The 270,499-nt window shown below is 37.9% G+C and overlaps 10 protein-coding genes across 17 annotated transcripts in view; 8 read left to right on the top strand and 2 right to left on the bottom strand.

The window, feature by feature from the left end:
• Positions 1 to 10,063, bottom strand: part of cdc42ep1a (CDC42 effector protein (Rho GTPase binding) 1a) — a 15,129-nt gene extending 5,066 nt beyond the window's left edge. The window contains exons 1-2 of the mRNA XM_088439561.1: positions 9,937 to 10,063; positions 1,211 to 2,092 (exon numbers count right to left, since the gene is read on the bottom strand). Of these exons, the coding sequence (XP_088295687.1) occupies positions 1,211 to 1,682 (472 nt within the window). The 5' untranslated portion in view covers positions 1,683 to 2,092; positions 9,937 to 10,063. The remainder of the gene's footprint in view (positions 1 to 1,210; positions 2,093 to 9,936) is intronic.
• A 16,181-nt stretch (positions 10,064 to 26,244) lies between these two features.
• Positions 26,245 to 42,955, top strand: tnrc6ba (trinucleotide repeat containing adaptor 6Ba). 3 transcript variants are annotated; one of them, XM_088439203.1, is made up of 22 exons: positions 26,245 to 26,523; positions 27,775 to 27,861; positions 28,289 to 28,310; positions 28,496 to 28,933; positions 29,016 to 31,862; positions 31,943 to 32,104; positions 32,271 to 32,467; positions 33,144 to 33,215; positions 33,647 to 33,844; positions 34,005 to 34,124; positions 34,295 to 34,420; positions 35,848 to 36,009; positions 36,122 to 36,226; positions 36,341 to 36,530; positions 37,676 to 37,816; positions 38,021 to 38,167; positions 38,527 to 38,670; positions 39,162 to 39,248; positions 39,340 to 39,543; positions 39,740 to 39,807; positions 39,914 to 40,053; positions 40,630 to 42,955. In XM_088439203.1, the coding sequence occupies exons 2-22, from the start codon at positions 27,805 to 27,807 to the stop codon at positions 41,198 to 41,200; spliced, it is 6,198 nt and encodes a 2,065-aa protein (XP_088295329.1). In that variant the 5' UTR covers positions 26,245 to 26,523; positions 27,775 to 27,804; the 3' UTR covers positions 41,201 to 42,955. The 3 variants fall into 3 exon arrangements, with proteins under 3 accessions (XP_088295329.1, XP_088295327.1, XP_088295328.1); XM_088439201.1 differs by having other exon boundaries at positions 37,649 to 37,816; XM_088439202.1 differs by having other exon boundaries at positions 27,772 to 27,861; positions 37,649 to 37,816.
• A 638-nt stretch (positions 42,956 to 43,593) lies between these two features.
• csnk1e (casein kinase 1, epsilon) lies at positions 43,594 to 57,650 on the top strand. Of its 3 annotated transcripts, XM_088439081.1 has the most exons (12): positions 43,594 to 43,611; positions 43,875 to 43,996; positions 48,620 to 48,717; positions 50,147 to 50,257; positions 50,575 to 50,723; positions 53,028 to 53,256; positions 53,896 to 54,066; positions 54,481 to 54,629; positions 54,699 to 54,897; positions 54,972 to 55,117; positions 55,250 to 55,303; positions 56,635 to 57,650. In XM_088439081.1, the coding sequence occupies exons 3-11, from the start codon at positions 48,642 to 48,644 to the stop codon at positions 55,280 to 55,282; spliced, it is 1,263 nt and encodes a 420-aa protein (XP_088295207.1). In that variant the 5' UTR covers positions 43,594 to 43,611; positions 43,875 to 43,996; positions 48,620 to 48,641; the 3' UTR covers positions 55,283 to 55,303; positions 56,635 to 57,650. The 3 variants fall into 3 exon arrangements, with proteins under 3 accessions (XP_088295207.1, XP_088295206.1, XP_088295205.1); XM_088439080.1 differs by lacking the exon at positions 43,594 to 43,611 and having other exon boundaries at positions 43,793 to 43,996; XM_088439079.1 differs by lacking the exons at positions 43,594 to 43,611; positions 43,875 to 43,996 and adding an exon at positions 46,160 to 46,391.
• Positions 57,651 to 58,991: 1,341 nt separating this feature from the next.
• On the top strand, positions 58,992 to 70,319 carry tmem184ba (transmembrane protein 184ba). Of its 2 annotated transcripts, XM_088438558.1 has the most exons (10): positions 58,992 to 59,302; positions 59,398 to 59,449; positions 61,324 to 61,554; positions 62,886 to 63,051; positions 65,793 to 65,883; positions 66,120 to 66,287; positions 67,278 to 67,447; positions 68,191 to 68,385; positions 68,548 to 68,574; positions 69,719 to 70,319. In XM_088438558.1, exons 3-10 carry the CDS (start codon positions 61,324 to 61,326, stop codon positions 69,949 to 69,951), a joined length of 1,281 nt encoding a protein of 426 aa, XP_088294684.1. In that variant the 5' UTR covers positions 58,992 to 59,302; positions 59,398 to 59,449; the 3' UTR covers positions 69,952 to 70,319. The 2 variants fall into 2 exon arrangements, with proteins under 2 accessions (XP_088294684.1, XP_088294685.1); XM_088438559.1 differs by lacking the exon at positions 68,548 to 68,574.
• A 1,894-nt stretch (positions 70,320 to 72,213) lies between these two features.
• On the bottom strand, positions 72,214 to 81,907 carry maff (MAF bZIP transcription factor F). Its single transcript, XM_088438560.1, has 4 exons — positions 81,890 to 81,907; positions 81,573 to 81,767; positions 76,202 to 76,296; positions 72,214 to 75,338 (listed from the first exon to the last, which is right to left on the bottom strand). The coding sequence occupies exons 3-4, from the start codon at positions 76,232 to 76,234 to the stop codon at positions 74,895 to 74,897; spliced, it is 477 nt and encodes a 158-aa protein (XP_088294686.1). The 5' UTR covers positions 76,235 to 76,296; positions 81,573 to 81,767; positions 81,890 to 81,907; the 3' UTR covers positions 72,214 to 74,894.
• A 1,399-nt stretch (positions 81,908 to 83,306) lies between these two features.
• Positions 83,307 to 85,225, top strand: tomm22 (translocase of outer mitochondrial membrane 22 homolog (yeast)). Its single transcript, XM_088438562.1, has 4 exons — positions 83,307 to 83,608; positions 84,087 to 84,205; positions 84,323 to 84,440; positions 84,584 to 85,225. The coding sequence occupies exons 1-4, from the start codon at positions 83,516 to 83,518 to the stop codon at positions 84,656 to 84,658; spliced, it is 405 nt and encodes a 134-aa protein (XP_088294688.1). The 5' UTR covers positions 83,307 to 83,515; the 3' UTR covers positions 84,659 to 85,225.
• A 569-nt stretch (positions 85,226 to 85,794) lies between these two features.
• Positions 85,795 to 93,817, top strand: gspt1 (G1 to S phase transition 1). The gene is made up of 14 exons (XM_088439490.1): positions 85,795 to 86,199; positions 86,433 to 86,480; positions 87,580 to 87,852; positions 87,943 to 87,976; positions 88,186 to 88,263; positions 90,298 to 90,478; positions 90,600 to 90,754; positions 90,970 to 91,110; positions 91,203 to 91,296; positions 92,096 to 92,176; positions 92,448 to 92,621; positions 92,701 to 92,790; positions 92,910 to 93,078; positions 93,170 to 93,817. Exons 1-14 carry the CDS (start codon positions 86,004 to 86,006, stop codon positions 93,220 to 93,222), a joined length of 1,767 nt encoding a protein of 588 aa, XP_088295616.1. The 5' UTR covers positions 85,795 to 86,003; the 3' UTR covers positions 93,223 to 93,817.
• A 389-nt stretch (positions 93,818 to 94,206) lies between these two features.
• On the top strand, positions 94,207 to 98,657 carry rsl1d1 (ribosomal L1 domain containing 1). Of its 3 annotated transcripts, none has more exons than XM_088439139.1 (9): positions 94,207 to 94,325; positions 94,553 to 94,692; positions 96,035 to 96,173; positions 96,253 to 96,401; positions 96,608 to 96,709; positions 96,844 to 96,937; positions 97,978 to 98,073; positions 98,134 to 98,310; positions 98,412 to 98,657. In XM_088439139.1, exons 1-9 carry the CDS (start codon positions 94,287 to 94,289, stop codon positions 98,526 to 98,528), a joined length of 1,053 nt encoding a protein of 350 aa, XP_088295265.1. In that variant the 5' UTR covers positions 94,207 to 94,286; the 3' UTR covers positions 98,529 to 98,657. The 3 variants fall into 3 exon arrangements, with proteins under 3 accessions (XP_088295265.1, XP_088295266.1, XP_088295264.1); XM_088439140.1 differs by having other exon boundaries at positions 98,131 to 98,310; positions 98,415 to 98,657; XM_088439138.1 differs by having other exon boundaries at positions 98,131 to 98,310.
• Positions 98,658 to 102,263: 3,606 nt separating this feature from the next.
• LOC148409358 (transmembrane protein 238) lies at positions 102,264 to 103,955 on the top strand. Its single transcript, XM_088439252.1, has one exon. The coding sequence runs from the start codon at positions 102,995 to 102,997 to the stop codon at positions 103,478 to 103,480; it is 486 nt and encodes a 161-aa protein (XP_088295378.1). The 5' UTR covers positions 102,264 to 102,994; the 3' UTR covers positions 103,481 to 103,955.
• A 1,700-nt stretch (positions 103,956 to 105,655) lies between these two features.
• Positions 105,656 to 239,009, top strand: snx29 (sorting nexin 29). The gene is made up of 21 exons (XM_088439153.1): positions 105,656 to 105,985; positions 106,368 to 106,432; positions 106,922 to 106,974; positions 108,412 to 108,533; positions 110,501 to 110,681; positions 110,824 to 110,894; positions 113,266 to 113,526; positions 115,013 to 115,424; positions 115,526 to 115,638; positions 116,598 to 116,694; positions 116,833 to 116,915; positions 122,582 to 122,645; positions 124,300 to 124,428; positions 144,482 to 144,567; positions 174,737 to 174,843; positions 191,675 to 191,791; positions 193,904 to 193,959; positions 195,168 to 195,249; positions 212,100 to 212,240; positions 229,348 to 229,487; positions 237,758 to 239,009. Exons 1-21 carry the CDS (start codon positions 105,979 to 105,981, stop codon positions 237,882 to 237,884), a joined length of 2,514 nt encoding a protein of 837 aa, XP_088295279.1. The 5' UTR covers positions 105,656 to 105,978; the 3' UTR covers positions 237,885 to 239,009.
• The last annotated feature ends 31,490 nt before the right edge of the window (positions 239,010 to 270,499 follow it).

Genomic DNA, 270,499 nt, shown 5'->3' with positions numbered 1-270,499 from the left:
ATGCAATACCCGGTAATATTATCACTTAATGCTGTGCACACTGTCATTTCATGGTCTGCTAAAGGCCAGGAAGATGAATCCAATGATTGATCCGAAGCTAAATTGCTGCAAACAGACGCCTGCTGCGTGAGTCACCAATGCTGAGAGCCCAGGGAATCAACCGCAAAATCAAAATAGTCCGCAGATGTTGAAACGTTCAACAGAGCAGAAGAAAGTTTGGAAATTTGTCTAATAATTTGTTGTTTTAATCATAACCAGAACTTGTAGGTAATGTTGAATAATGCCTTGAAAAAAAATAATACAGTAGAACCCCTTCAGGTGACTGCCCCTACGGTCACAGTTTGGAATCTGAAGTCACTTTGCTGTAACATCTATGCTAATTTCTGTTAGCTCATGTATTGTGTTTCATGTTACATGTTAGCATCAAGCTAGCAGACTCTTTTTTTTTTTTTATTCTCAAAATTACAAAGTTATATCCTTAGGTGATTTTTTTTCTTGGTTAACCATACATGTCTTGATTCTCTTTTGAGCCATGTGTCAGTTTCACAATAAATGGTTGACAAATCAAAACGTAAAATTTGGAAAACTGTGAGCTAGTCCTATTTTTTGCCTGCTCAAAGTGATGGTGCGCAATGATTCTCGTTCACATTTCTCAACAGTGAGAACTGATGGTAAGGTATACTAAAGTAGGCTGAAACTAAATTGGATCAAATTATCCATTAAATCGATCTATCAAATAATCAATCTATTAATTATTTTGTCAATCGATGAAACAGATTTTTAAAAATATGTTTACATTTCCATGGCATTCTTTTTAACTTGTCAGTGCAAAAAAATGCAAGCATGATTTTTTTTTTTTTGGTTAGGAGCATGTCACTAAATTAGTTAAAATATTGACGATTGCTTTCCAAAGTTAAAGCATGCATTTGTAAATGTCTTATTTTGTGGTTCAACACAATGCTAGTCAGTCTCTTTCCATAGAGGCCTAAAGAAATTTGTGAATATTTACTGTCGAAAGGGCGAAATATTGGATTTGGACATTTGTAGGCCTCTAATTGATTATCAATAATAGGTATTGATTAAATCGATGATTTATTACCTGTCAATTATTTGACCTCTTTGCACCTCTAATTGGAGGTGTTTTGATATACAGGTTATGACAAACCAAACATTGATCATATAGTAATAGTTTTATTTTTTTAATGCTTACCATAAGAACTCTTCCTCTCTGCTGGTGTGCTTTGAGAACTGGCAAAGAGAACCTTGGTAGTGGGACTCCCGTTATACATGTCCACGTCCAGCCTTGGAAGGGAGACGGCATTCTTGATGATAGGAGAAACAGCCGGAGGAGGCAGTGACACATCCTTGGATCCTTCTCTGCTTCTGTTGTCAGAACCCCTCCTGATTTGTCGGAGTGTCCTGGAGAAAAACGCCCCGAGTTTGTTGTCGGGGCTGGAGACGGAATCCGTTTCCCCGTTGCCCCCGTTGGCCGAGCCGCCGTGGTTGCTAAGGAAGGAAGTGTCCCCGAAAACCTCGCCTCCGCGGCCGACGTGCATGGTATGACGAAAGTCGCCCAACGGGGGGCTGATCATTTCCACCGTGAGGTCGGCTTTAAAACGCCGCTTGCCGTGAGAGTGTGTCACCAGGCCTTTTAGGCCGGAGAGCTTTTCCTGGAGATTCATGTTTACAAAACTCAAGAATGTTCCGTTAAACCTGAAACTATTTGGAAAGTAGGACCTTATGTGTTCACCTCAACACTTACAGTTACCTCAAATTCTGAAAACATGTAATCTAAATGACTAAAAAGCTGAAGCCTGCACCACCAGATACTTCAGTGGAATATTATCTATGTTTATCGTGCGCAAGCCAAAATATGTCCCACTCTTTGCCGGTCATCGTTATGCGGAGCTGGCAAAATCAAACCAACATAAATTGTGGAGAACACTGTGCAGTTGTGTCCCTGGCAGAAGCCGGGCCAGTTGGAGTGAAATCAAGTCACTGGTTTCCCTCGCTTTGGCTTTGTCGACATCAGCTCCGAAATAGGTCCGAGTCCAGCTGCAAATGCTTCTGTGGTTGCGCCGTGGAAGAGCGTCTACAGAGAGTAAAAAGGGGGAGAGAAGGGCTATCTTTAAAATGGAGGCAGGAGAAAGAAATGGATGACAGAAGGAGTTCTTGTTGTGGTACTTGAGGAGATTCAGGGTGTGACCGCCACACTTCCTTATACACAGACGTTAGAACTGCACTCAAACTACTGCATATAGGTACTATATACATACATACATACATACATACATATATGTATATATATATATATATATATATATATATATATATATATATATATATATATATATATATATATATATATATATATATATATATATATATATATATATATATATATATATATATATATATATATATATATATATATATACAGAGAGAGAGAGAGAGAGAGAGTACAGTTCACAAGTTAGAACTATTGTTTACTTAGCACACTATACACGGTGAGATCGTTTTGTGGAAATCACAAAATGAGATGAGTCTGTTACCCCATCACATTTGCCTCCATATTCAAAAATTGCTGAAGTGAAACAAATACTGTATGTATGACAGCCACTGTGTCACCCACAATACCCCTAACTTATTCTGAACAGTGTATGTATACATATTCAAACAGTATCTTTCCTGTATACAATATATAATGTGTTTTCACAACCTCAGGCTTATGTCTTCAATAATGAAAATTGAAATATCCATATACAGTACAATTGTACAGTTGAAACCATTTAAAATGATATAAAATACATGGAAATAACTAAAATTGACTTCGATACAGGTAACCTAGTTTTGAGGAAAAACATGTTTAAAATTTTATCATTTTCATCGTTTAATGTTGCGCTACTAATCACTTATTTTCATACATATGAATTACAGTTTGAATCCCTAGGCTGCTTGGAAATGGAAATCAATTCCTTGAGGAGATTGTTTTTGTAGGAATCCCAAAATGGGCAAACCGTATCTGTCGCAAATCTGTATTTTAGTCGATAACTCAAAACGAAACTCTGTGACATAAGCCTGGTTTTGTGAAACTTTGTACATCTATACATATTGGTGCCGTCAAGAGATGAACATTTGTTAAAAAATTTGCAATTTTTCCTATTATTAATCAAATTTTTTTGTATTGTGTGTTACTTGTGTGAGTGAAGGCACACAATACAGAGCTCACTGTACTCAGTGAAACCATTCGTGTCTGTCATTCCAATACAGTTCCAATACAATCCCCAAAATCTCTGAAGTGAAACAAATATCTTACGCAAGACCACCTCAGAGCCTTTGTCAATATATAAGCACTGAGCGGTGTATGTGTGAGGGCGTGTGTGTGTGTGTGTGTGTGTGAGAAGCTAAATTTAGACACATGCCATTGTCCTGTTCATAAAAGTGTATAAGTCTGCTTCTGAAATACAATAAAAACGTACAGGATAATTCTTCTTCTACTGTCTTGTTTCAACTGTCATAAACGTTACCCGAAGGAGTAGAGTTTGGGCCCGTGCCTCACGCTTTGACAGTTTTATATTGTTCGTGTGTAGGAAATCGTTGTTTTCTCACGAGCTGTTCTTTGCCAGCAGCAGTAATGGATAGCCAATTCCTAAATATTTTGATAACATAAGAGCCCCGACAAGCTCCTCTGGTTCTCTTTAAAAGTCTCTTGCACAGCAGCGGTCTCGTTCGGGCCTCCTACACATGCAAGGCCCCTGTCTGGCTTCATTAATGACTCGCTTTGGTTCAGGCGATGGCGATTGCGTCAGGGTTAGCTTTGTAATTTGCTGTTGACCGCAGTCACCGAGCCCTCCGCTTCACTTCCCCTGGGCTGGCGTTTTAAGAGGGGCATCTGGAAGCCGAGAGGGAGGAAACGCACCGCATACCAGTGCTGAGAGGAGCCATATCGAGCCTTGCGAAAGAAAAAAACAAAACAAAAAAAACGTACACGTGTTGAAGCAGAGATGGCATAGGCCTGCAGGGGACTGCTGCATGTTCCCATGAACTGAACTGAACTGGACATTCCCAGAATTAAAAGGCAGGAAAAAAATGTCTCTGTCAAGGTTTAACAAGAATACACACGGGGGTGTGAATCACCCTGGTTGAAAAACTGAGATGTATCGTCTGCATGCAATCCATTGGGTGACCTCTGACCTCACCACAGAGATGCTTGCCTCACTCTTTCTGACTCCCCCTGGCCAAATACTGCCCATCTCATTTGTACTTGTTTATGTGTTTGCAGGGTCACGTAAACACAATTTTGGGTGTCGGATAAATAGTCTGTTCAGCAGCGGCAGGCTGTAAAAACATACGGTAATAGCTTTAATGCTGTAATCCTTGTGGTGGTCTGCCTGAAGCAACTGGGGGCTTGGACATAACCTAGATAATCCTTTAAATCTTCATCCCTGGTACCCCTAGATATGCAGGTTTCTCTCTGGCAGAGGTTACTTTGGCTTCTGTTTCAAAAAGCTAAATCAGAAAAAGACATGAAGAACATTGAAAAGGAAATGGGAAGTGGGAAGGCCGCAGATTGCTTTTATTTTTATTTTACTTTTCAAAACCACAGTCAAATGTGATTCCATGTAGTAGGTCGGGGTAACTAAATTAACTGATTGATCATTAAATCAATCCACTATTTTGATTATCATTCCATTGTTTTGAACCTCTGTGTAAATATAATTTTTCCCAATTTTAGTGTCATAACAGTAAATATTTGAATTCTGTAGTCCATCATAAAAGAAGATCAATCGTCTTTAGTGTTTAAAAGGGCCGTATCATGGGAGTTCCACTTTTTGGAAATTTTAACTATCTTACAATTTGGTTTTCTTACCCTAAATATGCAAATAATAATATGCAAATTGAGACAACGTTACGCCAAACTACCAGACAAAGTCAGTCGATCTGCAAGTCATCTGGGCCACCACTAGTCATGCACACAAACGTCTGTTTGACAGCAAACAGACACAGCTGATAGTTTGCAATGACAATGTCCAATAGATTCATAAATTATTTTATGAAATTGGACTGACAGGCTTTTGACCGCAGCTTGCAAGCTATGACTCCAAATACACTGTTTGAAAATCATTAAAATAAATTACGAATTGTTCCGTCACAATTTTTTTTAAGAGATTAACCGCCACATAACCGCAACAATAAACGAGTAAACACAAAATAATATAAACATTTTTATATGTAGTTAATCTATTTCATAATAGGATTCCACTTCAGCGCTCGTGTGTGCAATTCACAGGAAAAGGTTTTTCCAAATCAACAGCAGTGCTTACTTCTGCCTGCAGAAACCATGAGCTGTTACAGAAGCTTCCCAAAATTAAAGCCATTTTCCAATAAATTGGCCCTAAATGGCTTACAAAAGCTTCATTTGAGTGTCACTAAAAATGTGCATACATTATCCTTCAGATTGAAGCATGAGGAGCTATTGAAAGCTTCTGTTTGACATTCAGCTCGCATTCAATTCGGCCATTCTTTTCTGCTTTACGCATCCACTGCACAAATGACTCGCAGATCGACTGACTTTTTCAATTTGTAAACTCAACATAATTTAGTCGTACTCATTCAAAAACAATTCAAACTCATCGTACTCATGTGAATCGTTAAACACGCATTCGTCTTTTTGACAGCGATCTTACTTGAGGAAAAAAAAACATTATTTGTAACGTGGTCATGCTAATTGCCATAAAAGTGAGGCCAAATAACATACTAGTACTTGGACAAATTAGTGTAGTTCGGTGTTGTATATATATATGATATTATGTTTGTGTTTTGTTGTACTTTGAGCAACGAAGCACATTTTGGTGCTAAATCCACAAGACTGCTGTAGGTCCACATCAGTGGACTTTTTGTAGGTCCACATCAGTGGACTTTTTGTTAACAGTCTCTTGTCCTTCAGGCTGTAACCAGGTGAACAAACATCCAAGATAAGGCAGCATTTTTCAAACTCACGCTTTAGCTTTCTTCCGCGTTTCTAATTTCAACAATCACTCTCAGCTTTAATCCAAGCATAACAATTCATCCTCGCTCGAGAAAACATGTTCAACTCTTTGACAAATATCCACACTCGCGCTAGCTCTCCGCTGTTTGTTGTATCTTCATGTATCCCCGCAGCACATATTTGTCTTCACAAGATGGTCCATTAATATTGATCACCGTTAATATTGTATGCTTGGAATCATATTAGATCACTAATAAGCTTGAAAAAGCCACGCTTAAGATGAAAAAATATTGTCTGCATGCTTGCTCTGCACTGCTTTCCCAGCTGCTACATGGTACAAGGACACGGATCAGAATTCAGTGGTTTCAAGTCATATATTTCCAAAAAGCCTATAATTTCAAGCCACAGGGGTTCCACTAGTGCAAGAGTCCAACTCGCATAATGACAGCATTCTGTTGAGGAATGCTGACATCGTGAGGTTTTCCCTCACCTGAAGAAAATGGTTTTATGTGTTGTTTGTCACATCACTGTCAAAATGGATTCAGTGGGTCACGTGTCAGATTCAAGGTCCGTTAAAGTAAATAAATGTACTATGTATGATGGTAAGAATTTGAAAAAGGCCCTTTTATGTTGCAGCATAACCTTGCCAAAGTACAGTATATAAAAGACATGCTTGGATGAGTTAGGTGAGGTGAAGAAGAAGAACCCCTCTTAACACTTTTGAGATGAACTGAAGCGAAGATTGTGGTCCAGGATAAATTAACACACAGAATTCTGAGGGATTGATGTTGGTAGGTGTCCAAACAACTTCAGCAGAGATTGTAATTGCAGGAAGTCTCATTTTAATCAAACTACCCATTGGTACTAGATTACTGCTAAATAATTGCCCATGACACATTATATCGAGGACAGCTAATCGTTTTTAAAGTTTGAGAAGTAAATATAGACTGAATGTTGGGCCATGTTCTGCCTCTTCTGAATGTGAGTCATGTGACTGCCTGGCTTTGTCTGATTGGTGAAATAGTCATGTCACAGCATCCCAGATGTGACTTTTTTTTTTTTTTTAGAGATCCCTCAAGGAATTATTGATACATAAAAATAGGGCTGCAACTGATAATTATTTAGTAATGATTAATTATTAGTAAGGATGGGCGAATACTGATATCAAGTATCGGTTTCGGGCTGATACTTGGTCTGTTTTTAATGTATTGGTTCTTACGATAATAGGATCACCGACTTTCTTGGAGCAGTTTTATGATAACAAATTAAAAATTACAATATTCTGGTGTTTTGGTAGCAAATTTGGTGATTCAAAAGTACTGCTTGCATTGATACTTATTTACATGTGCTGTTATCAGTCTAAAATAAAGCGGTATCGAATATCCCTACTTTTAAGAATTTATTAATCTTCCAATTATTTTGTTTATTTATCGAATTGGATTTGTAACAAGGTTTTAATTTCCATCCCTTTGTTCAAAACAGTAATTTTGTCAATTTGACACTGCAGAATATGTACTATCCTATTTTTTGTTCGTTAGGTTGATAACAAAACACAAAAAAGGCTGAAATTTTGCGGATTTGGACAATTTTAGGTTTATAACCGATTATTTCATCATCAAAAAAATTAACCATTAACCCGCCCAAGGTAGATGTTGCAGATTTACAAAAATGAAATGATTATCACCCAATTATTCCACATTAATATTTGATGAGCCATTTTTACTCAGAAGTAAAAAAAAAATACTAAAACTTAATTTGAGCTTGAAAGGGTTAATATGATTATTGATTAGTTATCAGTATACCGGCCCTTGAGGACTGGAGTTCGACACCTTTGCAATACTGTAGTTGTTTCAGAGCAAGATGATCCAACGAAAAGTGATTCATGTTAAAATCAGTTCCAAAACTGTTCTGCAAATTAGCACCTCTTACTGAAACACATTTGCAAAAACAAATGTTTACTTTTTATTTGGAGAGATTTGTACCTCTTATAACCCTTAAAGGAACAATGTGTAACATTCCGTAGCTATAACAGACACGGCCGCCTCCGGAAGAGTGCCATCATTTTGCTGCTGTCTTGCTGAGAGAAAATGGAGAATGTAACCAAACACATAAATAGGCTGGGTCTCAGGAGGTTAAAACTAAATGCCTTAACTTGTAACTTGAAACCTGGCATATTCACTTTGCGTGGTGTTGAATTATATAGCCTCAGGAGACACTTTCGACCATTTGGTGATGACGGACTGTGATGCAACAACGGCGACACCGCCATGTGTGGTCAGAAAAATGGTTGGGAATCCAGCGGTGTAAAGACAAACAAAGCACCCGGATTCAAAGTTCGCACCTCTGCAATGGACCCCTTCCTTGTTGCGTCAATGGCACTTGAAGGTCACTGGGGGTCAGGCTTCAAAGGAATGTCAAACTTAAGTAAAAAAAAATAAGTGGACAAAAAAAAAGAGGCTGTCAAATTGGAGCTGTGTGTAAGAGTATGAGGGCATGAAGGAAAAAAAATTGTGGCTGAGTTCATACAGGAGCAGGAAATGTCGGATGTACTGTCCACCCACTGTGTGGAGACACACTGCTGCTTACTGACGCACATAGTGAGCTCGACTTATTGTGACACAACTACGGCGTCTCTCTTTTGAGCCGTGTTTAGCAACAACGCAAGCTGGATTTTTCATTGATTGGGCACATGTTTGTCTGTTGGCTTTGCAGCCGACGCGCTCGTGTGTGTGTGTGTGTGTGTGTGTGTGGCATTTCACACAGTGGTCTCCCTCAGGCTATGGAACTCAAAAGGTTACTGTCCCCATCATTGTGCTGCCATGGTGCCTAATTAAAACACCTCAAGGCCACCAAATGTTAACAGCAAATTCCAATTGATTTTAGGTTATGTTTTAGAACTCATAATTAAAAGATAAGCAGATTAAAAAGCAATGTCTTTTATCACTTTTGACACAACTAAAATGGCCACTGCAAACATAGTAGAAATTCACACCACATTTCTCAACATTTTATCACATCGAAATCATTTTGCTTCACCAAGAAACTCAGTGAGGCGCTTTCAAACATACTTGAGTCTTAGGCTTACCTGCTAGTAATATAACTTAAATCAAATAATCAAACAATACAATTAAAGTGTCAGATATTAGAAGTTTATGGCAACACAATGAAGATAAGCTAAAATTGCTGTTTATATATTACGTAGTGTAATGCTATGGTAAGATGGGCTAATTGTGACCCTTTGTCACAATAATGCACATATTTTGCTTCCCAATTATTTCTATGAATCAATTGAAGAATCAGGGATGGAATAAAACTAATGAACATTAAACCAATTTAACTATTTTTTTGTTGCAGTTTTCACCTGCAAAATCAACTAATTCAAAATGTTAATGATATTATAATGTGATATTATTTTACGAACTATAATTGTCCTGCATGTAATTCGAATTCTGCGCCAAAAATTAGGCCTCTTCACATTATATTATAGGCCTTGCAAAAGACTTCAAGTGAAATTAAGCCATGTTTGCCATCTATTGGTGAATGGTGATAGTACAACTCAAAATCTACAATGGACTTTTACATATTTGTGATTGAGTACCCACGGATTTACAGATTATCAGCTTTTTATTTTAATACTAATTTTTTGTTATTTTGTGTTTTTTGGAGGGGTTTTTTTTTTTTTACCTAATGTTTGGGCATTTGAAGTAGAATTTTAGGGCTCATCCATGACTTAAAGTTTTTACTATACTTATCATACATGTTTTGGTATGTGCAGAACCCACAGAAAACCCACATGAATGCCTACAGGAAGGCCTTGAGCTGAGATTCGAACCTAGGACTTCTACTATTAGGCAGACAAGCAAACCACAATGGCACTGTGCCAACGATTTCACAGAATATGCATGGATCATTCTAAGACATGTCGTTAACAAAGAATAACGACTTACCTCAAAGTTGGAAAAGCTCAAAAAGAGTTACTTTCATGATGTTTCCAAAAAAGAGAGAGTTGCTCCGTGTGCGCTGGTTGTTCGACAGGCCAGTCCCACTTGTGTGTGAGTGTGTGCAGAAGCAGGAGGACCAGGAAAGGGGCGGGCTATGGGTCCGACCTACCATAAGAGTCCCTACCACGCTAATGGCACCTACAAGCTGCCAAATTGACATGTCATCACTATTTAAAACACTCAGGCTGGAGTTACACTCCAAGTCCAAATGTCACATTCCGATTTAATTACACAACTACACATGAGTAGGGATAAAAAGGAACTAAACAATAATACAAATATAAAAACTAACAAATATGAAACCTTACATATCATTAAGTCGGTTGATGGATGGTGGCAGTGAATGTCACAAGCTATTGTGTGTACTCACAAATGGTGCTGCAACACATGTATGCAGACAAAATAGAATTTCAAAAGATCATTTTCTCTGTAAAAAAAAAAAAAAGAGCTTATGTGAGACCCTCTTTTTTTTGCTTCTTGTTCATGTAAATATGTATAAGATGCACACACCAGATGCCACAACACGATATGAATTAGCATGAAAGTAAGGCTGGAAAAAAACTCGACCAAGTTGGGTGGTCTACTTTTAAAATAGGTTGACTAAGAATATCCGCCTCAAAGCTTCTTTGGAACTATGTTTATGCAACTGTTTTTTACACAGACCTTTCTTATGGCAGCCTATCGAAAACAAAAGAAGAATAGTATAAAATAGTAAAATGATTTGATTAGTTTTGCTACTTTGTCAATGTTAGATAACGACTGGTTGCCAGTTAAATCGAAACGCACAAGACAGACAACATTCACAACTGTGTGCGTCACTAAGTGAAGACCATGCAGCTACGACAAGCAAGTGTAAATCACTAGACTGTATCAGCTGAATATCTGCTGACTGTAAGGAAAGGGGAAATACAGTATTATGAAATTGTTTTTGGGTATCCACTTCTCAATTATTGGATTCAGTGATGTAAAAGCGTCTCACACAAATTGGTTATTAATACTTGAGCAGAAAAACTAAAAATTATACATATATGAAATGTAGGGTGAAACAAAGAAGTAATTTTGGTGAAACTTTAATGTGGGTGGTAGTTGACAGATTTCATTTGTTTGCTACAGCTACTAAAAATAGGACCAAAAACAGCAAAAGAGCAGTAAAAAAACAACAACAAAAACTGCTGGTTCAATTTCCTATTCCCCCTGTGTCCAATCAAAGTTTCCTCGGCATACATAAATGTGCTCGTAGAAACCAACGATGGCTCCGCAATGCTCACGTCAGCTCTACTGTGCTGACCAGTCCAACAGGAAAGCGGGTCTTATCAACAGGAACATGAGCATCCTTGCCCCGTCCACTTCAGGCCTTTGGTCGTCGGTACAGGAGAAAAGACAATTCCTTACAATAATGATTTTAATGAAAGCATGTCATAGTCACGTTATTAACTCATTCACTGCCATTGAATGAGACAGTAAATAACCATACTAGAGGTGTCACTGTTAATCAATTACCGGAAATCGATTTTTATCATCCTAAATGAAAATGGACTGATTATCTTTATGCAGAATTAAAAAAAAGACGTCTTTTTTACTCTGAAAAACAATGATCAACATTTTTGCTTAATTTTTTTGGCGTTACGGCAATGATGTTTTTATTGCATGAATGATTAGAAATTTTAAAATATTTTTTAAAAAACAACTCATCGACAGGTTAATTGATTGTTAAAATTAGTCACAACCCTAAAAAGTAATGTAAAGTCCTGTACAAACGACTCTGTGTTGCATATATATATATATATATATATATATATATATATATATATATATATATATATATATATATATATATATATATATATATATATATATATATATATATATATATATATATATATACACACACACACACACACACGCACACACACACACACACACACACACACACACACACACACACACAGTGGGACCCCAGTTTATGAGATAACGAGATTAATCCGTTCCGCAGTTGGGATCGTAACTCAAATTCACCAATAGTGAATGTAAAACCCCAGGTAAAAACATCAAAATTGTATATAAATATCAAAAAATGTTATCAAAAAAGTGTAGTATGTGCTGCATATATATAATATACATGTATACAATTAAAACTAAATAAATAAAAAATGTAGAAAGGATTTTTTTACCTTTATGTGACGACCTTGTTATGGCCATATTCCCTCGTGAGGGTAGCCTAGCCTAGGCTAGGCTAGCTTAGCCTTCTTCGTATTTCTTGATTTTCTCCAGCTTCGTTTCGATATAAATCATCTTCTTACTTCTCTCTTCAACATCACTGGCAATCTTGGGACCCATTGCTCACCTATTCGTTTGAAATAAGCAGTAAAATGCACAATATAATAATTATTTTAAGCACTCAGACGCAGACCAATAGCAGAACAGCATCTGAGTGATGCGTTGCAGTGCCGGCAGTTTGACGGGACCAGAAAATAAGAGCAATTACCTAAAACGCCTGAAGATGGAGACAAAACAACGCAAATTCAGCCAACCCCTATGGTCATGACAGTTTTTTTTGTCATAAATCGGGAAAAATACTGTAAAGGGGTCACAAAAAAATGGCGCTCATCACGTTGTAAGACGAAAAAAAACGTAAGGCAGTGAATCAAGAGTTTTATCATCTCTGAAATGTTTGCCTTTTCCTCTACCACCTTCTTTTCATATAGTATAGTATAGTATAGTATAGTATAGTATAGTATAGTATAGTATAGTATAGTATAGTATAGTATAGTATAGCCCTTGTTGTGTGAGAATGGCTGACAAAAAATGCTCTCATTTGTGGGCACTTGTGGGTTTGATGTGTTGGTTTTTTTTTTTTGTGCTTGAGACTTTAATAGATGTGTTTACCATTTTCCTGCTGTTTATATTGGCTTTTGCGACCGCTTCCCGTGTCGCTGCAAACTAACACGCATCGTCTGTGTCATTGAGCCTCTCAGCCACTAGCCAAAAGGTCCCTTTGGGAACAACACACATAAACGTCACACTCGACTCATTCTGTATCGGCGTTTGCTTATCAGTAACATTTTGGAACAATGTTTTCCAGGATGATGATCTGAGGACATTCCACTAATGACATCGTCACATGTAAAGTGTGTGTGCCTGTTTTGAAAGTCCAAATATGGAGATAAGATGTCTGGTTCACACACATCCTCGTCTGTGGGTTTCAACATAATGGCGCACTGCTTGACCGCAGGAACGACCCCTGTAAATCATTTAAAACCACAGCACATTTGTTTTGAGCTGTTTCCCCTCGCATTTTTCACTGACATTATTTTATTTTACCTTTTGTTTGACTTATGACTAGGTGTCTTGCAGTACTGTATTCTAGTGATGTACCAAAATGAAAATTTTCAGCCCAAAACCGAAAACGAGTAATGCTTGGCCGATAACCAAAATGCCAGAAAAACGGGAAGGGGAAAACAATTGTAAATAGGCTTACCGTCTGTGTTGACTGTGAATGGGAATTAATACGTGGGTTTGAAGGTGATATGATTACCAGATATCGGTTTGATAACAGTCAAAGAAATAGTATCGGATTATATATCACATTTTATAAACTGGTTATATCAGTCTGCATCTGAAATCTCCGATATCACTCATTTTAAAGCAGTCAATCAGGCGCATCTGGATCTAGCATGTAGATTTTTAATATTTTCTTTTTCTTATCTCTACTGTTGATTACTATATTTTATACTATCACTTGATCACGTCTCATACTTCATATTAATAAATACCAAATTTTTCGGACTATGAATATAAGCCACACCAGTAAAAACTGAGCAAAAAAACTATTTCTGTCACGGATAAGCCACACAATCAATACTTCCATGGTGTCTTCTTCTGTCTCCCTTTGTTCAGTTGATTATTGTAATGACAATATAAACACATTTCAGATCATCCATCTATACAGTACAATCATACATATATATATATATATATATATATATATATATATATATATATATATATATATATATATATATATATATATATATATATATATACATATAAAATTTAAACGTGACAAACCTTTATCCAAGATTTTATTCGTTATATACAGAGTTCTTATATTTTTAATGCTATATTTTTAAAAATCTTTGCCATTGATTCACCTCTTTTCAGTTCTATTTCATATTTGTTTCAAAAATGGACACCTTGGTACACACATCTGCTTTATCTCCTGATTGTCTCCTGGTGGGTTAAAAAAAAAAAAAAAAAAAAGAAAAAAAGATAAGCCGCACCAGACTATAAGATACAGGGCTCAAATCATGAGAAAAAAGTTGTGGCTTATAGTTCGAAAAATAACGTAATATATTTTTTTTAAAGCAGGTATTATTCCTGATGATATAGTATTGTATCAATATTGGTAACAGATATTACTCTAGATCAGTGCTTCTCATCTTCAATTTTGTATCCCCGCTGTGAAACTTTTTTTTTTTCAGCCAAGTAGGCTCATAACCAAATTGTGTCTCTAATGACAAAGCACATCCATATAAAAACTCAAGAGGACAATATCCCAATAAGTTGCTTTGTGTTCCAATTCATTTTCTCTTCATTTAAAAATTAAATAGTTTGTTTTAGATTTTAGAATTTAACCTAATGTTGTAAAAATGTAGATTTACAATGGGAACTTTAGTAGAAATTTGATCAGTATTGAATCTGTTATCTTAAAAATGTTTGTCATGATTATTTTTTATTTTGCTTTTATTAATAAAAATTATTTGTAGTGTTTAACTAGGTGAGGCGTTAACATGAAAAAAAGCTGTTACAGCCAGTGACTATCTATTGGTTGATTGGATTAGAATGAATAAGTTTTGCTTTAAAAGACAGAGGTTAACTCAAGGTCAAAAACAATGTTTTATATTTTGGATTTGTTTTCAGCAGATGAGATTTAGTCAAGGAAAGTTTGTGAAAGAAAGCATATGAAAGATTTTTCCTGGAAGTTATTTATGCATTTCTGTCTTGCTGCCAAATACATTGAGTGTAGTTCCAGCGGCATGAAATGCAACTAAATCCTTTTTCAAAGAGATTGAGTCTATGGAATCATTTTCAGAGAAGAAACAAGAGTGCTCTGAAATTATATCCAATGGTTTGGAAAAGTCTATTGTGTAGCAGCATTATATTGCGTTATGAACCGAGGTAATTAGTGCACTTACATGAAAAGTTCTGTAATTATGTGTTTTTATGGGTTTCTACTTGGCATCCAAAAAAATAGGCTTATTTAAGTTGTTAACATGGAAGATAGAAATTGCTGGATGAAAATGGAAAACTTTGCTTCTGGTTTTGCAATTAACAAAAACATTTTCTTTTTTTTCTTAACTCAAAAGGTCAAACAACCACAAGCCTCTCTATGGGGCTCCCTTTAGAAGTGCCAAAGAAAATACTTTTTTTTTTTTGGTAGCTCACCAAATGTCACTGTTTAATTAGATGGAGCATAATTTTGCTAAAAGAAGGTTTTGGAATTGAAAAGCATATGCTTTAATAGAATAGCACTGCACGATAAATCACATTAGCATACATATAATTGAAATGAAAACAATTTAAAGATGACCAAAGCAAATACATAGTTTCTCGAGTCAACCAATCAGCTTCAGCTTATCCAGGTGAGCCCAGATGGCCCAACGTCAGAAAACTGACAACACTGAACTCGTCGCCATTGCATCACTAAGCACAAAAAGAGCAGATTTAAATTGTAATGTATATCCTCCTCCTACAAATCATTTTTATAGACAATCCAGGCGGAATTATGGCCGCCTGATGCATGCACCCCGCAAACCAGTCTGCTTTAAATTACAACTTCTTTTTAGCGTGCTAATTTGAACTCCGAAGAATAACAGTAGTGACTTCTGTGTTTTTCATGAGTCTGGAACCAAATGTCCGTCTTGGGAGTCTGCAGTGGACACAGGTGCTTGCTCTCTTTCCTCCATCAAGGATTTTTTTGTGTTCGATTATACATTCACAAGTTCATGTTTTGTGTGCCCTACTATTTTTGGACTATGGGGAAGGCCAAAGTCTTGTTTTCATTCACACAAACTTGTGATTGCGTGTTTTTGTAGTACAATTGAATGTTTTACTTAGACTGATAGAAAAATATTTTGGAACATGCTGAAGGAAAAGAAATCGTGTTTCAATCATTTCTTTTAGTTAACGCCGAACCAAACAGCATTTGTGCACGACTTACGGGCGTTCCTTATCACACATGCAGACAATTATTTTCACACTTCAAACATCCAACTATAACAGCCAAACACTGTTATTCAGATGCAGCTAAGCTTCTCATTATGGGAACTAATTATGGGAGAGTGAATCAAATCACACTGAAGCCCCTTAAATGACATACTTTGGCATCTGTCAGCATGCACTTGTGAATAAATAAAACCAAACGCTGTTGGATGATGGGCTTTCCGGACTGGAAATATCTACAAAAGACAGCGACGTATAAAGTTACTCTAAAGTCAGGATTGTTGAAAAGAATGATCGGGGGGAAAATAGTGAAGTCATAATACACTGTTCCAATGAATATACTGTAATAAATCAATATGGAATAGAGATTATGAGCTATTTCAAAATGGATCATTTGACACTAAAGTGATGAATAGCCTGTTGAAATCAAGTTACTGTAATTTACAGAAACTGTGTGCTAAGCAGTGAGTTTACACAGTCGTCATTTCTTTCTGATGATGTCATCATTACTTATGGGTCGTGTCTCCATCATTTATTGCATTATGCAACACATTCTTACAAAATTCAGGAGGTATAATAAAGGTCAGTTTTTGCTTCAGTAATGACCAAAGAACTTAATTATGGTTGTACTGAAAAGCAGACACTTAATATAATCAACTTGGGATGCTAAAAAATTAGATGGTTATAAATTAATCAGCATATGCTTGACACATTAGGAATTACTCTTTAAAGACAGAGTCTGGTATGTTAACGTTTGAATATATGGTACTTTTAAACTGGCTTTCATCTGTGATTGTCTCTTTTGAACAGCTAGTAAAAGAAATTGAATGTATTTGTTTTCAGTTTTTTTTTTTTTTTTTTTCCAGACCATTACTGAGGCTTACTGGGTTGGAACTGTTACTTAGTTGTGACCTTGTCACTAACTACTCTGTAGACAAATACAATATCACCAGGCTTTTGGATAATGGATGTCATAATACTGTAAATACCAATATACAGTACTTTACTTTGGCAATATGTCAAAGTCGTTTGATCTGCATTTAAAATTGTAATCTACTATCCATGTAATTTCAAAGGTTTTTAAAAAAAAACAAAAAAAACTGTTCTTTTATTAAAGATCAGAAAATGTTTGTTCTGGGTTGACATACTTTGAGCACCACTTTTGTTTTCTAATCAGCGACTTTAGCACACCTTCACTGTCACAAATGTCAATTTGGCATATGAGAACATGCAAACTGCAGCCCTTTTTTCCAATTAGACCAAACAGGAAAACGCCTGCTCACAATATGATTAATTCAAGCGCAGTCACATGCACAAGCAAGCGCACACAACATAGGAAAACAGCACAGCTCTGCCACATACCTCTGTGTCTGAAAATAGTCTCCCTTCCTTTCCATCTTTCCTTTGGCTCTTTCTGACAAGTGATCAGGGCTCATCAATCATTTGGTATGGAATCCTGATTTGAAGGTGGTGGATGTCACAGGTTTAGTTATGGACTTCATAGATTAAATAGATGGTTTTTCTATGTGCATGTGTGGGTTTTTAAGAAATGTATGTTCAGTACATCCTATCTGATAGCGTTTTCACATTTTCAATTCCATTAGGATAACATAGTCGGTTTGTGGTTCAAATGGCAAATATCATTTGAATAAATAGCAAACGTCTCTAGCCACAGTTTTAATATGTTGATTTAGGAATAATAAGTCAACCTACAACTTATAGCTGCAGTAATCTTAGTGGTGCTTGCCACCCCTTTTATGGCCATTTTTCAATGTTTTTTTTTTTTTGTAACGGCTGAAGACATTTTTGTTTTCCTGGCACAAGAACCGCATGCCTTTAGTATACTCATATTTGTCAACGGGTCATTCAGTCCTGTTTGTGCACATTCATCTTATGAATAGCTATAAAAATGATCAGGAAAGGCATGTAAAACAGGAAGATTTTAGAACCTCTCTAGGTTGAGCTACTCAAGCTACTGTAAAGTTTGCGTGTGAGTCCCTGATGAGTGTGCAGACATAGCAAAAGTAACATGACCGTAGTGTGTGTGCGTGTGTCCGTCTTGGCGCCCTTTCCTGTTTAAGCCTTGCAAGCACATAAAGTGAGGCCTCACAATAGTCCATTGTCCCGTCCACCTTCCACTCTTCCTGTTAGGTCAGAATTCACGGAAATAAGGACACAGTGCAAAACAAACAACGGCGGCCACGGTTCTCCACCCCTGGTGGGCCCTCAAGGAGGAACCCGCAGCCAAAGTTGAAGGGGCAGCCGACGGCATTCCTGCCAGGAAGCTAATCAGCATCACAACCCAGTTAGAAATGTATGTTATGCATGTGAATGTTCAATAATGGTGACGAGAGGCACAGCGGGTGGAGAAGAGAAAATGAAACCAGACGTGACAGGAGTTTCCAACAAAGTCCTGTATGGTTTTATATACTACATTACTAAATTAGACTAGAGTGGCTCCTGATGGAAAAAGTGCACATTCTTCAAGGGGAAATCCCCCCCGAATCTTTCTGACAGAATGTTCTGTGCACCCCGTGTAATTTAAACACAATGTTCTCACTAATATTGTGTTTGTGAAATCAAAATTCATGCGCAAGATCCATCTGAGGGAGCAGTCATTTTGCCACTTGGTGTCAACTGAAAATGAAATCATAGTTGCTACGGGGTCAGATAATAACAAATCATGGCTCAGATTGTGAATTTCACATGACAAAGGTCAGAAAACAGGTGAGCGCCTGATTGGTCATTTTCTGGGCCCCGAGAGACTGCAATGTCATTTTCAGTCGACAACAAGTGGCAAAATGGCCGCCCACTGAGATATTATTTTTTTTATTTAGTACATTCATCCATCCACTTTCTGTAGCCACTTATCCCCTTTAGGGTCACCGGCCTGCTGGGGCCCATCCCAGTTGTCTATGGGCAGTAGGTGGGGAACACCCTGAACTGGTTGCCAGACAATTACAACAACCATTCATGCACCCAATCACACCTAAAGACAATTTAGAGTGTCCAATTCACCTCGCTTGTTTTTGAAATGTATTAGGAAGACACAGTGCTAGAGAGAACCCATGTGGACTCGGGGAGAACATGCAAACTCCACACAGAAGGCCGGAGCGAGGTAGATTTGAACTCGAATCTGTGAACTGTGAGGCAGACGTGCTAACCACTGCTTTCCTAATCTTTTTTACAAAAGAGGAATATCAGGCAGGCAAAAATGGTTCACTTCAGGTGACTTAAGCAGTTGGCGTTGTGATCAACGTTTTGCTGATGAGCAAAGCCCAACAGAAAATAATCTTAATTTTAATCATGACCATCTGTGTCAACTGTCATTTTTGTTTACTGTCTGTCACTTCAACCGGTTAAATCTTCCAGTTTTGAGGAAGGTTATATCATACATAACTTGCCGCATATCACATGGATCACCACTTTTCTCTCATTGAAGGCGGCCAGCATGGCTGGGACATCAATGTTGCACTGTTTTTCAGAGTTATGGTTTCATGAGCTGAAATGCATATTTGTACTCAATTTTGCCTAACATATTCATTGTACGAGCACAAAGTAAAAAGCAATGTTTAGTATTTAGTATTCAAAATAGTATTCAAAAGACATTACTAGTAAATTTAGATTAACAAACCCTTGCTTTTCACTTATAGTGTATATGACAGATGACATGTGATCAGATGTGAATTTTGTATAATGTAACCGTTTCTGAAAATGTTTTTTCAATCAATTAGGCCACAGGTTGAAAGCTATCTGAAACTCAGTGTTGCTTCCTAGTGGATGTGAGTTATTGCAGGCTTGTACTTCGGTAATTCATTAAATCAATGTATAGCGTGCACGTTGTTGCATGCACACTAGGCATTGTGAAGTGGAGGAAGTTCATTTTAACATGTTAAAATATATATATGTATATATAAAATGCCCTAGCACTGTATAAAACCCTTAAACAGTATGCTCTCTTCTTTAACTATTTTTTATCCTTTGTTCTATGTCGATGTCTCCGTTTGGTACAACAGTGGGATCTCTCTGAAGAAAAAAAAAACAAACTGATTTATTTTCCAGACTGCTTGCAGCGTTCCAGCTTTTTGTCAGTGCTAGAAAAATACTCATCCTTGCATAACATATATATCCCCACCATTTCCTTTCCACGGGATTATAAAAATGTCATATTTTAAATATAAATGCTGCTTTGGAGCTGAAGTAAAGGGTTTGCTGAGGAAGCAGAATGGACTCCACCCTGCATTTCAGCTCTTATTTCGCATGTGTGTATATAGCACTGAGCCTTGTAAGAACACGTGAGTACATATTGTGTGGTGAAGTGTGTGTGGCATCTGCTCGGAGAGCTGCTGGCAGATGCAAAAGTCAGACTGCGGCTATGGACTAGGTGGATGGATAATGTCAACTATGAACCAAGTAACACTGTAACGATAGCAGAATGGCCATGCAAACACAGGCTCATCCACCTCATATGAATCTATTACATTTTTGGTTCCATGATGTTAAGTACAGTACATATTTTATAGAAAAAAGTGGCAGTGGAAATAGATGTATGATTTGCATGAGCTTGAACAGAATTTAATAAAATTAGATAATTACTATTGTAAGAAATTGAGTAACTAGCATTTAACTAAATGCATGACAGAAATAATATTATGCAATAGGCCTCCTGTTTGCTCGTTTTCCTCATAAGGAAAATGTGTGCGATATACAATGTTGTAAATGGTGTTTTATTTTCTTTATAGTGCTATATGTTTTACCCTAAAAAAAGCAAGATTTGTTCCCTGTCTAACAGGGGAAAATTTACAATTGAAATTACTCAAAATATTTTACTGTCTTCCAAGGGCAATTGTAATTTTAAGTTTTACTGTTTAGACTCAGTTCAAATATGGTCTTTCTGGAGTAAAATGTACGATATGAATTTTTCTGTGTAGGCTATACCTGCTTTTTTTATGACTCGCTTTTTACCAGTCATGTGAATGAATGACAACAAACGTGAAACATTAAGAAACATACAGTATATATTACTATTTTTTTTAATCATTGTTATTGTTATTATTGAAGGCAGCAAGGTGGTGACTAGTTAGCACATCTGCCTCACAGTTCAGAGGTTGTTGGTTCAATTCCAGCTCCAGCCTTCCTGTGTGAAGTTTGCATGTCTTCCCCATGCCCACGTAGGTTGCCTCTGGAAACTCCGCCTTCCTCTTGGATTGGGTGGAAGGAACATGGATTGAAGATGTATTGGACACTTTAACTTGTCCTTAGTTATAGAAAATGGATGAATGGATGGATATATCTACATACACGCGTGAACTTCTGAGTAAACTCTCTGATAAGCACACCTGCTATTATTTATAATAACACAAATCTGAATTAAGCCTCTTTAAATTCAGCCTTGAGGTTTTTCATCCAAATGTTTGAAAACATACGGAAAATCTCCTTTAACGATAGGGTACCTATTACCAAACGCACAAGAAAAAAGAACAACAGAGTACAGGCCTTGCCGATTCAATTCATTTTAGGATCAGAGCTTTGTCACATAACAATAATCATGACCTTTTCTCTACTCTCTTTCCCCCATTTGGTAATCCAATTGCGCTTGCTGATATGTCACAATGGGGGAGTAGATTCATGGCTGATATAGATGTTACATTATCTGGCAAGAGGTCATGTCAATTACTCAGTGTAAATAACCATCTTGTCTTAATTCAACGGTTGGATGTTTTTATTGTTTTTGGAGGCTCCGCGTTACTCAGTGGATATCATACTTGAAGGAACTTCATAAGTCGTTTACATCAGAGTTCGGAAATAAACGTACATGGTCTAGCCAAAGGTATCTGGAAATACTTATGGCGTTGTATAATCACATTGGAGGCTTAAGGGTACGGTGGAAATATTTGTAGCATAATAATGACAGAGCAAAGAGAAGAAAAATAGCCTTACGCGGGCTTGCAAAACCCAAAGATGACAGCGGGCCAAGCTAATGCCTCACATTTCAAGGCGATGAGAGAATGGAGCAGCATTTTATATATTCCCATCTGTCTTTTGTTGTGCATGCCTTCTCTGCAAAGTGATTAATTTGAGCCTCAGGAATGTGCGCTCAATGTTTAGTCTTCAACGGCCCAGAGTCATCACCCCCTGACCCAACCAGGCCACCAGAACACCTCTAAAAGACACCAGACGTCACCTTATCTAAACGGAGCGCAGGAGGGCAGAACTCCTCCTCCATTGGGCCATTCATCCCGTCTTCCGTCATAAACCGAAATCAGTCTCCGCTAAGAGTATTTTGATCACTGCAGACTCCGACGGGCCAGATTGGCATTTCCTGTGGGTGGAGCTGGGGAGCAGACACATTCTTGGGCCAGTCACCTTCACTTCCTGTCTCTGCTAACACCCCACTGATACGCACCAAGTTTGGACCAGCTTTGCACTTCACTTTCTCACCGACATTGCATTTATTCCTAAACGAAGGGCAATACCACAATGTCAGCTTTGATGTTGAAGGGAACATCTATAATGTTATAGAGATTCTTTTTCATGCAGTGGATAAAAACATGGTGCTGCTTTTCATATGACATCCAAACATTTTAATTTTTTGCAAATGTTTAATAGTTCTTCAGCAACACAGCACAGTACAAGGACAAGAAAAAAATTTGAAGGGCCCAGATGGACAAAAAATAAAACAAACATGCAGAATAATAAATTAAAATGATAAACCGATCAGGAAAGGCCACCTTTGACAGCAGTGGTTTCCAGATTCAAACAAAATTGCTTTAAAATAATTATTAAAAAAAAAAAAAAAAACACTTCAGATTTTATAGCACTTCCTTGGCCCATCCATCACAGGAAGGAGGCAAGGCACGCTTCCAGCTCAGAAGAAGTAAACGCCAGGTCAGAAGGGTGCAAAAGGTTCAAGAATGTGAAGTTTTCACCTTAGGAACTGAGATTTTATTCATAGCCGAAAAAAAGCTTATCTGACAGAAAAAGAAAAAAAAATCTTCTTTTTTTTATTTTAAAGCTGCTATACCATTGACTTTTATTGCCTTTTATTTGGAGATGGACTGCTTTTTTTCAGGGCTTATAAGTCAAAATAAGATGATTTTTATTTTCAATAACATGGAATATAATGGCATTAAAAATAAATCAACAAGTAATATAAACTTCAACTTTTAACTCCTCTGAAATGTCTTTGAGCATATGTTCACTGAATAGCATTTCAGATTTGCTGAATGTTTTTTTTCTGTATTTATTAAAAAAAAATTATGTAACCATACATATCTGTAATAATATTTGAACAAATAGTGCTCCCAATGGTCATCAGCATGGCTTAAAAATTTAAATGAAGACTTAAACAAGTAAATAGCTCTATAATTTTCTAGAGTAAATCAAGTTTTCCAAAATCCCAGGAATATTAAAATTTCTCTTTGTTATTCTTTCAAACAAAAACAAACGGTGCAATGTTCCCAAGGTCAGCAGAACCTCTTGTGAGATTCACAGAATTTTGTTTTTGTTTATTTTAAAGTGAACTATCAGCCATCATCATCTTTAAAAAAGGCCAATACTGACATTTGTCAAAATGACTAACACAATCTGCCAATCCAATAACCGATCTATCAATATTCCTTTATAACTGCTCGACAGTGGCATTATTTAATCTTTTAATTATTACCTTAGAATCAATAAATAATACCATAAATGAACTGTATTATAATTAGTATTTCCTAATAATTTGTGTCAAATAAATAAAATTCCTATGACCGTGGGAATAACATGTTCAGTGTGCAACGTTTTGAGTCACAGGGGAGCCACAGTAATGCAATTCACTGACTCGTGCCCTGAATCACACGTTTTTGGTCTATATTTTCCATGTAACGTCTTTTTCCTGCTGTGTTCACAACTCAATCTGCATGTTTTCAATGCTTCACTGTCAAGGAATGTATTCCTGAGTGCATAAATGTATATTTATGCACACAACGGTGAGTCTGAGGGGGTGTGACAATCAATTACGGCCCTCTCAGGAGTCAGCAGCTGCACCAAAGTGTTAATACATGACAGCTGGAACTGTCAGTGGATTTTTACTATTGATGCAAGTGTTGTAAGCAGAACACAAGCTATCACTCAATTGGCCTCCATGTGTGTCACTAGTGAATGGAATCATTGTACATTCTCATGCATAGGTATTGAAGTAAATTATTGACGTTTTTGTTTAAAAACCAGATGTTTAAAAACAAAAAAATGCAATTAGACATGGGTCATGTCGAGTCACACATATTTAAAGAAGTTATTAATAAGAATGTAACCTATATAGCCTTCATTTCACTAAGAAAAACTTGCTATCATTCTTGAATTTTTAATCCATACAGTTTTTGTTGTGGGGTGAGTCAGGAGCCGAGATTCAAGTGCAGAACGTCACAATTGTGGGGCAGATGTGCTAACCATGAAGCACTTGTTATGATTTAATTTGCAAAATCACATTAAATAAAGTACCATTTCATTGCAGCTTAAGAAGGATTTGATGAACGAGCCAAATTGGACGAAATGAAAAACAAAGAAAACGAATGCGTTCGACTAATTTGGAAGTTATAGTGAAAAAAACCTTGAACAAAACTGCATGTACCAACTGCAATTGCATTTGTTTTTGTCAGATTACTCCCCCTAGCGGGCAGTAGTGAACAATACGACTAACACACAAAAATTGTCATCTTGATTTGACAGTCTGATACATAGCAATTGACCTGAACGTTTGCTGAATGATAAACATATTTTTTGTTTTGTTTTTCACTCATTCCCTCGATGCTTATTCTGTCATATTCTTTCAAATAAACTGCTGTCTTAAATTTCAGTAGCAAGGTCACATCCTACACAAATAAAACATTAACGCTGTAAAGTTTGAACATATGTGCATGTTGAATAATATAAAGAAAAGGAAACCAGGCGTGTATATATATGTTCCTTTTGTGTTTACCACAGAAAAAGGATTAGGATTAGGGTTATTTAAATGAGTCCCTTTTAAACAAACATTTAAAGGAGCAAACATTTCAGGAGCAAACTATAGAACAGGAACAATATGCAGACTCAATATAGCAGTTTTTCTTTACATCAGTCATCTGAGCTCTAATCAGACACTTTGAGTAGACCACTCAATTTGTGGCACAAATTGATTTGTTTATATTTTTTGCCATCTACATCTGGTTGGGAAAAACTGAGACAACAGATTCCTCGGGTGTATTGCAAAAAAATAAATAATGAGGCTTCCTCCAGTGGTGTTACGTCTAAAGCCAGCTTTAGTGACATATACTTTATAATGCTAATTTGTAAAAGCACCAAACATACTAATGGAACTCTTAAGATGCATTTGTGTTCATCCAAAACGCATATTTAGGAACAGTCAATGAAATTATACCTTAAAAAACAAACAAACAAGCAAACAAACAAACAAAAAAGACAGCATTGTGAAACATGTCGTATATATTGCAATTTTATTTGCGAGCCAGCCATACATTTTGGCATTAAAACTTCGAACTTTTTCTCTCACAATTATCATGTTTTGAATGATACCTGCTATTATGTGTCATTCTAATGCCAGTAAAATTCGTTGAATTTCCAAATGAGGATCAGTGGTGTACTTCTTACCCATGCCGATCAAACTATGTGAAAATGTATGCAGTAAATGTGCAAGTTTACTTTAAATACACGTACACGTGCACGCACACACGTACACAATTTAACATGCACACACATTTACAGGCCTACCCGTGTAGGTTTCTGTATCTGCACTTTACTGAAGTACGGAGAGTTGCGAATACTTTTGCCACCCCTGCCTTTTCCCTGTACCCTCCAGAAAGCCTGCGCGTTTTCCTTCTCCCGGCCCCGACGGGAAAAATGTGATCTTTGTTTCAGCAAGTGTCTGGGAGTTTATGAAGGTCAAAAAGCGTTTTTTGATGCATCCCTCCCTATCCCAGGCAGCCAGTCAGATCGCTCGCACGCAGGCAGCTGCCACTGGCTGCTGGCCATTGGAGACGCTTCATGCTGAGCAGCAAAATGGCCGCCCGTCTACCGACTGACTCCACGGCGCTTTGAAATTCAACATTTCTGCAGATTTTGCTCGACTCGGAAGCAACCATAGTACTTCTTTACCAGCCAGTGGCGTGTTCCGCTTGTGTTTTCATTGGAGTTAATTTACTTGACGTATCCGCTCAGGCGTGCCTGTTCTTGTAAGCTTCGACGAATGCCTCAGAAAGCTAAAAAGAAAAAACGCACTGAAGCACTTTAGCTAGTTAGCACGCTAGCTTTTCTTCATATGTGATTGCCGAGGTGAGTATCGTAATCCCGCTTGGTCGTTTTATTATTTTGTCTCGTGCATGTATGTGTAATTTCACTAAACGTAGCGTTGTCTTGGTAGAGTGTTCGATCGTTCTCATTTTATGCTCAGGCTAACGCTATTAGCTTAGCTACTTGTAGCTGTCAATGGCTAGCATTAGCACTATTTTCATATCTCGACATTTGCTTCATAGCATCATGCATTTGCTATAAAGGCGCTTTATTTGTCAAACATCCACCAGCTATTTTATCTACATGGGTGACAACTGATAAGTTGGTTCACTCTCGGTATTGAGTAGTTGAGAAAATTCCACCCACTTCTGTTAGCCATCAGTGAAAGCGCAAATATGGCTTGTTTTGACATGTAAAGCCGTATCCACATCACGTCAGCCACTTCATTTTGTGCTTTGTTGAGTTTAGTCAACATCCTTTCATTTGTAAAAACTGATCCATTTTGCCAGCTCGCTGTCGTTCCCAAAATGGAGTTCTGTGACATTAGCTGCTCGTGCCACAATGACTAAAAGGTTAACAGCATCATATTCTGAGTAATGCAATAATAAGTGTACTAATACTCGTTTTTGTAACGAAACATGGGCTTTGCATGATATTGGCACATAAGCAATTTTTACTCAGATAGTATTCCTGACTTCTGGAATGCGAGCAATACTAAGGATGAATCACAAGCATTGTGTTAGAATAGGCCATTGGTGTTTTGCAAGCAATGCTTTGTAATCCCCCACATTTGTGTTCTTTACTGTTGTATACCACTATACCATCCCTGCCATAATTTGCCGACCTGTTGTTGTATGTGTACTGTAGTGTCAGCTACTTCTGAATTTTATTGCGTATTGTGACCAAGACAAAAATCACAACTAATGATTCAGTTCATTTTTCTTCGACTTGATGTCTTCTGACTCAATGTGCTCCTTTCAACTGGTCCAACTTAAAAGTTAGCTCAGTTTATGCTACGCACTCATGATTGGTATAATTACTGTTTTTGCCCCAATATAAGGCATTCTTTCTGAGCTATATCACCTGATCGCTCACGTATCCTCGAAGTCCAGCTGTATACCATGATTTACACATATATACGGTCTCACATGGTTCTGACGCAACGGTGATATGGCCATCTTTTCCTTGTTCACGTTTCAGCATTTTTATGTGTGCATATCTGCGATTCTGCATAGCATCCAAAACTTAACTTAATAACTATATATTTTTAATATCTGCTTATTTGCCCAGAAGAAAGGAGTATCACGACCGGAGCAGTAGTTCATGGAAGACAAGAAAAGGAAAAAAGAAGAAAAAAGGAAAAGGGAAGCCTCTCAGAAGGTGTGTTGATGTTACTTGTTTCATCATGTTTTTTTTTCTCTCAGCTGGCATTGCCTATGGAAGTGTTATTGTCTCAAAAACAGATTTGTGTGTATACAGACGAACTGTATACGTTATACCGAAATGCATGTGTTTTCAAAAATTATAAAAAATGTATGCATCTTTTCAAAGGTCTTTTCATGTCATAAAACCCTGACTGTATCAAAAGATGTAAGAACATTCTTTTTAAAGCTATAACAAAAAAAACTTACATATGTACGGCAAAACCTTCTTAATATTGTCGAACTGAGGTGAGCTACTTTGTTGTTTTAGATTTTTTTTTCAATCCACTAACATCAGAGTAACAGGGTATAAATGATGTGTTTAGTTGAAATTTGAACAAGTGAATTTTATATATGAATATTATGTTTTGTGTTTTTCATTTTAGGTTACAGAACAAAAGAACAAAGGTAAGCTCTACAGTAATCTAGAATTGATGGTTGAATTGCTTTGAAACCTCATCACATTTTTCTCCTTTTCGCTTATTTGTATTACTATAATCTTAGTTTTTAAAGCTTGATTATAAACTGCGTTTAGGTTAAAAAGAAAATCTTTAAATGTCTCACCAATTCACACCCCCTGCTTTGTCATCCAGTGCTAGATTTGACCAAGCAGGCGTCTGCCCATCCTCCTACAACTCAGAGCAGCTCTGCCTCCCCCAGCCCTGGACCCACCCCCTCGGCATCCCCATCCCCAGCCACTTCAGGCCCTGGCAGTGCTGCCGCCCAGTCACAGGGTGGTAACAATGCCAAGCGCCTTGCTGTGGCCAACGGACAGCCCACCTCCACCGCCAGTTCTTCCTCTGCCACAGGCAGCACAAGTGTTACAGGGACCGGGAATACAAGTAGCGGAGGTGCGGGCCAGGCGCCTCAGCAGCAACCTCGCTATATGCCGAGAGAAGTGCCGCCGAGATTTCGCTGCCAGCAGGACCATAAAGTGCTACTGAAAAGAGGTCAGCCGCCACTGTCCTCCATGCTGCTGGGAGGGGGAGGAGGAGGGGAACCCCCCAATGCAAACATAGCTGCTGTCTCGGGTATGACTTACCGAACGTTCGGGTGGAAATTGATCACTGTGTAAAATTCCATTTTTTTCAAGCAAGTGTCTCGTCTTTTCAGATTCTGGTGCAGCTACCTCCTCCCTGGCCCTCACCTCATCATCAGTTGCTGCTTCGACCACTACGTCTAATTATGCAAATTCCATGTGGGGCACAAGCTTAGGCAGCCAAGCCTCCTCTCAGGGCAGGGAGAAGGTGATTGTAGATGGGAATGACCTGGAAGAGTGGCCCAGCATTGCTGGAAGTGATGGAGGAGGATCTTCTTTCACTGTGGCTGGAGGGAGTGGCAGCGCCGGAAGCAGCAGCAACAACGGGATGCCTGTGAACAGCACCAGTGCCTCTGGCAACCAATCCTCGTCCACTTCCTTGTTCTCTTTGCCCAATGAATGTATGCAGTCGTCCGGTAGTGTGGCATGGGGGACGGCTGCCGCCCAGGGCCATCTTGGAGGAGGAAATGCAGTAGCTTCTTCTGGGCCTGTATTACAGCAGTCCTCCTCAGTTTCCAAAGCCGCCACTGTGCCAGGCAGCCATGATGCCAGTGGCCTCGTCGACGGCAGCAGTGGAATTGCGGGTGCCAACTTTAATCCAAATGCCAACCCTTCGGCCTGGCCTGCCTTGGTGCAACAGGATGGGCCCGGTGTTGTTGGGGAAGGAGGTCCATCTTCCTTCCATCACCAGGGCCCTGGAGGGACTTTACCTGCCAACAATTCTGCTTCCGTAGGGCTAAAGTCTGGGGCAGTCGGGGTGCTAGGGGGTCACCAAGCTTTGTCTGTTAATCAATCAAGCACTCATCAGCACCAACTTCACCAAATGCAATCGCGAGACAGAGAGATGACCGGGGGCAAGTGGGATAGTGAATCAGCGGGACCAAAAATTGCGGGAGAGGAGGGAGTTGCGGGAGGAATGGGAGGTGGTGGAGACCACAATCTTTCTTCTTCATGGAGGGGGCAACCCTCGTACCCTGCACCTAACTCCAAAACGGGTGCCTCAAGGACTGATGGATGGGAGGCCAGAGAAGGTGGAGTGGGGGCGTACAGAGCTGCTGAGGGGGATAGCGGATCCTCGGGCTGGGGTTATCCGGGGTCCTCTACTGGGGTTAATACTTGGGGGAGTGCTGGAAATGGGGCAAATGATAGTCAATCTGGGGTATCTCAGGGAGGGTGGGGGACATCAGGAGTCGGAGTGGAAAAGGGGGTGTCTAGTGTTGACTGGGCTAGGACTTCCACCAGCGCTGGTGCAGCTAATCCTGGAGAAGTCACGGAAGGAGCCAGCAGCAGCAACAGCAGCAGTAGCGGATGCAGCACAGCTGGCAATCCTCCTGTAACCTCAACTGCTATGAACAGAGCTTGGGACAATCAGAAGGGAGAGGTTGAAACGGGGGAATGGACCGAGGGAGGACATGGAGCACGGGGAGGATCTTTATCCAGTGGTGGCAATTCCAGATCTGAAAGGGAATCTAATGGCAGTCGTCCCCGGCGTCAGCCACCTGATACTGAAGCTGCCTTACAGAACCTGCTCAGCCGTCCCGATCTCGATCCACGGGTACTGTCAAACACAGGCTGGGGTCAAACACAGATCAGACAAAACACAGCTTGGGATCTTGGGAATCAAGCAGAACACAATAAAAGCGTGATCTCATCAAGCTCTTCAAAACACCCAGCTTCTCTGGGAAATTCTCAGTATTCATCTGGACCCAGACTTCCCAATGCTGATTCTAATGGGCCAGGGTTCCACCCTCCATTGCTCTCATCTGCTGGCTCCTCTGGGGAAGGCTGGGAGACCAGCAGCAGCAGTAGCAGCAGCGGTGGAGCCTCTTTATCTGGGAGAGCCCCACCTTCTGCAGGTCCAAGCATAAGTAATCTTGGCGTCTCGCAATCTGGTCCAGTGATCACAGCAGGTACTGGTGGTGGGTCTGGAGCACTGGGACAAAACCAGCAAGGGAAGGCTAGTGACTGGGGTGCTGGTGGGATGGCCGCCGTGGATAATCAGGAGACCAAAGGGTGGGGTAATGAAGATTGGAGAACCAATAGGGGGAATGGGGGCGGCTGGGGTGGTCAAGGGCCACAAGGTAACCTTGCGAGTACAGGCTGGGGAGGAAATGATGAGAGGGGAGCAGCAGGGTGGAAAGAAATGGGTGGGGAAGGACGAGGAAGTGGGTGGGGCTCAGGGCAGAAGGTTGGGACAGGTAGGGACTGGGGTGAGCAGGAGTCCAAATCAAATAGCAGCGGTGCAAGATGGGAAGATGAACCCAAGAATGGAGGAAGGAACTCAGGTGGGGATTCAGGTGTGGGTAGTTGGGGAAGCTGGGACGAGGATGCTCCACGGAGGTCCTGGGGGGCAGGGGGCACAGGGGCGGGAGGGAACGGGTCCAAACCCCATCAAAGTTGGAGTGGAGGAAATAAAATCCACCAGATGCCAAACAGCCAGTCAGGCTCCATCACGGGCCTACAGGCACAACTGCAGCAGCAACAATCACAAGCCCGCAATCAGCCTCCACAGCTGAAGCAAGCGTTAGATCAAGGGGCTATGCAAGGGGGTGGTGGGAGAAAACCAATCTCCCAAGCCCAGAACCAAAGCTCAGGCTGGACCTCAGGGCCCATCCCTGCCAGTCACGGATTAGGTGGAAGTGGATCTGAACCAAGCGGTTGGGAGGAACCTTCCCCTCAGTCTATAAGCAGGAAAAATGAGATCGATGATGGAACATCAGCATGGGGAGACCCAACCCATTATAACTACAAGCCGGTTAACTTGTGGGATAAGAACAGCACCCCTGCTGGTCAACAGCCACACGGCCAGGGTCAACAACAGGGACCACCTCCAACACAGCAGCTAAACAGACCTACAGCAGGACCAGGAGGCAGCAGGGACTTCAACACTGGTCATGGACAAGGAAAAGCTTCTCCACTGGGTGAGATGCCATTATCTGCCTCTCTTATAAAAATGTGGTCACCATTTTTATGTATGATTCCGATTTTTGTCTTTGTGTAGGTACCACGGGTTGGGGTGGTACACCTCCAGCTAGTCCCACGATAGACAATGGCACAGCTGCTTGGGGTAAACCTACAGATGCCCCTTCTGGCTGGGGGGAACCTGATGACGGCGGGCCAAAGAGTGGCTGGGGAAATCCTCCTCCCAATCCTATCAAATCTGGTCAGAATGTATAATATAGTAACAGTATCCAAAATAGTGACTTTAGTATTTACCGTATTACATTGCCTTTAATATGCTTCCACAGCCCTGTTGAAATATATCTTAGGCATGAATGAGTTAGTCATAAAACCTCATATATATTGACTGAGATTAATTTCTCCAACAGGATCAAAGTCTATGCAAGACAGCTGGGGGGACAAAGAGGGCTCCGTGACAGCTTCGCGTCACTCAAGCTGGGAGGAAGAGGAAGAGGGTGGGAGCATGTGGAACAGCACCGGCTCCCAGGGTAGTGGGTCGTCTTGGGGACAGGGTAGCAATGGTGGCTGGGGACAGAGCCACAATGTCAAGAAACCTAGCAACAAGGTCAGTTACCTATGTGGAACATCAATTTTAAGTCACTGTTTTTGTTTCAGCACACGCTTTGTGTTTGTTCTTTTAAAGGGATGTATATTTAGCCATTTTCAGCGATAAAAATAATGTTTTGACTATCATTTGGGCGGCATGGCTTGGTGGTAGAGCGGTCGTCTCTCAGCATAGAGGCTTTAGGTTCGATCCCCTGACCATCGTGACCATGTTGAAGCGTCCTTGAGCAAGATGCTGAACCCCTAGTTGATTCTGATGCTGTGTCATCAGTAGGTACATGACTCGTTAGTGTAAAGCGCTTTGAGTACCAAAGGTAGAAAAGCGCTATATAAGTGAAAATCAATTTACCAAGTCCATTTACCATCATTAATTTGGTAACATTAATTTCATGCATGATTAATAATATTTAAAATTACATTTCCCATCTTGCTGTCTGTCGACTGAATGAAATGTGATGGTTTGCTCGTCTGTTTTCTGGGTTTGCTATTGTGACGTTTAAAAGTTAAGCTATGATTGGCTGTTACCTAATTCTTCTGGCCATGTGATGTCATTTTCAGTCGACAGTAAGTGACAAAATGTTACCTCAGAAAATGGCTAAATAAGTAAAATATGCCTTTGAATATAATCCTGTTAGCAAATTTTAAATCTGATGATAGTTTAACCCAATGCTATTCAGGGTCCACTCAAGGTTGGCGGAGATTCCTGGATGAGCCCAATCAACAGACAGTTCTCAAATATGGGGCTTCTGGTAAGACGTTTAAAAAAATATTTCTGAGGCTGGAATCTTGATTAGAGGGTTCGGCAACTAATCAACTACCTTATTTATTAATAAATCACTTTAATAATTGATTAAGAAGCATAAATTGTCCCAATTGTTCATTGTCAATTGTTCATTTCTGGAAGCAGATTAATTAGCATTGTTTTAAATCAGAATAAGACATTTGCAAACATCTACTTTTCTAATGAAAAGCAATGATACTATGATATATTTTTGTGGATTTTCTGTCATTTTTTGGTGCAGTTTTGTAGTTATAGGGATGGAAATTATTTTTTTTTAAATCTACTTCATCAATAATTAGACAAAATAATAGATGCAGTCATTGATTATTAGAGTAATTATTAGTTGTAACCCTAATTTTAATGATGATATGATGACTGATGCCCCTCCGCTTTGTACAGAGTGATGATCCAAGCGGGCTAAACATCGACCTGGCTCCAGGCGCTCTTCAGGAAAAGAAGATGGAAATGGACAAAAGAGCCATTGGGATGATGGATTACAATGGAGACATGAGGAAAGGAAGAGGAGGCAGTATGGCTTATCGTTCACCCGTTTCCAAGGAGCCAGCGCCTGGGGATTCTGTGTCTTTTTACGACAAGGTACGTCCTCATGTCTCTAATGATATGAGATTAATTTTTTTACACTGTCTTTTCTTCCTCGTGTGATGGTACCCCTTTTTCTTCATTCTCTCTTTGTCTGGCTCTTTCCCTATCCTCTTGGTCACTCAAATGTGTTTCCCCTTGGCTGTAATTTGGGCAGACCTTGCTTTTGAACAATCAGGATGGGTACCTTGGGGAGGATGGTCCTTGCTCTCTATTCTCACCACCCACTGCCTACAAGCCCCATTCCCTCTTCAATCACACTATCCCTTTTAGACAAGTAAGATACCTGCTCCTCTTGTATCTGTCCTCCCATCCTTACACTCCTGTGTCATTTCTGTGTTTACAAGGTAAATGTGCAAATTTTTCACCATAACCCTCAAATGTTTGCCATTCTTCTTTATCACCAATTCTTTCTGTCGAATGTCATCGCCCATATTTGCATCGCAGGGTGGCCACAGTCTCCTTAGCAGTAGTGGAGGGATGTCTCAGCCCAGACACCAGCCCAATGTTCCACCCATGAACCAGTCCCCAGGGATACGAGCACAAGTGCCTCATCAGTTCCTGTCGCCTCAGGTGCGCTTACTTGCCTTGTGTTTTTCCATCTGCCTAACACAGTGGTTCTCAAATAGCGCTACATTTAGGCATGTGGGCATGTGACATTTAAAAATATATTTAAAAAGTAGCATCCTTGCAAGCATTCTTTAGAAGTAATTAATATAAATTATTATCATCAAAATATACTGTAAGTTCATAAAAACTATTTTAGATTCAGTTGACTATTCAATTTCATTGTCCTAAAAAATCTAGTCTCCCACATTATCAGTACGGTTCGATGCAAATTTTGATTGACACCTGATTTTTTTTTTTTTAAGTTGGCGATTTACTTTTATCAGATTTTGCCGTGATTCCTGCCAATTATAATGATCAGAATAATTTTATGTGCGTAAAGATTTGTTTATAATTAAGTTAATTTCTTTTTAATTTTTTTGTTTATTTCAAAATAATTTGAGAGCTCACTATCCAAACGGAGTTCAGAAATGTAGTAGATCAGACAATGTTGGCACACCACTGTTTTGTTTTGTTTTCCAACTGTTTTGGAAGTTTTTGAGGATTTAGGCGAGATCAGTAAAATATTATGGAAAACCAATTGTCTTCTGGGGTTTTCTTTAATTTGAAGCTTCAAAGTCTTAACAGAGTAGTCAGGTGGTCTGTAGGACAGTGTGCAGGGATAAGTGAAAGAAGATTCTTAAGGCTACGGAAGGGAGGAACTGCAAGAAGGGAGTCCAATACAAAATGTTATACGTCTGTGTTGTTGAACTCACTTATCTGTCAAAGTTATTTCATTGTAGCTACACAGAGTTCTCACGTATGTTAAGTGAAAGTTCAAGCAAAACCAGGTGATCAGTGCACAATAAAATCTTAAACTGATACTGGCTGAATACCTGTTTTCCATTACACAACAAAATGCTTTGGGCTGGTTTTGGGGTACTCACAAGGATGTATGTACTTCACTGAAAAAAGGTTGAGAACCACTTATGTAAGTGATACTAGTGCTACGATTTACTGTATAAGATGCCCATAAAATGATTTGATTAAAGCTAATTACAGTAACATTCATTTGAGTTATGAAGTGAAAACATTAAATCTCATTATTAAACCATTATCTCTTTTTTTCCCTTCTTAGTTCATACTAAGTGACATGCAACTTCAAATTGATAGAGAAGATAAAAGTTTATTTGTACTGAACTAATTAGAATACTTAATTTTCTCAAAACAGATTGCACAATCACTCTTTACAACAACACTACAACTTTGTTTTTTAACTGGAGAATACAATGAATTGACCGAATCCACACCCCCGTTATCATCAAATATGAGAACAACGAAAAACAATCAACATTTTTCGAGAAGCAATAAGCTTAACATGGTTGCTGTTGGTTACGAGCACTGAAGCGCGACGGTTAACGTGCGCCGGCCTGTCGTTATGCTTTCGCCCTCAGGTGCCAGGCTCCATGCTGAAGCAGATGCCCCCTCCCAGTGGGAGTGTTGGCGGTGTGGGAGGAGTGGCAGGAGTCGGCGGCGGCGTGTTCCCGCCACAGCTGTCCCCTCAGCATATAGCCATGCTCAGCAGCATTTACCCACCCCACATCCAGTTTCAATTGGTGAGAAGGAGCACATCTTTCATCCCCGTGTTTCACTTCTTAACAAAATGGGGTACATTAGCAAAACTGTTTGGCAGCGCTAAGGCTTAAAACGCTACCTCGTCTTTGTCAGGCTTGTCAGCTCCTCCTCCAGCAACAACAGCAGCCACAACAGCAGCTGCTGCAAAACCAGAGAAAGTTCACACCAAATGTGCGGCAGCAAGCTGATCCTCAACAGGTACATGCACTCACAGCTCTCCGCAACTATCGTTGGCATCTGTATTCCATGAGCTGCACTGTCACAAGGTGATTGTTGACTTATTTTTGTTTTGTTTTTTGTGCAACTTGGCAGTTGGCCAGGATCATGGCAGTGCTTCAGCAGCGCCAGCAGCAGGTTGGGAGTTTAGGTGGCAGCATCAAGCTCTCTCCCTCCCACCATGGTGGAAGCGGTGCCAAATTACACGGTGCTGACTCCTTGCCCCACCAGGGCCTGGCAGGATCTGTGGCTGACCTGCATCAGAAAACGCTTGGACCCTATTCTGGTGAGCAATATTTTTCAAACTTATCATTCGGCCTTTTCCCCTTTTGTTAATGCGTTTGTCACAGAACTGTCAGGATTATCAAATAAATCAATAAATATTTTAATAATAGTAAGAATAATATCTTCAAGCGTTGTTTAACTTCAAGTGATCAAAATCTTCCATGTTCAGCCTCTCAAAGGTAATGATTCCGATTGCTGTTGTGACAACAGTGTTGTCCATGACCGTTGTTTGATTATCTTTCGTGTTTAATCAAAATAGGACATTCTATTTTACTTTGGGAAAACAATGACTAGATCAGTTTAAAATAAGTTGGGGAGTCCTCCTGTGTATAATCGCCTAATTGGTGTTGTTATTTAATCACTGAAAAGTACAAAATAAAAATAATGGGCAAATAACCTCTAAATGGGGGAAAAATGGTCTTGTAATACAATTTAATGCAAAAATAAAATTTGCCAGATAATCAGTGGATTAATCCGTTAAAAAAATATTTGATAGTGACAGCCCTAAATAGTTATAGCTAAGGCCGCACTTATTCTAATAATCAATTTATCTGACGATAATTTTGTTGTAGTTCATGAATTAGATGTAAAAAAGTTGTAATTTCAATTAGTTCAATAACAGTTCTTTCACTTCGACAATGCAAAAAAAAAAAAAAAATGGAAATCATGAATGACCATTAAGTGATTGGTTTGGTCTGTACACTCTGAAAGCAAGGGCAAAAAGTAAAGTAAAATCTAGCTAAATGTTTGCAAATGTTTTATTTTGAATCAACACAAAGATGATAATTCTATTTATGTTTCTGCTGTTGAGAGGCTGAAATTCCAAGGAGATGGACAGTATTTAATCAAAGGAGGGCTTGAAACAGTTAATTGAGGCAAACCTTTATATCTGTGTTTTAATGCTGCGAATGGCTGCATTTTCCTGGTTCCCCTTTTTTTTGTGTGTGTGTGTATTTTGTGTTTGTTTAATACTTGCATCTTTGCTTGCCATTTACGCACTTTTTTTCTATGAAAGGGCTCTGCTCCTATCTGCAAATAGCAGTAAATTCACTTTATTTATGTTTTGGGTTTGTTAAAATATCATAAACCATGGTCACATGTTATTACCTCCATCTACAGGCTTTAGTTCTGGTATAAACCTCACAGGTATGGACCTGGGCGGCTCTGTGGTCGGTGGGCCCGCTGGCATGAAGGACATGGGAGGTCAACAATCTCGTTTCAAATGGATGATGGAGGGACATTCCTCCCCAGACACGTCCTCACCCGAAAATGCATTCCATAAAAATGGTACGACTTCCAATTTTGTCCTTGTCATTTTTTTCCCTGGAACATTAACTGGATTAAATGGATCTTTGACATCTTTTGCCGTCAATGGCAGTGAATGGGATAACAAGAACGGATGTGCCGGGAGTACTAATGACTCGTACAATACTTTCGATGGACTAGAATATGAAGTAAGGTGTTTAGCCCTCTGAATGAACTGTCGTACAGGTCCCGTCACCCCCATGAAGATGCCGGCCGGCTCACCCTACTCACAGTACGACATGATTGTTGCAGACGGGCAAGGCAACACCAATTGGCATCGCACCCCCGGCAAGATGAGTACGAAGCCCACCACTACGGCCAGCTGGCCCCCCGGTAAGTGGTGACACTTTACGCAACCCTGTTTGCACTAATTGCTTGACATGCAGGGACGCAAGGGAGTTGACGCCCTATGAATTTTTAAATGAGATGTTATGCAAGTTTTCAACAAATTAGGTGTTTAAATGACCTCTGCTGTAACTTCCTAGTCCAAGTACGTCAAGAACCAAGGATTACTTAACACTTCACTTTGACGTATTTAATGTCTTGCTTACTCATTCATAAAAAAAAATAAAAAAATCTTGTTTTGTAATTTCACACTTGATGGGCGGGCGGGAATTTTATACAGGTAATCAAAATGACAGTTTTATGTGATTCGTCCGCTTTAATCATATTTTCGTCATCCTTTTCCCCAGAGTTTCAGCCTGGTGTTCCTTGGAAAGGAATTGATCGGGTTGACCCCGAATCGGACCCCTACATGACGCCAGGAAGCATGATGGGAAATGCCGTTTCTCCCGGCCTCAATGACACTGAGCACCAATTGTTACAAGACAATACTGGTTCGTATTGAACATCTGCTATTGCTTTCTGCACAGTAGCTAGCGTGTAGTATAGTGTTCCTTCGTTTTTTGCGGTTAACGGGACAAGCAACCCCCCGCCGTAAGTGAATTATGCAAAGTAAAGTTGTAAAGAAATTGACTCCGTTTTGCGGATTCTCATCGTCCTTAATGTCACACTTAGTTGATTTATTCAGTCCGTAATGGCATGCCATGGATACATGGCTTCAGCCTTCTTTTAACGTCGAGTAACTTAGTTTTCATTCCCGGTCATCTTCCTCCTCTTCTTTTTCTGTTCACCTGATGAATTAGAAGATGAGGAATATTTTGAGAGTTCCTGAGGCAAAAGTGTTGAGCAGTCCTATACGAAGGACCGAAGGGGCAAAAGGTGAAGCGCCAAGTGGCGAGGGAACACTGTGTATTCTTTTTCCTTTTTCCCACCACGAATGAGCCAAAGTATGGAATTTAACACAATCAACTATTCTTCACTTCAGATTCCATCCCTCCCCTCAACACCTTACTGCCTTCACCTGGTGCCTGGCCTTACAGTGCCTCAGATCCCCTTAACGCACACAACTCAGGTAAGCGCTAACGCAACCCACAGCTCCTTCCATAAAGTCTTATTGTCCCTTTTACACCTTCAAGCATCTCTCTTGTCCTTCTTTCTAATAGCAAAGTACACAGACTACAAGACTGGATGGCCCCCCGAGCCCATTGGCCACAAGTCCTGGAAAGGCAGTCGTGGCAGCAGCCAGGCGCAGCTGTCCCGCCCACCTCCAGGCTTAGCCAGTCAAAAGCAGATATCGCTCACACCGTGGTCTGGCGGTGCCCCTCGACTGGCCGGCAGGGGATGGAGCAGTGGCTCAGGCACTGCTGGTAAGTCTCAAAAGGATTGTTGTCTTATATTGCATAGTTAGCTCCGGTACTTATCTTGCTGCTGCAGACAAAGATGTTACAACACAGCACTGAAGTTATCATCTCCCATAATGCAACATGTTCAAGTTACTAAATTACTTCTAGCAGGATACGGGAAATGCGGGACAGTTTTTCAAACGTGTTCCTCCCTCTAAAGGCTCAGCATGGAGCGATGGCAGCTCTCGGGAAAGTTGCTGGTTGGTGCTCAGCAATCTCACCCCACAGGTATGCTCATAAGAAAATACAACAATTGGAACCAATTGGAATTGGTCATTCACCTTAGTCAGACATCACTGCACAGAATTTACATCTTGCACATCTCTTTCTGCAGATTGATGGATCCACGCTTCGAACCATCTGCATGCAGCATGGCCCCCTGCTAACCTTTCACCTTGGCTTGACCCAGGGCAACGCACTTATCCGTTATGGCTCTAAACAGGAAGCCGCCAAAGCCCAGAGCGCCCTCCATATGTAAGACTGAAGTTTCTTTTAGGGGGCACGGGCAAAAGTCTTGTACATGATTCATTTTAGGGGTGTCCAAAATCAGGCCTATTATTTTTGGCCCGCATTGAAAGGGGACATGTTCCTAATAATATGTCTATGCAGCCACGCTAGTCCAAACTCTGCTTTCTGATTAATATTGCGTTCATGAACGATGAATTATGCGGCGAAAAACAAATGTTTTTTTTAATCCCATCACGGGGCGGCTAGTTTGCTTCTTGGGCTCAACCTGCAAATGACATCACAGTAGCTCAAATAACAATCACAGCTCAGCTTGCAAGTACCCCTTGACCAAACTCAGAAATGAGATGACCCGTGATTGGTCATAACCTGAGCCACTTTACCAACTTTGATGTCATTTTCAGTCAACGGCTATTGACAAAATGGCCGCCCCTCGCGAGATGATCAAACAGGTGTTTTTGCTGCTCACCACAAATGTAGTGTGAATCGGAATGTCCTATTTTTAGACTATTGTGAAGAAAATTCTCGACCTCTTCTTTAACGTGGTCTGTGTCGTTTGTTTGCCTTATACTTTTTTGGCAACAGGTGCGTTCTGGGCAACACCACCATCTTGGCCGAGTTTGTGAGCGAGGAGGATGTGGCCCGATACATTGCACATTCCCAGGCTGGAGGCTCGGGGAGCGCAGGCGCCGGCGCCACCTCTGGCACTACCCCTGCGTCATCTTCTGCGGTTGGGACTAACGGTAGCGGGGCCACCGGCGAGCTCACTGCAGGAGGCGGGGGAAGCGGCGGCACAGGAGGAAGCGGGGAGGGCGGGTCCACAGCAGGGACGACCGTACCCGTGGCAACCGGGCATTCCGAATCCACTTGGCAGAGCCTGGAAGGAGCCGGCGGCTCATCGGACCCGTCCGCCTCCGCCGCGCCCGGCCTGGGCATCTTCTCCCAGTGGAGCGGCAACAGCGCCAGCGTGGGCGGAGCCGGCGGGGTGGAGGCGGGAAGGCAAGGTCTGTGGGGGGGTATGGGCGGCATGAGCGGGGCCGGGTACCCGGGCAGTAGCCTGTGGGGTTCGCCAGCACTTGAAGATCGCCACCAGATGGGCAGCCCGGCCTCGCTGCTGCCCGGTGACCTTCTGGGAGGGGGCGCCGACTCCATCTGAAGGGCCCTGCTTGGCACGTGATCATGCTGAAAATCATCATCACAACGTCACGCTCTATTTATGATGTGAATTGAAACTACACTGGTCGCCCGTCGCACAGGCTACATGCAATACATTCTCTTTATTTCACTCATGAAATCATCAACATCAAATGAAGACCACAGTGAAACTTGAAGCGGGGGGTGGAGGGGAGGGGTGATAACTCTCGGACTGAACTGGGTAGTCTTTTTACTTCGCGACCCGATCACTCAGGCATGTATCGTAGACGGGCTCAGCTGAGTCCCACATGTCAACGCGTTTGGCTCTCGCTGTTCTATGTGTGCCACACTTGTCTTCCCCGCCTTCTCCCTTCCCCATCTTTTTGTATTTAATGTCGACGACTTGCAGACTGAGCCTTCTTAGACCCGGTGTACTTTAAGTTCTCATGTTCGGAAGCTTGAAAGTGACATTAAAAAAAAGGATCTTGAGTGTGGCAAAAAATATGGGGCCACGGTGCCTCACTATCGCTTTCAACTGGACCAGTGGCAACTTTTTTTTTTTTTTTTTTTGAGAATTAGAGGAGCATTTTTACTCTGTTCTGACTCCTCTACCTTGGTGGAAAGTCCATCAACATGGGGCCCAGGGTTAAAAAAAAAAAAAAACAACAAAAAAAAAACCTAAACATTAGCCAAACTTGCACTATATGCCTCTGGGGTTTTGTTGTCCTCATCCGATACAAATCCCTCCACAACTCAACACCGACCTTACAGGACGACTTGTAATGTTACATCAGCAGTGGCCTTGGCCCGCCTGCCCTCACACACACACACACACATACACACTTTACACACTGCGCTTATGTTTGACAAGCAAAACTTATCTCTTTGTGGATGTGTGTACAACAGTTGTCTCAGTTTGAAGAGAACCGTGAAACTTTGTAGAGATCTCTTTGTTCCCCATTCAAACACTGACCTCGCTATTGTATTTTTTTTTCGTACTCAAAGAAATCAAGTTGGTTATTATATATTGTCCTGATGTTAATAATGACTTAGGTCACTTATTTACTCGCTGTTCAAGGTGCCCTCTTTGCCTGCCTTGAGTGTGCATGACAGGAGCGTCGACGTTATGACCGGATGGAGGATGAAGAAAGTGACGATATCAGGAGTCTTTATGTGAGTGTGTGTTGTTGCTACAATGTTGAATGTTTATTCCTTTTGTCCATGAGAGATTCATCCCAGCGTGTATGTGTGCACTTGCTTTTGAACGCTTACCTGCTTCAGCCAGGGAAGTGAATTGATGTTTATCTGACAGCTTGGCTTTTTTTTTTTTTGGGAAAGTGTGTGCGTGCGTGACCACAAGACATTGTGATAGCTGAAAAGTTCAAAAACATTGGCACTATTGCTTTTGTCTTATTTTTTTTGTTTGTTTTTAGCAGCATTTTGTTCATGTTTGCGTTTTTTTTTCACCCTCTCGGTTAAATGCAATTTAAAGGATCATTTGTTTTTAGGAGGAAGCAACCAACTGAAGGCATTTCTATTAAAATGCCCAAATCCTACCATACCAAGCTCAGCTGGAAACAGTGTTTTACAGACACGTTAAAGACAGTAGCTGTTATGTTTTACTGTTTGTTTTTTTTTGTTCTGTTTTGTTTTGATGTTATGTATCAATTTAAATTAACTCACTCCTGTTCAGGATGTTTTCATTTATTTCAGATGTTACAAAAAGGAGAGGAAATTAATTTAAAGTGGAAAAAAAGATAATAAAGATTCAAATGAAGTTTTCTGTTTTTGTCGTTTTTACAGTAGTATTCATGTTGGCAGCATTTTCTTTCCTTGTGTGAAACAGTTTAAGCATAAATCCGGGCTTTAAAAAATCCCCTTATTTGTAGACATTTTTGCGAGTGTGCAATGTCTCTACAGTCCATTGTTTTGGTTTTACTTTTAACAGTTTTTGTCGAGTGTGAAACAACCCATGTGTTCAGAATTCGTTTTCTTTGCACCACATACAATTAAAAAATATTTTATTTTTATTATTAATAGTTATATCATTAACATGTTTTTATATTATTTCCAGCACTGCAGTCTTTTTTTTTTTTAATGTCTCACCACTGAAAAGGTTTTTTTTTGTTTGTTTTGCTGGCGTGAATGAGTTAATGTGATCTCTTAACCAAGCTGAAATTACCAATATAATAATAAAAATGAGGAAGATAACATTTAAACTTTTCTTTTAACTTTAAAAAAAAATTGTTTTCCTACTGTTGTTCAGAAGCATAGTTATAATTAGGTATGTGTGTGTTGGGGGTAACATTTGTTGCCTTTCGGCTCACTGAGTTTACAAGCACTGCCATTACTGTCCACAAGATGGTGCTATTTGATCTATTTTCCAAACTTGGGCGACATTCTCCTTCAGAGCCTCAAAGGACAAGCAAAATGGTAAAAGCCACGTCCCGGCCCGTTGTTTAGAGTGCGGTATTTTAGCTTTATATTGTATTAACTTGGGCATTGTTTTACATCCAACAATACACATGTTTTTTTTAGAGTACGCTTGATACTTCATTCATGCTCCAACGGATGACATCATAGGCAGTTGGCGTAAAGTGGGAGGGTGCGTGTGCGTGTGTGTGAGAGGAAGAAGAGGAGGAGGAAAGTGGGGGGGACACTCGTGTCTCTTAGTGCTCTTTCCTTTCCCCACACAGCAACATCGTGACATCGGCTGAATCTTCGAAAGAAGCCCGGGTCTAAGATGAGGATGAGCCGCGAGTGGACGTCGATGTCCAGGGCCCCCGAGTGAGAACCAAGCATCGGCCCAGACGAACCGGTGAGCTCATCGACGTACTACTGTGCATGGGAGGGTGCCATGTGTCATGTCCTAAATACGCCTTGATGGACTTTTTCCATTTTCCGGCGTTCATATCACATCATGCTGTCATGCGGCGCTTTTTGCTGCAACACCTTGTTAGCTAGTTGTGTAACTGGCAGTTTAGAAGAGGCTGAGCCAATGTGCAGCAGCAGTGTGTGTGGCGTGCGTGTGTGTGTGTGTGTTTTTAATGACTACTGACTGACTACATGTCCATTGCAACAATGATCTACCACCAAAGAAAAGCTTAAGTTTCTCCAAATGTTGACAAACAGAAGGTCATATGACATTTCACGCTTGCTTTCTTGTTGTGTAGGTGGAGTAACCTCCATCCATCCATCCATCCATCCATCCATCCATCCATCCATCCATCCATCCATCCATCCATCCATCCATCCATCAATATCCAACAGCATTAGGTGCTAAACAACACAGAGGGACTTGAACATTTCTTTTACTGATTGTCAAAGATGAAAGAAAATCCAATTTTGAACGACAGGCACACTCGTTCATGTGCCTCACTCAGCTCAATCAAAACCCCAAAAATGAGACAGAAAAGCCCTCAACTTCCTTGGAATAAAGATGCATTTAAAGGACAATGTTGGAGGGCTATAGTTTTTCTCAAGTGGGGGTACGTGAAGGCACTTCAGGGGGTGTCTTAACAAGGTTACTACTGGAATTATCAAATGGTACGTCATACCTTTTAATGGTGTAACAATGGTGTAGCAATTTATGGGGGGAAAAGGACTGATCCAATATTTGGGGCAATTTGATCCAAATTTCTCGGTAATTCTGCGCAAAACACCCCCCCAAATATTTTGTACAAGCAAACTTATATAATATAATGCACAAATGCACATCATTAGTGATGCGATTTTCTGGCAGACAAAAAATAAGATGATGTTACTCAAATCTGAGTAAAATATGTGAAATGCCAGTACAAATGCAGTTGAACGTTTAATGAATCTAACAGGCACTAAGTTTACGTTTGTTCATCTTTTTTTCTGGAGGTTAGGAGGTACTTGGCCAACAAAAATATATTTCATCATTAAAAAAAAGGGTACATCATTAAAAAAAAGGTTGAGAAACACTGGTCAAAAGCCATACCTTAAACCATTTTTACCAGTAAAAAGATTTGTGTCTGTGTCTGTCTGTCTGTTTGATTGAAGAATGAAATTCCTAAAGAAATTGCGTGTGAAGACTGCTTGTATGAATGACATTGAATGAGTTGCAGTGGGCTGAACATGTTAAAGTTAGAATGACAGAAATTGCGGGGGAAAACTCCTTAAAAAATGGAAATTTAGTCAGTATGTAAATGGTAAAAATTTTGAATTTACACACTGTTATATATATATATATATATATATATATATATATATATATATATATATATATATATATATATATATATAGATAGATAGATAGATAGATAGATAGATAGATAGTATGAATTTGTGAATTTTGCTTGCAAAAAATTTAGGAGAATTCTACTGAAAATTGTGATTTTTTTTTTTTGTATGTGTATAAATAAATTGTACATTTAATAAACGTTTTCATGTTTTCCAAAAGTGAATCGAATGAGGTAGATACTTAGAATTTCTAAGGGGAATGAAAGGAATTTATTTCAATCCCTTACTGGAAATGAATATTTTTTTAGGGTGATAAATGTGATATTGTGGGAAAAAAAATAAACATGTTTATGAAATAGGAAAAAAATGGCTTCCTGGAGGGCATGGATTCTCTAAATAGGCTATCAGATGAATAATGCGGTTGGATATGCAAAACAAATGTGGTAAGACTAAGAAGAAAAGAATACCATTAAAATATGAGTAACAAATTACTTAATTTGATAACTATTATTTTTCATGTACAAGTATTACTTTTGAAAATTCCTTTTGTCATGGTTGCTCAGAGCACAGGTAACAACCAATCAGCTCAGCTTGTGAATGTCACATGACCAAACCCAGAAACCAGGTGAGCCGCGATTAGTCGTTACCTGAGCCTTAAGCACGGGATGTCATTTTCAGTCGACAACCAGTGGCAAAAAGTGTTTTTAAAAATTCATTGTGGATGAAAAATGATGAAAAATATATGTACTATTCATGACTTTTTTTTTTTTTTTTACAGCTGAAGATAACGAGTTTAGAAAGTCAATATTGGGGCATTTCAGTTTGTTTTTTTAACTACTTCCCCCTTTTTGGAGAAGCTTTCTGAATGGATTCTTTTTTTTTGCTAGCTCGTAGGTTTGCTTTAGCATAGCGTCAAAACTGTGAGGGAGACTTCTGTTGTCCATGTTGATGTTATGCAACTTCAAAGTGCCCTACGACGCCGCACAAACTGTCTCAACTTCCTTGCGGTGAGGTTTCCCTTTCACTGTTGCTGCTCCTATACGAGTATTGTTGCTGAAGGAGCCCTCGGGGCGGTTAGCTTTGACTTTAAAGCTAGCAAGCAGCTTGTCCTCATGCTCTAGCGAACATCAGTGTTGAATGACAGTGTGGCTGCGTCCTTTTTTCTGCTTGTGCAGTGGAGCGAAAAAAATAAAAATAAAAAGCACGTTGGCTCAAATTTAACAAGGTTATAACACATTTCACACTTACTCTTCCGATAGGTTTGAAGTAACTTAGCCCACCTCTGGCAAATCAAATGAAACTGAAGCCAAGTCAAAGATTTGACAGATTTATTGAGCATTAATTGTTAAAATACAAAATGAGTGTGGTTGGCTTATTGTCGCTTTTTCCTCCCATCATTCACGCAGGTGAAGCCAATTATGAGAAAGGGGCCGATAGGCCGATAGCGGGTTTTTCCTCTTGATTGCCACATTCTGGAAACTTGAAGCCTTTCATCCTTCCTCATTTCCGTTGTTTTTTTCCTTCTTCCCTTCGCTTTTCCCTCCCTTCATTCATTTCTATTTCTGTTTCTTTTCTTCCCTTCATTTCTTCCTTCTTCACTTTCTTCCTTCTTTGTTTACTTCCTTCCTTTCTTTTTTCTTACTTTGTTTTTCTGTCCTTGTCATTCTTCCTTACTTTCTTACTGTCTTTATTTTTTGTTTCTTTTATTTTACCCTTCATTCCTTCCTTCCTACCTTCTTACTTTAGCTTTGTTTCTTTTCTTATTTCCTTCCTTTCTTCTTTCCAACCTTCCTCTTTGTCTTCCTTCTTTGTTTCCTTATTTCTTTCGTTTTTTCTTTCTTTGTTTCTTTCCTAACACTCTTTTCTTCCTTCCTTCCTTCCTCCCTTCCTTTGTTTTTCTTTTTCTTTCTTTTCTTCAGTTTGTTCCTTCCTTCACTTTTCTCCTTCATTTTTTTGCTCCCTTCCTTCCCTCATTTTTTACACTTTTCCTTGATATTTTCTTTCTTTCTTTCTTTCTTTCTTTCTTTCTTTCTTTCTTTCTTTCTTTCTTTCTTTCTTTCTTTCTTTTTCTTTCTTTCTTTCTTTCTTTCTTTCTTTCTTTCTTTCTTTCTTTCTTTCTTTCTTTCTTTCTTTCTTTCTTTCTTTCTTTCTTTCTTTCTTTCTGTTTCCTCCCTCTATCCCTCCCTTCCTTCCTTTATTCCTTCATTCCTTCATTCCTTCATTCCCTCTTCCCTTTCTACCTTCCTTATTTGTTCCCTTCCTTCCGTCCTTCCTTATTCCCCTCCTTCCATCCATCCTTCCTCCTTCCTCTTTTCTTTCTTTCTTTCTTTCTTTCTTTCTTTCTTTCTTTCTTTCTTTCTTTCTTTCTTTCTTTCTTTCTTTCTTTCTTTCTTTCTTTCTGTTTCCTCCCTCTCTCTCTCTCTCTCTCTCTCCCTTCCTTCCTTCCTTTCTTCCTTTGTTCATTCATTCCTTCATTCCCTCTTCCCTTTCTACCTTCCTTATTTGTTCCCTTCCTTCCTTCCTTATTCCTCTCCTTCCATCCTTCCTTCCTCCTTCCTCTTTTCTTTCTTTCTTTCTTTCTTTCTTTCTTTCTTTCTTTCTTTCTGTCTTTCTTTCTTTCTTTCTTTCTTTCTTTCTTTCTAAGAAGAGTGTGCAAAAAGTAATCAATAACAACTTTGTCTTCTGGTGCTCATTATGTAATCTATTTCTGAAATAGTTGTGCTTTATTCTGTGGCATCATTTGAACAAATGGAGTTTATGACGAAATGTGTGTTTAACAAAAGATAGAAAATTGACAATTGTTTTTATGTATTTTTTTTACTTTCTTTATTGCTTGCCTCTATGGGCTTTTGCCCTACTGAAAGAGGTCAAAAAAAAAAAAAAAAAAAAAAAAAAAATATATATATATATATATATATATATATATATATATATATATATATATATATATATATATATATATATATTACTTATTGTTACACTTATAATAAACTATCATGCCAGTTTGTGGTGCGCTTCAGAAATTTCACCCTATATTACCCATCGCTAGTTTGCAGAAAGACGGGATAAAGAAAGACAGGATAAAAGTTTCCTTTTTACTGTGTCATTCCTGCTCTACATGATTTGTGAAGCACCCCCGGGGGCTCTTCGTACTGACTTTTAAGCTTGTGGTGTGTTCTCATTCTCTCCTGATCACCTTTTGATGAATGGCAGTGTGTGTGTGCGTGTGTTTCAGCGAGTTGGAGCAGTCGGCAGTCATGGAGTTGAGAGTGGGAAACAAGTACCGCCTCGGGAGGAAGATAGGGAGCGGTTCGTTTGGAGACATTTACCTCGGTGAGGGTTTCCCTTTAGTAAATTCTCAGCACCCAATTAAAAATGCAACGTACGATTACTTTAATGATCAATTGGACGTCAACGTAATGGCTAATGGCTTTTATTTTGAACTTGGCCTTGGCAGAAGTAGTTGCTAGCGACTAGCTTTACTCCTACGCTCGAGGACCCAATTAAACAGGCAATATTGTGGGGCTGCCACAAATGATTGTTTAAATTGTTTCAATTGGAATCCTTTTTTTGAAAAGTAAAACTTCTCAAATTAATATTGCAGAAAATGTTAAATTCACTTACTGGTCTATCAAAAAACAATGCTAAAATATTGATTGTTAATATCCAAAATAAAAGTGGTTGTTTACAAATATCTTATTTTGATTTGACATGATAATAAAAAAACATGATAATAAAAAAAATAACAACAAAATAACTTGAACCTTCCATCTGTTTTTTTTTAATTATTAATTAAACTTTGGAACTACATTTAAAGTGGTGTAAGCGTATTTCATCTAGGAAAAATGATTGTGTAACATCTCCTGTTGTATTTACTAATTTTCAATGCACATCTTTTTTAAAACAGGGGTAGGCAATTCCGGTCCTCAAGGGCTGCTATTCAGCATCTTCTAGATGTTTCCAATGTGCAGTACACCTAATTGAAATTATCAGCATAATTATCATGGCTGCTGAAGAGTTTTGCCTATGCAGGCGGAAACATCCAAAACAGGGGTGTCAAACTCATTTTTTTATTGGCCATATTGTGGTTATAGTTTCTATTGGAGGGCTGCTATGACTGGAGTTAAAGAAATTTTAACTACAATATGTTCTTTGAACAATTACCTAAACTTGAAATCAGAGGTCAGAAAAAAAAAAAACGTTCAAAAGGGAGATTGGGAACAAAAACTCACTTTTGTTTTTTAGACTAATTGCGAATTTCGAGGTGCTGTGAAGAAACTTGGTCACAAACTTGAAATCATAATTAGCATTAGCATAAAATGACATGATGGGCCTGATCTGGTTTGGCACCTGTGATCTTAAACATGCAGAATAACGGCTCTTGCGGACCAGAGTTGCCCACCTCCGGTATGAAACTTTACAAAATAAAGGCATACACAATTTTGCAAAGTAGTCACAATTTAGCAACAAGTTTTTTTGGTTTTCTAATTCATTTGCCCCTTAATTGGAAAAGATCAACGTATTGTTCCTTTCACCATTAAGGAGCATTAGAGTTGCTGATACCAGCAAAAACCTCGGTAAAAGCTCACATCCCTAAAAAGCCTTCACAATCATACTCCCATTTGAAGAACTGCTGTGCTAAAAAAAAAATCAAAACTAATTATTGAGTGTTTTGATCATTTATTAGTTGTGCGTTAATAAGTTATTTGTTGCACTTGTACAATATTGTGATTTTAGTTTTGCTCTTGTCCCTCCTTCTTAGGTTCCAATCTCGCCACAGGAGAAGAAGTGGCCATCAAGCTAGAATGCGTCAAGACCAAACATCCGCAGCTCCACATCGAAAGTAAATTCTACAAGATGATGCAGGGAGGAGGTGAGGTTAATCGAGACTAGTCAAACTTTCACTGGCGTAAGATAGCAAGCACCAAGTTTGTGATCATAAGCCAGCACAGGGTGCTGCTCAATATCCAGATAGTTCTAATTTCCTGTTATTCCAGTCAATGTTCAGACCATACGCCACAAATTGTAACTTGGAACAGGAAATTCTGTTTTTTGAAGACAAACAGGACATGGATGAGTGGAATCATGCCCTGTGGTCTGATGAGACAAACATCAGCATATTTAGCTCGTTTGGTAATGTTTGTAGGTAGTAGCTGTACTGTGAAGCTCAAATCTGGTTCCTCCTCATAGTGGGCATCCCATCCATCAAGTGGTGTGGAGCCGAGGGTGATTACAATGTGATGGTCATGGAGCTGCTGGGTCCCAGTCTGGAGGACCTCTTCAACTTCTGCTCCCGCAAGTTCAGCCTGAAAACCGTCCTCCTGCTGGCTGATCAAATGGTGAGCTTTCAAAATGTTTGATAAGTGAAAACACTTTCACTTACCAAGTTCTTTGAGACTGCTCCTTCTTCTGGATCTTTGAGTCTGTGTGATTTTTTTTTTTCCAATAATTTATTTCTTCATGTCAGAGCCTGCAGCTGATGGGATACCCTGAGTCGACCTCAGTCTTGTGCAGAAATTGATGAAGAAAAAAGTCTGAAGCTATTTTTAGCTTGGAACTAACCGGATCATTCAGACAAAAATGACTTTGGGAATAATCCTCATCTAAACCCTAGAAGCCTGTTTCTGTTATTGAAACAAGGCTCATCCCTTGACTATTCTCAATAATTCAAAATATAAAGTCAAATCTTGTAGTGGGCAGCGGTTTTCAAATTGGGGTATTTGAAGGCACTTCCATGGACAAGTATACGGGATTGAATGTCTACATTCTTAAAATACTTTTAAATATGTTTTTGGGATTCAAGGAGTTAATGGCAGTGACTAATTTAACATTCATTGTCAGCCCAATAAAAATGGCTCTTTGACATCTATGGCCTTTAATGGTAGTAAATGAGTTAATGTTGCTTTTACCTTGAAAAGAAAACTGTAGTGTTTCTGTCATGGCTATTAAAAAGCATTCAATTAAATTTGCTGATACCTGCTAAGACCTTGTTAAAGGTTTGGTTTGAAGGTTTAGTTACTACACCTGCACAAGTACAAGGCAAAAAAACTTCACTTAACACTCTCAAACGGTTTTGAACAGTTTCACGTACCCCTCGAAGTATCATCACCCTTTTTGGTACTTTTACCCCCATTTGAGAACCGTTGGACTAGTGCAATCCTTCTCAAATAGTGGGGTGGATAACCGCAGGAAAAAGGCTTTGTTTCTTCCACGTGAAGTGTAATTGCCATAAAATAAGGTTTGGTATCATTTTTCTTTTATTTCACTAGGTAATTTTTATTTTTCAGTTTTAGACTAACCTGTAACCTGTATAAACGCTGTAAAAAATAGTTTACCGTTGTTGAAAGTTGATTGATAGTGCACAGACAGACAGACAGACAGACAGACAGACAGATATGGATAGACAGACAGACAGACAGATAGATAGATGCCACAGTTGAAAGGTTTTGGGTTTGAATCTCTTTTTCCTGCCACTGTCGCAAAACAAAATATGATGGGTTCCTTGAAGACACAAAATAGGTGCTGTTTTGTCTGTGTCCCGCAAAATCAACGTGATAGGCCAATTACCTGTAACCCTAATAATGAATGAAAAGGTATGGATGGAGCATAATCATTACAAGTCACCTTCTTCGAATGACCTCTCCTGTCTTTGGTCTCAATCCTAATAACTCAACTGTGTTACTCTTCTGAATTATAGCTTTTTTTTAAATTAGTCTCTCTTATTTAAGCACCTAAGCAAATTGATGAATTATTACCTTCGTCAAGGGCGAAAAACAATGAAGTATTGTTTGGCTGACAGTTTGTTGTCTCGCCAAAGAGCAAACAAAGGCAAGATATGTGTTTGCAGTATACTCTCACATCCACAAATCAACACAGACGAACCCATTCACTGCTAAAATGGATCATTGAAATCTATAGCCGTCAACGGCAGTTAATTGCTTAAAAGTTAATGGTGTTCCTGTCATATATATATCAGAGTTGTCTGAACTTTTTCCAGAAAACACTCCATACATGGTGGACTCTGATTCCTGCTACCATAACCCTTTTGCACACACTTTGCAAACTATACACATTGCATTTTTAGTTCGATCCATACATATGTACAGTAAGTTGAATTCATTAACACCCACAAAAAATTGAAAAATGCTATGGTCTTTCTTTGTAGCCTGTGAAGTGATGATGACACTTTAAGACATGGTCATTAACTGGTCTCTACCGGCACCTACTGCCTAAGTCAAAAAAGAATTTTCTGTTTGTAGACATAGTTTGACCACCGCTCAACGGAATGTTGCAAAAATCGCAGGAAAATCAACGTAATAAATCCTATTAAAATGCATCTCAAAAATTGTAATTATAATGGTTTTATATGGTCCAAAATTTGGACAATGATTACTTTTGCACACAAACTCTGGCATGTCCAGCTGCAATCACATAGAAATGTGAAATTTGACATGTTTTAATCCTCTGCTGGAAATTTTGGCTCCCTTGTGTTTTTTTCCCTATTGTTTCTTTTATGATATAAAAAATCAAACAAATTTCCATAATTTGTAACAAATTGCCACAAGGGTTAATGAGGACAATCTGTGAAAAAAGGAGGGATGTACATGAAGTGTTCATTTTGAAACCACTTGTGTCTGTACCAGATCAGCAGGATCGAATACATCCACCTGAAGAACTTCATCCACAGAGACGTGAAGCCCGACAATTTCCTGATGGGGCTCGGGAAGAAGGGCAACCTCGTCTACATCATCGACTTTGGCCTGGCAAAAAAATACCGCGACGCCCGAACGCACCAGCACATTCCCTACCGAGAGAACAAAAACCTAACTGGCACCGCCCGCTACGCCTCCATCAACACCCATCTGGGCATTGGTGAGACAATATTTCAAATTCATCCCTACACGATCAGTGAGCTGGCCCTTTATGATGTCATAATTTTTCCACCCATTGATTGGTTGGTTTGAGCAAAACATGTTCCAGCCACTTTTGTGTAATCAATACTTTGGGCAAATAGGTACTAAAGTAAAAAAAAAACAATTTATCGATAACCAATATGATTAGTACATTAGTACCTAAAGTAATCAATAAGGTAATCATGTACAAAACTAATCATTTTTTTTGTACATTAATCAATACTGATTAGTATGAGGGTATCTAAAGTAAGAACAAAATGATGTAGATTCTTCAAAGAAGGCACCTTTTGCATTGCTAACAACTTTTCACATCTTAGTATTTTTTTTTTCGCAGTCAGTTTCGGGTCTGGATGATGCTTTATGACCTGAAATGATTTTCATTTCACAGCTGCACATTATCAAAGGTTAATAGCTTGAATTTCTTCACCCTTGAATGTTTTTTGAGGTAGATACAGAATGCTCGGCTTGCCACTGCAGTATAAACTCAGACGTCTCTTGTGCAGGTGTCTTCTACTTTATACTCTCATTAGCCGCTTCATTAGGCGCAAGTGAAGAATTCTGATGCAATGCCACATCATTGTCCATTCTCCTTCGGCAGAACAATCGAGGCGAGACGACCTGGAGTCGCTGGGCTACGTCCTCATGTACTTCAACTTGGGTTCGCTCCCTTGGCAGGGACTCAAGGCCGCCACCAAGAGGCAGAAGTATGAACGCATCAGCGAGAAGAAAATGTCAACTCCCATCGAGGTGCTGTGCAAGGGCTACCCCTGTGAGTACACTATAGCAAAAGAGGGAATGTGGTGATTTGTGTGCAATAACGTTCATGTCAAGCCGAAGGATTTAAAGAAGACCTTGTTTTTCTGCGCTCAAAAGTATCCACATCGCTTAAGACTGATTCTAAAGGAAAGATGGCTAGAAATGGAGAGACATTATTATGATTTCTTAGCATCATCAACGATCATACCAATGTTAATTTAGCTGATTGGATATGGCTAGTGTTTCTTTTACTGTCCTGCCTGTGGATCACTATTGACACTAGCACCAACTTGTGCATGCAAGACTTAGTACTATAACTAAAAAGATGTTCTATGTGGCCCAGATGGTATTATGATAAATATTATGTTTGCGGAATATGAATTAAGCAGCAAAATATTCTTATCCATCCATCCACCCTGTCCGCCAGCTGTTTTCTCCACCTACCTGAACCTGTGTCGCTCCCTGCGCTTCGACGACAAGCCGGACTATTCATACCTGCGGCAGCTCTTCCGGAACCTTTTCCACCGACAGGGCTTCTCTTACGATTACGTCTTTGACTGGAGCATGCTCAAGTTTGTGAGTGTAACCATTTTTGACTTCATTGACATCAAGTTGGACAGCATTTTCTAAGCTGCTGTGCTTCAGGGGTCCAGCAGGACGGCAGAAGACGGAGACAAAGAACGTAAGGAAGAAAAAGATGAAGAGGACCGCGCGGGACAAGGCCAAAGAGTCAGCGGAGGTCTAGCTTTGCCGGCCGGACCCAAACCTTCAGCGGCCAACCGCGTCAAAAACGAACCGGACGTCATTCAATCTAAAGCGGTCACACGCGGCGTCCAGCAGTCAGGTTAGGACAGTGGCGACTGTCTCTATGTGAAAATTGTCCCTTTTTTTTAATGAACCGAATGTGTTTGCATACAGGTAACCGTTCTCCTCAGGTGGGCCGAGCGGAACGAGTGGAGCGGGAGCGCAAAGTGGCCATGAGGCTGCATCGCGGCGCCCCCGCTAACTTGTCGTCCGGCGACCTTTCGACGCGCCTCGACCAATCACGCATCACTGCATCGCAGGTAGGAGGAGTTCCTGACCTTAGGTAGGAGGCTACATGCATTCTGACATTTCAACTAATTGCAATATCAAGACTTCACAAAATCATTGTTTTCCATTGCTGCTTTTTTTTAATTAACCCACCCCCTTTTCAGGTCAGTGTGTCATTTGAACATCTGGCAAAGTGAATTATTCCCGGTCCGAGGCAGGTAATAACACACACAAACCTTTGCGTTGGTGTCAATCTACATTCTAGAACATTGGTCCTCAACCTTTTTTCAATGATGTACCTTCTGTGAATTATTTTTTCAGCCTTACAATGTCCTAACCAGTGCAAAGCATTGCTTCATAATTGTTTACATATGACAACACCCTATATGGCTATAGAACTCTTAAACAAATGATGGCATACAATGTTTTGTTTTGCAATAGGTTCAGCAGTTTCGCACAGTTTAGCAATAAGTTGCTTTGTGTTCCATTGAATTTGCTCTCAATTTGAAAAGAAAGCTTTACTATTCCAATCACAGCATTAAATTTGGTAGTTACCCGAAGAAGCCCGGTTAAAATGTCCCACGCTTCACATATATCCAAACCAGCCCAGATAATTGCTTTACTCATGACAATTTTCATCCATATAAATCCTTAAAAAGGCATTGAATATTTTGCAAAGAAGTCACTATAACTAAGTTTAGCAAAAAGTTGCTTCACGTTAAATTAATTTGCTCTTATTTAAAAAAAAAAAAACAACAACTACAGTTCGACTGCTGTTTAGAAATTATGTGATGTATGAATTGCACATTAATAATGCAGTGGATACAAAATGCTGACACATTTACTGTATGTTAAAATGCCAGTTTTTTGTGATGTAAAAAATAAGGCCAAGTAAAAATTATTTCAACACTTTTTCTTCCCACAATGTTACCTAGTGATATAACTTATTTTGTGCACCTTCATTTTTTTCTTAAAGTAAACAATTTCTTAAATAAAGGTTGCCTATATTTGAATTTTAAAAGAAACTTTATTCTAACACATCACTGTTACAATGCAATTCCTATTAAAAGAATTGTCAAAACTGGTTGTCATTATGTTAAATAGGGCATTTAAGTAGACTAGATTGTAATGTAGCATAATTATTTAAAAATTATTTAAAAATTCAAGCATATTTCTATATACAGATCCTTATACTTTATACTTTACTTTATACTTTACTTTATCCTTTATACCTTTATACTCATCATTTTACGTACTTACTGACTCTCCCCAAACCCATCAATGAACAAATCTTCTGAATTTTTGCGACCCAAATTTGTGAAGTACATTGCTGTACTTGTAATAAATTATCCTAACGTCCCACATACATTAATCATGCTAACATACATAATTTACAATGTTTGACATATACTCAAGCTATAGTACATCTTTTAATGGCATCAATGATATCTTGGACTGAAAACTTCAAACAAAATGAGTGCGGAAGACACTAAAAGACAATTTAATGAGTTTAAAATTATATTTTTATGTTTTATCCTTTATTACCCAGCGGCTGGAGGGATTTCAACTACCACTCGCTTTTCAAAAGGATACATGAAAGAAAGCATGAGTGGAGGAGCAGTAAGAGGATGCGTTGTAGACGCCTAACTGGGGAGGTCATTGGCGTCCACGTGTGAATTCTGGTGACCAGAAGGAGCCAAAGTAAAACGCTTCAATGATGGAAACCGGTGGGCCAGGAGCAAAAAAAAAAACAAAAAAAAAAACAAGAAACTAAATATAAATGTAATCATGCTGGCCTTTTATTGTTTATAAAGTGCTGTTTTGAGGGGGGAAATGACATTAATCAGTTATCATGTGTCCCATAGACTCAGAGGCTCAACTCGCTAAAGACACACACACGATACAGCAGATTGCACAAAGTTTCAGGTTTCTGTGGTTTACAGCTATAATAAACTACAACATAATTCTCATGTTAAGGAGTTAAATATGCTGCACATTGATGTCTTTCATATATAAATAAAACAACCAGCATGGTAGTCAAACATATATATCATTCAGGCCTTTCTTAGAAAGTCTAAAATGTCTGTCTGTTGTCATCGTAGATCATCACCCGGCATTGCCTCTGAGTCCAAAATATAAAATGGAGGAATGATGATTCATAAATTGTACAAAAGGAAAGTGCATTATTTCTCTTATGAGGTATTAAAAGTAGACAATGTGACAAGGGAATGGAGAAAACATCACTGAGTGAACAATATGATGACTCCTTATTCCATTATGTAAGTTTAACAATCTTGCTGGTGTACAGTACATGTCTGTTTTATTTTTATGTTGTACGATGTGAACAGTATGTTTTCTTTTTTTTTTTTTCAGCAAAATGTAAATGACAATTGCCAGAATGTACCAGATCGATATGGCTATCCCTATAAAGTCGAACACAAATTAACTTATAAATGCTGATGTCTAGATTTGATGATGTCTTGTGCATTTCTTTACTGTGCTTCAATTTTGCTTCTCTAATATTTGTATATAATTTTAGAATCAATAAAAATATATACATGCTGACCAGTAATTATTTATGCAAAATGCCATTTGTATGCTATAAACAAATGGCATTTCCACACATGCTGTCCCAAAAGGAGAATATTAATATTTGTATACATTCTGAAGATTAACATTTTAAAAACGTGTATTTCTTATTTTGTCTAACTAAATAAATGTGTTACTTTTTCAATCCCTACAGATGACAATACAATGTTATAAGAGACAAATATGAAGCACATTTGAGATATTGATTGATCAAGTTCTAGGGAACCCATAATTCTGGAGCAAAACAACATAACCAAATTATGTCTTCTTTTTTTTTCCCCCTCATGCAAATTACCTATTGAGAATAGCACAAAACTACTGCGCAAGAAATCAAAATTGATATACGTATAAATATATATATATATATATATATATATATATATATATATATATATATATATATATATATATATATATATATATATATATATATATATATATATATATATATATATATATATATATATATATATATATATATATATATATATATATATATATATTTATATCAAGGCATGTCTGCCATCTAGTGGTGAGCAGTTATACTATGGTAGACACATGCATGTGTGCAGTTTGGCACTGCAGACTCTCATATTCATGATTTTTAAAATATCCATCCACAGACTTCACTATCATACTACTTATTACTGAAGTCTGCGATCCACCCATCCATCCATTTTCTACAGCCACCTCTCCTCACAAGGGTAATTGCAGGGCACACAGAGACAAACAGCCATTCACACACCCAAAATCACCTAAGGACAATTTTGAGTGGCCAATACACCTGCCATGCATGTCTTTGGAGTGCTGGGAGGAAGACAGAGTGCTCGGAGAGAATTCAAGTGGGCTTGGGGAGAACATGCAAACTCCACACAAGAAGGCTGGATTTGATCTTAACTGTTAGGCGAACGTACTCGTTCACAAAGCAACCCTGGTTTTCAAAATATATTTTTTCAAATACTTTTTCATATTTAGTATGTTTAATTCTAATTTCACCCGTTTTTTTTAATATTTAATATTAGTCAGCGTTTTGGTTTACTATAACATATTTGAAATGTATATATATATATATATATATATATATATATATATATATATATATATATATATATATATATATATATATATATATATATATAAACATTTTTATTATTATTGAGGTGGGGGCCACTCGTTGATGTCACCTGCTGGTCGACGATTGCTCAGCCCCGTTTTAGCCCCACCTACTTCCGTGTTATTAAATTACCCAAGTCCTGATTGGTCTTGTCGGCTCGATTCCACTAAGTGGGCGGGGCTTGTCCGATTTCCCCAGTCGACCCAAAGTCTTAGCAGAGAAAGGGAGGGCTGCCTCCAAGGCAAATGACAAGTTTGGTGTTTCGGGAGCAATTGACGGGCTTTCCCTGGCACGCACAAAAGTGTCGACGGTTGCGAACGAACGAACGTTCAAATGTTTTTAAACCGGAAGAAGAAAGAGTAGAAGAGGAAAACGTGAAAGTTAACGGTTCGGTAAAGGCTTAACATGGATGTCTGGGGGGGCGACGGTTCTGCTTTGAGCTGAAGTTAAAGCCGTTTACAGGCTATTTCTGGTCGACACGTTGTCCCGCGAGGCATCGGATGATTTGCTTTCGGTAAGTCAAGTCTTTCAAACTCGCTCGAATGCGCATGTGTACGCTCAAAACCCAAAAGGTCAGTCATAAATAAAGCGTTTGTTTCTCACTTCTAGGATTTAAAGCTCCACGTATAAGCTTTTCTGTCGCGAGGAATTGTTTGCCAAGGTGAGACTTTTTGTGTGGTTTTGAGGCTTTGAACGCGCTCAAATTTCAATAACATGTTATTGACTTTGTGTTCGGCAATCAGCTGCCACCCCCACATTTATTTGCATTAATGTTACACACCCCCTTTGCCCCCCCCCCCTTGCCCCATTCCATCTGTTGCGAACTCCTGACCCTATGACACACATAGATTATTATTCCTGCGTGAACGTGATTTATTTGCCTTTTTTATTGAAACACGCAGATGTCCCTTGGCCCTCTCACCACTGTTGTATGTGTGACTGCTGATGCCTTCACTTCTCCTCTTTTATGTGTGCATCTGCTGATCCTTTGCAAACCAATACAAATGACCTCGCTGTGTGTACACAAACAGAGAAGACAACCCCCTCAATCCTCCATAGATGCATGAGAGTAACATCATCTGTTTTATTCCAAATCATTTACTTATGATGACGCTGTTGTGTGTTAGTTTTAGTTAGTTAAACTGTTTACACTGATTACCAAGGCGTTATTCATGCCTGTTTGGGTGTGTTTGTTTGGCGGATTATTAACATTAGCCCCTTCCAAATAGTCTTATTTTACCATAAAACAGTAAATGCTATTCAGTGGATATTGTCAGGAAATTAAGGTAATACGCATAGATGCCATTTTCCTGTGTGAACGCAATCCTTCTCCATTCTGCCGTTTAGCCACTTAGGTGCAATGTTTGTAAGGTTGTACAAGGTAAGATTTGTACTCATACTAGGCTAGGGGTGTCCACACTTTTTCATCTGTGGGCTGCATGCATGGAAATAGAAAAGTGTAAGAGCCACATCTTTTTTTTTACTCTTAATTAATCCCTGCAAAAATCAACTGCGTAAGATTTTACACAATCTATATAAGGCAGTTACCAATCATGTCTTTTTTTTAAAACACAGCATTGTGGGCCATGTCAAAATGTTGTTTTAGTATATTCCGTGTGGAGGATAGATCGCAACCGGCCCCCGAACCATAATTTGGATACCCCTGTCCTTGACTATTATTACTGCATTGCTAACAAAACGTATACATTTATTTGCTGCCTCAGTTTGGTTTTTGTGATGTCTGTAAGTAAAAAAGTCACTCCCGCCACCCCTAAAATAAAACAAAGTAAAAGCAAACCCCCCTTGTGGAATTAATCATTTATATTAGTCCATTAGCCAAAGTACACTTCTTTCATGACCACTTTCTGACAGCGTCAAACAAATAAACCCTAAGTCAACGACCAAATCACCTAGCTACTCTTTGCCACCTGACATTTCATCACCTCTTTTCATTCCATAGACTTATGCAAAGTATAAACCCATAAAAAAACAACTTTAAATGACCTCTTCGAGTGCCCTCTACGATACCAGTTCCTTCTAAAACAATGATGTCATAGATTACAACCAGACAGATCATATCTTTCTTTATGGTGTCATCTATGAAAGGCTAAATATTATTAGAGTTTATATTAGACTTGCCTTTCTTACTGGCTACTGATTTAACAGCTCAAGCAAGCAAGTGAGGTATGTTATTAGGGTGGAGAGTTTCCTGAAAAAGGTAGCCTTATTTTTTTTTTTTTTTGATGCAATGGAACACGGGTTCGTTGTCCATCCATGTGAGTCACACATTCCTGTCCACAAGACAGCCATTGACTTTCAATCCTTCTGTTTGGGGCCTTGTGTGTGCGTGTGTTTTCATTGTCTAGATTACACATTACAAAAAAAAAACGATAAATCAGCCATATTTAAACTAGGTTGATGATTAATGGTTGAAAATGTATTTCACACCTAATCAATGGTAGTTATTTACATGTAAATATTTTATGGTTCCTTGTATAATGTGTCAGTTTTTATAAACCCGAATGTTTCTCCCAGATGCAGAAGGTGTGGAGACGGGATGTTCCGCTCTCAGAGAGGCTGGGGGCGGACTCCCCTTTGGCTGGAGTGCCAGGCTTGACGACGCAACTGCCAGGAGGGCCCAACATCACGTGGGTCCACGAAGCCCCGTCGCTTAGCCTGGACCAGCCCACATTCCTCATGACCCCCACGGCCCAGGCGGTGTCCGGTTTCTTCGTCTGGACCGCCCTCATCCTCACATGCCACCAGGTAAGTGAGCGCCCCAATGCAAATTACAAATTATTCACGCTCATCCTCATTAGGGTCACTGGCTTGCTGGTGCCTATCCCGGAGCAGTAGGCAGGGAAAACTCCGGACTGGTTGCCAGCCAAGAGCACGGCACACCGAGACAAACAACCATTCATACTCACAATCACACCTAAGGGCAATTTGGAGTGTCCAGTATACCTACCATGTATGTTTTGGGAATGTGGGAGGAGACCGGTGTTCCCAGAGAAGACCCACGCGAGCATAGGAGAGAACATGCAAACTCCACCGTGCCACCCACAGACGAATTACGATCAATTGATTACAGTCATAGTTACTGATCATAGTTATCCACTGATTGGCTGTCATTGTGTTTGGAATGAACTGATCTCCTGTTTTGATTGGGAGGGCAAATTCAGGACCAGAAAGAAGGCATGACAATGAAGAAGCATGTGAGAGTTATCAGTCCGATGAATGGCAAAGTCACTTTTTAAAAACCTCCTGACAATATCTTTATTAATGCACTCATGCAGCTTGCTCACTAAAGAATCAGCTTAAGTTTAGCCCACTACATAAATACAGAGCACCCAAAAGCAACAAAGATGCTATTGCAGCGAACGACTTGACAAACTAAACTTAAGCAAATCTTCTACAGAACTGACAAAACTGCACCATTCATCCTGATGGTCAAAACTAAAGGTTGAACACAACAGAAAATAAATTACAACTTAGATTTGAAATAAAATATTTCAAAATTACAACTCAAACTTAAATTACAAGTTATAAATGCATCCGTTAAAAACAAGGCGTCTGAAAACCACATTTTTGCTGTCACATCATTCTTTTCATCTGCCGTAATTACACAATGTATTTAAATTAAAAAATATATATATATATGGCTGAGGGTTTTTCCTCAAACGTTTAGCAATTTTAAAATGAGTTTAATTAGATCAACAAATTACAGTTTTAAATTAATATTTTTTTTAATCTCTTGACAGCACTAAATAAAATATGCGTGCTTGCCCGCGTAGGACCCACTCCCCCATGACGCCAGCACTGGTGCAGCAAACGTAAACACACATCTGCACGGACCCAGCAACCAGTGCACGTTGCTCAGCAACTTCCCCTCAGCAGGTGTATGTGACAGGGAGCATGAGCAAACACACATGCACCAAAACATGGGAACTTGATCTGTCTGGTAACAGAAAGCTGTCAAATATCTCATTCATGGTTTGACATCTATGAGTTTAAAGCACACTTCACTTCCACGATTACTATTGTAAGTACTGTTGCACAAGGAAAAAATGGACTCCCTCCGGTTTTCCCTTTTTCAGATCTACATGCACCTTCGTTTTTATCGCTCGCCCCGGGAGCAACGTCACATTGTGCGAATTCTCTTCATTGTCCCCATCTACGCCGTCGACTCCTGGCTCAGCCTCCTCTTCTTCACTAACGACCAGTACTACGTGTACTTCGACACCATCAGGGATTGTTACGAGGGTAAGAACAAGCCTGCAGCAATACACGTTTAAGAGCTTCGAAAGCACCGATGCAGAGATTGCGACTGATTAAAATGCTTTCCAACACGGCGTGGGCGGCGTTTCCACTTGAGTTGAAACATGCTGCTATCAAATTGAGAGAGTTAACATTCTGTCCATCCGTTGCTAATTGATTAAATCACCCACAAAGCTTTTTTTTTCCAGCAAACGGTCCCATTCATTTCCCTATTGGAAAAGTGTTAAATGAATGTTATATCCTGAAATCCCCACATTTGGATAACTGACATTGTTTTGGGAGGGAAACCCTTTCAAATGTTTTGAAAATAAAAAGATGCTATGGTTGAGTAGCAACATTTGAAATAATTTACATTTTAGTTCATATAAGATCATGCTAAAGGAAATAAGAAAATGGAAATATATTAACAATGTAATGTTAAAATAACACATTTAAACAACAGCCACATTTGTTGTGGGGAAGTGAAATGTGAGTCAATGTAAGGCATATTAAATTTAAGATGTAACCATTATTTATTGTCATATCAAAATTAGCCTATTCTCACTGGTTAGCAATCGCAACTAGCATTAGCATGGTAGCGACTACCCCTTACTTCACACATATATATCATTATATGTACATTATGTGTGTAATAGTCTCCTAAAATGCTTAAAAATGATGATTCAACAATATTTCATGAGTAAAACTGTGAGTGGGGCTGCTATCGGGTTTGAAGTCAAGAATTTCCTGTTCTTCTCATTTTCCTTTTCATCGGCCTTCCATATCCTCCTCTTTCGAAGCATCTAAAAACACCTAAAACCAAAACCATGGGCCATCATTATGGTTCCGGCCGATCTGCAAAGCGGATATTTTTAGTCTACCTAACTTGGCCGACGTTTCTTGCCACACAGCCCTACTGTTACTACTGTTGACTGACTGAATACAGCTGACTGACTGAATGCCACTTTACCAGTGATAGTGAGAGTTACGTTGAAGTACAGTAGTACATTTAAAAGTGCACAGTCGAGCTGCTAAAGACAAAATTGTCTTTACAGCAATTTGTCCAACCCTCATATTTTCTTTTCTTGTCCAACATTTGTATTTGCGTCATTCTATTCAAAATTCCAAACTACTGAGGCTTGACCCCGTGCTCCCCTGTGTCAGGATGACTGGCCTGTTGCCTGGCAACAACACTCAGAAATGGCTACTGGACAAGCTGCGACAAGATAATGAGATTCCCCTCAACCCAACTTGCTCGCAAAGTTTTCATTGTATGCACGCCTACTGTATCACCGTGGCAACCAGTAAGGCTGACTGGGGTCTGAGGGCACATGTGAACAAATGGTAAACATCTACATCAGAGCAACAAAGAAGATCAGCTATTTCCAATTACAGTCGACATTAGAGAGTAAAAATCATATATTATTAAATATATAAGAAAGGCACACTGTTGGAGGGGGAAATTCAATAACTCACAGATGATGTAACTCGAATGGCTGGCAGCAGTGCAGCTTTGCTCCGCAGTGAAATGCGCGCACACACACACACCTGGCATACACCCAGTAGACGTCACATTTTCACACTTTTGCATTCAAACTATTACACAATCATCAGCTTGACATTATTGTACAGCACACAAAGAAGAAAGATCCTGGTGGGGAGGGGGAAAAACAGGATTAGCACGCTGGTGTTTATGAGCTGCTTTGCTTGTCATTGTCCACATGCTGAGAAAGCACACGGGAGTCTTAATCCACTTCCCACAGGAGACATTTGGTGACCACCAAAGATGTCCTTGTGCGTGTTGATGAATGTGTCAGGGAGCTCAAACTGACATTTTGATGCAGTCTTTTCCTTGTTTATTTCCCCGTGGAAATAATATAAAGTGAATTCATGTCTCCCTAGGTGAAACTGTCTTAATAATAAAACTTTTACAAACTGCCTTCCTTCTCTTCAAATAGGGCAATAACCATTTTTTTGCAAGACTGCCTTTTTAGGTTTCGCCCAAAAGGTCGAGGTTCAATAAATCCAAGACTGCATATGCTGTGCTTGTTTTCAAAGTGTCTCAGTCTTGGTCGCGCCAGCCCTTCCTCCTTACCCACTTCTCCCCTTCATTGGGGCTTTTATTGCCCCATAAGAAAACAACCTCCACCTCCTGAAGCTTTTTACAGTGTTCTTTTGAGTTCGGCACAGGAGGGATTTTGTTTTTCACTTTTTATTTGAACAAAAATAGGGTGTATTTTTTCAAGAGCTTACACACGACATGAACACACACTGCAATTATAAACCGGAAAAATAAAAATGGACTTTTTTTTTTTTTTTTACTTTTCATTTTTCTTTTCTTTTTTTTTTATTCCAAGCCCCAGAATGAAAATTAAACATAAATAAGTTCCCACATTCAACAGGAGGTTTCACATTTTCCATAGGTTTGAAGTTGTATCTCTATGTCTCCAGTTCTGCTGTGAAATGTTTACAAACTTTTTAACCTGTCTGACCCAATAGTTGTCTCAATTTGACTCCACTTTCTAGATTTTTTTTTTTTTTTTTTGCAAAACAATCCCAAAAATGGGTCATTTTGCAAAAAACAGCCTCTTACATTGGATTGTTTTGAAGAAACAGAAAGTGGGGTCAAATTGACCCAAATATTGAGTCAGCCTTTTTTTAAACCCATAATTAAATTATTTTTAGCCGAACTATTTTTCAAGTGTACTTGGAAATAAAACAAAACAAAAATGTCTCTTTGTTCCCAGCGTTTGTGATATACAACTTCCTGAGTTTGTGTTATGAGTACCTTGGAGGAGAGAGTGCCATCATGGCAGAGATCCGAGGGAGACCCATTGAGTAAGTTGGCCATTGTAATCTTGTATGCTGTTTTTGTGTGTGTCGTTAATTTCATGAGTGGAGGCACGTTGTGCACAGTAAAACCATTTTGTGGAAAACACAAAATGAGGTGTGTCGATCACACCTATACGATTGCCTCCATCCCACATTTCTAAAGTGAAACAAATACTATATTGGAAAACTTATAATGTACAGTGTATATTTACCATTGCTTATGATTTTTCTGGCGCTGTCAGATCCAGCTGCTTGTTTGGCACATGCTGCTTGAAGGGAAAAGCCTACTCCATCGGCTTCCTGCGCTTCTGCAAGCAGGCCACGCTGCAGTTCTGTGTAGTCAAGCCACTCATGGCCACCATTACCGTCATCCTGCAGGCGTACGGCAAATACAAAGATGGAGACTTCAAGTGAGTGCAAGGTGACATTTTGTGCAGGGCTATTTATTATTCTAAACCGGTGTTCCCAATATAAGTCAACAAGTGGATTAAAATACTACACTGCAAATTAGTTTTAAATCAAACTACACAGTATTTTGTTCTACTGATATTGAAGTCAAGTCAAAAACTTTCTTTACAATAATAAGTTGTATTCTGTTTTATATTGCATTTATATATATATATATATATATATAAATCAAGAGGCAAAATCCACCACTTTATTTCATTTCAGATGTTTCAAATGTTTCAGGAGTTAATGTAATTTGAAAATGTGTAGTTTCCTGTCAGTGAAGTTACGTATGTAGCTAAAAGGTTTTAATGATAAATCATGGAACACCTGTTGTCTGGGTTTGATCATGTGACCTTCACAAGCTGATCCATGATTGCTTGCTACTTGTGTCCTGAGCAACTGTGATGTCAATTTCAGTCAACAGCAACAAGCAAAATGGCCGCCCCCTGAGCTGGATAAAAACATGTGCATTTTGCATTAGGCTATAGCTCATTCAATCCCAAAGACATTTTTTTTTTGGTCCAGACATTCAATCACAGGTAGTTTAAATGAGTAAATAATTTATTTCGCTAAAGAAGGGTCTAAAAATGCTATGGCTCTAAATGTTATAAAGTAATTGATTAATTTAGATTAAGTACTCAAATTAATTTATTATTTTAGGTAATTAGGTAATAAAGTAATACGTTGCTACCTAAAGTAATTGAGTACAAAAAAAGAAAAGAAATAAATACCTGGGATTGACTTGTAAAAATATGTGTCTTGCATTTAATGAGTTAATTAATATTCCATAAATGCTATATTAATCTGAATACTATGTTAAAATGGGCTTTCTCTTCAAACTGAGTAAAGTAAAATCAATAAATATAATCAATAATAAATAAATTACATTAAATTAAATTGGACTGATGCCCTCTTTTCCCTCTTTTCTTTTTTTTCTTGCCACTTTCCAGCGTTGCCAGCGGTTACCTGTACGTCACCATCATCTACAACATCTCAGTGAGCTTGTCTCTGTACGCCCTCTTCCTCTTTTACTTCGCCACCCGCAACCTGCTCAGCCCTTACAGGCCTATGCTCAAGTTCTTCATGGTCAAGTCGGTCATCTTCCTGTCCTTTTGGCAAGGTGGGGCAACTATGACCAAACTGAGGCTGTACAGTACTCTTTAAACATGACACGCAACTTTTGACTCCCAAGTGCCTTCCTTGGTTGCTCGACTGTAAAAGGAACTTCCGCAGGGCTCCGATGTAAAAGGTGGATAACAAATGTTATTCCATCGCCTTGAAATCTTTTTTCTCGCAGGAATATTCTAAATAGGTTCTTTCGAATGGCAAGCACTCAGCAGAGGTGTGAAACTCAAGGCCCGGGGAGCCCGATCCAGCCCGCCACTTCCTTTCATGTGGCCCGCGAAATGTTCATTGACTTGAAATTTCTGGCTAAAATACCAAATTTACAGATTTTCTTCAACATGTATTTTACACATTTTTTGTCACCAAAACCCCTTTGAACAGTTTTTAGCGGCTTCACAGTCACAATGACCTGCTGACAGAAACTATAACTACAATGTGACCCATGATAAAAAATGAGTTTGACACCCATGACTTAGAGTAAGGAAACCGTGTGGCTCAATTGCACAATCAGTCCCAACTGATTCCTTGGGTTGATGTAGGCCCGTAGGTGTTAAAGGAGCAAGAGAAGGAGAAGAAGAAGAACAGGAAGTTATCGACTTCAAAGCCATTCACACAAATTTCAACTAAATATTTATCTGGCTTTGGCTATCCTAGAACAGAACTCTAATTTAACTTTATTTACACGCTCAAAGTAAACAGAAGAAAATAAACGTTCTGACTTTCGTGATTTCCACACAGGTGTGTTTCTGGCCATCATGGAGAAGTGCGGCGCCATCCCACAGATTAACTCAGTGGAGGTGTCAGTAGGCGAGGGAACTGTTGCCGCCGGTTATCAGAACTTCATCATTTGCATCGAGATGTTTTTTGCGGCGCTGGTCCTGCGTCTCGCTTTTACGTACAGAGTCTACATGGACAAAAGTATGTGTGCACAAGGTGAGATGAGGATGTCAGTTTGTCAGCATTCTTTTCTTTTTTTTCACCTACTATTATGGCTTTCTGACTTTCCTTTTTTTGTTGTTGTTGATCTTTCTCTCTCCTTTTTTGTTCTTACACAAACCTTTATTTTCCCTTTTTCTCCTCTGCGGCGTCTTGAAGGAACCATTCCTGCTTATGGAAAGTTTGGTAGGTTACTCACTGACCGCTTCCTCCGTTTAACTGAATGTATTGTCCAGACGTTTTTGTTGCTCTCACTGTCACTTGTCTTCTTTTTTTGGCTCATTTTTTTTCCCTTGATTACATTTTTGTTTCATAGATAAAACAACAATCAAAAACAAAACGGTAATTGTTTATAGTTTGTTTTGACCCCTGGGTGTCCAAGGATTTTTCTCTTGCCCGGCCTTATTATCACCCAATTTGGGCTGACTTTGAAAGGGTCATAACCTCGTCAAATATAAATATATATTTACTTTCAACCCTCTCAATGTTCAGTGGCATCAGCCCTATCCATATATATATACATATATATATATATATATATATATATATATATATATATATATATATATATATATATATATATATAATTTATTTATTTTTTTGGAGGGGGGGTGGTACACCCCCTTTATGTACAAAAAATTGTAAAAATATGATAATAGCAAAAGTAATTATGCTCAATATTTAAATATTTATGAAATTAAAATAGGAATATTTAATATGTCATAATGAGAGTATTATGACTTTTGCAATATGGGAGTCCAGATGAAGCAATCATAGAAGTCATTGAAAGGCTTGCAATGTATGTAATGTACATATATGTGTGTATATATATATATATATATATATATATATATATATATACTGTATATATATATATATATATATATATATATATATATATATATATATTTATATATATATATATATATATATATATATATATATGTATATATACTGTATATATAGGGCTGTCAAAGTTGTTATTAAAATTATTAATGGGATATTAAAAAAATTTAAAGCATTAAAAAATGGGATTGCTTTGACTTATTCAATTGATACACTGTTTATCTATCTTAAAGTGATCTATTTATCTTTTTAAATTTCTACATTTCTGTTCTTCAGAGTTGTACATAAAGGTGGCGCAAAATGTTTTCGTTTTCCTTTAGAGACGCAAACACAAAATTCCTCCCTTCCATCATGTCTCCCAGATTTTTCCTTTCAGCACATTCTTTATTTTCTCCCTTGTTTTGCTTGTAGGAAAACGCTCCCGTTTGATTTGGTTTTTAATCTTTGTTGAAAATGTTCCAACTCATTGGCCTCCCTCGCGCAGGCGGCTGTGCCCCGATGAAGAGCATCTCCAGCAGCCTGAAGGAGACGATGAACCCCGGCGACATGGTCCAGGACGCCATCCACAACTTCTCCCCGGCCTACCAGCACTACACCCAGCAGTCCACGCTGGAGCAGGGCGTGCCGCCCCCGCCCATGTTGCTTTCCCTCAGCGGCGTCAGCACCCACGGGGATACCGAGAAAACCCTTCTACTCAGCTCGGACGATGAATTCTAGACATGCGGAAATATTTGCTCGTATGCGTGTATGTGAGAATGATCAGCATTTGTTTTTGTTTTTTTCGTGAGAGTATGAATGGAAGTGTAAACAAAGCACATTTCTCTTGGACACTACACGCTAGTCTGGCGTAAAGCGCCTGCTTGAGTAGGGATCGTTTCATTATGCTCTTGTTTAAGAATAGGTCATTTTTCAATATGTAAAAAATTGCTAAATGATAGAAGATGCATTTTTTTATAGTACAAGTTGGCTTTTTGCCTTTATTTTATTGTGACTGGGCTTTTTGGACATTTGCTACGTTTTATGACAGCTTCAAAAGGACTTTAAATGTTTTATTCAGTTTGCAATAAAGTGACAAGACACTGCAATACATCGTATTCACCACTAGACGGCACTAGACGAAGCTATTTTAAGACACCTGATCAAAAAGTGCTTGCCCCCCATCCATGTAGAATTGGGACGAGTTACAAAATGCGGAGAGCTCAGTTCCCAGTGAGAACACACAAACCTGAATACATTCAGACCCGTTCAATCCGGGAACTCGTTGAAAAGGAACCTGGTTGATGTATTCCAAAAGTTCAAGAATAGATGAGGTAATAACGCTGGCAAATACTTTTTATGGCACTAGAAGTAGACCACTTTGAAGACAACGCTAAGGTAATTTGCTCACGTTTACTAATCTTCATTAGTAAACGATACATTTCTCATTTCATAACTTTTCTTCGTTTTAAGTCCAGTTTCTACTGTCAGAACTATCAAGTCGTACGGATTTCCCGTAAATCGTACGGATTTCTTGATAATTAATGATTTTATGGCTATAAAACTAATTTCTTATGGATTTTAAACTTTTTTTAATTGCCTAACCCCACAAATGTTAATATTTTTAGGGTTACTGAGCACAGCGGCTTTAGATCTCTTGCTATTCATTAGAGTGGAGCTAGTTTATGCAGCTTGGTTTATTACGTCATTTCTATTTCCGTCTGGGGAATTCCCGGAAGCTAAAATCACGTGTGTTGATCGAACTTGCAACTAGCGGAGTATATGATGTTAGAAAAAACACTTTAATTTAAATGCATGGCACTTCAGATTTTAGTGTCCGGAGGTTGACAGGTCTTAACGCTTTGTAACAGCATGGTGCTTGCAGACACTTGAACCAAAATTGATTCTACAAATAGTCCGGCGCTTGTTGACGTGCCACTCGTGACGCCAAAGCCCACCTTCAATTTAATTTAATTTTATACATCACATTCATCGATGAACAAACGTCAAACTGGCCTCTTGTGTCCGATTGTTTCAATGACTGTCCCTGCTAGTTGCAGTACCGTATATGAACACCAGGGAGAGCCCTTCGAATTTAAAGGGGTCTCAATGACCTGGACATACTGTACAATACGGAACATTTTAAACCACATGTTTATGTCATATCGCGGACACACTGATTCATTTTAAGCACCTGTCACGACACTCCTCAAGCGCTGTGTGTGTTTATCATTAGGAAATAGAAACCAGTGAGTCACACCTTCAGACGAGGATCATGTGTTTTTTTTTTTCCTGCTATCATTACGAAAAAAGCCATGTCGAATTATTTTTAAATTCTGATGAGTAATGCTAACTGGGTAAATAAGTTTAATTACATTTGACATGGATACTAACAAGGAGAACGTACTGCAATCTAATGTATTCTGTTTTTCTGCAGCTCTGTTTTTCTTTTTTTTCCCCTGGTAATGCTTCCGAACAATTATGTCCTTAAATTTATTTCCCATATATATATATATATATATATATATATATATATATATATATATATATATATATATATATATATATATATATATATATATATATATATATATATATATATATATATATATATATGGGAAATAAATTGGTGCTATGTGCAGAAACCTTGTTATAATCTGACATACCCCCTGAAGTACCTTTAAGTATCCCATGGGCCCCCATTTGAAAACTGGCGGCTTTGATGGATGGAACTAGAACCCGTTTGTTGTGAAAGGTTGATTCAATCTTATTCATACCCTGAATTCTTCTGATGGATATCAATCCAGTCTTGCGTATTTTACTTGACAGGAATGTGGACCGTTCTAAAATTTGTAGGTGCCGGTGAATGTTTGTCCAATTTTGACAAAGCTTTACCCAAATTTGTCCACTGACTAAGCACGAGCCAACTCCAGGATACGTACAACACATCCTCTATGTAGAACCATGTACTTCAATTGGCTCAATAACCACAAAAGCACACCATTTTATGTACAATATGTACAACATTTATTATAATTAATATATAAAATAGATGATGTACTTCAATTTTCACAATAGAAAAAGTACAATAAATACAAAGACCATTTTTGTTTTGCAAGTATTACAAAACGTCCTCCAGCACAATTTGACAAAAGGTGAGACAATGGAAATATAGATAGTAAATGCTTTTTTTTAAACCACACATATTCATATAGCTAAATATAAGCTTCATAAATTTGAATTATTTTCCAACACAAGTGTAATTGTGTCGTGACGTCTTCTCATGAACTAAAATTAAAATGACTTAACTCAAAGCAGGTTTTTCAAGTGAACACGCTTCACACCTTCGTTTCCCCATCTTCTCTAGCACTTTCTTTTTCCATCTTTCATCTATTCCTGGCCTCTCATTTCTTCCATTTCTCTTCCTCTATCCTTTCAACTCAGCCTTTCGCATTTTTCCACAGTAATTACACAACAACAAAAAAATCATAAAAAAATAATATCCCTCCAATAATCCAATATGGCAAGCCAGTACAAACATGGCAAAAACACACGTGCACGAATCATCACACAGCAATATGGCCGTTGGCTTTGAGCATATTTCTACATAGCTAATAATTCACCATTTCATGAAGTAGGAATCGTTGTCACACAATACAATTAGACATGAAAATACACCCCCCCCCTCCCCCCAACTATGGAAGTACTGAAAACATACATAACATCACAGCACTCAATTAGCTTGTCTTGTCAAAATATCTACTTTTAAATACAAATAAAATATAGAATATATCTCTGATAAATGTCACTCAACACTTGCGTCTCGACGGCACGTACAAACATTACAAATAAGAACACGTAAAGAGGAATGTGTGAGGAGTGGGTCGCCGCCTTTTGAGCTAAGCAATGACCAACGAGCGTTGGGGAGTCGAGCGGTTGTGACTTTCGGCGTGCGGCGGAATCCTTTCTGCACAAGTAGGAACTGTGGGACAAGTATGCAGTTTTAGCCAAGACGAAAACTGTGATGGACGGTCAGCAGGTTCGGTTTGATACCTCCCACAAGTACTGAAAGGCACTGTGTTGGTGCGCAAACCCTGAACATCAGTCATCCTCTACCACGAGTATTTTTCATATAATCTACTTTGAATACATATTACGCGATACATAAACCTCCCGCGACCCTGTTGTGCCATTGAGGTTGAGAAAGTGTAGTGAATACACCGCGAATAAAATAACCTGGAATGCAGAAGTTTGTACAACTGTGGGGGAAGCTTGACTACTTAGTTTTGGTGTACTTTTTATTTATTTATTTATTTTTTTGGTCGTGCCCCTAAAAAGCAGAAGCAGAGGAAGCTTCGACCTTTCGGACGCATTAAAAAAAAAAAAGCACCGATGACACAGTTGGATTGTGACAGGAAGTGAGGCTCGGTTTCACGTAACTTGAAGGCGTCCGAGTTCTGGATGTGGGATGGATAGCCAATGGACAGTACGTTTTGTTTGGACAATGACATAATGTACTAATTCTGGGAATTTTCAGAATTGGAATTAAGGGGAATTTAGCGACATTAACCTGAGTAAACCAGGACATTTACAGGAAATGTAAATATAGCTGGGGAGAAACGCAAGGATACATTTGAGCAAAATCCTGACTTTCATGCAAGATCTATTGTTTGTCAGTTGCTGAATGGATTTTTCTTGATTTTTCGCATGGCTATAAAAGATAACGTACGCTTTGGAACTTACTACACTTAAAAAAATGCATTATACATATAATAAAGATGTACTCGTAAAATCTATTTCTTGAAGCTATTATAACTTAGCTGCTGACTGGCTCAGAGAAAACATTCAAAGGGATATTAAACATAGCCACTTTCAGCAGTAAAAACTTCATATTTAGTTTATAATTACACAACCAAATTATTCTTTACGCACAATTAATACCTTTAAAACTAAATTTTCCCACTTATTGCACACCACATCACGTGCTCGAGGCTCAGGTATTGACCAATATGAGCTCATCTTGTAAACGTCACATTATCCGAACCTTGGGGCAGATGTGATGTCATTTTCAGTCGATAGCAAGTGGAAAAGTCTCTTTAAAGGTAGGTATTGATTGTACATGAAAAATAATGAACCGATTTTGTAATGGCTAAATAAGTTTAGTATTCCTTTAATGGGCACAACTCCCCCAGTAATAGACACTAACTACAACAACGTTTTTACTGTACTGTAATTGCCAGCTACTTTTTCCGTAAATGAAGCTCCTCATCTCTTGAGCACCAAAACCAGCTTTGGTCTGAGCATGAAAACAGCATATAGGTGAGTTTTATATGAATCATGGATACACCCCCTCTTCCAGAAAAAGTGCAATTACTACGAAAGATGAATTTTTGTGGGTTGACTTGTACTTCGTTCCTATGTAATATTTGTCAAAAAACATGAGGGAATGTGTCATTAAGGACTAGTGGTGGTTCTGGTAAGACTTCTGCACAGCACTGTACATTTTGGACGCAAAAAAGTGACCGTTGAACTTCTACTGGCTGGTCCTTGATGATGTCGCGCATTGACTCCTGCGCGCGAACTTATCACTGACGTTTAGTATTATCCGAGCAACGTTGTTCTTGTGTTCCATCGTGTGTGTCTGTGTGTGTGTGTCCCACACCCCCGCAGTCAGTTTACAGAGCCTAGGAGGATTCATGGTCCCTCTGCGGCGGAGGTTGCGCGGGACTCTTGACGATGGTGATGACGGAGGCGGTGTTAAGGCGCGGCGCGGTGGCCAGCAGGTTGCCCCCTCCGGCCTCCAGGCCCCTGGCGAATCTCTGCAGCGCGGCCAAGCGAGCCCCCAAGCCCTCCAGCTCTTTCCTCATGCCGGCGTTCTCCGCCCCCAGCCGGTCCACCTCCCTCTGGAGCTCCATCTTCTGCTGCTCCAGGGCTTCGCGCTGGGACACCCGCTTGACCCGGCAGCTGGCGGCGTAGCCCCGGTTCTTCAAGGTGCGCCGGCGCTGCTTCAGCTTCTGGATTTCCTCGCGGGACATGCCGCGCAGGTGAAGGTTGAGCTCCCGCACAGACAGCGACATCAGCTCGCTGTCTGACAGGAAGGGCACGTTCTCGCCGCATTCCTGCTTCACCTGCATGAGGGGGAAGGATGACGACAGAACATTACGGCTGGTGGGAAAAAATGCATTCATGCAATACAAACATGCTTCCTACGCCACTTGCGGGTTAGCTGTGGATTTTGACTTGATTGGGCAACATTTCCCCCTAGGTTGGGTTCATCATTTTTGCTCGGCAGGTTAGGTTAAAGGTTTTGAGCGGGCTCAACTGCTCGCCGTTTTTGTGACCGTGGAAGAAAATTATTAACAGTCGTGTGTGTGCGTGTATACAGTATATATATAGATATGTATATATATATATATATATATATATATATATATATATATATATATATATATATATATATATATATATGTATATATATATATATATATATATATATATATATATATATATTTGTGTATATTTCACTGTGGTTTTGAGCTATACATTTGACAATATTTCTCTACAATACTTCTCTCTCTATATATATATATATATATATATATATATATATATATATATATATATATATATATATATATATATATATATATATATATATATATATGTAGATATATATATGTGTATATTTCACTGTGGTTTTGAGCTATACATTTGACAATATTTCTCTACAATACTTCTCTACTATATATATATATATATATATATATATATATATATATATATATATATATATATATATATTATACATACATACACACACACACAGTATGTATGTTTTTAGATGAATAAGTTGATTAATCGCTTTTCATTTGAATTTTGTTCCACCAAATATCAGAATTGGCAAGTGCCTTAAAACCCATTCCTTAGTTTTTGTTTTTTAGGTTGATATCAGTGTTATACAAACGGCTAACTAAAATGTTTCCTGCAGTACCTTCAGGGCCTTGCTGTTTCTCTCTGTCGTCATGATGCCACGCTCCTCGGGTTTCCCCCCGCACCCAAGAACCAGTCAGCACAGATTCAGACAGTCTAAGAAAAGACAAACAAGATTATTTATTTTTTTAAGGTAAGTGGTCACATGCGAGTCAGCACATCACGCCATTTTAGTTCATATCTAGTCTGACATTTACATCCGCTCACAAGACCGCCGGTCATGCAAGGCAGCAAAAAGGAGAAGCCGCACATCTCTCATTCCTCTCTACACACGGGCTTTTGTCTAATTCCGCGGTTTGATATCAGAGGAAGTTTTTTTTTTGGTGTGTGTGTGTGTGTGTGTGAAAGTGACAGGCCCCTTTGTTTGTTGGCTTGCGTGTGTAAGGGGGAAGTTACCAAGGCTTTTGGCCTTGTGCTTGCACAAAGCAGGTGTCCTAAGCAACACTTCCTCCCGTCAACATTCAGCCAACCGTCCAAAGCTTTCGTTTTACTCTGGTACATTTCAATTCAAAACGCATGGATTCTTTTTGATTTTGTTTGTTTTTTAAGTTTACTTTTTTGACCACCACAATTATGTTGCGATTACAGAAAGCATTAATACTAAACAAAACCAAGAAATAATTGCCTGAAACTGCTGGCAAAAAAAAAAACCTACTCATCAAAGTTGCTGGTTATTAACCTAATAATATGTAGAGATTGTTAGTCATGCTTTTCTGAGTTAGTCATTACAAGATATGAACAAGCTCAACGATGATTAGTTTTTTTCCTAAGAAACTTTTTTGGGTTATCGTCCCTCTTAATTTTTTTTTTTTTTTAACGTTTAAAGTGTGACGATTGAAACTAGCAAAAACATTTGTATATGGTCTATATATTTCATATTTATAATTAATGTGAATGGCTTTGGAAAGTATCTCCAGGATGAATGGCATTTCACTGAACAGTACAATATATCATTTATATTCACTGTGTATAATTTATTCCATCTAGTTTGTTACCTTTTTCAGTAATTTTAGCAGCTTTTATGGTTCAAAGTGAATATCATCTCTTTTAAAAAACACCCCCCTCTCCTTCCCCACAAAAAGCTGAAAAAAATCTGGTGATTTCTCTCATTGTAAAGGAGAGAAATCAGTATGGTAAAAAGGTGGTAGAACGATTCCCATTGGTTCCCAAAGGACCCCTGGTTCATTTCATTTTAAATTAAATTGTATTCATGACTCTTCAATAAAGTAATCAATTCAACTCGTTTAATATATATTTTTTTGAGTGTAATTACTTTGAAATTTGCCAAATATACCCAGGTAATCCACGTCATCCACAATAAATGACTTAATTTTCAATGACTAAATACTTTGGTAATAAATTTAACCCAAAAAAGCACACTGCATTAAATCGTAATGCAATTCATACATAACCGGGATTTAATTGTCACATTACAAGTGTGTATCTATGATTGAGTCATATTTACACTTACAAGGGTATTCATGACTATGTATACAGTTCCCTGGAGGTTAGTGAGTAGTTCGGGGATGATAACAGCTAACGAAAATGGATTAGCTGATGGATAAGTGTTTAAGGACAAAGATGCTGTTCAGTCGTTGCACCATTGCTTTTCTGTAAGACAGAAAAGTGTTTGCAGGGCATTACGTCACAGGACCTAGTGGTACACTGGGTACCCCCCCCATTCCTAAAATATATTTGTTCAGTTATCTTAAGACTAGAAAATGTCCATATGTGTGAATGTGATTTATGAATGGCCGTTTGTCTACATGTGCACTGCGCACTCACGGCTGGTGTGGGTACCCCGCCCCCACACCAAGCGTCCTTGGGTGCCTTGATAGATTCAGCATAATGCAGAGGTGCAAGAATTACTAAGTTGATGTCTACTCGATTTGTCCATAAATATTTTGAAAAATTGTGTAATCAATTTGAGGCCTTGGTAAAGTTGAATTGCCCAAATGGAAATTTGATGTCCATAGTCCCATAGTCCTTTTTTTTCCCTTCAAAAATAGTACATTTACAAACATCTGATTTTACTTTGGAAAACAATTATCAACATTTTTGGCAAATGTCTGACATGTCACACAACAAACCAGTAAGTGACTCAGAATCACTTTGTGCTTTTTATTCTCCGTCAATTAAATAATTAGATTGGAATAATGTGATGGAAACTGAAACATGCCGGTTTTTTGCAACTCGCTGATCATTAAATAGGAATTAGTTGCACCCCTCCAAAAAATGTTTGTATTTAAAAAAAAACACATAACTCACAAACATCTGCGATCTTATTGCTAACATGCAACACCATAGACAAGCTAATGAAATCAACATTAATATTATGATCGTTACAATGCTTCAGGAAACGTTGAACACAAATGCTGTGGCAACACATGTAGACTGATAATATTTAGCAATTCTTTTGGGCATATTATTTATTTAAAACAAAAACTTATCAAGCTGTCTTAGGGGTAAAACTCTTCCTAATTAATTAGGCACATCTGCATTATACTGCTCAGTGTCAAATGTGCATTGTAGCGTGAAACAATGCAAAAAATATTCATTCATCGTATATTTAAATAAAGAACAATACTATTTTTTTTCCTTGCAAAAAAAGCTGACCGCTGCAAGAAATAGCACATTTTTCATTTACCACAAAATGACGCAAGGCTTATAAAAAAAAAAAGGTTTACGCCATACTTCATAATGCTCCTCATTCACCCAGCAAATCTTTGCCAATCATCAAGGTATAAATACTACACTTTATTGCTTTAAGGTAAATAAACAAAGCCAAACTCAAAACAAGTATGAACATTTGTTGAACGTCAGACTCCTGCTTACATTTGCAGAAGTGTTTGTTTAACAGCGCGGCATCTTTGAGCAGCTCTATTTAAAAACGTTATCGTCATATCTAACATTAAGTCCACAGAGACTGTGTGCGACTTCCTACATTCCTCTTAAGGTCAGTTGTTTGAGTGAGTTGCATGGGGGAGGGTGGTGGGCCTGCGGTGTATGTCAGGTCACTGTCACGATGTCTTTAACGTGAGGTTTTCAGGCCGGGCTAGAAAAAGCCAGCGGGCTCGTTGTGGCCACAGCGTTTGCTGCATGGCGACAATACTTTCTTTCATGGTGTGAACGGTTTGATTTTTTTTTTTTTTTTTGAGGGGGTGGGGGGGCTAATGCTCAGTCGAGAAGGAAGTGTGCTGCGTGTGAAAGAATTAGCAGTGCCACTTCCTGGTTGATGGTGACCTTCGGTTATTTAATGTAAGACAGCACTTCGATCCGCCTGATAATGCTAAGTTATTATCCTAGTTTTGGAACAGTACTCTAACAACCGTGTGTGTGAAATAAGAATGTACGCAAAATCGTTTTACGGTTAAAAAAATAACAACAGGATAATTATTAAAGCGCGTGATAAAGTATATGTCAATCAAATTTGTAATACAAGGTGTGTTGGAAAATTCCTGGGACTTGTGGCTGCTCACAATGGCCTGAGCATCTGACAGTTCCTTGTTGAGAACATTACCATGCTTGCAGCAACCACCTGAGTTTGTGGTTTTTGTTTTGTTTGTTTGTTTGTTTTACTTCTGCTTCTCATTTCATTGTTGCAAATCTGCAACGCCAGCTTGGAAGGATTTAATTGCATTGTGTGTTTCTGTTTATAAAATATGTTCTCATATACAATACATAATAAAAGGACTCTAAACGTCTTTAACTGTTTTCAGTAGTAAAAGGTTAATATTTTAATATACCTTGTTTGATCAAGGATTTTTCATGTACAATTTACACCTTGAACACTTGTGCAGGATTTTGTCAAAACCTTTGACCTTTACAAATCATTAAAAAAAGAGAGTGGGGAGCTGAAATTTCACCCAAACGGTGACAACATGTCAAAATTCAACATAAAATGATTGCTTAGTTATCACACTAACAGGTGTGTGCCATCCCCTGGCTAAAAGAATGCAAAAATGATGTTAAAGAGAATTAACCAAAAATGATCAAAATACTAGAAAGGGTTAAAACACATTTTTTTCGCTTGCTGTCAACTGAAAATGACATCACATGGTCCTCGGGGGTCAGTTAACAACGAATCGCAACTCACCAGTGTTCTGGGTTTGGTCATGTGATGTTCAAAAGCTGTGCTGTGATTGGTTATTACCTAAGCACATGAGATTTTATTTTCAGTTGACAGCAAGTATATGAAAAATAATTTAGTAGTTTTATTATAGACAAAATAACAACGTTTTACTGCTGAAAATCCCTTTAAATATGAAAGACAGCTCAGCGAGAAATTCAAGAAGACTTGTGTAATGTCAACTATGGTATGTTGCGATAGAAGTATATTTTACACTATTCGTTTGGCATTGTAATAAATTACATTGTGGAGACTTTGCGTACCATTTGAAAACTCTAGAATTTCTCTCGCGAAGACTCCATTTTATTCAGCGTAATTACACTTTCAGTTTCTTTTTGTAATAGCTCTCGACTCATTTAGTATTTAACTTATAGTATTTGACTAACCTGCTGGTGTCATTTAAGACCACATTCCAGGCAGCGAAATTTAATTAGAGGAGGAAATTACGTTAATGAGATTTAAGTTCATTTTCCTCAACCACGTGTTGGGTTTACAACGTAAGGAATGACTCCTGTTTATGCAAAGAAAACTACAACGCTCTGTAATTTTACAAACAGATAGTGGAATTTCCCGAAAAGCAAGGGGCGTGAAGTGGCCGCAACCACACTGGCGTCCCAACAGCCGGTGGGACTGTAAACCGTCGTTTTGTAAAGTCATGGTGATTCAGCAATATACCCGCTAGAAGCTAAACCGGCTACGGCCAGTCAAAAATCCAAGCAAAACGAGCCCTGCTATATTTGTCGCAAGACTACAGGATATCCGCGTACATGCTCGGCTAAAAATACCACATAAGATGGTCTGCTGCGTTTTACATGGAAGCTTACCGAACCCGAGAGCAACAAGTGAACGCAACGCCGCCACGCACGACGCTAAAAATGCCTATTATGTATCAATGTGAACGGCTAATTAATCTACAACATTTTCATGGTTACTTTCTAATATGACAGATGAGCTGGCCAATTTAGGCTATAAAGCGATTGTAAACATCGATAGCAGCTGCATTCGACATCCATTTTAGCACAACTGTAAAAATGTGTTAATCGTATGTAGTTATGTGTAAACGCGTAGTTTAACACCCAAAACGATAACCGCATTCATCAGGCAACAATCGCGTAACAGAATTATTAACAAGGTATAAGCATCATCCACGCCGCTTTGAACATGCTAGTAATTCGACCTGTTAGCATCTTTAGCATCAGCGGTATCGGCTATGAGAGATTAAAGTAAACAGCTGCCCACTCACGGGTCCTTGGGTTATTTGACGAATTTTACGCCGTTTGGTCTTCCTCCGATGTTGTTTTCTCGCGCGATCGGCTCACATGCACCTCTTCGGCGGCTTCGCGGTTCCGAAATGAGACAATTTCACCGCTGGCTCGAAGCGACAAAATGTCAGTCCGCCTTTTCCCGGAATGACTTCGCTGCTCTCTGAGGTGGGATTCTTTCATTCATAAAAAAAGGAACACAAGCGACAATGACGTCAGGGTCAAAGAATGAGGGCGGAGTTAAAACCCGCCCCTGCCGCGTACTCCGGGAGGATGTAAACAAGGAATCCCTGCCTACCTCAAAAACAGCTTGGAGAAAAACACTGGTTGTTTACTCAAACGGAAAAAGTCAAAAATACGATCCCAGCTTTGACTGGCCAAGTGAGAGAGTTTAAGTCAATGTTGAGTTAATATGTCACAGATTGTAATCGTTTTAGTCATGTCGCGTGTCATACGAGCTTAATAGCAAGGGTGTGCAAATGTTGTGATTTATCAAATAGTCGTTCGTATTAATGATCAAAAAGAGGTTGAAATGTGCAGTTTAACGACTTAGATTACAAAATAAACATCCATTTCCATTTCAATTAAATTCCAGTAACATTACTCAATATACATTTATATCTGAAATAATCCACTAAAAATGTATTTGCAATTTTGTTTTTAATGTAATTAAATGATTGGATCAATGATTGCTTGTAAGTAGTTATATTTCAAACACAAATATATATCGATGAAATAGACATTTAGACAGTTTTATTCGACTTATTTTAAATATTAAACAAAAAATATCAATCGTCTCTGTGTGCCCTGCAATTGGCTGGCAACCAGTTCAGGGTTTTCCCCGCCTACTGTCTGAAGTCAGCTGGGATTGGCACCTGCAAAAGCCTGCGACCCTTGTGAGGATAAGCGGCTCTAGAAAATGGATGGATGAAACAAAAAATATCAAAATAAAAAACTATATTGTACACGTATTCTTGAATAGATTTCTATGTCATTACGTATATACTTGTCAATATTAAAAAATAATGAAAGAAAATGTCAAAATGATAACATCCACGAAATAAATGCATCAATCGTAAAACATTTATATAACTACTGTAAAAACATTTGAACATAAATAAAAAACTACAGTACATTGCGCCTGTATTTTACAAATAAAAAATAGTAAAACACATGCACATGCTGTATATATGATTAAAAAAATATTTAAAAACATTTCTGTCAAATAGCTTTTAGGTAAAACTGGTAAATGAATGCAGCAAATATTACAGGACTCTTGAATAAAAAAAAAGCTCAATGGGTACTAGGTCGGACTATTGTTGATATGTCAAATCTTTTCCATCCAAGAGGGACGTAGCGACCTTTGGTTGACAGGTTTTATATATATATAAAAAAAAAGAAATCTGCAAAATGAATTATTACCTATGGCGTTATCTACAACGTAATATACTGAATTCAAATTACTGTATCTTAATAAAAGTACTGTTTGTATTCGCGTCCCGTTAAATTCCGAACAAATTTGAAGTTTTAACGTGTTTTGGATCCACGCACGGTCAACCAATGTTCCACAAGGGAAATCGGTAAGCGAAAACAAGTTATTTTGGGTCTGGTCAAAACAACTTCAGTGGTTTCATTGAGACATCCAGCCGCTAGAGGGCGCAACTTAATTTAGGAGGACCAATGGGCTCTGTCAACTGACGCCGCCCGACCTTGACGTGCCGACGCGCATGCGTTCCGCCGGTGACCTCATACTTGCATATGTGCACGCTTGCTAGCATTAGCAGTTTTTCCTCACGAACAACTTGGCAAATTTTAAACAGTTTTTAATTTAGCCAACACCATTGTTGTATCGTCTGTCGATCTTTGCTGTCTTGCTAGCTGCTTGATCGACGAGACATTCTCGCAGTGGGACAGACGAGAAATCATGGCCGGAATCGAGGAGCTTTCCCCGACTGCGGGCCCGGTGGCTACACGGGCCCCTGAGGACGAAATTGACGACGATGACGATGATGATGATGTGAGTTACCAATCACTTTTTTGGTACCTTGAATAGCTTTTGTTTTCGACCAAATAAAGTTGCATTAGTTAGTCTAGCTAAAATAAAAGCAACGCTAAGATAAAGTTAGCTAGCGTGCAGCGTGAAATGAATCAAGCTAAGTCAGCCTCGCTCACCTTTTCCCTTCCAGCAAAGGCGCCTTACAGTATTTCTAAATCACAAACTAAAAAATAAAAAAATCACTCACACCACCTACAAAAATGCCACCAACACGACTACAGACGTTAATTCCTACCCAGTCTTTGTCATGTGATTGGATAAGCGGCTCTAGAAAATGAATGGAAACCCCTGCTTGTCGTTATGTCAGTGGAATTGTTAGATGAAAAACACGTTTGATTCGTAGAAAATGTTTGGGGCAATGAAGGAACACACACATGATCTGTAATGACACATTTAAGTTGTAGTCACAGAAATTTTGATGTGTTTCTTTTTCCCCCAGCTTGATGAGACTCTGGCGGAGAGGTTGTGGGGCCTAACAGAGATGTTTCCTGACACAGTTCGCACAGCTGCCGAGTTTTCAGCACAGTGTTCGGTGTCACTGGCCAAGAAGTTTTACAGGTATATGTGCTTCCATTTTTTCAGTTAAGTCCAGCAATACCCAGCTGTTCCATCGTTGTGTCCATTGGAGGATTTTCACATTAAAATGTAATCTGATGAGGTTTTCATCCAATGTAGTTTTTCTCGCTCAGCCCTCTGGGTGGGAACAACTTCCTTCATGATCCTGGTGTTGCCTGTGGTGTTTGAGACGGAGAGGCTACAGCTAGAGCAGCAGCAGTTACAACAGCAGAGACAGGTGATTCGCTTATCAGTTAGACAAATACTTTCTCGAAGCCGACTTTTTTAAAAACCTCTGCATTTACTTGTATTAATATTGATCATTTTTCACGTAACAAACATTGACCATGCTCAATTAACATCTCAAACATGTTTCCTCAGATCCTGTTGGGGCCCAACACGGGAATGTCTGGTGGGATGCCAGGCATGATGCCGTCGGCTCCAGGAAAAATGTGAGGAACATGAATGGGTGGCCCGCTTCAAGCCTGAGATCTGCTGCCACAATAATGCTGGGCTGAAGGCCGCAAGGGGAAACAGAGATTGCGAAGAAATGCAAAGAACTGCTGTCACAATTGAAAAGAGGCCCATGCTTCACATCAGTCATGCAATCTATAGCTCACTCTTGGGTCATTCGATCTAATGCTAAGATGGCGTGTCTTAACACATCTCTCTCACTGTTTTTCCTCACTCCAACATCACACAGAGACTGATTTTCAGGAGCACTGCTGCCAGTTTTTTTCTTTTTAAATATATGTATGAATAAGTATATCATCCTGACTTTGGTGTTCTAAGGGAAAGCAGGGGGGGAAATTAATGTTGAATGGGAGGAAACAAAGAGTAAAAGGTTACACATTGTGAATCATTTTGTGTTCTGAAAGAGATAACATTTCTGAATCATTCCTCCACATCTTTGTGCAGGATGTGTTTTTAAGTTCAGACACTGATCTGAGTCATGTGATCGCTACATTCAATATTTGTTTATAGGAAATAAACATGTCTGAAGCTTGTGTAAGCTAAATAATGCTCTTCTGTGTAATTCCTTTCTTTCAGTACAACATTGTACTGTGCTCTGGATATTGTTAATGAAAGATCACTACTGTGTATGGGAATGGAATGCTAAGTTATTTTCAAAAACTATGGATCATAATTGTGTTGCAGAAAATGTGAAATATAGACAATGTGACGTTGGTCTTTAAAACTAAATGTCCTGTTTTCTTCACTAAGCAATCTTGTGTCGCTGTGAAAGCACTGCAAAAAATATTGCTTGCAGGCACATTATTTATGATCAAATGATGTGACATAAGCACAATCATCGTTCTAATTTTACAGTTGTTAGCTAGCTTGTTTGATTAGTATAATTAATCATAATTAGTGTACCAATGTTGTTGAGAATAAATTACCGCGGAATTATTGACAGAGTAGAAATCGGCCTGTACTTTGAACTCACCATTCATTGCGTTTGCTGGCTCAGCTAACGATTAAGATTAGAAAAATCCTAGTTCACTTGAAACTATCATGGCCGACTCCCTTTCCTGCTACTGACGGTCACAGTAGACGAGAAGCTTCGCCACGTTTGCTTGACAGTGACCTCTAGCGGTCGCCACAGATAGTCGACTAAACGCTGCTCCTCGTCAGCTGCGTGCCCCATATGCTCGTCAAAGCAGCATAGCAATGGGAAGTTCACCAACTGCGCTGTCAAGTTTTTAAATCTACTGTTAAATAACCGGCGTTTAAGCAGAACGAAAAACATCGACCAGCTCTACCGGCACAGGATAGCTTCTCAGCTCCGGTTAACGGCACAATGGACCAGAGAGACACGGCTCCGGATTCGTGGGAGCTAGAAGAAGACGCCGAGGCCCCGGCCGCCTCGGCGGCGCTCCCGTGTGCCTTCGCCGCACTCAACGTCAACGCCAAGCCGTTTGTCCCCAACCTCAACGCCCCGGAGTTCGTGCCGAGCTTTCTCCAAAGCAGCTCCGGGGGTATGCCACCTCCCGTTGGTAAGTTTACGCGAAAGCTAGAAAAGACTTTGTAATTTATGCTAGCTTGCTAACTATCGTGCTAACGCAGCTAAAGTTAGCCTGTTTCTAGTCGCCCTATTGCCAACACGTCGACTTCGTGTCGTCACCAGCTAGGGCTCATTCATAACCCCCACACTTGTTAAAACGTGGCCACCATTAGACGACGAATACAATCGATCGTTCAATAATGTTCTGTTTTTATTTCCTTTAAGGTTCTTCCGATCCAGTTGGAAGAATGGAAATGGCATCACACACAATCGGTATGCTGCCTCAATGAATGAACTATTAACACTTGAGTGCGAATGTCGCACGCATGGTGTCAACGTGCTGTGTGTGATCAGGTCCCAGAATGCACCGCTTCTTCGCAGCAACGTTTGTAACGTCGATCTAATCAGCAATGAGGCTCTGTTCAAGTTTCACATTAGTGAGCCTTATTTGGATTGCTGGCATTGGCCGAACACAAGGCAAAACCTTGTGTTAAAGTTATGATGGAACCTCACTGTTCCACGTCTGAAATAGACTTCCTTTGGAGTGCATAGCATGCCCAAGGATGTAACTTGGGATTTGGAAAAATAGCCCATTTGTTCACAGCAAATTTGTCATTGCTTATACCAAGGGTGGGGAAAGGATGACTCACTTATCTTGACCAGGAGTTACACGCGGGGTGTAAAACATATGGCCTGGGAGCCGAGTATGGCTTGCAAGGTGGTTTAATCTTGCTCCTTAGATGAAAAGAATGAATAGGACCAAACCCCCATTAGTTTGCTATCCATAATCAATATACAGACAAAAAAAACCTACTTTTACAAGCAATGCCCAGATGAGCACTGACACTTAAACACAGAAGTGACCAGTTGACACACTTGTGCGAAAAACCCTGCTGATCGCTTCAGTGACTGAAAGTGGAACAGTACCCTAGCGTTCATTTTAGCATTAGCATCTAGCTTCATCACACTACTGCTCAACGCAGAGAAAATCCATCAACCTCCCCTAAGAGATTCACAATGGGTGGAGGTCGCCACATGGGTTATTTCCAGACGTTGGGCTTTGGTCTGTGTTATAGCATAAACATTAACTTATTTGATTTACTCCTCCGCAGTTTGCATATAGTGCTTGGATGGCACAGAACTTTGTTTTAAGCATTCGTTTTTTCCCCTTAAGGTGATTAGGTTGCATATAGCTAAAAAAAATAAATTTTTCATGTAGCACACACCGATCTAGAACATTTATTGAATCAAGGCAAATATATTTAACATCGACCTCATTATGTATTTGGGGAGAACAATTACAAACTAAAACCCCAAGGTAAAACGTGTACAAAATGTCACTTCCAGTTGGCCATTAACAGTTTGTTTGCAGCTCCAGTTGAGAATGGTGGCTCAGAGGCTGACATGACAGCCAATGACGAGACATGGGAGCAGAACGACGAACCTGGCGGAGGTGGGGGAGGCGGCGGCGGCCAGAAAGACTCTGGGGCGACAGGGGACTGTCAGCGCCATGCTGGCCGCCAGGAGGATGATCAGATGATCCTGGAGGAGGAAGAGGAGGAGATTCCTGTGCCTAAAGTGACGCCTTCAACGTCAGATGCCCCCAAAAAAGAACATGTGAATGTTGTCTTCATCGGTCACGTGGGTACGTAACGTTACTTGCGTTGTCATTGGTGTAAGATGACTTCAAAATGACAGTTTGATGTTATAACCATTATTTTTATTTGGCTGTTAGATGCTGGAAAATCAACTATTGGTGGACAGATCATGTGAGTAAACATTATGAAGTGATCATCTTCTACATTTCACCCTAATAGAAAAACTAAACGACAGTTAGCACTCGATGCACACCGGATGGATTCCACCATGATGTATATGAAAAAATAAGCATGAGTGTTTTGCATGCATTTGAACATTAATGGAAGAGAATACCCATTTATACTAATACATCTTTGTGTACCGTGCGTGTGTGTTTCAGGTATTTGACTGGAATGGTGGAAAAACGAACTTTGGAAAAATATGAAAGGGAAGCTAAAGAAAAAAACAGAGAGACATGGTGAGCACATCCTGGGGTCTGTTTTAGTGGTGTCCATTTCAGCGTCAATATATCTTTTTAATGGGTCTTTTTCAATGTACGTGTTGAGTGTCCTGAAATGGCTTTATTTACATTCATGAAACAACTCTCATTCACAAAATGCACATAAATATCTCCACAAGTGAGCACAGACAACATGGCAGTAGGGCTATCACTATTTCATTCTTTCCATCTATCCACCCGTTATCCGTAGCCGCTTATCCTCACTAATTTTAGAAGTGATTATTATTTTGACCATTCCATTGATAAATCAAATCATGATTAAAATATAATCATCTGGAAAATATTTTTCATAAAAGTGTATAACACATTTTTTTTCCCAAGGTTATATTCCAATTATTGTTTCCTAGTATTGTTTATTAGCCATTAAAATACAAAACAAGAATTAGATTACAAGGAAATGCTCAGTTGACAAAAGTTGAAGGGATATATATATTTTTTTACTTTATATAACATTAACTGAAAATTTCTCACAATTTTTACGAATTTCTAACCAGAAATTGAATGTTACCAGTACTGGTAGGTCTGTCACTATTGAATATTAAAAAAAATACATATATAAAATATATACAAAATATACAATTTTTATATATATATATATATATATCAATTACTGCCTCATCATTGTTTAAAAGTAAATCTTTGTAAACATCTAATTTCGAATAAAGACAGAACCTCATCAACCAATTTTCATGGAGGACTACAGAAATCAGAATAATTACTGTTGAAAGACTGAACTTTGAGAGTTTGGATTGTTTGAAATGATGTCTCTAAAATGATCATTTAGAAATGTTTTGTCTATTAATTGGGTAGTTGATTAGTTATTGATTATTTTTGACAGCTCTACATGGAAGTAAAAAATAATTAATGAATAATACAATATTAAATATTACATCACCTTTTGTCGTCCTTTGCTGAATTTCCCCCATTAACTTCAGTGAGCCTGTTTTCAAATTACTGTCTGATTCTATTTTACTAGATAAACAGTTACAATTATTTCATTGTGCTGGTATGTTTTTTTTTGTGGTTATTTTTGTTATCACTCATATTTGACATCAGGTGGTACTGATTTTCCTGTTAAGTGGCATTTGGCCATTTTGCTTGCTGTATCTCCGCTCCATTCTGTATTACTATTCTATACCATTGCACACTCAAAACAACATCCCAATGGAACGTTTAATTGCTAATTTATTATTGTTATTATTAGAAGAGTATGAGCATGGCACCGACAGCCCTCTTCACATTTCATGCTCATACCCAACTTCTAATCGTAAGGATCCTTTGAATAGCCATATAAGCTAACGCCTCTTTAAAAGTAATCCTCCCCTAAGACCTTTGCAAAGGTATTAAAGAGTCATGAATACAATCACAACAGTGAGGTATGAGGCAGTGTCAGAGAAATCTTTAAAAGAAGATTAAGACAAGCCCAGCAAAATAGTAACTCAGACCAACCAATATTGACTTTTCGTTGCCGGCAAAGGGAGGGCTTGGCGCTCACTCTCATGGTCGCCAAAAGCATTCGAAGCCCCACCGTCCCCCGCCTGCTTTTTATTCATTCAGCAAAGCATTGCACATTACAAGCCATAACAAAGAAAGCCAGCCGAGTGCCGCCAACAGCTGGGCCAAGGTCCCAGTTCACACATTCCTGCGTCAACAGCTTTATCTAAGGACTGGGGCGAAATGAACTCGGACTGCATAGATGGGTAGCAATGCACGCTGTTCTAGACAAGAAATAAACACATAATGATAACAACCTAATATATGATTTCTTTCACAGGCAGACACCTTTGTGATCACACAGCGTTTGCTGGATGAATTTCTTAACACTTGTCAGACATTTTAATAATTCAGTCAAGAGATTAGTTCTCAGCCCATTTTCACTGCTTTAAAATTACCGGTAATCATTTCATCTGAATCACAGACAAACCGCAGGGGGATCATAAGTGTCAATTTGTGAAAAATCAGGAAATTGATGATTATTCTTTGTGGCTGAAGGTACCTGTCGTGGGCTCTGGACACAAACCAGGAGGAACGAGACAAAGGGAAGACGGTGGAGGTGGGAAGGGCATATTTTGAGACTGAGAAAAAACACTTCACTATCCTGGATGCTCCTGGACACAAGAGTTTTGTCCCCAACATGATCGGAGGTGCATCACAAGCCGATCTGGCTGTCCTGGTAAGGTGGACTTTAACGTTTATTAAGTTGTTTTTATTTGACATACATATTTTCTTTCATACACTCACCATCTTTTTTTTTTCTTGTGGTAACATCCCCTTTTCCACCTATTGTTTGTCAGGTGATTTCAGCAAGAAAGGGCGAGTTTGAGACCGGCTTTGAAAAAGGTGGACAGACTCGGGAACACGCCATGTTGGCTAAAACGGCTGGTGTCAAGCATCTCATCATCCTGGTCAACAAGATGGATGACCCCACTGTCAACTGGAGCCTCGACAGGTGAACCTAGTGTGGGCGGGATTGCTGTTGTTGGTAGAATTTCTGACTTGTTGGTGTAGATTGTGCGAGGGATCAGCACATCTGTCTCACATTTTCTCCCCCACTCGAAATCATGCGTGTTAGTGTCATTGATATAAAGTGTGTCAATGTATTCTTAATAGAGCGGGGGTTTTTATAACAAAGCACCTTTTTCGAGGTTTCCTATATACTCACAGGTATGAAGAGTGTAAAGAGAAGCTTGTGCCATTTCTAAAGAAGGTTGGCTTCAATCCCAAAAAGGATATCTACTTTATGCCTTGTTCTGGACTCACTGGTGCCAACCTCAAGGATCCCGTGCCTGAATGTCCCTGGTACACGTAAGTAGGCCACTTGGCGGCATGACAGGTGAGGTGGACTGAATAGGAAATGTATTGTTATAAATCACTTTCATTTTTTTTCTCTCCTCTAGGGGTTTGCCATTCATTCCCCACTTGGATAGTTTGCCAAACTTCACCAGGTCCATCCATGGCCCAGTCAGACTACCCATTGTAGATAAGTACAAGGTGAGCAGTTGAAAAAACTTGACCCAGGGTCAGATTGTTACGGGTAAAGGTGTGTGTGTGTCATCGTTCCCGTTATGTCGATAGTCCTCATTCCTATGATTGCACAATTGCCACCGGGTAATTGTGTGACTGCTCAAAAATTTGTCATGTGGTTTGCGATGCAGTGATTGAATGTCCCTCCACTACATACTGCCCACTATTATTTTATTTATAATTGGTTATATATTAAAATAAACACTGTAAAATTAGTCTTCATATCACACCATTAAGTAAACTGCAGCCATTAAATGAAAAAAATCACAAACAAGCACCATTTGAGTGTAAGAGAAACCCATAAAGAGGACACATTCATTGCTATTCACGACTGTAGTCGTCAAGGATTTCTTTTTTTCTTTTTTTTTTTACTGTGTTTCAGTGAATAATAACTTATTCACTGCCGCTGATAGCTATATCAATACTTCTTGAGACCCAGCCTATTAATGTGTTGTGTGGCATTCGTCATTTTGTCTCAGCATGACAGTATGGTTTGTTTGCATCCCACCCAAGCACACGAGACATAAATGGAAAGGCCAGAATGTCCTTTAATGAGCACACTTGCACTTTGTCGGGTAACCAGAATGACTCGAAAGCTGCAGACCAAAAACAATTTTCCACTACAGTGGACAAAATGAGTAGGCTGGGTCTAAGGAAAAATCAATTTGAATTAAAAGCTGGTTAAATAAACAAACCAAAAAAAAAGTTGCACTATATTGTCCTAATGATTAAACTAATAATGGAACTGTCTGTTTGTTTTATTTAGGACATGGGTACTGTGATTCTTGGGAAGCTGGAGTCCGGAACCATCAGCAAAGCCCAGCAGTTGGTCATGATGCCAAACAGGGTGAGATAAGTATTTGTTTTTCCTGAAAAACATTTCAGGCAAAATAGAACCAAAGGATTCTAATTAATTACTTGTTTAAATTCAGCAGAGGAAGTAAAAAAAAAGGTTCAGATTGTTTTTAATACTGTATACGACATGCAAGTAAGACAAATCTAATCTTGAGCAACTTTGCAAATAATAATAATAATACTACAGACAAACAAGGATTCAATTGCATTTACTGCCATTGACTGCGATAGATGTCAAACATCCATTTTTCCTTGGCTTACAGCATATAGTGGAAGTTTTGAGCCTTTTAAGCGATGAGATGGAGACTGATGACGCAGGTCCCGGTGAGAACCTGAAGATGAGACTCAAGGGCATTGAAGAAGAAGAAATCCTGCCTGGTTTCATTTTGTGCAGCCCCGACAACCTTTGCCATACCGGCCGTACTTTTGATGCTCAGGTGACACATCGCTTTATGAGGGTCCCCCTTACACCATTGTGATTTGTATTTCAAATGTCTCATCCTCTTTTTATTCAAGATCGTCATCATTGAGCACAAATCGATCATTTGTCCTGGATACAATGCAGTCCTTCACCTCCATACCTGCATTGAAGAGGTGCAAATCTCGGTAAGTTATCGCCCGGCCTCCCTCGCTAAAGCATTTGCTGCAAAATTAAGTCATGATGTCTAAAAGTAGACGTCTGCAAATGACCCCACATTTTACATTGATTCCCTTGTCGGTTGCAGGCCTTGATATGTATGGTGGACAAGAAGACTGGAGAGAAAAGTAAAACACGACCGCGCTTTGTTAAGCAGGACCAGGTTTGTATTGCTAGGTTCCGTGCAGCGGGAATCATCTGCATGGAGACTTTCAAGGACTTTCCTCAAATGGGCCGGTTCACGCTCCGTGACGAAGGTAAGGATTCCCCCACTCAATAAGTTTGTAGCTTTTTTTTTTTTTTTTTTTAAATCATTACTTAGGAGACCTTTTTTTCCCCACCAATCAGGCAAAACAATCGCCATCGGAAAAGTGCTGAAGTTGGTGCCAGAAAAGGACTAGATGCAGCAGTCGACCAAGTTGTGTATTTGTTCTGCTTGCCATCAGAGGAGGAATACCGCTGGGCCCAACCACAACAGCTGCTCCTCTCGCTACATTAAACTTTACTAAAGAGAAGATCTTCCAACCAAGGAGCGAACAGAGGAATTAATTGCGTCAAATGAAAATAAAAAGACTGGATCCGTTTTTATGATGATCTAAAGTGAGACAGTGTCCAGTGTTCTCATATTGAGAACTCTTCTATGCCACTAATGTAGCTACAGTGCATTGGCTGAACACGCTGTCGACCGGCCTCACCTTTTGTTTTTATGATGATGAATGCGGTATTCTAGAGTCTGGGGAAAACTAAAATACAAACTACAGAATGATTTTGTTCCCTTCCAAAAACAACAAAAAGTAATTCTAATGTGACGAGTGCATTTAGAGTTTTAAGTGAGAGTGAAAGTCCTTTGGACATTTTATTTGGTAGGTGTTGCCTTGCCAACCTTTTGTTAAGTCTCTCACATTACACCCATAAAACACGGACGAACAAACAAAAGCTGCAACTGTTGCATAACAAAGCCCCATGGAAAAAAATAAAGAAATCATGACGCATCAAGTGAAATGTTCTTTTTGAAACTAGTACTTTTTCATACTCATGATGTTTCACTTTCTTGTCTGTTAGCTTTTACAGATTACAGAGCTTCCGCTTTGAATTATATATATATATATATATATATATATATATATATATATATATATATATATATATATATATATATATATATATATATGATAATTTCATCATTTTTTAATTTTAATAAATCAGTTTTCCGTATGAAGGAAAAACTGGCGTAAATACATAGAACTTAATTTTTCGCTGCCGATTCTTGTAGGTTTGTTTTTTCGTACATTTATGGCTTTTTTTTTAAATACAGATATTCGCTGTAGTTATGGCACTAAGATATTCGTAAAACCAAATATTAGTTTGTCGGACAAATAAAGTTGTCGTTTGTATTATGTGACGTAGCAGGAACTCGTATGCCAGTACGCATGCGCGTGAGTGGAACACGTGAAGGCAAGGCAACATGACTGAAAAACAACGAGTTGAGCTGGACCGGTCACAGGTATATAAATAAAACTTTTTGAAAACGGGTTCGTAGCTTTTAAGTCAATATAAGGTCACTAGGGTTCTTGCATGACTAACTACATCTGCATTGAGTGAGCGTAATGTTGAGCCATCCCGTTTTTAACCGTTAGCTGTGAAGCTAACCCACGGGTGAAGACTCAATGCAGGCCTCGTGGTGAACTCTTACCTGGCCCAATTACTAATCCAATTTACGATTTCTCATAGGTGAAAAAGGCCGTTCAAGCTCTGCAGGCATTTCTTAAAAGCAAGTCAGCCGGGAAAAAGCTTTTCACCGATGAATCTCAAAAGATCAGTCTACTAATCACCCTATGGAAGATCCCCATGCAGGGGCAGATCATTCGGATGTAAGTAGATTATATAACCATACCAGTGTGTGTGCGTCCTTCACTATATGGACCTATACTGTAATTTGCAAAGTTGTCACTGCTATACTCGAAAAGTGAAGTTCTGTGCACAAAGAATCTTTTCGAATATACCGGTAGAATCTCTGATACCAGTGATTTCATTCATATTTAATATGCGGCCCCACACGTCTAAATCATTGCCATAGCCCGAATTTGTACTTTACTATGACTTTCCTGCAATGTTAAGGTTTTATGTAGCAACGTATCTCAAAAATGACCTGATGCTACCATTTTTTGTGGCACAAATCCAATGCAGGGGCACAAGTTGATGACGTAACACGCTTTGTATCAATTCTGCAATTTTTGCACGCTTTTGAGTTGCACTCTCAAATACTGCACTTAAACAATTTGTACCCTTCAATGGGGGTGTAGTTTGGGTTTTGGAATTGGGCACCAGTTGCTCAGGTAGTGATCAATCACACTCTACGGTCTTCCAAGATAAACCGTGATTGATCTTTACCTGAGCCCTGAACTAGACATGGGTTGATGAACCCCAGTGCAACTTTTGAGGTCCTTGCAATATTGATATGGAAAAATGACTTGAAGCCTGATAAAATGTCACATTGGTGACATCTGGTGGTCAGATAATCATAGCCGCTACAATCCTCACAACATAAAGTATACTCCATTTGGATCAGATTAAAAAAAAAAGTCTCCTAAAGAACTCATTAACTTAATTTAAAGTAACCTTTTTTAGGTGGCAGAATGGTTTGACCCGTGCTGTCATTCAAATATGGAGAACACTGGGTGTTTAGGATAATGAAATTTAATATCCTCCTGATTATAAATAAGCTTTTATGACCTTATAGTAAGTCTCACTGAAGTTTGCTACTTTTAAAATGTATTTTAAAGTTTCTCACGTACATGTGATTCCTGCATATTTGTGACCCAATAAAGAAACCAATCCTCGGTTTAGTGTTTGGAGTCTTTGAATCAGTTACGTAGTTTCTGGTGTTTCACCTTTGCATTTGAAGCCTCATACGCTCTCACAGAGATTCAAGTAAGGCTCTTGAAGCACTATTTTGAGAGGTTTGTTTTACTCTGCTGACATCTTAACATGGCTCATAGTCTCTGTCAAACATCCCATCTCTACACTGGGCATTTTTGATGTCATTTTCAATCAACAGCAAGAGGCATAGTAGATAAAACGGTTTGATTTTGTTGCTAAATTCGTAATTCAACAAACACAATATTCCTCAGAATTCCCTGTTAAGAATTATAAGGCTGCATAACTTCAAAGTGATTAGGCAGTGTTACTAATGTTCTGTTGTCTGGTCATTAGTCCTTTGCCTCACAGCCAACGCACAGACTCAGAGGACGTCTGCCTCTTCACCAGAGATGAACCCCAAATGACCGCAGAACAAACCGTGAGGTTTTATAAGAAGTTGTTGGAAGAGAGGGGAGTTAAAAAGGTCACTGAGGTAAATCATAAGCGCTTCTCGCAGTCCTTATGGGTTAGGATAGAACGGCGTTTAATGTGTGTCAACGCATCTTGGACAGATAATCCCTTTCAAAGTCTTGAAGACAGAGTACAAACCATTTGAGGCTAAACAACGCCTACTGGGGAATTTCGAGATGTTCCTGTCTGACGATCGCATTCGCCGCCGTCTGCCAAGCCATCTTGGGAAACACTTCTATGAGAGGAAGAGGTGAGGTTTGGCCATTTTTGTACACTCATGATTGGTCAGCAAGGAGTGGGCCTAACTGCTTAAGAACAAATATAAACGTCAATTTCCCATCATACTGTAGGTTCTTGTTGTTTACATACAGCAAATAGCGAAAATAGTGTGTTTACGTTGTCAACGCTGCAACTTAAGTTTAAGGAGACTTGCTGACAACTTGTACCTATTTCAAGGGAGCCGCTCGCAGTGAACCTGCTCAGCAAAAATCTAGCTCGAGACATCCAGAAAGTCATTCAGGGGACCAGTTTGAAGGTCAACAACAAGGGCTCCTGCTGGTTGGTTTAAAACATGTTGCTCACTCCATTTAATGTCTAGCCATCATTGCAATTCATTAACGAGAAAGGAAAATACACATACTTTAGATCCTATGTATACTTTGACCAGATGTTGTCAATGATGTATTTTTCAGCATGGTGCGTGTTGGCCACAGTGGCATGACTGCGGATGCCTTGACTGAAAACATTGAGGCGGCCGTCCAAACTATGATGGAAAAAATTCGCACGGTGAGTAAAGCCTCAAAAATTGCTATCATGGCTGCAGCAATCCAGTACTTTGGGTATTTAGATGTTTGATTGTAAATTTTAATGAAATACCAACTATTTGAATTCAATTCAAAATAAAACAATTTCGTTTGGTTTAAAGTAAATATAAACACAGATATCAAACACATTTGCTAGCTGAAATAGCATATTTGAGTTAGCATGGAATGTTAATGTGATCAGTAGGAACGAACTGTGTAACGCTGTCAACGTCAACGGGTGCAGCATCATTTACGTCTGTCATGCTAGCCTGCATGGAGCACTTGAGCGCCGTTAGCTACAGCCTAACTTATGTTACACGCACCTATCGTGAGGCCTAAATCATCGGTAAACACTCTTGACAGGTGCTTTTTTTAGATCAATATCAGCGTAATTACATCATTTGTCAGCATCCTCAATTGGCGGTTGAAAGTCATTTTGTTTTTCGTAGTAGTGTAGGCTCTAGACTAACATTTGTTGTGGAAAGACCAGTCAACCTGTGAGGCTGCAACACGCTGCCGTGAACAACTTCAAAATAAAAGCTTACCAAGGCATTCGTGCCCACATATTGGGTAAAATGATTTTTTTTTTTTTTAAGTAAGCAATTTTAAAGAAAGACCTATATATCTCATTATAGTATTTTATTTAAGATACTAGATTTTTTTTTCTATTTTTATTCATACACAAATGACATCTTAATAGGTATCTGTCACACATGTTTGGCTTTTAGTCTGCGATCGTAAAACAGCCTGGAAAGGTCGTTGTCAGAGCCGCTATCTTGAACTAAGGCTGGGTATCAGCCCGATACGATATCCTGGTATCGGTACTCACCCATCCCTACTCAACGATATCCATGTTTGTCTGGACTGAATAGGTACAATGTTTTAGAAATGTTTATTTAAAAAAAAAAATCAAACCATCTAACAAGCAGTGGCTGTGCTTTAAAGAGATACAGAATCATCATTTAATCGATATGTTTCCATCAGCACTACTTTTGTCTAAATGCCCATTCTGCTTTTGTGTAGAGCGGACCAGTGGTGAAGATTATCCACCTAAAGAGCGAAAAATCAGTGGCCTTACCCATCTACAATTCAGACCTGAGCAACCTCATGAAGGTTGAGGTGAGAAAAGAGACGAGTTCAAATGCTTCCATGTGTAGTGTTTATGTTGCATTTCAGCAGGCATCCGCTGGAGCGACACCCAAGGGCACAAAGCAAACCAATGAGAAGGGAAAGAAAAGGAAGGTGGAAGAGAAGAAAGATGAGGAGGACAACAACAAAGAAGAAAAGGAAGATGAAGATGATGAAGACATTCCCCAGCTTGTCCCCATAAAGACGGTCAAAAAAAGGAAACGGCAGGTTGGTATTGCACACTACCACAAAACTTTGTCTTCTTGTCTTAAACCTACAATACTGAGTTTTGGCTTTTTTTTTTTTTAATTGACCTTTTTTTGTCACAGCAGAAGACAACCAGGCCCGTTGATAAGAAACATGCAAGGATACCACCCAAAAGGAGGAAGAAAATTGTCAGAGCTACTAAACCAAGAAAAAAAGCAAAAGCACCCAAAATGGAATGATTTTATTTGGGGATATTACACATTGTTTTGTGAGATAGTCCATATCTTCAACCTGTCCTTTCTGTACTTTGCAGGGCTGTTTCTTAATCCTTTACCAGAATAAAATTATTATTGATCTCAAACAATGAATATCTGCATTTGCTTCATGTCTTTTCATGCACAGCGGTCCTTTTCCGGTCTTACCTCTGTTAGGGGTTAAAGGTGGTCAAAATATAACCCACAATGATGTTCCAACAGCTCCAAAAACATTTTTCAAATTATTTATGCTTTCTAAGTGATTCAAATCTTACCAAATTTGAACGCTTCAGTTCATTAAGTCAAAAAAATCGGACTGAAAAAACTCATCTTGCTCTGAGGTATCCATATTTTCTCTTTTTTTTTTTCCCACTGATTCCCATGTTCCAAATTTAAACAATTCTGCTCATCCCCGTGCGACATTTTTTTCAAAATTGTATTTTTTTGTTTTTACTCCTATTTTCTTCATGTTTTGAAAGCAAATAAAACCAAGCTTCCGCATTTGTATCGTGCCATACGATTCCAAATCATTCATAAATTCCATGATTCCAAAGCATTCCTCATGCCTCATAAGTTTTCATTCAGTCTTCAGAATTCAGTTTCCCCCGAAATTGCTTCAGCTAGTCTTTATTGAAATTGCTTAATCAAATAAGTCATAATTTTATTTTAAATCGGTTAATTTTTGTTACATTGAAATAATAGAGTAAAATAAAATATGCATAAAAACTTGTAAATGCATCGAATAATTATTAAAAAATATCTTGTTGCTGTATATTGTTGAATGATTATACAAAGTTATATTATGTTTTTTTTTTAATACTTTTGCATACAAAGAAAATTTGGCTTTAAGGTGAAATCTCAGGATGAACCTGAAAGGCGCTGTAACCTTTATCGCAGGTGATCTCAAATTATTTTGAATATCCAGTTACTTTTTGCACAACTTGTGTGCTTACATATTAAAATAGAACATAATGCTTTTACACCTTTTTACATTCCCAAGTGCCTCAACCTTATTTGCTCTCTGTCAGTGATGTCATCCGAGCTCTGCACATGTAGCAGCTGTTGCGTATGGCGTGTGTGTATGATTCTATTGTCAGTGGCCTTGGTCTCAGGCTTGTGCACCTGCTGGACTCCTCGCGTATAATTTCAGTGCTTGTAACGCTGTTGTATCTTTTAACACCTTGCGGTTGTTCACCTGTTGAATGGCGATATCACCGTGACAACATTTGTACAATTTGAAAAACTTGTACTCGCTACTTTAAAAGGGAAGTCAAGTGGTAGATTTTCTGAACAATATGATTTATGTGCTCACAGTTGTTTGAACCCAGCATTTTGAATATTACCTTTGTGGAATGTAAATTAAGCATGACAATTAGCCCAGTTTTATTTATCTCAAGCGGTGGCCATTTTGCATCTTGCTGTCGAATGAAAATGACATCACATTTGCTCAGGGCTCAGGTAACGACAAGTAGCGGCTGAGCTTGCGGATGTCGCATGACCAAACTCAGAAAACAGGTGAGCTGTGATTGGTTGTTACCTATGATGTCCCAATTTTAATCAGAATGGCAGTATTACACAGTGGGAGTTCCAAGAACATATTTTGAATATTTTTTGTTTAATTTGCTTAATGACGCAAAAACAATACCGACTCTTTCAACATATCGCGAAATTTTCCCACCTGTTCAGTTATGCTTTGATGAAACTTGAGGATGATGCCGATGAAGCGAGGCAACCAATCATGAGTGATGGTGCTGTCATTGGGTGGGTGTGTCTTGTCCATTCATCCATGATGAGCTGTTGGTGTGGGTGTGGTGCAGAGCCATCTGGAATTACAGTGTGTCAACAGCTTTCTGGATGAGAGAATCAGCACATGACAGGTGATATATCGCTCTATCGGGAGGCGGCTACATTTGGCCGATTCTGATACGGAGATCGGTTAAGTCATGGTGCCAGTTTTTTGAGTGTGTCACGGCTTTTTTCGTGGACGCGATGGAAGGGTATGACGAGACGACGTTTTACGATGACTCCGGTAGCTTGTGCCCAAACTCTGATTCGGGCTCGGATGCCTCCTCGGATTGGGCCTATCTCCACAAGTCAATCATTTCCATCGTAATGGGTTCTCTGATGTCGGCAGCGGGCGTAGTCCTCTTCCTGCTGCAGTTCTCCAAGGTGGTGCAAGCGGGACCTGTCGCCTCTGCCTGCGTGTCCGTGGGACTGATGTTTGTAGTGGTAGGCTTGGTTTGGATGCCGATATTGAAAGAGAAGAGGAGGCGTCGGTGCTACTACGAAGTGGCTTGACTGAAATTACTTTTATCCATTTTCCATACCGGTCGCTAGTCAATCACGGGACCTACGGGTGGATCGCAATAAACTAAAATTGTGGAAATCCTAATTTAGTGGCTCAGCTCCACAAGTAAAATTATATACGTAGTAAAATTATACAAATACTTAATGCAATTTGTGAAATTCTTTAAATACAGTGTTCCCTCGCTACTTTGTGCTTCACTTTTCGCGACTTCAGGGCTTCACGTTTGTCTGAGCGCCTACTTGATGTACCGCAATAAGACTCCCGCCCTCCTAGCTTGCCGTCTGAAGCTGTCTAACAGTCTTTTAATACTCAGTCTAGCCGCAAATGAAGCACCTCTGCTTAAAACTAAACCACTGTTCGTCATTCAATATCAACTGAGTCATGGCATTATACAGGGTGACCCCCCAAAAATTGGGAACTTATTAACAATACTATAAAACCAAGTGGGATGGAAGAAAAATATTTCATTTATAGTAAGTGAAACCTTGAAACAAGCCATTTAAGAATAAATGACTAGCCTTTCATTTAAAAAAAAAAAAAAAAAAAAATATATATATATATATATATATATATATATATATTATATATATATATATATATATATATATATATATATATATATATATATATATATATATATATATATATATATATATATATATATATATATATATATATATATATATATATATATATATATATATGTACTGTAGAAGGCATGCTCTTGTATGAATGCATTCCTGGAATCTGCTGTAGAAAATTAAACTTAAAATTTTACTTTTTTGTTTTCTTTGATAAACTTAACATTTTTTTTAGGGCAGATGCAGTCTCTTCAAAGTTATTAATCCAACATTTTGTTGCATTTTTTATTTATTTATTGCATTTTATTGCGTATTTTGATGGAACAGCACCGTATGTCTGGAATTGTAAAAATGACAGAAGTCCCTATACACAGCTGTCAAACTATCACCGTTTTTATAAAACATTTTTATGGCTAACGCACACTGTTGTCCATTCCACTAATTTTTGGCTAGTAAAATGGCTAAGTATGTACTTTTTCAAGGTCACTGTCTCGCAATGTTGCCACTTGCTCATGACGCAAGACACATTTAAAAAAAAAAAAAATCCAGATTTTTTTGGGTCCCCCTTTATAAGGGCATTTTCGCAACAACTCGTCACGACTCCTAAAGGTGGTGCGCTTGTGGCTGTGAATGGGAAAACTCTGTGAAAATGTACCTGTGTACATGTACAAATGTACACAAATGTACCATCAGGGAATGAACACAGGCTGAGTCTGGCCCTTAAAAAAAAAGTTGCATTGCTGGGGAATGAGTGGGGGTGTTGCTCTATGATACACTGTGTTGTGCCCAAAAATGGACACATGCCTCCATACTACCGTGAAGAGATCACTAGGCATGGAAAAGAAAGAAAAACTAAGGTAGGCAATGTTTTAATACAGGCCAACGGTCAACAACTTAGATTTATATTGCTGGCTGCTGTTGATATCACTATGTATGTAATATCAACAGCGGCCAGAGGCGGCGCCAAAATACAAAGATCAAGCACAAACGTATGAACTGTTAGACTAAATCGTCTCCAAAACATTATTTCGGGTGCAGCCCACGTGGAGGGACCACAGTTTTAATAAACACACTTCATGCACTTCATTTATACGACGGAATTCACTTATCACAGGCGTTTTCCGTTATCCATTAAGCATGAAAAACGAGAGAACACTGTACTGTATAAACACAGATTCTTCTCCAGAGGAAAGTAATGCAAGTTATGTCTAAAAAATAGAGAGCCTATCTGCTTCATCAAATTAACAGGATTGAACTTTGCATTTCATCAGACAGACACACATTCGCACTCTTGTTTTGACTGTCACCGAGTGAGAACTAGCCTGGACGGAAGTCAAGCGAGTGAACCACGGCCAACCACCATCAGTGACTGCGCTGATGATTCAACATTTTTTTTTCTCCGGTCAGCTGGCCGTGCAACTTCTTGTTGATAACCACATGTGCACACTGAACTTCGACCGGTGTTACTGCAGAGTTTGTGAGCGCTACACCTGCGACTCGCGGCACGTTGACGCTCGGGGATTCGCATCTGGAGTCATTCCGAGGCGATCGTCTGCAGGACCATGTCCACCTCGGTGCAGATGGAAATAACCAAGGAGAGGAGGTACGGCGGAGTGGGCCGTTGCAAGTGCTCCTTCTGGTTCGCCGTGGCCCACGACATTCTCGGCGTGCTCATCATGATGGTGGGGGTTTTCGGGGGTCTGGCCATCCACGATCTTTTCATCTACGCCGGCGCCATCGTCATCTTCCTCAGCCTCATCTGGTGGGTGTTTTGGTATTCGGGCAACATCGACGTACCGCCCGAGGAGCTGGAGGACGACGTGGGCCTCATCAAGCTGAGGAATAAAGGACTGAGCCGAGTGGTGAGGCGCGTGTCCAACCAGCTCTCCGGCGGGATTCGGAACTCTCTGAGGAAAAACGCCGGAACGGCCAGAGAAGGCCCAGCAGGAAAGAAACTCCCGAACACAGAGGCGCCACTCTTCACCATCTATGACAGCAGCATGGCCACATCGTCAAAGCAATTTGTGAGAGAGACACTGTCAATATGAACTAATTCACAACACAGAAGTCCAAACCTTCATCTAGTCAATACATATAAATGAAGGATCTTGAGAGGAACTTTGAAGAAAGCTAACACCAAACTCGCTGCAAAGCAAAACAACTCCGAAGGATTGTTTGAAATTTGCTTCTCTTGAGAAGACTCCAAATTTCAAAATCTCCATACAAATATTCATAACAAACCAAAGGTAAATGTTCTTCCCTTTCAGCTATGTAACACTGTACATGGTCACCAGGTTATTTTTCACGTTTTGATCTTAGCTAGCTCTCTGTAAGCAAACCTCTTGGAACTTGCATTTACACTCTTGTCAATGAGGTTTCTTGATAACTACAGACAGTTAGTCACTGAATTTCATTCTGATCTTCAAACTGATGTTATGTTTATTTGTACTTTGTTTTTACTAGTTTTTACTGTGATGTCTGATTGCACCAATCTGCAAATAAAATGATGCATCCATCTGAAAATGTCTCACCTGTTTGTTGTTTCACCTCAGTGGTTAGAACAATATATTTAATAAGTCGAAAAGCATTTATTAGTTCTACCTGTCTGTGTCAAATCAACAGAAATTCGGACCAACTAAGTGAAAGTGCTTAATTAAGCACACTCTGACCTCTCATTGAACAATAATGTGCCAAGGCTGACTGGTTGAGTAAGAATCACTGATTAACACTCTGAGAGACACACTAAAGCTATACAGTACTTGGGTTTTTGTTGTCTTTGCCTCTACGCTTGAAATGGATTTGATATTTGCTCTGCCATCATGCACAGGTAATGATTAGACAACAGTGTCCAGATACGTTCACATCGTCTTAACCGGCTGATAAGATATACATCTTGCAAATTGAAGTACTCCATACAAGATAACAAGCAAGGTATCAAGCAGGATTTTTATGAACCATAGTAAATGCAAAAATTAAAGCTAAAGGTTTTATGATGTTCAAGTAAAATGTTACTATTTAACCGTGTTTCTGGGGTATGTAGCAATGTGGACAATCTGCTGTCTGCAAACAAGACCCGCAAACAGATACAGTTCATTTGTAGTCCTTGAAAATTCCTTCTTTTCACTCACATAACTTTGGTGGGCCAATGTCGTGTTTTTTTATTTGTTTTTTTAAGTTTAATTTGCCTGGAATAGTTTTTTGTAAGTTTTTATGTTTGTTATTTGTTGTTGTTTATACTTTCTGATTTGATGTTGTGTTTAGTTTTTCTTTTCTTATTTTGTGTGTATATAATGAGGGCATTTATTTAACAAGGACACGACACAAGAAATATGTTCACAAGACCAGAAATAGCTACAAGCTAATTTCCATCTGAAATCCCCGGGCTAGGGCTTGCGAGCTAGGTAGATGCTATGGATGATAAACACTAGGGGACAACAAAACTCAGATGAAAATTAATCTTCACTATAAATACCTGTATATTCAAATTAATTATTTCCACAGTAATATCTCTGAATTTCGACGCAGAAGGAAACGATGGTTCAAATTAAAATCATAATATTCACAATTACTTAAGTAAATACGAGCAAGGTGAATTAACTTCAAAATTACTGTTCCTGCCCAGGCAAATGCAAATTTCACATAATAATAATAATAATAATAATAATAATAATAATAATAATAATAATAATAATAATAATAATAATAATAATTATTATTATTATTATTATTATTATTATTATTAGGCAAGTAGTAAAAACCTGCCTTTTAATATTATTGGGAAGACAAAAGTTAAATGTTTAACTACTGAAACCCAAATAAAATAACGTTTGGTTATTTTTTGTTTTTGTGTTGTTATATTTCTTGTTGCAGTTCACTTTTTGTTGTATTGTTTAGTTATTTTTTGTTATTGTTTACTGTTGTGTGTATGTTTTCTGATTTGCTCTGCGTTTGATGTTGTTTTTGCTCTGGTTTTCACTTCAGTGCCACCGGAGAGTCAAATATGAAAACAAAAAATAAATAAAATATTTATAAAATTTATAGAGATAATTATAAAATAAAATATGATTTTATCATATTTACACGCAAATGCCAAATGAAAACGAGAACGTTACGCTAGGTCTATTGAAAACTACATTTCCCGTGGTGACTGAAACACGGACACGTGACAACTGGGTTTTGTCACGTGACCTGCACACGGCTCACTAGTCAATAACCCGCTTCCGGTACTTAGGTTTGTGTCGGTTGTTATCATATAATAAAAATGTAGTCCGTGACTCCGGTTTGTGTAAGTGCACATTTATCGGCTCTGGAGCGCATACAAAATTCGACACTTGTATGCCGTCCCGCGGAGGTCACTCAGTCACCGGCAAGGCCTCTCCGCTCACCGACAGGGCATCGCTCTTTTAGCCGTGGTAGGGTGGGTCATGCTCGGCCATGGAGACAGCATGAGCCCGGTCCCTCGCTAGACTCCAATGTGGATCTTTAGCAGCACAAAGAGGGGTGGTGGAGAAGTTTTGAGCTTGAATGTTACAGTTTTGTCGTCACAATGAACGGTAAGTTCAGTTCGTGTTGGGGAAAAAAAAACACACAAATTGACGTATTTGCAATATTTGCACGGGCGTTTCTGCAAAAATAGTTTTACAGTAATATCCATATGGTTTGTTGAACTTGCATTCAAAGATGACATGAACATATATTTTCATCAAGACTTCTTAGCTGTCATTGCTTCCTTTCTACTCAACATGGATGCAAATGACACTGCAGTTTTCTGCAAAAGTAGGATTTATAACGTCTACTCAATTTAAAAGATAATAATTTTATTAATCTATGTATGAAACCTTGCATTTTATTGGTGTTCCGCAGTTATGAAATTTTTGATTTTGATCCCATTGTTAATGCCACAATATCTAATTTTGTCTTCGTTGACCTTTGCAGACACTGTGCAGAGTGATGCCAAGAGACAAAACCTCTTGGAAAGGTTACTCGATGCTGTCAAACAGGTTAGTACGCTCACATGTAGATGACATTTTATCAAATATCTCTGCATTTAATGGAGCCAATTGGACAATAAATTACAGATATGTTTCAGTATGACAACAGGGCATTAGTGAGTGTGTGTGTGTGTCAATCTGAAATCCATTCTGACCAATGCTCTTCACCAATTTAGGGCCATTCTGCATGTTTTTTTTTCATAAACAACTTTGTGACATAACCAACTGTTGCTTGGAAGTAGTTATTGATGTTCACCTAGTCTAGCTGGTAATTGAGAAACTTTCTCTGGAGGTTGTTATCAAATAAATGAGCCCCACTGTTAAATAAGAGTGGGAAATACAGTGGTCGGCTAACAAAATATGTTTTTACACACTATTGTTGTATTCGACTCTTGATAAGTGGGCAGGTACTCCAGAGAGCCAACTATTTGTGTACAATCCTTCAAAGAAAGTAACATTCATGCGGTATCATTTATCTCTTTTTTTTTTTTCTCCTAGTGCCAAATCCGCTTTGGAGGCAGAAAAGAGATTGCAACCGACTCTGACAGCAGGTTTGCAACTTGTGTGTGTGTGTGTGTGTATAATATGAATATGTGTGTGTGTGTGTGTGTGTGTGTGTGTGTGTATATATATATATGTATATCTATCTATCTATCTATCTATCTATCTATCTATCTATCTATCTATCTATCTATCTATCTATCTATCTATGTATATATGTATATATGTATATATATATATATATTCATTTTTTTAATCCAAGAAATTGTTTTTTTTTTTGCCCCACTCAGTTGAGGTTTGCTATCAAAATCAACATAAAATAAATAAAATTGCACCTTGTGTATTCAAACAACAACAGCCCATGAAAAATTGTCATTGAAGGGCTAGCAAATTGGATCAGCGTCACTGTTATAGTCCTTTAAAGGATATTCCACTTATTTAGCCGTTTTCAGCTTTAAAAGGTTCTTATTTTGTCTAATTAATTAAATGACTAAATTATTTTTCACCTCAAATAATGTGTAATTTGTACTTTAAAAAACACATTTTGGATGAACAGGTGCGCCGGACTGGTCATTATCTGAGCTTTGAGCTGAGGTGAAGTCATTTTCAGTTGACAGCAAATGGAAAGTGTGTTTTTGAAAGTGAACTACTTGAAAAACAATGTAGTTATCAAATTAGGGAATTAATAGGGACAATATGAACTATTTACTGCTGAAAATGGCTATTGACCATCCCTTTAAACCAGTGCTTCTCAAATAGTGGGGTGGGCCCCTCTTGGTGCACGGATGACCCGAGGGAAAAGGTGAAGTGTAATTGCAATAAAATATGAATTTTCATGATTTTTTATTTTTTGTTTCAGGCAATTAGATGCGCTTGCTTATGTTTTCTTTTTAGATTAAACTGTAACCTGTAAAGACGCTGTAAAAAATAATTAACAGTTCTTGAAAGTTGATTTATGTTGCTTTTTTCTTTTGTTAATGTTAAAAAAGATACAGGTTTAGGTATACTTATACAGCTCTCATAGATAATAATTGTATTTAAAGTCAGCGGGGTCACGTGAAAATTTTTCTCTTTCCTAGGCAAAATATAATTGATAAGCACTTCTTTGAACAAAGGTAATTTAAACACTAATGGCGAAGCAAGAATTGTAGAGCGACAATGACAAACCACTCACTATTCTTAACCACTATTCTTTGAATTTCAAAATTTTATTGAAACCTGCTAAGGCAGTTGTGCAACGTGTGTATGTTTGTTTGTGTAGCACAGTATTAAAGAGCTGTATTCATATGAAAAAAAAAGTTTACAAAAATATTTTTGGGGCGTTGGAACAGATGAATGGCATTTGTACTTATTTCAATGGGGAAAAATGATTTGATATGATGAGTACAAGCATTGCCACAGACCAAATTAAAAGTGTACATCAAGGTTCAATTGTATTTAGTGTTTATGAAACAAAATTGTAAGACTTCTTTTCCTTGCATCTTCAGAGTGATCTGCCTTTGCGCCCAGTTTGAGGCGGTGCTTCAACACGGCTTGAGAAAGAGCCGAGGTCTGGCCCTCACCGCCGCCGCCCTCAAGCAGGCAGCCGGATTCAGCAAGGCTGAATCAGGTACAAGCAGCATTTGATTTGTGTGTCGTGTTTAAGCAGAAGAAAAAAATGGGCACTTGCTCTTAATCACAATAATATTAAAAGCCAAGGAAACAATTCACCTGAAAAAGAATGCTGGCATAAACACATAAGTTCTCTTAACATTTTTGCTGTCAATTTCTGAGATATGCAATTTAAATGTACTTCAGAGATTTCATTGCAGTGTTTCCTCTACATTCATTTGGGCAAAATGAGACAACTAAGGTCAATAAACATGCCATTTAGCTCACGCCTACATAATGTTATATGTACATTACACATATAATAGTGTCTTTAAAGTCACGTACAGGTGGTGCTTCAACAATATTCCATGAGTAAACCTAAGAGTGGAGTTGACTGTTAGCTGCAATGAGGTCAATAACTTCCTGTTAATCTTCTTCTCTTAAGCCTCTTCGTCTTTATGCTCAGACTGTGCACGTTTCGTGCTTGACAGCAAAAACCGAACCACAGTTGACTTTACAGTGACAATTTCTATTTATAGATAATACAGCCTTAGTGCTTTTTCTGGAATTCACAACTTTCTTTCCTTTTTTTTCCTCGAAAGATAGATGTGCTAATACAGTATTGCTTTAAAAGGACACTGTGTAAGATTTAGACAGTTTTTCATTACGAACAGCAGGAGGTGCTGGAGATGCTGCATTTTCCATTGTACATAGCTAGAACAAACCTTACTAAATCAATATGGGTTTTTAAACACACAAATGGCATCATCCATCTGGCCACTAGGTGATGCATCAACACAGGAAATGGAGTTCTGTGGTATGCCAGTTCCACATTGCAAATATTGACTATGACATTATTTTTGTCACTCTTTTTTAATTGAAATGAACCCTAAATTGTAATATCCATTTTTTTATGGGTCTATCTGTGACCATCATTGCAATACCGTATGTGTCTGCAAAAAGGTTTTGTGTAGATTAGAACATAGTGGTGCAAACATCGTTTAAGTTGATTGACCCAACTTGGTCAACGTTTTTCTCGCAGCCTTCTTGTGACCAAATCCTGTCTGTTGCAGAAATGGAAAAAGTCGGCAGCGCCAGTGCAAAATTTAGTGTAGAGCCCCGGTACACATAACTAGCTAACTCAGTATGGAAATACAGTTGCGCGTACTGGATGGTGGTAGCGTTTTCGCACATTGAGTGGTCAAGCTTCCCAGAACACCTGCTGCCACAGGACTGAAAAAAATATCCTTGAGGAAACACTGCAACGTATTAGAAATTCAAGTGAAACTGTGAGCAGACACATTAAATAATTCATAAGCATTTGCCTTTGAGCATCTATACCATTGAAATTCACCATGACAATTACCTTCCATGCTTTTGTACAAAAACAGTTAAATCTCAGGAGAAGTTTCTTGTGGGTTGCATAAATGTTTCTTTTTTTTTTTTTTTTTACTGCTGAGCCTTATGAGGTTTTCTCATGAGAAAGTCTTACTGTATGAATAACGGCCTAAGAAGCCTCTTCTGCTTTTTGCCAACTGATCTCTAAATTGTCCTGCTGTGTGAAGCGCCGTTAGTGCCACATTATCTCATGAATTGCAGAATATTTAAGAATGCAGTGACTGTTAATTCCACAGTAATGGCTACCAGCTCATTTATGACTTTCAGCATTTCTAATGGTCTCCTTCGGTTGAACTTGAGGCTTTACAGCAGTCTAATGAAGCCAGACCCATCACAGATATAAATTTTACACAGTGTTCTGGAGGTGTATGCTAATCATATATAAATGAGTTGCATTATCCCATTCGGAATCACTTGTCTAAATGTTCCAACATTGTGCTTCTGGGGTTAGCGAGTGGCAGTTAATGACTTAAATTGCCATTTTTCTCACTATAAGGAATAGTTAACGACCAATTCACTGATCTCTTTTGCTATCCTTACAATCCTAATGATGCGTTTAAAAAATTTTTTTTTTGTTTCCCTTTCCAGAGTTCACCTTCTGGTTTTACGTTAAGGAGCATCTGAACCGGCACGAGCTCCAGCGCTTCTACTCCCTCCGTCACATCTCGTCGGAGCTGGGCAGGGGTCGGGCCTGGATGCGCTGCGCTCTTAATGAGCATTCATTGGAACGCTACCTGCACACACTGCTCGCTGACCGACCACGCCTCGGGTTCGTGCACCGTTTCATTCTCCTTTATGGGAAGATTTTTTTTTTTTAATGAAAATCTCATTTAAAGTGTTTCCCATGTAGTTTATGTGCGTCTACTTTATTGCATTCCTATGAATTAACATTGCCATGTTTTGTTTTTTAGCACTTATTATGAAGACTGGGCGTTCATGCTTGATGAAGAGAGAGCCAGTATGTTGCCCACTATGGCTGCAGGTGAGTTTGGAGGTGGCGTTCGCAGTGTGGTATCAAGCTATGTTGGGAGTCTCTTGATTTGGCATTTTATCAAGGTATCCAAAGGATATACCGTATTTTTCGCTCTATAAGTCACACCTAAAAGCCTTATTTTTTTAAAAAAGCTGATGGTGCGCCTTATAATCAGGTGTGCCTTATATATGGATCAATATTGAGATTGGGATTCGTCGATGGGGAATGAACTGTTGAAGTAAGCTTTACCTGTTCCTTTTTTGTGTTTACAGTTGAATAAGGTTGGTCATAATGACTGAGTTTAGAGTTATTATTTGAATTATTATTGTTATTACTTTGAGTATTACTATATTGTGATTGAAAAAGTTTTAAAATTTGTCATTGATTATGGGTGCGCCTTATAATCTGGTGCGCCTTATATATGGAAATTTTTAAAAAATATATCATTAATTGAGGGTGCGCCTTATAATCCGGTGCGCCTTATAGTGCGAAAATGGTACGTAAAATATTTTACAGAATGTTTAATACCTTTATTAAGTACTACAAAATAGGACCACAACAATATACATAATGTTTCTTTTTTGGTAACCAATTAATCATTTTGATACGTATTTTAATGTCAAATCGTCCCAATCAAAATTTCAGATTCTCAAAATCTTTCTAGTCTTCCACTTAAGCAGAACTATGCTTGTGTTGAATTAAAATAAAACATTTGCTTTTACGTTTGGAATAAAAACAAAAAAACATTTTTGCCCCCTTTTTTTTTCTCAAGTTACGGAACAAACAAGTAAATGAATCTTAAGTCTTTTGTTTTGCATTTTCTGCTGTGACAATTTGAGACAATATCCTGATTTTTTATATATGAAGAGAAATTAATTCTTGTTTTCTTTCATCTGATTTATTTATTACTCTGCAAAATTATCAGCAGATTGACTACTAAGGCAATTTTTTTCTGCCCTTTCAGAATCAAAAACACATCCTGTGTTATAATACTAAAGAGGATTTCAATACTTCTGGTTACAACACGAAAGTTTTAAGAAAGTTTTAAGATTTCAAATGTTCATGTGAAACTATTTCAGAAAGTGGTCCTGAAGGGCACTTCTGGCAAGTGGAATTCAGGAAGTTAATGAAATGAGACCAGACATGACTTTTGCTTTTACTTTTGTGAGCCATAACATTAGGCACTCCTACACAACCAATGATAAACATAATAACAGTGATAATAAAAACTCTGCTTTATTACTTTTAAATATTTTTTGTCGATTATTACCATAGACATAACTAATGTATTGCATCCAAATATATAATTGAAACAATATATCATTAACTCAACCTCTCCCAAAGACGTATTTTTACGTTTTTATTTAGTCCAAACATTTAATCCCAGGTACTTATAATTTTTTTTCATTTTTTTTAAATGTTTGGCTGAAGAAGACATGGCTGGTATTAAATTAATTATACACTCAAGTAAATGAATACATTTGTGCTTAAGTAACTACAATTATTGATTTATTTTGGTACTTACTCAAGGTACTAAAGTACTAGTCAATTACTTTAAGCAATCAAGGACTAAATTAATCAATTATGCACTTTAATACTGAAAGTAATTGATTACTTTTAGTACTTTTGTACCAAATTCATTACTAACGATTATTGATTACTTAAGTACTTTAGTATATAAAGTACCGGAAATCACTTCAATACTTCAGTACTTAATTCTCTAATGTAAATGTCTTTAGTACTTGATTACCTAAATTACTTTAGTACTTGATTGCTTGAATAATCAATTATTTGAGTACTTGAATGCTTCCCAAAAATAAATTACTTCCTTATTTAAATACCTTAATTACTTTAGTACTTGATTGCCCAAACAAAATTGATCACTTCAATGCTTAAATTAACGAAAGTAATTGATACTATTGTATTTCATTTAGTACCTGCTAGGTTTATGCCCTTCTTTGGCCAATCACCTGAAACAAATTGTAAAAAAAAAACATTTTCTAAATAATCACCTGGGATTGAATCTCAGGACTAAAAATAAATAAATAAATAAAAATATGACTTTGGGATTGAATGCGTAAGGTACTGAAGATCCGAGTAGAAAAAGGACGCTAGTTCAAACTACTGCTATGGTTTGCTGGGTCCTGAAGAATCCTCATTTCGCTTTTTCTCTTTGAACTACTGATAAGCACCAGTCAGCTGAGGATAGACTTTAAAATATTAAGAATATGTTGCACTGATCTTATGCCAGCTTTTGTGGTAGATCGCTCTTGCATTTTGGTAGTGCCAAGCAAGCACTTTGAGGAAGTTTACAAGTTGCATCTGTTTTCAAAAAAATCACTGCCATGACTTGCTTGTTCGCCACCTCCCCCTCCTGCAGGTTTGAACTCCATCCTCTTCGCCATTAACATAGACAACAGCGACCTGAACGGGGGGGCGACTAGAAGCGGGGGCTCCACCATGACGCACCTCCTCAAGGAATCCACGCAAGGCATCGGCAGCCTTTGGAAAGAATCCACACAGGGGGTCAGCAGCCTGCTTCGGGAGATAAGCACTGCCACCGCTGTAGTGCCTGGGTTCAGCCCCAGGGTGGACGGAGCCTCGGACCCACTGCCTGTCCTGCCACGCAGCACCTCCGCTGGTAGGCAGATTTGACGCTATTTAAAGCAGTCCTTCTCGAATAGTGGGATGGGACCCCAAGGAACAGGCTTTTAGGCCTAAATGTTTTTTGTGTTGCTTTTTTTTCATTTGTTAATGTTAAAAAGGATACAAATATAGGTATACTTACACATGTTTTCCCTACTTCTACACAGACTAATTTATTAGTGGATTGTTGTTTTGGATTGTTGATTTGTTAATCTTGTTGAAATTATGGCCAAGATTTTTTTCCACATTAAAAAAAAAAACACGAAAACAAATCCTAAAACTTCTGAAAAACTAAACACATTAAAAAGAAACAAAAAAAACCCCAAAACAGCTAAAACTAATACCAACAAGCCCACTGAATGCGAAAACAAATTTAGAAGACAGTCCTCAAAACAAAATACAAACAATAACAAAATTCCAAAATTATAATAACACTCATATTGATAGCAATGTTTTATCTTGTATTTTTTTGTTTGGAGAATTCGGAATTTGGAGAAAGTGGATGTGAGAAATTTTCCATCATTATGTACTGTACCCCCACAAATCTAAACACAATATCCTGATACAGGATTTTTGTAATATTGTGTTCTTGAATTAAGCAAAAATAATCAAACCGTTTTCATTGTTTCATTTTCGTGAGATATCAGACCACGTGACTTTTTCATAGGTCGGTCATTATAAATATTTCACAACCAACTTTCCCAATTAAAAAATAAAACAAAACTATTATTAGATTTCACTATATTTTAATCCCCAAAATGAGAATTATTTACATTATCCAACAGAAATCCATTACCTAATTGCTTAAGTAAATCCAAATAGTGACTTTTTTAAATTAATTAAAAAAATAAAAAAACTATTATTAGATTTCACTATATTGTAATCCCCAAATTGAGAATTATTCACATAATCCAACAGAAATCCATTACCTAATTGATTAAGTAAATCCAAATAGTGACAGCTTTAGTTCCCTCTATTCACGTGGTTTGTGGTGTGTGTCAGTTTTCTGACAAGAAATATCCATTTACGCGCATCTCCATCCAAATGGTGCAGCGGGTAGTCGAGTCCCAAATGAAGCGTCTAACCTTCCAGACCTCCGTGTTTGACCTCATTTAGCCGCCTGCCCCGTTCCATTCCACTGGGCTGGTCTGACACCATTTCCCTTTCATGTGTTCTACTTAGCAGAATGTTTAAAATTTTAACTATCTGTCTGAAAATAGAAGTCTGTAATTCTTGCTAATGCACGCGAGAGATTTTAGGCTCCGAATTTGAAGTGTTTTGCACAGTTTGTAATGTGTTGCTGAATGTTTCAGAAGTTGTGAATTGGGAATAAGGAAAAATTGTTTGTAAAAATGTCTTCAAAGTTGCACAGGTTTTAAAATATTAAGAGGGACTGTATATACATCAGAAGTTACTGTTATTCTTTCATTTAATTCATTTAATTCAACCCCCCGCCCCCCCATTTGTCTTTTTCTACCCAGATTCTGGCCTAAGGAAGGAGCGGCGGAGGAAAAAGAAAATCACAAACATCATTTCTTTTGACGATGATCTGGAAGGCGGGGCTGAGGATGAGGAGGAGGGCGAGGACGACTTCTCCAAGATTGGCGGGATTAGCAAAAATCAGGTCGACCCCGTTCAAAGCAGCGTGGAGGAAGGCATTGACCTCTTGGAGCCGTCCTTCCCGGAGTCCCCTTCTCATAACGGACTGGACGACACCGCCGCACTGACTTGGGTGGGGTCACCCCATCACTCTCGTACCCCACCCATGCCTACAGCTCCATTGCCGGACAGCAAGAGCATAGATAATGAGGAGGAAGAGGACGAAGAGGAAGAGGAGGAGGTAAAATACAAACGTAGAGCACAAATCCAGGAGGACGAGAGAAGCAATGACCAGTAAGTGGCGGTGTCACCCAAAACGAGGCATGCTTGTTTAAAATCCAAATGTGACCGACAGTGGCTCTTGATTAATGAGTTCAAAATGTTCCGTTTTTCAGGATGGTGGTGGGAAGTCTGTCCAGTGTGTCCACATGGAGCCCTGTGCAGGGACTGATGGACCACAGTAGCTCTGACGTCCTCATCCCTGTCAACGCTGCCACCCCACAGCCAGGTATTGTACCCTAGTACTTACTTGGCGCATTTCAGATACACAAAATTTTAATTTTATGTCTTTTGAAACCGACAAGGAAAGAAAAAGGAATAGATATATTTGGTCTTGCACAGGGGTGGAACAACTCAGATAACTTATTATTGTACACATCAGAAAAAATATGTCATCAATTATAGAAACAATTAAGTCTGCAAGCCAGGAAAACACCGGAAACGCAGTGAAAAGACCAACTTGAGAAAAAAAAAGCTTAAATAATATTCGGACATGATTGCCATGAAATACTTTTATTTTATAGTGTTCGCTGCAACATTTCGCTCTGCAACATGTCAGGCTCTGTTATAGCTGCATTTAGCACAAATTAGCTGCTAGCTAACAGCGCCCGAGCTTTGTTATAGCTGCGTCTAACAAATTAGATAGCGGCGCTTAAGTGCTCCGTATAGGCTGGCTTGATAGATGTAAAAGACTCTGCACACTTTGATGCTGACAACATGACACATTTGTTGATCCTTTTGGTCTTTTGTTAAGTTGCTCAAGTGTTGCACTCGAACCGCTATCAGTAGGGCTGGTCAATAAGAAAGTAGTCATTTATAGCCAAATGATATTTTCATTGTGCGGATATAAAATGAGCAGGTACTCAAATGCTCTTTACATTCTTATGCTTATTCATCTTAGTGTTTGATGCGTTTTTGATCGGACAATCATCATTCCCATTCATTGAAGACATCTGGTTATACCTTTTAACTACGCATTTTATGCGTTTGAAAGATCTTAGTCGTTTTAGCCTTACTTTGAGTGACTGATTGTCTTCATGGTACTCTATTTGCCACAGCTCATACATATGCAACTTGGTGCATGAAAACAAACAAAAAAAGCCTTTTGGTGGTATGCTCTTGTCTCTCACAATTTCTGGGCTAACCAAATGCCTTTACACAAATCTTATCATTTCTATGGTGTCCTAGTCAACTCAGTGGAGGATTCGCCGGCCTTTCCCTCTCAGTGTGAGTCCACAGGGCCAGTGGAAGACCGTGATAGCCTCATGTCACAGCCACCTCTGAAGTAGGCATCTGCTCTGCTCTATGTAGGATGTGTTATGGTGTGAAGATGATTCTCATCACTTATTGTAATGCACTTAAGCCATCTGCTTCTTAGCTTTAGTGAAGGCGACTTGACATACACAATATTGATGTATTTCAGTATGGAGCCCAGTCCACTGGCGCTGTCTGCTCCTCTCAGCGGCGCACTGCCAACATCTGCTCTGCCTGAGTCCATGACAGTTGGTGAGTATTTTTATTTTATTTTTTTTGCCCAGTCTTCCTGTCGTTCTGCTCATGCTCATTCTGTCTGCCATGCGAGATTCCAACCGTAAAATCCGTGGCATAAATGTGGACAGATGTCAGCAGTGGTACCTTGACTGCAAAATGCCATTACACTGTTCAAGCCACTGCAAGCAATTCAAACTGATATACAGTATAAATTAATGGGTAAGTACTCGATTATGAAATTCTGACAACCATTTTAATAATTGTTTAGAGCTATTGTTTAACGTAAAAGTCATCCAAATTTTCTTGATTTCAACCTCTCAGCAGTAATTATTTTTTGATTTCTATAGTCATTCATGAAAGCAGACTGATTATCTCTTGTGTTTAATCAAAATTAGACATCTTCAACTGAGTGAAATAGGAGCGGCAATATTTTACGAGCGTCACAGAAAATACTTATTAAAAAATGTGATTAATCACATTTAAGCATCGAAAATTTTGGAATATTAAAAGTTTGTGTTTGGGTGGCAGTGTTAGAGGGGATAGCGTTTCCGCCTCACAGTTCAGATTCCTGAGTTCAATTCCAGCTCGCGCTTAGCTTTCCTGTGTTGCGTCTTCATGCTCTCCTGAGCCTGTGTGGGTTCTCTGTGGACACTCCAGCTTCCTTCCACACTTCAAAAAAATGCATGGCAGTTTCATTGGACACTGGAAATTGTCCATAGGTTTGATTGGGTGCATGAATGGTTGTTGTGGTTGTTACACTGTGTGTCCTGCGATTGGCTAGCAACCAGTCCGGGGGGGACACCTACTGCCCATAGACTGCTGGGATAGGCACCGGCAAGCCAGCAGCTCTACTGAGAAGAAGCGACTACAGAAAATGGATGGATAGAATTCCCTATTTTTTGCTGGCACCAAAACAATTAGTGATGATACATTGTGGAAAAGAAGTGTTAGTAGCTAAATTCAACAGCCAACAGTTTAAAAAAAAAATCACCTACTTTTGATAAAACAAACAGTTCACTAAGGCTAAAAGATAGCAGCCTACTTGGTGAAGACTAAGAATTTGCAACTAGAAGGACAGGAAGACTTGCCATAAGTCTTTCACGCGGGTTTCTAGTCCCCCAGGGAGATTTTTTAATTTGCCTATTAAATATGGTCCCTTGCCCTTATATATTGTCAGTATTTCCAAGTCACCATTTTATCCACCTGGTGGCACTGCTGGTCTACTGAATAGGCATTGCTAAAGCGTACTGTCACATTAAAGATATCCTTGATAGATGATGTTAAGCCATGTCTGTGAATGGATTGGTGTCTTTTGTCGCAGCTGTGAGATTGCAGATGTCGATGGCCAAATCATTTGATGAGTTGTGTATGATCTTTTTTTTTTTTTTTTTTTTTTTAGTGGCCCAGTAGATAGTAAAACTTGACTAGCTCTTTTTATTAAAAAAACAAGAAGAGTCAGGAGAGCACAGGTAGGCAAAGATGTACAAATGAGTTTTGCGATAAATCAACTCACTTCAAGAATAGTTCCTTATTAAAATAACATCTCAAGTACCCTTGCACCATGTCTTTGATGTCACCGTCTGTGCTTTGGCTCCAGTCACATACGGGTTATCAAGTTGTCTTGGATTGACCAGAATCAAATAAAGGCAGAACAGATGACTTTTCCTTTTTAATACTCACCTTGTACTCCATAAACCTACAAAGCGTGGAGCGGAATTCTCAAGATACTTGCTATCAGGGGGAATAAAAGAACCACTGTAGAAGATGACATGACAGACTGAGAGAACATAAGCACATTTATAATATTGCAAAATTCCAACATAGTGTGACATATGCAATTTTGTCCTCAAGAGTGTACTGACATATGCAATTTTGTCCTCAAGAGTGTACATCAGGGGAAAAAAGATACTTTTCTTTTTTCGATCTCCAATGCAACTTGATCTGAGCTTTTTTTTTCCCAGTATGTTTTTTCAGCCAAGTACCTAACCAGTGCGAAGCATTTTGGCTCTGGGGGTAAACGGAGTGCTGTGGCATCAGTATCTGATTTATCTTTTGAACTACATTTGTACTGATATGTCTATGCTTATTTCATTCAGCAACATTGAAAGGCTAATTTTCCGTATAATTACATCACTAATGACAATAAACAACCGTTTAACAAAATGAAGGCATACAATGTTTTTGCAAAGGAGTCATTATAACAATTTTGCAATTAGATTGCTTCATGTTACTTTTAATTTGCTCTTAGTTGAAAAGAAAAATGTACTGTTCCCATCACGGCGTTTCAAAGCAGCATTGATTGACACTGTCAAATGCATAAACGTATAATAAATCTAATTTATTGCTTTTGCTTGTTAAGCACTTGGTGGAGGAATAAAAAAATTGTGTTTAATTGCTTCATTTTCCCATTAATTTGCTCTTGATTTGAAAAGAAAAATGTGCTATGTCTCAGCAGGTGGACATTACCTGGATAATAATGCTGTTTTGATTTCTGTCAGATATATATTTAATAGATCCAATTTATTGCTTGTGTTTGTTTAAAAAAAACATTTGTGATAAGGACGTTTAAAAAGATAATTGCATTTTCAATCACAATGTTGACGTAAAAAAAGAAAAAGCCACTTTTATCATTTTTTTATTTGGACCTAATGGTATTGTGATGTTGAATTACATGTCTGTGTTTTGTTTTGGTAATTGGGGATGCAGTGTTAAACTATAGACATTTACTTGGTATTGTGTTTAAAAATGGTGTAGGTAGACTACCATGTAAACTTAAGTTGCACTTCACTTACTTCGTTATACCGTTACATGTGAAATGACATTTAAAACGCATTATTTCCTAGATTCTCATTTTCGCGTCACCACTTGTTGCCAACCAAGTGTCTTTTACGGCTTAATGATAAGCAAAGGAAGAGAGTTGATTGTACACAGTATTTCAGTTGACTCACTTTTAAGTGCTTTGGTGTGCTATTTGATGAGCGCCCCATTTTAAAGGACTGTGTTTAAATAAACGGGTGAACGGAAGCGTTCATTTCCTCTCCCTCACAAACACTTTGGCAATGTCGTTTGTAAAGTCCCCCGTGAGGACCGAGGCTAGTCTGGATCTACTCAAGTCCCTAATGGCTCGCCTGTGGAACCCGCTGTGATAGCGTGGTCGTACTAAAGGTCAATTTTATTTCTGGCTCTGATGTGGAGCTGTATAGACGATCCCCACGTCCACTTTTTTTTTCCTTCCTTCTGTTCCTCACCACTCCTCCTCCTCTTCCTCCTCCTTCTCAACCTCCCTAAGCCAAACCCGGCACTTAGGCCCAGGGCTGCGAGGAGACCTACTTGTATCTGGGGCGACACGGACACCCTACATTAGTTATGAGAACAGACTAGTGGTCTTTGTAATTTGTATCATACAAAAAAGTACTGGGTAGTTAATTTTTTGTCTTGAGGTTATTTCTAGACATTTCAAGATGTAGATGTTAGCATCACTGCATCCAACTGTGGCTTGTACAGTCTTAACTCTTTTCGTGGCAAGCATTATCGGAAAATGAATCCTCTAGAGGCCCAGTTTATTTAGCATTTTCACTTATCTTTCAAGGCCAGCAGAACATTGTGTGCTATGTCTATGTACTATAAATATGGGTGGTATATGAAAGATTGATTTCAATTCCTTACTTTGAATTGCATGTAGGTAATAGCTATATTGTATGTGTGGCAACACTTACATCCAATGGTCAGAGTTATCTACAGCAGTGGTCTTCTTATCACCACGGCCCGGTCAATGTTTGAGATTTTTACTGCGGACCGGGTTTGGAGGGGGTGTACAAATATGTACGCAAATTACGTCAATCATAAAACTGAATTACAAAAGCTATTAATTTCAAGAAAAATATCTGGCAAAAACAAAAATGCAAACGAGCTAAACACATACAGGGCAGCACCATATAACATGATGAAGATAAGAACTAATATTAGCTAGCATGTTATCCATAGTCACAAGTTTTTGGATCAACAAACTAATTTTGGCCATAGCATCATCCATCAACATTCTTACAAAGGAAGTGCAATTTACTGTCGTGGGCCAGATTTCAGTCAAAGCAACGTATACGTCACCGACTGACTGCTCTCAAAAGCATCATCCTTCGCTCTGCAAAATGTAATATCAACAGCAACCAGAGGCAACGCCAAAAAAACAAAAGATTCAAGCCAAACAAAGCACAAATGAATGAACTGTTAAATCGGTTCCAAAACATTATTTCAGGTGTGGCCCGGTATCAATTAATCCACGGACCGGTACCGGGCCACGGACCGGCGGTTGGGGACCACTGAGCTACAGTGCTCAATTGGCTTGGTTACTGTACATAAACATTAGTCAAGGTTGTCACCTACCCTCCATAAAAAAAACATTTGACGAGAGTTTTACCATTTATTATTATTCCTCTCGTAAAAGACGAGAATTCTCGTCCGTGGCACTGAAAGAGTTAAAGTTGAGGAAGAAAAATCCTTGTCAAAATGTTCTAAGCGACTCCACTAGTCTAAATATGATATTCTGATTGTTACATTTGTTTTATTTAATTCACAAAATCCAATCGTTTTTATCTCAGTTGCTCAGGAATCTACTAACATCCAATCACTGCTCAGCAAGCAAATGTCACATAACCCCACTCAGGCCTCATCTACACGTAGCTGGATTATTGGACAGGATTGTGTTTGAAGTGGCTGAGCATAAAATGTGCTCCTGCATCCTTTGCCAAGCTTTTTTTGTGTGTTTTGTATATTCTACGAGTTCACTGGTGGGGAGTGTTGCGAACAGTGTTGGGTCAGCCGAAGAGACTTGATGTGAAACTGGCTGCCTGTATTTGCAACCAAACAACTCCAGTTCCCAACACTTCCAAGCCAAAACATGTTTAGAATTTTGGCTAAACACCGCCTGTTTGTCTGAGTTTTTATAAGGTCAAGCACTCTCCTGATTTAACATGATTGACAAGCATTCTACTGATTTAACATCACTAAATATGTTAAATGTATAACAACATTCTCCTTGATTTAACATTGTTGACTTACATTCTACTGATTTAACATAACTGAATATAATATTGAAAATGCATAAGTATAGAAATAGAAAAAAGTAGATAAAAGTAAAACCCAGAAAAAAACTTTATATACTCTAATGAAACTACAACAAATGTAACATACTGTATAATAGTAGACTGTGACATAAAAGTGGAAAAAAATGTAAATTGTAAATGTAATTACAGTAAAAAAGATGTGGTACTCATGCATATCCAATCCAACAGGAGGTACATTTTTTTACACACGAGGGGAGAATTATGCAAGGTTAATAACCCCGGATACGTGTAGACAAGGCCTCAGAAAACAGGTGAGCCGTGATAGGTCGCCTGAGCAGCTGTGATGTAGGCAAATAGACAACTATATTAAAAAAAAAGAAAAAAATCTGAAATACAAAAGTCATCACTTAATGTCCCCACATGAGTGAAATGATCCAACACCACTCAATTTGACCTGTTTGCTACAAAGGAAAACTCACAAAAGCATTGTGATTATTAGAACCCAGTTTTGTGTAACTGCAGAAAAATCATGATTGTACTTTTGTTACAAACATTTCACGAGTTTGTTAATGAATGCACCTTTAAATTGCTTCTAACGCTCACCTTGTGGTGCCTTTGCAGTGGAGCTGAGACAGGCCATTGTAGCCATGATGAACAGGAAGGATGAGCTCGAGGAACAAAATGGGTACGTTGGGATAAACAGCCTTCCTTATCTGCTGCTTGCAAAGCCAAACGGGCATGTACATACTCTCATGCACAGTGAACGCTATTGGATAACCTTTCCTTTTAATACGCGGCTCTTCATATCGAGAGTCATTTTCATGCTGACGTTGCCACAAACTGATTAATTTAGTTTTGTTACTAGCAAGGATGGGATCACACTAATTAAACAGCTGCCACAAAAAGACAGCAAATGCTGCAAATTTGTTAGACTATATATGTTGTTTTGGTATTGCAGACTGATGGATATGGAATTTTCTCATTTGGAGAGGGGAACTTTCAAGTATTATAAATACTTGGTAGGGCTGCACAAATATGGCCAAAATAATAATCACGATTATTTTCGTCAATATTGAAAAACTATTAATCGCGATTATTCATCATGTTTGGTCAAACATGTCTATATATATATATCGCCCTTTTTTTTAAACAAGCAGTATATAAACAAGGCTTCAATGCTTGATACTTACAAATAATAATAATAAACCAAAATAAATAAAGGAAATAATAATTAACCTCCCAAGACATATCTAAATTTTAGCACATGGGGCAACACAGCTAACTTACTTAAACCAATTTAAAAAAAAAGAGCCTACTTAGAACAAAGCACATTATTTACTTTCACATTTTAAACAATTAGTAGTCAAAATGTAATTTTAGGTCATTTCAAACCGAATGTATTCAACTTTTTTTCCCAATTGTATTTTTCAAAATGGGTCTCAAGACATTTTACTGTGGTAAATAATGTATTAGAGTGAGAAAGCAGACGCTTTTGTCATGCAAACGTGGGAAATATTGTCTCCTAGTGGTAGGACAACAAAGTACTTGATTTTGACTTCTAATCAAAAAAAGGGCTTGACGTTTTAAATTTTAATATTGACGAAGAGGAGCTTAATTAATCAGGGTAACCATTATTGTGATTGCGATTAAAATTCAATTAATTGTGCAGCCCTATTATTATGTTTGGCTAAAAATGAGAAACACTGCGCCCAAAACTTTTTTCTTACCTACCTAGGCTTTACAATAGCTGCCCACCGAGCGACATGCCGATTTTTGGACATTGTTTTGATTTTAATTGTCTTTTGGCGAAAATTTGGGGCCACTTTCAGATGAAAATATTTGGTGGTTGATAATTTAGTGCATCCCTAATAATTACTACTATAAATGCTAGTGAATAAGTATTGGGCCACCTGGCCTTTAGAAAAAACATCTAACTGGATCTCTATTTTAATTCACAACAGCTCCCACTCTTCTGGAATGTCTCTGTACAAGATGCGTGGGATTGTCATGTCATCTTTAGACTTAGTGCACTGGACTCCCCAAAAACGTTCTGACAGAAGACATTAATGTTGAGTATCTGTATAAAGACACTTTCTTGTGGCAGGCTCCATCCATGTGATTTGCATCAAGTTTAGCTTGTTTTAAACCTAGTTTTCAATCACAATATTTTCCACTCCCACAATTATGTGCTTTAATTTAAAAGGTGTTTTACTGAAAGAACATCAGGTTCATGTGAACCATTCAAGGTTGTACGATTTTCGCAATTCTCAAATTGCTGCTATGTGCATTTACGTGTCTTCCCGCATGACATGCATGGTCCACTTGGGTGTGTTTGGCAGTTCCCTTCGTAGTCTACTGGATGGAGAAATGGAGCATTCAGCGGGTCTGAGGCAGGAGATTGAACTGCTGAAAAAAAGGCTGACTGAACTTGAAGAGAGACACACTGCTAAAGTCCAGGCACTAGCCAGGTAACATACGAGTTATTAAATAAAACCAGTTACCCAGTGGCCACTTTGTAGAGCGAAACTCTTATCAATATCTTGACTTGTAATTTCACTCTACTGTTACGTAACAGTGGGGTAATACAACTGCCACACTGGTTTTCTCCAGCCGTGACATAATCAACGAGGTCAGGCAAGAGACTCAGATCCTCTGTGACACCCGTTTCATGTCAAAGCCAAAACTTCCAATGGATAGAAAGCCCCATTCAACCGTGTTACATTGAAAAAAGGACACCTGTGATAAGCTTTTTCCACCATTAACCCATTCATTGCCATTGACTGCTATAGTAGTCAAAGATCTGTTTGATTGGCAGGACTGCAAATGAGTTCGCCATCTGCCAGCCCCGTTGAAATAGATCTTTGATGTCTAAAGTCATCAATGGCAGAGAAAGAGTTAATGCGACCTTTAACTCATATAACTCAATTAGTGGAGAGAATTTCTCAAGGAGCTTGAACAAAAATAACACATTTATGTTAAATGGGAGTTAGTCACACCTGCCACGATTTAAGTGCCTCTGATTAAGCCCAAATGAAGCTCAGATGATTCAGTAGGGTTTTCTTAGTATTTTTCTTTCATCAATGTTGTTTTTCTTTAAAGTGTATTATAAAGCATTTTTTCCTAGTTTTACTACTATTTTTTTATTTCTTTCAAATGGAAATTCTAAATTATAGACAGCATATTTTTAAAATAATTGTGAAGAACCCCAAATTCTTGAACTCCTCCACTTGGGGCAGCACCTCATCATCAACTTGGAGAGCGAAGTCCAGCCTTTTTTGATTGAAGACAATGATCTCATATTTGGAGGTGCTGGTCTTCATCCCAGCCACTTCACAGCCTGTATCGGGAGGATAGAACAGACACTCCTCTCCGGTACCCCTGAATAGATCTTTAACAGGGAGTCTGATCCCTCTATAGTTGGAGCAGTCCCCCTTCTTAAAGAGGGTTACAATCACCCTATTCTGCCAGAATTTTCTTACAAGTTGTTTTCCATGGCCTTTCCGAACTTCTCCCACACTCCAGTTTTTTGCCTCGGCAGCAACCACTATCAGCGCCAACACACCATCAGTTGGTAATCAATTGACAGCTCCACCTCTCTCCTCACCCCGGTGTCCAAAACAAATGACAGGCGGGACCTGTCAGCCCACCCAAAGGCCTCTCATCCACTTGGGTGAACCTCAATGTACAGGGTCGGAGCTGGTGGACAATAAGTTACTCGTCGCCTCTTACCGTGGACAATTCCAGAGTGGAAGAGTGTCCAATCCCTCTCGAGAGGACTGGTAACAGAACCCAAGATGTATATGGAGGTGAATCAGACTACATCCAGATGGACCTTCTCTGCCTCACGCACCAGTTTAGGCTTAAACCTGGCCAGAGATGTTACATTCCATGTCCGTAGAGCGAGCTAGCTTCCATAACCGGTGAGCAGACCGCCCAGCTCACACAGCATCCCTGTGGCCCCTCCCACAGGTGCTGAGCCCATGGGATTTAACACATTTTAATCAATAGAAATTGAGTTACAAATAAGGCTGTCACTATTGAATTTTTTTAGAAATTATTCTTTTGATTATTGTATCAATTAATGAGTAACACAAATCACGTATGTTTCTAACAAAACCATTTTCCCCAGATTTGAGTTTATTTAACAATTGTTGTTGTTTTTGGTATTCTTTAGCATACAAGCATTATCACACAATAAATTTAGGTACTACTCCTCACCAACATTTTCTAAACCAAATTACTTATTAATTAATAATTAATTAAAAATTAATTATTGTTTTCCAAATTAAAAGCAGTTTTTTTTACAAATATCTCATATTGAATAAGCACAAAATATAATCAGCCTATCTTTTATGAAAGACTCTGAATCATTAGCGTTGAGAGGTTGAAATCGGAGGATTTGGACAAATTTATGTTCAATAACGACTAGATGACAGGAGCATGAAATTAGTCAATTCATTTGATAATTAAATGTTGAGTAATCGAATAATTTTGACAGCTCTACACCATACATTTTTTTGGATTGATTCCAATTAAAACATTTTAGTGGTTAATTTTATGCATTCAATTCAAGCATTTGATGTTTTTTCAAACTTGTTTTTGATATTGATGTCTTTATTCCAATGAAATCCTGTTTAAATCTATTATGAAGTACCACAGTATTAACTTTTAATCAAGTTTTCTGATCGTGTTAAATTTCTCACCTCATCATGAAGTAGTTGAACTGTTGAGGTAAAACAAGCTTTAATGTCATTACTTCCACTAACATCTACCCACGTAAACCACCTTGAGGCCTTTCCTTTGCAATTCAAACACTATGCCTATGATATAAAGTGAGTGAATCACACACTCCATGTTACATCAGCTAAAGAAGCCAAAGATCATAGCTACCGAGCTACATATGCTTTTCCGATTCCGCTCTTTAAAGATTCACACCTCATTACACAGTATAGGATTTTTTTTTTTTTTTTTTTTTTTAAGCAGGCTTCAATGTTTACGTTTGAGGTTAAAGCTTTGGAAGAATTATTGAATATACTTCTTGGCTGTCAGCAGCAAAGGGCACAAGTAATTCAGACCCAACTTGTATGCTGCCAAAAAATGTACATTTAGAAATAGACATGTATAAATGAGAAAAACATTGATTTAGGAATCCAGTGATAGTTTCACCCGAGTGAGCATTAAATGAGCACAACTCATTTAATCCCAGGCCTATTCCAGTTGTTTTTTGATATGTAAATGTTAGTGTCAGTTGCATAGTTCACATATTTATTGCACCTTTTGACTTGTATCGCCATGGACAAAAAATCAATTACTTTATATACAAAAACGTCATTGGACAAAAAAAAAAAAATGCTTTCATATGGACGTTATGTTTGATGCAAAAGGGGCAAGTCTTATTGTGTGATGAGGTCTTCCAATCCAGTGTTTTCTAAGTTGGAAGTGTGTGAGCACATTGCGGGGGATTTTTAAAAACTGAGTAAACCTCAGACTGATGATAATGAAATAAAACTCCATACAATTTCTCTGAACATTGTTCTGTTTCAGTGTTTAAAGGGGATTTAAACACAGTGGCACCTCTACTTATGAACACGTCTTGTTACGAAAAATTTAGGTTACAAAACGCCTCTTAAAAATCTTCTCTTTTGTAGTAGAATTTTCTTAGGATTTAGGTGTGATGAGTAAAATTCATCTGGAAAACAAACTGGTCCTTTTCCCCTTTTTAAATACATGTTCCAAATGTCACTCATTTTGCAATAGTCTATGGGTGAAATTTTGGCTCTAAAGTGACCAAAACAAAGAGATGCTTATAAGTTTTCAAAATGAAGACGTAAATGATGCACGGTATGGAAATATTTATTCTGGGTGCAGCCCGGTATCAGTTGATCCACGGACCGGTACCGGGCCGCGGACTTGGGGTGGGGGACCCCTGTATCATTCATTGACAGCATCATTGACTAGTGGTTGCCTAGCGTCCTTAATCAATTGACTGATTTGGCAGCTCTGTGATGAGATCGTACTAAAAACAAACGCGAGGACTCAAACTAGCAACTCAACAACCACAGCTACAAAAACCAAATCCAAAATAAAAGTGTTAAACGACTTTTGCATTTTTCATCCACATATTAGTTTGTGTGTTTATTTAGAAGTTGACCACCACAACACACCTTTGGTGGGTAGACTTGATATTATTCTATCTTCTTTGGTCAGTCTTTTCTCGATGTATCACATAAATTAATCCATGTATGTTGTCACATCCATGCACGCACTTATCAAAACATTTTCACGAGCCCAAAGTAAAAGGTTGGACCCTTTTGTAGGCGAACCAATCGCAATGTTGAGCCAGGGTAAACTGGAACTGTTATGGTAGTCCTCATGGCGTATTTCTGTAAAATTCCAATGGCTTTTGGGTTTAATTGATCTATTTAGGTTCATTAAACTCATAAGAATTGTTTAGCTTTTTTATTACTTTGAATATGTAGGGTTTCTGTACTCATTACATTCCTACAATATAAAATATTGGTTTATAAAATATAGGGTTTCATGCTCTGCTCATGCTGGCATGTGAAAAGAAGTCAAGAGTTAAAGTGGAACAGTGTTGATCCTCTTGAGCTGAGGGGTTGGGGGTCCTTGAACACGTTTCCTCAACATAAGCCAGGAGGCAAACAAGCATGTCTGCAACAACATGACATTTGCCCACAGTGGGACTAAAAGCGTGACCCTCAGGCTCCAAAGCCCAAGTCATTACAGATGCTCGTGGTGTGTAGTTTTTCAAGAAACTAGCAGTGTGTGCTGCTGTAATAAGCCTCTGGAACTATAAGTCTTTGATTACACTACCGTGTTTTGCCATCCTCATATGTTCATTAGCTGCAATATTGACACACGTAATCACAATTAATTTCCATAGGCTAAGTGCAACTATCAATCAGGTTTTCCTGTCTAATATCACACATACACGATTAAAAGTCTTATATAACCCGCCCACTTACGATTAATTGCATCCGGTCTACAAATCGTCATGTTTTTCCCTGAGTTGGCCTCGAGCTGTCTTAAAGACAAAATCTCAGCATGTCTGTTTTCACACATTGGACTCCTATAAGTCAACGAGAGAATTGATTGCTATTACAGTGACCATTTAAGTGAAACAGGGCCGCAAATGTTCCGCTTTCATTTTGATGCTTTGCTCTCTGCTGTGCTTGTATGTGCCGCTTTTACACGTTTCAATACTCTTTTGTTCAGTACATCTGCTCCCCGCTGTTGTCTTTGATCAAAAGGTGGTCCAAACCTCGTTGTTTTGTCTTCTATCAAGAGGTCATTGATTTGTTGCCACATGGGGTAGCTCGCTTGTCAAACTTGCCTGTTGGATAAGCTGCTCAGGCTTTATATAGAAAGCCTTTGAGATGTGAAAGTAGATCCTGCTGGAGGGATTTAATTGTACTCCACAAGAGGGCTGGCAAAGTGACGTTTCTGTCAGTGATGGTACTACGATACGATAAGTGAAAAAATAAATATAATGGAAAAATATTATAAAATTACACAACTAATAAATCACTAGTGCAGAGGTCATCAAGTCTGGTGCTATCCAGCATGTTTTTGGTGTAACCATCCTCTGACCCACTTGATTCGAATGATCAGGATCATTATCAAGCTTTTGCAGATCTTCCTGATTTGGTGAATCATGTGTGTAGACATTATTATTATTATTTTTTTTAATCCAAAAAGGCTTTGCGTTGACTATTGGATAACTAAAACATTATTCACAGAGGTTTAATTATTGAAAAAAGTTTGAAAACCACTGCCCTAGGTTCATTGTAATCGCCGGATAGGATTTAAAAAAAAACAACAACTTTTTTTAATCATACTTTTTGACAACCTATTCCTCATTGCTAAGATTTCATAGAAGTCGTGTACCTTCCACCTGTGGCGGTTAACAGCTAAATTATTTTTCTGCAAGAAGGTTGTCAGCATGTTGCACAAACCTAACCCTGAGGTTGTGATTGGTTCTCTGTGCTCTTGCCAAGCAGCCTAATTTAATTTAATATGGAAAAGTCAAGCCTTAATTCTGTGCATTCCAGTACCACTTTCCAGGTTTGAGCCAGCAGCAGACCCTACCTCAGCAGTTTTGAGAAGCCAGTGCATCAGCTTTTTAATATGCGATGATTTTCGCATTTGCACGGTCCTTCTTAATGGAGCGGAAATAGCAGGCGAGGTAGAGATGGCCTCTGGCCCATTTTGCTCTCGCTGCAGGTGACTGACATGCAATGTGCATCTCAGACTTACACAGACTCACAAATCCTATTTTTTCGTCAGTGGCTAACTCTCAAGTGCCACTTTTGCTCCTCATCCAAATCTGTCTCGATCAATAGCGGCTATAAATACCACCAAAGGAGCAGCTAGCCACTGAATAGGGGCTGGAAGCTGTCAGTATCATTCAGGGAAGGAGGATACTGGCAGTGCTTGCTGCTGCGTCTATACCATAATCTTTTGTGAGCCTCATTCATAAATGGTTTAAGAGGGGAAATGTTGCTGAATATAATGCTGGAAAGTAACACTTTTTTTTGTTTGTTGTTTTTTTTGTTTTAGTGTACTGCATTGCTAACCGACAATCTGTACTGTTCAAGACTGAACGTTTCACTCAGGCCAGCCCAGTAAAAATACGTCTATAGTAGTCAATGGCAGTGAATGAGTTAGACATGTAACAGACTGACTGTACCAAGTATCAATTTGTTTTTATGAAGAGCAAGGAACATGGAGACTATAGTTGGAATTGTATAACTGTTTCAATTGCACTATTTCACAACAATGCCTTATTTTCGCGGTTAATGGGGACCGTAAACCACCTGCAAAAAGACTAGCTAAAAGAAGCACCAAAGTGAAAAAGTGGAAGGCATAAAATGGGAGGGGATTTTGCAAATCCTGATAAGTGAAAAAGTGGAAGGCATGAAAATAGGAGGGGATTTTGCAAATCCTGATAACATGAATATTAGCTAGCAGTTTAGCTGCTCTTAAGTAGTTGATCAGCCATCAGACCAAAGCAACAATCATTCTTGTCATCTTATTGTGATCATGCACACTAGCCATTAGCAATCATGTTAACACCGTATGCAGGACCGTAACTTAAAACTAAACCTCTAAGGTGTATTCATTGTTGTTGAGGGGTCCATTTTTAGTAAGTCACTTTGTGTCTTATTTATTATTGTTCGACATTTTTCATTCTGTTGAATAGTAAGGTTTAAAATGAATGAAAATAACACTTTTAAATGCTAAAATTGAAAATTAAATGTAATTGTATTTGTTTTAGGTACCAATGCTTTAAAACTGTCAATTTACAAGCAAAAAGATCCGGGATCACTTCCCTGAAGCACCCCCACTTTTCGCTCAACCCATGACAAGGTCTGGCAGACATTTTGCACAATTCTAAGTAAAAAATATGAGCCATTCATCCTTTAATTTTCTATATTGCTTGACCTCATAAGGACCGCATGCATGCTGACCATGGACTGTCACAAATAAATCGCAGGGCACAGAATCAGCACTTACTGATGAGCAGTCATCCACATACACATTCTCATCTGGGGAAAAAAAAATGTGGCTGATTCAAAGAACCTAAAATATCTATATTCTACCTTGAGCATGACCTTACCATGGTGGAGGTGATTGTGTGTACCAGAGATGCTTAGTGCTATTTGACTCAAGAAGGATCCATCTATGTATTCTTGAGCTTCTCCTTACGACATCCATAGAAGAGTAGTTTGTCCCCGAGACCTAATATTCAGTTCTATGTGACATCAACATTGAAAGGCTAAATAGCATTTAACAAACTTTATGACATGGCTATGTCACTTTGAAAAAAAAATATAGACAAGCACAGGACGAAGTTCCTTGGTGTATCGCTTAAACAAACGTCTACGTCTTTTGGCCAAACCGATGACAGCGATGGCACATACCTCCTGTCTCACATTGTTTGTCTCATATTTTACTTTAGTCTAATGATCTTAAACGACAATGTGGGGACACTGCAAAAAAATACGATTTTGAGGAGAGGGAAGATGTTTTTCATGTAGCTGTATGTAACATGTTTTAGAGGCATAGTTTGCCACTAAAAATATTCATTTTAAATCTTACGTCCTCAGGGCATTAACACTTGGAGGTATCACTGTACAGTATAAGGATGACAGAAGGCAAGCAAGTTGCCATAGATAGATTTCAGCAGACTTACTATAGATTGGGCTTCTGTTTGCTTCGCAAGTTACTCACACTCAAGAGATTAGATACATAGGTGAGCTATTACTCATGCACCAAAATATAACATAAAAATGTAAGATCCTCGCTCATACACTGAAGCATACAAACCCACGCTTTTGAAGCACAACAAATCACCGACCTTGTTTATACGAACACACCACATCTGCTCAGTCAGTGAAGAAATGCATCTTGTTATTGCCTGGACTTCTCACTGTCAGCGTTGTGACAGAAAATGAGTGAGCTTGATGACTTTTTCCATAGCTGTTATCAGCTTTGATGACTAAGAAGTAAAACACGTTTACTTTTTGTCATCCCCAACATTGTGAAAATATTGAGCTGGTGTTAAAACAACATCAAGGGCAGTGAGTCATTTTTGACAAATCTTGCTGGGGTGTGAGACGTTGCAACTGTGTAATTGTTTTAGAAATGATCTACAACATTTTGCGTTCATGTGTAACTTTACATGAGTGACAGTTTTGAGAACGCAGTTAGACTTGTTGCTTCCATGTTGTCTATACTGTCCCAAACGAATCTTCATAATATCAATTATTATTTTGATTATTCCATTATATAATGGAGTAATCTTATTATATTTTCACAATGTTATATACAATACACTTGATAGTATCTTAAAGTTATTTGATGAAGATGGTTCAATAATATTCCATGAGTAATGCTAAGAGAGGACCTGCTTGTTAGCTACAAGGTGGTTTACTGAATCGTTGTAAGGAGTTATTTGTTGCTATCCCAATAAGCAAAAATTCAAATACACCAAAATATACGAAAATCTCCTATTTGGCAGTAATTTCATCAAACAATATTTGAGTGATATTACAGTTTCATAAACACAGTTCAGTAAACACCATGAATCAAAATACATGGGATTTGTCTCAGTCTTGGGCTTTCAGCAAGTCATCGCTTCTCCTTTCAAGTAGGGTGGGGGAAATTGACCCAGGCAGGATAGACACATTTACCTGGAAGTAACTATGGGACAAGATCTGTTATTTATTTTTTCGAGCTAAGCAGCTTAGCTTTAGCTGAAGTTAAATGAGACTCGCGGAAAATCTGCTCCGTGTCAAGCCACTGTCATTTTGTCAAGAGGCCAAAGGTTCTGAGGAAGTCAGACAGCGCTTCAAAATAAAATGCAGATCAAGTTATGTATGAAACGAGCAGTCTTGGAATACTTTTATTTTAAGAGTCCTCCCAGAAGCAAGGTTGCAACAACGATCTGCTACTTGATCATCTTTATCTCGAACAACAGTCGATGTAAACAACGTTGTGTTCTTTTTTTTCCTCAAATGACTTCTTTTTTTTTCAGCTAAAGTGTTTTTTTCCCATTTAGCGAGATGTCATTCGATCGACTAAGGTAGCTAGGCCGACCCCCTGTTGACTGCGATCGTCACAATGGACACACCTGTCCTACAATGATCTCGCAAGATTAAAATACCACAAGATATCTTGTCCCTGCACAGCACGAGATCAGGTTTTTGTTTTCGACTTGTTGGGCTACAGGTTCAGTGGAATACACAGCAGAATGCTCTGCATGACTACATAAGACAATGCAACACTTCAAAATCACCTTTACCATACCAAATAATACATGGACACGAACACCTTGGAATGCTTTTATTTTGAAGTTCTTCCCAAAAAGGTTTGTCGCAACGACGGTGACTTTTTCCACTGCACATCTGCTCCTCCCTAACAGCAAACAACACAAAGTGGTTCTGAAATCACGTTCAATTTGGGCACCATAAAATGACATTTAGACATTTTGTTGTATGGCGCCTGTTTGGCAGGGTTTTGCGCAGCTTCTAGCATAAATTAGCCACTAGCTAGCAGCGCTGGACTGCATGAACATACCAGCCTGAATCAAATATGTCTTCTGTGGGTCTAATGCTACTTTGTCTCAATGAAAAAAAAATATGGGCAGAGTGCGGGATTAAAATCTAACAGATTAATTAAAAAAAAAAGATTGTCTAAAAACAGTCAACATTGGTCATTCATCAGTGGAAATGTATCATTTAATCTTCTGTGTTCATAGTTGTTTTTCAGGAAACAATAAAAAGTTGTATATGTATATATTTTTTAATTCATAGTCAATAGAAACAGCCCTTCAGGAGAAATACAGGTTTCCCTTGTTGAATTCACATCAACTGTGGTGATATTATGGTTTTCTAGTTAAAAAAATGAATAGTAACATAATGGGATATCAGACAAAAACAGTTAGGAAACAGCCCAAAAAAAAAGCCTACTGCTGCTAACAGGAGCTATGTGCATTTTGTTAAACTGGATTTACTGCTGCTGAAAAATGAGCCTGTAACTGCAGTGGCTCTCCGATTTGTCCACAAAGTGTTAATTTTCTTGCAGTCTACTTAATAAAAACTGATTTTGTATTATTAGAGTTATTATTATTATTTTTAATTTTGCACAAATTCTGTTTCGTTAGATGTCTTGTTTTAGTCCTACACTAATTTGTAGGTCTCTAAATGATTAATTAACTTTTGATGATGATAAATTTAATGATCAATTAGTAGTTGATGAATCATTGCATTTCTAATTTCGTACCAAATATGTCACTCGAAATTTAGCCGTCAAATTAGTGTTTTTGCATTTCATCACAGCATATTCACGCAGTTAAAAAGATTAAAAAAATAAATAAAAAAATTAATGTGTTACTGTAATAAATCGTGCCCCAAATATTGCTCCAAAATCTGTTCTGGAGATTCAACTCTCAAACCCTTGTGCCATGCACACGCGCGCGCACACAAAACCCCTTTTTACACCATCAGTTGGCAGAAAGAAAAGCAGTCTTCAGGCAGCAGGAAGATGGGAAGGTGGCCAGTTGAGTGGGTTTGGGAAGTGGTATTTCGTCACTGGGAGAAGGGGGTGGTTGAACAGGCGGACATGTGCATGCACACTCACACACGCAGACTGAAAAGCAATGGGAGCAGGTGTCTTTTTCCAAACTGAAATTGTACAGTGACGTTCTCGTTTTTTTTTTTTTTTTTTTGTAGTTTTACGCGGAACTGTTTAGTTTTTCCTATTTCCATTTTTGTAGCCTAATGCCATGGAATCCAGAGATATTCAGTATATAATGTTTCTACCATAGACTAGTACATCCTTCTGTGAAATGAGCAGCAAATTGCACACAGGAGCTTTATTCAGTGACATGCATCTCAGAAGGTATCTTTGTTCCTCGCCTTTATTACTTCCAAATGAAAGCAGAGCATATCCAAAAAACAGCCAATTTGCTGTGTTCTTTTTGTGCATTAAGATGATTCAGAAGCATAGAAATATTAAAAGAAGTGTTATGCGAGAAGCAAAAGAAAAAACATCACTCGAGGGGTTTGACTCAACTTTGGTAATTACTGTAGGTAGTTTAAATTCTAGATTTTTTTTTTCCAGAACTTTTTGATTAGGTTTTTTTTTTTTTTTTTTAGTTCCTCCCAAAACTTTACTTTGCAATTTCTTGTCACTCACATACACACTGTCATTGTTTCTCCCTGATGTATCCTAAAAAGGGTCCTACTTTGATAGTATATCTTTCAAATGCAAACTCTCCTCTCTCTCTGTCACTATCTCTTTTTTCTTTATCTCTATTACTTAACTTACAGTTGTACTTTCAGGACTGAGACTTAATATATTTCTGGGTCGAACTGTTTTCCCAGATGAGAAAGCAGTATGTGGCTCATCCCGTATCAGCAAGCCAAAGAATGCAGTTTCCAAGTCTTAAATTTTTGTGACAGGCTCATTTAAAACCTTTGAGTCCCTAAGAGAGATACTTCGAGGTTCATTTGAATGTCTGGCAATCCGGTACTGAAGAATCAACAAAATGTTCTCACATTCAGTTAATTTTACACTGACAGCGCAGTTGAACTGGATTTTTGATTTATATAACTGTCAACGGGAGTGAATGATTTAAAATATTAAGTGCCCTCCCAGTAAAACTGTATCTTTGTCTATAGCTGCCAATGAGAGTGAATGACATAATCTTGGAAAATTGAGGTCTAGTTTTATTCAAAATGTTGTCTTTTCGGGGTTCTCAATAGGGAGAGCACGTGCAGTAAATGTAAACAAATGTAATGGAGACATATTGATGTTGTAACTTTGCTTGCCTGTTTTGAAAGGTTGCAATTGACCGGGAAATCCCGAGAACTAAATAAATAATATGTCAGTCTTTTTCTTTAAACTCGGCATCAGTCGTCAAATCCTTGGAGGGAAATGACATCCATCAAGAGAAGTAGCATGTACCCTTTTGGGTAATATGACGTGTTCCCATCACTCAAAGTCTTGTTTATGCTTGATGAATTTATCTTTACCTGTCTTTCTATGTGAATTAAAAAAAACTGAATTAAATTCGTATATATCTTAACTCGTTAGGAGAAAATCATCTCCCAAACCGTAGCTGAGGTTATATGAATGAGTACTCTTCAGGTCACCTCACAGATTTGGGCTTTTGCTCACTTTTCTCTGTTCTGGGTGATTGCTTTTCTGATTTGGGTGCTTGCTGCGGGACTATTTCATGCTGAAAGGTATTAACTCTCATCAGCCTCCCATCTGAAGGCAGTTGGCCAAATGTGACTGCTATTTGGAATGATGTATAAAATAAGTTAAAAAAATAAAAGTGCCTTACCCACCCTGACGCACTATAGTCATAATTTAACTGAATCAATCTGTGTCAATCGTAGCATTTTTGTAAGAAACATTGCTTAAGAAACCTCTAAAAAGTAGAGATAATCAATTAACATCCAATTTTAATGCCAGTTAATAACTTTGTATCTATACTGTGAAGGCTTGCTCACGTGTAGCGAATGTATCGACAGAAACTTAAGCAAAGCGTTTACAGATGGCAGAAGTCATACATAGCAATATTGTTTTAGCAGAATAATTAGAAATTGTGTTTACAAATGTAACATACTGTGCATGCATTTTTAGGGGTTATTTTTAAATTTGAAAAAAAGCACACATGGAAAACAGTTGACCAAGTAAGTCTTAAGGAAAGAAAAATATGTCGACAAAAAGCTTAGAAGTTCCACCAAAACAATGTTTGCGTCACTGTTTTCTATATGGACCATTCTTGAAGAAAAACATAATGGGGAAAAGGCTCCCTCTAAAAACTGAGGATGTTGGAAGTTTAGGGATTATTCCCAATTAAAAAGAATGAAAATAAAGTCATGAATTATTTCAAAGTGGAACTTGAACAGTGCTGCACTTAAAGAACACCCATATGCAACAAAACGCCTTGGTGAACGACTTCATTTCTTGTGTTGGTGCACCACCTAGTGGCCGTATGGCTGATGTTATTTGTACTTAAAAAGTTGTACTGGATGAATTGTTTGCAGACATTTTTCAATTACTCGATGATTCGATGGAATAATCAATAAGATTATCAGTGTAAAAATTCGCAGTGACAGCACTATTTCCATTACACTTCCAAAATACTTACATTTCGACACGTCTTAAAAACCATCTCATGAGAGTATAAGAACATTTTTGCAGTATTTGTGATTTTTCAAAATCTTTTATTTCAATGTTTTCATTGCCAGGTTACTTTTGAGCAATTTGGAATGTGCGCAGATCTTAGGGTAATGGAAATGGAGGTACATTTGAATGCATTTGTAGACCAGGAGCAGATTTTTTTTTTTTCCAAATACATGCCTTTCCATCAATGAGGTAAAAGTTAGGTTTGTCAATACAGTATACTGTTCCTTTGGCAAACTCCAGCTTGGCTTTCCTTCTTGCCCATGAATAGTTGTCATCTTCTGGTGTAGCTTGTGTACTTTTGTCCGAATTGTCTGTCCTCAGTAGTTTGTGATACATTCACCAATGTCTTCTGAAAGGTTATCATTGATAATTATTAAAAAAAAAAAAAAAAAAATCTGAATACAATTGGTAAGACTAGTGCCTAATGGAACATATTGTGAAGAAAATGTTTAACTTGATTTCCCCTTAAAATAACTAACAAACAAAAAAAAACTCTAGCCTGCCTTTACAAAATCAGTAAAGTTATACAGTAGTGGAAATATTTTTTATGAGGTTCTGGTCCAGTTAAGTGACACTGTACTCATGTAGCCTGAGAGTGAGTGTCGGCAAGCACACCGCTTGAGGCCAGGACTTAACGATCGATGAAATGGCACCTTTCCACTAATTAACGTCACATATTCTCTCATAACACATTCTGGTATAACAGTCTTACAGCATAGTACAGCGTATCCAAACATAGATTCTGTCGTTATGACATAAAGTTCCAACTGCTCTTCCTCAGCAGCGTTACACCCCGAAACTAAACACACAGAAACACTTATAAAGTATACTTTATATCTACTCACTCACATTTTCAAAGAAAGAAAAACATTTTAAAGTTACAACACAATCATAGCCTATTAATTTTGAATCATTAAAAAAAAGAAGCTAGGATCAAAACAGTTTGAATAAAATACTCAGTAGTTTGCCATTAAGCCTATACTATTGCAAAAATAAATTACTGTATTTTCCGCACTATAAGGCGCACCGGATTATAAGACGCACCTTCAATTAATGACATATTTGAAAACTTTTTCAATCACAATATAGTAATACTCAAAGTAATAACAATAATAACTCAAATAATAACTCTAAACGCTCAATAGCATAATAACTCAATGTCAATATGGCCAACCTTGTTCAACTGTAAACACACCAAAGAAACAGGTAAAGCTTACTTTATCAGTTCATTCCCCATCTACGAATCCTAATCTCAATATTGATCCATATATAAGGCGCACCCGATTATAAGGCGCACCATCAGCTTTTTTTTTTTTTTTTTTAAATAAGGCTTTTAGGTGCGCCTTATAGTGAGGAAAGTACGGTAATTCAAAACACATTTTTGGTGGGGATTTTTTTCTGCCTTGTTTGCTTGCACTGTTCACCAAATGTTACCAGTTTCAAAAAAATGATCATCATTAGGCCTAATTCTTTAATTTTAAAGATAAGTACGGATAACCACTTTTCTATTAGTAGCTTACTTTTGCAATTTATGTGCATACTTCAGCTAACATTGTGTCTTGAATCACACAACAAGCCATCGTTACATCAGCAGAAAACATTTTATTCTTTCAAGGATCAATAATTCAACAAAACGAGTTCATTATCGGGCTACAGAAAGCAGCAAAAAATACAACCATCGCGGGACAGCGGCGGTTTGGTATTCTTTCTTTAGATAATCATTTATTCACGGAAAGAGGACATTTGCTGTAAATAAAAGATTATCGCATCAAACAGGACAAAAAATACTGACAAGGAATAAACTGTGCACACTACAGCTCTGTATTTCAAATTGTGGGGTGCCATTAAATTTTTGGCGCATGCTGTCATGTTGTAAAAGTAAATGTCATGTTTTAATAGGAAATTCCCAAAGGCAAGTCTCACTGCTGCCGCCTTGATATCTCTTCCTACAGTAGTTATCATGCTCAACTCCTCAGGAAGCAATCATTGCTGATATTTTCAGTAGACAACAGATGAAAAAAAATTGTGTTTGCACATTAGTCAAAGGTTATGCTGAAATCTTGAAACAACCGATTGGATGAAAATCCTTTTTTTTCTATCCATAAATATGAAGCTTCCTACATTTCGAGCTTAGGTTTGAATTAGATACAGACCCATATGTTTTTTCAAGGATCATACCGATTATTAGTAGTCAAGCAGGCCGATAACCGATATTTGGAGCCGATATTCATATTCAGTTAAAAAAAAAAAAAAAAAAGTCCAACTCTTTGTTGAAATTTCATTTTATGTTATTATAAATATGTTTTAAAAATTTTTACACAATATACATTTTTGAACGTGTTGTAAAATTTTCACAAATTTCAGGACGCTCCCAGTCCATCAAAAAGATACATAAATACTTAAAGAAATAGCTCCAAAAAATATGAAATATAAAGCTCTTCAAAATTTTGTAAGAATGGAAATGTTCAAATTTCGCTTGTAGTACCATTGTTTTATTTTCCACCAAAATCAATAATTGCAGAGTGTTCTAAAAAAAATTATAGTATAATGTAGTGCACTGGTGTCAAATACAAGGCCCTGGGGCCAAATCCGGCCCGCCACGTCATTTTATGTGGCCCGCAAAAACAAATCATGTAAATTTACATGACCCCTGCTAACCTGAGTTCCAAAACTTCTCATGTAAAATAAATAACAAAGTTGAGATTTTGCTATGTAATTTGGTTTGTTTTGTTACAATAACCTCTACAATAAACCAACAAACTCTTATGCTTTACTTATGATTTCAAAACCACTAAGCCATCAATTTGATGTGTAATGTAATAATACTATGAGACTATTTAAAAATGACTTGGTTTTCTCATCATATCAGGCCAATGAGCGAAATTGTAGCTATAAATCGTCCTGCGACAAAAATGAGTTTGGCGCCCCTGAATATAGTTCACTGAAATTTAAAATAGTTATCATAAGTCAACACACGTTTAATTTGATTTATTTTCGGCCATCAGAATTAAAAAAAAAAAAAAAACCTCAAAATAACGAATATTGGTGCCATTAATTGGTCTATCCTTAATTTAAATATTCTAACTACTCTTTAAACATAAGTGTTCCAAGAATAAATGTTTAAAGAAATCGAGAACTTTAAGCTCAGGAGTTATGTAATATTTTTTCTTGCCTGTGATTAGTTTATTAATAAATTAAAGCTCTAAAGGATTTTGCAGCGTTAGCCCTAGCAAGACCTCTTTGTTCAGACACAGTTATCTGCCTGCTGGTGTTAACATCAGACTTGAGACTCATTCACAGTAAAATGAGACACATTCCAATATCTGTTTAAGTGGCCGACTCTGGTTCCCCCTGAACACACACATTGAGCGGAGCGGTGTGTATTCAATATAATTTAATCAGGCTGGAACAACGCCTGGCCCGTGGGCGGGTCTGATAACGGCGGCGCGGACGACTCCGCATTGAGCTTGTCGCACGGATGCTGGAGGTCTCCGTGCAGGCGGCGCCTTTGTTGGCGGGAAATGAGGTCTGATAAGCGGGGCACCAAAAATCACCCGTGGAGAATTAGGGGAAGGGGGGGGGGGGGGGGGGGCAGTGGAGCAAGACAAAGCCTGTTAAATTTAACTGGCAAGGGCATAAAGCCTCAGTCCAACTCTGATCGATTTCAACCCCAAGTCAATGGTGTTCCGCCTGTTACGACTTGTAAAGACTCGCGCGCTTTCTTTCTGAGTTTGTGTCTGCGTCTTCGGCTCAAAACAACTACCGCCCCCGCCACTCTTGGAAATTTGTACAGTGGGCCCCCGGGTTACGAACTTAATCCGTTCAGCGGCTACGCTCGTATCTCGAATTGCTCGTATAGCGGGCAATCCAAACCCATGTTAATTCGTGAGTGCGTGCAACGCGCGCAGAAGCCTCAGGTAAAATCATCACGCTGTATACATAAATTAATATTAAGTGACATAATTACTGTACAGTTGCATTAAATAACAAATACAAAGGATAAATGACTTTTACCTTTGGAAAGACGTGACTTGTGCTGAGATAAGCAGAGATGAGCAGAGATGAATGCTCTAAGTCAATACGGTAAATCAGATATGCTATTGGTCTTACAGTGTCAAAGTAACTTTTTCAGTCAGGGTTTTCTCTACTTCCTTCCATCCCAACCAGCTGTGCCATCAAGCTAGATAAAGGCGTTCGGCCAATAGCATATCGGCACTTCTGTGATTGACGTGTGACACCGGCCAATAGCATCTCCGTGAGTGAGACCGGGTGACCTTAATCGACCAATAGCATATTGGCGTCTCCTTGACTGACTGATAATTATTTGCACTTTTTTTTTAAACGGTTGGAATGTATTGACATCTTATTGATTAAAACACATTTAAATCTGTGACGATTTTTTGTCCTGCAATCGGCACACTTAATTTCATGTCAACTTTTTTTCCCGACGTGAATTGAGCACGGTGGAAGCGGAGAGGTGGTTGTGTGTGTTGCATTTACTAGGCAGCACACTTATGGCTTGTTCGAGCGTCAGTTCACCTTTGGTTACAACTCACAAAATTGCAACAATGACGCTGTCCCAATGCATATTGGGAGATCGCCGACTAACCTGACATGCAATCTTGTCAAGCAACCATTATATGGTGCTGTAACATCACCCATAATAGGGTGCAGAGATTAACCTTTTGAGTTAATACGGCAACACATATAGGCTATTGGTCTTACAGTGTTACAGTAACTCTTTCAGTCATGGTGCAAATCACGGAGATACTAAAACATCATCCTCTTATTTCTTCCTTTACCGCTGCTAGTAATTTTAGAAGCTATGTCTAACAGATAAAGTTTGCAAAGTCTTCAAAACATTCCGTTTTTCACTCATTTTGTCTACTTCCTTCCATCCTGTCCCATCAAGCTAGATAAAGGCGTTCGGCCAATAGCATATCGGCATTTCTGTGATTGACGTGCGACGCCGGCCAATAGCATCTCCGTGAGTGAGACCGGGTGACCTTAATCGACCAATAGCATATTGGCGTCTCCTTGACTGACTGAATTATTCGCACTTTTTTTTAAACGGTTGGAATGTATTGACAATTAATTAAAAAAAAAACACACATTTAAACCAATGACAATTCTTTGTCCTGCAATCGGCACATTTAATTTCATGTCAGCTGTTTTTCCCTTTAGCTGTACAAACACTACACTTAAATGGTAATATATTTAGACACCGTGAGTGAGACAGTCAGTGTGAGATTGTAAGACCAATAGCGTTCACGTTACCGCCATAAGTATCTATTAATGATTGTAGATGACGCAACTGCTGAATATATTGACGCAGTTAGGCGAGAACATTTCTACATACTCAATGGCTGGTTTGTCGGAATGCTCGCAAGTTTGCTCGTAAGCGGAGGACAAAATTCTCCCTGATCCACGCTCGTAAGGCGGAATGTTCGCAAATCAGGATGCTCGTAAGCAGGGGGCTGACTGTACTTTCAAATGCTCACTTGACAAAGAACTCTACTAAATACATATATTGACATTGACCAATTAGAAGTATTTATTTAGAATGCTTGGTCTCTTCTTTTAAAGGCACACACATTCAAAGTCACAGATATTTTAGTATCGAATGTGAGTAGGCGACCCCAAGTGCACAAAATCACTCACCTGCAACTCACGCATATTTTGTGTTGGTATCGCAATCTTTACTAACATGACAATTCTGCTTGCCTTTTAAATTTGACATTATGTTTTGAGATTTTGATGCAAATGGTAGATCTTTGCCTTGGGCAGGCAGCCAGAGACGAATAACAAAAGTTCAATTTTACAGATGTTTCTGTTCTTTAAAAAAAACAAAAAAAAACATGACAGCATCGATATATGACTTATTTAATAAAGTGAGCTTTTAATGAAGAGGGTGTAGACTTGATTACATGCACATTAACCTTTGTTAAGCCCATTTTACATTTGAAAAATATCACATGTAACCAGCATACAAAAAAAATGATAGTATCAGTTATTGTGAAAAGTTATTATCTGTAAAAATGTATTTTTGTGACAGGCTGCACATCACTGATTCTGTGCCTTTAAAAAAAAAAAAAAGCTAATATTGGAATTTGGCTAGTTTAACGACCTCCTATCACAAGCAATTTATGGTAATTTATGGTAGTTTTTGTTTGTTTTTCGTGGCATTTTGCAATCTTAACTTGCAATGTGAAATTTGACATTTTTGTCATTCTGTGTCTATATACAGTAATTCTGTTGTATATATTTTGGAAGCTTCTGGAGAATAGATTTTTTTTTTTGTACGTTCCATTAAGCAATTTTAGAATTGGTTAAACTTTATGGTAAAACAAAGGGCATACTAACACTTGTCAGTCATTGCAGAACATTTTGGCTGATGCATACCCAAATTCACGAAACTCCCAACGTAATAATGCCCAATTTTGCTGTCCGTCGCCACCTATTTGTTAGACGTGTATTTTGAATGTCTCATTTCATATTATTTCTCTTCCCTACTTTGAAATTCAATTGATTCCTTTTTTGGGGTGTGCATCTCAGGTGGTTTATTGGTATTTTCACCAGCTAACACATCATTTCACACAGTGTGCTTGATGTTACAAATATAGTCTAAAACCAATCTAATCTAGTCTCTAATGGATTTCCAGTAAGAATATTAGGCAGGGAAAGCGTATAAATCACCTCCATACCACCCAACACCGCTCCCACAATCTCTTTATTATTAGCCGTTATTGGTTATGTGATATCTCCGTGTGTGTATGTGTGTCTCTATTTGTGCAGGGAGAATGAGGTCCTGAAGGTCCAGTTGAAGAAGTATGTGGGGGCGGTGCAGATGCTGAAGAGAGAGGGGAACCAGGGCAATGACGGTAAAACACACACAGAGGTGCAGGCACACTTAAAGAGGTTGCTCGTTCGTATTTTGCTCTCAAACGGAGAGGTGCCATGACTCCATTGCAGAGGCAATATTGGTTCTGATGCATTTCTCTAGGGCTCAATCGTCTAACTTCGCTTTTAATAGTGTGAGGCTTTGGCAAACACTATGGTGAGACTATTTATTTATGTATTTATGTATTCTGATTTGGGAGGGTGGCACTAACTTTGACTGTGTTTGCCACTGCCGTAGGGCGCAGATGTGTTGGGGACGGAAGCGCTCTGTGTAAATACGAGCGAGATAAGCCTCCGCTGTTTGAGAGGCAAATAAAATGAACTTGGCAGATTACGGAGGGACATAATAATGGCTAATTGCATTTTGGGGGGTAAAAAGGAGAACTGTTATCTGTCAGCCTCTGAGGGCTTCATTTGTTTGGCTCACCGAAACTGATAGATAAACAGAAATGTAAAACTCTGTGATGACAATTAAAACAATATCAGCAAAAGAGATTATTTGTAGCTAAGTGTTAGTTGTTATTACTTTTGCAACTGTTGATTCTGAAACAACGCCGGCAGAATTGCTTTCAATTCAATTTTGTAGTGTTTTTGTTTTATTTGATAGTGACTTCATTATGCAAAAGTCTTGCAGGTGCTTAGTGTAAATAAGGATCTCAGAGCAATATTTGCTTACAATCTAAATGTGTTTTATCTGGAGTTAATTTATTGACTTCAACTCAGAAAAGATTGCAGAGAATGTCACCTTTGATTACACACGATGGATGCTTGAAGGAAGATCAATGTTGTTCAGCAAAGTCTTTATTTAATGATGTAAACCACCTAGTTGTTCACATGTTTTTTTTTTGGAGAGACTTGTAACTAATTCTGAACATATATATATATATATATATATATATATATATATATATATATATATATATATATATATATATATATATATATATATATCAAGACGAGATCAAGTCTTTAGCATATCGGCATCTTCGTGACACCGACCAATAGCAGACCAGCATCTTAGTGACGGCATGACACCGACCGATAACAGACTAGCATTTTATTGATTCCTTGATGCCGACCGATAGAAGACCAGCATCTTATTTATTCCGTGATGCCGACTAATAGCAGACCTGTATTTTAGTATCATATGACGTGACACACGTAGTGAGGTATGAGCGCACCGTGCCTCGCATACGCATGCACACTGACAGCCAAGTTTGAATTTTCTAATTGCAAGGCGGGAAAAATGCTGTTACAAGGGGACGAAAAATCGTAGTATTCCACTTCGTTATGTGAAAAGAAAGTAAGCTAGGGACGCCGTAACCAGGGGGTCCACTGTATATACCGTATTTCTCAGTGTACAGGTCGAGGTTATATTTTCCCCTTATTTTAAGCCCCCACATTGCGGGGGGGGTTCGACTTAATATCACGTTTTAGATATTTAACAGTATTTACCGTACCGTATACTAGTGGCTATAGAGTCCCAGGCAATTCCACGTCTGCCTAGCGGTTAGTCTGCCCCTGCTTGTAATAACCGACTACCCACAATTCTGTTCTCGTGTTGTTCTCTCGCCTTCATGTCAATAAGTCAAACAAGAGTGTTGAGGTTCAGTGACAAACTCCACTTGTTAAGCAGTCAGAAGCCTGTGCAGTATCTGCAGTTACTGGCGTCATGTTTAAAACATGACAGCACCTTCACGTTTCATCTTTGCTCCCTGGCAATTACGGTCTCAAACAAGGACTCCTCGCTCGCCCGCACCTGTGGGGAAGATCACAGAGGGCCAGGTGATGATTGGAGGCGGAGAGGCTGATCAATCCCCTCACACATGATAACTCGCGTGTTATCACCCAGTAAAGGTTGCCATTTGTGATCTCTCTTTGTGGCATCGGTTGTATTCTCCTCTTGTTTTGACTCCGTCCCTTTTCCCTCCGTCTTCCTCCTCGACAGGCGTAGCAATTTCCTCTCCACAGCAGCGTCTAAATGATTTCATCCTCCCTTGCCTCTGTCTTCTCTCGCTAATGATGTGCCTCATTCTTTCCTACTTTTGATGTTGACTACCACTGTTCGGTTGGTTCTAAGAGGAGGAAGAATACGGTGGGGGGAGCAGAAATTGAACGAAGGGTGTGAATAGGAGGATGAATTGATAGACAAATGGCTGTTTTTTTATGTGCTGTCAGCAAGCTTCACTGTGATCAGAGCCTCTCTCTAATGATAGCGCTGTGGACGTGTTCTCTCAAATGCTTGCTAGGCGCCGTCAGCACCACTGACATCCCGCTAAAGAGGTTTCTCCTTTACCTCTACTGTGATGGGCTGATAATTAATTGTTTTCTGCAGGATGTTGTTGCAGGATTTCCCTTTTTGTCTTTCCCTTATGTAAAAGGGAACAATGTCTTTGAGCTACGGCGTATGTTTATATTAATATAGTGGACAAGATTCGAGTGGAGCTTATGCATGAATGCACTTGGCATTACTTTCTGTACCTTGCATGCCACATTAGCTTAAATATATGTACCGTAATGTAAAAAGACGTAAGCGTATATTTGTATTTATGTATCCCTATGTGTCCTCATTAGTCAAATCCCTGTGGACAGGACAGTTGAACGGAGATGGTTGAAGTTACAGTTGGTTTACTGTAAGGCTGCATGATCATAATGCAAGCACAAAAGCACTCATACCTTTTATATTTTTAAATGACCATGTATATCCCTGAATTTGTTCTGTCAATGTTTGTCAGTCAATCAGACTCATTAGTGTGGATTTCAAATGAGAAGTGAGTCTGACTTTGGAGTTTGTGTTTACTTTTTCAAAGAAGAAATCGAAAATAGAATAGAAGCATATAAAACTGGGATGTTCAAATCTGGATCATTTGATAAGAAATCGGGTTTGATCCCATAAATGTGAGATGATTGGAAGAGGAAAGTTTCATTCTATTTTATTGTAATCTCGTTTTTCATTTTTGCGGGCCAGAAAAGTCCAGATATTACCAAAAGAAAATACAGCCCCCTGAAAACCATACTTGGATTTAACAGATTCTGGCGGGGGCTGCTGATTGATGGGGATTATCATGATGGGGAGTTGTTGCCGCCGTTTAGGCCAGAATGCCTTTATATAGTGGCATAACTCCACGACGGACATTATATCCACGCCAATATTCGTTCATGGTGAAGTCTTCATTGCGTCCGATTACGGAGATGAGGCTTTCCATCATCGAGCGAGTGTAGAGTGCCTTAAAGGCACAAATGACGCCTTGATCCATCGGGTGAATGAGCGCTGTGGTGTCGTTCAGAAATTCAACGCTTACCCCGTTGTATTTCAGGTCCATTGCATTCCTCCAGCAGAGTCCATTAAGAGGATTGTTTTATGATGAGATGTCACAACGCACATTGAAAGAAATCAAAACAGTCATGCGGACCGATATTTTGCTGATGGACCGCCGAATGATAAAAACATTTGATAAGCTAAGACCAACTGAGTAGTAGATCTCATTCCTCATTTTAATTCGTTGTTGTGATTGTCACCCCCTGTGCCACCTCTTATTGTTGATAATAGTTTATTCTTCCAAATTTCAGAGATGTTTAAACTGCCATATACTTGGACGGTGGAAGTGTAATCACAGTCTAAATAGGCAGCACGCAAACACACATGCACCACCTATAACCGGCTGAGTAGAAGAGCGTTAGCATGCACCAGCTACTATTAATAGAGAAAGGGTCTTTAACGTATTGCACTGAGCAACAAATTTGCTGATTGCAGTTTAGTCACAAGACACATCTTGATCATACATGCTGTTTGATGTGTATGCTCTCCACACAAGGCATTATGGTGCGTGATCACATTATTTTGATTAATCCTCGTCTACTTAATTTGGATTGATTGAAGTGAATACTGTAAAGTTTAGCTTTTGCTCTTTGTTTAAAGCCAAGCAATGATGTCGGGAAGGGGGGGCGATCCTAACAGGATTTAGCGACGTAGCGATGATTACAATTTTCAGCTTGAGAAAATGGCGAACAGACAGTGGGGCAGCGATGACTTGACAACTTACTAAGCACCACCTCTGTAAGAAAGATCAAAGATGGTTTGACGTGAAATGGACGAACTGTTGTCTGAAGTCAATTGATGCAACGATACAAGGTCAAGAATAGAATTAAGGGCATTGATCGGTAAAGAAAACCTTTTTTTTCCGGGAGAATCCGAAGCGCCTTGCTGTCTTCCAGGTAATATTGCTTTTGTCATCCCAGGGAAGCTCTAATGGTCTCCTGGATGACCGTTTTGAATGATTTACCCAAGAGATCGATTCTCCACCGAGATGGTTCGTGCATCAAGGAGAAGTGGGTGTTTGTCAAGTAAGGTGGCTGATTGCTGCATGCAGCCTGCCTTAAATTGGCCTGCAGTAGTGTAGATAAAAAAAAAAAAAAAAGATTGGACTGCCAACTTCAGGCCAGGGTTCGAGAGTTATTAACTTGTTGGGTGCTAACGTGGGTCTCAGGAGAAGCTACAGGAGATCAATGAGAGGTCAAGGGCCACTAATTCCCTTGTTTCCATTTTCAGGTTACGATCCATTTGATTTCTAGTTGATCTTATTTCTATCATGCAGCCCATTATTCTGTTAATGGTATGTTCTGGGGGAAAATGGAGAAGTCAACTAAGGCTATAACCTTTTTAAGCAATGTTTTTTTTAAACTTTTATTTAGACCAGTGCAAGTTCTGATCAAACTCTTTTGTTTCAGTGTCAATTCTAAAGGAGACTATTAGCTTGTGGCCAATACTAGCTAGCAGGGCATTTTTATGGAATATTGGGACTTAATAGAACAAGCCACAAAATATACAAATCAAATCAATGATGTTGGTACAGATGTGATGGCAATAAAAGCACGCTGGTCACAACCACTGCTGCAAAGACTCACTTTAATGTCAAACCGTGCTACGGTCATTGAGTTAACGTCCATATGTTATTTTATGTGTTTATTTTGAGTTTAGCCTATGCAGCACACCATGAGACGTGATGTTGTTGTGTCTTCCTTGGCAGTGCATGTCTGGCGTGGTTACATGGAAGCTAAGAGGAAGTGCAACTGTTTTTATATATATATATATATATATATATATATATATATATATATATATATATATATATATATATATATATATATATATATATATATATATATATAAAATATATATCTATATATATCAAAATAAAATGCCTAAAATTGTAATATATATATATATATATTACAATTTTAGGCATTTTATTTTGATTCTGAAACCATTTTTTTTTTTTACTTAACTTTTTGTCCCAACTCCCTTCTGTTGTTCCCATCAGGATGAAATCCGTACTAAGGCCATCAAAGCGTACGTGTTTAATTTGACCGTAAATAAACGAGCGGCAGGCAGGAGCTTATTCATCTCCAATAAGGAAATGCATTACATGGCTGTTAAAAACCAAACAAGGTTACCTCTCTGGCCCTTGGTCCCTTTTGCTCCTGCCGTCAGCCAATGGCCTAATGAGTAAATGAGAGGCATTTATCACTGCTGCCTGTCCTAATCGGCTCGTGTAACTTATTCATTACACGCATAGCTCTGCATTTATTGTCCCTCTCCGTGCTTAGCTTTGCCCTTGGAGGTCCTGGGTGAGGTCAGGCCTACTGTTTTAACCTGCCACTTGTGTATTTGTTTGCGTATAAGTTTTGTTGTGGTTTTCACAGAGGAGGGCCCTCTGTGAATTTAAATTGATCAGCGAAGGTGTGTTAGCATGTTAATTAAAACTTAATTCCTGTAAATTGCTTTTTCGAGGCTGTCTAGTGGGAAGTGTTTCTACATTACTTTTAAACAGGGGTGGTGGCACACCTTCAGAGGGCTCTGTGGTAGAAAAGCAGGTCACAGTGGCGAGTTGAGAGTCGTTATCGAGCAATGTGTGTAGGCATGCATCTTTTCAGGGCAAAAGTGCATGTCTACGGCTCACAAACGCAAGGTGAGTTGATTGCGATATTGCAGACAAGTCTCTTGTTTGGACGTAGGTGAGACGAGGTGCTCCTGGTCATTTGTAGAGACTAGAGACCCCAAATTAAACGGCACGAGCGGCAGTCGGCTGACAAGACACTGTTGAAGCGGGCGTATAAGTGACTTGATGTTTAAAAAAAAGTTATTTTAAAACTCAGTAGGCTGAGTGTAAAAGAGTAAATGATGAGTCATTCTCCGAGCTTAATTGTGTCCACACGCTTATAGCTCAGCCTAACAGATTGGTCTTGTTTACCAGCTCAAAGGTGTGAAGGATGTTCATTTAATCCAAGAGAATCAATGAAGCGGACCTACTGGCCATTAATAAGGTGACATTGTGTTGTCAACCTTCGGCCATGTGGTCTGCACCTTGGCAATTTTGTGTTTATGGTTACTGTGTGCGTGTATTTTTTGTGGGCACCACGGGGGTGCATGACACATTTCATCACCTCGGTCGATACTTGTTAATGAATGGTTTAATCATCCTGCTTTGCCAGAAGTCTCTTGACGACTATGAAGGAACAGAAAACTGGCTACTCTGCAAAGTCAACTTACTATTGTCATTTACTTTCTTTAATTTTTTGTTTGCTGCTTGGCTTTTGATTATCTCTAGAAGGAATGCTCACAAATACAAATGGCTTATTTTACCAGAATGGATTGGAATTTGGTGACCAGGGTAGATGTTGATGTGACAGGATGTGGAGCCATTAATATGGATTAGGGTTGGGAAATGAATCAAATTAATTTGATTATTTCATCATTTTACAAATCAAAGATTTGAAACTTTGCTAAGTCTTGAAATCTACGATTTTTAAAAGTGCTAGGCTGCAGGTTGGTTTATAAGACAAGTTTACAAGTTACTAATGACTTATTTGTGGCTTTTAAGCAAGTTGTGCTCAAGCAATAAACAGCTGAGAATGATTTTAACAGTTTAGGATTCAGAGCAAATTGTGTGACAGTGATCAAAAATCAGTCTGCTTTTATAGCAACTAAATAAATCGGATATTTGATGTCAAGAGGCTGAAATTCTGAGAATTTTTGGTCTCTAAACAATTAATTATCATTTTTGAATTTATTAGTATATTAGGTAATGACTAATAAATAATCAAACGTTCCACCTCCATCGTAGGGTTGGACAATATGGCCATAAAATAAAATTTCAATTTTCTCAAGTCATTCTGGACTATTATGACTGTAATAGATTGTAATGAATATACCTAACAACATTAAAAAAAAGAAAAAGATTGAAGCTGCATTTAAAAAATATTAATCTTGTGGAAACTATTCCGACAATATCGTAATCATCCAAATATAAGAGACACTTCTTCCCAAAAATGAAGGCCAAAAGTGTGTGTACATCCTAGAAACAGTAACAAACAAAAAATTTACACTTTTTTTTTTTGTTTTTCCAACACCATTTGTGGACGATTGATCTGTTGACGCACAGATGTGCATTTTTATATCGGACGTATTCTTACTTACAATAATTACTTTGATGGGACGAGCTAGAGGAGTGGAATGTCAGTTCGTGTCAGCATCAAGTGCCTGTTGCAGCTAACAACAGCTCGTCTTATTTAAGGTTGTTACAGCGTTATTTTCAATAAAAAAAGCGGACGGACTGAACCAACATGTGAGCGTCCTTCTTCACACACAGGAATATTACGAAAACAGAGAGGATCATGTAAAGGTTGTGATGTCTCCATACCATACCGCTCTTAATTGAACCAGCTGGAGACAATTGCTACGGTTACAGAGTATGGAAAGGTAATCCATTTAGCTTGTTTATAAATTGCGGCCTTTTTGCAGATACTCACAGTCATAAACTTGGTGAAACAGGTATGCTCGTCAACTTTGGGTATATATTGTAAAATGTACTCAAATCGCGTCGCGAGGAAAGGAGAAACAACAGCTTCGAGCGCATTCAACATGACAGCAGCGAGGCATTTAGTGACCGCTCGCAATGTGGGAAACCTGATACACACTTAACAAATATATAACTTACAGAAATGAACACAAGAAAATATGAAGATTTTACAAAAGATGCGATTTATTTAGTTTTGCTATAGTTTTTACAATGTTGTACAAAGTGTTGGTCCGTCTGATACATGCTAATATTGAAAATACCAGAATTTGACTCAAAAATGAAGGGTTTGTCTTATACACAGTTGCTTCTTATATTTGGGGAATTACGGTATTTTAAACAGAGAAAATTAAAAATAACGTATTCACTACCAATCACCGCACTGGATGTCATTTAATATTGCAATCATGTTATGGGTGTTGAGCTTTGGTGATGGGCGCCCTGCTGAGTGCCATTCCAGTTATTATCTGAGGTATCCTACTTCTCTTGAAGCTTCGCAATGGGTTGGTTTGAATTACAAATTAAGTCAAGAGAGAACTGCTTCAAATTTGATGAGAGCGTGAGGGAAGCCCTGCTGCTGATCTAGCAAGAGATTCACCTGCCGTGTTGCCTCTGGCTGTTTTGGAATTTGCACTAATACACACATGCACACAGATACACACACCTGCGGGCCATTACTGTACCTGGCACTCAAAGTAACCGCGGGCCTAAACTCTCCACGTTGCTCCCATGCAAGTTTTACACGCGTACTCAAGTGGGTTTCGCAAGAACATGGCGTTATTAAATCAGGATAACACATACGTACACAGTATGACATTACAATCTCTCTTCCTCGTATGCCTTGCATCCTTATCTCTTGAGTGATTACATCTGCTCCCAGCTCACCATCCTGCCGGCCTTCCAGTCGGATGTTGAACGTGCCGGCGGTGCTTTGTCAGAGTCCAGGCATGGCGTTCATTTCCTGCATGGCTGCCCGCACTGATGATAACGCGCCTCTTAGCATGCGGCGCGGCGAAGAGAGCATTAAACACTCCCGTGTTTGCCAGGTAGAGAATGTCAGGGACACAGGGCGAGTTTGTTAGGTTGGCCTTTGCCGTACTGCAACACGTGTTGAGTTGGTACGTGGTGGCGCTTTAAGTGGTGTGATAGAAAGTTGGAGGGGAAGTGTGAATCCTTGCCTGCAAGAGCTGACCTTACTTGCTTTCCCACACAAGGATAGCAAAATTTGGCTCTCTGTCCCGATAATTTCTGCATGCAGGGCACTGGGTTCGATTTTAAGGGTGCTGCTATTGACAGCAATGGAAAGTAGTGAAATACAAAAAAATATATATTTTTTTACTCAAGTTGACTTGTCAGGTGCTAGTAAATCTGTATATTTATTTTTTATTTATTCATGACATGTTTTGACAAAACCAGCAGTATGCCGATGATATTAGTTTTGAGTTTTGAGATTTACAAAAATGCACGTTACACAGAAATGTCCAACCTGCTCATTTCCTTTCATTTCAAAGCAGCCATTAGGCCACACCAATTTTTTTTTACACCTTTTCATCTCTTGAGATGTTAAACATTCCTCAGATTGAATTTTACTCTCCAGTCTTAACACTTTATAGAAGTTTGAGATCAATGTCTTTTTCCTTCGGTACTGGTTAATATGGACATCTTAAAGATGAATGTGCCAAATCTTTTAAACATGTTTTTCCTAAAGCTAGGGATTTCAATTTGTTAATTATCAAAGTGCTGTCTGTACTGTAACTGCACCATTTTATGTAGTTTTTCCTTTGTAGGATTTTTGAGCAAAATTGGAAAAAAAAGCCAAGGAAAATCTACCGCTGCATCATACTCTTATTAAAACTAGTGTTTTTCATGAGACTCCACAGCTGAGCCCATGCATGGTTTCATGCGTCATGACATTGTACCCGTGTGCACATGCCTCATTTCCACCCCTATTTTAAGCCTTGAATAGACGTGGACGTTTCCTTAATTACTCATTTGCATATAGAACCGCTGTTTGGACCTCACATTATTAGACACAGCAATTAGATTAATAGCAAGTGTGAAGTACAATGTCACAGAAAACACAGGATTACAAAATGGTTTTCTTTTGCAGACCGGGTGAAAAATCAACAGTCCATTGTATAAATCAATTCATTCATAAGGTTGATTGAGTATTTTCGTATTGAGTATTTCGGTATTCAGATAGCCTACATAACATTTTCTTTGAAAAGCTGTTATTTGGATATCTGGAAATCTGATAAGATCTAAAAGATTTGTATATTTAGAATTCAATTACATTTTGCCAGTACAATAAACGTCCCTTTTGATTAATACAATTGCAGCATGACACTCCATCAAATATCGCAATCGAATATCAGCTACATAGGAAAAGATATATAGGAATAGTAGGAATTAGTAGGAAGTAGGAATTAAATTCAATAATCCACATGTAAAATAGGCTAGGATATTCAATCCCGAGAGTGAAACCTTTGAGTGGTATTGACACGTAACCTCCTGACAGGGCCAGAGCAAAGCGACGAGGGGTTTGCAGCCAGTGAGCTGATAATGAGCTGCACTGCTCGAGTTTCTTATTCTAACAAGCTTCTCATCTTTACTCCAGAGGGCTCTTTAGTTCTGGTCAAATACCTGCGCCGAGGATATGAGCGAGAGGAGGGAACGCTCTCAGAGGGTCTTTGCAGCACCTCCCTTCATTCCATTTACTCTTCTGCGGCTTCGGGACAAAGGCAGTACTTGTCTGTCTAAACACCTTCGCAGCCACATCAAACCCCATGAAGTCCCGCAGTGGATTAGTTTGTCTACCGAGCAGCCTGGCACATTGGATATGAGTCATTTATCTCACAACCGTATTATCGGAATAGGATTTTGTAACAACGTTTATAGTCCAGGGATACTTATTTTGCCATCTTTAGCTGTGAATATCTATCTATCTATCTATCTATCTATCTATCTATCTATCTATCTATCTATCTATCTATCTATCTATCTATCTATCTATCTATCTATCTATCTATCTATCTATCTATCTATCTATCTATCTATCTATCTATCTATCTATCTATCTATCTATCCATCTATCCATCCATCCATCCATCCATCCATCAATATATAGTATATACAGGATAAACATGTGGATAATGTCATTATAAAAATCTGCAATTTTCCACTTGTTGTGGACTGCAAATGACATTGTCACATGTGCTTAGGTCATAAATAATCACGGCTCAGCCTGTGAACATCATATGACCAAATACAGAGAACAGGTGAGCCATGACAGCAAGTCGCAAAATGCATTTTTAAGGATAACATTTTACAATTGTGAAATTAAATATACACTAAAGGATTTTTTACTTCATAAAATGGAAAACTACAAAGTACCCCTTTTACAATTTCATAACTGAAACAATGCCTGTCAGGCCATGAATAGTTCACTGACACTGGCCTGACCAAGCCAATAAATGTTTAATAAAAATAATAAAATCAACATCCTCTTGCTTTTTGACATATGTTCTGAATCAGAAGTACTTTTTGAAAGCCAATTGAAGCCAATTGAATAGAAACACATTATACAAAAATATTGGATCTTTATTTTAAGTTTTTTCCATCCTTTTACCTCGCTGTACCCGTTTTTTTAAGTGGGGGGTATCAAGCTAAAACTCTTCATAAGTAATAATTGGAACTTGAAATAAAGGTCACTAAGTTTTCATTGTAAATGGTCAGTAAGCAAAATACTGAAAAAAATACATATAACAAATCAAACTATATTAATGTTTGGTTTATTACTTGATTAAAACCGTAATGTCCAGAATGACTGGTAGAAATTGAGATTTTATTGTTTGGCCATATTGCCTAGTTGTAGTGGAAGTAGAAAAGTGATAAAGAAAGAAATGTAAGAATATGACATTGTAAATACTTATACACTTTTGTAGTTATAGGTCACGGCCATTTGCTGAGCAGAGCCAGGAGGAAAAATGAATCCGAACACGCAGGATAATTTCCTAAAATCGTTTTTAGACTTCCAACAATCAGGCCTTTGCTGATATTGATTTTAGGAAGGAAAAACAATCCCCAGTGATAAACTAGCAAGTGATCTGCTAACATAAGGACAGGTAAACAAACATGCATGTTTTGCATTACATGTTTCCCACTACTTCTGTGGCGTCTGTGGAGGTTTGTGGTCTGAGTCCCATCCTAGTTTTAAGCCGCATACTCTTAATTAAGATTGTTTCACTAATAACAGTAATTGACTAACTCCCAACAAATACCTTTACTGTTATGTGTTTCCCAGTCAGATGCTCTTCTGCTTCAGTTTCCTTTCAACACTAATTAAAGCAAATCCTACAAATGAGCATCTTTTATATGCTCAGTATATTGCACATGCAACACCCACAGTATCTTTTTTTTTCTGGCAAAAGCTAGATTTCTCCAGCATAATGAAGAAAACTCACTTGAAGGGAATTCACTTAGCGAGTAAAACATTTCTCTACTTTCTTCCCCCAAGTGAATCCCACTGTGCACGCGCCAAGTCAACGAAATGCTTGTTTTATAAAAGTCCTTTTGGAGTTTGGATCAAAAGTGTTTTTTTTTTTTCCACCCCCCCCAACCGCAATCCATGGCTGAAATATTTAAAACTGGCTCTGAGTCTGTCTCATGCTGCCGCTCGCTTCGCTCACTTCCATTCCTTTTCCGTTTTGTTCCTTTTATTTCCACCTTTGCCGTCCCTTCGTCTCCTATCTCCACTGTCACGCGGCTTTTGTGTTTGCATTAATAAAGCACACTAATGCAAAGTGGATGTGGAGTTATAAATAAGGAGCTATATGTATATTTGATTGCTTTATGGTCCTTTGACTACGCAAAAAAAAAAAAAGCCATCCGCCCCTGCTAATATCAGCCTTTTGTGGTTGCGTTGCTGTGTCTTGGCTATTTTCACATTAGAAAAAAGAATATAATGGAGATGCTCTTTGATCGAAAGAAAATTATTCCAGAATATTCTTACACAACCCTTTCATTCTGCACATGTAAAAAGCTTCTAAAGGGGTTCCCCCCACTTACATACTCTACATGTGAATACATAAAGCACTATAGTAGAAACGAAGTACAGCGGACGACTTGCATGTAATATAATAAAAATACGAAATGGTCAATAACACAGTCACTGTCATTAACGTCTATAGATGTCAGATTCATTTTTACTGAGCTGGTGGTGAATTCAGTTAAAGAAATGCTTTAATGCTTCACGTTAAAATGTGAATAAATTGTAATGGCCAAATCCAAAACCAATTTTGACCTCTTTGTAGTCATTCATTGCAAAATTTTTTTTAACTACTTAATCCTCTGTTAATTATTTATACTATACTATAAGATGCGATGCTATGCTATACTATACTATACTATACTATACTATACTATACTATACTATAATATACTATACTATACTATACTATACTATACTATTAATGATTAACACTGTGGTAATAATCCATGCCATGGAATCTGGTTCCGGGGATTGTGGAGCTAGAACAATATGTTTTTTTACAGGGCCGATTCCAATTATTATTAGTCAAGGAGGCCGATAACCAATATTTGGAGCAGACATTCATTTTAAAATTTAAAATTTTGAAATTATACAAAAAAAAAAGTCTCCTGTAGGCATGACACAACCAATGTAATATAACTGATTACTAGATCTGCGATTGAAAGCCTATTGTTGATGTGTTAGAACACATCTTAATTTGTTGATTGATCAACAAATCGATTAAAGAAACTATAGGAAACATGTTTAAATTTCGAACCCATTATTTAAAAACAGGGCTAGAGTTGTCAGTCTTGGAAATTTTTGTAAGTGATTATCATATTGATTATGCCATTGATAATTGAATAATCAGACAAAATGTTTCATAAAAGTGTTTTAAAAAAATAATATAAAAAATCTCTTACTCTTTGTTTACAAATTGTTTATGTTTATTTTGTATTGTTCGGTGATTAAAAACGGCTGGACAACAATGAAACAATCAAACGGGAGGGATTGATGTTGTACTCGCCAACTTATTTGAAAGTGATTCAGTTACTGCTTCATTGTTTTCAAATTAAATTCAATTTTTTGTTTCATTGCCTACCTTATTATTTGCTCAATTATGGAATGTAGTCTGCTCGGGGAAGTGAACAGAATAAGATTTTAATTGTGTGGTGTTACTATGCATATGACAAAAAAAATCTCTTGAATCCTGAATCTTGAACAGTTTTTAGTTAAACAGTGGCTCCAAACGATTACTTGGTTATCACAATTGTTGTTGATCAATTTGATTATCGATCAGTTGTCCAATAATTTTTGACATCCCTAAACAGGACATTATTTAAATTGGTTGTGCAGAAATCAAACTATGATTCATATTCTGCTTTGCTGGGTGGATGACTGTTTTTCACGTCTGCCTTCCGGGTTCAATCTCGGATTGAACCCACTGTTTGGAGTTTGCATGTTCCCACGTGGCACTTTGGCTTCCTCCAACCTTCCAAAATCATTCATCGGACACTCTTCATTGTCCCTAAGTGTGGTTGGGGGTGTGAATGGTTGTTTGCCTCTGTGTGCCCTGCGATTGGCTGGCAATCGGTTCAGGGTGTCCCCCGCGTACTGCCCAAAGACTTCTAGGATAGGCACCAGCAAGCCAGCGCCCCCCTAGTGAGAATAAGTGGCTAAAAAGAAGATGGATGGATTGTTGGTTGGATACTGCTTTGGGCCATAACATCCTGAGAAATATGCAAAAATACTTGTTTTGTTTTCCAAAGTACAAAGTAAATGCAAATGTTTTATTCGAATTCAAAACAGATTAATAGTCGTTTTTTTTTTTTTTCCTTTTTTAAGGAGTTTGGAAAATATGCAACTCTGAGCATTTGGAGAAGTTTAAACTTAAAAAAAGGTATCGGTACAATTGATTATCAAAAATCATTATCCATTCATGTAATACTCAATTAGTTATCGGTTCATTGATTAATTGTTGCACCTCTAATTTGACATTGGAATTGATTTAGGATTATTATAGACTTAAAGTTGACCTATAAAGACTAACTTTAGTCAGTCTTTTTGTCAAATTGTCTTCCACACAAAAAGTACATGATTTGAAGGAAAATTCCATCAGCTAATGAAAATACTTTTGATGAACATGATGTTTTAGCTCAGGATTTCAGTTTGTTGTTTGGCTACCTTCTTTGAACAGGACAAACACATTGAAGTCTCTTCTTCAGATCATTTTGGAGTCGTCAGGTCCTAATCCTTGACTGAGTACAGTGATTGCCGTTCAAATGCCAGTAGCAAGACAGCTAATCTGATTCTGATTTAGTTTTATGGAGAACATCTGCTTAATGCACTCTAGTTGTCAAAACAACTGCAGGGGTCATGTCGCAACAGTTTGCAGGCTTCCTCCTCATGTTTAGTGCTGGGAGCTGAGATGCTGATTAGGCGTTTCAAAAAAAGAAAGCGCTTGGATGTTTGCACATAAGTTTGCATGATTAAAGGCCACCTAATCAACTTGGACAAGTTTTGATGTCGGAACTTATTAGCTCCATTGCACTCAGTGGGTCTTGGTTGAAGCGAGGCTGGCGTGTGACTCACATACCACAGTGATGTTGAAGCCTCGACAAAAACAACATCCTCTTCTCTGTTGTTGTTGTTACGGGGGCATCGAGCGAGGAGCAGGTGGTGCTGATTGAGAGCTGCTGTTATCTCCAGTGATTAGCGATGTCTTAATGTCAGAGCGGAGCATAATGACTTTGCCTATTGATTAGATAACATATGCACTTGGACATGTTTGTTTAGGAACTCTGGAAGTTAAACTCCTTCATTTAGGTTATGCGCCACTTGCTGTGAATCCAGTGTATTTGTAAGAAAGACGTGCTGACTTGGACTGTTCTTCTCATTGTTACTTGATGAGTCTGAGAACTTATAATCAAGTACCATATTTATAAGGCGCACCTAAAAGCCTTAATTTTTTTAAAAAAGCTGATGGTGCGCCTTATAATCAGGTGCGGCTTATATATAGATCAATACTGAGATTGGGATTCGTAGATGGAGAATGAACTGATAAAGTAAGCTTTACCTGTTTCTTTTGTGTGTTTACAGTTGAACAAGGTTGGTCATATTGACATTGAGTTATTATGCTATTGAGACTTTAGAGGAATTATTTGAGTTATTATTGTTATTACTTTGAGCATTACTAAATTGTGATTGAAAAAGTTTTAAAATATGTCATTAATTGAGGGTGCGCCTTATATATGGAAAACATTTTAAAAATATGTCATTAATTGAGGGTGCGCCTTATAATCAGGTGCGCCTTATTGGGCGGAAAATACGGTCATCAAAAAGAACTTTTCACATTTTCTGTTTCATATCACTTGCATTCAACATATACACGAACTTTAATAATGAATGTCTCATGCATCATTAGCAAATATAACTATTTACAGATTCTTTTTTATGAGGGGGTGGATTTACATTGCATTTTCCCTCCCTTAACTCAGGGCATAGCAATAAAAGTATTAGTTGGTCCTAGGAAACTATGTTGTTGGTTGGGAAGTTTCATTTATAGTTCAGACTGTCATTTATACAAAAAGGGCCAGATTTGGTCAAAATGACTGGGCGCTGATCATTCAGTTTTAATTTGTCGTGTTGGAGTGGAATCTTCTGCTCATGAGCTTACAAACCTCAAAAGTACGTCAATGTATGATGACAACTAATGTTAAATCACTTGCTCAGCTCTTGGCATTTCAGCTAGATAGACCATTTTTCTTTTGTCTTTCTTACTTGTATTCTGTTTCTGTCCATCTTTCCCCCTCATTATTCTTCCTGCGCTCCCTTTAACGAAAATCGGAAATGTCTAAATTACACTTGCTAATAGGTCACGACGGCACTGTTTCCTCCCCCACCTCATCACTCTGTCCCTCTTTTTTGAATTTACTGTTTGGTACAGCGAATATTTCATTTGACACTAAATGAAATTGTTCTCAATTCTTGAAAGTAGAAAAAAAAAAATCTCCTCTACTCTGCTGTGCCTTGTCCTGCAGATGGGAACATCAATTTTTAATGCTCATTTTGACACACTACTACACATTTCCCCCCTTCAGGCATACACACAGCAACCACTGGACACTAAAGCGAACATATTCTCACTTTGCTCCGCCTGAACACCTTCACAGAAATGTTGTCTACTCATTTTTAATAAATACTCCAGAGACGGCAACTCCTCATTAAAAAATACATCACGCTGCGCCAACAGATCAGCAGATAATTAACATATTAATTCCAAGCTGAAGGATAAGTGTTCCGAACAAACGAGGCGCTTTTTTTTTTTTGCTTTTTATAGAATGTTGTATCTCACTACACGGAATCTTGTTATCAGCACAGTTAGAGGATTGATGCAAACACAAGTATATGAAAGGGTTTGCAATGCACACGAAGAAGAACGAAACCACCAAAATAACAATAAACCTTTTTACAGCAAATTGCCACGTCAGAGCTAGGGCTGGCGGATACGGTAAAAAATATAACCTTTGACCTTCTCAAACATCATGGATGATCGTGGTTTTGATCGATTTTAATGGAGATAAGAAATAAACCTAACAAATATTTAGATCGGGATTTGATTTGTTTAAAAGTACTATGAAAATAATTCAGATAAAGATAAGGAATGCTGATTCACTCTTGTGCAGTAGTTTGATCATTTTTCATTTTCATTTCATTCCCACCGTTTGGCATATTCTTGGTAGTGTGATAACTAAGTGGTCATATCATGTTTCACATTATCACCATGTTGTGAAATGCCTTCAATGTAAAGATCAAAGGATTGGACAAAATCACGATAGAGAAAAATTGAGATGCTTTTTTTTTTGGCTATATCGCATTGCCAAGCCCTATATGGTGGGTGAGTGCTAGAAAAAGAAAGACAGCAATTTTGAAATCAGCAAATGAATTTTAGTTTTAAGCAGTATAAACATATTTTTTTTCAAATTGTACACCAATGTAACGGTCTAATTTATATTAAAAATTGCATACTTAAATTAATTGTTCACATTGTATGTAGTGAATCTTTATTATGTGCAGATTTCGGAAATAAATCATCTTTTCCACAATTTTACTGGTATGCGTTGACGGAAATTGGCGATACCTGTTCAGCACCTGAAATAGCAATCGTGATAATTGGCAAAGCAATGGTCCAGCATATGGTTTAGCTTCTATTACTTATGAATAAAAGTCAATAACAACTTCTTACCAGAAACCCAACATACAAACATGGAATGGAATCAAGTAGCCAGGAAAAGCTACGTGGACCATTTCCATGTTTATTTCTTAGCGGGAGGGCATTTCTAATAAACAACAAGCCTTGCCAGTTCAGTGTGAGGTATTCCTGGCAGTTTATCACAAATATGCCTTCAGCTTGAATAAAACACATTTCCGAATTTTTGCGTACTTGTTTGCTTCCCAGCAGGTTTTATTTTTGCTCTTATATAAGCGTTTTTCTTGACCATGAACACAACGTGGGGCCTTCATGTAAGAATGGTTGAATTTCTATGCAGGCACACTCATTATTTCATGCATTGCTAAACATAAATGCCAGCCTGTATGTAGCTTTGACGCCTGTTGTATTGTCAGTACCTTACACGGTTGCACATTGTGTGCTTATTTCAATTTGTAAGTACATGGACGAACAGACCATACGAAAGTATTGTACTAAGTAAACGGACATGCATTTTGCATGCGCTAGGTTTGCTAAATGTAAACTGTGTCTGCATTTGTGCACCTTCTATGAATGCTTAATAACTCCTTTAATAGGTTGCAGCAGATTGAGCTGTGATGCTTTCCAGCAGGAGACATTTTTGGGTCACAGATTTGTGGTTTTTTTTCCCCCCTAATAATTTATTTCGATCAAAGGAATTATTATTTGGTCTTGCTTCCATCGCTTGCACATGAACACCTGCATGCACACATTGGTCTTCCATTCCTCATGGCTCAGCGCACCCTGACAGAAAAGGCAGAAAGAGAAGGGCTGCTATTATTCCTTAACCATACCAGTACTGTATAAAGAAGACATCAAGCTGCTGTTCAAAGAGTACCCCTCTGATGAATAAATGCAGGAACGCTTTTGTGGGGATGGGAATTCTCAAAAGAAAATTCATTTCAGCACCCACAAAGTGTTTATTTCCACCTTTTCCTTGTTGACAGTCCCCACAAAGTGACAGCAGTAGGTTTTCTCCAGTAGGTCGCCAGGTATTGTGGTTTTATTTTTCAAGTAGGAACAGAATGGTACAATGGAACTATTCGTACAGTTATGGAACTGCTAGGAATGTTAAAAAGGGAGGCGAGAGTCACTCTTGAACTACGCCCACATCGCTTGACATCAAAGGGGATATAATATGGAAACATGTTTTTTTTTTTTTTTAATTGCATGTGCAAACATATTTGGGACTTTGGAGTGCTTGGCTACCCATTGAGTGTGAAGTTACACAAGCAAGTAATATTGTTTTTCGAAGATGGCTTTTTCAGAAAGTGTCTGTAAGCAAACTGTTTGGACTTTGGCCCTTTGGACTAATTTAAAGGCGCTGCGTCATGTTTCCACTGTTAATTCGTGCATGTACTGTTTATGATGAAATCCTATCTTTGGCACATTGGTGATTTGATTTCTTATGAAATATGAGTTGATTTTTATTTACTATATTTCCAGCCTTGAGGTAAACTGTCTGGTTCACCAAAATGGTGCCTTTCACGCTACAATATAGCTCTTTGGGGTATGTAAACTTGCGTAGACATTTTGTTTTTTTTTAACAACATCAAGACACTCAAAACTAGACATAAAAAGTATTTGAAAACAAAGAATTCCAACCATTTCTGGTGATGAGTTTCAGCTTCAACAAACTTAAGAAATTTTTGCACCACTTCAACATTTTCTACAGTAAAATTTTCCAGTTAGTAAATGAAAAGTTGTTTACTTGGCCAATTGGGTTGAAAATGAAATTGAAGGAGGCACTGCTGCTCAGATAATGTGGGTGTGTATTTAGTCAGTACGATGGCAGTCCTCGTTTCGTGATGTCATCGAGTGAGACACAGTCCTTTTCTCTGATTGGGCGGGGCTGACCTGGAAGTAGGAAAGTAGAAAGTCTTTATATACAAAAATCCAGTGTAACTACAGTGAGTATCAGAAACTAGTTTCAGAAACCACACCCAGAAACTAGACTTGGAAACTTGACCTGGAAAGGTAGTCAAAGAAACTAGGAAGGCAGACAGTTTGACAGCTTGATCTGCAAGCTTGATGTTGTAACTACTTGCCACTAACTCAAAATTATATACTAAAAGACAACATACCACGCCAACCATTTCACTTTTTACTGCCACTTGCTGTTTACTGAAAATGAAATCCCAGTGCCCGAGGGTTCAGATAATGACCATCAAAGCTTACCTGTAATCTTGGTTTGGTCATGAGACGTTCACAAGCTGAGCCCTGAGATATCATCCGGAGAAGGATAAAACCGAGTTGATTGTTCTTCTTAGTTTATATTCCAAATTAAACTGTTGATTTTTTTTTTCACTACTTTAGCATGTTACGATGCAATAGCTTCATAGCTACCTGGTTCACACAGCACTGCGACCTGTCCACTTGGGTAGTTGCATAATTATGAAGAACCCATGTGACGCACGCATGCTGTAACAAATTTTGTTCTCCCTCAGACTACGTGAATATTTGATCAAATTTCACATTCTCCAGTAATGTTTAGCAATTTGTGTCAGTATGCATAATCCCAGTATTGATCTCACAGTGCAAGCAGCCTCCCATCTTATCTTTTCCATCAAAGGCATCCGTGTGACGCCGTCACGCTGGGAGGCGTGAAGCTTAAATAAAGGCACAAAGCTTCAGATTAGAGCAGATGATAAAATGAAACTTTAATAATCCCCGTGAGGAAACTGGGTCACTGCTGAAGTGTGGGGAATAGAAGACAAGAATAGAGAAAATGGAGTCTTGAAGGTAATGCGAGTAATTACAATCAAAGAACATATTGTATTGTAGTAAAAAGAGAATAAATTAAGGTTTTTTTTGCTTATGGTCCCCAGCCAGATGAGAATTCGTCCAAACAGTATTTATACGTACATATGGAATTATGGTAAAAGAGGAAAATCTCCAACCGGCAGAATTTCACAACAGAACATATGAGGAATTTCAGTCAATAGTCCACAAAAAAAGACATCCTATGCATTCGGTATGATAGCAATTATCTTTCTTTTCCTTTCTCATTCAAGTGCACATTTCAGAATCTTTGTGCTTTTTTCTGCTTTTCTTTCTTTTTGGCACAGAGGAATACTAATTCCACCACTGATAAAACAAACACGAAACAAATTTGCCTTCAGTTTTTCAATTAGCATTATTGAAGCTTGTAGCCAAATTCAGTGATTAGAGTGGTGCCGATTTGCTTATAAGAGAGAAACACATTTTCAGATTTGTTTGTCAATCTCTAATGGAAAAATTAATTTGGCTGAGCCTCCACTCTCAAAGCATGTTAAGTTCTCCCAAGTCACAATGAGTATCGATTTTGAGTAGCACGGCTTTCTTGTTACATTCATTTGCTACTTTGTTCCACTGGGAGACAATATGATTGCTGCAAATTAAATTTAGGCAAGAAATAATGATTTACTCTTTTCATACCGCCATTCTTTCGCTTTCTAATTCTTTTGATAACAAGCATCAAACATACAAAGAGACAGAGTGCAGTTCTACTTTTGCTTAGTTGATGGCAGGGCTCTAATCGAATCAGATCTTCTTTATCCCAAAAAGTAAGGAGGTTTTGGGTTTGTTTTTGTTCCCCTATTGTGAAGTAAATCATGAACCATGCATTGTTTTTGGCGAATGGTCACAGCCCAGTAATGATACGTTTATTGTTTTATATGTTATAAACAACTCCTTGAAGAAAAGCTGTCACTATTGAATTAAAAAAAAAAAAATCAAGTAATCAAGTACCGTATTTTCCGCACTATAGGCGCACCGGATTATAAGGCGCACACTCAATTATTGACGTATTCTAAGACCGTTTCCATATATAAGGCGCACCCTCAATTAATGACATGTTTTAAAACTTTTTCAATCACAATATAGTAATACTCAAAGTAATAACAATGATAACTCTAAACTCCCAATAACTCAATGTCAATATGACCAACCTTGTTCAACTGTAAACACACAAAACAAACAGGTAAAGCTTACTTTATCAGTTCATTCCCCATCTACGAATCCCAATCTCAATATTGATCCATATATAAGGCGCACCTGATTATAAGGCGCATCATCAGCCTTTAAAAAAAAATAAGGCTTTTAGGTGCGCCTTATAGTGCGGAAAATACGGCAATTACTACCCCCCCCCAAATGCTAATCTTGATATTAACTGTTTTTTTTTTTTTTTTTAACCTTTGTTTTAATTTTGTATTAAGGTTGGCCATCAGTTGGGGTGGATCTAACTACTAGTGCTGGGAATTGCGTCTTAAAAGTGTATTGCGATACAGCAAAGGCGTATTGCGATACTTATTGCAATGTATTGAGCGGTGTTTGAAAAAAAAAAAATCATCTATAGCATGTAAATTAACAATGCCTGAAAAAAAAACTAAAGGAAATGATTGGAATAGGCTCATTCTTTTTCTTCTTTTTCAGATGTAAAACACAATTCATGTGACAAAAATCATGATACGAAAGCCACTCTGGAGCAGATTCATTTAAAAATGAAATATTACGAAAATAAAGTTTTTCAAAACCGATACCGGTACATTGGAAACTGAACATCGAATTGTTGAATGCGTATTGCATCTCTTTGTGTCACAATATATCGATATAACCCAGCACTAGTAACTACACATTCTTTGTCTGTTAGTGTAGTGGAGATCCATAACTACTCATTATTTATTGTGTTCCATTCATCTGAATTTTTTGACGCCAACAAATGTTGCCTATGCTAACCGGTTAGCAATCGATTAGAATTAGCTACCGATTAGAATTTAAGGCCAACAGACTCCAACTAGTTGTATTTAACAAAAACCTATATATGTTGCACATATAGTTGAGTCCTTAAAGCCACTGAAGGACTGAAGATGATACTTCAACAATATTTAAAAAGTGAACTTGCATGTGTAACTTGGTATGACCCTTCGTCATGTTCTTCCCGACGAGTAGACTGTTTTGTGCTTGACTGCCCCCTTGTGGGTTAAAATTTGATTGTTTGTAATGACAGGTTATATTCTCACATAATACAGCCCTTGTGTTTTGTTGGGAAGTTCACAGATTTTTTTTTCTTTCTTTTGGGAAGTTCCATGTGCTTCAGTTGTTTTCCTGAAAGCCTACTAACTAATACATCATTAAGTGTTTAAACCAGGATGGGCCGTTTTGAAAATTGCGGCGCGAACTTGGTTCCGGTGGCGCTTTGAGACATTTTTAGTGGGCCTATTTTTAAAGTTGACTTACCCGACTTGGTTGACTTTTCCCTTCTAGTTTGATACCTTTCCTTGAAGCTCACTACACACAATAATATTAGCTCCAGACCTCCTGTGCAACTTTTGCCGTTTATCATTTTGTATCGTAGCAGGGGCAAGCCAGGTTGGTCTCCTATATACTTTTGCAACACACAAACAAAAGCTGCTGTTATCTGAGGGAGGGGAACGCGAGAAATGAACTATGCACGATTAGAAAATGAAAGAAGATTGCTTTTGATTAGCACTAGTTAATTAACTCAGCCAGCTGCCTGCCTGCTCCCTAGCCAGCCCATCAACAATGCACGACCCGTCTGCGTGATTAACCCAACGCTGTTTATGGGCGCTTACGTGTGTGTGTTTTTGAATGCTGGTCTTTCTTTGTTAAATATGCTTTTGCCCTTTCTTTTTGTATTCTAGTCCTGTTATTTTATAATGAAAAACAAATTAATTTAGCATGTGTTGTGTGTACCTTTCTGTACAAAAAAGAAAAAAAATCTTTTCATCAATATGCATGATGGAGAGTGGCTGGTCTTCCCCATATACATGATTAGCGACATGGGACCACTGTGCCGTGTGCTGCCAAGTTAAATAGAACAGCATTGAATGATTGATAAGGTGGAAATAAGGGATAGGAGATAAGAAGCAAACAACGTGTAAATATAGTTGTAGGACTGGAAAAAAGATAAATGAGGATACCCATACCGCTTGTGCACCTCCGATGCTGGCATACACGTCTCTGCCGTGTGAACATGCACTGCGGACAAGACAATGTCCCGCTTCAATGAGTTCTGTCTGCTCGGACGTGCGTGAGTGTTTCAGAATCGACGTTCCTCCGTTGAACTACACTGGACCCCTGCTTGTCGCTGGGGATACGTTTAGTCACACACAATAAAGATGAACAATGATATAGCAGGGGACCACTCTACTATGAGCATGTATTTTTTTTGTAACCTTGAAGCTTTGTGTCCTCATTTGAGGACATTGTATTTATAGTCCCCATTGTTCCGGAAAGTTTAAAACACATTTTTGTCATAGTTCTCATCATCTTGCCTGACCTTCGCTGTATACCGTGTAAACTAATGGAGAAGGCTTCAGTCTCTCCTGGGTGGTAGATAAAGTATGTTTTTTAGAGCCAAGCATTATCGGAAAAGGAAAGCTCTAGAGGGCCAGTATATTTAGCATTTTCACTCATCTTTCAAAGCCATTAGAATATTGTGTGCTATGTCTATGTAAACATGGGTGTTATCACATGAAAGATTGATTTCCATTCCCATTCCTTATTTAGACTTGCGTGTAGGTAATATCTGTGTTGTATGCATGGAATGCATGCATATATATATATATATATATATATATATATATATATATATATATATATATATATATATATATATATATATATATGGGTGTATATGTGTGTGTGTGTACATGTATTTGTGCGTGTGTGCATGATGCATCAGGGTGGATTCTGCAGCTGCTGTATACTGTATGTGATGACTCATGAGGTCAAACCAAATCAAGGTGTCTCCTCTCATCTTTCTATATGTGTACGTCCGGTTCGTATCAACAAGCAGATCACACCAGACGGGAAATGTCAGAGCTCATTAGTATTGGTCACAGTGTGCGCTATCTAGATATCTTGACCTGCAGGCTGCTCAATAAAACACAGTTTGGAAAAGTTGCTCTGATGTCTCTGATGGTAGCTAACTCAGCTTATATGAGGTTACAGTGAAACAAATCTACTCAGAACAGATAAACCAATGTTATTTTTTTTTCAGTTTTTTCCAAAGGGGAATAACCATGTGAGATCCTTGAGTACTTGTTGAGTACTTGTGAGTACTTGTGGATTCCAAAGTTCAAACATGTTTGATTTCATGTCTGATATATTCAACTTTTGAACAACATTTGTAGTGGTATACCTCTGTATTTTATTTAGAAACCCCAGAATATAGATCGTGTAACATCATCCGTTTTATTTCTAGCGTGTCTGCAGGAAATTGCAGTGCAGATACATGATTAGACCTAAGACCTATATGAAGATCTTACAAAATAAAAGCATGCAACTTTCGCAAGGGCGTGACTATAAACGATTTATTGCTAAATTGTGCTGATTTGAAAAGATACCATGCACTATTGTCATGGCAATAAAATGAGGTTTGGGTACATGCAGAAACCCTGTAAAAATATCATTCCCCTTTGAAGTACCTTCACGTTAGGGCTCTCGCTGCCAAATATTTTTCGAGTAGATTATTCCAGTTGTTGTCATCAAATGATGTTGACTGGCAGGTAAAAATGATCAAGTAGCAGATCGTTGTCACAACCGGGAGGAACTTCAAAATAAAAGCGTCCAATCTTCTTACTTGATATCCCACATTTTGACATTTTATTTTGAAGCATTGTCTGAATTCCTCAGAATGTTTTGGCTCCAGAAAAAATCACAGAGGCTTGACAGGCAGCAGATTCTCCGCAAGTATCATTTAACATCTGCTAAAGCCAATCTACTAAGCTGAGAAAAAAACAAAAAACAAAAAAAAAAACCAGATCTCGTCCCCTAGTTATTGCCTGGTAAATGTGTCTATCCTGCCTGGGTCAATTTTCCGCTGGCTGCTTGAAAAGAGAAGCAATGACTGCTGAAAGCCCAAAGCTAGGCGTGTTAGACTCTGTCTCTCACTGCAGTTGGACAAATCTGAACATGTGAGTGACACAGCCCAGATGTGTATTTTGATTCATTGTGTTTACTAAACTGGGTTTACTCAACTGTAATATCACTCAAAGATTGTTTGGTGATATCACTGTGAAAAAGGAGATACATTGAATATATTTTGGTGTATTTGCATCACTGCCTATTGGGATATCAAAAAATAGCTCCTTACAAAGATTCAGTAGACCTCCTTCTGGTAGCTAACAAGCAGGTCCGCTCTTAGCATTACTAATGGAATTGTTTTGAAGCATCTTCTTTAAATTGCTTTAAAGTCACTATAAAGTGTATTCTACAAATAACATTGTGGAAAAATTAAATATGTATTTTGTGTGTGTATTCCATATAATGGAATGGTCAAAAGAATAATTGATTTTTGTGATTAGTGTAATTATTGTATTTGTTTATTATTTATTGTAAGAATATGGCCAATATAAAAATACACATTTGTGCGTCAAAAAACGGTTTATGTGGCTGACTAATCAGTTTTCCTCAAATGGTATTGATTAAAAAAAAATACATATAATAATACATATATATATATATATATATATATATATATATATATATATATATATATATATATATATATATATATATATATATATATATATTTATATATATATTTATATATATACACACACATTTTTTCTTAAAGTTGTTATTTATAGGACACACCCATACGTTTGGCCCTTTTTGGGGGGCGCGAGTCTTATAATTGGGGAATTATGGTGTTTATCGATTGACTCATTTCGACAGCTCTACTTCACATTATCCCCATTTGAGTGTGCATGTGCATTTAAATGTAAAAAGGTAAATAAAATAGACCCCAAAAAAATCTGAACAGATATTGTCACCACCTGAAGGTAGGATTAATGGTGTTTATTTACTGAGCTCCTTCCATAAGTCTTTTGTCCTGCTGTCAGTCTTAATATAGGCCTGTTGGAGAAATCGTTTGATCGTATTTCTACCTCATCGTCCTTTATCATATCTGAAGTGGGCAGCAAATACTACTGTTATGTATAGGCGTTTTCTGTTTTAGGATTTGGATTTTACTGTAAACAACTTCCACCAGGATGCGATAAGATCATCCATGATCCAAGTTAACATAAGCGATACAGAAAATGTATGTACAGTATGTATGGAAGGGTTTACATCTTTAAATGTCCCACTGATGTTATGATCCAGTTCTGTGTTAGACCTGTTTCTAGAGCAATTATCTTGGTGGATACCCACACTGGAGCAGCTCATTTTCTTAATCAAGTTAGACCAATGTCCTATGGGATGGAAACACTTACGTAAGAACTCTTGGAAAGCAAGTGTAGGATTGGGAAACACCTACTGTACACACACACAGACACACATTCACACTGGGTGCTCCCCGTGCAACACATTGCTCATGGGCAGCCCAACATTTCGCTGCACACAGCGCAGCTGTTGGGGAATGACGCTCAGTTAGTTTTGTTATTACACACCAGCTGTCAGCCCAATTTTCTTTAGCCAGGAACATCTGTGGTGTCATCTCCTACCCCCGAACCCCCCATCCCACACACACACACACCACTTGTCTTCTTCTTGTTTGTCCACATTACTTACCTTCCGACAGCCTATTAGCATCTTCTGTACCATACCAGGAAGTGTTCTTGCGAGAATGGGTATTTGACTACATTTTCTGGATTGTTTCACATAATGTTTTAAGCTGTGCCATTCTTGAGCTAAACAAAATAAGAGATTGCCAGTCTATGTGAACGTAGCTCAATTAAAACTTTTTTCGACACTATGGTTTATGCATTTTGATTAATATTGCGTTTTTGCTAATATCAATTAAGCTAAGTCAAACAACAAAGTCCACCCATTTTTACACAGCCGATTTGCCCCTTGCTGTTAATTGAAAATGACATCACATCTGTTTAGGGCTCAAGTAACGACTAATCAAGGCTCACCTGTTTTGGAGTTTGGTCATTTGATCTTTGCAAGCTGTGATTGGTTGTTACCTGAGCAACTTTGACGTCATGTTCAGTTATCAGTAAGTGACAAAATGGCTGCCCTGAGATTGATAAAAATGAGTGCATTTTGCTGCGTAATTCATATTTATCAAATCCACTATTCATCGCAATCTTGCATGTATACTAGTGCTGCCTCTTTGAATATCTTATTGTAAAGACATTTTGTTTTAAATCTTTCAATTTAGGACATCAAACAAGACTGAATCTACACCAAAGAGTATTGGAATTACTTTCCTATCAATTCCTTTGAGACAGTAATTAATCAAGAATCAGTTCCGCACAATCAACATTCAACACAATATGTTCAGTATAACTCTCCCATGTTTTTGGTGTTTTGCCACTCACATTTTGAAAAATTGTTCAAGTATCAGGCACACTTAAAGGGGGACTAAGCTTCCCATATGCAGCAGGAAAAAATACTTTTTTCTATTTACTTTGATAATGAAATGATTTTTCATGTCCAATTTACACCTTTATAGGTACTATATATCCACTTGCGGACGACTGAAACCGAAATCACATGTGTTGTTTTCTGAGTTTGGTCATGTGACGTTCACAAGCTGAGCTGTGGTTGGTTGTTACAGAAGCCCTGAGTCCATGTGATCTCATTTATAGTTGAGAATGTTTTTAAAAGTGTTAATGGTAGGTGAAAATAGTTTGTCAAAATAATTCTAGACAAAATATTTATTATCATATGTTATTTATTTTACTATATAGTATTATTTTATTGTATACTATTATACAATATTTTATTAATATAATTTATAATTATTTTCGTTTTGGGATGCGTCACGGCAGTGTTGTATTGGACAGTCCAAATCGCCCTTAGGTTTGGCGTTCTGACTCAGTGTACCATCCGATTGGCTGGCAACCAGTTTAGGCTGTACCCCGCCTGCCCTGTTTATATATTTTGATATAATTTATATTTTATATATTGTATATTATGACGATGATGTTATTATTATTATTAATATTAATATTATATATTTTCTACTGCTGAAAATTGTTAAATAAATTAATATCCCTTTAATAGAATATACAATTACTGTACATGTGTCAAATTTCATCCTCATGACACTCACTAAAGGGAACATGACATTATCTAATTGTGACTCTGGTTCTGATTCTGGTTCTCATGAACAATCAGCAAAACTTTATTTGTGCATTATAGTGCCATTAGACATCTTAAATTCCCAAGAATGTATTTTAAGTTCCCTAATTTTCTGTGCTCTCAGAGCGTGTCTTCCCCTCTCCCTCCAAGCTCCGGCGTGTCTGTCTGTGTCAGCGGGGTGTGTTGGTGTCGAACTTCCAAAGTTAATTTTCTTCTGTGGTGCTGAAAATCCAATCAAACCGTTGCCCACCTCCCCCTCTGCAAAGACACAGCGCCTCCCATTTCTGCCAAGTTGTGCTGTTCTTTTTTTTTTCTCCGTTGAGGGAACCCTATTAGTTGATGTTTATGAGCTTAGAAACAACGCTTTAGGCGCTGCCATGATGACTTAAGCCTGTGAGCGAGCTCCAGCATTACAAAGAAACAATGAGCTCCTTCTGAAAGGAAAGAGGCAATGGAGTCAGGGGGACATTTATCATCTTAATAGAAATGACAGGAAAAGGGAAAAAACCTCTGTGTGAGTTGCTGACTTACATTGTGGCATCGTGTATGTACAAAGAAGAGGATTTGTGTGCTTAAGCATCTTTGTGTGTTTCCTTGTAGAGCTATGTGCGATTGTGTGTGTGACTCTTTTACTCCGGTGTGACATTAATTCAGTGGAACTGAGATCGGAGGCCCTTGAGAGGCTTCTAGCGTGTGTATTAGGCAGACCTGCTCCCTATGCGCATCATTTTCTTGAATCTTGATCAAAAGAGTCAAGCAGCTGCAAGTGCCACAAAGTAACCGGTGGAAATGTTTTTACTCTAATTGTTGTGATATAGTTGTACATTCGTTTTCTTCAATGGTTTTCCTCATTGGGGAGGCAGGTGAGCTAACAAAACCAAAAAATGTGCATTCGCACCATGGTTGCCAGTCCTTTACAGAATCTTTGGACATTTTTTTGTTATTAAAAAAATAACAATGTTTTTCTCCTCTTGCAGCTCTGTCAGTATTGCCGTCGAGTGAAGAGCACACCTCTGCCCCTCAGAGTAAATGCATAGGCGACATCGAGGAACTGGCCGCCAGCTATGAAAGGAAACTCATAGAGGTGAGTTATTTGTTTATTTATTTATTTTTGCAATTCACGAATGCTGACTCACAATCATCACAAAGTCGCATTTTTAATGGAGACATAGAAAATTGACTTTTTCACTGCTTATATACACATGTTTGGGTGGCTGGGGTGCCTGTCCAACTGTCAAAGTAGTAATTAGGGCTGCACCTAGCGAGTATTTTTGGCGTTTTCACCAGACAATTAAAATAAAATTTTGAGTACTTGCAAAAAAATAAAAAAATACAACATTAGGTCCGTCATAGTTAAAGCGGTCATGAGTTCCAATTTTTTTTTACAAAACGTGAACTAAAAATGTACTCAGTTATATTGACTACTTATGGCAGCTGAACATTGCTAACTTTACAAATAAACTGAGAGAGGAGTCACCAACCCAAAAACAGATTGTCATAGTTTTATTTTAAAAAGTTGCTCGACGGCACATTCGAAATATCAAAACTTTGATGCACTTTGCTTTTGTGCATGAGCTCGTGTCTTCTACAAAATCTGACAAATGTGATATATATTTATACTGTACCTTTTTTCTGAAGAGAATACTACAAGAAAATAATGCCTATAACAATGAGTCTAATTTGGTATTTTTGTTCAGGAAAAGTATCAGAAAATTTGCCCATGGTATATGTCACATTGGACAAGTCCGGCTCATTCAAATCAGTTAATTTCAACAAAACAGGAAATAGATTGTATATGCCTAAATCCGCCAAATATAAGGCACATCTGTGTATAAGAGGCACACTTAATTTTGGGGTCATATTCTGGTATTTTCCCTGTTACCATGTGTAAGACACACCAACACTTTGACAACAATCTAAAAACTATAGCCAAACAGAATAAATCTAATTTTTGTAAACTCTTCATATTGTCTTGTGTTCATATCCGAAGGTATATATTCATTGCACAAGTGTGTTTTAGATTTCCCTCATTGTGACCGGTCAGTGAATGCCTCGCCAGTGTAACTAAATGCGCTTGAAGTAGTTGTTTTTTATTTTGATCCGTTTTATCCATAGTGTTTTCCTTTTAACATTAAAAACAAAAATAATGGGAATTCACTCATCTGTTTCTATTTCTATACATATGAACACAAAAAACATCTTAAAGAGCATTTGAAAGACACATATGCATTTAGTTTCTGATAGTAAAACGACCACAGGAAGGCCAGTTCCAGTATCACCACCAACACAAGTACCGATACTTTGAAATAAGGCCAGGTATCCTTGATTCGCCAGCAATTTGTTTTGAAATTCAGATTACGACCAAAATTAATTTTGCCCATTTTAATTAATGGGGATAGACAATTGTCGCTCAAGAACAGAACAGAATTATGTTTGTTGTATTTTGGGTGATTTAATTAAACACAAGCTAGAATTAAATGAACTATTCATTTTGCCTTGACGGCGCTGTTTCTCAGCTAATATGTAGTAGACTTCGCCAAAGCACAACCATGTAGTAAAAACTTCATTCTCATTTCAGCAATGATACACCACAGCTTTGTAATAGCAAGTTTCACTTACCAGATAGTTTTTCGCACACATATACATCCGTATGTGTGGGTTATTTATACCAACTTCGCATTACTTTATTAATATTTGATTAGGTCGAATGTACATTTAGTCATAATGCAGTTATTTTCATATCAGCACAATCCCGATAACTCTTCGCAGCACTTATGTAATGTAAAATCTCTAACTAGGATATTAGCTATAATATTACCATATGCATGGTTTATTATGTGTGATATTCACGGTAAGATTGACCACTGATGTGCCAGCGCCACAAAGACTGACAGTGTTTTTAAGTGTTGTGGAAATGAAAAGTTAATCCACGACTTTATATTTTTCAAAAACAAATACATTTTGATACTTTTTATGTAGGCTTTTATTTATTTATGCACCCGTATCATGCATTTTTAATGTTGTTTACCTAGTTACTAGTTGTTCATTAGCTTGGCTGTCCGTTACAATTTGGGTGAACATATCGGTGCAAAAGGTTTACAAACATACATTGGGCTAGGAATTGTAGCCTTGTTTTCTACCTTTTTTACTTGATAGAATAAGGCTATACATCAGCAGTATACAATCCATTATATGCTGTCTGCTGGAGCTTTCTTTCACCGCTTTTGTCACAATTCATAAATGATGTGATTTCCAACAGTACCTGTCAACAGTTTTCTGGAAACGAGCCACAAAAAAAAAATGTGACTGACCACACTATTGATTTTTGCAAAATGTCACATTGAGGTTTGTTGGTTCCTAATGAGGCCTGCCAGACCCAGATAAATATTCCACTGTGTTTACCTTCATTTACTGGGGCAACACAGCTGTGTTTATGACCGGGCTCTGTTCAATGCCATTTATGTATCACACTGACATTGACTTTGTTATTTTTGAGCCAATTCTCTGGGTGTTCGATGCTCTTTTCCCTGCAACTTCTTAAAGTAAGACACTGAACCCCCAGTTGCTCCTGATGCTGCTTCATCACTATGTAAATGAGTTGTCAGCACTCTTTGAGTTCATTTACCATTTACCGTCATGCTGGTCGAGTTAGTGCTAGGTAATATGGCCAACAAATCAAATTTGAACTTTTCTTTAATCATTCTGGACAATTATCATTTTAAGCGATTTTAATGGGACAAATGAACCCAACAAATATTTATTTAAAGATTTGATTCACTTAAATAAAATCCGGTGGAAAATATTTTGACCAAAATAATGAATACTGATTAGTATTAGTCATGTAAAGTTAACATTCATAGCTTGTGCAGAACATGCTTAAAGAGAGTCTTTTTAGTTCACCCTTTATTAGCAGCAAAACATTTATATTTGGTCTATAAATAATTTGATTGCCAAATTGTTTTTCATGTACAATTAATACCTACTTTGTGTCAACTGAAAATGACATTATCAAAATAAATAAATTAAAAAAAAAAAAAAAAAAAAAAATATATATATATATATATATATATATATATATATATATATATATATATATATATATATATATATATATATATATATATATATATATATATAGAGGTAGGTAGGTAGTATAGTAGTAAATATTTGCAAGCGTGCAAAGAAGTGTCTAATAAGTGTTAAATATAGATAATAAGTGGATTGTCACTTTCAAAAACAAAATGAATTAGTGAGTGCATATTTTAAATGTTTTGTCTGTCTCGTAAACTAGCCATCCAACATTCTGCCATTTTTGCAAAATATCTATTTCGCTTTCCTAATTTTCAAATCGGAGACTTAAAACGACAAATGTATCGAAATAAATCGATTCATGGACCTGCCTTAGGTATAATACTCATACAATTAACAAATGCATACTATACCTTCAGTTATTTCTGTCGTGTGTTGCTCCCTCTTCTTCTCCGGTTGTCATAAAGTATTGGGATTTCTCCTCAATAATCTGAAGAGCGGTTTGGAAGTTCACACGTTTGTCTCCCTCCTTTCACCTCTTCTTAAGTGTCATGCTTCAGTCTCAACACTTACAAAGTGATCTAACATGCAGGTGATGTGTTGTGATGTACACTCGCATTCATCAGACGTGCCAAATGCCGCCTGAACTGCACGAGTTTGTGATCTAAGTGGTTTTTCAAAAGCTTTTTGACTTGGAGGGCTCTGTAACGTATCCCAGTGGATCGGTGCCTGTCTCAAATGAGAAACAATGAGGTAGGGATACAAAATAATGTGAAAAAAGACATATTAATGCACAGAAACAAAACATGAGATGAATTTTGCTACTCAGGGGAAACAAAATAAATGACGGCTTTATTTTGTGATGATATAAAGAGTATTCATAAAATGACACTTTTTTTTTTCCAAGGGAAAAAAAACCCACATGTTTGTGATGTCCCAGGAATGGACAGACTGTATATTAAAATAAATGGAAATTTCACTTATTTAGCCAATTTAAACAATAAAGAGGTGTTATTTTGTTTATAATTATTTTGCTGGCATTTTTGGTCGACATCAAGCGAAAATTGTATTTTTAAAGGTATTAATTGTATATAAAATATAATTATCAAATGAATTTTAAACAAAATACTGACTATCCTTTTACATTACTGTACATTGGTCATTTCATGAAAGGTGAGAAACACATGTTAGCTTGCTTTATGTTTCACAAGCATGGAGGCGGCATGGCTTGTGATAGTCTGGCCGTTTTTTTAATTGGAAGGGTACCGGTTCAGCACTTTGCATCCCTAGAGAATGTCTAAGTGAGAAATTAAACCTCTAATTGTGCCTGATGAATTTAAAAACCTAATTTTCCGCTCTAGCAGCTATAGCCTTATTGTATATATTTCTTAGAACCCTTTTTGAAGTCAATAATTCCATTTTAAATGTCTGTAAGCAACTTTTTTTTTCCTTACGATGGAAAGCCATTGTTATCCATCATGTTTTTGAAATTTCTTTTTAAACATTTGGCATTATATGAAAATAAATGAAAGATTACAAAATTGACTGACTCAAGCTCAAAGCTAGTATGATCACAAGGCTAATAAAGGGGTTTTGGAAGTCATGAGAAGTCAAAAGATACATACTTTGGATGAAATGGCAGAGGTGGGCAGTTTGTCGAGGGGTGCCCATTTCGCAAACTGACCGCCGAATGATGGGAAAGCTTTTAAAATCAATGGACTAAAAATGCCAGGAAGTGGATTTTTCAGTTGTTGTAATCGTTGGGCATTCAGTCAGATGTTCTCTTCTTTTGCCGACAGAAATACGTACAAGCTAACTATTTTGCCTGTTTGTTTGCAGCGAGAGTATCAGTGCTTATGTTTTTCCTCTTCAAAACAGTACTGATGAAGATGTAATTTAGAAGACTTTTCCAGTCCATCATTTGGACTGACAAATACAGCTCGGTTCAGTTTCGGCCCACCTTCTGGTTCTCGCCCTTTCTGGTGGTGACCAAGAGATGACGTAGGCGTGGATAAAAAAAAAAAAAAAAAAATATGACGACTCGTTGACGGAACGATGATTGCCGTTTGATTAGGTGAAAAAAATGGTGGACCGACGATATTCTACCTTGCAATGCAAATTTTCAACATTCTAGAGAATTGAAATGGTATTGCTCTCAAAACAGATATGCTTTTAATTCGTTTTGATAGAATAGAATAGAATGCCTTTATTGTCATCGCACATTGTACAAAGAGTGCTGCTCCGATCTGATTGGTCCGCATAAAATAAATATGAACAATAAATATTTGTGTTTTTTTATTTGTTTCTATAATATTGAATAAAAAATACAAATGACACTTTGATAGTTCCTGGGAAAACACATCCTCCTAAATTATGTTACCATGACAGGCCCTTACTATGCTGTGAAAGTAACAAGCTTGTTTGTGACTGTGCATTAATATTTTCAGCACATATAATTGAGTGTCATACTTACAGTCAGTCCGCCTCATGTCTCATAGCAGTAAGTAAAGGGAAGTGAACATGATATAGGCCAGAAATTTTCAATGGGACTCTAGCTCCTCCCTTTGATCCACAAGCTCATTAATTAACCATAAAATACACTGGGAACAAGAACAACAATTACGAGTCACCAGCTCAGAAGCTCCATTTTGGAGAAGATGCAGAGAGAATTTATATTTGTATTTATTAAATAGCGGTTGTGTTTGTTGTGTAATGTAAGTGTTTAGAGCACTGAAGAGGCCAAGGTAATTCAAGAGTTGGACCAATACTGTCCTATTTTTGAACATCACAGAGCTATTGTGACCATTTCAGATGCAATTTGGGACCATTTTTTTTTTGTTTTGTGTGCTGAGATTGCTCATGTTTCCATCCAGCTTGTCTGATGGTGTGACTGAAGGTTTCTGTGAAATCAAGATTATGAATGGCCTTGTTCCCCACAGTGTCATCAACAGATGACAACAAACAAAAAGAAGCCAAAAGCCAATTTTCTTGTAAGCAGTCATTCACCCATGGCAAGACAATCAAATAGTGACTTTCACATTGGCTCCATAGTTGCCAGGTCCTGTGTTCAAATCCAAGTTTAAGCTCCCTATGTTCTCCCTATGCTTGCTTTGGGTTTCTCTTTGTATTCCGGCTTCAAAGCCATTTCACATTCTGAAAAACATGCATGTTAGGTTCAGTGCGGACTGCAAATTGCCCATAGCACACCCATAGCCGTGAATGTAAGTCTGAATAATTTGTCTATATCAGTGGTCAGCAACCTATGGCTCGAGAGCCTGTGAAATTCCTTACTCCACATCAGGGGTTGTCAAACCTTGTAGGACCCTTTTAGAAAGCAAAATTTCCAAAGACGCCCATTGCAAATGTTTGCTGAAAAAGACAAACAAAAAAAATCATTTAAGCCAAACATGTGCCCTTTTTATTCAGCAACATATTCAATTTGACAACATCTATATTGGTTACTTTTCAGCTATACAGAAGTTTAGAAAATGAATAAATCGCTCACCTCCTTATCACAAACTGGGTCAATTTTCCCCCAAAAGGTTGCTGCCAATTACTTAGTCAAAAACATCATTATAAAATAAAATGTCACTTTAGCTTTGCTGTCTTCATTACCTCTAGCAAGCAATTGTAGACACAAAATGCATTTTTTCAAATTTAAAAATTATTAATTTTTGAAAAATATATTTGTTTGATTTTGTTGCTTTATTGAAGAGTCATGAACACTTTCACAATTTAATACAAAGTAAAATGAAACAAAACCACACATATATATACTGTGTATATATATATATATATATATATATATATATATATATATATATATATATATATATATATATATATATATATATATATATATATATATGTGTATGTATATATATATATGTGTATGTATATATATATATGTATATATATATATATATATATATGTATGTATATATATATGTATATATATATATATATATATATATATGTATGTATATATATATGTATGTATATATATATGTATATATATATATATATGTATATATATAAAAATGTATATATATATATATATTTATATAAATATATATATATATATATATATATATAAATATATATACATATATAAATATGTATATTTTTTAATATATTTATATATATATATATAAAACGTGGGTGTGTGTGTGAGTCACTAAATCCGAAAATAACATTGTTCTCCCTCATAAAATAACATTGTTCTCCCTCATATTCTTTTTCTCTTTTTATAAGTCTACAGAAATGACTTTTTTGATGCTTGTTTGGCTGGTAAGAATGTAAAAGTATTTAATTCGTTGCTGTAGTACTTTTTGACAGTAGAGTTGAGATATAAAACTGACCTTTAAAACCACTCTGGCAAATTAAAAAATCTTAATCATAAAAGGTCTGTAGTGTCCAATTGATTGAACAGTGTTCAGGCTGTGGATTTAATAAATGAAGTCGCTTACCACAACGAAAACAATTATAGATCACAGTCATTCAACATCAATATATTTGTTTGTTAATAATTAAAACATTATTATGTGCTACCATAATAAACACCTTCAAATAACAACTAATTCTACCAAGGGATATGTTGAAGTAAAATCATTTTTCATACAAGCATAGGAAATGTCAATTTTTTTTTTTTTGATGGAGACAAAATGAATAATAAATTAAAGCTGACCAACTTAACAATTTAACATTGAACAGGGTTTCCAAGTAATTCTAGGCCATAACCGTAGTAATGTGTGATGCCAGTTTTGTTAAGCTACACTAATTTTCATGCTTGCCATCTCTGCCTTTTGTAGTGGTCCATCTGCTGCGCATTTTCCATACTCTACGCCGCTCTAAGGTCTGATGTTGCTCTTTTTTCATGGTTTTTTTTTTTATTTTTTTTTTTAGTTCCAGTAAATGGTGGACTAAACAGCTTGTCATGTGTCACTTGGTCCTCGCTCACCCTCTTTATTTTTGTTCTTGCGTCATCTTCAGCCATGTTTCCTCCTGTTGAGTAGCAGATGTGCTGAAGTGAGTCACAGAAATGCATGGAATTCATTATGCAGTTGGAGCTACAAGTTACATTCATCGAGTTGTCATATTTTGGTTGTACAAGTTTATACGTAGCTTTTTCTAGGCTCGCTACCTTTTTTCCACGTTCAAAAGAATATGCATTAATTCATGGCTGTCCAGTGTTTGGCCTAGAGGCCATTTGCAGCTGAATGTTTTTTTTTTAATTGGCACATTACAAACTGTACCCATCAAAAGTTTGTAAAAACCTTCAAATTCAAATAGATTCCAAAACATTGGGAGGTCAAGAAATTCAAACTACCGCAAAGCTGTGAAACTGAAAGTCATTCTTGCTCATAAAGCATTATCCGCATCATAAGGCTGACTAAGATGTGCATAGTTGTTTTCTAAGCAACAGATACCAACTTAAAAAATATATATAAATAAATAAATAAAACTATAAAGCATGTTTTTTATCCATCAATAATTCTTTTAAGACGTAAGCTAAAATTTTGAAAACGTAAGCATTAGTATAAAATTCAAGAAATTTAAAAACAATTAAAAATCACTGAAATAAACAGCGTTTCCAAACTTATGTTTTCCAAATGGGCTTTCAGTGACATGAAGACTGGGGCATCTTCAAATCACCTTCCCAGCAAGTCTGCATGCTCGCACAGCACGAGTACATGTTTTTATTCGTATTACATAGATTCGATATTTTTTGATGTGATAAGCAATGTGAAAAAAGGCCTACCAAGGAAGGAACAGCATTATGTCACACGCCAACATGTTGCAAAGGCTAGCTTCGAAAAAACACACCAAATAATATATGGAATACAATGCAATAGCTCTAGTACACTTTCATTTTGAAGTTTGCCTTTTTAGCTCAGTTTTTATCATCTGTGTCATATAACACAGTTACCTGCATCAACATAAAAAAAGGGGAATATTCAACCACTAGTTAGTTAAACAGCCATTGGATGATATGGCAAAATTCTTCAGCGCGAGCCAAAAAGTTGGTGCATTCAAATGCAGTCACACATTTCTAGCTGAGACATAAAAACTCTATCAATGTTTTTAACATTGACAACGGCAAATATCTCTTGCTCAGTATGGAAATATAGTTGTGCGTATTAATTTGCATGACGCTAGCATTTTGCACATCGAGTAAATCCCCTTTTGTTTTAGTGGTCGCAGTCGTCAAGTACGTGAAAACAAATAAGATCCTTAAGGAAACACCTATTTGAACTTGCGGCGGACAAAAGCAATGTAATAATGTAATTCATTGCTTTTTGCTGTAACGCGGTAGTCTAAGGCATTGCACACAATTTTTAAAAAATATTTGACTCAGTACAAATGACAGTAATGAGCGTCACAATCCATTATAATATATTCCACGAAAAACGCACCTAATCCCGTTAAATTCACAATATTATTTGTAGCATTTGATAATAGTGTATTGTTGGTATGCATGGAACTTTGTTTATGTTGTTTTATTTGTACATTTTTATTTAACATTTGCAGTGATCTAGGCATGATTTACAAGTCCACAGAAGCGACAGTATTTTTTTTTTTGGGGCTAATTTTGAGCATGGAAATTTACTTCAGTTTAGTTTAAGGTCAAACAAAGTTTTTCCTGTTTATTATGGTAAGGTGCTAACAACGCTAACGTCAGACAGCACCCCAGTTAACCGGCGATTCAAGAGGTGTTCAGCGGTTTGTTTACAGCAGTCCAAAGTGGTATCTGTGTTTTTATTTGGATATCTACAGTGTTAGCCGAAGCTAATGTCAATAATGTCAATAATGACTTTGAAATGACAGTAATAAGTAATAAATAATGCATTACCGTTTTGAAGTACCTTGCCTAACACTGGTGATGGAATATAAAATGTTAAGCTTGCTCAATGTTGAATGTGCACAAAGTTCTTATTTCTCAAAAATTGCATCATCGCTTTACATGTGATAGATGGTACAAATTTGTCTCTGCTTCCACAGACAATAAAGAGTAAAGATGGCAGAGTTAGAAGCACTGCAAAGTACATTTGTCATGACTAATTCCATCCGCTGAGGATGTAGTGAGGTCATTTCTCCTCTCGCCATCCAATTTCAAATCCAATCTCAGCCCTCTTACTCTCACTTAGTTTGACTTTTTAAGCTTTGTACATGTCCTTGTGCCACTTTCTCTTTTCCAGCCGAAGTGACATTTCCAAGACACAATGAGTTTGTTTAAGGAAACCTAGATTGTTATTTGTTCTATAAAATCAAGAAAGTTACAAGAAAGTATATTGGCTTAAATACCAAAGTAAAGATTTATAAGCAGCTTGAAGAGATAGTGGTTAACATGTACACATGCCATTATTTCAATAACATGTTTGTAAGGGCCATTGATGATTCTTAATGTTTGCTTGATTATTCCCTCAGTAATTGATTTATTAATTCGTATTTAAATCACCTTTTCATTTGTAAGTGTTGCGAAAATAATCTCAAATGCGATTGAATTAACCTTGTTGCGACATTGCCCTTTTGCTCTTTGAAACTTGTAATAAACACATGGTGGTGTATTAATCTGCATTCGTTTATGCCGTCATTTGTTTCCCCGCCCGTCCCTTTTCATCTCTTGCCAATGAAATGACCTAATGCAAAGCGCAGCAAACTTTGGGTGGCCGCCATTACTGGTAGGCAGCAGTAGCTTATTCTACTACGAGGCGCAGTCAGACAGAAAGGTGAATGCATGTGCAATTCTTTTGCTTAATGTACTGTGGAATTACTCTGTAGTCACCAATATGCACAATCACATGGTACACACATTTAGTAGAGACTTGGTTGCGCGCACACATATCCAGGAAAATGGCAAACTGATTAGCTGTCTTCTGTGAGGCTAAATTAGGTTTTCTCGCGCTTAAAATTAATTCCCTTTTTATAATTGTTTAAGAGCTTCAAAGCCTTAAAATATGCTGTTATTGAATGGCTGATTTGTTGAGGATAATTTATTTTTTTCCGTTGCAATCCTTGTTTCTTGAAAAATTAGGGTATTCTCTACTGGTATGAAAGACTCAGAAGTTCAATAGATGCAAGTTATGTAAAACAACTATGTTAAAATGTAATTTGAGCTGGTAAGATGTTTTAAGTTTAAACTTGTCCTCAAGATATTTACTAAAAAAGAGATTAGTCAATATCTGTGATGACTGATTGAATTAATCTTTTTATTCTTTAGAAATTTTTTAATCTAACTGAAAAGTTTTCCTCTTTTAAAATAGTAATAAAAATAATCAATTATAAAATTCTTGTCAAATATGGAGGTCAGTGGACACCCTTGACCAGTGCTTATATAATATCAAGCCAATTGAGCACTGTAGTGATAACTGTGACCATTGGGTGCTAGTGTTTTCATACATACAACACATATATTACCAGTAAGTAAGGAATGGAAATCAATCTTTCATATGATACCGCCAATGTTTACATAAACATAGCACACAATATTCTGTCGGCCTTGAAAGATGAGTGAAAATGCTAAATTTGCTGGGCACTCCAGAGGTTGCTTTTTCCGATAACGCTTGGGACTGAAAGAGTTAACGGTATCTGAGGCGGATGAAAAAATTAATCTACAACGTGAAAAAAATGACTTCAGTCATTTATTTTCTCTACAAGTGAAGTTGTAACCATTTACTTCCTGTTGTATGGGAGACTAGTTCCAAGTGCTGTCTGCAATGTTTAGTTTTGACCATCAAAAGGAATGATGCTGTATTCTTTGATCAATCGCTACATTAGCGTCTTTGTTGTTATCATTAGCTGTAGTTACAGTCCAGGCTGGATGCTTTCCATTTATGTGGTAAGCTAAACTTAAGTTGCGTCTGTGGTAAGCAAAGCTCTTCCATTTACACGTCTTTTTTGTGCTCCTGAACTTGCACTCCCACCCTCGACAGGAGCCTGTCAGGTGATGACAAACAAAACAAAAGCTAATCAGTCTCCGCTACCGGGTATGTTTGACATCTTTCTTTTCCACACCCCAACAACTCAAGCACAGCAAGCCTGATGTATAAAAACAGAAATTGTATTAAAACACTATAAAAATTTGGAACAGTACATTTCAACAAAAAATCTATTTTCTAAAACTATCAATGTGTGGTTTACATATCGGATTTCTCGATGTAGAAACGCCTCTAAAAATACCGTAATTTTGTCATTTTAATAACACACCACGTGTTATAGTTGGACAGATGTATGTAATCACTCAGCCATGGGTGGAATTGTGTTTTTGAAAATTCATCCAAATTGCAGTTAAAAAAAAAAAAAAGTCGATTTATAAGCGCAGTCGATTTGTACTTGGGGAATTACGGAACATACAAATTATTCTCTTGCAGATTATGACTTTCCATTTCCATAGACTATAAAAATCAGAGAAAAACATCATTTGCATAATATTTGGAACAGAGTGTAGTAATTTTTTCTTCCACATACAGAATTGATTCTTAAGACTTTGTAATTTTACCAAGCGGATCAACAGTCTATAAAATCTTGATTTAAATATTTGAGGATTTCTTGGCCGGCTCTTTGAATCAAAGGGTTCAAATAGTATTTCCAAATCCGGCTGCATGGAAGAGAGCGTCTACCTTTTTATTTTATGAGTGCCCGAGGAGCTCGGGCTAGTATTTGGCAGAGGAGAGATTTAAGTGGCAGCCCGAGGACACGCGCATTGATATTCTCTTTATAACTTCTGAGCTGCAGTTAACAGCCGTACTACGACAAACAAAGCAGAATGCATAAATCAAAGTGGAGTCTCCTTGAAAAAGCCTTTTTCATTGCAGTTGTTATGTGTAATGATGAAAGGCATTATTTTCTCTATTAATTAAAAGGGTGTCCTCTACCTAACTGTACAATATTATGCAATCTAATTGCTTCTTACATGGAGGTCTTATGTGTCTGTACAGTTTAGGTGTTGTTGATTTTTTTTTTTTTTTTTTTTTTATGCATCAGAGAGAATGTTCAATTGTTGCCTCTGGTGTCTAAAATGTGTTATCGATTCAAGTATCTTTAATACACCGAATGAGTGAAAACAATAGAATTTATGTTTTCATGACTTTTTTATAAAGTTCAGCTTTAAAAGTGCAACCAAACTAAGCAAAATGAAGTCGATAAATGTGTCTTCAACTTGACGTTCATAAATACTGAAGGTGTTGCCTGAGATCTAATCTGCTGTCTTGCTATGCAATATTTATGTTGCTCTTTAAACACTCACTACGCTCTATCTGTTGTTAAAATGATATTCTTGATCTATTAATCCTATTGCTTTCTGGAAAGTTCAAGGTGCATCCCTGGGAGAGGTGTACATGTGACAACAATAGCCGAATGAGATCCATAAAATTTCTGCCTTTGCAGAGTTAATGCTTAGTTTCAAATGATAATATAAAAAAAAATACCTATGTATTTTAATTATATCTTTTATGCCATGTATTAGAATTATTTTCTTTTAAAACAGTAATAAAAATAATAAATATAAACATTCTCATCAAATACATATTTTTTTTAGTGGAGGGGAGCTGACACCCTTGACTAATACTTATCTAATATTAAGCCAGTTGAGCACTCTTAATGATAACTGTGACCATTGGATGGCAGTGTTTCCACACAATGAGGTACATCACTGAAAAAAGGTTGAAAACCTCTCCTCTCGAGGTTTACTTTTTCGATAATGCTTGGCACTCAAAGAGTTATAAACCCCTCCCAGTATGATGCACCGCAGTTGGACACCACTATGATAAACATTATAGTAAAAACAAATTCTGCCAATCTGAGATGAACATTATTGTCTTTGTAAACACAAAATGTCAATTTATTTATTACTGCATATAAAATTATGCAGGCAAATTTAAATTTCAGGCAATTTTGTAATAGTTTGACGGGGCAGGTTTTAAGGTCTCTGGAAATTTGGTTGTTATGACCACAATGGGTTTCAGACCACTGTAAAAAAAAAAAAAAAAGCTTCTCCAAAGCTGACAGTGCACCTTATATTTCCAGTAGGCCTTATGCAGTGCATAGGACGCAAGTTTGCATTTTTTTGGGATTAAAAAAAAGAAAATAATTTATTTGCCATGTAAATTCTTCCGTTTTACCTCTGCATTTCAGATATTTTTTTTTTTTTTACTACAAAATGCATACCACTGTGTTTGAAATTTGTATATGCTATATATACTCAATTTTTGAAGCAATTAAATGAGGACAAAGCGCAAAAACCGTGAGGGTTTTTTTGTTTGTATGTAAAAGAAAGCGCAATTTTATCAAATAAATCCAGAAACTCTAACAATATAATATATAACAATATATTTTAAGGTTTTTGTTTGCAATTTGATTAAACATTTAAGTTTAATATGTCAGGTTGATTGGTCTTGGCATTGATCTAAACAGTGAACATAATAAAGAGGTATTTTTTCCCCAATACTACAGTTAATACTTTCCGCAAATCAACTTTATTCTTAATTTTCTGATTTAAAAATCTGACTGACTTCTCTGATTGTTTTGTTACAATTAACACAGCTCTATCTAGTGGATGCTTAATGCAACCCCAGCCACTACTATAGCTTCTATTGCATGCGCCTTATAATGCAGTGTGCCTCATATTTGGAAATGGCTTTAAAACATGCCATTCATCAAAGGTGCGCCTTACAATCCGGTGCACCTTATAGTGCGGAGAAAATGGTACTTGAAAATTAATTATGACTTAGGGAAAATAGAGCACAATAAAACTTCAAATAAACATAACTCTGGATATAATCACATAGCAATCAAAAAGCGCTTCTTTCTAAGTGCCATCTGTGTTGACTGAAGAGTGGAATCTATATTTGGGTAGAGGCGGGTGGAGGCAGAGTTACATCTATAGATAACATCACCCGAATCCAAAACACACCGAATGAACGAACGAACTCAATTACTGCTTCTCCTACCATGTACTTGAAAATGTTTGTAATCTTGGCAGCCATGCTGTTCCCACAGTGGTAATGTTAGCAATTATGTGGCCATGTTATTGTGCTGCTTGTCATTGCGCTTACAGCAACTGAAAGGCTGTCGTTTCAAAACCTTCCTATAAAATGTGGCAGAAAATCTGTCGGACTTAAAGTAAACGTTACAATATTAGAAGATATAGAACCACTTGGACATTCACTTATTTGATGACTGAACTGGTTCATTCATGATAATCAATTGTTTTATTATTATTTGATCATCAATAACTGATTTTTGATTTATTGAGATTTGATGTAAAACTGTCCAAAATGTTTGAATTTCAACCTCTCACCAGTTATTATTCTCCTGTTTGTGGTACTCCATGTAGGCATATTTATCATCTTTTTGTTGAATCAAAAGAAAACATTTGCAAAAGTTTACTTTCGAAAAACTTTTACTTTAGGAAATAAATGTTCAACATCTTATGCCTTTTGTCTGTTAAAGATGCAAACCATTAACTGAATCAGTTTATTTATGCTATATTATACACTGTCAATTTGAGTAAATGTTTATTTTTTACACTTTTTAAAATCTGAATCATAGATGAATTGTCAAAATAATTGACGGGATAATCGGTTATTGTTAGTTGCATTCCTAAATAAAACAATGCAATGCAATGCGAATTGATGATGTTGGTATTAAAATTACCATAAATTTAACATTATAAGGCGCAGCCGTCTATAAATAGTAGAAGCAAATATTTGGCAAAAACAAAAGTCATGAATAAGCTGCAGGTTGAAACATCAGACCTAGAAAACTGGCAGATGTAAGTTATTTATTTATTTTGTACATTTTACTTTTCTAAATTTAAAACTAGCACTTCAAACAATACAGTTCAATACTTCGTTAGCATCCTCGTCTGTTTTTTGTGTTTATTGTTTGATATATTTATTTATATCAAACATGGCTAATATTTATTTATTTATTTATTTATTTATTTTGCTTTACCGGTAGATTGCCCGCCTGTTGGCTAGTGAAAAGGAAAAGTAAAAAACAGCTAAGCCAAACTGGCCTATAGGCTGCAGGGCTCAAATCATCAGCAAAAAGTTGCAATTTAAAGTCCAAAATTTACAGTATTTTGAATTGAATATGGGTTTTGCACACCTTAACTTACTTGTTTGGAAATAATTTCCATCCAAAAAAAAACCTACTATATTTAAATATCCGTGATATAATCAGCCTCTGCATCCTATTGTGACTTTTATGTTCGGCTGTATGTCTTACATCACTCACTAAAAGTATGCACGCACTGCGCTAGAGGATCTGCGACATGCAATCTTAAATGGAATGCGAATAAGCAAATGCGTTGCCTTGTGGATGTCAAGTACAAGCATTGGAAGCGCTTGTCTCACCTGCCAATCACGTGACGTCGTCCCACTAAAGCGCTAGCGGCAGCAGGCGGCTCATGTAAAGCACTGTGTGCCACAGCTGTCAGTCAACTGACAAAAACCTGTCGGCTCTGTCCGGCCAGGTTAGGAAGATGGGGCTATGGAACACATACACACCCGCAGCCGTTTGGCACAACTATTTGCATGAGTGCGCGGAATTGAGGCTAGCATTGTCAAGGTTCGTTAGAGCTGAAGACGATTGATTAGCGGGCTGGCAGGATTCTGAGTGCCAGGGCTCCAAAACTGCATCCGCCAATTAACTCTACTACCACTGCGTCTCCATCCCTCTAGCACAGGATGAAGTTTAACTGTTCCCCTAAATCTGGTCTGCTGTCAATTTTAATTAGACTCCACCTGGACTGCTCCTTCTGTGTGCGGGCCGTTGAGAGCTGTAACTTTTATAGTTTATAACTCTCTTTTTTTAATACAGCTGTGGGTTTTGTACTAATGATATGTTTTGCGACTGTGTGTGTTTGTCCGCGTGTGTTACAGGTGGCCGAGATGCACGGAGAGTTGATCGAGTTTAATGAGCGCCTATATCGTACCCTTATGGCCAAGGACCACCTCATTGGGCAGATGAGACAGGAACTTATTGAGCTGAGAGGACCGGTGAGTTAATAGCAACGCACAGATGTCCTCGCAACCGCTAATTTCTTTCCCGAGACCCGACCTGTCCTGCTCTTGACTCCACCGCTCTGTGATTTAGATTAATATTTGCCTCCGAGCCAGTGCTGTAGGCTGGATTCCATTACGCTTTGTCTGTCCAGAGTGAAAATGCCCAACCAATCATAAGGGTAAAGGCCATTTGACACCACATTTAGCACAGCACAGCATGTTGTGGACCAACAGGCAATACACATATTTTACAAGCATTTATGAGTTGTCTGACATGTTGAGGCCCCCAAAATGACCAATAATTAATCGGAATAATAAGGCAACAATTTCCAGAGGGCCTTGGGTCATAATTAAATTGAGGTCTTTTCTTGTACTCGGGGTTTGTTTATTGTTAAAATTTTGTAAAAAAAGTATTGAAGAAATTTTGAAAGTATTTTCGCATATTTTTGTGTTCAAGATCAAGTCAAGCTAAAAAAAATGTACAATAACATGTTAACCCTTTACTGGGCATAGTGGCCGCCTTCGGTCTAAATCAGCGGTTCTCAAAGTGCGGTCCGCGGACCCCCGGGGATCCGTCGCCTGGCTGCAGGGGGTTTGTGAAATAATTTGGGTTTTTAGGAATGGATTTAGTTGATCTTATAACAGCTACAGATTTGTGCCTTCTTTGGCTTAGTCTTTGTTTTTGACGTCACCTCTGGTCGCTGTTGATATTGCATTGATTGTGCGCTGTCTGTCTACCTAGATAGAAGGAAAATTTGCTTTCTAAAGAGGGGCCCTGACTTCAAAAAGTTTGAGAACCCCTGGTCTAAACAGGCAAAAGAGCTGAGTGTCCATAACAACTATTGCTTAAATTCTAACTTACCCCTAAATTTATCAAAAATTCAGAACATTTTTGTCTGTTTACAACTTAAAAATAGAAATCGTGTGCCTAATAAAGGCCGTTTTGGGCCGCTGTGCTCAGTAAAAGGTTGAATGCATCTCATCTCGAATGGCGGTCATTTTGTCACTTGATGTGGACTGAAAATGACATCCCAGTAACTCAGAGCTCAGGTTACAACAAACCACGATTCATCTGTTTTCCTGAGTTTAGTCATGCAAGCTGAGCAATGATTGGTTGTTATCCGTGCCCTGGGCTACAGTAATGTGATGTCATTTTTAGTCGACAGCAATTGGCAAAATAGCCACTTGATGAGACAGAAAATAACAAGGACATTTTGCTGCTTAATTAATCTTCCGAAAACACAATATTAGTCTCAACACAAAGATGATTAGCGCTGCATGGAAAAATTGGGAAGACATTTTTTCACTTCCCCTTTAACCTGACGCTTTTCTTAAATAAGTTCAGACAGACTTGCCGTCAATTTCTTTCCCCAACGTCGCTCTTTTTTTTTCCCAGGATATTGTATGTAAACACCACATGACACTAACATCTGTTTACACATAGAGCACTCATACGCACACACCCCATCTGTTGTGTAGGATGATGTGGTGCTTCTAAAAGAGAGTCTGAGGTAAATGAAGGTGAGGCCTCCTATCTTTTAACTCTAACCTTTCCTTGCTGGACTGCAATGAATGTACACTACTGTACGTGTATAAGCATGTTAGGACTTATGTCCTCAGCGTGACATGCTGAGCAGCTTCAAAGTGTTCAAGCCATGGTCAGTACCTTCACACATTTCCTGTGACCTTACAATCCACTGTGTGTGAATGTTCCCCTTGAAGGTGTCATCAAAGGTCTCCAGCAACAGTGTGCCTCCAACTCAAACATCATAAGTCAGCTAGAAGTGAATGGGATGGAGAAATGCCACAGTTTTTACCCACACAATCATCCAGACCGCCAACATCTGGATTTGCTCTCGTGGTGCCTCATGGGACCACTGGATAGACTGATGCAAATCATCACAGGCCATATATTCACAAACATCTGCCTAACACACACAGTCTCACAGGGGGATGTTAGGATAACAACTGCTTACCAATGCGACATCCATACATAAATGTTCCAGGTGTTTATGTCAGTAAACAGTTATCCAAACACTTCATGTTTCCATGTCCATTTGCATTGAGTACTATAATGAGTTCCCTATTGTTTTTGTTGTTGTTTAGGTCCCAGGGGATTTGAGTCAAACGTCAGACGATCCCAGCCTCTCCGATTTTGAAACGTAAGAATCGCCCACTTATTTCCGGGTTAAGAAATGACAACCTCTTAATGAAACACAATACGAGTGAATTACATTGGCGTTATTAACTCTTGTATTACTCTTTTTATATTTGTGGGTATGTATTTTCCATACTCATCTAACTGAGTGATTTATGTACAGTACATGAGCTATGTTAATTTTAACGATATGATAAAAATGAGCATAACGCATAAGGAGATTGTTTTTGTAGAAATCCCAAAATGGACAACGCTGTCAAAAATGTTTTTTCAACAGTACGTAATTCAAAACTAATCTTCCTGACATAAGTCAGGTTTTGTGAAAACACACTCCATCTATGTTTTTGCAAAGCAGTTTTGTTTACCATTGACTTAATTTGAAGAGCAATTCTCTAATTTGGTGGAACATTTTTTTTTTTAATCCCTGGGACAGTAAGCAGTGCTTTTTATCAAACAATGATAATATGACTTTATTAACTATTACTATGATGATGATTACAATTATTACAGTTATTATTGATTCATACATGAGTATGAAAGTTTGAATTTGAATGCAGCATAAGCTATCCTTAAGTCATCAGCTATGAAACTTTAAAGTGCCAACTAGGGAATGCAAAAAAATATCTAAAAAAAAATCAAGTAAAGCTCATTACCGGTGATAGGCAGTTATAGATTACGTAATCCCTGTTGCATCTTTTTTTTTTTTTTTTTTTTTTACTTGTTTATAGTGTGCTTAGTTACTCTAGCCCACCTTGTGCAGCATTCTGCCATTTAAACACACTCCGATTTCACTCACTTTTATTGACTGGGAAAAGGAGCCAGGAGTAGAATACCGCTTACTTTTAATTATTTTTTTAGAAGCTTTGTTACAATGACAAAAGCAAAATAATCGTTAATAGTCTGCTCAATGTCTGTGACAAATTCTATGGCCTCATGTGCTTGATCTAGTGCTGGATTCATTTTGATCCTGGACTATGATGACCAGATGTTTTTTTCTTCTCTATATTCATATTTGAATAATATCCCACTCTCAGCATGCTTTGCTACACAATCGCATGACTTTTTCCTCCTCTTTCACAACTCTGAGCTTTAATGGGCCAGAGCTCAGCAAGTGTAGCGCGTTGACACAGTGTTGATGGTGATGATTATGACTATGATGATGGACGTAATCAGCCATAGAAATGAAGGCGCTTGTTGTTTATGTCCTTAAAGGGCCCATCGTGCACTCATCAATGTGTGGATCCCTTCAGTGTTCCTGCAGGGAAGAGCTGCAAACGCCTACCATGTCTATCAGGTACATTGTTTGCAAAGACATGTTATTAAAATATCTGAGTCATCTAAGGCAGCGCAAAAAATACTGTATTGCTTTATGGATGCGGAAGTTTAAAAATGAGGGTCTAAATTTCATTAACGTCTTCCAGTAAACCAGCTTTGCATGTAACAAGTATGATGAATGATGACCGAATCAGAAATAAGCAATCTGAGGAATTGGTTTTGGAATTGTTTATGTCACAATGACGTTCCTTAAGCAATGTAATAATATGAGGCAGGGCTTTCGCCTAAAAGCAGAAATAGTAAATACGTTTTTTTTTTTTTTTTTTTTTTAAGAACAACACATGGAAGGTCCGAGTAACAATTTGCAGGGGTTTCTCTTGAGTAGTTCATTCCATAACCCAAGAAAATACAGCACCAGTCAAATGTTTGCAAACACCCTTAAAGGGACAATGTGTAACATTTAGACCGTTTTTCATTAAAAAAGAATTCATTAAATGATTGTAAATTCAAAATATTGCAATTAAATGTGTTCTTAAAGACCAACAGTATGTTTTAAATATAATCGTAGATCTAGTTAACATTACATTATATTACATGGAGAGTGGCACTTCTCCGGAGGCTGCCATGTTTGTTATAGCTACGGACAATGGTAAATGCAGCACCTCCTGCTGTCCGTAATGAAAAACGGTGTACATCTTACACATTGTCCCATTGATAGAATTCAGACTATCATCATTATTTATTGCAATCTGTACATTCTTACTTAAGTCATCAACATCATGGGGAAATTTTGATGGAATTATTTGGTAAACAACCATGTTTACTCAGATTGACCCTTGGAGTGAATCGTTACATTTTCAAGCTTTGCACATCTTGGTATTTGCTGTTAGCTAAATAATGTGAATGATGCTTAATATTGTGAACAGTGCTTTATGACCTTGATTGTCCAGAGCTGTGCATTATGGAGAATTAATAGGTTGAATTTGAATTTTTTTGTTTGACTTCTTAATGTTCTTGAGACCATTTATCCAACTTTGTTTCCAAACTTTTGACTGGTGTTATAGTTTTTCTTTCAACTGAAATTCAAAATTGACCCTAGTGAAACTAGTTGTTTGTCAATGTGTGCTTTGTGATCAATTGACAACCAGTCTTAGGTGTTCCGTTCCTCTCATCCAGAACCCGCGGGGTTTGTCACCTATGACCTCAATGTGGACAAGCCATCTCGGCATGTCATGTTCACAGAATTGCATTTTTATTGAATCTGTTTTGACATGATGAGTCCTTACTAGCAAGCCTTGAAATATTCTGCTTTTGACAGTTGGGTTTTTGCAAGCGCTCCTTTCCTTTTACCTTTACAGAGAAACAATTCTTTGCAACTGTTTGTTCCAAACAGCCCTTCACGTAGAACCACTCTTGCATTTCATAATATCTCTTCTCTACTCGACATTTAGACCCAGTGACTTCAGGGTAAATTTCTTGAACACATTTAAGGAAGGTGTGCTGAAGTTGTCCAACAAACTAAATTGCTGTTTCTGCTAGGATCTGTCAAGTTATCACGCCACTTCTGCTGTGCCTTTCACATTCATGAGTTATTAAACTTCAGCGCTCACTCTGAAACACACACACACACACACACACACACACACACACACTGTATTGCCAGGAGGTACAGCTGTAACGGCGTTCGGGTGAAACCATTGAGTACAGGAAGAGACAGGTGACACATCCTTAGCGCTAACTGAACATCAGGGACGACTTGATACCAAGCTCAGCCCGCCTCAGCTGATGCATAATTGATGTAAATTCACATCTCGAGCAGAGAGCTGTCTGACAATTTTTGGCCTCTTAAATTATATCCATCTTCACATCAAGGATAGAAGCTCCAAGCATAGGTGATATCATCGGTCCCACACAACCTCCAGGAATTTGCAAGCACACGCCGGTAAACAGCTATTCAGTCATTCCCGTCAAAATATGTGGAAATACATTCAAATGTGACCCCCATTTTTTTCTTTGCACTTTACTCTTGGTAAAATTTGCAGTGGACAACTGATTAGAATGACTTTATATTGTTACTACAGGTTACAGTTTTCATTTTTAAAATATTCAGTGGTATGCCTCGAGATATTTCGCCCCCTAAAAAACGTCTACTTTGGTTTGAAAAAGGTTAAGAAACACTGAAGTTAGGGCTGCACAATTAATCACATTTTGATCGCAATCACAACATTGGCTGCAATGATTAATTAAGCTGATCCTTTGCAATATTAACATTTAAAAAGCCGGCTACCATATGTGCAGTATGTCAAATCAAGCACTTTGTCATGAATAACAAACGTGCAAAAACATGTTTGCATGACAAAAACTTCTTCTTTCTCACATTATTTAGCAGTGTGAAATGGTGTTGAGTTTTCCACCTGATTCCTATTATATATAGTGCAAGCTGTCAATTGTGACCCATTTTGAAAAATCCGATTGGCAAAGCGATAGTAACTTTTAAAAAGTCATACACTTTTTTGATTACAAGTCAAATCAAGGACTACCACAAGGGGGCAATGTTCCCCACGTTTCCATGACAAAAGCCTCTTATTTTCTCAGCCTAATATATTATTTAGCAGAGTGAAATGGCGCTGGGTTCCTCACCTGATTCCTAATATTTACAGTGCTAGCTTTCAATTGAGACCTGTTTTATAAAAAAGTGCAAACATTGTTTAAAAAAAGAGCAATAAATAGACACGTTTGAACAAACATGATGAATAATCGTGTTTAACAATCGTGATTTCGATGTTAACCAAAATAATCATGATTATTATTTTGGCCATAATCGTGCAGCAATAACTGAAGTAAAGGATTTAAAAAAAACAATCCTTAAAATAAAAGAAATCAAACCAAACGAACAATAGATTGCAAAATACAAAGTTATCAGACATACAACACGTAGACACCACTGCTTCAAAATCCCGATCATGTAACATAGTGTGTGTGTGTTGCACTGATTTCTTATTATTGGCCTCGTCAGCGCTGGTCTCAGGGCAACTGCTGTCCAGCTCTTGAGCCCAATAGAAAGTTCAGCCCATCTGGCGCATTGGAAACTTTCCTTCCCAGAGCTATATTCGTCTAATGGCTCCCTCTGGAAATGGCTTTTGTTCTTCGACAGCCTAATGGATGGCCAAGGTTACCGGAGTCATTGTTCTTAAGGTGAGCTCGTTGTCCTGATTGAACACCCGGCCGACTGTTTAAAAGGCTGGAAAGCATCATAAGGGAGCTTTTCAAAATCCCCCCCACCTAAGTAAATGTGAAGACAGTCTCAGTCTTTTCTCTAGTGCACGCATGCTTTCAAATGGAGCTAGTTATGGGAGCAATGAACCGTAGTTTTTTTTTTTTTTTATATATTTTTTCCCCGGCAAGGTTTGGCGAGTCAATGGGATTTTTGAAACCAGGGCCCAAGTTAGGTCACAGCAACCTTGTGGTTTAAAATAAGCTCACTAATAGCCATGTGCTGCTGCTGAGAGGAGGAAAGCTGATCTAAACACCACTTCTCACATTTTTACCTCCCTCAAAGTCTTTACTTCTCACCCTCACTTTTTTTTCTCCCTCTGTCCCTCTTCTCCATCATCCCCCATCTGTCTCCCTCCCTCCAGCAGCTTGCGCAGCATTATGCCGAAGCTCCGACTCCATTTTCTCCCTCTCGTATTTTTTCTCTTCAGCCACTTTTCTCTCAACCTTTTTTGAAATGACTTCCACCAAGATCAGTGAGGCTCGGGATGAAGTCGCTCCATCATCGGTGGCCATTTCTACTTCGTGCCATCCTTTTCCTTCCTCCACCCCCCAAACTCATAATGAGCAAATTACACTGGCCGCAGTGTTCTCCCTCCTACATAATCCCAGCAGTGAAGGCTATAATGAAAGGAGGGGAGCAAGCATCATTTGTATGACCGTCATCCAACACAAAAAGTCGTTTGTTTTGTGCAAGACTGTTATTTTCATGATTTGAAGTTTCAATGCTTTAGTTTTTTGACACAGCTGAATATGAATTTGTCTAAAAGCCCTAAAAGTCATCTCGCTGTCTGACGCGCCAAATAGCTCCTCCCATTTCAATGTATGGCTATCTCGGACGTGCTCTTTTTCCTCCTCGTCATCTCTTCAAACATGCTCGTTACTCTTCCGCGGGTAGGCAAATGATTTGCTAATCGTCTTATTTGGGATATTCTCCCAAGCTTTTCTTTATGCAAGTCATGAAGCGGCGTCATCCATGCCGCCTCTCTCGCATTTTTGTCTTCAACGGCTAATTTAAGCACACATCCGAGGGTTGAAGGAGACAAGTCAAGCCTTTTCCTTTACATTGTGCCTCAAAATCCACAGAAAAAAATGATCCACGCGGCTTCGGTGACAACAAAGAGGCAATTAGGCGGTGTTTGACGAGTGCATTCTCAAGATGTTCTAAAACGGATGCACACCATATCGAATTTGGGTTATATGTAATCATTCATCATCGAAATAATGTTATTCGAACACCGATATGTGGAGAAAATTGGTCTATTTTGAGTTATGTGGTTATAAGTTGACCCCCCCCCCCAAAAAAAATATGGGGGTTGAAAATGAGAGAAAAAAAACCCTGCACTGCTTATTTATAGTTCTTTCAAAACATTGGTTCAACAATATATATATATATATATATATATATATATATATATATATATATATATATATATATATATATATATATATATATATATATATATATAATGGATAATAAATTATGGACATTCAATCAAAGGTACGTATATTTTTTCAATGGCTGGTATTAAATGAATCAAATGAATCAAGTAATTGAAAAAGTAGATGGTACATCATTACTTTAAGTATTGAAAAAAAGTGATAGTTATCAAAAATGGTAAAATAGTTGATATCTTAAAGTACTAAAGCAATTGATTAATATTGTTACAAAAGTATTAAAGTATTAAAAAAAAAATCAATTACTTTAGGTACTAAGGAGTAATCCTATGTTATAGGTTTATTGAGGTACCTAAAATAATAAGGTCAATTCTCGTTTCATTGCGTACAATCACGTATAGTAATGGATTACTTTGGTACAGAATAACTTAAAGTAATTGATTCCTTTAGCACTTAGTTACCTAATGTAATGATTAATTTAGCTCTATTATCAAGCAACAGCTATTTTTAGAGCTTTCTTTGTTCAATCAAAAGAAAAAAAATATTTAAAATGTATCTGGGATTGAATGTCTGAACTAAAAAAAAAACACATTACAATATGTTCTTAGGTATGACTGTGTCAACAATGTCTAAATGTTACATAATACATGATTTTTTATTTTAAGTTGTCTGATAACCAAACCCTTCGCATGATTTTGTATGGGGAACATATAAGGACATATTTTGCTTGAGGGTTCATTCCATTGGTTGTTCATAGCTGCTGATAATGTCCTTCCAAGGACATTGACATAGCAAATGAATAATGAATGCTGTCAAGCTACTCTTAACATGTTAGCTTTTGTTTTTTTTTTTAATTTTATTTTGGGGCCTTTTTTTAAGTACTACTAAGTTGTAGCACCATCTATGTCAATTCTACACTTCCTTTTTCCCCAACCACCACTTTCTTCACTCCTCTTCCCTCAATTTTTCTTGGACCTCGCTTGTTAATCCCCCCTATTCACAGTGATCAGATATGTTTGGAAGATGGTGACGCCGCTGATGATTAATTCCGAGGCAATGCAAGTGAGACCCTCCTACCTTCACAGCAACCCTGACAACAACAATGAATCATAAATTTAACCTCGCACTTTTTCCCAGATTAGAAAGTCTTTTCACTGATTTTCAACTGAAAACCGAAAAGATGTTGCTGGTTTGCAAAATTGTGGATTGAAAATGTTTGATGGGCTCGGAATTGCAAAGTTTGTCCTTCCGCTGAATGGCGCATCATATATACAAATAATGACATTGGTTAAATGATTTATGGTTTGAATTTTCTCAAATTGGAACTTCTGGTTTTATTGTCTTATTTTTTTCCCAACCTTCGACGAGCGGGTGCACAATTTTAAAAAAATCTCATGGCGCAGCGCCAATGAAAATGTTACTAAAATCAAATATAGAGATAATGATGTTCTTGCCTCCATATACTCCAAAATCTGCCTTCGTTTAATTGAACACAACACTATTCCTCAGTAATTGTTCAATAACTGTTCTGTCGTTAATTATATCTCCTATTGTATTTCATTTCTACTCCCTGCCAGTAACGGTCAAATGGATCTTTGACAACTACAGCATCGATAGAAGTGAATGATTTCATTTTTCAGCATGTTACTATACACGACTGACTTAGATTACTGTATATGAACCAGAAAAACATGTTAAAGTGGTTTGAAATTGCTTTAATAGAGCCTGCACCTCCTAGGAAAAATAGCATTTTTTTTTTCTTTAGACAAACTACATCTAGAAATGGTCTTACAGGCAAATTTCGTTGGCTATAAGAATGGGAAAATTGGTAAGAGACAACCATAGCAAATCACTCTTTGTTCTGCTTATAAAGACGTGACAACACGAAGACAAAATGATGACATGATGTCAGAAGTTTGGAACCATTTCCAATTTTAAAAAAAGTGACCAAATGATCTTCAAATTATTCAAAGTGAAAAGGTACTTCAACAAAGTTACATAAAGGAAAGACCATCTTGCCATGTCCATTTTCTATAGTCTCCAACCATTCAAGCACCCTATCACACCTAAGTACAACTTGGTATGTCCAATACACTTGCCATGCAGGTTTTTGGAGTGTGCCCAAAGAGAACCCAAACTCCACACAGGAAGGCCAGAGCCAGCTGAATTTGAACTGCGTCACCAAGCCGCCACCATCTTGCTAAACTGCTCCATTTCTTGTGTTGGTGCAAAAGCAGATGAAGAAAAACAGGAAGTTATTGACCTAAAGCAGCTAAAAAAACAGCACTTGCAATGGAATCTTGTTGCATCATCTAAAATTGACTTTTAAGGACGTTGTTACATACATACATACTGTATGATGTATGAACTAAATGGAAGTTTGTCTTGGCCTTAAGTGGTTCTTGCCAGCGCACTAATGCTAATCGTGATTGCTAACTTCTTAGCGTTGGCAAATGTTTACGGTAGATAAGTAGTTATACCTCTCACAATGACAAAGAATGAATAGTTATCCACTCACTTCAACTCACGTTCAACCTTAATAGATTATATTAAAAACAGTAAACTGAGCAAAAATATTTATTTATTTATTTATTTTTTGGGTGGGGTGTTCACACGATTTTTTTGGGGGGATATTGGATAGGATAATCTACTTTGAAAAGATGTGATAATGACAACCCTACATACAAATGTGCTTCCCATTGCGAAGCAAAAGCACTGTGACAAATTTCCATCAACCTTGAAACAGCATCAGCATATCTAGTTCCAATTCTGAACCTGAATTATTGTATTTTAGAAACTTTAATTAAGAAAAAAGCTATTCAAAACCAATTTTTCTGAAAGCCATTTCCCCGCTTTTTCTTTTTTTTTTATTTGGCTTGTTTTATCCATGCATCCATTCCCGATTAAATTTCTCCTCATTAGGGTTGCAGGTGCAGTGGATTCTATCCCAATATTATAATGATGCAATTATACAGTTGTCATCAAGACAAACACAAACATAGCTAACATTTTTTCACAAAGTTTTCATGCGTCATCTGGCGTTGTCCACTGCTTAAATCGAATGCACCCAATTAACAAGAACAGTCTCTGGCTTTCCCGTGCCTCTCAAAGCCTTTTATATGCGCAGCATACAGCCACATAAATAAGCCGCTCAATGAATAATTGAGACATCCTCATTGGTACGTTTCTGACGCCAAGGCTTCCCGTCATGTGGACTGCCATCCCTGGAGAAATTCGCCGGGATCCGTCTTAGCACCTTTAATTTGCGTTTCAGCTAATGGATAAATTGGGGTTAACTTCAGAGGCGCTGAGCGTCGCATTCACGCGCACGCTTTCGAAACCTTCTGATTAGGCGTAAAGCTCTGTCTTCATGATGATAGTCTGCTTTTTATGCAGAGGAGTTACGTTGTGTATTTATGGTGATGTTAATTCTCAGCATATGTGGATCTTGCTCATATGTTGTGTTTATGCGCGCGGCTAATCCTGATAGTCCTGCACGCGTGCGTGCGGATGTACATGTGAACGATTATGGTTATGATAATGCTGGGTTGGCGACAGAAGGAGATAAGTGTTATGTTGATGGTGGTGGTGATGAATGTTGTAGAATGATGATGACAGTAATTACACTCGTCTTGGTCTCGCATCCATCAGTCGTACATGAAACATCCTCAGGAAGTCCGCTTGCATTGCAAGGTATAACAACTGCTGTCTCTCTTACATTATATGCCCGTGTAGTACAAAGCACTCGATTCGATTTTATGATCAGATGGACTCATTATATTGTGTAAAGCCGTAGCTGACCTACCATAGATGCAATGTGCTTTCATTCAATACAAAAATGCAATAAACGTGTCGTTTTCAATAGAATCTATTTCACATTTGCATAACTTGATTTTGTTTTTTTTTTATCTCGGTCACTGCTTAATGCTGACAATTGGATTGCATAATTGTTAATATTTTGGGGGTTTCTCTCATCTTCAGAGCCTTTGCTTTTGCCTGAGGAAAAGCAAACGTTTTCATTTGGTGCAATTCAATCCATGTTTTAGCAATATATCACAAAGCCAAAAAAAAAAGGATTATTTTAAAATCAAGTCTCATCTAGGATTAAACATAGGACTGTATTATTGACCGATCATATGGAAAATCTTTGTTGCATGGGGATGTTGCACGTTTTTATAAGGTATTCAAAGTGCTCAAAAGTTTGGAAGTTTCTACTTCAAAAGGTCCAACACATTTAAAAGGTTTGCAAATTCAAACATTTCAAGCTGAGAATTGAAAACCGTTCCAGTTCACAAAGCATCATCCACATCATAAGGTTGGCTGAGAAAATAGTAAAATGAATGGGCTAAATTGTTAAAAGAAACATGAAATCATGACAAATATAAACTATGAATTTGAGAGTAATTTGAAACTTTGAACTGGTGCTGTATTTTGCTTCTCCATAGGCAATCATGTTCGTAGTTGTGCATCTTGTCATGAAATATTTCAAATATCTAATTTTCTTCAGATAATACGTTTAATTATTAAACATCTTGGATGAATTATTAGTATCTTTGTCAATATAGTTTCAATGTTTTCAAATGTGTATTTTATGAGATTACGTTGAAGAAGAATTTGCCATTACAGTGCATTTTATATAACTGGTGAAATTACCATCCTTTCAATATAGCTCAACAGAGATTACCGTCTAAACCAGAGGTGCCCAATCGCCGGCCCGCGGCCCAGTATTGGTCCATTGATCAACTGGTACCGGGCTGCATAGGCCGCACCGGAAATAATGATATTTTGAAACTGATTTAGTTTATCCTTAAACAGGTCATTCATTTGTTTGCTTTGTTTGGCTTGATCTTTGGTTTTTGGCGCCACCTCTGGTCCCTCTTGATATTACATTTTGTAGTGAGCAAGCACGATGTGGTTTCAATTGAGAGCAGTCACTGTCGGTGATGCACACCTTGTTTTGTCTGTGAAATCTGACCCACGAGTGTCTATAAGTTGTACTTTCTTTGTAAGAATGTTGTCATTAATGATAATATGGCCAAAATTAGTTTGTTTGTTGATCCAACGTCTTGTGAATGTGGATAATATGCAAGCGAATGATAGTTCTTTTCATCAGCGTTTTTAGTGCTGCCTTGTATGTGGTTAGCTCGTTAGCATTTTCGTTTACTTTGGGTTATGTTGGCATATGCAAAGGTTTTGCATTGTCAAGTACTCATTTGCATCTAATTAACTTTGTATGAAATGAAGAGCATTTGTAATTCGTTCTATGGTTGTTTTCATCAATGTAATTTTTGTCCATTTTGAGGCAACAGCAAAGCACCAATCGATTTGTTCATGCAACCAACCCATTTAGGTCTATGCGTCACCTGGATTTGAACCCTCCACAAAAGAACACCAGGGCGCCCACTTTATCACGTCATCAGTGAGCCAGCCGTCGAAAAAGCGGTTCATCGGTGTGTCATTGGCAGCTGAATGTGACATGTGAGAGGTGGGATGGGAATTTGGCCCATCTTCCTCTTCCAAATTTGGCTGGTGACATGAGTGCGGCGATTTTAGCCTCAACGTGCCCGATGAGCTCTTGAGCTGAAGTGTAATTTGTCAATCAGCTCTAGTCTTTCTGCTCATTTTCCCTTGTTACTGTCAATTTTCAGTTCCTTATTCTGTCTGGGGCTTTTAATTGTCTGCCTTTACCTCGCATGTTTAATCTTCTCATCAGTCAGCTTCACCCTCCACTCCTCTCGCTCTTTGTGTCTAATTCATCTCGTCTTTACATCGCACCCTCTGCGACACACTTAATGTTAGTCATTTGCCGACCGGTTTCCTTAAGATGGCTAATCATTGGGACTTGTTAGGAGTCCGCGTGTTCTCGAGAAAGAAGGAAGAGATGGTAACCAGTGAATTATCAAAAAAGTTTAAATTAATTTCAATACAAGTAAAAAAAAAAAAAAAACCTACCGATTTCGATACCATGGTAAAAATTAAGGTCACTTTTTTATTTAACATTTTCAAGGTATAATTTTAAATAGCCAAACACTCAGCAATTCAGCAATCATTTTTGTAAACGTTAGATCATGTAAATATCCATTCTGAAACAATTGCAGTGAAAAGCTGTTGTAATAACTGGTATTTTTCAACCTCTTTTTGAAACCAGAAGCTAACAAAAACAAAACAGAATCAAATCGCGCCATCATCTTAAACAGGATTTGTAAACTTAACGTTTATTCATCTCTTTATTTGTTTAGAAAGACTGCTCTCAAGAGAATTAAAAAAATTGTGATTGATTCATTCATTTAGATCTCAAATTGTTCTAATTCATCTTTTTTTTAATATCACCTAAAAATTTCAGAGTCCATGAATAAACTTAACAGTGGCGCTACCTATTAGCTACAACGAGGTCACATTTTTTTTCCCGAATACTTAATTATTATTTGCTCGATTATGGAATGTAGTCTGCTCGGGAAACAAACGGAATAAGAATTTCACCGTGTCGTATAGTTTGAATCTTTTGAAAAACTTCCATTTTCAAATAATATCTTGTTTTTTTTTCACAGGGAATGGATTTAAAACCAGTTTCGTTTCGATTCTTTGTTCAAGCGACTAAAATATTGAGGGATTAAGCACATAGAAATAAAGAATACGTTTCAGGGGTAGCTACAGGCTTTTAGTCAATTCTGGCATTGCCTCCAACATTAATGCTTACCAACATTAAGTATTGGCCAACGACTGTGGTAATTAATAAGATAGCCCTTTTAATCTGCCAAAGCATAGTCTCAAAGCTCTTTAACAGCTGAGTCAATCATGTAGCTCAACCATTTCGTCATTCCTCATTGATCTCAGAAAAAACAACGGTGTCGTTCATTTAGCCCAAATGTCGTTGGTGCTCGATGTTGGAATTTCATGTCACGAGGCTTTCAAGACTCATGTGTATTTATGTATTTACCCTTTATTTTTGTCCTTGATTCAATCAAACAGGACGTTTTATGCCATTTTTTAAAAACTCCTTGTTACGCCTGTACAGGCAAGCTCTGCTAATAGATGCTCATTTGTTGCCAGGACTCGTTGGCTGCAAATTAGAGATGGAACGGGCAGTCCCTTCCAATCAAACCGTGAAAATAGACAACGGAATATTTTATACAAACATCCTTTCAATAACTGTCAAGTCAAGGTAAACTAATTTTCCCGGCGTTCTCTTTTAGGTGCAGGTGCTGCATTTTAATGGGGTTGGAAACAGCAGCTTGACAACAACAACAGCTGCTTCCGTGTTTCACATTTTACAGACTAATGGAAGCAAAATACAGACGGTCTGTTTATGCATTCGGCACATGCAGTATTCCCAGTGGGGTATGTTGGGGAAGCCACTTGGAAAATGCGAGATAAATAAGAGTCACTCTGCATTAAAGACTGCTCTAATTTATGGAAATGCAACATAGCAAGCAAATTTGAAAGAGCGCGTTTTCCTTGACGTCTTGCGATGATGTCATACCGTTTCTTCTGTTGTCCTATCCACACTATTAAGGTTTTATTTATTTTTACCTAGATTGGAAGGTATCAGCCCGATAGAGTACATTCATTTATTTTTGCCAGCGCTTGTCCTCATGAGTCACCTCACTTTAGCCAATCACAGCGCACTCACTCTATAGACATGTTTTGAGGTTAGGGGAGTAAGCTGAAGTACTCTGAGAAAAACACAAGAACAAAGAGAAATTCAAACTCCAACCAGGAAGGCTCGAGCTGGGATGCTATCACCACCTCCAACATCAATTTATTGATTTCTTTTGACTGAGCAAACTGCAACAAAATAATGATCTAGCGTGGAACTGTAAATAAACAAGGAGGGGAAAGCTTTTTCTTTATTTTATTTTTTTAGTTATAGCTGAGATTTCTCCTAATACGATTTTGGGAGGGGGGGGGGGGGGGGGGGGTCAGTATTTGCAAACAGTCTTTCTCTTCTGCCAATATTTTGACAACCTTTTCTTCAACTGAAAATACAAAATATTGCCACATTTTATTTGAAAATAATTGAAGCATCCTGTATTTCTCCTGCAGGGCTTTTGAAATTTGTTATGATTTTTGAAAGACAAACATAAACACGGACAACCAAATAACACATTTGTACTTAATTATAAATGACTAACTTATCTTTTTATTAATAACATATTTTAGTGACACTGAGATTTTCTCTCCTCGTACATTTTGGTAAACACGAGTTGACGTCACAACCATAAAACACACATTTGAGTCCGCCTGGTACGTTCAAAAGTGATCGATACAAACGAAAACTATCAGGCTGTCAACATCAAAGCACCCTGAATCATTTTTGAATCATTTTTGTCTATTAAACTGCCCTTGAACAACATTTTTCTGATATCATTGTCTAGAAACATCTGTTGATGCTGATGCTTTGACAACGAGGCATTTTCAGGTCGCTAACAAAACCTCTCAGATTCCTGTGAATGAGTGTCCAAAATGTCAGTTTTGTCATTTTCACATTTCGTGCTTTGCACAGGAATTCACATGCTGACAAAAGCATCGATGAAAAGTCTCGTCACAACAAGAAATTAAGCTTTTCTCCCTTGCCAATCAAAAAAAGAGAAAGAAAATGTGATAGCTCAAACACAGAATGCTATATGCTAATATCTAACGGTGGTGACGAGATGTTTGCGTCAGACAAAATGTATGTTTGTGACGCTCATGTGAGGGGTTGCTGAGAAACACGCTTTCCTTTTGCAACATATCATAATTTTCCTTCTGAATAGCACTTATTTTTATAATTATATTGTGCTCTTAGTTATTTGTAGCTTGGCAATTACATGAGTAGGAAGGAGGACATCCCATTTGGTTTTATTGAAAAATCCTGCACTACATGAAGTATGCAAGTACATCTTGTATGTTGGCCAGCAGTCCTTCAAAGCAACCTGTGCAAAATTTGGCTCGCATCACTATCTTGACAAGAGGGGAATAGCATCGATCTCGTTGTCATGGCAACCTCTTATCATTTACTTTAGTCGGACTCCATATAATAGCTGAGTCAGGTAATATGGATTGGCTTTTAGCTAAATTGCCTTGATTGACTGAACGATTCACTGATCTCTTCAGTAAATTATTTTTTAAAGCAATTGGAAAATTTGTCATTTATCTTATTTTCATATTGTCGTACTGAGAGGGAAGTCTGGGCTCCCCTGCTCAAGCTGCTGCCCCCGCAACTCGACCTCGGATAAAGCAGAAGCTAATGGATGGATGGATTGAGACTTGTTTGGATGTAGCAAATGTCAGTTTTATCTTTAGATTGCAAACTTGATGAGTCTGAATCCACAGTACTATTTAATGTCCAATCCAAGATAAAACTGTAGCGTTTTTATGATGTATTTAGCAGAGGTGGGCACTTCATCAGCACTGACGGACTGTCCGTCAGTCGGTCACCAAGGGACGCCTGTTTTGCAGACAAATGACAGAAATGCTAAAAAAAAAATAAAAGCGGCAAATTAAAAACGGCGGAATTGCACTTTTCATCCGTTGTAATCGTCGGGATAGACATTACGTCAGATGTCTGTCATATGTCTGTCTGCACGCCACGCCCATTTTTGCTCTCTGAAACATTGATGTTTATCTGTAATATTGCTGCATCTTTTTAAACGGCAATCAACCTGCAGTCAATGTGACAATAGTTACATTACAGCACCATCAAGCAGTGGTTAAGAACATTCTGGATGTGTTTCGAATAAGCAATGAATGCAAAAAAAAAAAAAGAAAAAGAGAACTTCCTTTATTAAAGACGTTTTTTAGTACATTCAACCTCAGCAATACTTTGTTTCACTCGTAGTGTATGTGACAGATGAGATTTAGACAAATTTAGACAAATGTTAATGGAAAATGCCTTTTATAGTTTTAGGGCAGTTAATTATAAATGAGAACCGACATCTACCATTTCAGAATCATGTAAAGCATGATAATGCCATCCAGTGGACATTATTGCTAATTGCACTCTCGTCCCTGCATTAAACATGATGGTGTATGATAGCCTAAAGTTAAACACCTTAGCTGACTTTCATTTCATGTTACACTTATATTACTGTGTTGTGTTTCAATTACAGTGTAACTGTAGAACCACAGACATTGTGTTAACTTTAAGTGTAAATAATAAAACAGAAAAAAGAATCAGTATGAGTGCAGGTAGAGGTAGACCAGTGCCTGATGAATGACAGACAGGGGGGGGGGGGGGGGCAAATGTCGCCCTCTAGCGGTGTCGGAAGGTTGAGCAAAAATACACCAACGGAAGGATGGACCGATGATTACAATTTTGTCTGGGTTGAAAAAAATGACGGGCCGACAATGACGGAAAGGCGGCGGGGCGCTGAAGAATGACGAATGTCGGACCAACAAAAAATGTACGTTGCCCACCTCTGGTATTTAGCCTCAAGACATAATCATGATTTCCCCCCAATGGCTAAAATGCAAACTCAGAACAATGGCGGGGGCCTTGGAGCATACCCTAATGATGGTCCATGCACCAGTGTACTCTTAAATTATTCCCATTGGAACGATATTAATAAATGCAAAGTGCCACAGAAGCACATAACAAATACTCCAAGTTTGATTGCATGTAAGCCCTCAAGCGTGCTCCCGTCATGCTTGATGAAGCATTAGTAATATCCCTCGCACATCAGGGGGTGCTAAGGAGTGACACACTAACAATCAGTCGTCCCACAGGTGTCTTATCTGAGCACATCGGTGACGTGTAAAACAAGGTCAAAAGGGACGCTTGCTGCCTTATTACATCAGCATTGGGGTTACATCAAAGAATTATGAAGTGTTAGGTTGAAATGAAGGCAGCGACGCTGTAACAGTTCACCCAGCGGACTTCCACGCAGGCAGTTATGGGGTCATCCCTCACTTTATGACCGTATGAACCTTAGAGTGAATGGTTGCCGATGTGCCCTGTGAGTGACTGTCAATGAGCTCCAAGTTCTAGTCAAGAACAGTGGTTGTCAACCTTTTTTCATTGACGTACATCCTATGTAATGTTTTTATATATTATATATATTATATATCCATATACACCCTGATGGAAAATTGTTTCATTAATGACAATGCACATAGGTATTATACTTCACAGAATAAAGGTAATACCATGTTGTGCAAAGGAGTTACTATTATACAGTTTAGCTATAGTCAAAAAGATAAATATACAGTGTATGATCATACTGTGTATGTGGTGCGTTTTCATCAAAAAAAAAAACAGGATTATGTTGGACAAATTAGTTTTGAGTTATTGGCAAAAATACACATTTTTGACATGTACGTTTTGGGCTTTCGACAAAAACAACATCCTTAAGGTCTCAAATTTCATACCCCAGCAAGCCAGTAGGTTCAAATGTAAAAGAAGGGATTGGTAGAGGATGCACACTGTTCAAAGATAAATGTGCCAAAACCTTTAAATAGGCATTTCAACTTGCATTCAAACTTGTATTCAAATTGCTGTATAACCTCTGAACTACCGCTATGTATTATATATATCATCTTAATGGGAACATTGTGTAGAATTACAATGTGTCAATATCTCAAGCCTGGTTTTGTGTAAACGTATTACAAGCTGTACATGTGTGGAAACTGGCGACTAGATGTTATTCACAATAAATATTACAGGATCCAAGAGCAACTTCAGCAAGTAACAGGTTTCCACTATTTACAAAAACAAAGCAGGACTAAGCGCAAACATACTAAGCAGTACTATCAAGGAGAGTACAATTTATCTTCTGACAAAGGCTTCACAAAAGGAACTCAACTTACCTTATATACTAAACAAGATAAAGGACTGAATGACATATATATATATATATATATATATATATATATATATATAAAGCATTTCATCTCTCATTCCCGGTCTTCGCCCATGAAAACAGAAGCCCATCTCCTTTTTTTCTTTGTAATAGGTTCATTTTGTATCCTCTCTCCGCTCCCCTTCTCTTTTGTGTGTGTGAATAAAGCAGCTAATGGTGCATGGAAATGGTGGCAGAGTTGTCACGTCTAAAGACAGACTCTATCTCTGCGTGGCATTATGCTAGCGAGACGATGAGAGAAAATCTTTTTTTACACTTCTGATTTCTGTAAGTGTATGGAACCTCGATGACAATTTTAGCATATGCAAGATGATACTGCGTTTGTGCTAATCAATCTGTACCTTATTGATCCATTCCTCAGGTCTACATCCGTATCCTGGACAATGAGTGGAATGTGTACAGACGCTACACTGAGTTTAGGGAGTTGCACAATCGCCTGAGGTCCCAGTTTCCACAAGTGGATACGTTCAACTTTCCACCCAAGAAAGCCATCGGGAACAAGGTGAGCTCACGTCTTTTCATGGCCATAGTGAGTTTTTCCAATCTGTGAAGTTGATAAACCCAATGCTGTATGATTGGTTTGCAGTTTTTTATGACATTTATAAAGGTGACCCAGCACCCCCTAAAAACAAACAAAAAAAAAAACATTTTTATCCAGCTCTAGGAATTGAGCATTGCTTTTAACAGAAAAACTGCACATAATTGACCAATTATTCCCTCAAAAGAGTTTACAATTGCTCATATACTAGAGCTGAATGATACATCTAACTCCAGACTAGTTTGAAAAAAAAAAAAAAAGTTGACTAAAAATTGAAGCTCCATTGTGTTGCAATGGAGAGGAGGAAAATAACGAGAATAACGCCCCAAAAAACTGGGGAGGCATAGAGTTTGGGATTATTTCCAAATGAAAAATTGAGTGCTAAAAATAATGTTAAATTATTGCATATTGGATAAGACATACCACAGCAATCCTTCGGGGAAAAAAAAAAGACAAAGAAGAAAAACAGGAAGTTATTGACCTCGTTGCACCTAACTGGCACTTCCAATCTTAGATTTATCATGGATTATTGTTGAACCATCGTCTGTAATTGACTTTAAGGACACTGTTACATGTGTAATTTACTTATAACATTATGCATGTGTGAATGAAATGGTAGTTTAAACTAACTTAAATCCCTAACTTAACTTAAATCCCTACCACGCTAATTCTAATCGCGATCGGTGATTAGTTAGCATTTGGTTAGTGTCGAAAAGTTCATATGTAAAGAAGATAAAAAAAAAGAGACGTTACAGCCACACTTAAACTCACATTCAACCTTATTAGTGAATACACCAAATTAGTCACTAACCATGCTAAACGCTAATGTTGAAATGCGAAACAATTTTGCCAGTAGAATACGAAAGGTGAAAATTATATTTTGTATAATGATGAGATGTGAGACACCAGCGCACCAACAGTTCACACCTTAGAACTAACACACAAGACCGACATTAGCTACGACTACACATAATTACCACTTTGGGTTATTGTAAGCAAACCGCTGAACACTTTCTCTTGAATCGCTTGTTAACTAGCGCGCTGTCACGTCTTACTGCACTTTAGCGAGAGGCCTGAATAGTATATCCCAGGAAGAACTTTGCGGGACTTTCAACTATACTTAAGTTAACTTACATGCTCATAATTATCCAAAAATCAATATTATTGCTCCTGTAGAGTTGTAAATGATGCCTCGATCACTGGAAATGTAAAATAGAAACGTACAAATCTAACAACCGAAACAAATTTCTCTGCAAGCACCACCAACACACCAGCACCATCTCAAGGAAAACAAATGAACTGCATTCATATTGTCAACTGCTTCAATTTATTTTTATTAATTCAAGGGTTTGGGTTTTTTTTTTGTTTTTTTGTGTGTGTGTGTGTGTGTGTGTGTGTGTGTGTGTGTGTGTGTGTTTGTGTGAGTGAGGTGCGGGGGATAGAACGGACTAGGAAATGACTTTTTGAATGAATTAATTTCATATGTAGACGTACATTTTTGTGTACCCAGGCAATCCTCTTAACATTAACACCTGATTGTTTATATACGCACAAAATGCCACTTCGAGTGATTATGGCACTGTTACCAGTTGGGATCATTAAAGTACAACAGCCTATAAAAAGTGTACACACAGCAAAGTAAGTGGTAATAAAAGGAGGTTAACTACCAAATAGCTGTACATTGCTCATTTTCTCCCCGTTTTTATAGGTACAGTATCTGCTACGATTTCACGCACACATGCACACATTCTTCATGCGTACACTTAAAGCCTGAGATCCTCGCTGTCAGCGGTCTTTTCATGGTGTCCTCCCTTGTCTCCCCCCAACCTTAATTTGGTTCTGACCTGGATGCTTTGGTTGCTCGGGTTTGAAGCCGAAAGCTGTGGTCAAGCCTGACACCTTCAAAGACTCGCCACTTTTCATGGCTGGAAACCTAAACTAACTGAGATAAGCATGTATGCCTGCTGTGTGTGGCATATGTGTGGTTTTTGGTACATGTGTCTAGGTGAGGACATGTGCAAGTGGAAATGCCGCTATCATTGTGTCCTTGAAAGCCCCCCTGAAGCCCATTACACTGGTGGTTTGAGTGAATGATTGGTTTGCAACATCTCCTGGAAGTCAGCAGTCGTGGCAGAGGAAGCCGACCTGCATTTATCACTCTCAACGCAGGAATCCTCCATGCTTTCTAAGACGTGATTTCACCAGTATGGCCATCTGCTCCGACAAACAAAAATATTCAAAGCATTGAAGCAAACACGCTAAGGCGGAATGATTTGGAATTGCAATTTTCTTTCCCTCTCATTATTGTGATGACGATTTAATTACTGCAATTCTCCAGATATGGACGCGTTTTTCTTCCCCACAATAAAGGCCAAAAATATAGATGTGTTCTATAAACGATTCCTTAAAGATTCGAATCTTTTTTGAAACGAATTTCAAGGAAGTTTGCATCTGTCAGCCACATAAGATGAGTTATGACGGACAGTTGCCCATTTCTATATTCAAAGCATTCTTACAGTAATTACGGTAATGCGACAAGCTAGAGAGCAGAAGTCAGTTGTTAGCAGTTAGTCCATGAGCAGCTCGTGTTAGCAGAGTTTGTTACAGCATTATTTTCAATTCAAGAAGCAAGCACACTGAACCAACGTCTGAGTTCATGCCTGTTCACACACACAGACAGTACAGTAGCTTTCAATATCTATATGCACACACACACACACACACACACACACACATGCACAGTCCTGTTCGTACCTACTCATACATATCTCAATGGCCCTCTCTGATGAAATGCATATTTTGTTTTTTTTCTTTTGAATGTTTAGACCTTTCTACTCCTCCTACTGCCACAATTTCCACATGCTGCGTAAATTACCTCTGCCTTTGTTTTCCACTGCCTTTGATTTTCCCTTTTTTTTTTTTTTTTGATGCAAGACAATCTTACAAGCCCCCCGTCAGATTCTTTTTCTCACCTACACAGTTTGCATTTTCTCTTTTTAAAACGGTTCAGTGTCTTTACAAATACACCCCCTACCCCACCACCACCACAGCGACTGTTTGTCCCACCTCCTCATACTTCGCGTATCAAACAGTAGTTTATTTCCCTGAAGGCTCAAACGTTTAAACACGGACTGTTTTTCAGTTAGTTATTATATCCTTCACTTTGTGCCACTCTGCCCCAGCCGCCCCCCTCCTCCTTGTTACAGGACAGAAGAATGGATCAAGCGTCTGTTACGAGATCAAGCCCATGAGAACGAGACAAGACAAAAGTTTTGCAAATTTTGTAATGTAGGCTAAAATAATGCCCGAAATAACATTTCCAGTTTGATTTTTTTTTCTTCTTTTTATCAAGCAAAGACAATTGACAAGCTAGTGTGACAAGATAGTGTGCAAATGTTGACATAATGTAGCATTCAAATGTAAACATAAGATTCGACAAACTGTCTTATCTGCCAATATTTTATCATCTTTTTTCAACTGCAAAAACAAAATTTCAGGCAGGTGAAATGAACGTAATCAGAGCATCCTTTATTCCTACTGTAGAGCTGCAGCTTTTGAGTATTTTGGCATTTGGATAAAAATAAAAGAAAAATATTTTACACAATTATAAACTAAGATTTTAGACAACCCTTTTACAATAAATAATGGCTAACAAAACTAAAAAATGCTCACACAACAGGCTTGAGTCAGCCTTTTGGTTCAAAAGTGATCAGTACAAACGGCAACTGTGAGGCTATCAGCATCAGAGCGAGTAATTTGCGTCACATTGCATCGTGTACCATGCTCCAAGCAGTTGTTTGTCCTTTTCCTTGCGACGCAGCCCGAATTCATTTTGCCATAAATACCCCAATTTGCTCACCGTCCGTGTTCCATTAAGTTTATGATTGTGTGTTTATGCCAAAAGAGCACAATTATTAAACAAGTCAAATGGAATAATTTTCAATCTTCTCTAATCGGTGCATGCAGCTCTGTGTGCCACATAACCTTTACACAATCCTGTCTCTTTTGGGAAAATTCCTGTGTTTGATGGACTCTGACGTTGGTTCAGACTGCTCACTTCTTTTTTTGAAAATAATGCCATCACAACCTCAAGCTAACACTCTTACAGCCAACTGACTTCCACCCTCTTTGCTCTCCAGTTAAGGTAATTATTCCAAGTAAGAATACAGCCGATATAAAAATGCACGTCTGTGCATCTAAACTCGGTTTATGTGGCTGACAGATCAATCTTTCTCAAAGGTAGCGAAAAAAAAATGTGTCTTTATCTTACCATTTATGGGATGCATCCATTCTTTTGGCCTTCATTTTTATGAAAAAAATCTTATATTTGGGGAATTACGGTAACCGGAAGAGACTCATTATTTATTATGATTATTGTTTCCATGGTAGTAGCAGTAGAAAATTTCCATATGGAAAAATTCCCCAAAGCACGAGGGTCGTTGTTTTGCTAAACGGAGGCTTTCTTTTGTCTCATTAAATTTGCATTTCTAAAGACAATTAAATTATTCTACTAAGGCCTTTTAAGCGATTCTGAGCATGATTTTCTGAAAGCTGCCATTTGGAGATCACTTTGACAATTATTTAATCAAGAACACTACTAATTACAGTTTTCAAAGTAAATACTCTGACGAAGCGGACGGCGCACAGAGTACAGATTTAAAAGGCTTTTTTTCCCGAATTCCATAAAAGTGCCCTTTTGGTATCTACTATTTTTTTTAACTCCCTTTGTGTGTGGTTGTCCTGGTTTTTCAGCCCTGCAAATCATGTTTTGTTTGATTCTTTTTGACCTATGCCAACTTTTGACAAACTGTCCTTCTCTATAACATCTTTCTGGTGCTGATTATGAAACGTAAAATATTTTCAACACACAATAAACTCTTCACATACAAAATCTGTGCTCGGGTCTTACAGTTTTAGGTTAAAAATGAAGATATATTCAATCATTTTCATACAATTTAAATGTTTCACAGATATTCTTTGCTTAAAATAGTCAGTGGATCAAGCATTACTGCATCCTGGTTCAATTCGCAATTTTTACAAAATTGCTCAATAGCAACCCCTACAGATATTTAATCAAAAAAGCAGCCCCACTTGTATACAGTATTTCACCTAGAGAAGGAGTGGCCAAGTCCAGTCCTTGAGAGCCACAATTCAGTCTATTTTCGATGTTTTCCTTCAACTGACACACCTGACTCAAACGACAGGTGCATTGTCACTGGTCATTGGTCATTGTCCAAATTGAAAGCAATTGTATGAAAATGTTTTGTTTTGATATAACACTATTATCTGCTTTCATTGAGTGCTAAACAAATCTGAGAATATTTCCAATGAGGAGGATGCAATTCTAAACATTTGGACAATTTTGGAGACGAAATGATTAATCGAAAAAATAAATACTGATTAATTCGCTAATTGATCAGTTGTCAATTAATAAAATACAGTGGACCCCCACCATAAGAAATTCATCAATTCCGGGGTTGGGATGGTCAGGCAAACTCATTGTATGGTCGGCAATAGAAACCTAATTACCTAACGCGTATAAAACCCAAGGTAAAAATGTCTAAATTGTATATCCATATTAAAAATTGGTAACAAAATGGTATAGTAACTGCTACTTATTTATAATATACATGTATACAATTAAATAACACCATAAATAAAAAAAAATAAAGGAAAAATGCAATTTTATTTACCTTTGAGTGATGTTGCCTTGAGCTACTTTCACCCATAATCCCTAGCGAGGGTAGCCTAGCCTAGCCTTCTTTGTCCTGTATTTCTTGATTATCTCTAGCTTCGTTTCCATACTATTCAAAAATCATAAAAATCATAAAATGCACAATAAATCCGATATTGTAAGCGCTCACACTAAATCAAGTCTCATCGGCATCTTAGAGACAACGTGACACTGACGAATAGCAGACCAGCATCTTAGTGACGTGTTGCAGCGCAGGCAGTTTGACGCGAACAGAAAAGAGCAATTACCTAAGAACGCCTGAAGAGGGAGGCAAAAAAACTTAAACGCAGCCAAACCCACAGGTCATGACAGTTGTTGATGCCGTAAAGCAGGACAAACGCCTTGAAGAGGGAACTTTATTCCACTTCGTAATGTGAAAAAAACATAAGCCAGGGAGGCCATAACCTGGTGTCCATTTTACTCGTTGCAACGCTGTTGTCTCAAGTTATTCCTTTTTTTTTTAAATACCTAACCACTGCCAAGTTCTTTTACCTGCACTTTCAATATCTCCTCTTTGGTTTGCCCAAGTGAGGATACAGTATGTGCACATCAATGCGCATCAGGCTGCCAGAAAAAACACACATCCTCGCTAACTCGATTACATGCCCGGCGTTCTCACAGTTTCATCATGCCTGTTAACATGCCTGCACACTCCTCAAGATGATTGACAGCAAAGAGCTACACAGCTAAAGTTGACAAGGAGCATCTGTCATGGGGAAAGTCATACGGAATACTATGGAAACGTGTCGCACACCTGACACATATAACATCCAACCTCTTACTGCGCACGAGTATTTTGAAGCTTATCTGCACGAACACTTCGCAGGCGCTTGCCCTGCGATCCGCCTCTTCCGTCGTGTGCAGTGTCAGAACTCATCGTGAACTCACTTGGAAGCGAGTGATTCATTCCGTGAATCAGTAAGTTGTCGAGGGTTTCACTGTAATACACGCCGTGCCAATCACTTGCTCCAAACATTATCACTGGGATAAAGCAGGCCATGATCATCAATTACCGTTATTCCCCAAATATAAGATGCACTTTTTTTCTCTCAAAAAAACAAAGGCCAAAAGTATGCGTCCTATAAACGGTAACTCCAAATTTAGATTTTTTTTTTTTTCCTCAATTGAACACCATTCATGCAAGATTGATCCGACCACATAAGCTAGGTTTTGACGCACAGATGTGCATTTTTATTTCGGATGTATTCTTACTTACAATCATTACCGCAATGGTACGAGTTGGTGGACATCAGTTGACTGTTGGGAGCCTGTGCCTGTTGCAGCTAACAGCAGCTCGTGTTAGCTGAGGTTGTTACGCCTTTTTTTTTTCAGTAAAACCAACGAGCAAACTGAACCAACGCCCGAGTCCATCCTTGTTCACACACTGGAATATTATTAAAACAAAGAGGATCATGTAAAAGTTATGATGTCTCCAGCCGATTTAATTAAGAGTGCACCAGTTAGAGAACATTCCATTTGACTCGTTTATTAATTGCAGTCTTTTGGTATATATTATATGACACACAGTCATAAACTTGGTGACACACGGATGCTGCACAACTCCGGGTATTTCTGGCAAAATGAACTTGAGCCGCGTTGCGAGGAAAAGGAAAAACTGCTTTGAGTGCATTTAACACTGGCAAGGTGTTCACTATCTGCTCACAATGTGCAAAATCTGAAACCCGCTTAACGTAACACGCAACAAATATATAACTTACGGATATGAACACAAGAAAATATGAAGTTTACAAAAGATGAGATTTCTTCTGTTTTGCTTTAGTTTTTGCATTCTTGCCAGTGTTGGTGCCCCCAAATGAAGGGTGCGTCTTATATTTGGGGAATCACAGTAATTTGAACAGCTTGATCACTTATGATACTCCAATTCAAAGGGGTATTTAAAGTGGATGTTTTAACAGCCTTTCTGAAGGGTTTTCAACTCCATTGCTTTTCAATGCTGTGACAGGAGCAGTACATTTTCTTTTTAAATTAAGAGTGAATGAAATAGAACATGAAGCAACTTATTTCTAAATTGTGTTATAATTTGTCACTCCTCTTCAAACCGTTGTATGACTTTTAAGTTTTATACTGATACTCTATGACAGTATAGTATATGACAATACTGTATATCATCATTTACTATATTCCAGGTTACACAAGGGGTGTTTTGACTACCAACAACAATTAAGGAATACATATTAAAAAAAAAGGCCTTTTGCCTCTTAAAATTTAAAACTCAGTAAAGATGTTTCAAATCACTATGTGTATACCCTACTTTTGAGGTGGTTCTTGTTTTGCTTCTCGGAACTTTGCCCAGTGTAATTAATACAGACCCAGTTTCATAATGTAAGACTATTCCTTTTGCTCCACTGATATTGCTGCCATGATAACGCGTAGGATCAATATTACTGCAATTCCCCCAAGATTAATAAATCGAAATACCAGGATATGGCAAACCGAATCATATGGGCCAAGTTTGAAGCCATTTTGGCTGTGAATACGATCAGATGAAATCACCTGGTTTTTAGAATTAAATACACTCTCAGAGTTCTATTTTGCAATCATTGTTGTTCTTGTAGTATTGATTGTCTCTGTTTGCTTAAGTCCTGCATAAGAAAAAAACATCTTGTTTATGCCTCGAGCCTTCTCTTCGAACTGCTGGCTACTCTCAAAATGATTTTTGCTTTAACTGTTACATTATTTAGAGCACTTCTCTAAGTCTGCACCATTCTGTGTTCGTAATTGAGGAAAATGAATTGCCTCGCTCGTAGACGAGTTGACCTGTGGCCCATGTATTAGTTGTCCCTGTGCAATTTGTTACCGTCGAGCCTTTTTGCCGCATTTGTGTATCTCTGTTGCTGATAATGAGCTTAATAACGCACTGGTCTCAAGTTTCCTGGCGCGTGAGTCCAGACTGTCCAGCTGTGTGGGTCAACTATACAGGTGCTTTATCTCACACATACAGACATACACACACTTCTGCACAAACTTCCTTCACGACTCCTGACTTGCCCATGTGTTGGACAAGAAAGCTAAACGCTTCCAGAGTTGCATTTTACTGGAATAATTATCACAAGTCTACTGAGCACTAGGCATGCATGAAAAAAAAGGTTTGGCCGAAAGCGAAAATGCGAAATGCTGGGTCGAAAAAACAAAAAAAAAGGAGGAAAAATTAAAAATCACACTCACCTCGTGGCAGCCGCCGGGAAGAGACTGGAACGACATAAGCAGCGTTTTAGTAAGGTCTGTTTGGTGAAAACTGATCAGGATATTTTCTTGTTCAGTGTTGTTTAAGGGGGATTAAATTTGATTCTGCAATGTTGTCACATGCGATATTTTGATTTTCCAGTTGAATAAATAAATAGTAAAATATTGGCATCCGGACATTACACCAACCAACGGCAGCTGATGTTCGCTTCTGTTGTTGACGTATTTTAAGTAGCTCAGCTGCTGCTGAAAAATTAGCCTGTCGCAAAAGGAACTGTCACGTTAATTTATTATATTTCATGTTTAATGTTTTTGCAGTCTGCTCAACAAAAATGTTCTTTGAAGACTGGAAAATTCATATGATAAATTTTGGCAAAATCTTGTGATTTGTGTCTTTTCCATCCCTAAATACCATGCATGCTCCCTGTCACTTTTTTTGTCTGTACAGCTGTAATGGAAATGTGAACAAATAGCACACCATTATCATTGGTGCCTGTTAAAAGCCAAATCCAAGAACACGCGTCAGCATTAACTGTAGCGAGGTGAATACGAAACGGTCTTTTGTGGAACTCGGCTTGGTGACTTATAATGCGAGCTGATATTAATGGTGGTTTTATTAATAGTAAGTGCCGTTAAGAGGTGCAAATAAAATCCTGGTTTATTGCGCTGATATGGTTTTATGACTTATGTCAGTGTTCTCATTACACCCTGTTTGGAGCATTGACATTTTTGAAAATAATATGCATTTATTTCACAGTGTTATTAATTTTTTTTTTCCACATACTTGAAGGATCAATAATTATGATACAATATGCACACCCAGTTTGGTATCTTGATAAAATCAGACTTTTTGAAAAGGCCCTCCTGTCTCATGCAAGTGAGAACGACTGTCGACTAGCTCTTGTTGACGTCTGAAGTCCAAACAAGTCCTTACATACGGTAGAAAAATTATTATTTTTTTTGTGCCTTGATAAAATGGACATACCTCAGCCGAAGAAACCGGTCAAGGATTATTAACGGCAACTCCGTGACGCATCTCAAATTCAATTACCGTATTTTCCGCACTATAAGGCGCACCTAAAAGCCATAATTAAAAACAAAAAACTGATGGTGCGCTCTATAATTTTATATATGGATCAATATTGCGATTGGGTTTCGTAGATGGGAAATGAAGTGATAAAGTAAGCTTTACCTGTTTCTTTTGTGTGTTTACGGTTGAACAAGGTTGGTCATATTGACTGAGTTTGGAGTTATTATTTGAGTTATTATTGTTATTACTTTGAGTATTACTTTATTGTGATTAAAAAAGTTTTAAAATATGTCATTAATTGAGGGTGCCTTGAAGGTGTTAACAGGTGTTATTCTAGGAACAAGGCTATTACTGGCACACACTTGTTTATATGTATTGATGGTATGAAATTTGAAGTGCAATATATGCATCAAACAATGCATTTCATATACATACAAGAAAACAACGTATTCAGAAAAGCATCCATCAATCACAATCGCCATCATTGTCATCCCACCATTCAAAGTGCTGTAACTTTGTCAACTTTTCAGCTACCTCCATGTATTTTCGATCATTTCAAACGGAATGAAGTGTAGAATCGAAATATATCAATATCTCAATTTTCATTTTCAAAGACATAAGCCTGGTTTCGTGAAAACGCGTCGCAAATTTAAAAATATCACATTAGGCTTATTTTGCCGTTATTGTCATGCTTAATCCCGTTTCGGTCCCCAGAGAAGCATGCAGAAGTGATCAGTCAATCACGCTCCTCAGTGATGATTCAATAATCAAATCTTCACAGAAAGGCTTGTTTAAACAGGATAACTGTATGCTTGCTAGGATATTGAGGCAGAGTGGTGATTGCAATTACTGACGCTTATTGACAAAATAATGGAGCTGATTTTTAAGTACTTTATGTGTCAGTAAATTACAAAAAAAATCACCGTTGTTTATTTTTTGATGACTTCAAGTGACATTATGTAAGAGCCCCTAAAATGAATGCACTCGCACAAGCGTCGTATGTGCCAAGGCTGCCCTGTTTAATTAATCAGAAACTACAAAGTGAATTATTAAGCAATCTTCGTATGTTGTCCTCATTTATTATGCAGTACACATGTTTCACGCTTTTTAAATTATGACAAGTAGACATTGTGAAGGTCTTGTATGAGCGTTCTTGAATTACTTGTGATGTTTTATGCATGGCCAAGACCTGCACGTTGGAAAGTGTTTACATGCGGCATGGAGGGAACAGAATGTTCAGCCCTGCTGCCCACTGTCATGTTGTTCTCTGGCCCAAATATTGCTTGTTTTGATGTTCCCATTGGAAGAAGTGACCAGGGGGGTGCTTCTTTTTTTGCTTTGCACCTGGGGGTTCACCCTCACGTGGTCTTCTGCACAAAGAATGGAAAAACAGCTGTCAAAAATTTTGACTTCATCAAAGTCCACTCTTATGCTGATCTATTCTTTCTTCCTCCAAAATGCCTTATTGCCAGACAACATTCGGTTCTTCACATGAGCTATCAGGAGTGTTTTTTTTCCCCCTTCTACTGGAGTTCAATGGTGTGAAGCTGCCAGGAAATCTACTGAGCGTATGTGAGCATCTCTTCCGTTGACAGCTGCCCTCTTCTGCTTATCTTGTGCTTATCTTTCTTCTCTCTAGAGTGACATCCAGCATCATGAGTTTATGCGCACTTTGTGGAAGTGTGTGAATGTACTCCATTTCCTGTCACATGGCCATTTCAAGGCCTTGTATATTGCTACTTGTTGTTATGAGTCAATATACACTCTCCATAAGCTTTTTCAGCACTCACTGGACCTTTTATTGGCTTTTCAACTTGAAAACACAGCTATCAAACTTTGTGTGTTTGAGTGCGTGCGTGTGCATATGTGTATATATGTATATGTGTGTGTGTGTGTGTGTGTGTGTGTATATATATATATATATATATATATATATATATATATATATATATATATATATATATATATATATATATATATATATATATACAGTGTGTAAATATACATATATATGTATATATGTATATATATGTATATATACATACATATATATATATATATATATATATATATATATATATATATATATATATATATATATATATATATATATATATATATATATATATATATATATATATATATATATATATATATATATATATATATACATACATACATACATATGTGGTTTAAAAAAAAAAAAACAATAGCAAAAATGAAAATATATCCGTGGTATGTTGGTGGTAAGTTTGATATTTTAGACATAGCTTTCATACAGAATAACAAAGTAAAAACGAATGAATTAATAAAAGGAATGACTTGTTACTGATATTTTAGCCGTTATGAATTCGGGTTAGGCTATTCCTTATATTACTGCATTGCATTCAAGAAAAAAGTTTCTCTTCTGTGGACTCTCAAAGCAAGAAAAGCCATACATTATAAAGTGTTCAGTGAACGTGTCGAAGCATGTTTCCCATCTTTTAAATGTTGAAAGCAACATACATGTCAAGCTGTCCGCTCTCATACATGAGTTGACTTAACGTGTGTGCTGATTAGTGTTGCAGGCGTACGCTGACAGAATTAGGCCCCAAGATGTTTTCTTTAAGCTCTGCTCCACCTTCATGTTTAATGTCTGCTGGCACCTACAACTTTAAACGATGATGGACTGTCGTACGAGGGTTGGGAGGAACCAAGGGATGGGTGGCGCTTGGTGTTGCAATTTGATGGAAGCAGATAGTTCGAGACACTGAAATCCAACTTGCAGCAGTGCGCCACATTGATTTGTGCCCTGCCCTTTCTGCAAGCAAGCAGCAGCACCTGGTTTCTACTGCGCTTGTTCTCCACAAGAGGATGAATCTGTCACATTGTCCATTAGGGTTATTACTCCCCTGACATCCATGAAAGCAGTCAGGGTGTCCCATCATGTGTTACCAAAGCATGAAACCCACACTGGCATGCACAGCCTAATCTGACACATCAGATTTGCACCACTTGTATGCTCTCTCTTCTCCCGGCTCAATCCGGTTTTACTTGAATTGCGGGGGAACCTACAACTTACTTAATGTTTTTTGTGATCTTTGCAATCAGTGTAATGAATGGTACAAATCAGCGAAGATTTATTTGAGATCTTAAGTCTATAGCATAGCTGCATACTAGAACACCAAATACAAGATGAGCAACTTTAGATTATTATGTTTTGTATTCATTTATTTAAAATGTTACTAAGATAGCAATCCAGTACTGTAACCATGCACCTGAAAAGATTTCATGGACGAAAAAAAAAATCGGTGTCAAGTATTTTGTGAATGGACCCCAATGTCACAAAGCAGTGGGGAATTTTTAGAAATGCAGTGGACCCCCGGTCTACAACATCCCTGCCTTACGTTTTTTTCAATTTATGATGGTTTACAATTTCTTTCACCTTGTGACACACACAACATGGCGGTTAGTGTGCATGCGTGACCGCCATGATGGATGTGTCTGTGCTCATATGTCTATACACGCGTCACCGCTTACTACAATCACTACAATGCTGGTCTGCTATTGGTCAGCATCACGGTCAAAATGGCTGCATAATTAAGACTGGATCTCGTCTGAGAACTTAAAATAACGTATTTATTGTGCATTTTACTGCTAAATTCAAACTTGAATGGGTTAGCCATGGGTCCCAAGCGTGCTAGTGATGTTAAAGAAAGACATAAGAACATGATATATATGGAAACGAGTCTGGAGATAATCAAGAAATACGAAGAAGGCTAAGCTAGCCTAGTCTAGGCTAGGCTACCCTAATATGGAATATTGCCCTAAGTCGCTCAAGGGTAAATACATCCTTTATATATTTTTTATTTATGATGTTATTTAATTTTATGCATGTCTATTATATATACTGTACTTAGCACCTACTATACTTTTTTGATACCAATTTTTAATATGTATATACAATTTTGATGCTTTTACCTAGGGTTTTAAACGCATTAGCTATTTAACATTAGTTTGGATTGCATGCCATACAGCGAATTCACCTTATGAGGCCCAACCTTAGAACAGATTAATCTCGTGAACCAGGGGCTCATTGTATCATATTTTGAAATATTATCATATGTATACAAACAGAAAATGCCAACTTCCATCGTAAAAATTAGGGATGACTAAGTGAGATGTGCTGTGGCCATTTTCGCGTAACATTCTTTTGCATTACCCTTTCTTCTTGAGACCCAGCAAAATAGCATTCCACCCAAACACATGAGACATTATTGGAAAGGACAAGGCGTCCTCTACTGAGTACCCTTCGTAAGGTCTCTTGCATGTGTCAAACAATATGGACCTAGTACTAATGTCCACTACAGTGGAAACATATGAATAGAATGGGTCTCAGATGGATATTATTGAGCATGATGCTGGTCTCCCGATATCTCATAGTACAATGTCATTACTGTAATTTCACTAATTTTAGTATTCAGATTTGATAATTACACCATTTAGCACAAATGTGAGATGTATGTATTTTATTGCCGTTAGACAACAACTAGTATACAACTAGTTCTTTTTGAATGTGAAGATGCTCTTACCCCAGCTCTGAGTACCCAATGATAGTGTTGTTTGATCCTGACATATTGACATATTGATCCTGACACCTTTACATATTGGTGAGTGGTTTAGATCCTCTCTGGCGGACAGAACTTGTTGTGTTAGAGTGGGTTGCTCTGAGTATCACACTGGCTTACTGTCATATGGCGTTCCACAAGGTTCAATTCTAGGGCCTTTTCTCTTTTCATTGTATCTGCAGCGCTTGGGTTCTGTCTTCAGGAAACGTGGCACTGTAGTTCCTTCCACTGCTGAGCAAAATAGACATACTCTCTGAGGGCCAGTCTGGAGTAAATCTAGGCCTGAAGCTGAATTCGAGCAGGAAGCAGTGTATACCCTGGTTGCCAATCAATTGCAGGACAAATGTATTTTTACGTTTCTTAGTTTAAATGTGTTGTTATCCACCAGTAACGCTTGAGGAAGAATGAGTAAGTTGCTTATTTCATTGTGAAGTGGCGATAACCACAATATCGGTGTTGATAAATAGGTTTACATTTAAAGTTTGTTAGCTTTTTCACGCAAATACCTACAAGTTTAATTAAGTCGCTCAGCCCTTTTGGTTTACCATTTATTCATGTTCCACATATCCAGCACAACAAACGGTTCTTTGAAGAGCGTCTTTTGAGTCGCCTCAATGACGTGTCCTTGGGATTTGGATTTGAGATCAAAAGAAAAGCAGTAGTTTCAATTTCAATTCAACTCACGAGGGCTGTTTGTCCCAGTAAAACAGAGCGTTGCCCAGCCTTTGTTCTGAGCCTTTTTCTGGACTACAATTAGCCATGCTAGCTGGGGCCATGTGGCTCCATGCCGCTGCCTGCAGTGGTTCTCACCATGAAGGTCTTCTGAATGCACATGTGCTTTTTTCTTTTCTGCATCAGTAATCAAATGACAAAATAACCATAAATGTTTTATTTATTGTTTTAATATTGAATTCGGGTCATCTCATTTTGTCTTTAAAATCCCAAACTTAATGAGCTGTAAGTGTTTAAAAAAAATGTAGACTGGTATTGCTAAAAAATGTTCTGATGGGAAATGATGTGCAACATTTTACTACTTGTGGTCCTTTTTAGAGCTTCTTGCAGAGACAAATCAAACTTCAGTCGCACTCCTTTTTTTTTTAAATTTACGCATGCATCGCAATATATTTGAATGTCATGAAATGTTTATTTAGTTGTTTTCCAATTATCATTCAATAATAAAAGTGCGACTCATACATTTTACAAATTCATTCAAGACTTCGGGAAGTTCTTTTCAGAAGGCCAATTCTTATATAACATCTACAGTACATTATCAGATGGATTGTCTATGTATTTCTTGATTTTTCACAGACATAAGCTACGATCATGAGTAAAATTAAAATAATAATTAAAATAATAATTCAAACAAACCCAATTTGAACTAATAGACCATGTATTTGCAATTAAGATTTTTTTGTATTGTGTACATAAGGCTATGAGTCCTTGTTAAAAAAAAAATGCTCAAGGCTTTATTCTTTTTCCCAATACTGTCTGTTTTGCTTTAATGTTAATGTTCTAATTGCCAGTAAAACATGCCAGAAACGCAGTCAGAAGGACACCTTTAATATTAATATATGGACACGAATGCCTCGCCGCGATTTTATTTTGACATACAACAAATGGTTCCAGTGTTTACTGGGACTCAGGCTCCGTTATAGGTGCCTTAAGCTAGCAGCACGCAACTGCTCCACAATGGCTGTCATGATGGATAAATTAATCTGCACACTTTGATTTTCACAGCGTGATACTTTTTTTTTTAAACTTTAAAAAGAAAAGTTGGACATCCATTCAATTGGAAATTCATTTTAACAATTAGTATTAATTTGGTCTTCTGTGTTTATTATAATGGGCCGCTCTGGCCTTCTTTGTGTGGAGTTCGCATGTTCTCTCGGGCCCACATGGGTTCTCTCCAGGCACTCTGGCTTACTCCCACACTCTAAAAACATGCATGGCAGGTGAATTGACTGGTTGTGTGTGCCCTGCCATTGGCTGTTAACCAGTTCCGGGTGTCCCTGCCTACTGCCAGAAGGCAGCTGGGGTAGGCATCAGCAAGCCAGCAACCCTAATGAGAATAAGCAACTATAGAAAATGGATGTATGGATATTTAAAATTGTTTTTCTACCAAATATAAATAAAATATATTAAAATAAATAAATACTCAATAGCTGCAGCTCTAGTACTTTGTGTATACTGGTTAGAGCTTGCAAAGCTCTGATTGGCTATATCATATTCGTTGATTTAAGTGAATAAATTCCAGGTTATAGTTTTTGTTTTGTTTTTTTAACTCGCTAATGGTGATTGCCTCCAAATTTCAGATGGCCTAAAAAAAGCCTAATCTGGTATACGACTATTTTATAAGCCCCCACTTTGAGACCTGGCCAAGTGTGAGCATATCATTTTCTTTTTTGTGTACGTGAGAGTTGCTCTTTGTCAGATGTAAATGCGACTTCCCACATGGTTGTTTTTTACAAACCATTTCTGGACTATGTGTGTGTAAAGGATGCCAAGTTTGTGGAGGAGAGGCGGAAGCAGCTGCAGTGTTACCTTCGTATGGTCATGAACAAAGTGATTCAGACGCTGCCAGACTTCACGGCCCGTCCCACCAAGGAGACCCTGCTGTCTCTGCTGCCTTTCTGTCTGTAAGTGCACACACTCACACACGACGCTTGTTCTTTACTGTACATACTAAGCTTTGATTCACGGATGCTATGATCGTGGAGGAAGCGGAACACGTTTTCTCAAAAGTAAAATATTGAAGATCATTTGAACCAGTGATGTTTTTGTACGTGCGTATGAACGGTGGCCAAGCTCTCATCCGGGCTTCAATCAAGGAAAACTTCACTGCGTTTTTTGGTGTATAATTTCTTCTGTTATTTCTAATTGATCTCCATTGGCAATTCCACATGTTCATCTAGTCAGTTATTCCTGGCAAAATTCAGAGTACAATCTTTTGAGTCACACTTGCCATGTTTTCTGACTCGCGGTCAAAACGGCTGATTCCTCAATGACCAAGCTACCTCCCAGCGACATTTCAAAATGACACCTTCCAGTCAATTTCCTGTCAATTTTCACAGTATTTTGCACTTACTGCGCTCAGTCAGCGTGCATGGCCTGTCCCGCCGTCTGACCGCAATGACGACGTCTCACTTTAATGCTAAAGCAGCGCCAGCATGCAGTCATTGACAGTCATGCCGACTTGTCACTCAGCAGCCTGTTCCCTGACTCCACTTGGATTTCACCCAAAGGCAATTTACTGTCATCAGGAGAAAACAAAATACATTTAAGCTTCAGTACAATGCTTTTTCAGTAGCTGCACTGAAATGTAACATTGCGCTGGCCTTGCTTTTTTTTCCAATTCATAAAGGCCTTAGCGTAGATTTCCGCGTACAAGTCGACCTCACGTATAAGTCGACTAACCCCTTTTTTAATTTCAATTTGGGTGAATTTTACAAAAAAATGCGAGTATAAGTCTAGACCTGACTTAAAAAGTTACATACGTATATCCCCTATAACCGCAACAGTATGTTATTCGATATAGGATGAAAAAGTGTATCTCAAAGTACCGTAATTTCGTCATTTTAATAGCACACACTATGTGTTTTTATTCAGCAGCCATGATATGTGTAGCCACGAAAATCAAGAGTAGACTTTTACTTGCATTTTTATCCAATTCAAAGGGGGTGGTTCGGAAATGAGACAAGTGTGAGCCATTCAGTGCGCATGCGTAGACGCAAATGCTGATACTAATGTTGCAAAAATAAAACGATTTGAAGTTTCAATGCTATATTTTTGGACACAGTTGAATGGGAATTCATCTAAAAGCCCACAAAGTCATCTTCACTATCTGACACACCAAGTAGTTCCTCCCATTCAATTCCCGAACTTGACACCCTTGTTACCCTTCCACGGGTCGTCATCTTCAGACCCGTCCAATTTGGTTGAAATGAAGATCTTTGGAGATGATTTGCTGGTCATCTTACTTCTGTACCTAAGTGACCTTTTTGTGAGATCAGAGCGTGGAAGGTTGCCTAATGCACATTCAAGGACTGAAGGAGAAAAGTCAAGCCATTTTTTCCTTTTCATAATCCGTCAAATCCGCCAGAAAAATCATTCATGCAGTCTCATTGTTGACAACAAAGAAGCAATAAAGCAGTGGTTGGCGAAGGTGCATTTGAAAGTGCAAACACGCTAAAACGGATGCATATGATATTGAATTAGAGGTATATGTAATAAATTTAAGCCTTATAAATGATGTTATTCAAACACAGATTCGTGGAAAAAATTGGTTTTGAGTTATGTGGGAATAAGTCGATCCCCCTAATATGAGGGTTGAAAATGACAAGGAAAATAACTCTACTTGTATACAGAGAAATACGGTAGAGTAAATCGAGGTTTCCTTATCAGGAACTATCCGTTGTACCCTGGTAGTTTGAGTTCCCCTTCCCGTTCACACCAAAAAATATTCCGGGTCTGGAAGGTTCTCCCAAGCGTTGACCAGGAACTACCTAAGCACCTAGTCACGACGGGGGTTTTCAGCTCCCTACCCAGGTAGCTCAAGAGGGGCATGTGGTGCTAACCAACACTGTAAAGATGCTTTATAAACATGTAGGCTGTTATTATTTACATTTACTTACAGGCATTTTACAAATTAACTCTGCAGTCACACAAGTGTAGAAAAGAATTACCTACAAATGTGACATGTGCCTAACATGATTTGAATTTTTAATTCTGAATTTTTTTTTCCAACTTGTCATGCACAAAAAAAAGGAAAATGACGAGAAAACACATCCCCCACTTTAATAAACAGGTACTTAACATAACAAGAACACATTTTGCCCCCTTGCACTTGTATTAACTGAAAAAGGCATCACATGTGCTGAAGGCTCATGTAATGACCAATCACGGCTCACCTGTTCTCACAGTGTCGACATGTGACATTCGCAAGTGTTATAGTGAGCAAAGCCAGAAAAGATGGGAGCCATGATTGGTTGTAACCTCAGGCCTGAGCTCATGTGATCTCATTTTCATTTGATGGCAAATTGTCTTTTTAGATATTTAACAGAAAAATAACATAGCTATCAAATTCATTATAGACAAACTATTCATGTTTTATTGCTGAAAATGGCTACATAGGTGTAGCATCTAAGTGTAGCATCCTTTTAACAATTAAGCTCTGTGAAGCTGCTCATTTCGAATGTCTACAAAAAAAAGCCAAACACATCTGATGATGCAGAATAATCATGTACTTTATCAATACGTACTGCAAACATTCGTATCTCAAGGGGTAGAGTAGCCTTTTGGAATTATAAGATAAATAACTCTGTTTTTTTTTTTTTTTTACCTGCTTTATATTTTTTTTAATTTGGAAGTTGCATTGATTCCCGCAATTTGTAAGTTTTTTTACCTTTTCAAACAGTTGATCGTCCAAATTGGTGTGGGAAAAACAGACCTGCAGGTTGTTAATTAAAATCAATATAGCATTTTAAAAATATTAAAATGAAAATAAGAGGTAGCCATTAAACCAAATGTATTACACTATTATTATCTAGTAGAATGGAAATGGACCCAGAGGCCCGTCTAAACAGGCAAAGCACAGAAGTCTCATTAGCTTGTCCCAATGAGAGACTCTGTAATTATATCTCTTTCCTTCAAGCGAAAATGTTTTCTTCGTTGCAAACGAAGCATTTAGCGATATTTGCTTTTTGTTTTGAACATTGCATTTACTTTTTTTTAATACATATATACATATTTGTCGATTTGTCGATAACGAAGATCTTGCTACATTGAAACTGCAACCATATCTTGAATATTTTAAGGTATTTTCAACTGAGAAAGTAAATATATATTATATTGTATAATGTTAATAATTTACTCTAGTTATATTGTTTCAAATGTGATCTTCTCGCTTCTCGTGTTGTAGATTTAAGATACCTTATAGTAAAAATTGTCATGTAAAGGACCAGTATCAGCCTCCATTACCTCTTCGTTATGAGTGGAAATCAGCAGAAGTTTGAAGGAATTTGCTCGAGAATTGCAACCGGCGAAACACCATTAGATAGCCCTGCCACTTTTTAGTTTAATCAAAGAAGAGTTTAAAGAGCAGTGGTGAGTGAAAAAAGGCGGGAAGCTGTGAAGAAAAGAGAGCAAAAACGCTGAAAGCTTTCAGATGAGAGGCTTTTATGGGCGACGGAAAGTTCTTTACCTCGGACCTCCTGCTGAAAAAGGTGTTGCTCCAAGGCCATCTGAACATGTGAACTTTGTAAAGGGGAAGTTAAGTTTAAAAAAAAAAAAAAAAACATTCTCAGGAATAGTACAGTGGTACCTCTACTTAGGAAATTAATTCGTTGCGGAAGTAATTTCATAACGTAAATCTTTTATAAGGACTGCTTTTTACTTGTAAATAAAATCCGTTCCAAGCCAGCAAAAATGCTCCTAAGCCCTTTAAATTAATAATATGAAATTATAAAAATGCATCAAAAATGGTTGCAAATACATATTAGAATTACATTATTGCATAATAATTAAAATATATCATGTAAAAGAGTAGTAAAAAACGCCTCTAAACCCTTTTAATTAATCATATTAATTCTAACAGTTTACAGGATGAATACAATTCACTTGCCTTGAGATGATGCTGATGTGTTGGTGATGAGTGCAGACATCTTTAAAGGACATGTCATTTGTACTTTTTTCATTTTCATTTCCAGTTATCAGAGAATCATTTGCATGTCCACAGGAGCAATAATATTTATTTTTGGGATTATTTTGAGCATGTAAATTTACTGAAATTGAGTTTGGGTTCATGCGTAGTGCTTCCTGTGTGATGTCATTGCTAAAGTGCTATCGACATACTAACAACAAAAACGTCAGAAGTAACAGTCCAAAATTGTATGTTACTTATGTGTTTTTGTTTGCATATGTACAATGTTAGCAAAGTTTACTTAAGTTGAGTTTGGGGTCATGCGATTTGCTTCCTGTGTGATGTCATTGCTGAAGTGCTAACGACGTGCTAACAACGAAAACGTCAGACGTAACAGCCCAAAAACTTGTATTTCTCATGTGTTTTTATGTGAATATGCACAATGCTAGCTTTAGCTAATGTCAATTTTGTGTTTTTTAGTTCCACGGTGTAAATTGTTGGTGCGAAGTGTGGATGAAATGAGTAAAGATGAAAAGTGGAAGACCACAGTAAACATCAATGCAATTAACTGTTGTCTCATTTGTGGGCAACTCGGCATATTAATAAATGACAAAAATGCATCACAAACTAACAAATACATGTACAGTATACGTCACAACTACATCACGCTCATGTTGGTGCGAGCGCTGGTGTCTCATATGTCAACAATGTCACCTTTCGTGTGTTTGATTTTCTCACGTGACTAGAGAAAATATTTTCATAAGCTGAATTTTTCGTAACAAGAGGCATTTGTAAGTAGAGGTACCATTGTATGTTCTGTGCGCCCCTGTTCGTTTAAAAAGGGCATTCTGATTATTGCGTTTGTGGAGTATGAGTTAACCAGCAAAATCCATGAAAATGAAATAAAATGCATCATATGGCTCTGAATATTATTTTTGTTAGCGTTTTGACAACTTTTTAAAGGAGACTAAATTTAATGTGGTAAATATTATAATGTGTACATATAGCTAAGGCAGATCTATATTTTATTTTAATTGAGTGACTTAATCTCGGCCTTGGTCACGTGACATTCACCAGCAGAGTTGCACTACCAGGATCTGCTCGGGTTTACTGGCATTTAATGTACTGGACGCCGGCATGTTTATGATTTATTCCGAGGACAAAATACACACTCTCTCAGTCTTATTTCCCACCTTATTGACCAGCTGCCTTAGGGAAAACAAAGTGTTCGGGACCTTTGTTTAGCTGTCAAGAGCACTTTGAGGCAGTTTGACTCCAGAATAAGGATATAACCTTTTATTGTGTCAGATTAGGCAAGTGTGTGTCTGTGTGTGCGCTTGAAGGTGCGAGAAAGAGGAAAAAGTGGAGAGGGAATAGCTTATCCGCTTGCACTATTTGCTTTTTCCCACCTCTTCCTGTCAAGACAATCAATTAGATTGCAGCCTGTGAGTGTGTGTGCCATGTGAGCATGTGTACCTGCTTGCTCTAATTACGTTCCCCTGCAGTCAAATGAATAACATTTCAACCAGGTCTGGCAAAGTCAATATCGCGTCCAAATGCAACAACACGCTCAAGATGAGAACCAAAAGGCAAAAATAATATTTGTAAGTTTGCATACATATTTAGATACTTTATCCTGTTAAAACATTAATGAAATTACTTTTGTAGCTCCGGTTTGTGGTTGAACGCTTCGACCATATGTTTGCAGTAATTACCTGGCTCTGTGTAATCTTAAAAAAGGAAACCAAAATCAACGCAGCACACAAGCCACGTAATAATTGTCACCATTGAGAATTTCCTCCCCCCGAAAACAAATTTCTGTTGTGGCACATTTTACACTTGTAAATATTCAACAATTTTCATATTTATGATTGTCAGGCGGAGCAGATGGTGAAAGAAAAAAAGAAAACATTTTCAGTGGGCCTGGAACATATTTGGATGAATCCCAGAACATTTTCATTATAAATATCAATTCAACCTTGAGGCTACCCTTCTAACGGAATTCTAATATTGTTAAATAAAACAGGTCATACAAGGACCTGGTCAAAAGTTAATCACTTTGTTCTTTTTGTTCATTTCTTAGCGCATCATCATGTGTTAGGTGTCTTTCAATTTTATTTCTTTAGCACATCTCATGTAGCAAGTATAAACTTAACTCATTAAGTGCCATGGAGGAGAATACTCGTATTTTAAAATTGTAATATCAAGAATAAATAATAAAACTCTGGTCAAATACGTTTTTTAACGGAGCCAATTGAGCACTGTAGTGCTAACTGTGACCATCGGATGGCAGTGTTTCCGCACTTACAACACATCTATAACTTACATCAATGCTAACTGAAGAATGGGCGTCAGTTTTTCATATGGCAGCACCCATATTTACATAGACAAAGCATAAATGGGTTTACTTTTCAGATAACGCTTGACACTAAAAGAGGAAATTTTCATGAAAAAGAATTTTCTTATCAAATGTATTATGGACAACATGTTTTACTTCTGAAAATGGCTAAATCGATTTAGCATGCCTTAAAAAACTCTGAATTTCTGAAGCTAAAAGGCAAAAAAAATAATAATCTTTTTTTACATGGTGGTGTCTTATTAGAAAACGCTTATGACTGCTCCAGCAACATAAAATTTTGCCACAGTAAAATAATACAAAACATTGTGTGCTACCTGGGTTGACATACAATAAGACACCTTCCTTATGATCTGATCTGATATGAAAAGAAAATACGGGTAAATGAAGTTTCCAATCAAATAAATACATTGGAAAAGCTCTTTTTTCCTGTACAAATAGAAGTTCAAAGCCTAAAAAGCCTAAAATTTCACCGCGCTAATAAGAGGACCTCTTTGTGCTCCTACTTCTTGCTGCCATTTTAACATTTACGGCAGGTCCTTTTTGTCAAAGCAGCGCTTGAACTTGTTTGCGTCATCATGTGCCGCAGGTGAAGGGTGACTGCGACAACTGTGATGTAGAGTGAGGGATGCTGCACTAATTTGCTTTTCATTGCCGTCTTTCATCCTTATTGCCTCATGATACTAGCCAGGGATCAAGGTTCACTTGTAGACGGATGGCGCTATTATCTTTGCAAATCGTATCTGTTGTTGCTCTGTCAATCTATTTACATCTTAAAAATCCGACGACGGTCGCTGAAATGTATTGCTTCGCCCGGTTCTTTCCCAGTTAAGACATCCAAAACCTCATGTTGAAATAATTGACCAAATGACCTTCTAATTCTTTACACATAGCCTAGTATTTTCATATTTGAAATTTAATTTAACACTATGACTCACCGGTTTGTCAAAATGGTGCACCAACTACTGCCAAAAAAGACATACTTGAGTGTTAGCTTTCTTTTTTGCTTAAAGAATAGACTAGCTGCTAATGGCAGTACCCGCTATCTTAAATCAGTCTTCCTCAAACGTTGGGGCGCACCACCCTGAGAAGACACGGGTACTCCTACAAGACATGCGATTGGCTCCAGACCAATCAATTGGAGTTGTAACTCACTCCCACTCAAAAGTTGAAATCCATTCTTCATTGGTGCTCGCGTCTTGTAGGAGTGCACCTTGAGTTTATTGATTGCTACTTATATCTATTTATTTCTTTTTTTGGTCATTGCATTCTGTGATAGGCAAGGAGGAAAGAAAGCTTTGGGATCCTCTTACTTTTGAGTAATAAATTGGAATTTCAAGTGTAAACTGCTTTTTAATCATGTTTCGTTAGCTACTTGCTTGACTCTGGTTAGATGCCCGAGCGCCTACTTGTAGGGCAACTGCAGCTACGTACAGCCAAGACATGAAAAAGAGAAAGGGATAACAGTACAGTTACTATATAAGGTTTAACAATTTAAGATTTAAGCAAATATGTGTACTGCAGGAATATTTTTCTTAAATATGTAATGTACATGTACATGCATGAAAATTGTGTGGTGGATGGAGGGGTGGTGCTACTTCGTGGCTTTATTGTTATCACATTTTGTTAATTGGATATCTCTGTAGTGGCCACTGAAGTGGTCCTTCTGCACGAAAGGCCCCTTTGGAAAACAGTGGTAGATGATTCCAGGAGAGTAATTTTAGTTGATTTACACGACGCGGTCTACATTTTTCCCAACCCTCACCCCAGCATAATGAAAAAACAAACACTTAAAAGCGAGATGGAAAAAAATGTCCTGGCAGAAGGAGGATGATTTGGTCCAGCAGACGTAGCATCAGTTGTTTGTTTGAATAACAAGCATCCACAGATGTTCATTTCTCATCACATTTTAGGGATGCACCCCAGACCAATGACGGCGGCCCCAAGACACCTCGCTCCAAAGTGTCATCCCGCTTTCCGAGACTTGGTCGCGGCCACCACCAGGAAGCCCGACCCGAACCCCAGAGTGGCGACCTCTAACACCCGAGACCTCGCGTTGTCATTTTCATCACGCGGAGGGCAGGAGCTTACCTGTGTGGGCATCTGACTTAACTTCCAGGCCCCGTGTTTAAAGACACGCCTAAAGGAAGGATAAAGGACATCCAAGAGACTGTTTCAAAGGTCACAGCACCTCTTACCTCACCAAGAGACAAACTGAACTGCCATTATGAGATGCTGGCTTTTATTTCTTACTATGCTCCTTTTTGTAGTAAAAGTGTGTGTAGTCACAGTGCCTACAGTGTATATCGCAGCTGTGATGGTAGCTGAGAAATAGCAAGCGATTCGATGTCCGTCTGCTTTATGGTGCCATTACATTTTAGCAAATGGGCATTAGACATTGTGACGTCATCAAAAACTGCTTCGTACTCAAGGATTCGGGGGTTACACCACTGGCGCGACAACTGATCTTTGCGCACGTCATCAGACCCAGGAACGCTTTGCCAAGTATGCGTGATGCCGTTGAATTGCAGGTTTACGCCATGACAGAAATGTCCTTGTTTGAGGATTAGGGCTAATGTTTCCTCGCAGGATTTAACAGAGTGGCGCATCGCAAATGAATGTCATAACCAAGACTAAACACTTGAAGTGGAGCAGAGCTGCTCGTTAGGAGCGCGAGGAGAGTGCCTGCGACCCAACGAGTGTGTATAATAGGGGCTCATGCATATGTAGGGCGCTCCCAGGACGAGTAGCAGATGATATCCTCACCACGAGGAACCATTGTGTTTTGCAAATTCTTGAACTTGAAGATGGGTTTTTTACCATTGGAGGGGAGGCGGACCAATGAAATTAGCTCGTTTGTTGCAAATAGGACTTTTTGTTTCAGGACTTTGATAGGTGGACTTAGCTGCTCAATAAAGACAAATCATCGAATGTTTTTTGTTTTGTATCGATTTTTTTTCATCCCACACTTGACCATGTTGTTTGTCTTGCACTAAAAGGACAATTTTTCAGTTTTCAACATTTTTTCAATGATGGACCACGTGTTTTTTTTTTTCAGCCAAGTGCCGCCTAACTAGCCCAATGCATTTGTTGAATGAGAGAAAAAAAAAGACTTAAAAGTGAGTACTGTGTCATGTGTCTGATTCATTAAAGTTTGGAGCTACATTTGTGAATCTGTTTTGTTTCTCCCTCATCTGCCGAAAAACTGACAATATGCCAAAGTATAAAATGAAACAGACATGCAACATTTTGCAAAGGAGTCATTCTAACAACTTATAACAATTTCCGGTTGCTTTCATGCTCCAATTAATTTACTCTTAATTTGAAAAGAAACCAAACCTGTCCCAGTCACAATATTAAAGGTACTCATTTCCCGATCTTCAGTGTTTTTCTACTTTTTATCAGTTTTTATGTGTGCTCTCCCAATTTTTAAATGCAAGGTGCATGCAACCATTTACCATAGATATTTTGACCCATAAATGCGTTATTTTTAATCTGACTGTTTTTTGTGTGCACTCTAAAAAGTTGGGTTCAAAATAGCACAATTAAGGGTCAATTAAAGTTCAATCTTTTTTTTTTCAGTCTTTTTAACAATTTTTGATGATGGATTATTTTTGTTTTTAGTGTTCACTCTAAAAAAACTTTTTTTTTCGACAGTTGGGTCAGATTGACCCAAACATTGAGTCACTCCTCTTTTGGCCAATAATGGTGTTATTTTTTAACCCAATTGTTTTTAGTTTTCACACTAAACCAGTTGGGTTCAAAATAATCCAAACATAGGTTTGAGGGTTTTTATTTGTAGACATTTTTGATTAAGGGTTTAGATTAAGAACTTTTCAAACTTCAATTGTATTGGTGTACAAAAAAATAATGAACCTAAAGTGTCCTCTTTTGTATCATAGAAGAAATCTGTTATCAAAAAGAAATAGTTATTACTTAATATTTCTCCACCAAAAAAAATCAATGTAAAGTGTCAGACCTATTCTTAAAAGAAATAGTTAAGTTAAAACTGAATAGCTGGAGGTCAAAAGATGCCACTCCCACAGGACAACAACTCCCAGAATCCTCCATAAAAAATTCCATCCCCGAGAATCATCCAGCAAAATGGCTGCTAATTAGAGTACCTGAGCAGGAAAGGTGGCTCAATCTGCAGTCAAAGGAAGGACAGCGCAAACAGCAACAAGAAACACGCAAGCTTCACTAAGGAGTTTTTACTCTGAAGACACCATTGGTTGGTGAATGTTCTTTGTTTTATTTTGCTTAATTTAGAGAAGTTAGTACCTGAACTTCTTTCTTTTGTTGAATTTAAACTATTCAATTTGTTTGGACGTTTCATTTGAATGACAGTGATTCTTTGATTTAACTTAATTCATTATTCAATGCTGGATGTATTGATCAGTTTGAAATGCTTGAAGTTGAATTTCATTGATTTCGATATTCAATTCATTTAATTTAAAATGGTTAGTTCTTTGGTTTCTTTTTTGGAAACTTTGAAATGTATCTCTTACCCTCTGCTTTTTGTGCTTTGAAGGTTATCAACCTCATGATGAATCGACATGACGCCAACATATTCTTAAATTGAGAAATATAATTTGGTCAATGTGGACTCAAGAGTTGTCCCCGTGTGTCCCTCAGGAGAGAAATTAGAGTGGAACTTAACAGTTATAAATTAATATTTGTCCACAAAAAATTTTGAAACTTAAAACATCCTATTTTGAGATTACAGAAGAGATCTATTCACAAAAAAATCACTTACTTAATTATGAAATGTTTGTCCACAACAAAAATCAACAAAGTCTCAGACCTGTTCTCAAGAAGAAATAATTATAAATAAATATTTGTCCACAGAAAAATATAAACATAAAGTGTCCTATTTGGGGATTACAGTAGAGATCTGTTCATAAAAATAAATCAGTAACTTGACGAGTTCGAGGTGGCATGTTGTGAATTGGGTCGAACCGTTCTAGTATGGGGGAGAATCTGGCGTTTTAAAATAATAAAATTAAATAACCTACTGAACATAACATTTGTTTTCTGAACTTACAGTTTCCTGTAACATTTAATGAATTCAAAAATTATTTTTAAAGGATTTTTGCATTTTGTTAGTTTTATTTAAAATCCCAAGGACCCTTTCCGGAGTTCCTTCGAGCACCCCCAGGGGTATCCGTAACTCCATTTGAGAACCACTGCCATAGACCATAATAGTTGTACAAAAAAAGTGCCAGAGAAGTGAAAATGATCAAAAAAACACCCACAATACTTAGTCATCGGTGTAATCTATAGTAACACATACTGTAGTAGTATCAATATACAGTATTTTCGCAGTACTAGATGGTTCATTCACGAGAACTTGTACAACGTAAGCTACATTGTTGACAGTGGGCCCCGCACTGCTTTCTTGCGTATGGAAAAATGTGCGTAATGAACCACTGGGATGCCATTACATCTTATTGCTACCATTCCCATCCCCACTGCCATTTTTTTGAAAAGCGCAGGGACGCTTAGTCCCAACAGGATTGAAAGGGTTACAACGATTTCTCTTCATTTTCATGGCAAAAAAAGAAAAATCAGAATCAGTTAGATAGATGAGATACCTAAGATGGCGTCGGGTGTACCGGTTGTTATAAAATGTCAAGAAAAGACAAAACGTGTAGACAATCTATCTGTGCTTCTTTTCTATGTTTGTGACTTCAAGCAGGATGGACCTTAGATGTTGAACCATCAGCGTGCTTGCGGCAACAGATTGGCTATCTTGGATCGTTCTTGTCCACTCTTGTATCGCTTTTTTTTTTCCTCTCTCTTTCTCCTTGAGGACACAGTGCTTTATCTTGTCTCCTTTTACACAACTGTATGTAATGATCGAGCTCTTAGCGTTGCACGTTGGAACATCAAGGTGACAGGGGCCCCTAGTTTAAATAAGGTCACCGTATAAGCAGCGTCCCTATCTGAACAACGCACAATGCAGACCCGCGTCGTAAAGCATCCTCATTTTCATGATAAAAGCTCAGTGATGTCTCAGGTAGCCAATAGCAGAGATGTACCTTGCATATAAGGGAACAGCTAAATCGATTGTGTCAAAGTAAATACATAAAAATATGAAGTAACAAAAAATAATGGCATTACTCAAATACACTCTTAGTGTATTTTTGCCACAGTCTGGGGGTGGCTAAAAATAAATCCAAAGATAAACAATGATTAAAAAACCCTGTTGTCTTTAAAAAAAAAACATAAAATTGTTTAAAAAAAACATATTTTTGTCTGCCACTAGGTGGTGCTATAGGTAATTCGGTTATGCCTTATTATACCTGTAAAATATGGTATTTTCTGAGACTTGTGCAGCTCAGTTGTTAGGCATGTTGTCACTCATGGCGAAGTAAGTATGAAACGCATACATCGATGCTCCGCCTCCATCATATAGGTTTTCCGATTCAGATTTTTGCCACAGTTGTTGTTCTAAGTCTTATAATGGTAAAAACCAAATCAAATTGGGGGGCTTTGTTTATGTCATGTGTAGTGTACGGGCAAAAAAATGAGCATTTACATCTTTTTTTTTTTGCCTTGTTTTGTTTTTTTAGGCACTTTTATGCACTTGTTTTATGCACTTGCCGTAACCCATATAAACACTGTAAAAAAATAACAGCTGTTGAAAGTTGATTTATTATGTTTTTTTTTTCTTTTGTCAAAAAGGATACAGATTTAGGTATACTTGTACAATGTTTATAGATCATAATCTTATTTATAATCAGCACGTCATTTCGGGGTGGGCGGAGTAAAATGTTTTCTCTATCGTGGGGGGAGGTTGACAAAATATAATTGAGAAGCAGTGCATCCAGTAAAGTAAAATGAAATTTAACATGTATCGCCATCAAAGGCTGTGAATCAGTTAAAAAGTTATCTTATTCAACTGTGTGTGTGTTTTCCTTTTACGTGCTTAAATTAATTTGAAATATTTTTTAAATATTTGAACAATAATTGTTCAAAACTACTTATATACTATTTTATGAATATTTCCATTCACGTTTGATCAAGTTTGAGTTACATTTCCGTTCTTAAGTAAATTATAAAAGAATTATTGTGGACCAATACTGCAGTGAATAATTTGTATTGCTCCCTGATAATGTAGATACGAACATGTTGTTTCTATTATAGATTATGATGATAATAATAATTTTATAACATGATCTACTTTATATAAACCATAATATTATATAGAAATATCAAGAAGTTCATTTTAAACTTTTAAGTAAGCTTTCTGTTTTTGTTTTGTTTTCTCGCTTAATACGTGCATTTTCTCCGCTGATACAAGAGGAGTTTTGAAGTTGTTTTTGTCCCACGTACTTAAGGGTTTTGCCTCAAGGGTCCTGTTTATGAAACCGTATCAAAGTGTGATTGGCTCATTATGATACGTACACACAGCAAGTTATTATAATGAGGAAAATAGTGTGTTGAACTATACTTTTGTTTGGAAACAAAAACACGGCTAATTTCTCAAAGTGACGGCAATTCCCAATGTTTGTGCGGATTTTAAGCAGGAAGTAAATGTACATGCTTTGCTTTAGCGGGCCCCATTAAATTACTTGGCCCCTGGGCCTCAAATTTGACATCTCGATATAGAGATTTATTTGCTTTGACTCCTGTGTGAGGCTAGGATATTCAGCTCTGAAAGGGATGAGGCAAATAGAAAATGGATGGATGGCCACATTTTTTTTCTCTGCGAGAAGTTTTTTTCTCCTCCAAAGATCCTTTTGGTCTCTGCATTTTTGTATCTCAGATTGCACTCGATCCCCCTGCTGCGGCGTAAGCCTCACCTGCAGGTGTTCCCATCACGCTTGTGGTTTGATCAAAAGTGCGCCTAGGGCTACTGCGAGCGCCCCTGATAGTTTTGTGATGACACACATGCAGGGAACACTTCAGTCGCTGACCTGCAGGAAGTGATAAGTAAACAAAGTCAAACGAAAGCACAAAAACAAAGCACCTTTGATAAGCAGGAGACAAAAGCTTAGCCGGGCTATTTTCTCGGAAGGGACATTTTATGTCTTATGTTTCTTGCGATTATCGTGTTTCCTGCTATTATCATTAGTGCTGTCAAGAAATAATAACCCTAATCTAACTTCACCTAAAAATGTGTTTATAAATGAATCTACTGTATATATCATTGGCATTAGTCATTCATTTTCTTTAACAAGCGTTTAAGACGTTCAGTTTTTACCGTTTACCTTCTGCTGCAGGGGTGTCGAAGTTATTTTGGCTTAGGGTCCGCATGGAGAAAAACAAGTTTCTCAGGAGGGTCGGACAAGTAACGTCGTGCGATATACAGTAACGTAAAAGCGGTTACAGTGAACCCCCGCCATAATAAATTAATCCTTTCAGGAGCTGCTCTTGTTAGCTGAGGTTGTTACGGCATTATTTTCAATAAAAGAAGCAGGCAGACTAAACACACGTCTGAGTCCATTCTCGTTGTTACACTGGAATATTACTAAAACGGAGAGGGTAATGTAAAAGTTGTGATTTCTCCTGATTCATTTAAAAGTGCACCGGTTAGAGCAGTTATTCCATTTGACTTGTTTATTAATTGCGGTCTTTTGGCATAAACACACAATCATAAACTTGATGAAACACGGATTCTGCTCAACTTCAGGTATTTATGCTAAAATGAATTGAACCGTCGCGAGGAAAAGGAAAGGCAACATCTTCGAGCGCGTTCATTACACTGGTGAGGCCTTCACTGACTTATGTTACGAGTGGGTTCACTCAGGGGTCTTTTCTGCCTTTTCTTTCCTCCTGTTTTTGGAGCTAGGGAGGTAAGCATTGTCTTTTGGTTGTTTTGTTTGTTTGGTTAGTTTGGTTATTTCACAGACAGGATTGTTTTGTTTGTTGTTTTGGCCTTGGTTCACCCTGAGTTACTTGCTCCTATTTTTCAGTCACCCTTTTTTCATGAAAATAAATCTATCTTTTGGTTTTCCGCACCTGGTTCGTCGGCTGGCTGCTTGAGTTGGGGAAGGCGGGGCCCTTTGCACATGTTGTGTCCTAGGCCCCTAGACTGGGACATAACACTCCTCAAATGTGGGAAATGTAAAACACGCTTAACGTGCAACAAGCATATAACTCACAAATATGAACACAAGAAAACATAAGAGTTTACAAATGATGAGATTAATTTTGTTTTGCTATCATTTTATATTGTTGCCAAAGTGTTGCTAACATAGAAAATTTCACCCCAAAAATTTCGAGTGTGTCATATACAAAGCTGAGTCTTCTACTTGGGGAATTATGGTAAATCAACTTCAGAATGCTTTGAGAAGGACAAAATACACGTTACTAATGGCCAAGTAAAAGTGTGTAGCAATTTTGGAGCGAGGAATGGTCCAAGATGAATCCTGATTGACGTGCCAAATTGATCAGCAACTTTTGGAAGCATCTGGTTGATGTTTTTGCTGCCAATAGAGGAGCAAGCAACTATTAAATGCAATTGTTCACTGACTTGTTCTTCCCCCTTCTCACACAATAATATGAAAATCTACAAATAACTGTGTGTTTTTAGTTTAAGCAGACACTGTTTTTGCATATGTGGGATTTAGATTATTTTTTTTTTATGTATGTTATCAAAGGAAAAGCATAGGCTAAAATATTGGATCGATTGTCAAAACATGTTTATTTCCAATATGCCATCTAAATATCCCTTCTAAATGCTTGCAAACGGCAGGTTGAGAGATACACCTTATAGGTGTCAAATTTAGCCCATGTCAGGCTCATTTACTGCCATTAGAAATTGGAAATATTGCCAATTTTGGACATATTGATGTTTTATCATGTATTTCCCCCGATTTTTCCTTTCAACGGCAACTCGCGAACGGGGCGCTATAGAAATTTTTGTGTTGACACCCCAAAACCATTGAACCATTGATTGGCTTAGCCCGGACTCCCATAATGCCTGTGTCATCAAAAGTCAGAATACTTTAATATTAATATATAATAATAAATATTCCTATTTCAATTCAATATGAGTACAGTACTGTAATTCCAAAAGGTTCAGATACTTTTTCATGCCACTGTAAACTGGCCAACAAAAGGGAGCAATATGATTTTGAGGGTGCCCAAGCTCTTCTCTGAGTTTCACACAATATTTAGGGATTTTTTTTTTTTTTATTGCAGCTACTGTTATATTTTGTCAGGACAACTATAAATTTATACAAGGGCATTAAAAAAAGAAAACGTCTTCCAATTCTACAATTTCTCATACGTCTTAAACTACGCCAGGACCCATACCGTAAATTATTCTGACAGCACTGGTTTAGAACCTCACATGATTTATTCCTGCGGTCCACACATTATTTTGCTCTTTTTAACTACAGCTGATGTGAACTTTACTCAAAGCAACAGGAAGGAGTCGGCGATCAATCTGGAGTAAATTGAAAAAAAGATGAAAGGGCCAAGGTAAAAAAGTGTGAAACAATCAATTTTCCAGTGAAGCGTTCAAAGATTCCCCGGCAGGAGAGCCGCTTGGCTTTGGGTTTCCCTCCGCGTTGGTGAGCAGGAAATGAATGCGCCGAATGGACTAAGCTGCATAACAAGCACGTCATCTGCATCTTTACTCTTAAAATCGGATTCCCGCTATTAAAATAGCTAAGAGTCAAAAGTTTGGGAATACGATTACCTCTCGCTTTTTTTCAAGGCATCTGAAACCTGCAAGAACCTTCGATAGCCTGTTATAAAAGTATCGTTATTTTTTTTTCAATAACGTCTGGTGTAACTATTGATTTAAGTTTGTAAATGATTATTTGATTATTTTATATATTCTTACGCTATTTTCATGAAAAAAAAGTTAAAAATATTTGATTATATGAGAGCATGGGTGTCAATTATAAGGCCCGCGGGTCGGTTTTGGCCCGCGAACGGGTTTAATCTGGCCCGCGAGATGATTTTGTAATGCAAAGTATAATGAGCAGGATTTTTTTCATTAAAGGAAAAACTTGATTAGTAGTAATGTCATTTTTATGATTAATAGTGATGTCGTGTCTGTACTATTTTGGACAGTATTAAAATAACAAATCTGAATCTGCTGTTTTAAAGTTATTTAAATATATACCATGGTTTTATTGGTCCAGCCCACTTGAGAATAGAGTTTCCTCTATGCGGCATGAGATCGACATAAACTTTTGGTAGGTCAATAATCCAACATCACAGATTTTGATGGGCGGTAGTTTTTATTTTTAAACAATGACAGTGTTTTCACAAAACACATAAGTCAATGACATTATGAAGAAAGATTGATGGAATTATTTGATAAACAAAGAAATGTTTTATACGTACTTGCGATGCTTTGAAGTACAGTAGTTGTTGGCAACAATTTATACATCTTTTCTCAGCTTTCTGATATGGTTGGTGCTTTTTGAGCTGGAAAGACAGTTCATAGATTTTCAAGAGTTATTAGTAGGACCGTTGAAGGTTTTGCCACATTTTTAACTGGTATACTGTAGTATTTATATTTTTTACAATACTGTCCTATTTATTATTATTATTATTATTATTATTATTATTATTATTATTATTATTATTATTATTATTATTATTATTATTATTTATGTCATTATTATTATAAATAGAAAGAATGATATAAAAAAGCACCACTTTCTGTCGGATTATTGGCATTTCATTTTAGTGTCAAGTGAATTTGATATTTGAATAAGCTGAGTATCAATCTTAGTCTGTATAGCTACCACTGTGGGTAGGTTTAGTCCAAAACAATGAAAAGACGTAGAAGGGTACACAAATTGGCGGTGAGGAGGAGAGAAGGATAACGAACAAGTGTGTTGTGAATGATTGGAAAATTATTGACAGGTCAAAACATAAGGCTGCTGTCATGCCGCCTGAACACATGAAACACTCAAAGGAAAACACAAGTGGCCGTTACATATCAAGAGCCTCTCTGTCCTCATTCAAGAAGCAGCAGAGGAAATTGTCCTCCTCCTCGAGCAGCCCTGTTAAATCTAGACATTTTTTTGGATAAAGGTCCTAATTCACTTAAGGTGACAATAGGTAAGATTTAGACCGTTTTTTTGAAAAATTAAAAACGAATCAATGAAACGATTTTGAATTTTAAAAAACGTGCAAATAAATGTGTTCTTTACAGTATCTTTTAAATATAATCATAGGTCTAGTTATCATTAAATTATATAAGATGGGGGTTAGCACTCCTCCAGAGGTCGCCATGTCTGGGTGGAGGGGGGGGGGGGGGGGGGGGGGGGGGGGCTGGTGTTCACTTGTCACTGGTTAGAGTCACATTAACAGTGGGCCGGACTCAACTGGACAGCATGATTTGAACTCATGCAGTGATTAAGAGGAGGTGCGGGAGCTGGAATGGAATTGTAATTGGACTCTAAATCATGGGTAGAAATATTTTACAGGCAGAACTGATGACCCTTTAATAGAGGTGATGGTGTGCACTGCAGTGGCAAAAAAAAAAAAAAATGATGACAGTCATGTGGCAGAACTTGGGTGAGTTGTAAATGTTGATTTAAAGGAAACATATGATAGAAAATGGACTTCTTGTTTGAATTTATTTAGATCCGCGCGAAATCTCTGACCAGCAAAAAATGTCCTTAGATTTTTGCTGATAGACTTCAATTGATTAATTGACAGGAAATCATTTACAAAATGAACCCTTTGCAGGCAGACATTGCAGATTTGCAACAATGAAATGAGAATCCCCTGACTTCTCCACGTTAATATTTTTTAGCCATTTTTATTCAGATGTAAAAAATTAAAGTCTCAGAGGGTTAACTGATCATAACTTTGGTGATTGATTAATCGTTTAGTGTCATAACGTCAGAATTCTCTGAATTTCAGTTTCTCTGTTTGAAATATTCTCAGATTGTTTTAGTCCTCTGTAAGCAAATCATTGTCGAATCCAAAATCTTTAAAAAAAAAATGCACAAACTGTATCTGCTTCTACTTTGCAAATCAACAATCAACATTTCTTGCAGATTTTCAAATTTTCCAGATAAAAGCAGCAACCAAGTCATTTTTGAAAGAAAAAATGTTTTTTGCATTGTCATTTGAAAAAAGTGTTGCACAAAGGGACTGAATAAAAGAAAATCTGATTAATTGATTGTTCAATAAACTAATTGTTCATCTGGCTCGAGGGTTTTTTAAACTTGTTAATTAAATACCGTAGCCATACGTACATATGACATAAATTGGCAGGATTGAGTAGTTTGTTTCATCACATTTCCTTCATAAAATCACTTGTCCACTATTTCTGGTATCAACAAATATTTGAGGACTGTGATTATTTTTCTCAGTTAGGTCTGGGCTAAGGAATTTTTGACTTTGGAGGCTAACTCAGGCCAGCCAAGATTGACTTGTCTTGCTAGTAAGGGACAACTAAGCTCCCACTCTCATGTTGGCTTCAGAGGCGTCAGAGGTGAGTCGGACCGCTTGTTTTTCATTACGCAAAGCATTACACAATACATGACATCACAAAAAGCCCAACTGCAAATAGTCCGACGCCGCTGATCTAATCCAACAGCCGGGCCAAGGTTTCAGTTCACACTTTTCTGTGTCAACAGCCCTATCGGAGGAATGGGGTGATATGCACAATGACTGCATAGATGAATTGCAATTCAGAAAATGAATACATAATGATAACAATTTAATGTATGATTTCTTAACACAACCCCAATTGGCAAATGATGACATTCCGGCCAATTAATGACTTTGCATAAAGTGCTAAATATAATAATATATATCACTCATATCTATGAAAAATCCAGTTGTGATGCATTTACTGCCACTGACACTGGACAAGAGCATGAATAAAAGAAGTTGAAGCGTATCGTGAGAAGAAATGATTGCAGCATCACGCATATGTCCAAGCGGCGCCATCTCGTATTCTTGCGGCAAAGGTCGCCTTTCAACTTGGCCATCGATGTGACGTGACGAGAGTCGGTGGGGCGACGTTGAAGGAGACTCTCTGTGAGGGATCGGCGATAAAACGGACGCTGTTGGTGAACATGAAGGTTGATGGCATCCCGAGCAGACTGCATACATATTACTGTCAAACAGGTGCATTTCATGAATGTGTAATAGCGTGTTGATGCATATGTGAAACGATGCCCTTCATTCTTCAAACATGAATGTTTGATGGGACTTCACTAAAGTCCTTGGTGAAATTATTTTGTGGATATTGGCGGCATAACTGCTTTGGAGTTTAAAGTTGAAGAAAAGGGAAAAAAAAAATCTCAGACTGTCCGCCTCACTGTTCAGAGTCCCTAATTCAATTCCAGCTCACTCTGGTTGTCCTGTGTGAAGTTTGCGTGTTCTTCCCATGCCTCCTCCCACATTACAAAACATGCAGCATGACATGTGTTTCAGACACTAGACCTCTATCACCACAGACCGGTCAACGCTTGACATTTTTACTATAGACCAGGGGAGGGGGGTTTGAATAAGAAAGTGAGCCCACCATTAGCGGCAAACAATGGCTTCCTTGAGTCTCAAATACTTTTGCCACCTCAAAAAGAAAGTACAATTTACACTTTTGGGCCGTATTTCACAGAGAGACAGACGACAGTGACTGCTCTCAACACACCGTCCTTCCTCACTACAAAATGGAATATCAACAGCGGCCAGAGGCAGCACCAAAATACGAGATCAAACCAAAAAAAACATAAATGAATGAACTGTTAACTGGGAAAATTAATCAATTTCAAAACATCATTATTTCAGGACCACCCCATGCAGCCCAGTACCAGTTGATCTATGGACCGGTACTGTGCCACGGACCGGCGGTTGAAGACCTCTGCTCTAAATTGTCCTACATTTGTTCTGTACTTTGTTATATTTTTAGTTCCAGACAATCAACTTTGTTTTTTCCAAATGTATTGATAATTTATTGCCATCGAGCCAGTTTTTAGTGCATTCAGTTAAATTTTTACAGTATTCAAAAACTTCAAGAAGTTTTTAAACCTTAAAGATCAATCATTTAGGGGCCTATTACAGACCCTTGAGGTACTCTTCCTGTCACCTCATAGGTGGGAATAAGTAATGAAGAAACGTGCATCTGGAATTAGCTTTTGAGGCCCTCGTTTGTGCACATGATGTCACGCAATCTACGGATACTACCTTCGCCATCATCCTCGCTTTAAATCGTTCACAGTTGACTCCACCACCAACTTCTACTTAAAAATGACTGTAGTACTTGTGCGTTGCAAGAAGGTGACAGAAGTGCTGAGTCATAGGTGCAATCCTCGTGATTGGGCGTCAGGGAAGATGCTATGCTAGGCTGTTGATTATCACACCCTTTAGAACTGTAGAGTCCCTCCTCGCCGACACACGGCTTCCCTTGAATGCAGCAGGCATCTGCGCTTCTGTGCGCACTTTTTCTATTTGTATGCTTGATTTGAGTTCCGGGCGAGAGTGTGAATTTTATTGTCTGATCATGTGGACAAATGGTATGTGTGAACGTGTGTATGTTGTTGCTAATTACCTTTCTTCTCAGTGGCGCCTGCTGCTATTTGAGAGGTGCAACATCACGCCGTCTCGGGTCGGCCACGAAGCGTCACCTAGTCGCCGCAGGCTTTCCACACTTTTTCAATTTGGATCACGTCTGCTTGTTGAGTTCAATTTTGAGCAGGTTGTCACTGTTTTGCATAACAAGTGGCATTCTCACCAGTACAGGTGACAAATATTTCTTGGATGCGCCGCACAAAATATGTCTGGCTAGCACTATTAGCAGCTGTAGATTGACTGAAAGCTCGATTAGTCACTGATTTTGGGCTCTTACATAACTCTCTGTTGTTGTCATTTTCAGAGCTGCCACACTTGTATAGATTTAATTACGTGTTAGCCAGTAGCTAGTACTTCTTCAACAGTTGTCTGTTAACCAGTGTTGGGAGTAATGCATTTTAAAAGTAATGTAATTACTGTAATGCATTCCTTTTTGCCGTAACGTGGTAGTGTAATGCATTACACGCGCAAAAATAGTAATATTTTACTCGGTACAAATGAGAGTAATAGAATGCATTACAATTCATTTTGCGTTTTTTCCCCAAATTCGCCAAAAACATAGCAAGACCACCACACCCATTGCTTTCGGTTCGTCAAAGATAAAGACAAGAATATGATACTGTAATTAGGTGCACTTTGTGCGCGACACCTAAAGAGCTGTTCGCTTTTCACCAGTAACATTTAGAGCGGAGCCATAGACAAGTATGGTTAGCGAAAAGAAAACAAGCGGAGAATTGAGGGTGGGGATGAAACAGAGCAGGCAAAATGATCGTCGTCTCGCTCGGGGATGCCTTTTTCACCTCAAGAGGTTAGGAGACTCGTGGACTTTGTCGTACGTAGAAGATGCTGTCGCTCTCCACAGTGGATTCGCTAGCATTTCGAAACCTTGTCAGTGAGATACCTGCCGCAACTTGCAATAATGACAAGGTAAGCTAACACTAATTTTCACTGTACAATTGCTTTTAATAATAGCCTATAAAAAAGTACTTTGTGTTTTGAGAGGAATACTAAAACTCAAGTTAAACAGTACAATACGTTTAATGTAGGCTAGCTGCTAACGTTAACGTTAGCCCCACCGAAACCTTCTAAATTTTGAAACGTCTATCCCTAACCTAGCTGACTGAACTTGAATTTGAATATTAGGGAAAATGTGGAAGGCACTGTTTCTGCCTTAAGCACAACCAATGCATCACTATGCTGTGAAGCTAAGTAAGAAAGGGATTCAAATAGCCAAAAAGATTTGGGATCTTGTCATGTCTTAATAAGGTTTACAATACCACACAGATTAAATGATTTGTACCGTTTTTAGGCTTAAGCCAACCTCATGAAGACAATTGTTGGCTATGACCAATTTTCCAACCAATCATTCTAAAAGGCCCAAAGTAACGACAAATCACAACTCTCGGGTTTTCTTGGTTAGCTCAAGTGACGTTTAGTCGCGACAGATCCTAACCGAGCCCGAGGTATTTGACATCATTTTCAATTTTCGGCAAGTTGCAAAATGTGTTTCCAAAGGTATTAATAGTTCATGCAAAGTAGTTAACAAATTAACTGTAGACAAAATTTTAGCTTATTACTAGTGAAAATGTAAAATGTGTCCCTTAAATATAGCCTTTTGGGCTTTTTTTTTTACTTTGATTTAAAAAAATAAAGAAGAAAACAACACTCTGATTAGCTGACTGTGTGTCATGCTTTTAGTTAGCATGCCAACTAAAAACAAATATGAAAGCAAATAAGCCATAATTCTTGTCAAACAACATGGAAATGATGAAACTGAGATACCCGAGCTTGTTCCCAAACAAAGCACCTCATTCACAAGGGTGCAAAGCTAAGCCAATGTTAAATTTGTTTCTGATTGATTTCTCATTTCGTATTTGCACTACTACAGCAAAATTCCCCCACATGTTGTTGGTGTACTCATGCACAGTCATGCTGGAGCACAAAAGGAAGGGCCTGACCCACAAAGCTGAAATTATATAGTTGTCCAAAATGTAAAATTCAGGAGGGACTACGAGTTTTTGCTGGAACCCTGATTGATGGATTGTTGTTTAAGTGTAGTATGTGAATGTGCAGCCCACACCCAAGCAATATAAACATTGTTCCAGGCCCTCGGGTTGCTTGAGGCCATGTCGGTGAATTATCGTTTTCCCGAAGCGCCCGTGATTCCTTCTGGCCGGCCGTCGTCGTAGCCACTCCAGCCCGGATGATTGTGTGTTTGTGTCTAGAAAAGAAAACGGAATCAAGTGTGAGTGGGGGATCGACAGGGAATAAGTCATTTTGTTACTAATGATCCTGGCAGCTTCCGCGCCTCTGCTGAGTTGCGTGCCATTTGTAGCAGGAGCAATTAAAGTGAGCCGAGGTGCCGTGGGTATCTCCTAGCTGTTTGTGTGATCTGGATGATAGCCATTGCTCCATCTTGAACTGCAACATGGTGATTGGGATGACTGAGACGATAACAGACACGTTCGGCCAAAGATAATTTCCTAATAGACATGTCAAGAGGGAAAAAGCTGTTTAGTAGATGCGTAGTGGCAGGCTTGATTTATGTGACATGTTTGCTTATTCTACACTGAAATGAAAGAAACCACTTTTTGCCGTAGTAATGCCCTCAAGGTAATAATTGCAATAATGACAATCTTCATATCAGAACAATTATAACACAGGGGAAAAGATGCAAATAATGACGAAACTTGAGTGAGAGTGAGTTCTTGAATTGATAATGATTTATTATTCAATATAATATTTTATACATATGTATATATAAATGTCTATACTATACATATATGTATGTACAGTATATGTATGTATATATATATATATATATATATATATATGCATATATATGTATGTATATATAATGTATGTATATATATATATATATATATATATACATATATATATATATATATATATATATATATATATATATATATATATATATATATATATATATATATATATATACAGTATATACTATATATATACAGTATATACTATATATATATATATATATATATATATATATATATAGTATATACTGTATATATATAGTATATACTGTATATATATATATATATATATATATATATATATATATATATATATATATATATATATATATATATATATATATATATATATATATATATATATATATGGTTACAAATGCACTTGCCATGAGCCCTGCTCGGAAAAATACCTCAACTACAATAAAAGACTGTTTAGATCAACGCTAAGACGATCCAAGAGTTTAAAAGATAATCAATTAAGAATTAAGAGTGGCAGAATCAATTAAATATTAAGCTTGAATTTTTTAAGTAAATTGCAACTAAAAACCTTAAAATATATTGTTTGTTAGTTAAAAAAACAGTTTCTGGATTTATTTCATAAAAGTGTGCTCTCTTATAAAAAAAAAAAAAAACGGTGGTTTTTGCGCTCCCATATAAACTGCTTCAAAATTGGAGTGTATAAGGCAGAACCAATTATAAGGCACATTGTCAGCTTTTGAGAAAATTGAATTATTTTAGGTGCACGTTATACTGCGGAAAATACAATACTTTGAAAATAGCTTTTAGTGGATGAAGTTCTAGAAAATGGTCTCTCCCGACCCAGTATTTAAAAAGTAATAAATTGGTGGTTATATAAGAGGTGGTGGAGTTGGGTAATTACATTTTGTAAGTGGATAGGGATACTGCCTCATTTGAAGTCAAGATTGTGCCAGATTGGGCTGTATATGTTGCCAGCATCGATTTAGTGATTCTGATGATTTTCCAGCAGCAGAGTTGTGGAGAATTTACCGTCGTTTTGTTTTTTTCAATTGATTATGTTAGCAAAGGTAGTTCTGTGACTGCGGTTTCCTTGCAGACTTTGCTGGCGGTTTCCTCCGGGGATATTGTCACTTACGCCGTGGGAAATGAGAGTGTTGCTCTCCTATTTTCACCGTAAGCGAGCTTCCAGACAAGGTCCCAGAGTGGCTCACCTTTTACACAGACCTGGACTGCCGAATCCGGTAATATGAAAGAGGAAGGTGTGTTTTGTGTTAATCAATAATGTGTACTGTATAGAAGTACAGACTGTTCATTAGCACTACGTTAGATGTGGAGTTTTTACTTCTGAAATGCTCCCCTACTACCTACTGAGGCAATTTACTGCTTTGTTTTTTTCAAACACTGTTTATATTCCCCGGTTGCCTGATTGCACAGCAGTGGCCTGGCAACTCCATGATGTCAAGGCTGTGTTTGAGACGGCTCATCCTGATGCACTTCTCACCACTGCTGGTGATTTTTTTTTCTAGTGCAATTTATGGACTGCACGTCTATAATATTAATTTATATGAATATTCTCCACTTCAATACAAAACGTACCTCTTTTCGAAACTACCGATCCTGACAGGGAAACCTATTTTTGAAATTCTTATTTACTGGTCTATAAATAAGAAGCCAAGGATAATTTACTATAAAGAGTTTTCTTTTTTTTTTTCAAAATTTTACTGTGGCAGATCAGAAGGGTGAAAAAAGTGGCTTCATCCATTTATTTTCTTAAACAGATGGCATTTATCTTGCGGTATTTGAGACTAGTCCCAATTCCTGAGCGATTCCACCCTTTAGTTACAACCATCACGAGGAATGGTGTTGTTTTCTTTTGTCAATTGCAGAATAATTATAAAATTACATTAAAATAAACACTCCATCCTGTCTGTTACAGAAATGCTCAAACACGGGTCATTTTAGAGTTTAGCTTGGCAAACAGATTTTCTATGGCTTGCTGGATTAGTATCTTTTTTTTGCTATCGTTACCGTTGGTTTTGTCGTACAGCTAGGTGCTTTGCATTGATGTGGGAGGCCAAACTTAAAATCCTTCTTAGGAAAAGATGCATGTATTGTTATCAAAGGTACCATCAAGTTAAATTTACCTCTCATTGGATTGACAACACTCACATGCTTCTCCATTTTCACATCTTCCCGAACTTGCCCCGCCACCCACTAAAGAAGCCTATCGGGTTACGGCAAACACAATGAGAGCCAATCAGTGTCCACTTCAAGGTTGACCTTTGTTTTCCAACCCCCAACAACCCAGGCACAAGAAGCCCTTAAGGAGATGATAAATGAAGGAGATGAGTTAAGCCATCTTTCCCTTTTCATAATGCGTCAAAATCTGTTGGAAAAAAAATGAGCCAAGTAGCTTTGATGTTGACAACAGACAATTAGGCAGGGCTTGACAAAAGTGTATTTTTGCTATGTTCTGCAAACACTCTAATACAGATGAATACTCTATGGAATTAGATGTATATATTTTAAGCATTGTAAATAACATATTACTTATTTCACATTCAAATAAATATTATTCAAACAGAGCTACGTGGAAAAAATTGGTCTGTTTTGAGCTATGCAGTTTTAAGTCAACCCCATGGAGGTTGAAAATGACGGAAAACATTTCGACTTGTTCTCAGAAAAATACGGTAATTCATGTTTCAGTGTTTCTTGAATGGATTATTTGAAATTTCATGGATATCGCATCAAATTTTCATTCCAGTAAAGATTCGAAATGATGTAATGCACTGCAGCTCTTCTGACTTCTTGTTGACTTGCTGGGAGGTGATTTATTAACAACAGAAAATAAATGATGCAACACAAAAAGTATTTGAAATGATGGCGCTGCAATTCCACATCCAATTTGTCTCCGAGATGCACTCCTTATAATTTAGTTCTTCACACCTTAGACGATTATGAGGAGGCAACGATCGTATCCTTGTGTTATTTTCCCCATCACGACTATTTATGTCGCATTTTGAGTTATCACCATTCCGCCAACACAGACTGCCATGGAAACACAACGATGATTGTTCCAAATCATACCATGGTGAGCATTTTAGCCGGTCTTGTGCATAATCATAAGTTTTATCTGCCTTATGCTTTCTGAAGCTACTGAAGAATCCCAACTTCGGGGAAAATAATCAAGGGAAGCGCCATAAAAATGAGGCGCGTTTAAAAGTAGTTTATGGTTATGGCTGAAGGGGATGACACTTTGCAAGCACTTTTCAAGAAACGCTTGCTCGGATTGTCAAGCGTGAGCTGTGACTTTTTTTTAAGTAACAGCATCTTGCTCAAGAAGACACACATTGATTGAAATTGAAAGAGACAGTCACGGTTTGCACCGTATAGTCCGTAAGTCTTTTAGAGCCACTTAGGTGCTTGTCCTTTTGGATTGTTTGCGAGGTGCTGCCACATGTTTTTAGGGCATTTCCCTCAGTAATAGCTCTTGAGTTAAACGACCTTTCGTAATGTGAACAAACTGTGACTTGTCTGGATGTAGCTTTTTTTTTTTTCTTTCCCCTAAGCTGCTTGGGTTCGCCGCCCTCCAGCAGGTTTGTGTTCACATTTTTTTTCTTCAAACGTCTGGGGGCAGTGGTTGTTGAACAGTGAGGCAAGCGGAGAAGTTAGAAAAGATTGTATGTTGTATTTTGCGGAAACTATCGACTGACAAACAGGGATACTCAATGCCATCCCTCCAGTTAATCATAATTATATGGTAATTAGTTTGATTCCTTGTTTGTCTATTTTTTTCAACATGTATGCAGGAATGAAACAGGATCTAAAATAGCACAGACAAAATTAAGAATATCAATTTTCGACAGCATTGGTCCTCATTGGTCCGCAAACTAAGCACCAGTAAGTCTTTTAATTGTGCCATATTTTGACGTTCAGTTTCTTTACTGGGCACGGCGGCTGCTTTCAGCCGATAGTCTAAACAGGTAAAAACGACCTATATTAGCCACATGTTTTTCTATTTTAAAGTCCGAAACAGTCAAGAATTTTATGGATTTTAGAGACATTTAGGGGTGCATTAGAATGCAAGCAAACTGGCTGTTACGGACGCTTTCGGACGTTTTGCCATTTTTTTTTTTAATCATTCCATCTTATACAAAATGATTATATTATATTTAATGATTCCAAAGCATTCCTCATGCTTCAATAATTTTTAATACAGCTTTCAGTATTCATGTACAATTCCTCCAGAAATCATTTCATATGCAGTATTTTGTCCAATACTTTGATCTTTACATCAAAGATGAATGTTAAAGAAGGGAAAATATTCAAAAATACACCAAGGAGCTGAAATTTCACCCAGATATTGACAACATGTCAAATTTCAACATGGTACGACCAATTAATTATCACACAAACAGGCTTAAATACCGCAAGAAAGATGAGGAATAAAACCCCAAAATGGTCAAAAATATTTCTCGAGGGTTAAAGAGGAAGTTAAGTCAAAAATATTGTTTACAACACTGTTATTAATGGGATAACACTGGTATTAATTCAACAATTTTGTGTTTTACTGTTTTGGATTGTAGAATGTGTCGACGCAAAATATGACCTCTGAAGGTCAAAGGATGGTCATGCTTTGATAATGTTCTCACACTTTTACAGTACAGATAAAGGAACTAATTTGTGTCATCTGTTTGCACACCTTGTATGAGGCTAATTGTCCTCTGTTGAAACAGGTTGCTCCATTCATAAAAGTATGAACCTCCATATCAGTTCCAGAAAATCATGTGCTGATAAATTTTGAAATCGACATTTATTTCTGTGTGCTGTCTCAGTCACCAAGTCATGAGGTGTGTATATCTGTGAGATCCTTTTTTTTTTTTGCCTCGGGGGGGGGTCAATGGATTCATAGTGTCTTTAGAGAGCGTTATACTCAATATATAGTGCCCCACAATAACTTCAGATAAAAACTTTCCATTGTGCAGCGCCAATCAAATAATGAAATCAAAATTTTCATTGCTGGACTTTCAACTTACCCGTGATAAAGCTTTTGTTTTCAGTTGGACTGCTGCTAGCGTTATTCAAATTTGTTTTGAAAGACCTATTGGACAGTCTATAAGGAAGTGTATAAAAGAGGTCTTCATATACTGTAGTGTAGGTTCTGTGTGCTATTTTCCCAGAGTGACACAAATTCACATGAATGCACAGGCGCAAGAACTTTATGGTCAAACAGCCTAAAGGCTCACTGAGACCTCTCTTGGGAAAGATGGCTGTCCTAGCATCTGTGTGTGTGTGTGTGTGTGTGTGTGAGTGTGTGTACTTGTGCCTCACAAGAATTGTATTAACGTCAGACAGATGTGTTTACAGTATGTAGAGTTTGAAATGGCTGTTAAATATGAAGGGAATAATGCCCTAGAAAAATGCATTCAACACACTTTTTTCCCGTTTTATGGGAATAATTTTAATACAAACAAATTACATGTAGTCATTTAGGTTTTCATTCTTTTTGAGCCTTTAAGAAGGTGGAAACTATGCGCTCCTTAAAGTGCTGTAAGTAGATTTAAAAAAAAAAAAGCTAATTTAACTAAAAATTAGTAATTCATTAATCAAATGAATCAAATTTTAATCCCACCAAAACATTTCAGAAAAAAAGGCTCAACCAAACGTTCTTTTTTATTTATTTATTTATTTTTTAGTTCAGATACATGTTATTGTGACAAACAACACGGATGATATACGACACAAAGAGAATTCTGTGGTTTATTAGCCATTTAGCTTCCGCTTTGAGACTAGTCACAAGTGCTAGCTGCAATCTTTAGTTTTGACCATCAGAAAGAATGGTGTTCTTTTCTTTGGTTAATCACTAAATAGTTAGAAAAACAAAATAAAAATAAAACATTGTCCATCCTGTCCATCACAGACTTGCTAAACTGCTTGTCACTTAATTCTAATCACGCAAATATTCTTTATACATTTCCAGCGAAGCCTAATTTCCGCTTATATTCAATGGCATAGTCGTTAAACATTAGCGTCGTACACATGTGAAATTTGACAAAATTTCCCAATTGCCAAAAATGAAACATTGTCATTTTTAAAATACCCACAAATTCTCTATTGTTTCTCAATACCGCATTCTACAAAACGGATTCACAGCATTCACTTTGAAATCAATTCTCCCAATTCACTTAAGGAATCATTTTCAACTCGGCAATATTTTGCACATACCAAAAGAAATCTGACCCCTACCCTCCATATTAAGACATATCACATTCACTCCTTACTTAGCATTACTTGACAAACAACAAATGTTCAAAAGCTATCGCACTATTTCAACTTCAACATATTCTGCTCATTTCAGGTCAGTGTAAATCTCTGCTTATCATTCAATATCATTCCACATCATTCCTTGTGCTTCAGCGATTTTTTTCGTTATCTTTCAGCATTCACACACAATTTCTTATCCCTTCTCGCTTCAATGCGCTCGTGTTCTCACCGCGCTTGACTTTTAATTAACCAGGTGGATGAATGCAGTCAGTCCTCATGAATACAAATTTGACCAAATGATAAGAATTGAGTGCCTTTTGTTTACGAAAGACAAACAGTAAGTGTAGATGAGCCACGGGATCAATGTCGAGGGCACAGATGCAAAATAAGTACAGAATCGGTGGGTAAACGCTCCCAGTGACCACACTCCTCAAACTCCACTCGTGCGTTTGAAGGGCCAGCTGCACCTACGCGGGGCTCGACCCACGCAGGAAGTGCCCGCCCCCGGGCGCCGGGATGGAGCCGGTACGCTCAACTCCGTCAGCCTTGCACGGCTCATTACAGTGAAGCCACAGCGCTCGCTGCTGCCAAGGACCTCGGGAAGCTGTGTTTATCTCCAGAAGATTGAGACAGATTGAATATGTAAAGCGAGCAGCACGTGGAATCCCATCACACTGATTGCTTCAGTCCAGCTGAGAGTCTGAGATTGATTCGAACAGTTGTTGTAGAGGGACAGCAGCGCCTGTGCGTGTGTGTGTGTGTGTGTGTGTGGTTCCAATTCATATGCGTTACATCCACTATTCTCATGGCCCCCAAATGCAGACCATTAAAAGGCTTTGCAGGTGCAGTGGAGTTTGCAGCCAAGAGAACTCTTCATTTTTAATGACGCGACTGAAAGTGACCAGCAGGAAATGGGGATGCTTGTTGTAAAGATGGTTTCAAACTTCAGTTTTTCCAAGCATTTGTCTTGTATTATACCAGTGCTTCTCAAGTAGTGGGGGCGGACTGCCCTGGGGGGCGCGAAATGATGCTGGGGGGTGCGGATGACCCCAGAGAAAAGGCTTTGTTTTTGTAATGTGAAGTTTGATTGCAATAAAATAAGATTTTTCTACTTTTTTTTTCTTTTTTAATTTATTTATTTATATTTCAGGCACTTTGATGCACTTGGTTATTTTTTTCTGCTTTAGGCTAAGCTGTAACCCATATAATCGCTGTAAAAAATAATTAGCAGTTGTTGAGAATGGATTTGTGTTGTTGTTTTTTTTTTAAATTTAAAAAAAGACAAAGGTTTAGGTAAATGTATACAATTTTTATCAATAAAAATCTTATATTCAGCGCGTCGAGTGGGGGTGGGGTTCTCTTTCCTGGGGGGGCTTTGCAAAATATAATTGAGCAGCATTGTATTATACAATATGCTTATAAATTAAGTAAACTTTGTAATTTCAAAGCTAAATAATAAAATCTTAACACTTGTCCACATAATTCTATGTATTGACTTGTGCTTGATAAGCTAAAAAAAATATTTTTGCAGCATTTTGCCTGCGTTTCACCAGTATGTTCATGAAGTAAATATGTTTTGTTTGTCATTTTAAAGCTAAACGCTAAAAAATGCTTGAGTAATGTTTCTTGTAATATTTGAGCAGTATTATCCCAATGTGTTTGTAAATCAAGAAACCTTTCCAATTTGAAATCTAAAAGCAAAAACCTTCCACTTTTTCCCAATTACTACGACTTGAACTTGACCTGTACATAGCAAATTAAATTCAAATACATGGAAATTATGATTTATTGTATATAGTTTTCATTCTTCAAGGCTCAAGTGAAAAGTTCCTTTCGAGTGCCCCTAATGTTTTTCACAGTCAAAGAGAAGCTCAAGGAGACAAAAACGCTCTCTGAAAGTAAATTGTCTGCATTTTCTCCCTTCAGCTCAGACTGAAATAATTAAAATTCGTTGTTGGGGAATTCTAAGGAAAGGAACAGAGTTTGACATTGATTCCATATATTATGGTATAATTTGAATTTCTGTAACAGCAAGCATAAGAAATAGCTATTTCATTCTCTATTACAGTGGTTCTCAAACGGGGGTACGGGTACCCCTGGGGGTACTTGAAAGAACTTCAGGGGCTACTTGAGATTTTAAATGAAACAAACAAACAGACCTGCTAAAAATAATTATAGATTTAATTAATTATTTCAGGAATATATAAGTTCAAAAACAAATGTTATGTTCAGTTGATTATTCCAATTCTTTATTGTAAAAAGCCAGATCCCCCCCATACTCGAATGGTTTGACCCAACCCAAACGTGCCACCTCTTGTTACCTGTTAATGATTTATTTTTGCGAACAAATCTCTACTATGATCCCGAAAGAGAACACTTTGAGTTGAATATTTATCTGTGGATAAATATTCATTTATAATTATTACTTTTTGAGAACAGGTCTCACACTTTATGTTGATTATTTTTTTGTGGACAAATAATTCATAATAATAAAGATATTTCTTTTTGATAACAGATCTCTTCTATGATCCAAAATAGAACACTTTGTGTTGTTTTTTGTGGAGGAATACAAATATGTTTAAAGGGTTCTGAAGTTCAATAAATCAGACACTGATGGCATGTTTTAATATATATTTTTTAATACCCCCAAATGCTTTGCACTGGTTAAGGAGACTTGGCTAAAAACATATTTCACTGGGTGTACACCAGTAAAAAAAAGGCTGAGGACCACTGCTCTAGCACACTCAAACGTATTCACACATATTTCATTCCCAAGGTCCAGAAGATTGAGACAGATTTTCAGCCTTTGTTTTTTTTTTTCTCGCTATGCAAACACTGTTAACATATGATAGCACAAATAAAAGAGCTCTGATTATAATTGTTACATTTTTAAGATAGATAGGTAGATCCTTCATTCACAAGGGAAATTCACTACTTGTCCTACTTCTTGAGTGTGGAAGCATAAGATTCCCTCAACCGTTCAAATACAGTCAACAGGAACGCACCGCGATTAATTAGAAATTTGTCTCAATGAGGAGAGGGTTGGGAAACTGGCAGAGCTGCCGGCCTAATTAGAGGAATTTAATTTCTCACAGCCTCACGTGACTCAAACCTTGATCAGTCATTTGGATACATGAAGGCATACTCACCATTTTTTTGTTCTAATTAGATTGTTTTATATTTATCATCTAGAGGGTTTTCTGTAATTATGACTTTTTTCCATTCTTGTAGGTCACCTGTAATTTATTTTATGCTCTTCTCAAATGTGAAGATTACACAGTGGGTCGCTTTTACAGCACCTAAACTTTATTTTTTAACCTTGAAAAAAAATTGCCGCCAGTATTATCTTGTCAGTTGCTCAAACTTTAATCAGAAGTGAATATGGCTTGGGTAAAAGCCAGAAAAGCAGCCCGTTAGCGCAAGAACAAAAAGCATGTTTATTAAATCAGCTCCATTGGACAGCGGTGAGAAATATTTGCATTGTCTGGTTGAGTTAATTGAGGAACTCACTTTAGTATTAAAATGTCAACAGGAGTTGCAGCCTGTCTAACGTAACATAATAAAAACTAGTCTTAATAGGCCTTTTTTTTTCAACTGGAGTAAATGGCTCATCGGAAACGTACAACAAACACTGTAATTATTGCCTGGCCGCCAACAAACCTGACCCTTGGCACATCCGGCAAACATGTGTGAGAATGAGCCCTGCTGAGTGTAATGCAATCCGTCCAAATAGTTCACACTACACACTATTGAGAGGAATAGCAGGTTACTAAGATTCTCATTTGAAAAGGCCATAATGTAAATGTAATGCTGGCCCATCATTTATTTCATGCACAAGCAAGGCTTGGCTTGAATATTTCAAAAAGTACAGAAATTAACTTGAGCAATTTTGGGAAGGTTTTGTGGTCTAATGAGACAAAGATAAACACAAGGCTTTGAGGAAAAAAAATGTATCAAATGTACAGTGGTACCTCTACTTACGAATGTCTCTTGTTAGAAAAAATTCAGCTTATGAAATGCCTCAGCGCAAAAATATTAGTCTCTTGTAACGAGAGAAAATTCAAGATTTAAAAGGCGACATTGTTGGCATATAATATGAAACACGAGACACCAGCGCTCGCGCCAACACGACTGTGATGTCATACATGATCACAATCTGTATTTGTTACAGTACACGTTTCATCTTTACTTATTTCATCCACACGTCCCGCCAACAATTTACACCGATGAACTAACAAACATAAAATTGACATTAGCTACTGCTGACGTTGTACTTCTTCATATACAAACACATATGTAACATCACTTTGGGCTGTCGCGTCTGACATTCGCGTTGTTGGCATGTCGTTAGCACTTTAGCAATGACATCACACAGGAAGCACTTTGTATGACACCAAACTAAAGCTAAGGAAACTTACATGCTCAAAATAAACTAATTTAATAATATTATTGCTCCTGTGGACTTGTAAATGATTTCTGGATCACGGGAAAAATAAAATAAAAGCATACAAATTAAGCGGTATCTCTCTCTGCATTCTTCACCAACACACCAGCTTCATCTCAAGGCAAACAAGTGAGCTGCATTTTTTATTGTAAACTGCTACAATTAATATGATTAATTTAAAGGGTTTAGGAGCATTTTTATCATGCTTCACCTTAAATATTTTAATTATTATGCACTAATGTAATTCTATTATGTATTTGTTACCATTTTTGATGCATTTTTATAATTTAATACTATTTGTTTAAAGGGTTTAGGAGCATTTTTTAGTCCTTGGAATGGATTAGGCTATTTACATGTAAAAAGCGTCTCTACTTATGAAATATTCACGTACGGAATTGCTTCTGGAATTACCTAATGTCATAAGTAGAAGAACCATGCTATAAGGTCATCTATAAAACAAAGTCTTTGGAGGGTACGCGAAATCAGGCCTTGGGCTGCATGGCTTCTTCGATGGAACCCTCAGTCATCTTAATTCATAAACAATAATTTGACAACTCCAATAGTCCACAGGGTACAGTTTGTCTTCAAAATACACCGATAAGAAAATAATAGTACGCCCTGGTCAAGATCAACAACAAAAACTGTCATGAAAATGACCTGGTTGTTCCTTTATGCACTATTGAAGTTTTATGCACTGTGAAGTTTTGTGTATTCATTTGTGTTAGTTACCATGTCCTATTAGTTTATCTTTTACACATAATAATGACAACTCATATATTTTACTTGAGCCTCCAAGACTTTGGCATAGTACTATATATTTCTGAGAAAATCGTGTTTGTAGAAGCTCTTTTAGTGCTTGTCCAAAGACAAATGCTTTCAATAAGTAGCACAACTCTGTCTGTCTGCTTGAGTTTGAAAAAACCCGGTCAGGTTTATGCACTCTGACCGAGAGGCAAGTAATGGCTTTATCAAAGTACAACATAATAACTCCGACCAATAGGGCTAATGTTGAGAGGCTGGATGTTAAGCCGCTGTGACGAAAGATATTGACAAAGGCATTATGGAACACGATGGAGCAAAATTGTGCATTTTCAAGCTAATGAATGAGGGCTTTGAGCATATAGAGAAATATGTGGTAACTGTGGGTGTGAAATAGCATGGGATTGATTTGCCCCTGAGTCTCAAACAGCAGGACTCAAAATCCCCAGTGCCATGACATTAAGACATTTGGATACCAAATGAGCGCACTTAAGAAGTATTAGGCTGGCATTGCATTTAACTCGCTTTGTAAAAGATTAATACACTCATCCGTCGTGCCAAATTTGAGTTGGTGTGCCTGTGGTCATTCGACTATTGAACTGTTTAGGCAGCAAAACAAGGTTTAGATGTGATGGAAGTTGAGGGTAAATGAGTGAGGGTTCTGAGAATGAAGTCAGAATTCTCACTTTGATCTCAAAATTCTGACTTTAGAGTGAGAATTTGGACATCTCAGAACACAGATTCAAATTTGAGATTTCAACCAATGAGGGCAGGAGTTGATACAACTTCCGGGCGGGAGTAGAGTGCAACTCCTACCCTTATTAGTCAATGGTCGTGCCGGGAACTAATCACGTGTCTTGTAGGAATACCCCTGAGCTGAGCTGATTGACAGATTAGCTTTTCAATCTCCTACCTAGATTTCTTTTGTAATAAATTGACATTTCAAGTGTAAACCCTTGGCTCTCCGTGAGACGACAGCCAAGGGAAATAAACGGAAAGGGATAACAGTACACTTACTCTATAAGGTTTAAATGTAAGATTTAAGCAAATGTGTGGACTACAGTAATTTGTGTCTTATATGTAAACTATAGTAAATACTCATTAAAAAAAAAAATTCTCATTAAAAAAGAGAAAAGGCAGGTACCCTCTATACGGGTTTTCACTTTTCATGCGGCGGGGTCTGCATCTCAGCATTAAAACCAAAATTTGTACTTTAATGTGAAAATTCTGACATCTCAAAATTTGGATTTCGACTTGAAAGAATTCCAACTTTCAACTCAAAATTCTGACTTTAAAGCGAAAGTTCTGAGAAAAGTCAGAAATCTAAATTCTACTTTAAAGTGAAAATTCAGGTGAGAATTCTCACCTAGTCAGAATTCTGACTTTGGCCTTAATAATCTTGAGAATAGTCAGAATTCTGAGAAAAATGTCAAAATCCTGCCCAATTTTATTTTTTTCTTCTTCACTGGCCCTAATCTCCTCTTATAACTTTTCCTGATCATTTTTACCCTAAATTCAATTACTAACTCGGTTACTTTTTTGAACAACTACTGAGTAACTGTAATTACTGACTTTCACAAAGAAACATTCCCAACTCTGGAGGTATTCAATCTAATTGAGTTGTTGTTAGTGCAGTTTTCAAGAAATGTACGCTTTCAACAAAAGGTTTAGATGTCACTTGATAATTTGTTTGCTTACCAGAGCGGAGAAAATGTGCTGCTTGTCATGCGGCAGCCAATTCATTGGCTGGATTAGTGTTTGAGCAAATGTTGGCTAGTTCTGATTTAGGTTTGTGTGGGTTACATGGTGGATGGCAGTGTGGGTGGGGTATGATTGGTGTGTGTGGGTGACGCAGGCGGTGGCAGGGGCTGTCTAAAATAAAACAACGGTGTCTGAAAGAGCGAGGGGAAAAAAGGTAGCACTCACTCTTTGCTGGAAGTGTGAATATTTCTCCATTTCTGCTTATGTTGCAGGACACAAACAGAGGGATTTGGTAAGAATTAGTCAAGGATTACGCATCTATTTTCGCATCTTTTGTCCAGTCGAATGTGTTGTATGCTCAAATGAAGTAGGCCCAAGTGTTGCGCAGCATACTTGAAAAGATGGAAAATAATTATAAAAACAAAAACAATAGAGAAGCAAACAGATCAGAAATCATTCAGACAAATATTTTCATCATTTTTTTATATCACCGTTAAAAAAAAAAAGCTTACATCTTTGGTGCGACTACTGCAATGTTAGAACCGCTCAGAGCACCTGTTTTGCATCCTTCAAGCCCCCTTTGAGCGGCTGGTTTCCATAGAAACAAGGACTGGGAGTGGGTATAGTTGAGGAAAAAAAAATGTTGGTATCCCTCTGTTACACAAAACAATCTGCAATGGTCAAAGAAATTACTTGAAACTGATCAAAGTAATGTTACAATTTAATAAAAATATGAGTGCCAATTTAGAGCAAGACTTCGCACACACGCATGCATCCACACACACAAACACACACACATGACATTGACCTAAATGATAGTACACTTACTTTGGATATTTTTTCAACAACTTTCCTAAGGCAATCACTGCAATCAAACAAACTCCCTAACTCTCAAAGAAAAAAATGTACCTACTGTACAGTGAAACATGGAAAAGTTTATGTTATGTTCTGAGGCTGTTTATACAGGTTACAGGTTAGTTTAAAACTGAAAAAAAAAATACCAAGTCCATCATAAAAATAAAAATGATGCCAATCCTTGTTTTACTACACATTTTCCGTGGGGTCATCATCATCCCCCCTCCCCCATTTTAGAAGGACTGTTGTGTATCAATCTTTTCATCCAACACAATATATCTGAATTACTGTGTGTATAGAAATCAAACTGGTAGGTGTTTTTCTTCTCAGAATTGTTTTTAATTAAAATTAGATCAATTTGGTCATTAAATGACAGGTTTAAGCTTTAAATGTATTCATTTAACATTTCTAACAATAATTTTTTTTTCATAGTGTAGGGTTTTTTTTTGAAATTTTCAGGTGAGTTAAAAAGAGAATGTTTCAATCAACTAATTAGTTTTTAATTTTCAATCTTTTGACAACCCAAATTATATTTTGTCTGCAGTTTCAAATGCTAAGATTTATTTTTTTACGCTATTATGCGGGTGCGACCAGTTTATGCTTAAATTTAACAGCTTAATCACTGGTTGACTGGATGGTACTTGCTTCTAGAACAGCCATACTGTATTTATTTAATTTTACACCCTTGAGTGACCTGCACTTTGCACATATAGGGAAAATATTTTGCTTGCTGACTTGCATGCTTGTTGCTTAACTTGATGTCCTTGATAAGGTCCTTCAAAAAGTTTCTCTCCGCCTCTATCAGGTCTCTTCCCTTCCTTGGCCGCGGCCTCGGTGTTTGGCTCCCTCTTCCACCCACTTCCTGTCCCTTAGCCCTTCGTTTTTCACTCGTGTCTCCCACTCGTGATAACATCTGTCTGCACATTTGATGAATCAGTCCAGCTGCCACGGATCAAAGTGCACTGAGATACGAGACGCAATCGTTGTCATTTGTCCAACTGTCAGTGAGCCCTCCCAGCATATCCTCCCACTTTTCTCCTCTCCTCTGCTGCCCTTGATGACAAACACAAGTCACAAAACGAGTCAAACATAACAAGAGATGTTATCTACAGTGTATGAACGACATCGTTTGGAAAATTATTCTGAACCAGGGGAAGCGATTCCCGAACTTGCATGTGAATGCTGAAAGCTGCATGAAAAATTTGGGATGCAGATGGAAGGATGTTGATTGATTTGAATCATGGAATATAGGAGAATGCTTTTAAATTGTATGGAATGATATTGAAAATTTTGGAATCATGTGCAGTGATAGGGGATGATGAAAATGAGAAAATGTTGATTTGGACCATTCAAAAAATTGGAAGAAAATGATTAGAAAGCAATAAAAAAGCAGAAAAAAGCAATAATAATAATAATAATAATAATAATAATAATAATAATAATAATAATATAGATTAAAGAGTGAACTGTACAATCTTTACAAAATGACAGGAATGTGGTGAGATATATACGGTTAGAATATTTTAAGCTTTTCTAAACTTTGGTAATGAATGTGACACTAATTATAATAATTAAATTCAGTATATTTTCAGTGCTTGAGGAGGGAATCAGTCGTTCTCAATCAGATAATGTCTTAATGAGCTGTAATGCGTGAATAAGTGCCTAAGCAATTTCGATGCCATCTTCAAAAAGGCGACAAGGACTTTTGCGTGTAAAAACGTTTAATCTGTCAAGGTTAGTTCAAAAAGTGTTTTTAAAGGCACCATGCTTGAGTTGTGACATGCACGATTTTCATTTTTCAAAACAAACAAAAAAAAAAGACATATTTGTCTATTTGGACGAAAGAAATAACTCGCCTGCCTCCTCATTAACTGACTAAAGTCCTTAAAACAAGTTTGAAGACCTAATTGACCGACTCATTGTTAAAGAAATCTCTAAAGGAAGACCAGGACAAGCCTGCTAAGCAGCAAAAGAATAACTCAGACCAGCCAAGATTGACTTTTCTCCGCCGACAAAGGGAAAAAGCTCGGCGTAAATTCTCATGCGTTGCCAACAGCATTTTCGTCGCTCAAGCGTCCCCGCCTGCTTTTTATTCATTCAGCAAAGCATTGCACATTACAAGACATAACAAAAAGAGCCAGCCGGGCGCCCCCAAGGTCCCGGCTCACACTTTCCTACGTCGACAGCTCTATCTAAGGACTGGGGCGAGATGAACTAGGACTGCATAGATGGATAGCAATGCATGATATTCTAGACAAGAAATAAGTACATAATGATAACAACCTAATATATGATTCCCGTCACACTCATTCACTGCCACTGACGGCGATATATGCCAAAGAACAATTTAGCTTGTC

Source organism: Hippichthys cyanospilos, chromosome 17, assembly GCF_059441005.1.
Source record: "Hippichthys cyanospilos isolate Australia breed blue-spotted pipefish chromosome 17, RoL_Hcya_1.0, whole genome shotgun sequence".
NCBI lineage: Eukaryota > Metazoa > Chordata > Actinopteri > Syngnathiformes > Syngnathidae > Hippichthys > Hippichthys cyanospilos.
Note: the sequence above shows the minus strand (reverse complement) of the source record. Positions and strands in the feature narration are given on the sequence as shown.

What these genes read in the sequence shown, in the direction of transcription:
- tmem184ba (XM_088438558.1), top strand. Translation starts at nt 61,324, where the DNA reads ATGCAGAAGGTGTGGAGACGGGATGTTCCGCTCTCAGAGAGGCTGGGG. An exon ending in CATCAGGGATTGTTACGAGG is followed by an intron (nt 63,052 to 65,792) that starts GTAAGAACAAGC and finishes CTTTGTTCCCAG; the next exon opens with CGTTTGTGATATACAACTTC. An exon ending in CAAAAGTATGTGTGCACAAG is followed by an intron (nt 68,386 to 68,547) that starts GTGAGATGAGGA and finishes GGCGTCTTGAAG; the next exon opens with GAACCATTCCTGCTTATGGA.
- tomm22 (XM_088438562.1), top strand. Translation starts at nt 83,516, where the DNA reads ATGGCCGGAATCGAGGAGCTTTCCCCGACTGCGGGCCCGGTGGCTACA. An exon ending in ACGATGACGATGATGATGAT is followed by an intron (nt 83,609 to 84,086) that starts GTGAGTTACCAA and finishes TTTTTCCCCCAG; the next exon opens with CTTGATGAGACTCTGGCGGA. An exon ending in CTGGCCAAGAAGTTTTACAG is followed by an intron (nt 84,206 to 84,322) that starts GTATATGTGCTT and finishes CATCCAATGTAG; the next exon opens with TTTTTCTCGCTCAGCCCTCT.
- LOC148409358 (XM_088439252.1), top strand. Translation starts at nt 102,995, where the DNA reads ATGTCCACCTCGGTGCAGATGGAAATAACCAAGGAGAGGAGGTACGGC.
- tnrc6ba (XM_088439201.1), top strand. Translation starts at nt 27,805, where the DNA reads ATGGAAGACAAGAAAAGGAAAAAAGAAGAAAAAAGGAAAAGGGAAGCC. An exon ending in ACACTATCCCTTTTAGACAA is followed by an intron (nt 34,125 to 34,294) that starts GTAAGATACCTG and finishes TTTGCATCGCAG; the next exon opens with GGTGGCCACAGTCTCCTTAG. An exon ending in AGCAAGCTGATCCTCAACAG is followed by an intron (nt 36,227 to 36,340) that starts GTACATGCACTC and finishes GCAACTTGGCAG; the next exon opens with TTGGCCAGGATCATGGCAGT.
- maff (XM_088438560.1), bottom strand. Translation starts at nt 76,234, where the DNA reads ATGACGACAGAGAGAAACAGCAAGGCCCTGAAG. An exon ending in GAAACAGCAAGGCCCTGAAG is followed by an intron (nt 75,339 to 76,201) that starts GTACTGCAGGAA and finishes CCCCTCATGCAG; the next exon opens with GTGAAGCAGGAATGCGGCGA.
- snx29 (XM_088439153.1), top strand. An exon ending in TACTCGATGCTGTCAAACAG is followed by an intron (nt 106,433 to 106,921) that starts GTTAGTACGCTC and finishes TTTTTCTCCTAG; the next exon opens with TGCCAAATCCGCTTTGGAGG. An exon ending in CGCTGCCACCCCACAGCCAG is followed by an intron (nt 115,639 to 116,597) that starts GTATTGTACCCT and finishes ATGGTGTCCTAG; the next exon opens with TCAACTCAGTGGAGGATTCG.
- rsl1d1 (XM_088439138.1), top strand. Translation starts at nt 94,287, where the DNA reads ATGACTGAAAAACAACGAGTTGAGCTGGACCGGTCACAG. An exon ending in TTGAGCTGGACCGGTCACAG is followed by an intron (nt 94,326 to 94,552) that starts GTATATAAATAA and finishes GATTTCTCATAG; the next exon opens with GTGAAAAAGGCCGTTCAAGC. An exon ending in CAGGGGCAGATCATTCGGAT is followed by an intron (nt 94,693 to 96,034) that starts GTAAGTAGATTA and finishes TCTGGTCATTAG; the next exon opens with TCCTTTGCCTCACAGCCAAC.
- gspt1 (XM_088439490.1), top strand. Translation starts at nt 86,004, where the DNA reads ATGGACCAGAGAGACACGGCTCCGGATTCGTGGGAGCTAGAAGAAGAC. An exon ending in ACTATTGGTGGACAGATCAT is followed by an intron (nt 87,977 to 88,185) that starts GTGAGTAAACAT and finishes TGTGTGTTTCAG; the next exon opens with GTATTTGACTGGAATGGTGG. An exon ending in CCATTGTAGATAAGTACAAG is followed by an intron (nt 91,297 to 92,095) that starts GTGAGCAGTTGA and finishes TGTTTTATTTAG; the next exon opens with GACATGGGTACTGTGATTCT.
- csnk1e (XM_088439079.1), top strand. Translation starts at nt 46,327, where the DNA reads ATGTTGATGTTATGCAACTTCAAAGTGCCCTACGACGCCGCACAAACT. An exon ending in TCCTGCTGGCTGATCAAATG is followed by an intron (nt 50,724 to 53,027) that starts GTGAGCTTTCAA and finishes TGTCTGTACCAG; the next exon opens with ATCAGCAGGATCGAATACAT. An exon ending in ACTGGAGCATGCTCAAGTTT is followed by an intron (nt 54,630 to 54,698) that starts GTGAGTGTAACC and finishes GCTGTGCTTCAG; the next exon opens with GGGTCCAGCAGGACGGCAGA.